This window comes from Zootoca vivipara, chromosome 4 (genome assembly GCF_963506605.1).
Source record: "Zootoca vivipara chromosome 4, rZooViv1.1, whole genome shotgun sequence".
Taxonomy (NCBI): Eukaryota; Metazoa; Chordata; class Lepidosauria; order Squamata; family Lacertidae; genus Zootoca; species Zootoca vivipara.
The window spans coordinates 35078293-35366650 of NC_083279.1; the positions used below are offsets into that span (position 1 = coordinate 35078293).

General features: G+C 42.5%; 4 protein-coding genes across 8 annotated transcripts in view; 3 read left to right on the forward strand and 1 right to left on the reverse strand.

Moving 5' to 3' along the window:
• The first annotated feature begins 39870 nt into the window (after positions 1-39870).
• TBL1X (transducin beta like 1 X-linked) lies at positions 39871-170112 on the forward strand. Of its 4 annotated transcripts, none has more exons than XM_035115968.2 (17): positions 39871-40333; positions 81311-81389; positions 121488-121595; positions 140148-140255; positions 149253-149398; positions 151079-151337; positions 153208-153340; positions 154404-154545; positions 159450-159513; positions 159626-159723; positions 160928-160988; positions 161814-161935; positions 162901-162975; positions 163166-163293; positions 164355-164520; positions 166828-166929; positions 167568-170112. In XM_035115968.2, exons 4-17 carry the CDS (start codon positions 140198-140200, stop codon positions 167592-167594), a joined length of 1581 nt encoding a protein of 526 aa, XP_034971859.1. In that variant the 5' UTR covers positions 39871-40333; positions 81311-81389; positions 121488-121595; positions 140148-140197; the 3' UTR covers positions 167595-170112. The 4 variants fall into 4 exon arrangements, with proteins under 4 accessions (XP_034971859.1, XP_060129468.1, XP_034971860.1 ...); XM_035115969.2 differs by lacking the exon at positions 39871-40333 and adding an exon at positions 56674-72340; XM_060273485.1 differs by lacking the exon at positions 81311-81389.
• A 1512-nt stretch (positions 170113-171624) lies between these two features.
• Positions 171625-192943, reverse strand: GPR143 (G protein-coupled receptor 143). Its single transcript, XM_035115972.2, has 9 exons — positions 192610-192943; positions 187030-187139; positions 184458-184552; positions 183994-184086; positions 183238-183347; positions 182344-182452; positions 181036-181153; positions 178695-178935; positions 171625-171704 (listed from the first exon to the last, which is right to left on the reverse strand). The coding sequence occupies exons 1-9, from the start codon at positions 192857-192859 to the stop codon at positions 171625-171627; spliced, it is 1206 nt and encodes a 401-aa protein (XP_034971863.2). The 5' UTR covers positions 192860-192943.
• LOC118085379 (zinc finger protein RFP-like) lies at positions 174661-176656 on the forward strand. Its single transcript, XM_035115971.2, has one exon. The coding sequence runs from the start codon at positions 174987-174989 to the stop codon at positions 176457-176459; it is 1473 nt and encodes a 490-aa protein (XP_034971862.2). The 5' UTR covers positions 174661-174986; the 3' UTR covers positions 176460-176656.
• Positions 192944-199611: 6668 nt separating the features above from the next.
• Positions 199612-288358, forward strand: part of SHROOM2 (shroom family member 2) — a 110463-nt gene continuing 21716 nt past the window's right edge. The window contains exons 1-5 of one of the 2 annotated variants that reach the window (XM_035114461.2): positions 199612-200192; positions 253392-253543; positions 274083-274214; positions 275846-278504; positions 280563-280663. In XM_035114461.2, coding sequence (XP_034970352.2) covers positions 199959-200192; positions 253392-253543; positions 274083-274214; positions 275846-278504; positions 280563-280663 — 3278 coding nt within the window. In that variant the 5' untranslated portion in view covers positions 199612-199958. The remainder of the gene's footprint in view (positions 200193-253391; positions 253544-274082; positions 274215-275845; positions 278505-280562; positions 280664-288358) is intronic. The other variant, XM_035114460.2, reaches the window with a different exon arrangement.

Here is a 288358-nt window from a genome sequence, read left to right on the forward strand (position 1 = left end):
TCAGGCAAGAGATTTAAAATACCCATTTATGAGAATTTTTAATCTCTTTTGGGGTTGGCTGGTACTGAGGTTGTAAAATAGGGACTGACCCTTCTTCTTAAAGTACCTTATTACAGGAAACACATTTTGAACTGTTAGTTGGTGGGAGGAAAATTAACTACGAACCCCGAACTTGTGATCCCCTCCAAATCTGTGCCAAAGTTTTTACAGTTCTAGCCCCCCCCCACCTCCACAAGCATTTTGCAGCGAAAATCCTGCATTTTGTAGTTAATGGGGCCATTGTTGGCAACGAAGGCTAAAGAACAATGAATTTTATCTTAGATTATCTGCAATTGTAATAATGTTCATTAAAGATTCTAATTTCCTATTACTATTTAGTGTACCTAATAATTTAAGAGTGAATGTAATTTAAGTGTACCTAATAATTTAAGATGGAACTCCCCCACAGAATCCTGAGAACTGGTTTGGGAAAAGTCATGACTGTGAAAGTGCTATGAATGTGCTTTAAATGTATGGTGTAGATGCAAAGGACACATGAATTCATTCATGCAGAGTATAGCAGTTGGCAGCTGTATCCATATTTGTTGCCCAGTCCTAACAATGTTTATTCAGAAGTAAGCCCTTCCTTCCAGTTATATATGCTTAGTAATGAAGACTTTTGATTTTATAAAACTACACTCTGTTTCTCCTTGCAAAACACCCCTGTTGCTTTACAGTTACAGCCTGTTCGGTAGACTTAGTTTGTGCAGTATCCGTAACTTTCTTCTATTTGCGTTTTGTAATTAAAAGAATTATTTTTTTCTCCTATAGCAAAGTTGGCAAAACATAACTGTGAAAAAGATTTGCTAAACATTTGAAACAACACACTGTGTCTGTTTAAGAGCCAGTTGAACATTTCCCAACCAACTTTATTTTAACTAAAAACAGATTTGTTTGTTTGCAATTTTCTGCCTGCTTTTAAAAAATAATATTAATAATAATAATAGGCAATATAAAAATATTTAGTTTTAGTTGGAATATTTGGTTACTGGATGTCTTTGGGAAACATTTTACTTGGTCTTTTGCTTACATTTTTATTAACAATAAAAAAATCATTTCAGTTCTCCAATTATATTTTTATAGCAGTGGAGTTCTTTCTTCAGTGGGCTTTTAAAGTTAAAATTAGCAATTTACCAATACTAATAAGAAAAATAATTGTTTACCAGGCAACCTGCTGACGCAGCAAGGGAATCATTATGCAGAAGCGTAATCCTCTCACTTGGTGGCTCTCATACAAACCCCAGTTCCAGAAATCAGGTAACATTATGTCTACACCAGGACTTATTTGGCATTTGTCAACAATAAACAGTATGATCTTAGCTCTCAGTAATGACGCCAGGCCAATCCAGCATTTTCATTTTTAGAAAACCCACACTAAGCTTGTCCTCTAAAACATGCGTACTAAGGAGGAAGCCCCATTGCAGACATTGAGACTTCCTTGTTAATAAACCTTGTAGTATGTTTGACTGAATACTTCTGAGATGGCAGCAGGAGACAGGTGCTTCCTTTCATGCTCCTGTACTAATCTACAATCGGTATTGCTATTCGGAGTGCCCCAGTTTACACATGCCATGGATGCCCTACGAGTTGTCATCACTAGATTTTGATAACTGGACCCTGGATGTTTCCAAGTGACTGGAAAGATCAGCCTTTGCCTTTGCTATCTGTAGCTCACTCATACCGTGTTTCCCCCTTTTTAAGACACCGTCTTATAACTTTTTTTCCTCAAAAAAACACACAGTGTCTTATTTTCAGGGGATGTCTTTTTTTAAAAAAAATTATTACTGTTTTTATTACAGTACTTGTATAATACAGTATTACAACTTGTGGCGGGCTGGACCATGTGTGTGCGCGCACACACACATACACATACGCCCATGCCTTCCCTCCCCCCCCACGTTCAGATGGAGCAGGCTGGGCTGGGGAGGGGGCACCCCGTCGACACTGGGTCTCAGCTTGCGCTGAGGGGCCGCAGCCACCCTGTCAGGAAGGGCCCCTATCCCGGGGTGTCCATGACCGTGCTGCTAATGTGCCACCGCCAAGCAGCACAGAGGAGTCCTCCTCCTCCTTCTCTTACTGCTCCTTCTCCCTCCTCGCAGGCTCTCTGCTCCGCGGCGCTGCTGGGCTCTCCAAGCATTCTGCACTGCAGCAGCCGCCGGTTCTGGGCTGCGGATAGAGCAGGCAGGGCGAGCACGCGCAACCTGCGGGAATTGATGCGCTCCCGTCTGCAGCGCGTGCAAATGGCCCGGTAGGTCGGGTCTCCACACAAGGCGCCTTCGCCGCCGTAGCTGCAGGCTTCCCGCCGGGGCCGCCTGCAAAGCGCCGCACCAAGGCTCCCCGGGAGAAGGCGTGCAGGGGCTGAAGCCAGAGGCAGCGGGGGGCATATTCCGGCCCCGGTGATGTCAGGCCTCCCCATGGGACCGGGAACGGGACTGGGGGGGGGGAATCTCGCTCAGCTTCGTCACTCTCCCGGACAGCAGCAGCAGCGAGAGGAGTGCACGCTCGTCCCTGGCGTCACGGCCTCAAGCGCAGGCTGGGGAAGAGGAGGCGAAGGAGGCGCGCTCAGTGCGGTGGGGGCTGAGGCATGCTGGAGTGCCCCGAGCCTCTGGGAGCCGGCAGGAGGAGGAGGCTTGCCGGGTCGTCATCCAGCAGCGCGCGCAGAGCACCCCGAGCCTCCGGCAGCCAGCAGCAACAACAACAATCCCAGAGGCTCGGGGCGCTCCACGCACGCTGCTGGGTGACGACCCGGCAAGCCTCCTCCTCCTCCTGCCGGCTCCCAGAGGCTCGGGGCACTCCACCATGCCTCAACCCCCACTGAGCGCGCCTCCTTCGCCTCCTCTTCCCCAGCCTGCGCTCGAGGCCACGGTGCATGCAGCCGCCTGCTGCCCAGCCTTTTTGTTCTCCTAACCCCTCCGTCTTGCCTACCTCGAGCCTCACATTGTTCGCCTCTTCGCCCGCAACTCCCTCCCGAGACGCGGAAAGCTGCTTCGCGCAGCGGCATCCGCCGAAAAGCAGTGTGACTCTCGCGCCCCCTCTCCTTCCCCCCCTCAGGAGTCCAGCGCAAGGTCCGACACTGAGCTCTGCCTGCGGGGGCCCCGGAGGATCCGCGCACACCCTTGCCTCCCCCTCGGTGGCCCTGTTCGGCGGCAGCCCACGCCGCTTGCCAGACATCCCTCTTTGCTGTGACTTCTTTCTCTGCGTCTCCTCCTCTTGCCAGCGTGCTGGGTCCCACTGGCTGGCTGGGGCACTCAGCGGTCTCGCTCCGCGGAGTATGGCTTATTTTCGGGGTATGGCTTATATTTCCTAAACGCTTAAAATCCTGCTATGGCTTATATTATGACTACGTCTAAAAATAGGGGAAACACGGTACATGGAAGTCATTGCCTGATGGTCAATTACATGTGACTGGTTCCCCCTCCCCTTTTTCCTTTGAGCTCTTTTCCTCCTTAGTCACACTTGAAAAAAGTGGAGACCTTTGCCCTGTTAATTTATAGAGGCTTGCTGTGATGCAGTTTAAGAAACCCTGCCCTAGGACATTATCACATCATGAGTGGCTTAGCACATGATACCATAAGCGAGTGTTCTCTTATACTGTGTCCCCCTTCCCCTCAACCAGGCTTGTGCTAATTTCCTGAAAGCAGCAGAAACTATTGTTTGATTGCAACGGGGACATTTCTCCGGAGCCCAAGGTAACCTTCAAAAGGACAAACATTCAAGAGTTCCAATTTTATTGTCAGAACACTGCCGTATAGTGCAATCGGCTGTTTTATTGTATAACACTATGCTGTAAAACCATTCTGTAGAGGAGCTATCGGGCAGGATTTATAAAGGAGATGACGTTCTTTGGTACTTTAATACAAGTGCTGAATCTGTCGGAATCTGTGTAGGGAAAAAGGCACATTTTCCAGTATGGTAGATGTGTGACCGTTGGAGCAAACAACAAAAAGGAACACCTTAAAGACTAACAAACAATATAGAGCCCATTTTCACATTTTCATCCCACTTCCCTCTGCTGGCCGACACTAACAGCATCAAACTGCAAGCTTTTTACTACTGGCTGTAGTTCTACCAAAGTCCCAGGCCCTGCACTCGGGTACCCGAACTGCTCAATTCTAAAGCAAGCAATCCTAGGATTATTCCAATGACATTTCTTCATTGAAAATGAAAAGTAGACATACACTCACAAAGTCTGAGGAGCAATGGTAAACAGATAAAAATGTATCTGTTCCTGTTGTTTTATACTGATATAAAACAACAGGCACAGATACATTTTGTCAAGTGATGGGCATGATTTTGTCATGGGCATAACCAAAACACTTAAAGATCCACCATGCAAGGATTAAATAATGTGCCTAAAGTGGATGTGATATAATTCAGATGTTGTTTTCTGTCCTTAGTTTCCAATGGAATAATTTTTTTAAAAACTTCTGTTTACAGAAGTCAGGGTCTATGGAAGATGTTTGATTACCATATCTATTTTTGCAATGCTCACTTTTAAAAAGACAAGGTCCCTTCCCAATACTATCTGACAGCTTCTGTTGTTTTGTTCTGTTTCTAACCCTGAGGAGGTATTTGAGTGGAATTTTAACTAATGCCTCTTTCAGCCCTATCATGTAAAATAAGCACACCACACATGGGATATGAACTAGAGCTAAAGTCAGGGTATGGCAAGGTGGAATAAACTCAGCTAACGGCCAGACTGCACATTACATTAAATGCATGACCAAATTTAATGTGCGTGGCACCAATAGCAACCACTTCTGTGGCAAACAGGCAGGGAAGGGATTTCATTAGGACTGTGGCAAGGGGGAGGGAGCTAAATTCCTGCCCTCATACATCACATTCCCAGTCCTGGTCATTTCCACTCCCCCTGCTATTTTTTATTATTTTTATTATTTAAAAAACACCTCAACAACCACATTAAATGCAACCAAACATTTAATGGGTGGTATTAATCAAAATATTTGTGATGTGCAAGAATTAGCACTAACACCATGGGATTTTTCCTTGCTCCTCCACAACAGCCCCGCCCCACACTGCCCCCAAATCTGCTCTGCGGGGATGAAGGGAATATCACAAAAGATTTAGAGGGCACATGGGAGGAGGAGAAGGAGTTCTCGGTGCTACGTTGAATACAACTCAAGATGATGATGATGATGATGATTATTATTATTATTATTATTATTATTATTTATACCCCAGCCACTCTGGGCAGCTTACAACATATATAAAAACATAATAAAACTTCAAACATTAAAAACTTCCCAATACAGGGCTGCCTTCAGATTTCTTCTAAAAGTTCTGTACTTCTTTATCTCCTTGATACCTGAAGGAAGGTGGAGACACTCCTTCAGGTATGGCATAACTTTGGTCCAAAATTACTTATTTTCCTTGGAGTTATGGCTTGGTTTTTAGGGCAGTTTTTAGGGAAGTAAAACTTTAGAATTTATTGGGTTCTGTTCTGGCAATGGTTGTAGAGCCTTCTGATGGCCCAGTTACTAGCTAGAGTGAGTAGCATTTACATCTGTGCAAAACAGAGGAACCAATGTAGGTATAATGATACCAGAATGGAGATGTTAAGTGAGTGGCATTAATGTAAGAACACAGGAAATTATACATTCCTTCATACATGTGTGTATTTGTATTTATGTGTGTATAGATATAGACACACAGACATATATTTGTGTGCATGTGTATATATACTGTATGTAGTGTGTGTATATATAACATTGATTCTGTAAGTATTCTTTTTGTGATTATTGTTTTATGTGAACCAAACATTTTAATATAAAAATCTACATGTTATCATTCAAATTAAGGCTATTGCTCTTTCAAGGAATATGCCTAAATGACTAATGGCAATAAAACAGGAATGTTCAGAATTAGTACCAAGGAAGTCACTGACAGAAGAGTGTACAATAAATGGGCATAATTACATAATTTCCTCTTCTTTTAACTTTTCTCCTGGGAACATAATCGAGGACAGATCTAATTTTACAAAATATTTTTTCAATTGAGTCTCAAGACATCTGCTAGTTCTGACTGAAAAGCCAGTCACACTGTTTCAAGCCAAGATTTTATTTCATCATCATTATTCCTGCATAAATATATGTGAAACTTTTCAATTAGGGAGTTGCTCTTCCATGTTGAGAATCTGGATTCACAGTTGTGCAACTATAATGTTACAAGGCATTTCACCGGTCTCTTAGAATGCTTTAACATTTTGCATCCAAATCTTTAAAACGGACTGATACTGGAGAACATTTTGGTATTTAAGGCAATACAGCAACTGGCAGTTCTCCCATTAGAGGAAGGTAAGCAATCCAATCTTATTATTGTTGCTTACTCAGAAATAAACCCTACTAAGGTCCTAAGTACTGTAAGTCTGCTTTGGATTTTAACTTCAGTGGGTTAGTTCAGGCATCCCCAAACTGCGGCCCTCCAGATGTTTTGGCCTACAACTCCCATGATCCCTAGCTAACAGGACCAGTGGTCAGGGATGATGGGAATTGTAGTCCAAAAACATCTGGAGGGCCGAAGTTTGGGGATGCCTGGGTTAGTTCAACAGCGCTTTTCTGTCTATGGAAGGGGCTTGGTTCCAATAGAGGCTTCTGTCAACAGAGGTGGGAAGAGGCCATTTTTGCCAATTCCCCCTTCCCCCTGAAGACTCCTCCATTATCTCCAGTGCTGTTTTGAAGAGTCTTCCAACAGTGCAAAGCAGATTTTGAACAGGGACACAAGTTGCCAAGGGGAAGGGCTCATGGATGAAAATCACCTCACGTTCCCCCATCCTTCCATGGAAAGGAAGTTCCATAGCCCAGTTGCAACCACTGAGAAGGTTGCATCCCAGCTCAAGCCTACCAGTCACCCCTCAGATAACAAGAAGAGTCTCCTGGATCAGGCCAGTGGCCTATCTTCTCCAGCATCCTGTTCTCGCAGTGCCCAACCAGTTGCCTGTGGGAAACCTGCAAGCAGGATTTGACCACAAGCGCACTCTCCCCTCCTGTGGTTTCCAGCAACGAGGATTCAGAGGCATTACTGCTTTCAACTGTGGAGGCAGAGATTTCAGTAGCCCTCTCCTCAATGAATTTGTCTAATCCTCTTCTGAAACCATCTAGGTTGGAGCCCATTGCTGCCTCCTGTGGGAGCGAGCTCCAGGGGCCTTCTGGTGGTTCCCTCACTGCAAGAAGTGAAGCTACAGGAAAGCAGGCAGAGGGCCTTCTCGGTAGTGGCGCCCGCCCTGTGGAACACCCTCCCATCAGATGTCAAGGAAATAAACAACTATCTGACTTTTAGAAGACATCTGAAGTCCGTTTAGGGAAGTTTTAGGGAAGTGCTCTAGATGCCCCAACCTACCTGAAACAACTCTGCTCAATGGCTCTTTGAGGATGTAATGGCGATGACTAAGTACTTCTTCTTCAGCACCTTTACTGATGCTTCCTAGGCAGAGTTTTGCAACTTAAATAGCATTCGGTGACCTTCGGAGCAAATATTCCACCACCTGAACTTACAGCATGCTTCATTGCCTGCATCTACTTGTTAAACCAAGGAACAGTATGGGTTCTGCAACATCAATAGCCATTTGCTGCTCAGCAACCCCAATTAGACCCCCATACAAATGGGGTATTCATCCACTTGGGTCAAAGGCTCTTGCTTCTAGCCAGGTCTGAGCACCTATAGCCTTTATTCTATAATTTAAGCCCCCCCACTCTACATTTTATGGTTCTCATCTTCAAACAACCCATGCTTCATCTTGAATACCATAGTTCAGGAGCCTCTCAGCTGCTAATCTCCTTCAAGCTGTTCGGCAGCTTTATATCACACTATGTTTAACTTCTGCATTCATCTGAAAAAAAACCTATGTTCTTTTTCTAAAAATAGAAACTTCTATAGCACTTGAAATTCAGTGAACACTTTTATCATTAATCTAATATGTCTATTAGGACAGCCTTGGTGCTATGCAAATTGGAAATCTAGGTTCACAGAGGGATTTAATTACCCAGGGCATTCTTCCTCTTTTGAGAACAGGATGGAATTGCCACACAGAGACGGGACTGTAGACCCTTTAGGAAGATTGTTGACCTCTCTGCTGTAGGAAGGGAAAGGAGCAATAAGACTGGCCTAAGTTAACCATTAATTAAAGGTTCTCTTGCTAACAATGAGAAAAGTCTGGCTATCCTGATCTGGAGCCTATTCTCATTTTCTAAGAAACGAGGATGTGATGTGAAAATGTTTCCAAACCAAATATTGCATGTAACAGTCAAGAGTTTATACCAGTTTATAGACTGACACTTTCTGAGTGCCAATTCACATTTCATTTTTGAGGCGATAAAGTTCCCGCACGCTGTGATTTTACCACTTTATTTTCACATTGCTGCACTCTATGAAGAAGGGTAGATGAAAATCGTCGTCTGTTCCTGCCAGACTTTATAGGCTCCAGACCAAAGAAGAGCAGAGGCAAAATGTGGCAAGTTCAAGCATGGCCTGTGTCTCTGTTGGATTTTGCAATGTTTGACTTTGAAAAGGCGGCATCATTCGACAGTTTTTCTCTGCACCACCAGGTCTTACAAGTTCAAAACGTCATCTCCCCTTCCAACCACTTTCCTTTTTTATCACATCTGTTTTCACCCATAATTAATTGCTTTAGAATGTACTCCTAATTCATATTGCAACAGTCTGGGAAATATTAAACTGAGATGACTGAAGTATGACAGAAAAAAGCCATCCTCTTCCTCTATTTCCTTGTTTTCTTCAAGTTGTAATTTTGGAACACATTTAGGCAGCCCTTGGCACTTTAGCTATGACCTCTTCTGCTTGCCAAATATATACTAGAATATCAACCTCTATATACACGTTCTATTATTATTTTTGCTGTATGGGTGACGCTGAAAATGAAACCAGCATGCCATCAAAAAGTCCCCCCCACCCCCATGACCTCTGAATCTAACAGCAACCCAGACACAGAGTTGGAGACTGTGGAAGTGCCAGTTTCAACCCAGGTTCAGGGCTCTGAGCTGGCTGTTGTGGATCAGGAGACCATTGTGCCTAAGGCTGTCAGACAGGAAGAACTGCCCAACCCACCAGGGCCAGTAGAGAAAGAGGCAAGAACCTCTTGGGCACCTTCCCCTGAGGAACCAAATGCCTCCCATTGGCACACTGAATGCCCCAGGCAGGAGGCGATGAAACACGGGAGGAGGACCCATATTGGGGTCAGAGGGTTGGCCCTTTAAGACTTGTTTTCCACAAAAGGGAGGAGGCTAGAAATGGTAGTCCTAAAAGGCCCCCCCCTCAGCCTCTGTTGTAGCCTACTCAGCCTTATCCATGGTCCTGCAACTCCCACCCCCACCTTGTGCTAACAACATGAAATGGTAGGTAGCCGTGTTGGTCTGACGTAGTCGAAACAAAATTTAATAATTCCTTCCAGCAGCACCTTAGAGACCAACTAAGTTTGTCATAGGTAAGAAGTGTGCATGCACACGAAAGCTCATACCTATAACAAACTTAGTTGGTCTCTAAGGTGCTGCTGGAAGGAATTTTTTTTATTTTGTTTCAACATGAAATGGGATTTTCCTGCAGAGTTTTCCTGCGTTGCCTTGCGCTTCCAAATAACCCCGGAGGTTTTACACACACCCAAACTTTTCTCATTGAAAGAGGATCAAAATACATTAGTTAGTCAGTCATGTATTATTTTTCCCACCTTTTTAAACGCAGCCATGGAGGCTACAATCTGTTGTGTGTAACCGCTTCTTAAGCCCTTTTTTTTCTCACGTTGGAATCTCTCTCCCTATCTGCATTTCCCCCCTGTGGAATGGAAACTGAATAGCAGCTTTGGAAGGTAATTTTCAGTGGGACCAAAGTGTTGCGGGGAAGGGTTAAGGCGCTTTCTCATGATCCATGGTCCTGATTCTAAAACTTACAGAGTTAAACAAACATTAAAATCTAGATATGGTGCTTGCCATTGTGTAATTAACGTCATGTCCAGTTTGGCTCTCAGAAAGGCCTCGCTTCTTTTAAACTTGCTGGAACCACACCTTTTCTCGAGACATTTATCTTTGTCACATGTTTCAGCCAGACTCCCTCTGACTCCCTTAAGCAGTCAGGAAAGTTGAGGATCAAGAGCACATGTGATCAACCTCACTTCTCCAAGGATTCTGTCAGCACCATCAGAATGGACATGTTGAAAAGTAATTATTAGGGGTGTGCAGTGACAACAAGATTTGCCTTGTAGCTGTAGCAATTGGAAGCAGCCTGGTCTGTTTCGAATCTGCTCTGTGTCGTTCCAATTCAATTCATTATTCGGGTCTGATTCTGAATCTATAAACCCAAAGCTCTGGTTTGCATCCATTGACTAAAACTGGGAATCTAAAATCAGATATAACTTTTTTTTTCCTTTCCATGGAAAAATGGAAGCAGTAAAGGTGCTTCTCCAGAGTAGATTAAGGCTGCTATATGTTAAAGTTACTAATGCAACTATTTTATTTTCTGCTAGAGTTGGATGCAAACTGCAGGCATGGCCAACTTTTCTGAGGGGATCAAACCTGTCACGTTTCAGAAATATAGGTGCTGTGATTCTCCCACAAGGGAATACTTTACATTTTTGTGTGGAAAACAGAGATCCTGTTCCCTCCCCTAGGTTTTTTTTGTGACAAGACAGCTTTGTTTTTGCATCAGTTTGAAAACTGGAGACATGAGTGGGAAGGTGCCTCTGGTAAGGGAGGCTGGTATGTTAGGGCAAATGGGGCACTGCCCCACCAACCTCAGTGGACCTTCTGCCAGCTCGCACCTGCACACCTTCTTCACTAAATCCAGTCCAGGAGGTGGCAGTGGCTTCCAGCCTGCTCTTCCTCCTAATTCTCAGTGTTGTCCCTTGTATAACATCAGCAGGGAGGAAGATGGGACAAACTAGCTTTAGTTGGTTCTGGCTCCACCTACTGTTCGGATTCCTCCCCCCCCCCCCCCCCCGTCCTACCAGTTGCATTGTGTAGGTCCCTGGATAAGAAACCTTCCAAATTTAAGACTCACAATTTAACCTTCCAAATTTAAGATTCACAAATTAAGTTCCCACACTTAATGATGTTATCTTTTCTGTAAATACTGGGATATCACAGGGTTTTTTGTTCTTTTCACCACTCCCCTATTCCTGGCAGTATCCTCCCCTAAGAAAACAGAGAGCTATGGTTTGTAATTGTTTGTTAGGAAAAATAAGGATCAGACAAGAATTAGGCCACCTCAATAGTGTAACTTTGCCACTCACTCCCCTGTTCTCAGAGCCAAAAGTTGAGGAGGAGAATGGTGACCCATGTGGATAATAGCTCTTGTTTATTCCTACCCCAAAGTCCTGCGATTGAAGTACATTGAGAAATTAATCCACTGTGATGAAAAGCTAGGCCTGTCTGTAGAAACAAAATATTCCACCCCCTCCTTCCCTCTCCCCCTTGTTTCTCAGAAATGTGGGAGGGGGAAGGCTGAGCACTTAATGTTTTGGAAAGACCAAGGTAAAACAGAACAACTTGGAGGTTTTGAAATCCCTGATCTGCCTTGTAAACAGTTGGATCTAACACAGTTATGTTAGATTCTGTCCCGAGTCACCCCCTTCACCTCATTATTCAGGGTACACTGAACCCAATGCAGACCTCTAGTAATTAACCATAAGAGAACAAACATGAGCCACATCCACACCACACATTCAGTGTTATTTTACCACTTTTAACATCCATTATTTCCCCCCAAAGGATTCTGTAGTCTGTGAAGGCTGTTGAGCATGTTTAGGAGACCCCTGTTCCCCTCACTGAGCTACAATTCCCAGAGTGATTTAACAACTCCTCTTTCCTAGGGGACTCTGGGAATTATGGAGTCAGTTTCCTTTTGTGGTACAAATGTAATAAAATTATTTTGAAGAAACATGAGGGAGGCTTACTGGGAAATACTTGCACTAAATATTCTGAGCACGATAAAAACAATGGGTTTTAACATGTCTAGAAATGTTTAATCTGGCTGAATATATTTCCGTCCTGGAAGTTGAAATATAAATTTTATGATGCATTGAGCAGTTATGTTTTAAAGTTAGGCTTCACTTCAGCTGCCTCAGATTCAGCTGCTGACACGACTTCAAGGAATGTGGAGAACAGCTGCATTGCCTCTGATAGTTACAGTGCTGTAAATGACAGAACTTAGCAGGCCCTCACATTTATTAATAGTAAAATGCAAGTGAAATGCCTGCAACAAGCTTTGAGATTAGCCCTGTGTGGGCAGGATAGTTCCTGTTTTGATGAATACAAGGAGAGGTCCACCTCACCCACAGTGACACATAAAGATGCTCCTCCAGTATGATCATATGTAGGGAGCAGGCCAATGTGCATATAGTTAGACATGTGAAGGCTCACACAAGATCTGGAACCCTGATTTGCATGGAAGCTATAATGTCCACATAGGGCTATGGCAGTCTTCACCAACCTGGAGACTTCCAGGTGTTTTAGACCACAGTTCCCATCACATATCCTCCAACGCTATGTGGTCCAAAACCGGGACACCATCTTCCAGGTCTGTACTCTTGGGTGAGAGCATAGACCCAGAAAAAGTGCTTTTTGAAGGCACGACACTAAAAAATGTGCATTTTGGTACACTGCATGAGATCATGGGTCAAGAAGAGCAAGGCCCCCCAAATGGTCTCCATGCTCAGTGGCAGAGCTTCATGCTCCGGCACCAGAGGACGGAGAGCAGGTGGGGCTGGCACGCATTCTGGGGGCATGGTGCGCCGCCCAAAAGTGGCTTGGTGCATATCCTGTGGGCGGGGCACGCCGCCTGCAGGGGCGTGGCGCCCAGCACAGGCAGGGAGCAGCTACGATGGCATCCTACCGGGATCGCTCTGCCGGGGGCGGTGCACTCCCCCCGCACTCCTCTTCCTCCACCAGTGGCCATGCTCTAAACCAGTATGTTCCAGTTTTACCAGGACAACTGATAGGTATACCATCAGACTTGCTCAGTGTGTACTGGCCAGTGCTGGTAGAAGTTGTAGTTCAAAATACCTGGAAGGCTCCAGGTTGACAAAGATTGGGCTTTTGTGTTCCTCAAACAGAATTATCTACCCCAGTAGCTCCCCAGTAGCTAAGTACTGTGAACCCCCTGTTTTTCAAAAGCCAAGCCATGGATTCCCTACTTTAGAATCATACCATATATAATAAGTTTTTTCTTATGCAGATAGTGCCACAGAGCTCCTGAGGCCTGCAGACCACCAATTGGGAAACATTGATCTACCCCATTATGCTAAATGGCAGCTAGAGGGGACTTTCAAAAGCAATTTGTGATAGAGCTTGGAAGCCTGGAAGCCGAGTCTGTTGTTCAATGCACCGATAATCAGAAATACCACCAGCATGTCCAAGGTCCTTTGAGGAAGGGTAATAGCTCAGTGGTAGAGCCCATGTTTTGCATGAAAAAATGTCCCGGGTCCAATCCCTGGATTTCCATCCAAGGAGAACTGATGAAATCCTTGAGAACTGCTGCCAGTCAAAGGGTAGACAATGCTAAGTGAGATGGACCAATGGTCTTACTCAACATAAGACAGCTTTCCAGGTTCCTTGGCAGTGTCTAAAATTATTATTTGAATTCTGGGTGTTGAGTTGCATGAGAGAATAAAGAAGAAGGCCTTTAACCGCACAAGAAAAAGTCTGTGTTGAGAAAGTGACTCACCTGTAGTTAATAAGCCGGGTTTTTTTTTTTACTACAGAAGTTTGTCTGTGCAGAGTCCTTTGCAGTCTCAGCCTTTTGTTTTGTTTGTTTTCCCACCAAGTTGATCATTAGATTATTTGATGATTGATAGTATGCATGTTTTGATTACTACGTGTAGGCCTTGGTTTCGGTGATGTTGAAATAAATATTGATGGTGCTATCTGCATGTACATAAAATAGGCCAAAACATGTCAGAAGTTGAAACAGGCTCTAGAAAAGCTATTGAGGCAGTAATATAAAGATAGTTACGCAGCAGTCAAAATTGAGAGAGAAAGAGAGAGGGAAAGTAGGGCAGCTAAGAACCAGAAAGGGGGGGGGGTGGAATTACAGCAAACATCAATACACTGTATTAGCAGAGTGGTTTTATTTTACAGTCAAACCTCAGTTCCTGAACAGCTCCGTTTTGGAATGTTTTGGCTCCCAAATGCTGAAAATCTGAAAGAAAATGCTCCGGTTTTCGAATGTTTTTCAGAAGCCGAATGTCTGACACAGCTTCCGCTTGCGTGCAACCAATTGGAAGCCACACTTCGGTTGTCGAACGGGCTTCTGGAATGGATTACGTTCAACAACCGAGGTTTGACTGTATTTATTAAACCTGTATATCATTTTATACTTTAAAAAGAGTCTCAAAGCAATTTAGCAAAAGTAAAAAGAAAGGATTTTATTAAATAAGATGCAGAAAAGGGAAACAATGAGAAGATAAAGAAACAATGTTAGCATGTTTTGCAAACATCAGGCAAACGAAAGGTCATAAATTAACTGTGTGTACATACTCACAAAATGCAACAAGGAAATAAAGGAATACAAGAACTTTATTTTAAAGGGGGCAAGCTTTGATTTCTCAACAGGCCTGGATAACTCATATATTTTATTTTATTCTCTCTCCAAGGCTTAGGGCTGATTCTACGTCGTAGGCCAGTATCATTCCCATTTCACAGATAAGAGACAAAAAAAGCATGCCTAAAATCACCAGGGGAAATGATGACTAATCTGGTATTTGAATCCACATACCGGTACTAGTCCATCATAATGAATTATAGCATAGAAGAGGCAGAAAGCAGAAGAGTCAATGTGCCAGAGTGTTTCTCCATTTTGTTTCTTCTGCTGCTGCACACTTCTGCATTACATTTCTACGAATACTTCTATGTTCTGCTTTCAAAAGCATTTTCCCCATAACATATTTTTGAAATGAAAAGCCGGATTGGCTGAAGTTGGTTCAGACACACAATTCTGCTTTCAGAAAATTGCAGTCAACTCCAGGTCCAGGTTAAGTTTTCCGTTTGAAATAGGAACGGTCCCTAAAAATTATAGACAGGTGGCAATTCCTGCCTTCTCCCTGAATGATTTGCTTTCTTCCTAGAATGATGAGTCTAGGTGAATGAATTCATTGACTCTACTGAGGCCAATGGCCAAAAATTCAAACAAAGGGAGGCAGAAGGGAATGGAGTTTTGCCATGTATATTTTCACATACGCAGGACCAAAATTTTGTTTAATGTCCTTTCCAACCCATTAATGCATACCCTGAAAATTCTGCTGTGGTGTTGGGCTATTATTATTTAAATGTCACAAATTGTTGTGATACACAGGGGAAACGAACGCACAAAATTGCTGTAATAATATATCAAACTATGTGACATTTTCACAGAACTGGTTCAATTTTCATTACAGTAAAGGGCAAACACCTGGCACATGTCGGCTACAGAAAGCTGCCATTATCACCTCAGACCCCAGGTGTACTCAGACAGAAAAATACACCTTTGTCTGTTCAATCCTCAAATGTGAATGAACACAGGCTGCTTTCAGGTGCTTCATTCCTGGTACAATCAATACCCAAGAAACAGAGAGCGCGAGGTGAGGGGGGAGAGAGTAAAGGCAGAGTGCAAAAACATGTTCTCAAGAGGAATATATGTGACACAGCAAAATACAGGTTTGCTTTGTTGTTTAATTGAGAGCAAAGCTCAAAGGGGTGGGAAACGAAAAATTAATTGAGATATAAAAGATGAGCACTGTGTATACCAGAGGTTAAAAGAAAGGTGGGGAGCTTACCAGTGTACAAGAGCAAGAGAGACTGTTGGATTATTAGTAAATTATTTTTCACTCCCTGTCTCCCCCCGACCCATGTAATTGCAGTTTGTTGTGTAGCGGAAAGTCTTAGCAGATATTTTAGATGACGACTTCAGAAAGGAAAGCTGAGAACCTCAGCTTTAAATAAGAGTCAGTAAAACTCTGCCTTGGTTTAGAGAATGAATTGTGCAGTACCCTGAGTTCATGGCTGCCATGAGATTTGATGAGGGTACTCCACAATTCATTCTGTAAACCAAGGCACAGTCTCTCTACACCCATCCTGTAATTTGGGGAAATGCTAGCATACCTGCAAAGCATTTTTCCAGAGCCTAGTGAGATAATGCATCCAAAATATTTTTTTAGCACAGAGGAAAAATGTCGTTTAACCGCAAGGTATTATAATATATACATTTGTTGTGCGATGAGATGTTGATATTTATGTTTAACGACTTTTGCCGTTTTTAAATGCAACAAATGCTGGGTCATATTTTAGACTCCTTGGAAGAACTATAAAAAGCCCCAAAGGTCTAGCTTTCCTGTGCTTTATTTGCAAGTTGCAGAGCTCTCTCTATGAACTATGAGATACAATGAATACTCATCAAACGCTTGTACCTTGATTTGGAGACAGTTTTGGAGATGGTATTTCGCCCTCATTGCCAATATGTGCAAATCTATATGATTCAGGGATGTTAAGAAGTCGTCCAATGATATCTTGCCAGATCCATCAAAGAATCCCATAAGCAGTGCTTTTTTTTCTGCAGGTACTCAAGGCTATGCAACACAGCACCTTTTTTTTCCTAGAAGAAAAACATAAGCAGCATATGAAAGCAACCATCTTCCTTCACTGTCTGTCCCCAACATCTTGTATACTAAGATATACTGCCTCTGAATGTAGAGGTTCTTTTTAGTTATCTTCCATATTTTTATGGTATTCTGTCCTGTCCTTTCCATTCACACCAATGGAAATGGAAGGGGGAAAGAACTAGTTAGGTGTTCATCCATGATTCCCAAATTCATTTACTAGGCCTAGCTAGAACAAAGATGAGGATGTCCAGATGTTTCTAGACTACAGCTTCCCTGACCATTGGCCATGCTGATTGGGAATCCAACATCTGGAGAGCCACAGGTTTCCCATGATATGGCTTCATGTTATAGATAGCCTTGTATTCACTTCATCGACCTGTGATTGGATCAGGCAATATAGAAAAGGTTGTCCCAGCTATTTATTTTGTACGGAAAACATTCTAGAAAGCATCAGTATGGCTTCCTTCAAAACACGGGGAAATCCAAAACTGTAATAGCTACCATCGCAGGGGGGGGGGGGGAGTAGCGGAGAAAAGGAGAAGCTGTCACCATAAATTACATTTGGGAAAATAAAGTATTTTAAAAACTGAACAGATTACATCAAAAAAAACCATGGGAGAGTTTATCAGTGGTCAATGCCTGTTTTATCATTTTGGGGGATTTGCCACTCTGGGCTCTTTTGGGAGATACAAATTTAATAAATGAATAAATAAAATAGCATATGTGATGAAGAATTGTCACATTGAAGGCAACACACACATAAAAAATAGCAGCGTCTTTGGTGAAGTAAAGTTGTGAAAAACTCACCCACAGATATTTTGTATGGCTGGATTATATGAGCATTAAAGTGTGTGGCTCCCTACATCACTTTCCTTTGTACAGTAATACAGAGGCCGATGGGGAGAGGACTTGGTAACACCTCCATTCTTTATTGTTCTACTTTCCTAGCATGTGAAGCACTGCTATGAAAGGTGAAAAACCACTAAAAAGTTGAAGAGCTGAGCCATCCTTCCTTCCTGGTTTTTGTTGTTGAGCCAGTGAGTCATTTTGGATAGATGAGTAAGGGAACGTATTATTGATTTCCTTAGGCTGCTGTTGACTTTGTTCAAGTGATGCAGAGGCATCTTTTATTTTATTCTGAGTGTTTCAGGATACTGAGACTTAGATGCAGATGACCTTTGTCTCCCACTCCCCTTCTCCCAGTGGAAATGCTAGTTCAATAAATCCTGTGCTTAAATTAAAGCAGAGAGCAGGGATAAATGGACAGTTCTCTAATGGAGGGATGTTGAAAGTAAAGTCCCCACATAATTGGTACAGTGGAACCTCAGTTTATGAACGTCTCCGTTGACGAATGATTCGGAACTTGAATGCCATAAACCTGGAAGTAAATGCTTCTGTTTTCGAATGCGGCTTCCATTTTGAGCTTTTTGTATTAATTTTTCCGTTTTGAGGTTTCCGTATTGAGTTTTTGGTTTTCGAACATTTCAGAACTCGAATGGTCTTTTGGAGCGGGTTATGTTCGAAAACCAAGGTTCCACTGTATTGGAATCTGACCTCTTTAACTTATTCATAGAGCAAGTTCTCAACCTGTGGGTTATGACTGTGAAGTTTGGACAAATGGGTCGTGGCCTTTATAAGTAAACTCAAAATATTTTTTTGCTGTTACTCCTGAACTGATATGACAACACCACTTACACCTTTGCCATATTATAATGCTGTGTTGATGTTTTTAACTGAATATTGGAAAGGCTCCAGCCTTACATTTTAACACTTGGGAACTGCTCTCTGCCAGCTGGCGGCAGATCTGGGGACAGTTTGCCACAAGACGTTTGTGCAGGAGGCCGTTTTGAGTGACTATTGCATATTGCTTCTGCTGCACAGGCACCGAAGGTGAAATTCCTTGTTGGGGATCATTAGGAAAGCAACTGAAAAGTAATAAGAACCTCATGGCGCAGATCCTGTGCAAAACTTGCATGCATGAAAAACTCCAAGTCAACACTACACTGCTGAGGGAGCGGGTGGCGCTGTGATCTAAACCACTGAGCCTCTTAGGCTTGCTGATTGGAAGGTCCTGATCAGGAGCTCCCGTTGCTGTGTCCCAGCTCCTGCCAACCTAGCAGTTCGAAAGCACACTAGTGCAAGTAGATAAATAGGTGGCGGGAAGGTAAATGGTGTTTCTGTGCACTCTGGTTTCCATCATGGTGTTCCATTGTGCCAGAAGCAGTTTAGTCAGTTTAGTCAACTGGAGTGAGCGCTCCAGTTGGAGAACAGCCTTTACCAAAGGTGTCATGGGCTTTGAAGAAACTCGAACTCAGGACGCAAGGGAGAAACGTGCTAAGAGGAAGGCACACTTGGCAAACCCACACTGTGATCAACTCCTGCCTGGAAACCAATGTCCCCACTGTGGAAGGATGTGTGGATTCAGAATTGGCCTCCACAGTCACTTACGGACCCATTGTTAAAACCATGTCTATGGAAGACAATCTTACTTGGCTACGAGTGATCGCCAAAGAAAGAAAGAAGTCCTGCTGGCCACATGACCCAGAAAGCCGTCTGTGGACAAACACCAGCTCCCTCAGCCTGAAAGCGAGATGAGCACCGCAACCCCATAGCCACCTTTGACTGGATTTAACAGTCCAGGGGTCATTTACCTTTTACACTGCCGTGTGGAAGTACCCAGAGTCATCCCTAGCAGTGTTTCTTTTTATCCTTTTAGCGGAGGTGCTAGAAATTCAACTTGGCACCTTTTGCCTGCAGATCCTGTGTTTTCCCATTGCGCTATCCCTCCCTTATACAATATAAGAAATTAACAAGTGATGGAGATAACACTTAAAAATCATGTAGCATCTATTACAGTACATTAAGGTTGCTACAACAGGCAAAACAAATTCATTTAGTGACCCTCCAAAAACCTCAGCAATCTTCAAGTGGTTCATGGGTGGGGGGTGGGGGTGGATTTGGGAACCAGTGACTTGCCAAGGGCACATTTCTTCCTGGGCAACCTTGAAGGGACCACATAGCGGTAGTGGGTTGAGCCTGATGGAAAAAGTGGGCAAAAGGCATCAGGGACACATTCCAGCCAGGCAAAAACACGTGAGGAGGGTGCAGAGCAGGGCTGGTTATGAGTATGGTGAGTCCTGAGGACCAGATGAAGAAGGCCCCAATGCAACCCTGGTTTACAACACCACATAATAAAGTAAGAGATCTCTGATATTTGGACAAACCCAACAGAAAACCATATTAGGTACTGAAAGCAATAATGTGATCCCCGCCCAAAATGGCTTGCTGGGTTCCAGTAGTAACAATGTACAGTAAGCCTGCAACTTTATAGGGGTTGCATTCCAGGGATCACAGTTAAAGCCAAAATCACATATAGTCAAAACACGTTGGGTGCAATGGCGGGTGGGATTGCCGAAGTCTGAAGAAGAAGAAGAAGAAGAAGAAGAAGAAGAAGAAGAAGAAGAAGAAGAAGAAGAAGAAGAAGAAGAAGAAGAAGAAGAAGAAGAAGAAGAAGAAGAAGAATATATTTATACCCAGCCACTCTGGGCGGCTCCCAATAGAATATTAAAAACACGATACATCAAACATTAAAAACTTCCCTGTACAGGGCTGCCTTCAGATGTCTTCTAAAAGTCAGATAGTTGTTTATTTCCTTGACATCTGATGAGAGGGCATTCCACAGGATGGGCGCCACTACCGAGAAGGCCCTCTCCTTGTTCCCTGTAGCCTCGCTTCTTGCAGTGAGAGAACCGGCAGAAGGCCCTCGGCGCTGAACGATGGGGGTGGAGAATCTCTTTCAGGTATATAGCACCCCTTCACTTACTGCCCACTTTTTAACAGTGTCATCCTCAAAGAAACTGGACAGTTCTATCCTGAGTTGTGTACACTTAAGCACCATTGATTTTAAGAGAAATTATCTGTGCACTGGATTGTCCCCAGTTATGCGTCGGAGACGAAAGGAGAAAGAAAAGTGGTGTATTATTTTTCTTAGGTGACTCAGACATTATCAAAGCAATCTGTCTAACCTTCAAACTTTTATGGCAATTTTTAATTTGTTGGTTTTTCCATCTGTGTTTAATTGGTGTATGTCACCTTGGCAGCCTGTGTTTGGCTGAAATGCAGGGTTTACTTGGAAATGCAGAATGTAAAATGAAATAAAACCAACAAAAGCGAGGCGAATGCAGGGCATCTTCTTTAACATATATAATAATAATGATAATGATAATAATAATTTATTATTTATACCCCGCCCATCTGGCTGGGTTTCCCTAGCCACTCTGGGTGGCTTCCAACAGAAATATTAAAATACACTAATTTCTTAAAGATTAAAAGCTTCCCTAAACAGGGCTGCCTTCAGATGTCCTCTAAAAGTCTGGTAGTTGTTTTTCTTTTTGACATCTGGTGGGAGGGCGTTCCACAGGGCGGGTACCACTACCGAGAAGGCCCTCTGCCTGGTTCCCTGTAACTTGGCTTCTCGCAGCAAGGGAACCGGCAGAAGGCCCTCAGCACTGGACCTCAGTGTCCGGGCAGAATGATGGAGGTGGAGACGCTCCTTCAGGTATACTGGACCGAGGCCACTAACACTCTTGTATTAGTGCTATTAGACTCTCCTTTGAATACTACTATGGCTTTTAGAGGTTGTGAATACTTCAGAGCTTCTATTTTTTCTTTATATGGAAACAAATAAAATCCAAAGGATTACTGAGGGTGTGTGTGTGTGTGTGTACTCTCTCTCTCTCTCTCTCTCTCTCTCTCTCTCTCTCTCTCTTTTCATGTGGTATCTGGTGCCCCTTGATAAGTTGTCTTAATATGTTCACAGAAATATATTTTTAAAAAATGTTTGCATGCTCTGAAGCGTGTTAACTGCAGTATACAGAAAAGGTTTTAACAACTTCACATTTATTCTTCATAGATTTTGCTGTACTTCAGAATAATTCCTCATAATTGTGGTGTGTAGGACCCTTTTTCTCACACACAAAATTCCCACTCATCGTAACGAATGTATCTATAGAAACTAATTACTAATTGAGTTTGCCGTGACTCTTCCCTGTCATACAGCAAGCTGTGTTATAATTACATAAGTGGAAATGTGATGCCTTAAAGGTGATCCATAGCTTCCTAGCTCTGCTAGTATGTGGGCATGAATCATAAAATTATAGAAATTAGAAATTGTTCCTTTTGTTGCCCCCTCAGGCATACTTCCCTAGGAGGGTATTGCACAGACTGCTGTTAAAAAGTGAACCTAAGCAATGTAAGGTGGCTAATTTGAGATGTGTAAAATATCAGGAGTTGGGTATAAAAGAGAAATAAGCAATTTCTCATACCTTTTGAAATCATTCACATTATTAGAGGTGTGGAAGAGTAATGGAATTTCAGTGGTGCAAGAAATGCACTAGGAATTGCACCAAAAGGCCTTTATTTCTTAATACTGTATTGTCTTTGAGAACATAAGAACTCTTCTGAATCTAGCTTAAAGACCTATCTAGTCCAACATCCTACATCACAAGGTGGTCAACCAGTTTTCATTCATTCTTTCCAGCATTTAAACCCTGAGCACCACTAAGGAATGCTTACAACAGTTAAATGCGGTGCTTTTTTTCTGGGGGCATGCAGGGGTACGCATACCCATAAACATTTTGTGAATCTAACGGAAGAAGAAACTAATTTTTTTAATTAAAAAAAATAGTTTCTTCTCTAGCATGGTGAATCGTCCGTTCCGTTGCTACCCCTGATGGCGGCCTCATTTCCTGTCACGGTGTTTCCTGAGTCTCAGACCATACCCGTCAACTCCTGGACTGAAAAATGCGGGATCAGCAGCGGCGCGGCACCGGAAGTCGCTTCTACGCATGTTCAGACATGCGTAGAAGCAACTTTCGGTGCTGGCGCTGCCCAATTTCTGGTGCCCAGACATGGGCAGAGTGGCACTGGAAGTCGCTTCTACACATGCCTGGATGCGTAGAAGCAACTTTCGGTGCCACTCTGCCCGATTTTTGAAATTCTGGGGGAATTACGGGATATTTCACCATTCGGGACAACAGCAGGAAACGGCTTTAAAAACGGGGGTTTCCCGCGAAAAACGGGAGACTTGGCAGGTATGTCTCAGACGGAAGCGAGCGTTTAATGTGTGAAGTAGGAGTTGGAATCTAGCACGGTGATTGGTCAGTTTCATTGTTACCACTTCTGATGGTGGCTTCATTTCCTTTCCCGGTGTAATGCATGGTCTTTGTACTTTTGCCCATTTACTGTATTTCCTTTTCCCGATTTGAACTATAAAATGGTGGTTTTTCTTGAGTCAAAATGAGAGTACCCCTAAACATATTTTTTGGGGGGGGGGAGCACTGGTTAAAGGTCACAATTTCTTAAAACAATGTTTTGAAGCATCCTGTGAAAGAGAGCCATGGCCAGCAAACAAAACCAAGATCATAACAAAAACCTGCCAGTATAGTAAGTAACCAGCTAAGAACAGCTTCTTTACAGTGCAGTAATCTGGATGAGGCCCCTGAGAGAAGCCTCTCTCTTGTCATACCCAACCGTGCTTCTGCAACAGTTGTGCTTTGACAAATAGAAAACAGTTAAGGGATTGGGGATAAACCATGAGGTGGCATGCCCCCCCCCTCTTCCAGACCCTCTCTTCTCCAGTTTTAATCATGATTAAGGCCCAGATTGTTTTGTACCAATTTTAATTATGGTTAATAGCAACGCTAGCAGAGGTATACTGGTTAAATAGCTACGGAAACCCGTTGAAAAGTTCTCAGTCGAGGTTAACATCAAACTCAGGGCCCATGTAGTAGACTGAGACATCCACCTTGGGTTGCAGAATGCCAGAGGGCAGCACCCCCATGTAGTGGCTGCAGTGGCTTTTGACAAAATCTCATGAGATCTTGTGGCAGCTTGTGAGATCTCGCTGGAAGCCGCCGCAGTCAGCGGCAGCCATAGTAAGCAATGCTCCAGTGGGGCAGGGAAGAGGCAGCAGCTTCCCTGATCAAACAGGTTAAGAATAGACAGCTGGCACCAAAGAAAGCCTTAACAATATGTAAACCCCGTGAAGGAAGAATAGGCAATGTGCATGGAAGACAAAAAGTGGGGGTGGGAGAGTGTGTGTAATTCTGTGGTAATAAAGGATTGGTATTTCTTACTGTTACCATTATTTATTAAATTTATATACCACCTTTCATCTAAAGGGAAGTTCAAAGCATAAAAATACAAAATGAAAACACAAAATACTTCTCATCATAACCACAGAAACCTTGATTTAACCTTCATTACAGAGATAAGTTGCAAGGAAGCATATGCTCTTTCTTACACAGCATTTATGGAACAGGTCAAATATTTAATGCCACTTCTCAGATATTCCCATTACCAGCCAACACTGCCAATAGTTTGGGGTGATGGGAATCGTAGTTCGGTAACATCTGGAAGGCAACAGGTTCCCTGTCCCTGCTTCAACTGTCAGAGGAAAGCACCGGGCCGTGGTGCGTGAGCAACCTCTGTGATCACATTTCCAGTGTAACATTTGAACATGAATTACATTCACAATGAAATGCAGGAACTGCCTGTAACCGTATCTGGTGCCCAGGCAGCAGAGATTTGCAATAACTCACCCGTGCATCTGTTTTCAGTGCTTCCTTAATGTCCAAAGCCACTCTTAGCCGTCAGTGAAGTTGTCTGCTATATAATACGGCCGAGACTGACCTCTGGGCAACACTGTAGATGTTGTGCTCATACCTGCAGTTGGGAAACTATCAAATTCTGCACATTGAGGGAAGCATAACAACTGAAAACTGAACCGGGAAACACAGCAAGGACATAAACCTCAAGTGCCATCCATTGCAACATCTTATCTCCTCTCAAATTACTAATTTTGTTTCCCTTTTTAGATAGCCCCTTTTCTTTCTTTTTGTAAGTGTTCTGTTCCCAGCACTAACACTCCAGCTTATCCTTACTGCCCCCATTTGTATTTCAAGGGCAAGCATGTATCTGTGGCCCCAGCTTCCAGCATAAACCCAACTCATACAACTCACACTCACAGCTCACTTTGGCCTATTCATCCTAGGATAGTGTGGCATTCCGCCAGGTGAAGTGGGAAAAGGCCAACCCATTGGTTTCTATGGCAACCTTTTGGGACTTGTAAATCCTGAAGGAGCATCTCCATCCCCATAGTTCAGCCCGGACACTGAGGTCCTGCTCTAAGGGCCTTCTTGAAGTGACACCCGCCTTGTGGAAGCCCTCCCATCAGATGTCAAACAGATAAACAACTACCGTATTTTCCGTTCCATAAGGTGCACTTTTTCCTCCTAAAAAGTAAGAGGAAATGCCTGTGCATCTTATGGAGTGAATGTGTGGTCCCTGGAGCCGAATTGCCCAGGGGCGAAAGGCAGATCATGCTTTTTTTTTTTTTTAGAAAGAGTTAATGGCTACCAAGAGGGAAAGAGAGCATTGAAAGGAACCCGCTCAGCAGCTGATTGCAAGAGATCGGGGACAGAGATAAGGGAGCTAGCTCCCTTCCTGGCCCGGCTAGGCCTCAGTTGTTGTCTGCAGAGGGAGACCTGTGACTGGCTGATTAAATTATCTGTCTGGAAACTGTAGAAATGGGTCCCTTTCCTTTCCTAGAGAAGCTGCAGAACTGTGAGTTGAACGCCATAAAAATAGGATTTTTCCCTTTGCAAGGAAACTCAACAACTTTGAGCTGATCCTAAAAAATGGAGCTTTCCCCCTTTGCAAAAAAGATGCACAACTGTGAGCTGACCCCCCCAGGGGCTTTTCCCATTTGCAAAAAAAGCTGCACAACTTTGAACTGATCCTTAAAAAATGGAGCTTTCCCCCTTTGCAAAAGAAGCTTCCTCAAATATTTAATTGGGGGGGGGGGAAAGGCACCTAGGCCTCTAGGAGTTGGCTGCTATGCCTAGGACAATTCTGGAAAGCAAAAAAAAAAATTCTTGTTTTCCTCCTCTAAAAACCTGGTGCGTCCTATGGAGCGAAAAATACGGTACATGACTTTTAGAAGACATCTGAAGGCAACCCTGTATAGATAAGTTTTTAATGTTTTTTTGTTGTGGCTTTATATTTTGCTGGAAGCCTCATAGAGTGGCTGGGGCAACCCAGTCAGATGTGGGGGGCATATAAATAATAAATGTATCATAATCACCACCATCATCATCAAACACAGTAATTAGCTGGCCAGCCAAGACTGTTATGTTTGGAAGGGACCCACTGGCCTCCCAAACCTATAACATGGTTATCTTTGTTTCTTTGGAAATCCTCAGCAAACCAGGTTGGGCCTTCCTGGATCCCTTGCTTAAAGTGATAAAGGTTCATTCAGAGTCAAGGCACTTGCTGCAAGTTAACATTTATGGTGAGGGAACCCACAACTTTGTCCCTAGGGAAGTATGATGAAAAAATTAGATCAGCTGTTTTCATGATTCATATCGCAACAAAAATAATTTTACAAGGGAACTGTTGGATGCTCAGCAAACGCTACAAGCACCTTTTACACCAGTTGACACAGGCCTGCAAACAATAGTGGGGCACCAATTGTGTTAAGCCACCCTATATGGTAGGCCAAAATAGGAACAGAGGATGATTCAGAGGTGTTATTTAGCAAACGCTGAACAAGTGGCATTAGTTGCCAAATGGCCAAAGAAGCAATGTTTAGTGCCCCAATTAGCAGAGGGGGTATAAACTCCTTACAGGCTTATGATACCTCGAGTTATTTTGAACCTTTAGATGCTTTTGATTGTTAGACTATATTAGCATATCTAAATATTTTTGAATTGATTTTAATAGCAGATTTGATGAAGAAGAAAAAGGAAACAAAAAATGAAGGATGGGGGACAACAACAGCATCAGCTCACATTAAGAATACAATAACCATCAGTACATCCACCTTAAATTAAACATGCAAGTCGATGTAAGTCATCTAAATGTCGAGATAGGCATTCACACAAGATTGACATTTGTGGGAAATATGTTCACTTGTAAAGGTAAAGGTAAAGAGACCCCTGACCATTAGGTCCAGTCACGACCGACTCTGGGTTTGCGGCGCTCATCTCATGTTATTGGCCGAGGGAGCCACTTGTTCACTTGTAAGCAGATCTAAATATTGTCTTCCAGAGTCTTCCAAAAGACATTTCAAGAAGCAATATGGGGGAAGAGGTATCTGGAAATAGCAAAACCTGAGTCACTGTGGTGCAGATAGCAGAATATATTGTAACTGAGAGATTTCTTTGGTGTCTTCTGCCATAGGGGTGCAGACTGTAAAAGTGAAGTGTCCTCATTTCTTTGTAGTGATTTCTTTACGGACCTGGTGAGGTACCACTACCTATGCGCAACTGCAAGTAGTACAACATTTACAGCATCCTGTCATACCAGGAGAACAACACATACCAAAATAAACATTCCGGATGAGAAAGAGCAACAACCAAAGAAATGTTCCCTAGCTGATGATTCTGAGGAGGGTGATATAGGTGGAAACCGCATATTCAAGAAGCCTTGACAAACTGGAAGTTCATGAGACCATGTAAAAGGCACGTATTGCAATGCTTTACAGTGTTGTATTGGGCCCTAGGATGCTGTCTGGCACCCTAGATCAGTGGTTCCCAATTGGTGGTCCACATACCTGACAACTGTCTGGGACATTCTCTTTTTGGCGAGAGCACAGGTCATGGAAGACATGCATCATGGTACATGTTGGAGAGTATGATAGCACCATTCACAAATCAAAAACTACTACAGAGATATCAACATTTTCAAAAGTAGGGAGTTCATGGCTTGGCTTTTGTAAAATAGAGGGTCAATCTGCAGTGCTTAGCTAATTGGGTACTACTGCCCTAGATTCAAAAGTCGGGGTGGAATTTCAGGAAGAATAACTACCCTGAAATCCAACGATTGTTACTACCGGTAACTTTCTGGACTCAACACTGCCCATGATTAACCTTGGGTGGGACATTTGGCCAAAGATCAAACTGTAGTATCAATTACTTGTTTCTTTTTCTGGCCCCAGTTGTATGGTGATGTGACAAATTACTGTCATTCATGCTCTCAGCACCAGTGAGCTGGACCCCACTCTCTAGGTGGAGCCAATGTTGTAGCTACCAGAGGGAACAAAGGCTGGATGGCTGATAAACAAGAGCTTTGGGATGCTATTGTTTCTGGGGGGAATGGATGCCCATTTAAAAATAAGTCATAAAGGCTTAAACTGATTTTGTGGTGAAACAGAATTTAGAGACAAATAACCTTTTGATGGATGCTTTTGTTGTGCTAAGTACAAAGCATTAATAGGCATTCAATAGAAGCATCCTTTTAAGCATCCTTTTTATGTGCAGAATATAACCATTTCCAGATGCAAAATAGCAACATGATGGTTCTTAACCAAATTGTTTGTATTCACAATTTACCAAGACAATGTAGTGTAATTGAAATTTATTGTTTTGCTTAATGATTAATGCATATTAGATGGTGTATATTAATAAATTTATTCAAACTCCATATTGTGTAAAAGGTAAATGATAGAAACTATCATTCTGCATTATTTAGTGTCTCCAAAAGCTATGTAATGTCATGATTCATGTCACCAACATTGTCATTACTAGACATAATGTCTTAGCGGTGCTGTACCACCATGTCAAATTGTTTCAAGAACCATTTACATACCCACAGCATTCTTTACAAGTTGGTCATATGAAACTCCTAAAATCACATGGATAGCCTCTTCCATATCCTCCTATTCTTTTCTTCCTAAATTCTAAGTACGTATAGCTATGTTGGCTGAAAACAAAAAGGCACTAAAGTCTTGGAAAGTTTACTTTGCTCCCTGCTAAATTTTATACTACTTTCTATGCCTTAGAAAATGGTATAAAATTTAGCTGAAAAGTAATGGAGATGGTTCTTCATTTATTTTTCCATTATTATCCTCTATTCATCACAACAACCACAGGCAAGGAAAAAAATGCAAATAAAAGTTCCTAATTTCCCCTCTGGTTAGTGATTTCACTTATCAGTTTCAATTGTTAGCTATTTGCAGAGGCAAAATGTTTAGAAAGGAATCTTAGATCTGTGGTGTGGTTTTATAGGCTGCCAATGGTTGGCTGAAGAGCCATAGGGAATAGTGTTCCCATCACCACCACCACTACCATAGGGTAATTTTCATGTCTTCATGTTGACATCAAATATTTTCAAGGTCATGCCAGTGTTATGCTGGGCTCCTCTGCAATGCTGAATCTAAACTGGCACCCCCATTAAAGAACTGGCAGCTATCCCACACAACCTGTGTTTGTCCTTCACATATTCTCTATTCCTGGATTAAGATCTGAAGCATTGTTAAGTTATAACTTTGGCACTGGTTAAATCTAACAGAGCAATACTATGCATGTTTGTTCAGAATCAAGTCATGTTGGATTCTGTTGAGTTTACCGTATTTCCAGGTAAAAGTGTGAATACAGTTTGTAGAATGGCTACAACTGAAATATATTTTGCCCATTTTATTTGGGAGCAACCCTAACTGAACACATGGGGTCTTATTTTTGATTAACTTGCATAGAATTTAACTGGATTATTTGATTATTTTTTAATGGGAGAAATAAATCCCCAAGATGACAGATTAAAAGCACAATCATATGCCCCTCCACTCCAGCCCAAATATGAGGCTTACTCCCCAAAAGGGTGTTAAAAGGCCAGTCCTGTGAATGTTTAATCAAAAGGAAGTCAATTGGGTTAAATACGAAAGAAAGCTTATGAAATGCATGGAGTTAACTACAGTGGTACCTTCATTCTCAAATGCCTTGATTCTTGAATGCCAAAAACCTGGAAGTAAGTGTTCCGGTTTTCAAACGTTTTTTGGAAGCCGAATGTCTAATGTGGCTGTCAGTTATTGTTTCCGGGGCACTTGCACCAATCAGAAGCTGCACCTTGGTTTTCGAACATTTCAGAAGTCAAAAGGACTTCCAGAATGGATTAAGTTTGGCGCTTTTGTTTTTGCTATTTAATTTGTGTATTTGAGGTTTTTTCGGTTAATTTGTTTTTGTGACTGTGTGGAACCCCGTTCAGCTACTGATTGATTGATTGTGTGACTGTGGAAATGGATAAAAGCCCCCCATCCAAATAATGACTATCATCAGTGCAGGTAAGAAAATAATAATAATTTTAATTTTTATCATCTACAATACTGTCTTTATTTTATAGCACAGTACATTGATTATTGCTTTCATTTTATGGATCAATGGTCTCATTATATAGTAAATTCCTATTAAATTGCTGTTTTAGGGGTGTTTTTTTAAAGTCTGGAATAGATTAATCCATTTTGCATTACTTTCTATGGTAAAGCACGCCTTGGTTTCGGAATGCTTTGGTTTTGGAACAGACTTCTGGAACGGATTAAGTTTGAGAACCAAGGTACCACTGTACTGGTCTTTTGTGCAGCTGCTATTTAAAATAGAATGGGTTTATCGGAATATGTTTTACTTTGGCTACTTCCGGATTTGTGTAATCTGGTATCTGGTACCTATCCTGAGCCATAGAAATGGTGCAGATGATAGAAGTAATGTTGTTAAACACTGCTGCTGCTCATTGGCAAGCAGGGGTATTAAGTTTGGTCAGCTTCAAATCTACCCATCCTTTCTCATGGAAGCTCCCTGCATTATTTTGAGTCTTCAGTTCATGGAGACCTGTAAAGAAGGGCATGTACAGAGGTTGTTTAGCATGTCATCTTGCCAGCAAAGGAAACCCTTTAGTACAAAGTTAAAATGTTACTCAGAGGTTTTTTAAGGATTGGCTGGGATACAAGGCACATCAGTCCCTGGGAGAGAAAAGCTTCTCTCTCCTGCCATTTCCATATACAGAGGTTAATACATAAAGTCATGTGTGATATGTCACAATGTTACATTAGATTATTCTGCAATGCCGAACCTGACCTGACTCCATTTGCAAAGCACCGACAGCTACCAGGCAAACTTATGTGTGTGTTCCTAAAAACTGGAAAAACCTCTGTACTCCAGAAATTGCAGATGAACACTTTCCAAAGGCCTTTGTCTTGTTCTACCGTACATAATTTCTCCAGTGAAAAATTCAACATAAAACTTTTGACCTCCTATGAAAGGATGTTAAAAGTGGCTGCACAGAACAACACTGTTTGTTTTCAGTTTGACGAGCTTCTGCTCTCATTAGGCTGCATGCAAAGCAGCCAACCAACAGCTATGGGAAGTGTATGGGCAGCCATAGATAATTGCTTTGGGGCAGGCCAGTATAACAAACTTCTGATAACGTAGTCACCTGCATTGTGAGAGCTTTCTTTTTCTCCCCTTTGAACAAGTGCAGAACACTTTGTGACTAATTCATAGCTCTGACTTCTTGTCAATGGAATAAATCTATGAAGGAACACAGCATTTGTATGAAGATGACGGATTTATTGATAATATTATTCTGCTTAGGCAAAGGCAACTGCAAAGACACTCAGAAGCACTTTTGCACCACGTTATTCCCATAATGTTTGTAGCTAACAAGGATGGATGGCTTAAAGAAGAAAAAAAGTAAGGGAGCTTTTACCAGATCATTCCAGTTTTGCAGCCCATTTGTTTATTAAAACTATTTCTTCTTCTGCAACATTGTAATATTTTCCACAACACACTGCTTTTCCAAAGTGCTGTCCAAACTTCCTCTGGATTAACTGATACAATTTATTTTTCCCCATCAGAGTGTACTTCTGATATGTTTGGTGCTTGAACAAGAAGGGATTTGTATTGCATTCCTGTAGTCTCCTGTTAACCTGATTTATCATACAATAAAGTACAATGTCACATAGCGGTCCCTATGTTAAGGATTCGAGTTTCCAATAAGGTCCCATCATGCATTGTGATTGTCCTCTTTCTATTATGGTTTATTCACTTTTTATATGCTTCTTCAGTACAATTATGTACTTGTGTGTGCTTGCATTTACACTCCTGCTTGTGGGCAAGTTTGCCCAGCAACACTGCTATAATAGGCTGGAAGCCAAGCAACTACTCCGTTCTGATTGGTGCCTGGTGGCTGCCATATTTTATCTAACACACCTACTGGCCTCTTGGCTCCCAGCCCATTACAGTGCCATTGCTGGGAAGCTCACACTCAGTCATATAGATGAGTCTGGTGGCTAAAGTAGCAATGTAGTTGCTGAGGTCCAAGTGGCTCTGGGGGTCCGAGTGGTGCTAGAAAGGGGTTTGCAAATATCCCAGTGTGTCAGCTGCTGACACCAGGCCTGGCAGAGCCAGTTCATACACAAAACAGTGGCATGGTTGCTGCTTTAAACACAAGTCTCCCATTTTGCAAGTAGTGTGAAGTTGCAATGCTGCAAATGCAACTCCTCACGGTTTGAGGCAGCTCGAAATTCCCTTGACTACCTCAGAAGCCACAAAAAAATGGTTTGCAGCTATGAGCTGTTTCAACATACAGTGGTACCTCAGTTTAAGTACACAATTGGTTCCGGAAGTCTGTACTTAACCTGAAGCGTACTTAACCTGAAGCGAACTTTCCCATTGAAAGTAATGGAAAGTGGATTAATCCGTTCCAGACGGTCCGCGGCATACTTAAACTGAAGCGTACTTAACCTGAAGCGAACTTTCCCATTGAAAATAATGGAAAGTGGATTAATCCGTTCCAGATGGGTCCATGGAGTACTTAAACTGAAAGTACTCAAACCGAAGCGAACATTCCCATTGAAAGTAATGGAAAGTGGATTAATCCGTTCTAGACGGGTCCGTGGAGTACTCAACCTGAAGCGTACTTAACCCGAAGTATGAGTGTAATTGGTTCCGGAAGTCCGTACTTAACCTGAAGCGTACTTAACCTGAAGCGAACTTTCCCATTGAAAGTAATGTAAGTGGATTAATCCATTCCAGACGGGTCCGCAGAGTACTTAAACTGAAAGTACTCAAACCGAAGCGTACTTAAACTGAGGTATGATTGTAGTGGCACTTAACAAATGGACCCAAGGGGCCAATCTCAGTGGCTATTGGCAAACATCGCTTGAGTACAGTTAGGCCTCTGTCTTGAAACACCTTCACATAGGTTGGCTGCATTGTATAATAACCATATGACCCATGCTTCCCAGAGAGTTTTTGCCTCATTTCCTGCCATGTATTTCAAATGGTGTGCAGGGGGAGCATATTCCAATGTTGCAAGACCCACGTGGAGACCTCCCCATATTGAAGTGATTTTTCTTTGGCAGCCTTGATACGAATGGAACATTTAAATGGGCCTGATATTTTCTGGAATAAAAATTATGGACATAAGTGCAGTGTTCTAGCACTTGATAATTTCCAACTGTGATCTTTAGCGACTAACTAGTTGCGATCCTCTAATTTTGGTCAGCTTATGAAAGACCAGTGGGTAACACTAATAAATTTGCATGCATGTGTCACAGTTCCCCTCTTCCTTCGCTCCCACCAAACATGGCAATTGACTATAGAACCGGTGGTGGTGCAGGCAACATTCCCAGATGAGTCCTGTTAGGAAATACTTCCTAAGAGACAAGACGTCAACAAGGGCAAGCAGACTGAGGGGATTGTGAAATCTTTGCCCTTGAAAGAAAGATTAGACAGGAATGCTGTCAGGAATGCTTCATATGTCTTAAGAAAAGACATTGGACTAAATGAGTTTTAGGCTCTCTTGGATTTCTGACTTTGTTAACTTTCTTTTACAACTCTGAGGATTCTTTGAAATAAAATTAAAAAGAAAGGGACCCATTGATTTTGAGTAGGTGTTGGGTGGAACTAAGCCAAGCACGTATCTGTTTATTATTATCATTAATGATGTTGGTGGTTCTTTGTTAATGTAAGGTTTTTTTTAAAAAAAAGTGTTGTGAATGTTAAAAAGCAAAGAAGAGAGTTGAGAAAGGTAGTTTATTAAAATGAAGCTGTGAATGCAAGTCTCCCACACAAATCCATTTATGAGCAATAACAATTACCATGTTAGATTTTCCCCCAAATTTGAGTTGGATGACTTGATTGGAACTATAATTGTCACCCTCCTTCTTAGTTCCTTCACTTTCATAAAAATTGCACCTAGATTTCAGTTCTAAAATGGCTGTTTTAGATGCACCTCTGAGGATGTTTTAACAACTAGATCAAATCTTTAATCACAAGGGGAGCATCTAAAGGAAATGAACCTGAGGAAATGCATGTACCTGTGAGATTTGAACAGGCATAGTGGATAAAAATGTTGGATTTGGACCAGAGAGACTTGAAGTCAAGTCAACCACAACTACACATGCATAGCCTGTAGTTAGTGGCATCCTAGGTTTTTTCTGCCAACAAAGGTCCGTATAGTTAAAGCTATGGTTTTCCCAGTAGTGATGTATGGAAGTGAGAGCTGGACCATAAAGAAGGCTGATCGCCGAAGAATTGATGCTTTTGAATTATGGTGCTGGAGGAGACTCTTGAGAGTCCATGCAAGAAGATTGAACCTATCCATTCTTAAGGAAATCAGCCCTGAGTGCTCACTGGAAGGACAGATCCTGAAGCTGAGGCTCCAATACTTTCGCCACCTCATGAGAAGAGAAGACTCCCTGGAAAAGACCCTGATGTTGGGAAAGATGGAGGGCACAAGGAGAAGGGGACGACAGAGGACGAGATGGTTGGACAGTGTACTCGAAGCTACCAACATGAGTCTGACCAAACTGCGGGAGGCAGTGCAAGACAGGAGTGCCTGGCGTGCTATGGTCCATGGGGTCACGAAGAGTCGGACACGACTAAACGACTAAACAACAACAGGTTTTTCTGCAGCCTCCCTTTCAGTTCTAGGGTACTTTGTGACCATGGACCACAGCCCTCCCTGTCCCCTCTTTTCCCAGTGACTTTCATCAGTCAGTCCTCTAAACCAGCAATATTCACTATGACTTGGATCCTAAGATTAGAATTCAGAAATTTGTGGAAGTAAAGTTTCCATTCCCTCCTTCTACCTGAAACTTCAGAAAAACCAGGGAAAAGGTCGGAAGACCTCCATGCTGAACAATGTGGAATGGTATCTCTGAAGGGAGGCTTATGGAGGAGGAGGGGCAGGGAAACATTCCTTCCAGAAACTTGGATCCTTACATAAGTTGACATGTCATGTTCCAAGCCTCCACACTCCATTCCACATGGTTCAGTAAAGGCCCCTGACCCTCCAGAGAGGCGTTTGGTGGGATGGAGGTGACTCATTGTTATCTTAGGATAAGCATATATACTCCAGAAGGGTGCAGAAAAATCACATTTCCCCCTAACAGTTTCTCTTTGAAGGTTTTCTAGAAACACCTATCTATTCCAATTTCCCAAGATTTAAAAATAGAGTTTTTAAACAGTGCTTTAAAAGGGGGGGGCGGAATTTGGAGGGAGGGAATGATGTACACAAGAAGTATAATTTCCCGCTGCCCTCTTAACATCATAGAATTGTAGAGTTGGAAGGTGTCCTGGGGATCATCTAGTCCAACCCCCTTTGATACAGGAATATGCAGTTGCCCCAAACAGGGATCATGCAACCTTGGCATTATCAGCACCATGTTCTAGCCAACTGAGCAATCCGGGGTGACTTATCCTTGTGCCAAATCTCCATGAACTTTTTTTGGGAGAGGGGGAACGTGGAATTTAAGAGTCGGTTAAATCATGTCTTCTGAGAGTTGTTCGAGGGTACCTTCTGAAATATTAAACTCTCTGGGGGTGAGGAATCATATGCTTAGCTCAGGTCTTTCAATCATGGCCTGTGTGGCCATTAATGAATACTATTGTATTGCCCTTTAAATACATATAAGCTTATGAACGGTGGAAAATCAGTAATAATAACACTCTGCAAGAGTGACTTTGTCTGGTTATGTAGAGCTGATTGCATAAGACAGAATTTATACATATCTAAGAAGGTTGGAATCATGGGGCTTATTTAGCGTAGCACACTTCAAATCACCCCTAGAATGAAAGTGATTCCATCATTTTCTGCTACCTCGGGTTTTTTAATCAAGGGTTTCCTGAAATTTTGTTTTATCTGTCTCTATTACTTAATAAAACAGGGACGTTAAAAATGAGATACTTAAAATGTGATCACAGCACATGTTTCTTTCTTGTTTCTAGACTCTCCTGCCTACGAGAATCTCGCTTTGAAAGAAATCTCTAGTGGTTGGTCGGCTGTTAGTCTGGCAAAAGGGCATTGGTGCAGTATTTACTTTAATGTATATATTAGAAACATAAGGTTGGGAAAGATAATAGGAGATTAGGCTATTCCCATGCGTCTCCTAGACAGCCATCTTTTTGAAGTCCTCCCTAATGTGCCTGCTAATTTAACCATATAGGTACTGAGTCTTTCAAAAATAACAAGCCCTGACAGGTTTGCCTTCAGACATTATTGGCTGCCTCTGTGTTATGTCATGACAATTTGTTATTGGCAGTAAGTTCACAAGCTGCTGTTTCTTTGCATTCCTCTGTGTCCTTTGGTAAATGCAGTTTGCTGTGCTGTTGCCCCCTTCTCTGCTTATAACTTCCTGTAGCCCATAGCGCACGTTTTCCAGTGATAAGTTAATTCACTTAAAAAAATAAAAAACCCTCTGTGAATGCCATGTACGCGGAGCAATGATCATGTTTCTACTTAAGCACACAAAGAGACGCTTTAAGGTTTTGAAGGATCTAATTTTAAATAATGTGGGTGTCACAGATTCCACCGCTGACACCATATGTTATGGATTCGTGTTGCTGCCAACCATATGTCAAAAGCCCTCACAGGTTTTCAGCCTGGGGGCTGCGATCGGGTATTACTGCCATCACTGGAAGCATTCTTTTAAAGCAGTCATTCTAGAAGCCTGGAATAAACACGGGCTTGGTTCATACATTTGCCAGGGCAGCTCACCCCCATGCTGCCTCATATTATCTGAATAACTGCATCACACGGGACAGGGCAATCCCATCAGAGGTTTCTGCTTCAGCACGGTCTTTTTCTGGAAGGCAACCCCACCGATGTCCAAATAACTTAAACTACCTTCATGTGTGGAGAGCAATTGCAGGGAGAACAGGGCTATGGGGCTCTGCCTCTGCTCCTGCTTCTACATTTGCATGAGGGCCTTCTCGGTAGTGGCGCCCACCTTGTGGAACGCCCTCCCATCAGATGTCAACAACTATCTGACTTTTAGAAGACATCTGAAGGCAGCCCTGTTTCGGGAGATTTTTTTAATGTTTGATGTTTTATTGTGCTTTTATTTCTGTTGGGAGCCACCCAGAGTGGCTGGGGAAACCCAGCCAGATGAGCGGGGTACAAATAAATAAATAAATGATGATGATGATGATGATTGCACCCCAAAATTGTTTAATAGATGAAAGCTTGTGCACCTGGGCTTCTCCTTGCAGATGTTCAGACCTTAGTATGCACAGCATGTGTTCTACCACTGATCTATGACAACAGCATTCCTATCCTCCTAGATTGTTGTGTGTTCAAGCTCTAAGAACATGTAATCCTATTCATATGACCCTCCAGTGGGCAGAATCAGCACAAGACCAAGAACTGTGCCCCCTTTTTAAATTTTCCTTGCTTGCTTCTATCAGGGCAGCTAACCTTTTTTTTTCTTTTTTCTTTTTCTTTTTTGGCCTGGGAGCCACATTCACCTTTAGCCAACTTTCCTAGGGCAGCATGCCAGCAGTTGTGTGGTCAAAAATAGGTGACCACATCCCACATTTTTAACAGGCATGTTGCACATCTGCAAACATCCTCCTCTTCAGCTGATATGTACAGATGACTCAGGAAGAGGTAATTTGCCTCTCCACCCATGTTAGTCCTATGTCTACTGTTAAAATGTTGTTGTTGTTGTTGTTGTTGCTACAGGCAATAGAAATATTACTGGGGAGGGGGTAGATCAGATCCCTGGGCTGCCTGTTAGTCACCCCTGATTTATGTGCATGCAAGGCTAGCTGCTATGAAATGGCAATAGTATTTATATACTGTACGTTGTGTTTTCAAAAGTATCAGATTCTACATGCTAAATCAAACAACAGGTTCCAGTACTGTATTTTTTTTGCTGGGGGGGGGGGAGTTGTGTGCTTTAAATGTGTGTTGGATGTACTTTAAATGTATGGTGTGGATCTACCCGGAGTAATACCATGCAGAGTTCCTGCCATGCAGAGAAAGAAACATTTGAGCTAGAGGGACCATTAGCACCTGAGAGGTGATCAGTGAGAGCATTTCCTTTAAAATACACAGAGCTTAAACAAATTGTCATTAGGGAACTGTGTGATGATCCCACCTGCATGTATATTATTTTGTTCATAAAGCTACAGCCAGGGGGCTGTTCCATGTGGGAGTTTTCATCACACCTAAGGCACATGCTAATATTGATATATGGTTAATATTTGCCTGAGCTGCATATCTGTAAGGTTATGCACACTTATTTGGAAGCAAATTCCACTGAAAGCAACGGGACTTGCCTCCAAGTAAATGTGAATGAAACTCACAGCATTTATTTTATCTCATCTTTCCTTCAAGGAGCTTTAGGTGACATACCCGCTTTTGCATGCTTTGCCGTTTTATCCTCACAACAACCCGGCTGAGAAATAGGGAGCAGTCCAAGGTGACCCAATAAAGTTAATGTATGAGCAGGGATTTGAACCTTAGTCCCCCCCAGGCCTAGCCTGACACTCTAACAACTATGTCATACTAGCTCCTTAAAATTAGTGCTCCCTTCTTTATCCCCCCCAACATTAATCTAAACATGCCTGCCATATATTCGTATTCACTTCTGATCCTAGCAGTGTTTTTGAATTTCTTTGCCTTCCCACATAAATCAACAAATCCCACGTTTAAAGGATGAGGGGTTTTTTTCCCCACTGCGCAGCTAATCTAGAGTGTGTGGTAGCAGAAGAATGTGTCACAGTAATGCAGAGAGCTGTAATGATGTCAACTTGTTATTTACTTTCCAAATCTGAATGACTGAGCAAGGCGAAAGGAGAATCAATCAGCCACAATGTGACCCTGCAGGCGGAAAAAACAGAGCACTCTCGCCAGTAAGAGGTTGGGGGATGGGAGGCACATGTAACCAGGGCAATGTTGCATCATTTACTTGCATTGCTTTTTTGTACTGCTCCCTTTTCCACCCCCTTCGTATTGAATGTTATAGTTCAGTATGAAGCTGTAGGAGCCTAGAGAAAAATAAGGAAAGGGGGGGGGGCTAATTTAATACAAAAGAGCATCAACATCTACTTTAAGGGCTGAATGGCAACTCATATACAGTATAATAAAACCTATTCTGCTGAATCACAATTATGGAGACGGTGCAAGTCCATATTTTAATGTGGTATAATGATTGCATAGAAGCAGTGGTTTTAAATCACTCAGTAAGTATATAGGGAATATAATACGTGTTGTTTCTTGTCTTTATTAGGTGAACTCCCAATTATATATTTAATTTGCAAAAGCATTCATTGTGTTCTGATTTCCATTGCTAGGTGACATTTAAAATGAGACAAAATTGGTGCGGGACTTTGTGGCTCAGCAAAGAGGAAATAACTTTATAAAAAAGGGGGAGGAGGAAACTAGAAATAAATATAAAGAGTGGATCCGTCTGGCAGCTTAAAGGGGAGTCTTGTGCATTACTTCTTTGTAGTTATGTAAATGACGGAAAGTACTGTAGATGCTAAATTTAGTTCTGTTCGTCGAGTTAAAAACCTGGTGAACTGTTCCAGTTCCATTAGCATCATGATCCTTTCCACCCCTCCCCCCATGAACAGATCGCAGTGAAAATAATGTTGACGGGCGGGGGGGGGGGAATTGACAGGGATACAGCCACGAAGCAAACGTAGCCTTTCTTTTCTTTCTACCTTTGGTCCATTTTTTGCTGACTCCAGGGGGTTAACATTTCAGTCGAATGCCGGAGCGGGGGAGGGGCGGGTGTTGCTGTGTGTTTTGTTTTCGGGGGAACAAAACAACCTTTTCAATAATCCCCTCCTAGTGACTAAGGGAGTTACTTCGGGACACACAATCATCCCGGGGGCCGGGGTGGGGGGCTGGCATTGGTTGGGTGTTTGGAAGTAAGTATCGGTGTTCTCTCCGAGGGGAGGTTTGCAAATCACCGACTGAGCAGAAATATAGGCACACAACACACACACACACAAAACATCCATGCGTTAAGATCCAAATGCGGATCTCCCCACCCCCCTCCAGGAGCTGTCTCGAAGGGCTTCCCTCCCCCCCCCGCATGTGTTTGTCTGCTTCTCCTCCGTGTGTGCGTGCCTGGGGAGGAAGACTCTCCTAGGACTTACACCCACACCCACCCACCACTCCAAGCGCCCTACAACTGCTTATGAAGTAGCGAGCGGCGGCAGCACCTTCTGACCGCCATTCCGCACCCAGAAAAAAAAAAAACTTTCCATTGCCCTCACCCCACTCCCTCCCCGGGAACTTCCTCTGGGGCCCTCGCTGCCCGGTTGTGTGTGTGTGTATTGTGTGCGCGCGCGTGTGTGTATATGTGAAGTAGCAGCAGCAGGAGAAACAGGGAGAGCCGGGCGCGCGAGGGCTGCCGGAGCTTTGCCGTCGTCGTCGGCCTGCACGCTTTCGGGACCTTGGCAGAGCCGGAGAGGAGTGCCAGTTCTGCCGCCGCCGCCGCCGCCGCCGCCACCATGGAGTGCAAGTGAGGGAGGAAGTCCGCCCGCCTTATGTGTGCTTTTGCAGAAGTTGAGGCTTCCCCGCTGTTGCTGCCCGGAGCGCGAGCGGGGCCTTCGGCGCGCGCCCACCGAGGTGAGTTGGACGGGGGACGGGGGGGGGACCCTTCTCTCTCTCTCTCTCTCGTGTGTGTGTCTCTCTCTATATATCTATATGTGCACCTCGGCGCCTGTTTGCCATGTTTCCGAGCGTGGCTCCCAACTTCCTCGTGCTTCCACCCCCTCCCCCCACCCCTTTGCAGCATTGTTGCTCGTGGGAGGGTGGTGGTGGTTGTTATTATTGTTATTGTTGTGGTGTGTTTGCGCCTCGTATGGAGGTGCCTGGGTTCTCTCCCCCTCTTTTATTTATTTATTGTTTTTTTCCGCGCTGTGTGTGTGTTTCTTGGCACCCCCTCCCCCCACCCCAGGGTGACTTGGTTGGTTGTGTGTGTGTATGTGTTTGTTTTTTTAAAGTCCCCCAACGGTTTGTTGTTTTCGAAACAGAGGCTCGGGGCTCCGTGCTTTGGACTCCGAATGGATCGATTTGTCGAAAAGTATTGGCTGCGGTGGGGGAGGGGAAGGAGAGAGAGAGAGACGCCCGCTTTTGCTGGTCTCTCGCCTTTATCCTGCTGTGGGGGGGAAAGGGGGTGTCTCAGACGATCTGGGGGTGTTGTTGTGGAGAGGGATGGGCAAAAACTTGGGTGCTGCGTGTGCCTTTTAAGTTGGGTGGGTGGGGGGAGTGGGACGCGAGATCGCCCCACTGTAAAATGGTGTAGATAGGAGTTTGCATAAGCCTCGGCGTGGGGGAAGGGAATCCCATTCATCTCCAGGGCTTGAATCAGCAAGCTGTGGAGTTCATTGCTGTGCGGAGTTGGGGGGGGAGGGGCAGGTTTGATCCAGCAAAGGGGATCTGCTCTCTCCTTTGATTTGGGTAGTAAGTAGTGTCCATAACCTGGATGCTTAGATCAGTAAGGGGGAATATTCAGGATGCATTGTGTTATCAACCAATGCCCTGTTTATGTTTGTGGGTGTTTTAAAGGCAACCTGTTGCATCCAAGGAGTGTTCCCTTTTTTAAAAATAATTGCCCCTGTCTAGCTAATGTTACCAGCACCATTTGCTATGCCCTCCTTTTATCTTGTCTACATACGCACAAACTGTGTTTTATTCTTTTATCTAAGCTGCTGACCTAATATTTTGATTTTAATTGGGTGTGAGGGCAAATTGTTGTTGCAGAGTGGTGCTCAGCTAATGACCCCTTGGCCTACTTAATTACATACTGGGTTCTCAAGACACATAAATGCCTGGCACGCCCCTCCCCCACCTTCTCAAAAGTTTTCTTTAAGATGTACAGCTGCAAGACGTTGCATATGTATGTGTGTGTTGTGTGTATATCCATATCTGTATACATATACAATCCTCTCAAAGAGCATAGCATATTCAAACAAGTGCTTTAGATAGAAGCTGCTCCTACAATATATTTGCTTGTACATTGGTTTTACAAATTCACAAGATAAAGATCCTCCTGCCCTAAAAGCCAATAGGAAAATGGCCAGATGAAAGGTTGTTTTGTTGCCAGATGGTTGTGAGAATAAATACTGAGGGCGAAATAGGATTTGTATGTTGCATTTTTGCTTTATAATGTTCTTAAATGCTACCTATGCTGTTCCAGTAAGAAAAAACAGAAAGCCAGTCATGCATGCAGAACTACTTCTGTGTCAGATTTAATGCCACATCTTTCCTACCTTGACCCATTTATTAGTTAACCTTAAACCAAGTGTTTTCCTACAGCAGAGACAGGTTAATGCATTAAACCTTTCTTGCCACATGACTGCTCAAGGTGGATTTACACCCCCTCCTTTGACCCACACCTAAGGAGACTCTCTAAACCATTTCCCCCCCCAAAATGGAATTCTAATCCATCTTTTTGTGATCCTAAACATAGTGTGTCCCAAGACCATGGCCTCGATTATGCAATACATACAGGAAAATCTGAGGTTGTTAATTTGCTGGTTTTTCCAAAACAGCCAGTGTGCAGGAGGTTTGTTTACATGTTTAGTGAATCCCCGTGGTCTTCTAGCCTCAGCTTCTTGCTACGTAGCTATTTTGGGTCACTACTAGAGCTTTGTGTGAATGGCTTGATCAAATGCTACTCATTTACCCAAGCTGCTGCAATGATACTGTTTACAGTCTCGTATCATTTTAACCTTGGGTATGTCTGAATGATTATCTGTGGCTGAAGAGAGCTTGTTTTCATTTGCCACTGCAGAGTATGAAAGCAATACTATGATTCCATAAATATTTTAAATCAAATACGGTAGTACCATATAGCTGTCAGTTTAGCTCATTGCTACCTCCAGTGTATCTCTCAGAAAGCAATCCTTTGCACACTTGCTTGAGAACAAGCTCCATTAAATTCGATGGGACTTATTTCCAAGTACTGTATACATGAATAGAAGTATACTGTGAATCATTTAATAATAATAATAATAATAATAATAATAATAATGTCAAAGATTGTGATCCTCAACTCACTCACACAAACGTTGCTGAACTGTAACTCCCATGATCCTTGACCATTGGTTATCAGACTGGGACTTAGGGGAATTGGAGTTCAGCAATATCTAGAAGACAACAGGATCCCCACCCCTCAACTATAAAAAGTCTTGTTTGCTTGCAAGTAAACAAACATTGTATTGAACTGCACAAAGTTTCAGGGCCTTCCACCGTATGAGAACATATATTGTGCACATGATAATTTGAGTGGAATGGTGAAACAAATTGGATCACTCTTGGAAAGCGAATTTACTTTAATATTGAAAACATATTGGATTTTTCTTAGTGTTAAATTGGTTTTAATAAAAGAACTGTATGGTCCAAGCTAACATCCTTAAGAACACAAGAAGAGCCTGCAGGTTTAGGCCCGGGGCTCATCTAGCTCAGCACCCTTTGAACTTTAAATAAAGGGTGAACTTATTTAAAACAAAAGTTTGCTGTTGCTGCTCTATTCAACTTCAGACCTACTTGTCTTATCTTTGGAGAGTTAAAAAACAACAACAGTGGCAACTGTGGAGAAGTCCCAAGTGCCCAGTTCATAAGAAAAGGATGGGCATATGTACCAGTAGAATGTCATCTCTATGGTGAAAATCCCACAAACATGGCACTGGCAACCATAGTGGCAGCCAATCCAGTTAAATACTGAAGTTGTTAATAAGGGCTGTGTTGGGATTGCAATCCCTTGGTGCCCTCAGAACAAGTTATGTCTGAGACCATAGAGTTCCAAGGCATTCTACACTTGACTGTATAGGCCCTGGATCAGAGAATCATAGAGTTGGAAGGGACCGTGAGGATTGCCTAGTCCAGGCATAGGCAACCTTGGCTCTCCAGATGTTTTGGAACTACAACCCCCCATGATCCCTAGCTAACAGGGCCAGTGGCCCTGTTAGCTAGGGATCATGGGGGGTTGTAGTTCCAAAACATCTGGAGAGCCAAGGTTGCCTATGCCTGGCCTAGTCCATGGGTTGGCAAACTAAGGCCCGGGGGCTGGATCCGGCGCAATCTCCATCTAAATCCGGCTCCCAGACGGTCTGGGAATCAGCGTGTTTTTACATGAGTAGAATGCGTCCTTTTATTTAAAATGCATCTCTGGGTTATTTGTGAGGCATAGGAATTCGTTCATCTTTTTCTCTCCAGAATATAGTCCGGCCCCCCACAAGGTCTGAGGACAGTGGGCTGGCGTCCTGCTGAAAAGGTTTGCTGACCCCTTGGCATTCTCAGCACCATGCTATAACAAACTGAGCTATCCAGGCTGACAAAATCGAAATCCCTCAATGATGTGAGGAAGAGTGGAGGCAAGCTGTGTGCTGGAGGTATAACTTCTGAAGAAGGAAGCCTCAGCTATGCATACCATTTGTTTTTGTTTATGTTTATTTTTTTTAACGTTTATATATATTTCCTGACTGATTCAGAACCCTAGAAAATCAGGTGGCAGGGCTGGTGGAACTGGCACTCTTGCCCTTACATTTCTCTTCTCGTCTGAGGGATCAAGAATGCCTGAATAGGGCTTAGGTTGCTTTGTATAAACTCATTGTAGTTTCTGAGGAAACATTTACATGCTATGCTTGCTTACTGTAATACTGTAAATATATTTGCTTTACATTTTTATAGCATTTGGACCATTACATGTGGATATGTTTGTGGTTTTCCGCTCATTGTATTTGCAGTGCAAGATCACAGAGGGGTTAATCGTGTTCTCAAAGGGTAATGCGGGGGGTTCTGGGGTTCTGCTTTACTTACACCTGAGCTTATACTGTTATTATGGTTGGTATATCTTTGAGAAATGGGCCTGTGTTCCTGAGCTTCTGTTTCCTTCTACAAGTAAACCCCGAAGGCCCAGGACTGCGTAGCTTTGTATGAATTTTTATTTTTAAATCCAGTCGCGATGGTAATTAAGTGCATAATAAATATAACCCGTCTTCTACAATCTGAATCAATTATACAGGATAATGAACTTGGTGTGTTTATTCCCCATCAAGATCTTTCGCTGACTCAAAACTTGTTTATCAATGCCATGGTGGGAGGAATCCGTTATGAACAGGATTTTGTTACCATCTTTTACACCTGTGTAACCTCTAGGATCTCCTGTTTCACTGCACGTTATGTGGCGCTCCCTTGAAAGCGGTTCAGGAACTGCAGTTAATCTAAAATGGCATTGGCCGGCTCTTGACGGAAGGAGAGTTTTTACTTGAGCTTTTGTGTGATAGCAGTTGGCTTCAAGGTCCTTTTCAGAAAGGGGTAAAATAGATCCAGGATAGAACTCTCCTCCCACTAAAATCTGATAAGGAAGCTTTGTTGTGGCCCTGACATTAGCTGTTTTGTATGGTAGGAAATTTTAACAAAATTACGTACCTGTAGTCAGGACAGCAATAATGGCGGCGGGAGTTATTTAAGACAGTAATGATGCTCTGACTATAGGAGAACTGAATAGCTCAGTTGGTGAGAGTCTGGTGCTGATAATGCCAAGGTTGCAGGTTCAATCCCCATATGGGAGAGCTGCATATTCCTGCATTGCAGAGGATTTGACTAAATGATCCTCTACAGTTCTATGATTCTAAGATTAGAAACACAACACAGCCATACTTGCTCTCTAAAGCTGGAACGATATGTTGCTGGGTAACTTCTGTTTGCAAACCACCAGCCACCACTTATTTTTTGCAAAGTGGTATCTGGTGGAGATGATTTGTGGCAGAGACGTGGTGGCAGGAGGAATGTTTTTGCCCACCATCGCTGCCCACTGCTTTTCCCCACTGTAATCTCACCTCCCTGAGGAGTTTTTCTTCCTGCCAGGGTAGTTCTTGTTTGTTGATTTCTTGCCTACCCTTCCCCAGAAGGTCCCAGGACGGGTTACAACAAATAAAAAAAATACTGAAAACGGTGAAAACAAATCACTGTCAAGAGAATAGGGTGGGTCCTAAAGTATATATTTCAACCAGTGGCTTCCAGCCAATGTCTAGAGAGCACTGTCCATTTCAACTCTTTTCTTCACACTTGCATGTACTTCAGATGTAAAAATGTCAGTTATTTTCCACATTACTGTATTTCAATTGCTGTGTTGGCTTCAAGCGATATCTTTCGTTTGACCAATCCACATACCTCTTGAGATTCTGCTACCTTTCTTTTCCAAAACTTGCAGACTCATGTGCCAACCTGAAGTGAACCCCATAAAGCAGGGGTGGGGAACTTGTGGGTCCCCAAATATTGTCGGACTCCCAACTCTCATCAGTCCCAGCCACCATTTGTAGCCCAGAAATATTTGGATGGTCACAGGTTCCTCAACCCTAAGGGTCAACCTACATTTTGTAGCCCATCCTTTCTGGAGTGGCAACTTCTGTCTAGTATTGTTATAAAACATGGAACAAGGCACATTTTTTGCCCACTCATTCCAACTCCCCATCATATTGCCTCACTATTTTTGTGGGAGTGGTGGTAAAAATCCGCATTGGAATTCTGTTGTTGCCAAGACCACTCTCCCTGGGAAAAGAATACATTTTCTGGCATTTTCCCTTGTACTTTTTGGCTGTTCTTAGTTTTCATTACTATTTTAATGTACATTCTGGTTGTGCTCCAGCCTTATTTGAAGTACGGGGGAGCAGAAATCTGCCTCTGACTCTTGTGAGCAGTCTCATATTTTCCATATTTTTTATCATGAGGCAAGATGGAAGTAATTTTGTAAACTATTTTTCAGCTAGTAAATTGAGTGTCTTTCCTTCACTTGCCTATTTTTAGTTAGAAGGAAATAGCTGACCTCCTTACAGTAAGAACCCAATTCCCATGGGTGCAATTTATAGGTTTATATCAAATGGACAACTTGTTTGAACAAGAACAACAACAACAACAACAGTTGTGGTGGAACTACATTTTTTTTCCTTTTAGTAATAATTGCCTGCTCTGCAAAATGTTTTTGTTTTAGTTCTGGAGAGGAATATATGGAAGGGTAAATATTACTATGGGATGTGTATTTATTCTCTCTCTCTCTCTCAGATCTGCTTATTATATAACTGTTAGACGGTATTTGTATACAACAGTGAACACAGTGAAGAATCTTCCTGTATAAATAAAGCTCTTTTGAGGGCCGCTGTAAGTCACCTACTGAATTATGTTACCCTGAAAATGCAAAAAAAAAACCTATATGGCATACTGCAAAGGGAGAATGTTAGACACCTCTGTATTTTAACTAATTCCCCTTAGAATACAGAAATTTTAAGGGGAATGTATAGTATCACAATATATACAGTGGTACCTCGACTTACGAAGACGATCCGTTCCGCGGCCATCTTCGTAAGTCGAGGTTTCCGGATGTCGAAGTGCTGCTACTGCGCATGCACGAAGCGTGATTTCGCGCTTCCGCGCATGCGCCAACTGTACACGCCGCTCTGTGCAGGCGCAGAACGTGCGCACCAACCACGCACAGTGAAAGGACTTCCGGGGGTTGTTGACTTCGGAAGTCGAAACCTTCGGGTGTCGAGGTATGACTGTAGCAGCAAAACCTCATAGTAGTTCCATGCTGTTCACTCAGGAGTAAACCCTACTGGGGTTCAGTTGGGTTTACTTCCAAGCATGCCTGGGATTGTTTCCACTGGTCCTATAACTTTATCTGACTTCTCTAAGAATTATTATTTTTGGAACACTCCTTAATATTTAGTCAAAATAAATGGAATAAAAAGTGTTTCAGTTCACCCCTGGCACATGGCAACATGCATGAACTACCGGTATACAGCACAGAAATTTTGCTGTAGGGAATAGTTTGGGGTAGAGTGTAGTGATCATGTTCATGGAATCATAGAATTGTAGAGTTGGAAGGAACTCTGAGGTTCATCTACCCCAACCCCCTGCAACGCAGGAATCTCAACTAATGGCCACCCAACCTCTGCTTTAAAACATCAAATGAAAGAGGGTCTACAATCTCCCAATCTGTTAAAGTCATCTTGAATCCCAGTGCTGTCTTCTGTGGCATTGGGAAAGGAAAGAAGTGGTGAAAGTCTTGATAAGAAGGTTGCATAAACCAGTTTTATTTCAAATTCATTCCCTATAGCAAACTCCAGGATGGAATTTACCTTTTTTTGCATCACTTGGTTGGTGATGATTTCATCCAGCTGTTCCCCACCACAACCTCAAAATCCCTTTCCTGGTCAGCCACTGCCAGCTCATTCCAAAACGAAGAAGCTGAAATATGTTGCAGACTCTGCCAAGCTCTCTGCTGGAAATCACTTGGTCTTGAAATTGGGGCAGAAATGTTTCCTAGCCATTTAAAACCATTGTGGAGGTTCATTTCCTAATGTCACTGCCCTTAAACCCCAGTAAATAACAACACACTGAGCCATTCTGCACCTTCACTGTCCCTACTGCCTAGAATATAGGGACCATTTTCAAAACAGCAGCAGCAGTAGCAGCAATAATAGATTACCGTAGTTACTCTTTGTTTTATTGTATGCTGATTTGAGTATATTATAGAGAAATGGCTAATAAGCTTAATTCATAAGTACTGGTATTACAACATTTTCACATGTAGTCTTGAATTCTAGGGAAAGTTAACAGAAGTACATGGAAGAAAAGCTTCCTGTGTCTTTCCTGTACAACTACGGTACCTGCACATATCCACCCCATAAACCTCTCTGGAGGTTTAGGAAGATCTCCTTAACAAGGAGTGCCAAAGGACAGCTGAATTACATCCAGTTTTGGGCAGCTTCCTCCCACTGTGTCCCACCTTCCAAGAGATCCTCAAACCCTCTGGAGGCAAAGGCACTCAGTGTTAGAAACTCAGATATATAATCTAATCGCCACAATGGAGTGTCTAGGTGCTTTTCCTGCAATGGGTATTATTATTATTATTATTATTATTATTATTATTATTATTATTATTTCATTTGTATACCACTTTATACTTTAAAGAAAAAAATGTCAAAGCGATTAAAAATCCAATAACACAATCCAGGATAAAACAAATTCAAGCTTCAAGGAAAATGTTTCAGATCCGTCTCGAAAAGGCTTTTTGCTTTCTCCAGTCACCAAGCCGGCATTCATGTGGTTGCAATTTGACCCGTGCCAATCGCAAAACGTACCTGGTGCATTGTTCATTTCTAGCTCTGCAGGCAGCCAAGGGGAAGAAGGGAACTGGAAACACTTCTTCCGCCATTTTAGGCTCTAAGACATTGTCTCCCCATCCCTTTGTGCCCTCCACTATGCTTCTGAAGGCCTACAGTAGATAGGCTGCCTTGTCCCTTTTGAAGTAACTTCAGGTGACCAGCTACACCTGCAGATTTAGTTAGTTTGTCCACCTGTGAACAGTGTTCAAGCCCTGCCATGTACTCTTAACTAGAGTAGACCCAGGCTTTGGGTAGTAAAACAAGTTCTCTGTAGTTCTCTGTTGACACTTGTCATCCTTGGGCAGCTGTGTGCAGTAGCCATTCTGATGTCCCGCTCCAAGACATTTAGGAGAATTAAAAGGTACGCGCACCTCTGCCACCACCAGAAATGCTTACACTCAGAGCCTCACTGAGGTAGGAGAGGGGCTCAGCAGCAGGCTGGTTTCTGAGGGTCCATTTAGGTCTGAAGCTGACCCTTTGAGTAGCAAGAAATATTTTTCAAGGAAGCTAAGCAAACAAGGAGAACAGTGCTGAAAGCATTCCCATTTAGCTATAGCTCCATAGCGTTCATGCTCACTCCTGGAAGCTACAAAACTAAGGCATGCTCCATGTGGTATTATATAGCCCTCTTCCCCAGGTTTTGGCAAGGAACGCTTCTAGGACAATGCAACCACTCATTACCTGGAATGAAAGGCTCTTCCATATTGAAATCTGAGAATGCACCATACACGGTGGCTTGCCTGGCTGTGTCCCAGACTCGACGTTTCCTTGAGGCCCAGGATCCCAAAACATTGTGCTCTGTATGTTGAAGGTAGCCTTTGGTTTTTGGAAAGTTTTGGTGTGCCAGGTCCTTCCATTGGAGCTGCAGACATCTTCTGTTCCAGGAAGTGACCAGGCTAATGTCACCGTGTGTTTTGCTGAGCCAGAAGGTAGAAAAGGGCTGTATGAAAACTTTAGAGAATTCTGCCTTGTATACATAGCTCTGTCCTGATGCATAGCTGAGAGCCCAATAGGAGATGGAGTGTGCTCCTGCTACTTTTGATAAATTAAGACATAATTGTCATCGTAAATGTGCAAACGGCAGCTTAATAACTACCTGACCCGGGCCATTTCTTCTTTGCTTGGTCTCAGTGTTAAGCAACAAATACTTAGGTTTGTGCAGAATTAAATTAATGTATGTAAAATTAACAATTACCCAGTTTACTGTGTGAGACATGGCAGTCCTAATTATGCCAGTGGCCAAAGTAATTGAATCACATTGAGTGATTAGCCAACTGATCTTGATAAACAGACCACTGTACTTTAATCCGCTCATTTAATGGGCATGTTAATTAAAATTTGACATTGATTCCATGGGAAGTGATTTCAAAAGTAAATCTTTAAAAAGTTTTGCAACTACACGTAAGTTCCATTTGCTATCCCCAGGGTATACTACGGTAGCAGTCTAAGCCTGCAAAAGGGTATATCAAATGCTAATTTACGTGGGAGGAAGACCTATTAATGACATATAAAACAGGAAGCAGTATACAGCACAGCACAAAATTTCTGTTATTTTAATTGAAAGGAAAATTAATTTAATTTTGTTTTTGTTTGGGAAGGAAATGAAGCAAATTACAGGGGATTTTTTTTTTACTTATGGACTCCTGTTCCATTTTTGTAATCCAGCCTTATCAGCAGTTCATTAATCCTGCCCCACAGAACATCACTCTGTGGAGTATTACATTGTGTAGTTCGACATAAAAACCCCCAAGTATTTTACAGCTCAGCATTTGGGAAATGAATAATTTTGCACTGTGATGCCACTGATGAAAGAGGGCTATTGTGCTATCTTGATTAGCGCAAGTACAACTCTTACATAAGATTTGTGCTTGGAAAAGCACTGTGATGAGTTTATGCTGATTTTAACACATTCCAGTAGCCTACAGCACATTGATTCACAAAGTCCTGCCAAAAGCAATAAGCTTCATGGTGTACAGTGAAATGTACACAGCGGATTTTGTTTTTGAGGTGAAAACATGGGCCTCGGTTGTTTATTATAAAGATATACTAATTTTATTGCCAGTTTGGCAGCTGCTTTGTACCTTAGTCATTTGTTGGCCTCCTTCCTACTTTCCAGTTGGCTTTGGCTTGATTTTGTTTCAGGGGTGAGATACATGTATGACTGCTATCCGTGCAGTCTTGACTTGCATTAATTCCAGCATTTTAATTGCAAGTATTAATCTACCTACCCGTACCCAAAAAGTCTCCCTAACGTAATTTCAGTGAGTGTTGGCATACTGTGAACAAGAAGTTGGGGGGAAGGGAAGCTGCCCACATTATTGTTATTTGCATTTTCTTTATTTTGACAACCCAAAAGTACAGGCTATCGCATCGTACCATATGCAAAATGAAAAAGAAAGAAGTGGTAACACACCAATATAAACTTCCTAAAGAGTAAGGGGAAATGTCTGTGCGTCTTATGGAGTGAATGCACTGGATGGCAGCAGGATCCCTTGGCTGCCGCTGCAGTTGCAAGCTTGAGGGATGCCTCCGCCGCTGGAGCCATGGCTTCTGTCCGTCGCTCGCTGTAAAGCAAGCAAAGCGAGAGCCGCTTACACGCTCTGCGCGGCTCTTGCTTTTTTCCCATGGCTCCCGTCCATCCCTCCTCCCGGCTCGCTGTAAAGCAAGCAGAGCGAGAGCCTCTTACACACTCACTCCTGGGCTGCTCTTTAGGGTGGGGGGCACACGCCGCTCTGTCGGCAGCCTCCCCTTTCCCCTGAAGCCCCGGGAAGGTTTGGGAGCGGCGGGCAGGTTGTGCGACGTTGCATTGTGCTCCCGGGCTGCTCTCTTTGAGAGAGGTTTTGCCGACGGCCTCCCATTTTCCCTAATGGCTCTGGGAATGTTGACTGGATGATGGCAAGAAGAGACAGCTGCCAGGAGAGGGGAGGAAGAGGATGGAGATGAGGGGGGGCGAGAATCGGGGCGAAGGGAGAGGAGGTAGGTTGCCGCGAGTGGAGAGTCATGGTAAAAGGCAAAGGAGAGGCAGCAGCGAAGGGGAGAAATTGCAGGCGTCACCTGAGGAGTTTGGGCAAAAGGGATGGAGAGGAGGAGGCTGGAAAAGGGGCCTGTGCTGCTTGGGGAGGGGGAGAAAAAAGTGGGGAGAAGGAAAGCCTCCCAAGCCTCTGCGGGAGGAGAGTGATCCCTGCAGAGGCTTAGGATGGAAGCTGCGCCCCGCCAACCATTGTTTTCCTGCTCTAAAACTAGGTGCGTCTTATGGTCAGGTGCGTCTTATGGCGCGGAAAAATACGGTGAATATTGGACATCAAAGTCTGAAACATGAGAAACAAAATCCCACCAGATGATGTAAGGTGTTTTGGATCTTTGTACAAGATTACCTTTAGGTTGTAAACATGTAAGAATTGCACTACAAGTACAAAAAAGGGTGTGTTGCAGGGGAGGTAGATCCATATCTGCATTGGACAGAGACATATGAATATGTCAGACAATTGGTTCATCTAGCTCAGGTGTGGCCAACTCCCAAGAGACTGCGATCTACTCACAGAGTTAAAAACTGGCAGTGATCTACCCCCGTTTTTGGGGGTTCAGGTGAAGGTTGTTGAGCTTTTTTGGGGAAGGAAAGCCCTGGTTTTTGGGTTCAAGGCAAAGTTGTTGAGCTTTTTAGGAAGGAAGAAGGCCCGTTTTTTGGGGGGAGTTCAGGACAAAGTTGTTGAGATTTTTTTGGCAACCCAAAGTTGTTGAGCTTCTTTGGGGGGAGCCAGTGATCTACCGGTAGATCACGATCTACCTGTTGGACATGCCTGATCTAGCCAAATATTATATACACCAGTGGGCAGCAGCTCCTGTGTCTCATCCAAAAGTTTTTCTGTCTACTTGAGATGGCAGGGATTGAATGAAGGACTTATTACACGCTTTATCCCTGAGCCATGGGGCCTGCCATCCAACCTGCGCACTTATTAAAGCAAGGCAATTATGTTATGGGGCTTGCTAATAATTTCATACTACTCCAGAGTTAAAACATCTCTCTCACTGAAGTCAATTTCAATAGCTCCATGTAAAAGAGTGGGAAAGGAACCATATAATCTTAACAAGGTGATTAGTAGGGTGCTAGCTTTCACAACTTGGCAATTATAAAGGCATTTAAATTACTTTCCTATCCACCTTTCTTACCGGAGTACTAAGAGAATTAATTAATGCTTGGGAAGCCTTTTAAGATAAGTGTTGATTAGTGTTGCCTCTTAGTTTAGTAAATGAAAAATGAATGCAAAATAATATATGTAAACAAACACCCATGCCCTTACCCCATGCTTGAGTTTAATTAGCACCATTAATTTTGCCTCTGATTTTAGGCTTTCCGGATGGGGCGTGAGTAACCCTTGTAGAATGCCTCTATGCATTCAGAATAATAAACAAACTTGTAAAAGGCTGTACTATATGTTAGAATGCTCCCTGCATGTAGAATTCCTTGTCTGCAGAAAACTAGTACAAAGCGGATGTTAGAACATAGCTGCCAAGTTCTCCCTTTTTTTAAAGGGAAATTCCCTTATGCTGAATAGGCTTCCTCGCGAGAAAAGGGAAAACTTGGCAGCTATGATGTTAGAATAAAATTCCACATTAGGTCACCTTTCCGAATAAAGAGTGAAACCAGAAGCAGCAGAGGGGGCAAACTATTTGCATGTATTTTATTTGCGCTATTTGTGTGTGTATGTAAACACACAAATACACACACACAGAGCGAGAGAGCTTAGAGTGAATTGGGCTATACAGACATGGGTTTGCAGTTATCTCTGTCCTTTTATAAATCATCATAAAAATTGTGCTTTCAGGTCATATGAATACAGTCATACCTCGTGTTGCATCCGCTGTGGGTTGCTTTTTTTCGTGTTACGAATGCGGCAGACCGAGAAGTGTTTACTTCCGGGTTTCGCCGCGCTCGCGTGGGCAGAAGCGATCTGCGCGCTTTGCTCATGCGCAGAAGAGCTCTATCCCGCTTCCGCGCATGCGCAAAAGCGCCGCTCGGGTTGCAGACTTTTCAGGGTGCGAACGGCACCCCGGAACGGATCGGATCCACAACCCGAGGTAGCACTGTGTGTAATAACAATCATTTTAAAAATTGCCTGGTTCATTTATCACACTAAACCATAGTTAAGCATGATGAGCATGAGCTGCAGCATGTTTCTTCCTCCGTCTCTTCTCCACAGTTGTGGCTTCAAGGAGTTTACGCAAGCCTTTGCTTCTGTTTTTGCTTAGCAGCAGCATGCAATGTCATCCAAACCAACAATCTGTGGTTAATGTTAACGATGGTTTGTTTTAAACACACTTAAACATGCTTAGCAGCTGCTTACACACCAGTTAATGTTTTTTTTATATTACATTTTTATTGACTATGCATATTTTCCTTTAGCACATGTGTTCCACCCATCAGCCAAAGTGCAGTGCATTGTACATACAAATACTGTATACAGGATCCCAAAAGGGAATAACAATGAGAGAGCCATTGAATATGCAAAACCATATTTTAGTAAAAATGGAAACTGACGGGTTTGTAGAGTTCAGAACATTAATTGACTGGTAATTAATAAAGGAAGCCCAGGCTGGACACTTTTGCCTTTCTTCTTAAGGTCTTAATGTCACTTTTTAATTTTACAGTAATGACTTGCTCATGCAAGTTATGTCGTCTTAGTGGTGATTATTATATATAGCTAAAATTTTGGTGGTTTGCCAGCTGTGGTCCTCTCTGGAGAAAATGGATCTGGTTTCAGTTACATATCCTGGTTACCTCCAGACCAAATTTCTGAAATGCTATCTATGTGGAGCCCCCTTTATGAAAGGCAGTTTAGAAACTTGAACTGATACAGAATGCAGCTGCCAGGATGCTTGAGGCCAGGCATTCAAATCACTGTTGCAACAATTCTGTACCAGTTGCAATGGTTAGCTATTTATTTATGGGCTCAATTTAAAGTGCTGTTTTTGGCTTTTCAAATCCTGAATGGTTTGGGACCAGAGCACTAGGGTCACTTTGATCCTTATGAGCCTCCTCTGAGATCAGCATTGAAGGTCTTGCTCTCTGGCCCACTGCTAAGAACCATACCTGGGGCAGGGTCTTTTCAGTGGTGGGCCCACATCTTTGGAATCCCCTCCCCAGAAGGCTTGTATGCCCCTCTCATTGGTGGCCTTTAATTGGATTTTAACATTATTTCCCAGAGCAGCAGGTCTGCTAGATTCTTGCAGCAAAATCAACAAAAAGTCTTTTGGTAGTCCGCGAAATCTTATGTCATAATATATTTTATGGTGTTGCAAGACGGTTGTTCTTTAAAATATTGTTATTTTGCTCAGCTTCTTATTGTTCACTTTATTTGTTTTCATGTTTTAGTTTTTGCTATTTTAATTTTGCTTTTAATGGTTTTGCTTTTAATGTCTTGTTTAATAAACCATATTTATTACTCTTAAATTGGCTTGTGAACGTTTTATCCTCAAAGGCAGGATGTAAATGCATTAAATAAAATAATAAATAGCATTTAAAATACGGTATAAGTAATGGAGCTTCAGTAAGCTAGTATTGTACTTTCCTTAGTAGTTTTATGGATGCTAGTCAAAAATTTTGCTGCAGTTGGACAAGTAAATCATATCTGGGGGAAAATAGGTTCTTTTTTAATATTTCCAGCACAAAGTGCTTTACACGGTTGCTTATTTCATGTAATTTCTTGAGATAATATATCATGTGGTGATTAATTGAAATGGGTTCCTCTCATGTTGGTACATAATAATAATACTAAGATTATTATAACAAACATATTCACAGAAATAAAAATGAATGGCTGTACTAAGATCTTGTTCCCATTTATTCACATAACTTCCGTTTGATCCATTTTGTAGTGGAAATCCCAAAGCTTAATAAATTTTTGATGCAAAGTGTTTTTTTTGGCACAGAAACCAACAGCTATTCAAAAGTTACAAGTTTTGAAACCAAGGTGCTGAGTGATTATCTAATTCTTGTTCAATATTTTTAATGCCCAAGTTTGATTTGAACAAATCTGTATGTCTATGAAAATTATGTTCTCGCCAGAGCTTGAAAAGAGCCATTATTAAAGTGACAATTTTAAATGACTGCTAGTATTGGTGATGCAGATTTGCTCAGAAGCAGGTCCCACCGAGATCGGGGACACTTATTTCCAAGAAAATGCATATGTCGGGTGGGGAACTGGCCCACCTCTTACAGGTCACTTCAGCAGGTTCCTCTTTTGCAGCCACAACTTGAACTCAAGCTGTTTCTATCAAATTAGGAATCTCCCTTTGCAGACATGGCTTGAGTCTGCTATGTGCAAATTTTCCTTCGCATTCCCAGCTTGAATGCAAGGAAAAGACGGATCTACAAAGGAAGAACAAGGAATGTATCTACAGTTGGTGGGAGTTTCTCCACCATTTCTGTATAAAATTACTGGCTTAGAGGCCATCTACATTTCTTTCTTTCTTTTTTACATTTTCCAGTTTAGATAACCCTTTGTCACAGGCAAGGAGAACGTACTCCACATACCTGCCAAGTCCGGGTCGTAAATATCCGGGATCGGCAGCGTGCGCATGACCGGAAGTTGCGTGACGCAACTTCCGGTGGCGCTTCGCCCTTCTATGGGCACCAGAAAATGGCGGCGCCAGCGCCGGAAGTCACTTCCGCGCATGACCGGAAACACGTAAAAGCGACTTTCGGCGCCGGCGTGGCCATTTTCTGATGCCCATAGAAGGGCAAAGCGCCACCGGAAGTCGCGTCACGCAACTTCCGGTCATGCGCGGAAGCGACTTCCGGCGCCGCCATTTTCTGGTGCCCATAGAAGGGCAAGTGGCACCAGAAAAATGGCCGGGTAATTAGGGTTGCTAACAATTGCATTCGCCTCCACTCATAGCTGCCAAGTATCCCGATTTAAGGGACGATACCGGGATTTTTCGCTAAACGGGAGACCGCCGGGAAACGCTAAGAAAAAAGGGGTCTTCCCGGCGGATACGGGATACTTGGCAGCTATGGTACTCCATAGAAGAGAACGTTAGGCTATTCCTGCTGACATTTGTACGCAAGTTTTACAGTCCAAGAATAAGATAAAGCCATGCTAGTTTCATATCTCCATCTCTAAGAACCTGCTTTATGCTGTATCTGTGTTTGGCCATCTTCCTGCTTTAAAATCTTACAGATTAGGTCTTATGTGAACATAACGAGAAATATAAAATAACCCATTCATATGAAAAAGACAGCATGCCTCTAAATTGACCACATTTTCCTGTGCATAACACGCCCCCATGTATAAGATGTCCCCTATTTTGGGGGACTCAAAATTAAGAGAATGGGGGATGATTGCTCCCCATGTATAAGACTACCCCCTTTTTAACATTATTTTTAAAGTAAAACACCCTAGTTTTATACACAAAAAAGTACGGTATTTATTTATTTGACAAAATATGCTGCTTAACTGTAAACAAACCCTCTTAAGTGACTTACAAAGTTCATAAAATGTACGCTAAAATTGTCAGCAACGATCAACATTTAAAAACAAGTTTATAAAAGATCAAAGCGAATAAAACCCACAGTTGAAAGTATACGTTTTAAGCTAAAATCACAGATTAAAATACACTTTGCACGTCTTAAGTAGGCCTGGCTACACAGAAAAGGTTTTAGCAGGGGGCGAGAGGAGTAAAGGAAGGCAGCTGGCTAATGACAATGGGAAGTGGAAACTGCAAATGGAGAGAGAGTGTCACTCAGGTCCTGCCTGCAGGCTTCCCGTTGGCAATCTGGTCGGCCACTGTGAGAACAGAATGCTGCGCTAGATGGGCCATTGACTTAATCCAGCTCTTCTTACATTCTAACCCGGGGGTTAGAACTCAGTGGGGCTTACTTTTGAATAAGCATGCATAGGATCACACTATTAGGTTACTGTGTTGTGAGACTGTCTTAATAGAGAACAGAGCTATATTTTGCTTAGCAAAGCACCAGTTTGAAGTTGTGGGCTGCCTGCCATTTCAGAGTGTTCATAAATTAGGTTTTGTCCTGTTACTCCGTGGGTACCAAGGCACAAAGTACTGTCAACAGATGGTGGTCTCTGCAGCGAGGACTGCTTCTTTTTTTCCCCCTTTTGAAGTTTGACGCTTTTCAATAACCAGTGTGATAGCATGCAGCTATTTTAAGGGGAAGGAGTGGATATATCAATTAATCTGTTAGATGGTGCTAATTTTGTAAAAATATTTTATTACCAAGGCGCTTGTATTTTGACAACTTGGCACGCCATATGGTCTTAATGTTTAAAATTCTAAATTTCTACCTTTTAGGGAAGGCAGTTTCTGTATCAGTTTGTCTGTCATGAGGCTCCATTGCAGTGCAGAGCATGTTCTAGGGCTCCTGCTCCAAATAAAGATAGTACAACATGATAACGGAAGTTGTTGCAGTTTCCCAAGACGCCGATTGTTTAGTTGGCTTCCTCAATGCTCAATATCCCGGGGGGGGGGGGGGGAGAGAGAGAGAGAAAGATGGAAGGAAGTTTGAATGAGATGTGGTGGGAGCACTTCCTAGCTTACCCCATTGCTCCATAATTGCTGCATCATCTTTACCATTGGTTCATGTGGCGCAAGTTATTGGGTGTCAGTGTGAACTGTAAGTTTGTCCTGGAACGCACCCAGTGCTGTCCTTTGACTGTACAGTGGTACCTCTGGTTACGAACTTAATTCGTTCCGGAGGTCCGTTCTTAAGCTGAAACCGTTCTTACCCTGAGGCACGCTTTTGCTAATGGGGCCTCCCGCTGCACACGCCCCTCCGGCGCGCAATGTCCGTTTGCATCCTGGGGCAGAGTTCGCAGCCAGGAGCAGCTACTTCCGGGTTAGCGGAGCTCGTAACCTGAAGTGTTCGTAAACAGAAGCGTTCGTAACCAGAGGTACCACTGTACATTGGTAGTGCTTGGAAAGCTGATCACCTAACGTTCTCATTGAGATACAAGCAGTAGACTTCTAGGAACCACAAGAGTTTCCTAGATTTTTTTTTTGAAAGTCAGTGTCTTAAATGAATATGACTGTGTGCATTCAGCTTAAAATTGTTCTTTCTTCAGTGTGACTACATTTACAGGGTGATGATTTTAACAGCAGTGTGTGAGTGTGATATGTATTTAAAAGAATAAGAGTCAATTAAGAGTCTAATAAAATGCTGTGAAGCAGGGGTGGCCTTCCAGCTGTTGCCGGACTAGAACACCCATCACCTCTGACCATGGCTGATGGGAGGTTCCCCACCTGCTGTGGGCTGAGGATTTTCTCAGGACAAGTGACTGCTGTTGGAAGTGCTCATAAAATTGTTTTCAAAAGTGTGGGGGTGGGAAGTAAAGGCTTCCTGCTGGTTAAGCAAAGATTTTAACAATAATTCCAGTTGGTATGTTGCTCTTGTAACCTACTGATGAACTGTGCCATAAGGAAATATGGTAAAACTCACATCAAATCGACCATCTAAAATCATATTTTAATATGTATTGTCGTATTGTACTTTTACTATTTTTTGTTGGGAGCTGCCCAGAGTGGCTGGGGCAGCCCAGTCAGATAGGAGGCATATAAACAAATTATGATTATGATTCCACCACCCACCTGACACTTGCTGAAAGGTGCGTTTCACAGCTTGCATTGATGTTGTAGTTTTGTTAGATATAGAAATATTTATAAATCTTGCCCTCACACCTAAGCTCGCTGATTTACTTTGGAATTGCTCTAAGTCAGAGGTCAGTGCAGTGCTACTTGCAACAGATACTAAGGTTGAATGTCTGCCTTCAGCCATGTGGTTATATGACATTCTGCTGCCTTCTGTCTTTTGGGGAAAGTACAAAATAGTCTGTGTGAACAAAACTGCATCCCTCCTACTATGGTTTGGCTAGCATGTCCCATGATGACCTCCGCTATTCACAAGCAAAGGTTATCCGTGGTTCATTGCTATTGTTTGATCCAATTAGCTTTTATTGACTGAGAAGGCTTTAATAGGTTTCATTTATGTACCTTGGGTTTATTGCAGTTTAGTCCTCTAAAATCCCCAGGAGGTTTCCAGAATAACAAAGATGTTATTAATGAGATGTTAAAGGAGTGCAAATTTTAGAATCGCATTAACAGATAGGTAAGTGGGTGTTCAGAGCTTATTATACCTCTCAGTTTTCAGTACTGGCAGTAATGAATTTGGTTGTTCCAAGCGAACAGCAGCATATCCATCTCATGCTGTTCTTTGCATTGGGTGATTTTTGTGTGTGTGCTGATTTATGGGTATGAATGTGTTCTAAACTTCCTAGGTGCGTAGATTTGAGCAAGGATGGGAACTTCTACCGGTACCGGTATATTCCTGGAGAATGTAGAAGGGCAGCTCTTTTCTTCTCCAGACCTTCGGATGGAGGATAGAAATGTTTGAGTGTTTTATGCAAAACAAAACTCCTGCACAGATTGTCACACTCTTTAAAGTCAGCTTCACTTAGCTTTGGCTTAACAACAACAACCCCTATCAGATAAAATTAACAGATGACAAGTCAACCAGGAGTTAATATCTCTCACACACTTAAAAAGTAATGACAACTGCACCCTGATAGCTGATAGCATGAGGGAGGAAACAAGCCTTCCGCAGTTACTGATTGGGGCAGAGCACCTGAGTAGAACTTATATAGCCAGTATATACATTATTAAAAATAAATAAGTAAAATAAGAACAGAATGGTTGTTTTAGGGCTTTATTTTTGAAGCTGGGGCTCTCCAGAGTTTTCGTCGTTCCAGGGTCCTATATGCACATTTACTCCTGAGTGGGCATGTATAGAATTAAAGTAAAAGAGCATATGCACTTGAGTATATGCAGAATGCTTTTCTTTTCTGCCTTAGAACTTTTGGATTGAGAGGTTTGCTGAGGGAGTGACCTTAGCAAGTCTGAGCTTTCCACAAAATGGAAGGAAGGGGAAAGGGGCGGAGGGAGTCTCCTAGAATTGTAGATTTGGAAAGGACCCCAAGGACGATGTAGTCCGTTTCGGGGTCCTAATCCGGCCCCTGTGGCAGTTCAATCCTTAAAAAAGCTCAACATCTATGGTTGGCCCTCACAGCCCTTCGCTTCATCAAATCTGGCCCTCTTTGAAAAAAGTTTGGACACCACTGATCTAGTGCAACCCCCTGCAGTGCAGGAATCTTTTGCCCAATGTGGGGCTCATATCCACAGCCCTGAAATGAAAAGTCTCTAGAAAGAAATCTTTACCACTCCCTTCCCTTTCATTTTGCTTTGGGATGCAGGAAGGAAGGAGAAACTAGCCATGTTGCTGGGCTCATCTCTTCCCACATCAGCCCAAGAACTGACCCCGAATGACCCAGGCGCCCTGTCCTTCTATCCTCTTGAAACTACAGAATTGTGTGCGCGTAAGGAGAGAGTGAATTGCAAGAGAGTAAGGAGCTGGTAGATCAGATCATCCCTGCCACCAACAGAGAAAGAAGTGGATTTCTCTTCCATTCTTCTTATGTCAGGGTGAGGAAGCTTTCAGTCCCCGAGGGCCATATTTTCTTCTGGCAGCTGTCTGCCATGGGTGGGTGGGGCTAGAGGCAAAAGTCAGCAAAGCGGCGAGTACTAATTTTACCTTAGTACTAAGTAGACTAGTTTCTACATGCCTCTCACATATCCCTCGGGGCAAGTGAAAGGCATTATCAGAGCTCAAGGACATATTCCAGCCAGGCAGATGCACTTAAAGTGGTGACAAAGCAGGGCTGGTGAGAGATGTGGCTTAGGAGGACGTGCTTCCTAGGGAGAATTCCAGGAGGGATGCATTTAGCATATCTGTCTGAGGTTCCCTACCCCTGCCCTATGTCTTAAGAGCCACACTTGGGCAACAGGCGGGGATGGGGAGACGAACCTGCTTCAGAGATGCCTAACAGATACCTCACTTGCTTTTCAGCCCAGCTTCTATACGCTTGACTTTCTGTGTCTCCATCCCTTCTTGGGATGGAGGGCTGCAACAAAGGCTGCAAACAGCAGCTCAAAACGCAGTGGCGCTCTGTTGGCTTGCTCTTTCTATAGGTGCCAAAGAACCCAGGAAAGATACAGTTCCTTGTGGGGTGTAATGCGCAGGGGGTGGGGCAGGAGAGGCTTCTTCGCCCTGATTGAGATGGTTTCCAGTTCACATCAAGACTGTCGCTTTGGGCAAGGGCTAGTAAAGCTTTCCTTCTTCTTGACATTTTCCAGACGTGAGTTGCTACACAGCTGGTAAGTGGATCAAGTAGTGGTGGTGATGGGGAGTAAGGATTGATTTATATCGGGGGTGTGTGTGTTAAGAGCAGATGAGTCTCCTCCATCCCCTTGCACTATGGATCCAACCCAGCCCATGTGTTACTTTTTATAGAAATGATCCCTGTACCAAAAATAAAAAGATAAGAGGAGATTTTGTTTCTTACCTAGTTTCTCCTTCCCTCCCCTGCCCCCCATGTCCACAGCGGTGACTCTGCCCCTCAGGCTGCCTGCTTAGCATTCAGCTGGTTGCACATTCTCGGCACATTATGGGACAGCTGCCTCACCCTTTAGCACAGCACAGTACAGCACAGCGCATCTTCTTGGCTGTATGGGCCAAGCCAGTCTAAGATAAAAATATGGCACATGCGTCATTATTTTTGGCTTGCCTTAGCACACCTTTTCCATTGTTGCCTCCTCTCAAGGCCTGTTTGGCTTGCTCTTGTATTGCACTGGCATGCAATACTTGCCACCTTTTCCAGAGCCTCCCTGCCTTGCCACCCAGCATCCTGTTCTTACACTGGCCAATCACATGCCTATGCTAGGCCTACAAGCAATGCGTCAGCGCCACAACACTCTTCCTTTTGCTGAACGCCAGCAGAAACTGGTCTCTCAGCATTTCTTGGCTTCAGGACACAAATGGGAGTTTACCAATGAGCAGGCTGCTGATTACGCGACTAAGGAAGGGCTGCCCCATCGCTGGCAGACCTCGGGTGGCTGTCAAGTATGCTGCTGTGCTTCTGCACCTGACCTCTCACACTCCAGTTGGCTAGAGCTGCTGAGGGAATGCCCACTGCCGCCCTAATGTCCTGCTGTTTTCTTTTTGCTCACTGTTCTGTGGAAGCAGCCCAGGATTTCTTATCGTGCAGGCTGTAGGATATATTTAAGACCCTAGCCCTCGCCAGGCATGCTTCTGTGTTGAATCAGCGGGGAGAGACTGAGGACAAGCATGATAGCTTCCCCTTGGCAATGACTGTTCCCATCTCCCTCTAGGAGTCAGAGAGATAGCTTCTGCACAAAGTGGAGCCCTAATTTTCCACCTAGATTAATGCAACATGTGCAGATGAACCTATAAAGTGTTTTTATTATTGTGTTGACACACAATTGTTTCGGTGACATCTCTGTTGTTTTCCACAATACCTACATTTTAAGTAACACAGCATACAATTTAATTATATGTCTATAGCTGAGTTTAAGATTTGATTATGTGTAGTGTCATCCTAGAGAAGAAAGCCCATGTAATAAATCTTGGTGGTTGGCAATTCTTGCATTATTTCTTTTTGCCTTTTACTTTGTTTCTGTGCTCTCCTGTTACTTGTTTGTTTGATTGTTTGTTATAAATCTAAGACAGGAACTACCAGAGACACTCACCAGTCTGCAGCAGATCTTTTCCTTCAGAAATTCTAGTGTGCTCCCCCAAAGCCTTCAGTATTTTTCTCCTACTAACACACACTATGGCAGACCAGAATATCAGTCCCCTCTGTCAATAATGGTTTTATGAACCGCCTCCTTCACCTCCAGGACAATGCAAGAAAGCTTCTGTGGAGTTTTCACCTCCTGATTCCATTCTTCAATAGTGTGAAGTCTTCCTGGCATTTGCAGGAAAACTGACCTAGAGATGGGGCAAGGAACCATTTTACTGCACACTTGGAATTCTTTGCACCTCCATGATTTCCCTAAAGTGAGGTTGTTAAGGACCAATATGCTAGGAATGCTGAGTGCTGTGGTGGAATGAAGAGGCTTTACAATCACATACATTTATGTGGTTGTGTGAAAAGTGGTGGGGCTACTTTTTAAACAATATTGGCATTAACATAATTATTTAGTCATTAATAAATGTATCGGAAATGCAGTCACTGCCTACTGGCTGAGGATTTAATTAGCTGGCCGTCCTGCACAGTAGACCTAGCTAATATGATCTAGTTTAATATAGAGATGTTTGCCTTGCACAATTGTTCAATTCGGCTTTAAAAGGGGATTAGAGAAATTCATTGAAGAAGAGTCTACCAGTGGCTACAAGCCTCAGTAAATGTCAGCTTCCTAAGCTGCTGTGTTTTTTTTTATTTGTTGCTAAATATGGCTTCTTCTTTGTTTGTTTTCAACCATTAAGTATGCATTTGAAATCAATTAAGATCACAGAAACTGGGTTGCGGAAAGTTTCTTTAAAATGCACACAAGGGACTGAGAGATGTGGGCAATTTTATAAATAACTTTTCATTTATACAGAAGACACGTTCAAATCAATATATGACTATGTTTTCTGGTGGAAACATTTAGCCATTGGCTTGGATTCTTCTCCCCCCACCTTCCTGCTTGCTTAGGTCACTTGTAATTCTGGGGGGGGGACGACGACGACGACGACTGTTTTTAGATGGGGGTCTTTTAGCAGCCAGGATCCAATGTCTCACTGCTTATCCCCCCAGGGCTTTATGCCAACCAGGCCCCTCTTTAGTTGAGTCCCCAGTCTGTTGTCTCAGGGCACTCACTAACGCTGGTCCACCAGGCCACATAAACCCCGGGCTTCAGAATTTGCTGCTGCTTTGATCTAATTTGTCAGAGAAGATCTTTCCCAGCTAAATTCCTATTCCCTTCCCATTCCTTTTGGAATTTGGCCTCCGTGCCTGCCTGCCTGCTGCCTTTGAATTACACAGCCTGTTTCTAGCTCTTGGAATTTGACCTTTTGACCATCTTGAGCAATGCTACCTGTCTCTTGCCCTTGAAACCTTTTGCCTTCTTCCTTGGGCCTTTTGCCCATCTTGGGTTATCTCACTTGCTGCCGCCTCTGGAACTTGATTGAGGATTTACTTCTACTCTCTTGGACTGAATCCTCTCCCCCCCCCCTCTGTTCGTGTGGTGCCCCAATAGCATTTACTCCCTTCCCAATGGGTCCCCAGATTTCACTTCGATAGGTAGCCCGCCCCCCGCCCCTGGCACTGTTGTTTAGGCTTCCCAGTCTTAGGAAGAATTCTAACCGTGTTAGAATGTGATCATCATCAGACCTTGGTATGGAGGGGAGGGAGCGGCACACCTGTACCCCTCCTACCCAGTTGAAGCATGGTGGATAAAAATCAATGGTTTTTAAAAATAAAAATAAATCAGATTTTTTAAAATTTAAATTGGATTTTTAAAATAAAATGTTTTTTGAGTAAAAAGCTTTCTAAATATAGTTTTATATTTAAGTCACATTATAGTCCAAAGGCTAGACATTAGGAAATAAGGATTTGTTTTAAGTTTTTCATGTGTGCTAAAACTCAGTCTAAGGTTGTTGTTGTTGTTTTTTTAAAAAAACCCGTTTAACCACATCAATTAACAAACATGGATACATATGCTATAATGTTATTGTTTTAGTTAAATAAATTGTTAAGGAAATGATTTTTCTCTCTCCTTCCAATAAAGTACAGCAGAAAAGTTGTCCAAATATAAACTTATTAAGCCTCACAATAATTTCATAATGATCTGTCAATGTATTTCTAATAGTATAACCAAATCAGTAATTTTTGATATAACTGTAACAACTACTCTGAAAATTATTCAAAAAAAATTGACACCTTCATCTGGTTGTAAATATTAGTATTATACCAGCAAGAACGAGTCTTTCTGCAAAAAAAGAGAGATTTAAATAAAGTCTTACTGACTAGTGATTTAAATCAAGTCTTACTGACTAGCGATTTAAATGGTGATTTAAATCGATTTGATTTAAATCAAATCCCCCCTGAGTTGAAGCCTTCTTTTGGATGCCTGAAGAGGGCTTAAGCTTTTGGATTAATGATTAATTAATCATTTCCCCCATTCACTCCACTGCTGTATATTTAAGTCTTCCTATACGGATCAATATTATTACTTGCGATCCAGACGATATGAAATTGTCTCCCCACGGTGAAGCTTCTTGAATATGTGTTCTGAACTCTGTCTGCCAGTGTTTAGTCACAAGAGACAGGCAAATACTAAGGGGTGGGGGTGGGGAGACCAGGTTTCTCACAATTGCTAGTTAAATTACCATTCAGATGCAGTGAGCAGCAGCTGTTCATTACATAACAGAGGTTCTTGCATAAGATAATTCCCAGACTCTCTCAGGTGAGTGGCAATGCGTGTTGTATGACTAGCAAATGGTGCAATGTACCTTGTCTCAAGGCAGGCATTGTAACTGAGATGGGTAATAGTGCAAATATTACCATACATTGTCTGAAACCTTCAACCTTTTGATTTCCCTTTTTGTCAGGTGTTCTGATTTATGCACCAAAAACTTGGAGGTAAAATTAGGCCCAGATCCTTTGTTGCCATTCTCCTGAAAGTCCTCAGTAAGGCGGTAAAGGTAAAGGTACCCCTGACCATTAGGTCCAGTCGCGGACGACTCTGGGGTTGCGGCGCTCATCTTGCTTTACTGGCCGAGGGAGCCGGCGTACAGCTTCCAGGTCATGTGGCCAGCATGACTAAGCCACTTCTGGCGAACCAGAGCAGCACACAGAAACGCTGTTTACCTTCCCGCCGGAGCGGTACCTATTTATTTACTTGCACTTTGATGTGCTTTCGAACTGTTAGGGGGGCAGGAGCTGGGACCAAACAACAGAAGCTCACCCTATTCCGGGGATTCGAACCACCGACCTTCTGATCGGCAAGCCCTAGGCTCTGTGGTTTAGACCACAGCGCCACCCGCGTCCCCAGTAAGGCTGTAACGAAAAACAATTCCGTTTTTTTATTTTACTACTTTTCATCCACACTGGGAAGCGCAATTGTTTTGTTTTGTTTTGCCAGGGAAAACGATTTTTTAAACCTATCTCATAATAGTGAGTATTTTTCCATAGCTTTTAAGAAGTGGGTTTCAACTATGACTTACAAGGAAGCTTAGATGTAAATTACAGAGTATTATTTAATATTATTTATAAAATATGAATTTGCTGGAGCAAGGCTTTTATAACGAATTTTCAAATGCTATTTCTGAAATAGTATACTATCTCAGTTTCTTGTCTACTAGTAATTGCGATGATAAGCTCTGAAAAAAGAACAGACATTTTCTTATTTTATTTTTTAGTAATGTAGCTATGCTTAAACACTTGTTTTATTGGCAAATGTTTTAAATATTTGGAATATAATGATTATGATGAAACTAATGCGCAATGTTAAATTGCCTAAGGGTATCTAATGTAGAAATACTACATGAATATCTGGCTAACTTTAAAATAACATTATCCTTTCCTTTTATTCAATGTGTTTCTTAAAAAGAAGGCGAGAAAAAGCCATAACTAAGGCTTCATTAATATGAATACTTTTCCTTTCAAAGTTTTGCTATCACTTTTTAGTTGTTGGCATCCATCTGACTTGAGAGGATAGGAGCCAACTCCTAGGAGTTGTAGGGGCTTTGGCCCCAACAATAAAATATTTGAGGGGGCTGCCCCGCCTAAGCAAGGCTTTCCCATTCAAATGGTGTGCGTGCACTGTGTCATGTGATTGATTATGTGGGGCAGGGCTTACCTGGGCCCCCACAATATTTTATTCCGGTTGGCACCCCTGCTCGAGAGACAATGAAGTGCACATCCAGGGGTGAAATAAGACCACTGTGGTAGCAGCACTGAAGTAGACTGCCTGAGGCGCAAGCCTGGGCAATATGTATGGTGAACCCTAGAATTAGATTATTCACCAGATGAGATTTCACATTAAAATATGAAATCTCATTTGGTGAGTCCTATTTGGTTGTTGTGCTGATGCCTAAAGCAACAAGGGTTGCATACATGTGTGATGGAGCAGCAAAACACAGACTTAAACCTTTTTCATGCCCAAAGTCACAAAGATAGGAAGAACTTGGTTGTGCAAACTCTCCTTTAGTCTGAAATCATGGGTAGTGAACACTTGCTCTCAGAGGATAAATACGGCGTTTAAAGACTATATAAGCAAAAAGCCTATAAACCCAGAAGGTTTGTCCAGTGATTGAAACACAGTCAGTTAGCACAGAAGAGCGCATGACCTTTGGTAAGTTCTTTAGTCTCTGTTACAGGGTTTATTTTTGTTTTTATTTCTTAACATTTATGTACCTGTTGATCATAGACAAAACGTCAAAGCCGTGTACAAACCTCAAGACAGTTTATTGGGAAGTATCTGGTCAATATATTGAGAGCTGGTGAAGGAATGATAGGAAAGCTATCAACTTTTGCATTGGTCAGGATACGTTGCCTGAGAGAGGGTATAATGATTGTGTTAACATGTTTAGCGTGACATGGACAGACCCGTCTATAAGGCAAGTGAAGCGCTCTCCTCCCTTCACTTTCTCCTGTGTGGCCAAGACAAAAACTTATGTCGAGCCAACTTCAAACCGCAGATTATGAAGCTGGCTTATTAAACTGACCATTTTTGGTTTTATTCAGGAACCCTGGTTTCTACCTATGGCCCTTATTTTTTTTGGGGGGGGGAGGACCTATAAATGCATCAGAACTACTCCTGGCCATGTGGGAGTAGGAGAGGAGGGTGGGAGTGGAGGCTGGAGGCTGATGTTTTGCATGGGCTTGTGGATGCTATATTATGGTTTAGTGTTGTATGTGAACTAGGCCAGTAGTTCAGACACTCTTCCAGATTCCATTTACCTACCTACCGATTCATTCATTCAGTCAGTCAGTAATTTAAAAAGTACCGGTATACCACCTTTCATTTGAAGATCACAGGGCCATTTACAACATAATAATGCCGGATGTCTGATCATAGTGGTGACTGACCTAGATTTCCAGTATGAATGGATGATGCTCATTTGTGTCCCGGTTGTGCAACAGTTTTCACTTGTGTGATGGAATTTCTCTTTCCTTTACTCTCTCTTGCAGCCCCTTGCATACACCCAAAAATAAGCTCTGGGGTGGGGGTTGGGTCCTTGCCCAACAAAATTTCTAGATAAACAGAAGATGAGATCCATTGGATTCCGAGATATTGAGGGACAAAATGCTTAGAAAGTTGGCAAGTAAACCCATCGTGCAGTGGCAGAGAGTGGACAGAACCAGCTCCAGCAAGGAGGGAAACAAGGGGTGCTTTTTTTAAAAAAGCTATTTTTATTTTCTCTGATGTTAAGATTGTTATCTCATCTGTGGTGACATTTTTGCTGTGAGAAGGAAAATGTGGTCTGTAAAGTTTCCATTAGCCTATATGGTAGATATTGAGTGTTGAAAATACAAGTTTATATCTTGGCTGAGATCAGCAGAGCACAACATTCACTGGGAGTTATTCTTGCCAAAGTCAGAAAACACTATTTAGGACAAACAGAGAAGTTGGCTTCTGTAGTTCCCTTCTGATGCTACCCAGCCTCTGCCCATCACCCACTATTTCCCATAAATCCAAATGTATGTGAATGAAAGCCAAGTTCCTAATAAGGCAAGTGAAAACATAGCTTTAATTTGTAGTTAAGAATACTCCGATCTGTGTATGTGGCCACATGTTCCATTGGCAAGATGTTAGAAGTTCCTCTGAAGCATATAATTACTATATCATTGCTTAATAAAGGATACCTTTTAACAATTAATTCTACTTGGAGCATTAAGCTTTTTAAGATTTCAGAATTTAATAGAACAGTTTGAAGGTGTCAAGAGAATTGAATTGTTTTAGTCATTTAATTCCTTTTCTTTTAAAACTGCACTATAGCACGCCCTGCAATTATTAAACAAAACAAAACACAAGTACCAAAATTCAGATGTATAAATACTGAATGGTGACTGCAAGGATATAAAAGAAACCTGCCGTGACATGCATGAATGAAGAACGATTTCCCTGGCTATTTACACAAATAAGAATTTTTCTGTCTTTTAAGACAGGTCTTTGAAATGTTAAATCCCAGTCATGTTTTTTCTTCTTCTGCTGGCTGGCAGAAGGGGAATAGACACTGAAAGCGGCCAAGAACATCAACTTGTATAGGAGCATTCCTGTTCTTTTTTTAAAAAAAGAAATAAAAAAAACCCAGCCAGATTTGCTTCCTGTATTAAGGGACGGGAGGATGGGAACACAGCTGCTCTCACAGTTCAACATGAAATGACTTTTAGTGTGCAAGTTTGATTGAGCACTTGGCCTGCAAACCTACGCGAGCTTACCCAAGACGAAGCATTGAACTTCATAGTGCAGTACGTACTTCCTAGTAAAAAACATAGGAGTGCACACAAACCAATTCCTCAAAAGAGGTCTACAGTAGAGCTTTTATGTTAGCATTCTCTTGGTCTATATAATTAGACCCCAGTTCTCTTGGGATACTTGTGGATCTGTTATGGGTTTGTTTGTTTTTTTTAAATCAGAGTGCAGGATAATTCTCTCCAGTTGCCAATTCAAGTTGCCTTAGCAACTTTATTTACTGATTTAAAACTTTTTGATAATTTGTGAATGTTTAAAAAGCACTAGTCCCAATAGAGATGCTTGGGGGATCCCAGTTAATGTTTCCTAAGTAAATAGTTTGGCTACATTTGCAATGGCTTTCTACCAGAATTGCAGTGCTTAAGGCAAGTCAGACACACACACACACACACACACACAGAGAGAGAGAGAGAGAGAGAGAGCTCTATCAGCGACTCAGTGTGACTGCATGGAAGCCACAAAAAGGGAAAACAGGGTTGTTTAATTATAGTGGTTGCTTTTACAATTGGTCCACTGTGCAATCACACACCCCACCCCCAATTTTCATACCAGGATATTATGAACCAATAAAATAAAATAAAAATTCTCATGGTGGTCACGATAGGATTGAGTAGATACTGCTGGACCTGCACTTTTGGAAGAATACGCGAGGCAACTCTTGAAAAGTAGAAACCTTTCTAGAAAGGACCACTCAAAGAAACAACAGCTATACTGGTGAACAACCCTGTTCTGTTTAAGTATGCTTATACAAGTCAATCTCACTTTTGAGTTTAGATTGAGCAAATATTTATTTCTCCTCGCTGCCACCACCTGTAGCTGCCTTTTATTCACATGACTTAAAGTGCTGACGTATCCCCCTACCCTCTATCTGGTTTGCTTTATATCTATGGTATGTTTTATATGGTCAGATACTCAAATAATTCACCCAGGACAAACCCCTACTTGTTGCATAGAGGTGCTTATATCAGTGGAGCTTGTAGAGCCTGTGTTGCCAAAGTTTGGCTAAGGAACAAAGAATAGTTGCTGTGATAGCATGCCAAACCATTAAATTGCAAGTGTCAACTTGCCAGCAGATATTCCGGAGGTACTATTGTTTCCACCCTCACAACACAGTAGGGTGTGGTGTTCCAAACTAGGTCAACGAATACCTAGGAATGTGGAACTGACTGTTTAATTAGGGCTATCTTTTCATTCTTTAGTTCTTAAATGTTCTGCGGCTCAGCAGTTGTGTTACATAATGGAAGCAAATTCTAACACTGCATGATTGTACAGTTGGCATGCAGTTAAGTATCTCAGACAGTGAGAGGTACCAAATAAAGCACAGCTGAGACTTTAACAAAACCAACCTTTGCTTCTTCTTTTTTTAAGTATCATAATCAGCCTACATGGAAACATCTTTATCATATATGAATACTCATACGCCCAGAACCAGGATTCTTTTTTTAATTGTGGTCAGGAGCTTCACTTCGCAAAAATCTCAGGATGGCAAGAAGAAGAAGAAGAAGAAGAGTTTGGATTTGATATCCCACTTTATCACTACCCGAAGGAGTCTCAAAGCGGCTAACATTCTCTTTTCCCTTCCTCCCCCACAACAGACACCCTGTGAGGTAGGTGGGGCTGAGAGACTTCAGAGAAGTGTGACTAACCCAAGGTCACCCAGCAGCTGCATGTGGAGGAGCGGAGACGCGAACCCGGCTCCCCAGATTACGAGTCTACCACTCTTAACCACTACACCACACTGGCAAGAAAACGATAGATTTTTTCCCTGGTTATTAGACTTGTTTCATGACCTTCTCTCATCTTCAATGGTGTACTTTCCAGCCCTGTGAACGTCCACATTTCCCAGTACTTAATTCCTGGATTAGGTCATCCTGAACTATTACAACTTTTGCACCATCTTCCCAGCTCTATTTGGTCCACCTACCCAAGAGGCAACGAAGGGATGTTTGGGCCATGGGGCAATCAAATGGCAGGCATGTTCTTGGCAGCAGACATTTCATCTTCATGATACAGTGTGATGTGCTGAAAAGTGGAGTTTGGTGCTTCTGACCTCTACAGACATCTCCATGTCCTTATCCAAGTGCTTCTCTAGCAAACTTAGTTGTTGACAATATAAATGGACCAGAGAACAGGAAAGGTGAGTAGTGGAATAGGACATGTTGATATCTGTGACTCAGGATTCCAGCTGGAGCTGTTCTCCAGACAAATGAGGCTTATCTCCTCACTGCCAACCCTTCTTTCTGATCACCAGCTACATCATTGTTCACCCCTGAATATTCTCAGACTTCTCCCTTCTCTTGAGCAAACCCCTTTTCTGTGAGAGACTGCTGTTGCTAAAACTTCCTGGCGGACCCTGGGCTTTCCACTGGTCTGCTGCCTTAATCTCGAGGCTAGTTGAGGGAGGACTTGACCATAGAGGTTATTGTAGTGATTGTGGGTGGTGAGTGGCTGATGAGATGCCATTGACACTAGGTCTTTCTGGATGGCTTAGGACTCTAGCAGGTTCTTCCAGTTGTACTGGGATTCTCTCTGGAGTCCCACGCCTCATCCTCAGAGGAGGTCTCCCAGGGTCCCTGGACAGATAGTTTCCTAACAATTGATGGATAAGTCTACAATTACAACAGTTAGATATTTGGTTGAAGCTAGTTACTGGGAGCATGTGACTTCCCTTTTGCAACAGCCTTATTTGCTTCTGGCCTAACTGAAAATATGTTTCACTCTGAAGATCCTTAAATTTAAACCCCTTGATGTTTTAATACTGGGATATCTCTGAATATCTGCCAGAGTGTCTTTTTTATGTCCCTTCAACATTTAAGTTTGATTCTTGGGGTACAGGAGGGGACTTTGTCTGTGGTTCTGCGTAGGGTGAGGAACTCCCTACCTGGAGAAGTTTTGCCTTCCCATCTCTGAGATGCCCTTCTCCTGCCATCTTGTGAAGACCTTCTTATTTCAAAAGGCATTTGGCATATTGAACTGTTTTTAAGTTTTTATATTTCCTGGAATGCTAGCTTGAGCATTTTACGGACAGCTGAGATATAAATATTTTATAATCAGTTTTGTGATTTATTTATTTTAAACTTGCTGTCCCCATGTGCTTAATCTTTGGTATATTTTTTGTTGGCTGAAATTTAAATGGAAAAGCGGAGCATGAATGCTTTGTAAATACATACAAATATACATACATACATGCATGAATACTGCATATTATCCATGACCTGATGGGCTTGTATGGTTAAAATGCATTTTTAATATTCAGGACCAATAGGATGAACAATGCTTGTTAAACCAGAAAGTAAAGATAACGAGAAAGAAATCTGGTTCTGAATGGTATAACTGTTTATAGACTTTGAGGGGTGCAAGGTTTTACTGTACAGATTTTTAGAATTGGGTTTAGTCAAGAAACTTGTTTTTATTACAACTCTAATCTGCTCTTTGTTCTTTTAATTTGAATTGAAGAATAATAATTCAATAATCCCAGGATCTAGGGTCTGGATAATTGGGTCTTTCTGAAAAATGCATAATAATGTGTAAGAATAACAGTTGGGTACTACAGAATATTGATGAACATGAAGATGCACAGTTATTTGTATATAATGAAGGATGACACCCCTTCTCTGGTTTAGAATACAATTAGAGTACTGTAGATCAGGCATGTCAAACCTGCGGCCCTCCAGATGTTTTAGCCTACAACTCCCATGATCCCTAGCTAGCAGGACCAGTGGTTGGGGAAGATGGGAATTGTAGTCCAAAACATCTGGAGGGCCGCAGGTTTGACATGCCTGCTGTAGATGAAGAATTAAACAAAATGTAGGGCCCAAGATCAACATTACTTTGCTTGGAGTCTATTTCAAATAGCTTCACTATGAAGCATTAATGGGCTAGTCAGTGAATTGCTGAATTAGATGGTGACTTCAAATACAGGTACCTAGCACTTTTTGTAAATATTACTCCCTCCGTCCAAAATATGTTGCCCTTTTGGCAATCATTGGGCCATTTTCAGGCATATTTCTGATGTAAGTGCGTGCCCCAACATAAATTTGGGCAGCTGACGTGGCATTTAGGCTTCCTTGTGAGCCTCTTTGCTGTTAATGCCAAAGTTGCATGTTTGATCCTTGTATTGGACAGCTGCATATTCCTGAATTGCACAATCCTCAAGTGTCCCTCCCAACTCTACAATACTATGATTCTAATACAGTTGTACCTCGGAAGTCGAATGGAATCTGTTCCGAAAGTCCATTCGACTTCCAAAACGTTCGGAAACCAAAGTGCAGTTTCCGATTGGCTGCAGGAAGCTCCTACAGCCAATCGGAAGCCAAGGAAGCAGTGTCGGACGTTTGGGTTCCAAAGAATGTTTGCAAACTGGAACACTCACTTCCAGGTTTGCTGCGATCAGGAGCCAAAACGTTCGAGTAGCAAGGCGTTCATCAACCAAGGTACGACTGTACTATGATTTGGAATCCCTAAAAAGGTCTTTTTTCCATCAAAAACACGTCCGCTGAAGAAGAGAACATCTGATTCTGGACCTGTATGACTGCTTTCACTTCTCTTCTGAGAAGGAGGGACCCTCTTGCATACCCTTAAAAAGAGGAAGCGCAACTCAAAGGCATAAGTGGAAGCATAAACCACTCTCAGAGTCAAGGGCTTTGAGGCTTTAAGCAGAAGAGGGTCGAGCATTGCCTGTGTGTGCTTAGGCTCAGAAGAGAATTGGGCCGGGGGGGGGGGGCAAAATTCTGGCCCTTGAGATTGGCAGGAAGTATGAAGCCTTCTTCCCATGCCTGATCAAAAGAGCAGAATCCTTTGCATATCTGTCCTTCAGGCATCAGTTTCTCAAGCTCAAGGACATATTGTACGGCAGGGTTGGGAAGCCCTGTAGCCTTCTTCCAACATACATCAGCAGTACTGATCAGGAATTATGGGAGTCATAGTCCAGCAACTTCTGCTCTAGGCAAGTTTTGGGTATGGTCGTATCCATCAATCTGGCCCAGTCCTGACATCCGTATCCTCTCAGCTGTTTGCATCAAACATAAAGCCGTTCTACATATCTGCTTTTCGAAATGTTGTCTTTATAGCACTGATGTTGCTGAGCTGCTGTAAAACTGAGTTAATCATTACTTCCTTTATTATGTATTAGGACATCTAAGGATGGAAAATGTTGCATAATTGCTATGTTGACATAACCATTTATTTGTACATCTTTGAGCAAATAGGTTCTCTGCCCTATTGATGCTCATTGCAACAGGCAGATGATTGTGAAGGAAACCCCAGTAGTTTTTATAGACTAACGTTACGGGTTTTTGGTTTATATGTGCAATTATGTGTCTCTAAAATAAAATGTAGTTTTAATGTAACAACAAAACATTAACAACAAAACATTAAAACAACAAAACATTAAAAGTGGTTGCATCGAAAAGGTGTATCTCTGATGACAAAATGGGAGAATGTATGGGAGACAATTTGGGGGCTGGAGTTTCCTATGGAGGGGAGTTTGCCCACTTAGCTGTTCTGCTGATGGATACTGTCCATCGGTGGACCTACACCAAATGGATTCCAGTTGAAACAGTTACAATACTCTTGCAATGCAATCCTATACTCAATTGCAACCGAGTTCAACTGGACTTACTCCCTGGTAAGTGAGTATAGCATTACAGCCTCATATAAAATATGAAATGCATCACAAATACAGTGGATTTTAAGTATTTGTTAGGATTTTGCTAATACACTTACAAATTTGCAAATTAGATAATTATTGGTGTTTAAGTAGTCCTGTGAATGTAAACATATTCGTGTTATTATTTTCATGTGTGTAATGGCTGTTCACGAGACACAATAAATTGAACCGAACTGAACCGAACCAAAGTACCATAGCAGGTAATGTATGGTTATCAGATGTCCCCGGATTAATCATATACCTGGGGACTTCCAGACCCTCCGCAGAGCCCGAAGCAATCATCCGCTACAGCTCCAGAGCGGGTCTCCTCTAGAGCCGGAGGTGCAACTGGGCTTTGCTGCAACTTTCCCGCCTATCAGCTGATGTGTGAAAAGAAACCTCCCTCTCCATCAGCTCTGCAAACTGCCCTGCTCCTCCTCCTCACTTGCTTGAGCAGGAGAGGCAAGGCTGTTCTTTGGACCTGCAGAGCTGAGGTGCAGGGAAGAAGCCTCCCTGCGTGACATCTTTGCAAGCTACCCTGTCTCTCCTGCTGGCTCAAGAGGAAGAAGGAGCACTTTTTCATGCCTTTAAAGCCCCCTTTCCTGCATTCTGCCTGCTTGTGAGCTGAGCTACCAAGCCGGCAGAAAGCAGGATGCTGCCTCGAGCCTTCCCTTCACTCTCCCAGACAGAGGCTGTTGCTTCAAAGTAAAGGGTGGGGGGGGATTGTCTTGCCTCTTTTGCTCCATTCTGCAGGTTTGTGAGCTACATTGGACTGCCTTCCCTCCCTCCCTTCTCTGTGTCATTGTGTGTCTCCCCATTTTTTCCTCCTTACCCACAAGCACTTCCCAATTCTCCCTTTGTCTTTTCACACATTTGGTTCCCCAGCCCTATACATCATGTGCTGCTGTTTCATTTTTCTTCCCTTGAACCCACCCCCACTAGCAAAAAAATAAAAGGGGAGGGATGTTTTATGTTTATTTTGGGGGTGTTTATCTTGGTTCCCCCTAAACAGCTTTCTTGTTCCCTTCTTATTAAAAAAGGAACCTTAACCAAATTAAGAGGCTACCTCTGTTTGTTTGCTTGCCTCCCTCCCCTTCCCTTTGATAAAAAGAGAGAGATTGGTGGGATGGGGCTTGGGGGGGATACCTTCTGTGTCACAATAGGTGTAAATGGAGCAGGGAAGCCTTATGTTCTTTTAAGTTGTGGCTGCTCTTATTGAGGAACCTCCATTGCAAGGGGTTGGCCTAGATGCCCCTCAGAGGTCCTTCCCAAATCTGTGATTCTGTGACCATCCCACAGTCGTAGTCTTAAACTCTGCTGATGCCTGTGTAGAAGATACCCACAGGTGGGCAGGGAAAGCCGTGCAACAGAGGAGACGACAGAAGAGAAGATATTACTGTACTTCTTAATTTTTTTTAAACACACACACACACACACACAATTTATTTAAAGAGTCCCCAGATTCCTTGAAAAAAATCTGGTAACCTTAAAGTAATGTCACTGGAAAATTGTGTTAAGGAGATTTCAGTCTGCAGTTGGAGCGTGCTGCAACTAAATTCTTTCTTACCCAGCACAGAAACATATCAGCATGAAATGCCTTAGGGTTTTGGCTGGCTCTTCAGATAGTATTTTCAGTTAACGTCTATCTAGATTCTTTCACAGCTCACCCTACTTTGGTGGGGTGAGGAGGGGCATTTTGGTATCCCTGTTCATGTTTTCAGAAGGAAGGATGTGAGGTTAGGAAAGACATGCATTAAGCCAACCTTCGCCAACCTGGTGCCCCGCAGATGTTGGTCACTGCTGGCTAGGGATGATGTGAGTTGTAGTCCAAAACATTTGGAGGCTATCAGGTTGGGGGAGTCTGCATCCTGAAAGGGGTTATAGGCACTCTTCTAGAGGCAAGGTTCCCTGCAGTTCTCTGCAGTAAACATTTGTGAAAGAATTTGCATACCGAAATCTTTTCCACTGGTGATTATTTTACTTGAATAAAGATTGGTTTTAAGTTCTTATGACAAGTTTTCTTCTGAATAGAAATTTTTATGTAACTTGTAAGTCTCTTTAGTTGGGTTTTGTTTATAATGGTGTCATATTGAAAGCCAGTATTGTGTAGTGGTTAGAGTGTTGGATTAGAACTTAGGAGACCAGAGTTTAAACCCTCACTCACCCATGAAGTCCACTACTGATGCCATTGCCTCTCAACCTAACCTAATTCACAGGGCTGTGTTGAGGATGAAACGAGGACAGGGAAAACCGTGCACACCACCTTGAGCTCTTTGGAGGAAATACAGAGTGGCTGGGGAAGCCCGGCCAGATGGGCAGGTTATAAATAATAATATATTATTATTATTATTATTATTATTATTATTATTACATATTGAAAAAACAGTGTTCGAAATTCGCCAGGCACATTTTGTACCTGGCTATCGGCCACTTGCAACCAAATGAAGCTGCCGGGATTGCACCTGGTGTCTCCACCATCTGGAGGTGCATGCCTGGGGATACTTGGGTCTTGACTTTTTTCATACACTAAAACAATGAACAGGGTGGTGAAACAAATACTACTGCAATCGACGCAACATAATATCACCAAGGCAACTATCTGTAAACAAACAATCAATGTCCATAAAAATGGCAAAACTAGTTTCTTTCCAATATAGTTTTTTTCTTAAACAATTGCAAAAGCAGTAATAAAGAGTCCACTTGTGATACACCAGTGGTTCAGTGCTCGGACGCCATTCCGGTAATCAGACGTTTCGTCACCAAAGAGCTTAGTCATCGAGCTTTGTAGTAAATAATGTACAAGAGATGACAGTATGTAAATGACTTGAAGCAGGGGTATATCTGTCTCCATCTGCATGTTCCCATCGGGAGGAGCATAGAAAGAGGATGATGTCCTTCAGTTTGGTAAACTTTACATTCTGCCTTCTCTTAAGCTTAAAGCAATGGTTTTCAGCCAGTGTGCTGTGGCACCCTGGGGTGCCTTGAATGGTGGCCACAGGCAACACTCCTTCACTCCTTTCGTGTCTCTGCCTCCCAAAGGCTTGTGCAGCTGTTTGTTGCAGCAGCTCTGGCTACAGGCGAATGGTGCCACTGGGGCTGGCCAGGGGGTGCTTCCCAGGCCCTTTTGGGGCAATGTGAGGAGGCACCTCTCGGCTCAGACCGGGGTGGCAGCAGTGGCTGCCAGGAGGACTCCCAAGGAGAGGGGAGAGCAGAGGAGGTTGAGGGAACACTTCACAAGGGAGGAAGTTCAAAAAGCAGTGAGGGACTGCCAGCTCTGTAGGCAAGGGGTGACATAACTGGACTCCTGAGGCCCACAGGGGTGCCGCAGAAAGAATGTAGTTGGTCAAGGGAGCCGTGGGCCCAAAAAGGTTGAAAACCTCTGACTTAAAGTATTCTAAACTCAGTACTTCAGATCAATATGAGAGTGAGGCTCAATAGACTCAACCTGCCCCAACTGAGCTTTTCATTTGCTTTTTCTGGGGCTGTTCCCAACCTTTGCAACTGCAGAAGAAGTGAGTTGTAGGTTGCACAGTGCTTGAAGAGAGGGGATGTCAGTAAAATGCCCAGGAAAGTCCCTGTTTCCTGTGCTATGCTATGCTTTCCCTGCCACCAACACACTGATCTGATTTAAATGCCATGGTAAACCATCATTTTAGTAGGAAGCTGGACTGAGTCTCAGGTTCACCCACCCACCCTTTCTTCATCACATTGTGGGGAGGAATTTGGAAGATTTTGTTTACAGCTAAGGTCACTGCTGTTTGTTATATTGTCTGAATCTGACAAACAAAGTTTGAAACAAACCATCATGGATTATGAGGCAGATTTATTTAACCATACCGTAGATAACAAACCACAGTTTAGGGTTCTGATGAGATGCTAGACTGTGATTAATGGAAATTGGATATGAAAGCGTTCAGTGACCTCAGAAAAGGAGAGGGGAGAAGATAGTGTGGCTTGCTATTAATACACTACGATGCACAGCATTATGTTTGAATGGGGCCAGTGAGTCACCTTTGCCCATCTTCAGAGCCCCTGCCATGAAGTATTGATGGAAGCAGTGGGAGCATTGCACACCACGAGTGGGATTGAGAAGCTGGGGCTTGTGATTCAGCTCAACACTAGCTTGTCATAGATGAATTGGCAGGAGCACTCCCCCCCCGCCCCCCGTATGTCATCAGAATGAAAGGAAAGCAGCTGTTCAGAGCAAACGTGTAGAGTAGTTGAAGGATGACATAGCAGGACTACTGAACTGTTGTCCTCTCCAAAATAAAATTGAATCCATGCAGCCACATGGTTCAGCCTCTGCACAGGAATACTTGATTCATACAGCTCTTTTGTGTTTGGAAAGCACTTGCAGGACAGTGGAATGCACCATGCAACATGGATATTATTAATTCCAGCCACTTTTTACCAGGGCACAAACCATCATTTAACTTCTGTACAGTACAGTATCCTATAATCAAGTTTTCAATTGTTGAGCATACAGATTTATGCAACGAGAATTAGCTTCCCACTCTTGCTAAGTTCAGTACTATGTATTTGCAGCTAGAATTGAGAAATGGTATGCAGTGCTGGAAGGCAAAGTAAAATGATTGGCCCAAGCTCTGTATTTGCAGCCAGTGAGTTGGTTTTCACAAAACGTTAAACCACAGTTTAAAATAAGCTATGGTTTAATGCGCACAGGTGCTTGGCTCTTTCGCCATTGGAACCGCTATTGGTCTCATCTGCCCAGTCCACCAGAGCCTGTCTTCACATGCTGCTTCACTGAGGGTTTGAGACCCATCGGCTACCCTGACCTGGTTTAGCTGGCCAGTTGAAGTTGTTTCCTTTGGTGTCTCATGCTGACACAAGCGAGAGCTGAGTGCAGGGTGGGAACCAAAGGTGGACAAACTACCCAAGAAGGAGCATGGTGTGCCCAAATCATATTAAAAGTACTTTATAAGTTATATCTGTGCTCAAGGCTTCTTTCAGTTTCTACACATAAAAAGGGCACTACTGCTTTGCCCAGGTGTAACTCCAAACCATGGTGCCATGAGAGCACACTGTGGCTTTTCATTCTTCCAACTCCCCTCCCTCCCTTCTTGCACAGTGATGAGAAACTAGGGGAGACTAAGATTCCACAAACGGGGACCAGAAGATTCCTACCCTTCTGTGCAAGAGGGACTGTGCGTCAGGACTCATACCTGCTCATTCTCATAAAGGCAAGCCATGGTTTGTCATTACATCTGAACACGGCCAACATGGTCTGTGCAACTTTCTACCTTGGCAGAAATAATGGGGAGCAATGTGAATCTAAGAACAACATCTATGCAAAGAGTAATCTGAGCAGCCTTTTTTGATTGACGGTATCCTTGGATAATATGGTTTTGCTTCTGTTCTTTCCATTTTAAGAGTATTTTGAGTAGTTTTTAATCTTGAGTAGTAGTAATAAATCTGCTTTTGTTTTTATGTTTTGAACAGGGTATCAAAAGAGAGAAAACTGGCCTGAAGTGAAATTGGGGAAAGCTGGGGATTTGACAGCATCCCCCCCTCCCCCAGAGTAAGTGAATTACTGACATTATTTTCCTATTGTATAATTGCAATGGGCATGATCAATTGAAACCAGTGGAGCTTAAAATAGCTTAACTTTTGTTGGAATATGTCCAGTGTGTATTGTACTTGAATATGTAAAGCAATTAGTCTTATTCTTTTGGAATTATAGCGTGAATTCAGGTTTAATGAAATGGAACTTTGTTGCTGTTCTGACCAATACACTAGGCAAATGTCCATCTTGCAAGTTATAGCCTGAATAACTTAACAGTGAGTTGAATTAAATGTAATTGCAAACCATTGTTTGGTGTTATATGGAAGAGGTGTGTGCTCCTAGACTCCCCTCACAAACTGTAAACTATGGTTTTCACAAACCCTCTAAACCAGGATGGCAAACTGCACGGTTTGACATTACATGGGAACGAACACCATTCATGAACATGTCAAATTTACGGCATTTATTGCCACTGATTGGTATACCAACTATATTTATTGTAATCAAGATATATCCAGTGTTATTCTGCTGCACCAGTATTTACTGAACCTGAGAAAACTGCAAAAAAGCTATGATTTCATCTTATTTATGCAGTGAGTGAAGGTTGCATTTTCTATAGTGAAGCTAACTATGTTGCCCCTACTACAGAGATTAATATACAACACAATTCCGCTTTTCTGTGAAATGTACCGGGTATTAGTGTTTATTACCCTGTTGAATTAAAACAACTGGTTGTATTCCTTGAGTAGATGTAGCATTTACTACATTTTTGTAAACAGCTTGGACTTGGAGGATGGTTGGGGTGTTTGTTTTTACAACCAAGCTGCCTGTAAGTTTTAAGAAATAAATACATGAGCAGCTAATCCTGGAAATTTACAGTATCTGCGTTGAGGCCTACTCTCGTGCAACTGTGTATAGACTTACGTTAGTTTTGCTTTGTTTCACTTATTTGATTGAAATATTCATTTGCCACTTAAAATAAACCAATAAAGCCGTAATAGAGAAATTGCAGCAGAGCAATTTTAGTTTTGTTATGTCCAAACCTTGGTTTACCGACTTTGTTTACCAGTTTGCTGTGTTCTGTTTTGCAAGATATTTAGTGGTTGTCCTCACAGATAATAATTGGCACTAAGCAGATTACCTAGCAGAATCATAACTAATGAACAGATGAAAGTTTGCAGCCATGGTTAAATATCTTATTAGATTTACTGTATATCTTGCTGAGTGGGGGCAGGGAGGAATTCTAATCCATGTGCGTGGCCTAAGTGTTTAAATATATAGACACTGCTGCTTTACAAGGTTGTAAATACGATAATTGATCATGACCACTGCTGAAGCATTTAGAAGTAGACGAACAATCTGTTGTTTTACAAGCTCGTTTAGAGGTTGGATGTTTTAAGTGATTCCTGGGGACTAGCAGGTTGCTTTTTATGATGATTCTGTGCCTGTGATAAATGGAATAGGTTTATATTTCTACGGATTTCGCTTGGCTCCAATCAGAAGCTGTCGACATAATGCTAATTCTCCTTCTTGCACACAGTGAGTCTTTGTAGTGGAGAGCAGGTGCGGGTTTTCTCACCAACCAAAGTAAATTAAAAGAGAGACTGTAGTTAATGAGTTGCTAAACTGGTATACCTTGACTGATAGTTTGGGAGGTGGGGGTGTGAAGGGATATGAGGAAGTTGCGGTATAAATAGTGGGCATCCTTTTCAGGTGACCTGAAAACAAGTTTATTACTGATGGGGCTTGGCCTGACATGTGTGCGCATTCGCTGTTCTCATATTTAGAAAGCGTCTCGGCTGATCCATTTGAGGAAAACCAGCTCCTGCAGTAATGGGGGAAACAGAAGCAATTAGTGGTGTACTCTCAAAGGCGGAATCTGAGGCCCTGCTTTAAATGCAGTGTTTAAATCATCTAAATTGGAAAGTGTTGCTACTGCCGACGCCCCCCTCCAGCTCCCCAAAAGAGCTTTTTCCCATAATTGGATGCAAAAGTATTTTGTTGTTGTTTGCTGATAGCTTCTTGGTTTCAGGCACATAATTAGTAATGCGTATGCATTGGAGTCACTAAAGCTGAAACTCCTAATAATCGGAGGGGGAAAGCGTATGAATGTGCAGGTAGGAAACGGAGAGCTGGAGGAGTGAAATAGTGTTCTGTTGAAAGTACCTAAGTAGAGCTGTATGCGTCAATAAAACAAGTGTCCCACTGTGCTGGAATACAAATGGGCTGTCTGTAGCAGGGTACAGCAAAGACATTTGGCAAAGAAGGATAGGAGAGCTTCTGGCGTAATGTAATTGAATTGACCATTTCTCTAAAGATACAGCAAATTGTCTGTTACAGCATTCATCATCATAAGGGAGGCCGGACAACTTGCCAAACATATTATATTTCTAATAAAAATGGGAGGAAATAAAAGCCTACAGCTCTTGCGCTAAACATGCAAATTACTCTTATTATGCTTGTGGCGTTTAATTGATACTATTTTTATTACTAATACTGTTGGACATTGACCTTGCAAGAGCTACATAGTTTTTCATTTTGAGGAAGAGAGGCTGTGTTGACCCATAAGAAAAATGCCAAAATCCTTGATTGGCTGAACTGAGCGTTTAAATATTAGCCAACATTATGGCTTGTGCGAGAGTTTGTAAAATACCTTGAATATTTTTTGCCGGTCACAGTGCTCCTGTGTTATTCTATTTCCTCGGAGAAACTGATATGTTCATGTAACACGAAGCTGTGATGGAGCACAACCCAGAAGTTTCTGAGGTTGGTTATGTGATGTAGAAGACCAATAAACTTGGGCCTAAATGACAGCTGGCTGGCTACATTCACAGTGGGTCTTTCCTCAGTGAAATTAACCTCTGCCCGGTTGCTATTTTTTGCTGTGTGCTTACTGCTCCGGAGTTTCACAAAATTGGTCCCACCGAGAGGGCTTTTTTGCAAGGTTGGTTTAGTGACATTTTAAAGTATATTGAAATAAAAGATGTCAGATACCTTTCTTTAAAAAAAATGGAGGAATTTGCTTAAATCTCTACTAGAACACTGCTCCTTGTTTGAATTTGCTGCGGTTTGACAGATGATGCAACAAGAAGCAGCATATCTGAAATGGTATAATATGAAATGCTCAGCCTCAGTACATGGGGAAAACCCTTTCAAGCCAGCTCTAGAAGACTGAACGTAAATGTAAATTCTAATCTGACGGGCCCCCTGGGCCATGCAGTGATGGCTCAGCAAATGAGAAGCAGTTAGCTTTTTAGATTGCCACATATGGAGAAGACACGCATTTTGATTTCTTGCACCACTGAGCCCCTGATAAGGCTGGAAATTGGAATCAAAATAATTAGATTGGCCAAACAGATCCTCACAAACGAGCCAAGTTAATTAAGGGGAGGGGAAATGCCTTTGTATTCCAAAAAACAACAACATGGTATGCTTCCCCCCTCCCTCCAATTTAGGGTGATGTTTGTGCTGGGATAGTCAGTAAGAGAACAAAGCTACTTTATGGGAGGCAGGCTTTTGATCGCTTTTAAGATACATGGAGAAAAAGCAGTTGGATAATTGATCCATTTTAAAGTAAGTGCTAAAAAATAATAATGGGTGGTGTGATATGTAAGAAACCAGCTTATGTGCTTTTTGCGTGAATGAAGGTGGAAGGCAACCTTTATATAAAAAAAACACATTTCCAAGAAAATAAAAATATTATTGTTGCAGCAATTGTTATTCCCAATATGGAATGCTCCTTCAAAACACAACGTTGTTGAAAAACGTGTACTGTACACATTTCCCATCTAGCCTCTACATTTCCTTTTCTACTACCTGTGTCCAAAGAAAGCTAGAACAATCTAATTCTCAAATATAAATATCTTTGCTTGTTTGCTTGAATGACCTAAAGTAACATTCCTGGTTTATTCTTGTTTTGCTCTGTAGTTTGGATTATGATGGGTGGTCTGTGTTAATTAAGGAGGTGAGTTAGGTATAGAAGATGCTGCCTGGGGGAGGCAATGAACTTGATAACCTTATGGTCTATTCCAGTCTAATGAGCTCTGTGTTTGCAAATCAGGATTATAATTCCAGTTCAAATTATGATTTGAAGTTCTGGTTTGCTGACAAACCATAGTCTACGCAAATGATAGGTTGTTCAGTACAGCTGAAGCAACAGACTATAGTTTGCTCCTAATCAGAAGAAATCAGAGTGTGTAGTGCCTGAAAATCCCAAATGATCTTTATACCAGAAAGCATCTTAATAGCATCATCTTTGATTCTTTGTTGATCAAGAGAATGGATTACTATAATGCGTCTTACTCCCTGAATGGAAAGCTGGTTGGAAGAATTTTCTCCCTGTACTAACTTGCCATGGAACCAGGCACTACCGGTAGTTAAATTGGATTGTTAATTGTATTTTTGGACTGTTAATCATGATTCTCAATGTTCTGGGATAATTGTCTTCTTGTACAACCAATTTGCTGAGTGACTGGGGGTTTATTTGCATCCCTGTGTATACAGGTGGGTTACATGCAAATAAACTCTCAGTTACCCAAAAAATTGGTTGTATAGAACTGACGACCGTGTAGAAATTCTTGCATTGTTCAGCAGCTCAACAGCTTCTGTGCCTGAAAAGGTGATTTCCTAGTGTTGGTGGCACAACTTGGGAATGAGGCCGTTTCCAAGATCTTCGTTCTCTTTAATTAAGCAATTTCGTATGGGAACGATATTCCCAACACTTATTTTACTGTTTACAATCCAAAATAAAATTTAACCAAATTGCATTTTCAAACGCATACTTTACCATACTAAGATGAAGTTGCAGTGACCAGTAGCCTCACATGATCACCTGTCTGAGAAAGTGTAGGCTTGCAATACACTGTGGCTTATGAGAAGGTGAGTTCCTATGATCTAGTTCCTCGGTGAAATACCATTCATACATGACCATCACAAATTGCACCCCTGTAGTGACTAAAAGAGTGAAGGGTTGCCATGATCACACAAAATTGCACATCTATTGTCTAACCATGCGATTCTCTCTACATAACTTCTGATGTATCATAAGCATGCTGATTCATGAGCTCCGACAATTGTGTGAAGGTTGCCGATTGACTGAACTGGGCCCATGCCTTAGAAACTACAGTGGTACCTCGTGTTACAGACGGGATCCATTCCGGAAGCCCATCCGTAACGTGAAATGCCTGCAACTCGAAGCACTGCATCTGCGCAGGTGCACAGTGCGATATGGCACAACATGACGCAACACGAGGTATGACTGTATATGCAATAGAGATTAAAATTCTAAACAATGCACATAATTAAAACACACTACAGTCCTTTTTTGTGTATGTTCTTAGGAACAGCTCTTCAGTCTATCCTTTTAGTTGTTTAGTGAGACGTTATAGCACTTTTGTATAAAAGCTATTATAGTTGGTAATGACTGCGCATCTACAGTCAATACATTTTTCATACTCTTGTATAGAACTTCCCAGCAGTTGATATCTGCCAGTGAAATGTTTTGAATTCCACCTCTGTGGAGATCAGAATGGTCCTCTAAAGGAACAGGGCCTTTCCCATTGTGGCCCCAGTGCTTTGGAATGTCCTCTCCTAAGAGTTCCATGTGGTCTTATTACTGCATCTTTTCAAAGGCTTGTTGGCACCTTTCTTTTCCAATGAACTTTTTAAGTGACTGGCAGAATAGTGCTTCTGTTTCTTGTGCTGACAATTTTTATTTAGTTCGATTCGTCTTGCATATTTTACACTTTTTATGTCTGCATATTGCTTTAGATGTTTATAGGAAGAGTGGTATAGACAACTTTAAAACAAATAAATAGGTTAAATGTTTATTTGTTTGCATGTAGCAGTGCACTTTTCTGTTTTGTTCTTTTTGCTATGCAATTTACCACAACTTGTCGTATCCTTGGGAACCGTTTATCCTGAATTATTTTATGAAATTTATGGCTAGCAGAAAGATGTAAATTTACATAGTTGGAGAGAGAGAGTCTGACTCTCTTGGGCTCTGTTTCAAATTTGCGTTCAGAAATACACTTGACAAGCCCTATTTATAGATCAGTGTGCTGTCATGAATACTCTTTCCTTGTTTGCATATATACAAGGAAATTTGAAACTAATTCATTTGCTAACTCTTTTGTAAAAAGCCAACATTCATTTCCAGCTCTAAAACACAAATGTACTTAATTCTAAATTTGGTTAATGAATATTGAAGATACTGAAGGTTAGTGAGATGATGATGATAATTTTATTTATGGAATTTATATACTACCCTATACCCGAAGGTCTCAGGGTGTTTCACAGAATAAAATAATAATATAAGACCACAAAATACATAATCAAAATAAAAAGAACAATCCAGTTACTTAAATTCCTGTATTCCAGGAGTTGGCACAGTAATAAGAGCCTCCTTTATTTAAAGTGTATTTTTGGTTTGGTTGTTTGAAACTTTTATTTAAAGCGTGTGTATCATCCCATTCTGTTCACATATATATTTCGGGAAGGGAAGGAAACTGAAATTGTTTATAAAGTGATTAACACTAGGATGTTGCTGAAACAATGAGGAATCAGGGTTTTTTTGTGTGTGTGTGCGTGCACCTTCCACCACTTCCCTGCCTGATTTCAGGGATCAAAAGAAACACAAGTGTTGGGAAGAATGAAATTTGTGTTTAAGTTCAAGCTATCTTGGGAAACGGGTGGGTGTAAAGCTGTGCTACATGTTTAAAGGGGAATCTGTCAATATAATGTAGGAAATTTTAACATGGAAATATGCCAGGAAATCTATCCAGATCTGTTCCACCCTTTGTATAACTACCGGGTGGGTCTTGCAGGTCTACAGCTGCCTTTCTCAAGCAAGGGAGTATAGTATTCGTGTTTCACGTCCTACTGCTTGTATGGGTTCCCAATACAAAATGTTACATTTATATACAAAAGCAAATGAATAAGTAATACATTTCCAAGTATGACAGGCGGATGGTATCTATCATGGATAGCATCACATTCTTGCTAGTAACCGAATCAAAGGACAGGTACTTGCCCTCCTTCTGGCTAGCCTCTAGCAAGCCATTTTTATGGGGCTTATTGCAGGCCTGCCAGTCACCACCTAGTTATGGTGCAGTGAATTCTTTGGAAAAAATCAGTTCATACCTTCTGTCTTCCACCCAACCTCCCCCCGCCTGTTGCTCTGACAGCTGCAAGACTATCTAGGGTGCAACAATTCCCCTATACTTGCCTTTCAAGCAAATCAACTTGAAGTGAGCCATGGGTGTATAATGTTAAGGTATAAGATAAAACCACAGAACACTTTACAAGTGCACAGTACTTTAAAAGTGTGGGCTTCTGCTATTTTTGTCAGCGAGGGCACACAGGGTTATTTATATTTTGTTGTTATTAATTACCTGCCTTTCACTCTAAGGTCCCAAGATGGGTTACAGCAATTTAAACTACAGTTTAAAACAGTAGTTTGTCACAGCAACGCTAAAACAGGATAAGAAATCAGAATAACCTGAGTGGCACATGGGATAGCTCTGAAATAGAATATCTTAACAGTGTTAAAGACTTGGAGGTCTTGGTTAGTAAGGTGTTAGAGGCATAAATCACTTGCAAGATTTATTGCTTCCAGATTGGCATAGGTAATTCTGAACGTCATGTTTTGTTATGCTGGAGATCTAGTAGTCTCCGCAGTTAATTTTTTTGTGTGGGTAAAAAACCGTTGCCCAAATAATGTAGGCAGCAGTGATCTGTGTGATCTGAATGATTTGCATTTCTAATTATAGCAATAATTCAAAATCAGGCTTTAAGATCTATATTATGCCCACATTATGGTACCCCCACCCTCATTTGTAGACAGAGATTGGACTCCCATCCAGGGTGTATTGGCTAAGATAGCAGGGACTACAGAGTGTCATTATCCTAAAAGATGCTTATTTGAACAAATACCATGTGTGAAGCACAAATTCTGGCTTACGGCCTGTCTACAAAAATGTTAAATACAGTTTCCAGATGGATATCCAAGTTAGTCTGCTGCAGCAAAACCAATAAATAGTCTTGTGGCACCTTTGAAGGCTAACAAAATTCATTATCACATAAGCTTTTGTGACTAGAGTATATTTCATCTTATAAATTCTATTGTTATCGTATTCATGGTGCCACAAGACGATTGTTTTTAGACACAATTGAACTCAAGAGTGCTGAATCTTCTTTAGAGATTTCCTGTTGGATTTGAAAAGCTTTATTAAGGAAAAAAACATATATTCAAGAGCGTACATATTTGAACATTTACGACACAATGCTTTTTGGAACACCACTATTCAGGGTGGATATTCTGGTGCCTTTATTAACCTGTGTGTATCTGGTCATAAAGTGGAGAGAGTTTGTTACACAGCTTAATATCCTCCCTTTCATAGAAAGTTTTTTTTAAAAAAAGGATTTCTTAGTAAGCTGTTGGACTTTACAGGCCTTCAAAATGTCAGTTTTTGCAGTCCGTTTTGCATAGTTTTTTTTTTTAACTTTTAAGGCAGACAGGTTTGTTTGCAGCACCAGAAACTTAGTTACAAGTTGATATAAGCAATTGCAACTTATTGTAGTGGAGACTGTGCGAAATGTTGGAGAGGGCAGTCACTACAGAATATTCTGAGCTCGATGGCTCTGTGTAAATCAGCTTCTGATGTATGTTGTTACAAATGTTTACTGCTATGTGTTCAATTGTGTTTGATGCATGAATTCCATGTATGATGCAAGTATAGTTCATATACAGGTGTTTGTTTGTTTTATGTCAATGGTGCGTTGTTTTTGCAATGACATTCAATTTTAAACAAATAACCTAAATTATGTTGCTTCCAAGTTATCTGCTTCTGCCTAACTTAGTTCTAAACTATGATTTCTTCTGACTGTTTTCCATCTGTTATTTGGTCCTATAGGATTTCCACCACATTCTCCCCATTATGCCAAGCCACAGTTTTATCTTAACAGCCTGATTATATGGATCTTTTGTCACTTTTATATCATTCACTTTGCCCAATTGAATCAAAACATGTTTATAAAAGAATCTTCCTCCTGTATCAAGTCTTGATACATGACTGCTTCGTACTCTATATGGTCATTCATTTATGGATAATAAGACAGTCAGAGCGTATTAACACAAATTATGGGTAATTGATGGGCAATAAGACAATAGGAGCGTATTAACACTGCACTGTCTGGTTTCGACCTTTAAAGGCTTATTCCACTTAGGAACGCAATACTCCAAGGCTTGCTCTTCCCATAGTGTAAGGGGGAGAGAGTATAAAGAACCTCCCCCTATCATCAAGAGCAGCTCCTCCCCAAGCAGCCATGGAAGCACAGGGTCTGAAGGAGTGAGTCAGGAAGTAGAGAGGGAAAGCCAGGGCTCCGGCAGCAGGGAAGAGCCCCTGCTCCACAGGCGGGAAGAGAGAGAGACGGAAAGGGGGGAGAGGGAAAAGACGGAGTGTAGACCCTTTCCCCCGGCAGCAGAATTAAGGAGGAGGAGAAAAGGGAGGAGATTTGCTGTCCCCAGGCTCTTATGTTGGTCCAAGGGGCGAAAAGGGGCAGTGCCGGATTCTGACACGGAATAGCGCGGACATTAAACCGACAGCTCATCACACTGTAAATAATGTGCACCAATAAAGACTCTGAAAGACAAGTTTGTGGAGAGTCGTTACTCAGGAGTAGCCGTAATAACCTCTGATACTTAGGAACTCATTCAGACTCCCCATTTGTCATCAGAGGTCCTTCTCTTTCTGCCTCCTCTTAGGAGGGTGGGGAGGGTGATAATACAAGAAGGCCCCTTCTCAGTGGCAGCTCCCCATTTGAGGAATGCGCTCCCTAGGGAAGTATGCCTGGTGTCAAAATGGTTTACTAGATTAAGACTAATAATAATAATAATAATACCCGGGTGTGTATTAATTGAGAGGGAAGCAAGTTGTGTGAGTTGGCTTTTTGGTGCTCATCTTTAAGTGTACTGTGTGTAGGATTTGTCATTTTATAAATATTTTTGGATGAGCATATTTCTTTCTAATGATCTTATTGTACTGAGATTGAATGTGAAGCTGAGAGTCACTTTGGGACATTCTTCAGCAGGGGTCAGCAAACGTTTCCAGCAGGGGGCCGGTCCACCGTCCCTCAGACCTTGTGGGGGGCCGGATTATATTTTTATTGGGGGGGGAAATGAACGAATTCCTATACCCCACAAATAACCCAGAGATGCATTTTAAATAAGAGGACACATTCTACTCATGTAAAAACATGCTGATTCCTGGACCATCCGTGGGCTGGATTTAGAAGGCGATTGGGCCGCATCCGGCCCCCGGGCCTTAGTTTGGGGACCCTGTTCTTCAGTGTGTGAAAAACAGCACCAAAACAACAACACAATTGCATGTTTTCATTGTTATACATTTCCACTTCATTGTTACCCATTTCCACATTGCCTTGCTTACAAAACTACATGATGGTTGAAGACAAAAAACATCACCTTGCTTAGGACTCAAGGTTTGACCCATAGTTTCAGGAATGTGGAAGAACATGGATCTCTGGAGGTGCGGGATATGAATCTCTGGGCTTTGGATAGGACATAGACTTAATTCAGGTGTGGGGTTTATTGTGTTAGTTTTCCTGGTTATAATGACACTTCTGTCTGGATTTCTAATGTTCTTTTATACTGTGGTACCCAGTGCTCCCCCCCCAGGGTGTACTCAAGGGCACACAGTATGGGCACCTCTTTTTTGTTGTTGTTAAAAAGTGTGGCACTTACTGTAACAACTTCATGGTGAGTACCAGCACCCATTTTTCTAGGGGGGAAAAGCACTGGTGGTACCTGTTGTGTTATTGAACGGTGGCTTTTTGATCTATTATATTGCCAAGTTGCACTGAAATTCATTCACATCAATGGCCATGATATGACACAACAGCAAATGTGATTGGACCCTTTCCAGGCTTCTGTCCCCCCCATGATATGCACTGCATAGTCCAGAATCAAATTACATGAGCAAAATTCCCCAAACATTATGGGTTTATGTGGTGGACATGCAAAAAAGTAAAAAGATTTTGGAAAATGATATACGGTATAATGAATTGAAATTTTTTTTAAGTGTACCTTTCCCAAAAAACCTGAGGCTTTTTTATTGGGACTAATAGGAGATGAGATTGCAAAAGAAGATCAAAAAGTATTTCTGTATGCTACAACCGCGGCTAGGACTTTATTAGCCCAAAAATGGAAAATACAGGAGTTACCGACTATTGAGGAGTGGCAGACGAAGATGATTGACTATGCAGAGTTAGCAAAGTTGACCTGTGGGATCCGAAACCAGGGAGAGACAAGGTTCCAAAAGGAATGGAGTAAATTTGTGGACTACATGGAGAAAAACTGTAGAAGTTTAAAGACACTTGCAGGACTGAAATAAATCCTATGAATTGGTTTTAATTAGTTGGACTAAAAGAAACTGCGAGATAGGAGCAGAAAAGAAAACCAAATGATGGGAGGTAGGGAAGTCGAGGCTCGGCAGAGCAAAACGAACTAAAATAGGTGAATAGAAGATAAAATGCAAAAAACCGTTTTTTTGTTTGTTGTTATTTGTTGTTTGGTTGTTTGATGTTGTTTATTTGGAAATGCAAAAAAAACATCATTTAAAAAATAAATAAAAGTCATCCAAGTTGCTGGCCATCAATAATAATAATAAAAAGAGCACTAAACCACTGCTAGATTCCACTCGCTATCCAGAAAAGGAAGATCACATAAAGCGTTAAAAATTACAGGTTGTAATGGATTGTTGGGAAGCTGGAATAAAGCACCATCTGAATGCATCATTAAAGGGAGTATGAACTGGTCACTCCTCTAATTTTATTAATTGAAACAAAAGATCCAGTTTTTATTTGCAGGGCCTGTTCCCCCCCCCCCCCAAAAAAATCTTGTCTACTGTAAATATGAAATCACCCACTTTAGCTCAGAAAGTTCTGTGGTTAAAATATCCATATACTAATTGATAAACTGCATCAGATACATCTGACAAAACCATAGGATGCTAAAAGGGGTGATGAAATATTTATTTGTGAAAAGGGAAGCGGCGCTTTTCAAATTAGTGCCAGCAAACAGTTCTTACAACCCAAGAGCCCAATCAAATATGTGGCTGTGATGTGCTGCTGTAATTGGTTTGTACGAATTAGCATAATGGACTTTGATGCAGGGCAGTAACAATACTGCACATCTCTTGCGGAACTTTTGCTATAATGGTGAATTCCTAGCTCTGTGTAGTAGTACTTTAGTACTTTTTGCCTTATTTTAAGAAGTGAAAAATGATTAGGCTTAGCTATCTTGTTTCTCTCTCCCTCTCTCCCTGACCCTCCACATGTACACAGACACACACACACAGACACACAGACACACACACACACACACAGCTAGTTAGGTAAACAACTGAACTGCTGGAAGTGATAGGGACTTCAGTATTCTGAACAAACAAGATGCATGAAATGCTTTGTGGTATTAGGGGTTGTTTTGCTTTTTGCCCCTTTTATTCCTGCCAGCTTGAAGAAGAAAGTTCAGATTTGGGGAGTGAGAGCTACTGAAATTAATTTCATTCTCACCAGTATACGGTATGACAGCTTTTGATGAGAGAATGCGTACCTCTACTTCTTTAAAAGACAACAGGCTAGCACAGCGACATGATTGCTTGCATGTGAGATGGGCAGTGGTAGGTAATGTGACACAATCCCCTTAACCTTGTCTCCTGCTGGGTAGTAAAACTGCAAGAGGGCAAGTTCCTCAACTCCCCAGCCTGTCCTGAGACACTCTACCTTCCCTTTCTTTCTTAGTTGACTCCCCTGTGCCATATTTCTGATTGTGAGCTCTCTGGGGCAGCGACCTGCCGCCTCCATATTTTGCAAAAGCAAAGCACACACGTAGCAGTTAGGCACATCTTGTAGCACCCTTTGAGTTGCCCACATTCTTATTATGACTGATACAAAATCTTTTTTGAAAGCGATTTTTCTGGTAAGTCACGCAGTGTGCAAAAATACACATTACTGTCTCACTGTATCACAAATAACTTTCTTTTTGACATGGAGGAAATAGCCCCATTTTGAAAGATTTAGATAATAATTTACAGCTGTGATGACGGGAAGCCTTAAGGTAACTACCACCCCGTGGCTGAGGCATATGCAAAAAAACACTGAAACTCTGTGTAGGAAAAGCAAACCCTGCACATGTTAAAAACATCATGCTCATTGATGCTGATATTATGACCACCGTTGTTGTTGTTGTTGCTGCTGCTGCTTGGTCGCACATTCGTTCCCTCATCCCCACCTGTACAGTTGGGCTGAGGAAGTAGGGGGAAGGATGAAAATTGATGTGGTTGCTACCTGTTTGTATCTGTTGGGCAATATCACCTTTTCAACATGGCGGTGTATCGCCAGTCAAACATTGGGGCTTGGCGATATACTGCAATGTGGGTTTTTTTTTGGGGGGGGAGATGCATTGGCCTCTGCCCTTGAGACCTCGGGTGAAACTGCCCCAGCTCTCAGCTTGAGAGCTGAGGTGGTTTCACCTGGGCTCGCAGATGTCCCCCCCCAGCTATGACAGCCTTGGTGCTCTTGCCAGTCATGCCCGAGTGGGCGAAGTCTCGGGCCTCCTTTAATTGCTTGCTGCGGGGAGCTGAGCAGTTTCACAGAGCCCCCACCCCGCTGCTGGCTTGCGGGAACCAGCGCTGGGCTGGGAGCTCCTTTAACTGCTTGACCGAGGCAAGCGCAGCTGCACGCTCCTCAGTTGGGCAGTTTAAAGAAGCACCTCGCCGATACACCTTGTTTCTCCCTGTCCATCGTATGAGGGCAGAGTGGGATGGCGGTTTCACTCAGCGATATATCGCTGGTGAAACAGCCGCCGCTCCTGAGTCCCCCTGCTAGCAGCGCCTGCTGGAGGGAGGAAACCCACATCGCGGTCTGCTCCTCATACTGGTCCTGGGCAATACATCAATATATTGCCCAGGCCTACCGCCCTCTGATTGCTGCAGGCTTGGAACACAGCAGTGGGTTATCAAGCACTTCAATCTGGTTTGCTGAGCAGAACAGGGCGAAAAGAAATAGTTGTGCTGGTGGTTTGTACAAGAGAAAATGAGGAACTGAACATGAGAATTTGTTTCCCTGGCCCATTTAGCATTTGAGAATACTTCATGAAAGATCTCTCTCCCCGCTTCTTTCAAGGTTGCTCTGTGACTTTGTTTTCTGAGATTTACTAACAAAAACAGGGATTCTAGCCAAGCTAGTAAAAAAGAATGTCCTGTTTTGAACCAGGAAGTGCCACTAAATATGTCAAAAATATTATTTTGAGATGTCTGTCCTTAAATGGTAACACTGGTGTTTGTGGTTGTTGCTGTTTTTAAAACACAACTGCTTTACAATACCATTGGGGGGCGGGGGAGATTTCTTTTCTACAATGTTTGCTACATTTTTTTAAAAAAAAATATTAATGTCATGCAAAACGTTGTGGCAGATATAGAGAGACAGAGCATGATGAATGGTGTTATAGGAACAGCTATGTCCGGGGTCACAAGGTTTTCTGTAATAGTGCATTTAAAATCACCACTTTTGCATAAAGTAAGTTCTTATGTAAAGCAGGCCAGTTTTTCAGAAGCTTGCCAAACGGGATGTGAGAGGAGGAGCTTTCTTTTGATGGTTGCTGAAAGCCAGAAATAGATACTGTACATTGGTCATTTTAGTTCTTTTCCTTTGTTGCGTTGTTGTTGTTGTTGTTGTTGTTGTTGTTGTTGTTGTTGTTGTTGTTGTTATTTAATGCTTACAAAGGCATGTTATTAAGCGCTGCTGATGGCTTTCTTTTACAGCATGACAAAAATTAAGCTAGTTGTTTCTTTTGCAACAGCTGTTTGGATCAATATTTATCTCTGAATAAGCAATATTTCATTAGATAATAAATTACTTTTTGTTCCTAACCTTTTTAATACTGCAGCTTGATGGTCTGTGTTTCCACTCTGTCAAGGTTAGTGTCCTCTGCCTCATTTCTCAAAGAAGCAAGTTAGGGCTCAGTGCAAAATTTAGGCTGTAAGTTCAGAAAAGGCTTCCATAGGGCCCAGTGAGCCTTTTCGGTGATCAACACACAGCATTTCCTAAAGGCACATTTAAAGCATTCTCTCTCTCTCTCTCTCTCTCTCTCTCTCTCTCTCTCTCTCTCTCTCTCTCTCTCTCTCTCTCTCTCTCTCTCTCTCTCTCTCTCTCTCTCTCTCTGTTCAAAATTAGCTAGGTGCCACAAGAATTTTGCACCTGGCTCTCAACCACTTGCAACCAAGTGAAGATTCTTGGGCTCCAGGATAGCACCTGATATCTCCACCAACTGGAGGTGCATGCCTAGGGACCATTGGATCTTGACTGTTTTCACACAGTAATATGCCATCCTGTAGAATTCTATCAGTTATATTTTATCTGCACAACTGGGATGAATTTCAGGAACCAAAATACTTTTTCTGTGCAGCCTGAGCAGGAGTAGTCACCATTAAGAAAAAGAGGTCGGAATAGACCAATATATATGTGGACTGTTTCTGGATCAAGTGACTTTTGTTCTTTAAGTTCTCAAAGTTCTTAACCTAGCTCAAGGTTGCCATCTGAACTAGTCATATGTCAGTGCACCAATTGAAAAATAAGACTTTAGAGACACCTTGCCCCAAAATGGCTAGCAGACATTCCGTTTTGGCAACTGTAACCTTGGTTTTAAGGAGCCATTTGGTGCCTAGCTTATATATATTGAGTTTCTAACACTGCACATGCACCAAAAAATGTGTGCACGCATTAATTTTCTACCTTTCCTTCAAGGAGCTCAAGGCAGTATTGCATGAGCTCCTTGGGTGAAAGGCATTATACATGGTGCCTTCATCTTTTAATCCTCAAAACAAGGATAGGTTAGATGGGAGATAGGTTAGGCAGTGACTGACCAAAGGTCAGCCTAGGAGCTTAATGGCTGAGTAGGAATTGGAACCTTGGTCCCTTCAATACAAGTCCTGCAATCTAGTCTGCATCCAAACCATATATTTACAGCTCTCTTGCATCACTCTTGTATCACTTTAATAGTCATGGCTTCTCTCAAATAATCCTGGGGACTGTGATTTGTTAAGGTTGCCGAGAGGTGTTAGGAGACCCTTGTTCCCCTCACAGAGCAACAGTTTTCAGAGTGACTTGACTATCAACCTGTCTTCCTGTGGAACTCTGGGAATTGTAGCTGTGTGAGTGGAGCAGGGCATATCCTAAAAACTCCCAGTTTTTGTAACAAAGTAAATTTCCCAGGATTCCTTGGGAGAAGTCTTATGTGTGGCATGATGCTGCTTTAAATGTATAGTTTGGATGTGGCTATTCACTGTTACGTTACACTGGCTCTCAAGTGAAGCTCACTACTTGGGATCCATTCTCGGCGTTCTGGTATCTGCAAACCTTAGGCAGAATGGTAGGGTTGAGACTTTGCAGTTTTATGCAGGTCGAATCCATGCATTAAAAAATAAGGATCAAGTCGTTAAATCAAATAGAGAGGAAATAGAAAGTCAACAGCTGCAGTAACAAAACTATTAGAAACAAAATTAAATATCTGATGAACCATGGTCATTTCAGTTGCTTGTTTCAAGATAAATACAATCTAGAAACTGCTCCAGAGGAAAACACCCAGATTTATTTTGAGCATGCCGTAAAACATAAACATCACATAGCATTTAATCACGTTACCAGAATGTGCCTGGAATTAGATTTCAGGTTGATTTATCACTGTAAACATATGTGACACGATGTTTAGGCACAAGAGTAGTCAGCTGAAATGATAGTAAAATACCTCAGGAAACAGCTATTATACAAACACAGGATAATAAACACAGACTATGTCTTAGGCCTGGGGAATGATTCAGTCCCTGCTGTCAGTGGAGAAAGGGAAATCTTTTGAACCATATGGGGTTGTTTATTTTGTAGATACTTACAGAACAGTGCCTTGATCTCCATTTATAACAAAATATTAACTAGATTACCTGGGCAAATATGTAGAGGGTCATGTGTTGAGGCACAAGTTTGGTCAAGGTGTCCTTTTGATCACTTCCAACCCTGACACTTATCTGATTAAAAGCAGTCAGGGTTGGCGATCACACATGCCGTTTCTTCAATGGACTTCAGAGCTGCATATATAGTTCTTCTCCCTCCAGCACTCATCTTTGCAACAGCCCTGTGAGGTAGTCCGCATCAGACTATGAAAAGGTACAATGAAAAGGCAGAAATCAGGTAATAATTTTGCTTACTAGTAGTAAAATTCTGTCATGGATAGGTTAGGGCATGTGTGGAAGGCTAACAGTATAGGGCTCCAGTTGGTGAGGGCCAGTTCATGGCAGTGTCAGAGTAGGCTTTTATTCCCAAGCACCATGCATCACTTTTCCATGGGATCACTTGTTGGTACTCTTGGAGTGGAGATAAAGTTCTGTCCTAGTAACGCCATTTGTTGAAAATTCAACTGCCAAGAGTTAAGCTTGTCAACATAGACCATGGGCAAACTGAGGTCCGCAGGCTGGATCAGGCCCAATTGCCCTCTGGATCAGGCCCGCGGATGGTCCTGGAATTGTCTCTTGGATCGGCGCAATCGTTCGGGCTGCACCATATTTTTTTGCAATTTTTCCTGGGCGCCATTTCCCCCCTCCCTTCCTCACACACACCGTGGCGGTGGCGCCTCCTCCCTCCCTCCTCCTGGCTTCTCCCTGCCCTGCAGAGGAAGGGAGCTGGGCTTTGATTGGTGCCAGCCAATCCGAAGCCCCACAGCCCAGACTCGCCACCTGCTTGCCGGCCTCTCTGTCCATGGGCGCGCTGTGAGCATCGTGACACGTGCATTGTGGGGCTTTGGCTGGAGTTTGGCGCCCCTGCTGGCCCCACGCCTGGCGCCCGGGAAAGCTGGTCCGGAAAGGAGAGGTGCTGCCACCGCCGCTGGCTCCCAACTGCAGGCAGAGGTAGGAGGAGGTGGGAAAGCAGAGGTGGGAAAGGAGGTAGGAGGAGGTGGGAGGAGGGGAGGGGCTGAGGGAGAGAGAGAGAGTGAAGCCCCCTCCGCTGCATGTGCGCACGCGGTCTGGCCCTCCACAAGGTCTGAGGGGTGATGAACTGGCCTCATCCTAAAAAAGTTAGCGGACCCCTGCTATAGACCCTCCCCATCGCCAGGATTGCTAACATCTGTTTTTCACATGGTCGCCCTGTGGAGTAATGAGGAATCAATCTCAGCGAACTTCTATTTTCAGAATGAAACCAGTTTCTCAAGAAGTGATTTTCAAGAATACGCAATATAGATTTAGATTATTTGTAGACTACGTAGAGGAAGAAAATATGTCCCCCAGTCTTCATTGACTCTGGAATAAAATGTCATGTGAACGCAACCATAAATTTATTCTGTCCTTTTTTTAAATTTTTTTGGAGATTATTCATTTATTTTCCCCCTACTTCTAATCTGCCCTTTACCATGTGATCTCAGGGCAGAGATACATCACATCCAGCATAATAAAATATAACAACAACGTTATAAAATGCCACATTAATAAATGTACAACATCAACAGCACAGTAGGCAGGAAATAAAAAGACACATTGAGTGGCTCAATCATAACCAGAATGCTGATAAAATAAAGCTTTATTTATTATGAACCGAGTGGAAACTTGGAAGTGACTGGTTGAAACATAATTTACTGTATGATGCAATATGGCCGAGCTGCCACCACATCATAAAACATCTGAATTTACATACCTACCTAGAACCTCTGCTTCTGAAAAGGAGTATGTTTCACCACATATTCTCAAAGGATGTCGTTTTCAAGACTTGGGGTGGATTTCAGTGCCGTGCTATTACGAACAGTCAGTCTACACAAGCATTGCAGCTAGTGTGCTGTTCTGGGGATTGTCTCTCCCCCCCCCCACTACGAGCCAATTTTAAAGCACCTTGTAGTTTTCCTCTGAAGAGCATTGTCCTCTCTCTCTCTCTCTCTCTCTCTCTCTCCCTCTCTCCCTCTCTCTCTCTCTCTCTCTCTCTCTCTCTCTCTCTCTCTCTCACACACACACACACACACACACACACACACACTCATCATGATCCCCCTGCATGGAGCATCCTTGTTAAAATTTCATCAAGGGTCACAACATCTCCTTGGTGGGTTAAAAAAATTCCATGACTCCGGCAAGTATTTTCAGGGAAATGCTAAACATAAAACATCTGTGAAAGGAATGTTCTTTATTTGAGAGGATTCCTGCAAGTGCAGTAGGTTAAACCTTGGCCTTGGAATTTCCTCCCCTGCTGATAGTGGTTACATATGGTAAACACAAAATAGGTTGGGTGTAAAGTCAGCAGGGGTCAGCCCCTGTATGGAAAACGGGAGGGAGGGATGGCATCCGTTTCCAACGCTGCATTTGAGAACATGGAAACATAATCACATATACTTGGCCCTACTGGAAATAAAACCATAAACACATAGATTTGTAAAATGTTGTGCATGTAGGCGTCTCGGATTTTTATCTTTGTCAGATATCGTTCAGTTTTTCTAGGTTTTTTTGTTTTTGTTTTGTTTCTTTAGGCAGGAGGGGTGGGATGAATACTTAGCAACATGGATATCAAATTGTTTGTGCCTCAAGTGGGAACGCACAACTGTCTGTGACCAGCAAACAGTATTAGTGGTGGAACTGAGCAAGATTGCTTGAGATGGAGAGGCAGCTTGACAGAGAAGCCTGTGGGGCAGCTGTTAACCCTGCAAGAACTCAGGAGTGGCTTGTAACTTCACGGTTGGCCTCCTCCTCCTGGCCATCTACTGGCTGGCTCATTGTTCACAACTGAACCTTCTATGAGATCTCACTCCTCCTGAGTAGACCCTTCCTTCCAAGGAGCCCCCTGGTGGCAAAGCTTTTCGGTAGCAAATAAGCACTCCTATCCTGACTCTTAGGCATCCCACTGAGTGTACTGCTGCCTTTGTTATTGAGTGTCCAATGCCCAGATGAAATGTCCACGAGGCTAGGTGCCTTGAGATGCCTTAGGTCTGCAATGGGTTCTTCTACATCCCCAGCTATGCCGGGGTCCTCTATGGGGTCCCACTGCTCTTTCTTGAAGGAAGTCTCCTGTGGGTTCTGGTTGGGCAGGGTCCTGTCAACAACAGTAATCTCAAAGCTGTACTGAATGCATAGCAAGCTCTTGGGCAGAATAAAGGTGGCAACTGTTGGCTCAAAACAACTCTATCGGTTCCTACAACTTGTGCAGGATAGTTTTGTCTGGTGCAGCCGAAATGAAAAACTATGGCTCATGATACTTAGGTCATCGGCTCCCTCCATTAGCACAATCACAAGGCAGAGATTGAACATTTCCCCTTCAGATTTCAATTAACCACAGTTTAGTGTTGCTCCAAACCCAAAACTGTGATTATGATTTGTTGAAATAAGCCAGTGTGCTTCGTAAGTTGTGAGCTGAAGCTTGCTTGTTTCAGTAAACCATAGTTAAAATTGTTCCCAATGTGATGCCAGGTTCTCTAAAATGCCTTGTAACTATGATTCTTCTGGAAACAGATTGATGTGCCTTGTTTTGATAGTGATAACAAAAAAAAAGTATCCATTCTTTTTTCTGATTAAATGCCGGGGATATTTTTTGTCTGACAGTAGACGGGGAACATCGGTACAGTATAAGTTTCAGGGGTCCATTTAAAAAAATCCTAATGATGTGTGGATTATGGACCAATTTGCAGTATCAGCCCTAGCTATCCTTCAGGTTTGTTACAGCTGATACATAGCAAGTGGTTGTCTAGTGACAAGTCTAGATCAGTTTCCAACCTATGATGATGTGATTTCTTCCACATGTTTAATATCCAGCTGTGAATTGATCTTAGTGAGAAACAAGCCAGAAAGCTGCTTCATTGTGATGGTCAGCTACAATGGACACTTATGTGTGTATTTGGGACTGATCTAGAGTTGGGTGACTCCCATGGCTGTCAAGCTCTCCCTTTTTTAAGGGAAATTCCCTTATGCTGAATAGGCTTCCTCGCGAGAAACAGGAAAACTTGACAGCTATGGTGACTCCAGTTGATAAAGTTGAAAAAGATGTTGACTTTTAATAGTGTGGAGGATGGTGGTTCTGTAATAAATTCTATTGCAAACTACAATGTATAATGGCGTGTGAGCACAAAGGGACATGGAATAAGTACGGTAACTTTATATAGCATTAGATCATCAGTTGACGTATCAGGAAATGACATCAATTTATGGTATCAGCTAGTTGGCATGAATCACTTGATCATCAAATAGTTTAACCTTGGGTTTAACAACTTATACGTGATCAGGAATTTCAGGCAGGCAAGCAGTTGGGCTAGCATGGAAATAAAGTGAACAGAAGGAAGCAGATTTCTCTGCTTGGTGCAAGGGAGCTATTCCACCAGCTTTTTATCAGGCTGGCATTTTTGTGGCCTTTTTTTTTACAAGGCCACAAGTCTTCCCACTTAGAAATATTGTATATTCCTATTTTCCTAAACTGGTCAGTGAGGGCTTCACTCTCGACCCTATTTGAATCAAAGTTGTTTTCCTTTAGTTTGAAAATAGCAAATCATTCAACATTTGAAATTGGGTGGGCATCCAGCTATGTCTGATTACGTCATTGACTTTGTCTCCTACTGTGAGTTACAGTCCTTGTTGAAATTTATAAGTGGGTCATATTCATACTTACAGCTGTGTCACATCAACAAATATGTTGTGCCAACACACTTTCAGCACCCATGTTGCGTGGCTGGACTTCTTTCATAATTGCAACTCTTGTTCATAAACTTTCCACTGTTTTGTGCTGGAGCAACGTAATTCATATGAGGGTTGCCCCATCACTGGCTTTATTTATTCTCTTCACACAGCATCCTGTTGTGGAACAGCATCCCTGTTGAGATGTGACAGGCACCCCCTATTTGTACTTTCTGGAGACAATTGAATACATTTTTCTTTTCACAATCTTTCAGAGCTGGATGAAAAGCAGGGAGAGAAGCAGTCAGGTTTATTTTTAGGTGTTTGCCTTGTGGGTTAACCTGTATTTAGTTATTTTTTGGGATTGTTTCTAAACCTATTTTTGCTGTTTGCATTGCATTGTTGCAAATCACCTTCACATTTACATGAAAGTAAAACACATGAATTCAAATAATATAGAGATGTGTGTGTGTGTATATTGGCTATGCTGGTTTTTTAATCTTAAAAGTGGCAAAATTTAAATTCTCTAGTTCAACAACATATCACCCGCCTCCAATTTCCAGTTAGACTTTGAATAGATTGACATTTGCTATTCAACCCCAAGCAAATTTATCTGTATCAGAATCTGAACTTGAAACTTGTTAAGAACACAAGAATCTGAATAAGCACAAATGTCCTCTTTTTTATGTCAAACTGGCAACCTAGCAAGCATCAGTGCATCTCCAGCACAAGCAGCTCATTATCCAAGACTTGGACATGTGGGATTGCAAGCTATAAATCTACTAAAGGAGGAAGTAGGATGTCTGCGGCTAATTTGGAAAATGTAAAAGGTCAATTGACGTTCTGAGATTCAAAAAGAAATCCAGCATGCTCATACTAAAGTGAGGACTTCTTAATGTTGTCTTTGGAGTGTAAAAGAAAGGTTTGCACTAGCCTACTTTGCCTAGAAAGCTTGAGGGTTGACTGATCTGAGTACTTTGATGCTGAGGTATCTCAGGTGCTGGAAGATGTCAAGGAACCAAATTAGAGTGGTCATGTGACCAAGGTTACAGAATTTGCTGGTGCCATCTCATTCAAAGGACTGTGACAGGCATGTCCAAAGTCCGTTTCGGGGTCTAATCAGGCCCGCCGGTCGATTTAACACCACCACCACCACCACTCCCGTGGCAGTAAATGTCCTGGGGTAAAATCCTAAAATAAAGCTCAGCAACTTCAATTCTAAAAAAAGCAAAGAGCTCAACAAAAACTTTGGGGTAAATTTATTTTAAAAAAGCTCAAAGCCCTCACTTGACTTTCACTTCATCAAATCTGGCCCTTTTTGAAAAAAGTTTGGGCACCCCTGGCTATGAGGTTAAAGTCCAGGTTAAAGAAGGCAGAACTGTTGTGGGGGTTGAAACTGCCTATCAGCAGTTATCACTTGGGCAGCAGAGTGAGTAGGCAAACAGGCTCACTTGGTCACAGTCTTCCCCACTATGGTGAGAGGCATTGTATTTCTTTTTAACTTTATAGTAATTATTTTGAATGGTGCATCGAAACACATAAATTAGCATGCACACATTTTATACAGCTCCATGCTCTCTTTGGGGGCGTTTGCTTTTCCTTTTCCTCCCCCTTTTGTTTTTGTTTTGTGATGCATCTGTGGCCACGCTAAACTACATGTTGGGAGGCAAATAATGGAATGGGGAAATTCTTCTTTAACTGGAGACTGCAAAGCAGCAGAATAGCAAAGCCAGAACTGACTCAAATTTGTGGGCATTCATTAGGACAGTTTTGGCAAGATGTGCTACGGTACTTTTCCACGTGGAGGGGCCTTTTAAATGGGTTTTTTGGTTAATGAACATCTTAAGTGCTGTCTCCTGAAGAGCTACAAAAGGAAGTCGACTTTATTCACATGAAGAAATGCAAGGAAAGAGGAACACATGTCTGAGAATCCTTGAGCAGGGAAATCAACCAACCAGTTTTTGCTGTAATTTTGGGGGGCAGTGAGGCAGGGGAGGCAAACAACAAACTAGCAAATAGCAAATCAGTCCACAACTGAGTCAACAATACTTCCAAATAGTTTGCCAAATAAGGGCATGGACTTTCAGTAGATTCTCCAGCCTGCTTACCAGAAGGCCATTGTGACTTTGTGGGTCAAAGATTGGGACCTGACAGGAACAGGGCAGAGCTGCTGTGCTCAGGCAATAATTCATAGAGAATTATCTTTTAATCTAGAAGGCACCATTACATATACGTTCATGAGCTCACTGCCACTAAACAATGCATTCAGATGTGATGTCAGGTCAAAACGGATCAGTCTAACACAGGGATGTTGTTGGACTCCCAACTGGCTATGATACTCTGGCTTACGATTTCATGGAAGGTGGTTCCCCCCCCCCCTTTCTTACGTATGAGCCATATAAATATCTGAAAACATACCTAAAAAACAAATACTACAGATGGACAGATATGTATCCCGAATCTGTATTTGAATTGCATAGTGCAGTTCTAGAGATGAGTCCATATGTTGCAGTTTGCTGCTGATTTGGGGAGCCAGGAATTTTTGTGGTGCTGCGTCAATTCTTTCTGAGCAGATCAATATATTATGGGACTGGTCCTGGAAGGGGAGAGGGGCATGTTTTCTGGCTCACAAGAGTAGTTCGCTTTTGGATGGTATCCTTAAGCAGAACTTTTTTGTGCTGGACCATGCATTTATGTTACACTGCACCCTGTATTCATAATGCCAGAAGAACAGCAGCAAGTCTAAAGTCATTTTTACAAGGATAATTATCCAAAGCCACAGAGCATTTCAGAATTATTGGAGGAGAATGATGAATATCTGCTTGTCTTGGCCTTAGGCTTTCATATGTTGCAAAGGAATGGTAGTGATAGCCTGTGCATTTTTCAGATTTTCTTTAAAAATAAATGTATAAAAATAAATCAAGGCAGGCAGTTTGGAAATACTTAAAGATTACAAGGGAGAAGGAGCTCACAGGTGTGTTTTGTTGACACTTGCCGTCTGCTATGGTTAATAACTGGTTTTATACTGTAAACCTAGAAAATAAAAATACTGTAGCTAAATACTGAATGCTGAAAAAATTGAATGTGCCAGGCATTCTGTGCCTATGTGTTTGGTCATGTTGTTCAGTTGCCTGATTATCATCTTCCAAAGCAACTACTCTATTCTGAACTTAAAAGTGGAAAGCATAATGCTGGTGGTCAACAAAAGAGGCTTAAAGACTCTCTCAAGGCAAATCTAAAAAAAAAAAGTAGTGTAAACACCGACAACTGGGAAACACTAGCCTGCTAGTGCTCCAATTGGAGAACAGCCTTTACCATAGGTGCCATGGGCTTTGAAGACACTCAAACTCAGGATGAAAGGGAGAATTGTGCTAAGAGAAAAGCACATTTGGCAAACTCACTGTGATCAGCTCCTGCCCGGAAACCCATGTCCTCACTGTGGAAGGACATGCGGATCTAGAATTTGCCTCCACGGTCACTTACGGACTCACTGCTGAAACTGTGTTCATGGAAGACAATCTTGCTCGGCTACGAGTGATCGCCAAAGAAGAAGAGTTGCAATGCTAGAATAGTATCATTGCAGTTTTAGGTTATATAATGTTGCACTGGTATAGCCACATCCTAGCAGATAGGTACTGATTAGCATGACTTTTGAAAGAACCCAAAGCCCAATTGATGATATATACAGTACAGTGGTACCTCGGGTCACGAACGCGATCCGTTCCGGGTCGCAGTTCGTAACCCGAAAAGCCGTTTTGCGCATGCGCAAAGCGCTATTTTTGCGCTTTGCGCACGCGCGCGGGGCGAAAATACTTCCGGGTTTGCGAAGTTCGTAACCCGGGTTGTTCGTAACCCGAGGTGTTCGCAACCCGAGGTACGACTGTATTTGCAAATGATCCACCAGAGTTCAGATACTGTCCATTATGCAATTAGCTACATATCCTTATGTCTAGTTGGTGGCACTAATAGACTGTATCTGCTTTGCTCAATGAGGCTACTTTTATTGGCTGAATCTCTTACAAAGGGCTTTTAAGATGGCAGGAAAGGCTGCTGTTCTGGGCATTACACAATTTTCATCTAGATTAGTTTTGTGTTAACATTTTATTGGTTGCACTAAATAAAAGAAGTATATTTTCAGATGACTTCTTGTGCAATACTGTGGCAGAGGACCTTATTCCAATTATTTTTTCCTCCGGCATGACTCAAATGCTGTCACAATTGCCCCAGCAGCTATGTCAGTAGACGGGTGTTGCTTCATAAAACAGTGCCTCTTCTTTTTGAAGCAAATTATCTCGTGTGCAAAATCAAATGGAAGAATCTTTCCAGGGTCGTACTACGTCTGTCTGCAAATGGGCATAAAAATATGAATATACAAAAATGAATCTGGCTGGCATTCTGAAGTGACTTCCACAACTCTGCCTCATGAGTTTGCTGAAGCTGTGGTTTAGAGATAAATAGCAGATTGACTCACAGCTTGATTTCTGATAGTGGGCATAGCCAAATCTCCAGTTGTAGATTCCCCACATGGGTTATTGATCTACCTCTGCCCTCACAACCATTCACAACAAAGTTCAGGGGTTAATTTGAAATTACAGTGGACTTCACAGGCAGATGACAAAATGTGGACAGGCATAAAACAAACCTGACGTCTGAAACCACTTGAATTATAATTCTCAGAGCTCCTATGATTCCCATGATAATGTCAGTCAAGGCTGGAGAACCTGTGACTCTCCAGATTTATTGTATTTTATTTATAAGACCCACCAACTCATAAGAAAATATAATGGCAGGGCACAATAAAAGCATTAAAACGTAGTGAAGTCATAAAATACAGAACAAATGACCAACAAGTGAATCTAATTAATTCTCCGGCAATGCTTGGTGAAACAGAAGTGTTTTCAGCAGGTGATGAAACACACACACCTTTTTAGCTATAGAAATATGGCAAGGCATATTATTCAACTTTAAGGGGCTTGCCTGTTCTATCCCCCAAAATGGTACAATGCCTGTGTCCTCACTTGCTGTTTTGTGTGGTATTGTTTATCTGCTGAATCTCCCCGTAGAAATTAAACAATTTTTGTTATTTGAGAAAAGAGAGTGAGATACTAATTTTCGATTAGACAATGTAAACTTCAGTTACATTTCCCCGTACTACTTTTGAAAATACCATGTGAATTTTGTTGATTCTTAAAAGTCCCCCAGTTGTCTGTAGCGATGTAATGCAAAAGAGTTCTGAATATCTTCGCTCACAAATCAGGAACAAGGGGAAGAATTATGAAAACATAGCAATGTTAGTCTTTAGCCAACCCCTCTCCCCCCAAAAAACCATTGTGCTCCGCATAAATAAAATACAAACAGTACTTCCAAATGTTTTTGATGCTCATTTTGAAAGCATTAATGATGCTCACTTTTATCCAACGGAGGTGGCATATTTTATAAATGGAATATCATTCATTTGTTGGCAAAAGTCTACAGTATTGGCAAATAGGGGGATTGCGAACATTTGGACAGATATGGGAGTTGCCAACATGGTGTTGTTGGAGTTATTATTTTGATTTATTAAATCAAATCATTTGCCAGTTGTTTGAAAACAGTGTGCAATGCTAAGATCCAGATCATAAGCTGAACTGAGATGATGTGGGATATATAAACGATAGTGGGACCTGCAACAAAATGTTGCAGTGTGGATTTCTTGTGTTCAGGGTTCCTTCCTGTTGCACCGCACTAGCTGTTTAGCTGTATGTGGTGCCTATTGTCCCGATACTACCCTTCTGTGAAAAACCAATTACAGTATGGTTATGTTTAAATTCTGTGAATAAAATAATGCTAAAAGGAATCCATTTGCTTAATCCACTGAGAAATCTGAACCCCTTGTGAATCAAACCTGGTATGTCACCTACTATGTGATGATATGAAAATCTCATTTCTCCAGTTCTTTACAAAATTCAGCGTTTTTTTCAAAATTTAGCATAGAAACTCAGCAGTTGTTAAAACCATTTTTAAAACATTTATTGCACTGCAGTATTGGTTGGAAAAATAAAATGGGGCGGCAGGGAGAACTAAATCAGAATTTGGTTAGCAGCTTACTATTTACATTTCCCTTTCTTTGCATTCTGAACTTGAGGATCAACTCACCTCTTAGCAGGTGAAATTTTTAGAATGCGTTTGCTTCAGCACATTTTTTGAAGTCAACATGGTCTTTCCCTGCTCATGACGAAGATGGTGCAGTGGAGCCGCTTAGTAGATCCTACATGCTCTCCCCATGTGTCGTGGCACCTGCTCCCATAGTGTTTGGTCCCATTTGCATTGGTAGCATTTGCAGAGAAGGAATCACATGGGTCAGGCAGACGACAGGATTCCTTCCCATGGCATTGCTGAGCTAGCAACACCATTTGCAGATATTGCCAGCTCAGCTAGGAGCAGAGCACTGCAAAAGTAATGTACGAGTCAGGCCTTATAACTGGCACACTTTTGGGATGCTTGTTGTCCATAGTGGCTTACCACATGATAAAAGCAGCTGCAACTTCTTTGCCAAACGTCATGTTATTAATATGGCTTGTTACAGGTTGATAGATGCCCATGCGGATGTTGCCATTCCTAGGTTCTGTTTTACAATTAGTTTGCCGGGGCGAAAAGTTTGCTAATTTATTCTGTATTGAATTCGCTCGCTGGTGGAGGTTTTAATAAACCACAGCCATACTTTTGAGCTTCTGCCGTTTTTATAAGCTAAGACAGAAAGGTCAATATATATATAATGGGGCTTTGGACTGCGGTCACTTAGTCTGTGGACAGAAATCGACAAATCCACTTTTCAGAAGAGAGTGCTCCCAGCCTTCTGGAAAACAGGACACTCAGCACCACACAAATCCATGACCTGGAGGCCAAATTTCCATTGTAGTTTTTGGGCAAGTAAGAAACAGCAGAGTCCTTTCTGAACATTGGGCGAGACTCCTCCAGTTTCTGACCCTTTCCATACCTTGCAGAAATAACACATGATCTACCCTTACACAGGATATGGGGGAAGGGAACTGTGTACCCCTGCCTGTGAAGAAAATGACTTTCTCTAAGCACACACACATTGTGGATAAGTGTTCCCACCCTCACCCCCAGAACCAGCCCCCGTGAATACATTTATCTAACCTACCATGCCCTATTGCACTTTCTTGTTTAGGATAAAGTTCTCTTTCCCCACGTTTTTCTATTCCTACCCTCAAATACGAAGGCACCCAGCCAGCATGTGACATGAGTTATATGAAAATTCTTTCTAACCTGTTGGAAAAAGGAATCGAGCCATATCCATGGAACCCATCTGTGTCGTTATTTTTAACTATGCTATATTGAACGTGAATTGAACTCAAGGTTAAACCACAAAGGAAATACTCTTTCGGTCTCCGTTTCTATTAATACAGCGTGGTACACCTATGTAGGCCTTATTTTGCTGCCACTCTGGTTTATATTCCATAGGAAACATACCGCCAGTGGTTCAGGTTCAGTTCTGGTTGTTGTCTTAAATCTGTTTGAAACCAGTTTTCTGGCCCATCTCGTCTTTGAATTAACTCGGGGCCTGTTCACGTAAGGCAATTTCCCCATCAGGCCACCCGTCCCAACAGTTCCTAGGTATGGCATCAGAAAAGGAAAAGTGCTGCTTGAACTGAAGCACATGGATATATTGGTAGCTATTTCCATTATCGAGTGAATTCACATGTTGATAGATCACTCCATAATGCTCTCCACATGATCGTGTGCAATACAATGGAATAAGCGGCTAAGAGAAAAACCCTGTATGGACTGGCCATAACATCATAATGGTTTATGTGTGGCTGAAATTAGAATCTCCTGGAGGCCGGGACAGCCAGAGGTTCTCCTTTAATTCAGGTGATATTTTTCGTTGGTGTACAATTGGAAAAGCTTCCTTAACAGCACTGAAACTGAGTAATAGCACTTCCTTTCATTGGGCTTGTGGCTAGAACAAAGTTAGCCATAAGTAATAAAGCTTTTAGTGTAAAATGCATTCTATCCCCCCCCCCATAACTCACCACTATCAAGGCCAAATATACACTGTTGTCTGATAATAGGTGTTACATAACTCCACCTCCCCGCCTGCCACTTGATTCCTTTGTAGAGTTTGCCACAGACCTAGCAGACATGTCCATGGTGAACAATACATCATTATGTTAATAGTTACATGCTGCCAAGGGCAAGATGGCTTTCTAACCTGCATGTAATGGTTCCAGCAAAAGAAGTGAACTAACTATGCCTAGTGGTCCATTTTTTTCTGCACATAAAAAGTCCTGCATCCACATGATCTTATTGACCATGGTCTTATTGACCATGGTATTAAACACCCAGGATTTATTTTCTGCACTATACACATAGAATGGATTCGTCTGGTTGGTTATTTGTTTTGTGTAAATCATTAGTTACGGTTACCATATTTCAAAAAGTGAAAATCCTGAAGCAAAAGTTGTTGAGCATTTTTTGGCAAAGTTGTTGTTGAGATTTCATTTTGGGCAAAGTTGTTGAGCTGAAATTAGTTTTGGCCTGCCACACACACGGATTTCCCCAGACTTTTAAACTGATTTTTGACAATTCCGCCCAGACACTATTATGTCCGATATATTTTCCGGATGTATGGCAGCCATACATTAGTATATATTAAGCAAGCAATTGTTTTCTGGTTTGAATATCCAAAATAGTTCTGTTCCTGACAAGCCATGCTATCAATGAAAAAAGATAGGGGTGTGAGTGTGTATTCCCTTTCCTTTCTGTTTACCTGCTCTCAATGATGCAATTGTTTTTAAAAATAATAATAATAATGGCAAGCAGGCATTTTGACTACAGCAGTATTAATGGAATAGGGCCCCTATTACCAATGATTCAGTCATCTGTCAGCCTGATAAATGGATTAGTGTAAGAGGTATTCCGGCGGGGAAATGTAGCCCATAGGGCTCCCAGCTAATTATATTTAAGTTGTTTAGTACTGCTGGGAAGCAGCATCCAGGCAATTGCTGAAAGCTTTGATGCAACGTGCCCCATTAGAGTTTGTGTTCAGAAACTCATTATCCTTTCAGGCTTGTGCTGGATGGATTCTAGGAAGCTGACATGAAATGGAGAGCAGCAATAAATAGCCAAGAAGGCATTTTAATTCAGCTTCTGATCCATTTTCCTGATTCAGCAACTACTGGCGTGTGTGATTTGTATGCCATGCCTGCATACAAGGGACAACTATGCTTTGCAGATCTTTTTACGCTATCATGCATCCAGATAATAATGTGATTTGATCTTTCCAAATCAGAATTTAGATCAGGAGAGTGCTATTCATTCCTAGGATCCCAGGTGGCACCAAGAGCACAAAGTGCCTTTCTTAAGATCTGATCGCTTGATTGCAATTGTCTCCTAAGTGCCTGACCTCGCAGCCATTATGTGAGCCTTATGACTTCAGAGTTTCACTAACTGGTGTGCTCCTTGTAGGGATGCCCTTTAAAAACCACTCAGAAGTTAACAGCTGTTTCTAGATGCAGCTGTCAGTGGTAGCCGCAGAGAGCATGTTACACTAGATATCAGATGTCAGTGTTTGCTTTCGGATGCAATTCACTTTATTTACCCCTATCCTCATTGTGTGGGCATTGCATCCTGCTGCCTCTCTCACTCTCAGAAAGCCATCCCAGTTTAATCTTATGGGTATGTTTCCTCGCCCCCCCTCCCCCAATGGCTTGCTTAATCTTGCCTATCCTGGTATGGATACAAGTTATTTTTAATTCGTTCTTGAAACATGATTGACTGATAGGTGTTTTTAAAAAGATGCTGTATATTGGGCATATGCCAAGCACTCATGACAGTAAGAGGTTCGATAACAGAGGAACATACCACGTAGTAGGTGTTCCAACTACATTTGACTTATTTCCACACATTATGGTTGTGAACTTGCTGTTGCCTCAGTTGTCCAGCCAACCTAGTGATTTATCCTTCCCAAGAACAGGCCATGAGCAGATAGTCAGAGGAAGGGTCATCTATGAGAAATTGTTTTTCTTGCATTCCATAGGGACATAAGAAGCTGTCTTACACCAGATCTGTATTACAGTATCTATATAACTGGCAGTTTTTCTCCAGGGCTTAAGACAAGGGACATCTCTAGCCTTAGCTGGGCATGCCAGGGATCAAACCAGGGTCCATTGCATGCAAAACAAATGTTCTACCATTTGCAGCCCTTGTTTGTTTGTTTGTTATCTGTGCCCTTCCCTCTTTGCTTTTACTGTCTATATCAAGCACAGGCAAACTCAACCCTCCAGATGTTTTGGGACTACAACTCCCATCATCCCTGACCACTGGTCCTGTTAGCTAGGGATGATGGGAGTTGTAGTCCCAAAACATCTGGAGGGCCGAGTTTGCCTATGCCTGGTCTACATTACTAATTCTTTACTTCCTTTATGAGAAAGTCAGCTTTCTATGTACCATTTATTATGGCCTCCCTGCTTTCCTAGCTTTGCTATTGTGGCTACTTCTGCTCATGGGGGTACCATATTATGGGGATTCACTAAAGCTAAGCTATGTGCTGTTCCCATAAGAACTTCCGCAATGCCCCTGATGCTGTAGAGCTCATAATCTCTCTCTCTCTCTCTCTCTCTCTCTCTCTCTCTCTCTCTCTCTCTCTCTCTCGACATACTATAACCCCCTCCTCTCAAACGTCCTGCGTTGGTAATGTATCTGAAACTGGAGCAAAACCTTTCCATTATTTGTACTGATTTGGTTTCAGATTGCTTGATTGACATATAGGATGACACAGTGGGAGCTGCCTTATACCAAGTCAGATCATTGGTCCATCTAGCTGAGCACTGACTGACAGAGGCTGTCCAGGGCTTCAGGCAAGAGACATTCCCAGCCCTGGTGATGCTGGAGATAGAACTTGGGGCCTTCTGCTGTGCAACTGAGCTACAGCCTTTTCCCTTATTGCATTTCTACTGTGCGTGTTTAATAGAATATTGTTTTTATTTATTCATTGTGGGGTATGAAAGTTTCTTTACTAGTAATAATACATTTTTTATTTGTAAACCCACCCACCCCCATCTGACCTGGTTGCCCCAGCCACTCTGGGTAGCTTCCAACAAATATAAAAACATAATAAAACTTCTATATACAGGGCTGCCTTCAGACGCGGGTGGCACTGTGGGTTAAACCACAGAGCCTAGGGCTTGCCGATCAGAAGGTTGGCGGTTCGAATCCCTGCAACAGGGTGAGCTCCCGTTGCTCAGTCCCAGCTCCTGCCAACCTAGCAGTTCTAAGGCACGTCAAAGTGCAAGTAGATGAATAGGTACCGATACAGCGGGAAGGTAAACAGCGTTTCTGTGTGCTGCTCTGGTTCGCCAGAAGCGGCTTTGTCATGCTGGCCACATGACCCAGAAGCTGTACACCGGCTCCCTCGGCCAATAACGCGAGATGAGCGCCGCAACCCCAGAGTTGGTCACGACTGGACCTAATGGTCAGGGGTCCCTTTACCTATGCCTTCAGATGTCTTCTAAAAGTTATGTAGTTTATCTGATGGGAGAGTGTTGCTGTGGCAAACTGCTTTATGTCCTTGAGAGAGAGAGAAAATATTAGCTATAAAAATGAATGAATAAATAAATTTTTAAAAATGTGATCCTCTTTCTCTCTATATACTGCTGCTGAGCCTACGAAAAATACCTGTGGGTTGCTTGGTACACACCATCTCTTAGTTTTATAGACTTTTTCTTTCTTACTTACAGTGTAGTCCTCTGCAGAAATAGGTGCACTTAAGTTCATGGAAATCAGTCGGTCACCAGACTTCTGCCAGCTTGGTTAGCAGATGGGATCGAGTTTCTATAATTACTGTGGATATTGTCTGCATCCAATGAGGAAGAAAAGAAGACTAGAATAAGAAAGGGCAGAGAATGGCGCATTTATGTAATATTCATGAGCACATTAATTTCCCCCTTCAATATTGCATGTGCACTGTCTGTGTGAATTCTCTACATATTTTCCCAACTGTGAGCTGAGTATCAAGAAACAAACTAGGCTGCATTTGTTGCTGTAAATATATACTGTACATTATTTTATCCTGATCTGTATGGCTCTCTAAAAAGCAAGTGTGAGCAAATCTTGGGCAATCTCTCAATAAAACAGGTGCTTCCTCTGCTCCAGGTCTGGTGTCAGCACTCTGCGTGCTTGGGGTCCATGTGCCCCAGTGGTGATGCCTACGTTGGTGTGCCCACTTGGCATTTTCCTCCAAACATTGCTATCTACTGGTATATATACTGCTGGCTTGGGCCTATGGCAGCAAGCCACTGGCTTCAAAACTAGGCTTTTTATTGTCGGAGCCTGTACTACCTGGTGCCCAGATGACAGTGGGTTTGCTGATAATAGCAAATTGTCCAGGGCAAGTGTGAAGTGTGGTATGTTGAGGCAAGAAAAATCCACAGTATACACTCATGGGGTCTGAACTGGCAGTGACTGACTAGGTATGAGGGTTGTAGTATGTCTACTTGAAGATGATGTTGATCCATTGTGTCGCTGCTGTGGGGAAAAAAAGCAAATTCTGTTCTAGGAATCATTACAAGGGGAGTGCCAATAGCATAATGTTATTCTACAAATCTTGGTGAGTACTGTGTACAATTCTGGTATCCACACCTCAAAATGTCTGTTGTAGAACGGTCTGTAAAGGGCCATCAAAATTATTGAGGGGCTGGAGCTTCTCTGTGAGGAAAGGTTTGGGCACTTTTATTTATTTTTTAGTTTAGAAAAATGGTGAGCAAGGCAGGACTTGATAGATAAGTATAGGAATCTGCATGGTGGCAGGCGAAGAAGATAGAGAGAAACTTCTCCTTCTCTATAACTTGGGGCTTTCAAGCGATGTTTAATGTTGGAAGCTTCAAGGCAGGCAAAAGAACAAAATTCACACAATGCGTAGTTCAACTGTGGAATGTGCTGCCATAATATGTATTGATGCCCACCAACTAAGATGACTGTAAAAGAGGGTTAGATAGATTAATGGAGGATAAAAAAGTTAAGGTAAAAGACCCCTGGACAGTTAAGTCCAGTCAAAGGTGACTATGGGGTTGCAGCGCTCATCTCACTTTCAGGCCAAGGGAGCCGGCGTTTGTCCACAGACAGCTTTCTAGATCGTGTGGTCAGCATGACTAAACACCTTCTGGCACAACGGAACACCGTGACGGAGACCTGAGTGCACGGAAATGCCATTTATCTTCCGGCTGCAGTGGTACCTATTTATCTACTTGCACTGGCATGCTTTCAAAATGCTAGGTTAGCAGGAGCTGGAACAGAGCAATGGGAGCTCACCTTGTTGTGGGGATTCGTACCTCCGACCTTCTGATTGGCAAACCCAAGAGGCTCGTAGTTTAGACCACAGTCCCTTTAATGGAGGATGCTAACCATGATGACTGTTCCATGGAGTCCATGGAGTTTTGTCCATGGTTCAAAATTGGGAAAGGAGTACGACAAGGTTGTATATTGTCTCCCTGCTTATTTAATTTATATGCAGAATTCATCATGCGAAAGGCTGGACTAGATGAATCCCTAGCTGGAATTAAGATTGCCGGAAGAAATATCAACAACCTCAGATATGCAGATGACACAACCTTGATGGCAGAAAGTGAGGAGGAATTAAAGAACCTTTTAATGAGGGTGAAAGAGGAGAGCGCAAAATATGGTCTGAAGCTCAACATCAAAAAAACCAAGATCATGGCCACTGGTCCCATCACCTCCTGGCAAATAGAAGGGGAAGAAATGGAGGCAGTGAGAGATTTTACTTTCCTGGGCTCCTTGATCACTGCAGATGGTGACAGCAGTCACGAAATTAAAAGATGCTTGCTTCTTGGGAGAAAAGCAATGACAAACCTAGACAACATCTTAAAAAGCAGAGACATCACTGTGCCAACAAAGGTCCATATAGTTAAAGCTATGGTTTTCCCAGTAGTGATGTATGGAAGTGAGAGCTGGACTATAAAGAAGGCTGATCGCCAAAGGATTGATGCTTTTGAATTCTGGTGCTGGAGGAGACTCTTGAGAGTCCCATGGACTGCAAGAAGATCAAACCATTCTTAAGGAAATCAGCCACGAGTGCTCACTGGAAGGACAGATCCTGAAGCTGAGGCTCCAATACTATGGCTATCTCATGAGAAGAGAAGACTCCCTGGAAAAGACCCTGATGTTGGGAAAGATGGAGGGCACTAGGAGAAGGGGACGACGGAGGACGAGATGGTTGGACAGTGTTCTCGAACCAAACTGTGGGAGGCAGTGGAAAACAGGAGTGCCTGGCGTGCTCTGGTCCATGGGGTCACAAAGAGTCGGACACGACTAAACAACAACAAACCATGATGACTACATTTCGTCTACATATAGTTGGAGACAGTAAGCTTCTGAATACCAGCTGCTGGAAAGCACAGGAGGAGAGTGTGCTGATGTGCTCAGGTCTTTCCTGTAGGCCAGGCATCCCCAAACTTCGGCCCTCCAGATGTTTTGGACTACAATTCCCATCATCCCCGACCACTGGTCCTGTTAGCTAGGGATCATGGGAGTTGTAGGCCAAAACATCTGGAGGGCCGCAGTTTGGGGATGCCTGCTGTAGGCTTCCCACAGGGATCTGTTGCAAACAGCAACATTATCAGAAACAGAAAAAGAAAGAGGTGATGTTGGGAAAAGACTGAAAAGCAGGAATGTCAACAGAAGCTTTGTGTAATTACTTCGAGAAAATGGTCTTTCACCCACACAGCAGAAAAAGAAGCAGAGGTGAGGGTAAGAGAAGGAGAATTATAAAAGAACAGTATAGTTGTAGCATCTCCATCAAGGTGGCAATGATAAACAGATAACGGGGGCCATAAGAAGAACACAAGGGGAAGGGGGCTTGTTGCTGCTCCGTAAGTAATTCCTATTGAAGTAAGATTCAAAAACGAAATCACTTCAATGATAAAACAATAACTGAAAAGCTAAAAAAGGCATAAGTATAAAGAGCATAAGTATAAAGGCTGTGCCAAAGGCCGAGTCATCCTCTAAGAAGCACAGATAAAACACCCTATGATTCAGCTACAAGGATATAATTGAAATTAACAAAGGATTCTCATTTGAATTAAAACAGGAGGGTTGGGGAAAACAGATTGCAAGTGGCCTAGAACAGAACTGGTAGAAATAAGGCATGCAAAAAGAATAAAAAGGTCAATAGCTGCCCCTTCCCCCAAAAAAGAAAAGAGGCAGTATCATTATTATTTTTTTAATAAAAGAGCACTGACTTAAAGGGAAGGAACTGGAAGAAAGTGTGTGCAGTACAGAAGGGAGAATCGATGGGCCAATAGATATTTTTTAATAAAAAAAATGGGAACAAGAGCAAGGGAACAGGTGATTTCATATCTGGTAAAGTAACTGGAGAAAAAGAAGGCGCGTCAGATGGTAGGGTAGCACACATTTGTTTCTGGCCTCCGGCTGTTGTTGGAGTTATCTAGACAGGATGGGATAGGCTGCTGCTGGAGCAAAGGTGTCAAGTTGCCAATACATTTCTCTATGAGGTAATATTTAGCCTGTCAGATTTAGCGGGAAAATGCAGTGTGAATGGAAACTGGTACAGATACTGTGCAGATTTTATCCTGGTTGGTAATGAGTTTGTAGATGGTTATTGGAAGCAGCCATCGCAATGCCATGTGTTCTTGGATGGAAAAATCACAATGCAGCTGTGTAGTGCTTTGCTCACAGATCTCTTTGTGTGCCTGTCTTCTGGCCTCAAAACATCTTTCTTTCTTCTTCTTTTGGAAAACATCGTGGCCTCAATTTTTTTCAGCTTCACGGCATGTTTATAGATGAAAACGCTGCCGTTTGCTACGGACTGTGATATTCATGGAAGAATTGGAGGTTATCCTTTGGGGAACATTTGTGAATATTAAAGCTGTTCATCATTTCGAAAGAATACAAAACATTTGTTTTATGAATTTTGCAAATTGGCACACCTCTCCCTGTTTTTAGGAACTGAAATCTGCATCCCCATACAGGTTGGAGTGTGTGTGTGTGTGTGTGTGTGTGTGTGTGTGTGTGTGTGTGTGTGTGTTTCTCTCCCACTAAACTGAAAAGGTCCCAGTTAGCATTAAATCACCTGTGCTGGTGGTTAATGTTCTGAGGGCCCTTCCCTTCCAGGGATGGGCAGCCTGTAGAAGATTATCTCTACCCACCCATCTGATTGCTACCTTATTCCCTAATAACCACTTCTGTGTGCCATGAATCAGCTCCTAGGTTTGTATGATCATAAGACATCTTCATGATTTGTTGTATTATCTAGTACATTTGAAGTGTTTCCAGAACAGCAATTATGGTTTTTTTTCATTTGGCAATGGAAGGAAATATAAAAGGTTAACGATGTTCTACTTATGTGAAGGAGTTGTTGCTTTGTTGTTGCCTCCAAGAATGCTCACACTTATGGAACCAAAATGGACAAAAAGGGAGGTCTCAGCAGATGCTGAGAAACACTGAGGTTTGCAGAAGTGGGGAAAGTCTTCAAGGGGGAGGGGGCAGAATAAACCAAAAACACTCCAATGAGTTCCGCACGTGCTCAACTGCATAGCTGCCAAGTTATCCCTTTTTTAAAGGGATTTTCCATTATGCTGAATAGGCTTCCTCGCGAGAAAAGGGAAAACTTGGCAGCTATGCAACTGTTCACAGAACACTGACTTGTTAAAAGAGGAGAATGGAAAGTCAAGGGGAAGTGGGAAAGGAATCTTTAAAAAGGAAGGTGTAGATATAAAAGGGGTAGAAAGAAATAGCCAATTGCTACAGGTAATTTCCTGGTTCTCTGGCTTTTTGTTTCCTTTTCAACTTCCTCAGCCTCACACATGCCTACCAGGGATACTCTACCACATTTTACTGTAATAATGCACATGCATAGTGTAATGTGGAGTGGAACTTAATTCAAAATGATTATTTATTTTTAAAGCAATTTAAATAAAATAATAAGCTGTTGAAATATTACAATGATAGAAGATAACAAGAATTTATGGTAATTTCCCATTAGATGCAAGCTTTTTTCAGACAATTAAATGTACAACCATACAATACCTGTTAGATATCACAGCTGCATCCAACAGTTATATATATTTGTATTTTGTTGTTGTTTTTAATAACTTTTTAAAAAGATAACATGCTGTAAAAATAAAAAAGTAATAGAGACTGACTTATTCATAGTATTTACTCTGAGATGTGAACTTATTTTTTATGCCTCGGTGCACACTTGGAAGTGAGCCCCATTAAATTCAGTGGGACTCAACTTTCCTGCAGGCAGGCATAGGATTGTACTGCAAGGCTTCTGCACATGTGACTTTAAGGCACTTTCAGCAAACCATTCCATTAAAATAAAATCATTTAAGATTAGTGTGGAAAAACGGCTGGAGAGTTATGGCTACATTCGAAGCCCACCTTTCTGTCTTCATGGAACTCAAGGCAATATACATGGGGTTTGGTGTGGTACCCCATCCAGACACTGATTAGACCCCAGACCTGCTTAGCTTCAGCATACATAGCTGCCAAGTTTTCACTTTTCTTACGAGGAAGCCTATTCAGCATAAGGGAATTTCCCTTTAAAAAAAGGGATAACTTGGCAGCTATGTTCAGCAAATGGCTGCATTATTTGTTCTCAGACTACACCTGGTCTTAATATATTATCTGATAATATATAATATATTATTATATAATATCAGATCACCGATCTATCAATTCCAGAACTTTCCACTCCCAGCAGGACTTGGGTACAGATTATTCCTAAATTTGCTACATTCGTTTCTCTCAATTGGAAAGCCTGTGGATTTAATGTAGGGACTTTTTGGATAGAAAGCATATCCTGTAATATTGAGCTGTGTCATTTTCCTCTTAGATATGAGCTATGGAGCGCCTGCACCCTGGGCATAGCTGCCAAGTTTTCCCTTTTCTCACGAGGAAGCCTATTCAGCATAAGGGAAAATCCCTTAAAAAAAGGGATAACTTGGCAGCTATGACCCTGGGCTACATCAGAGGTACCCACACTGTAGTTTCTGTCCACTCTAGTATTGTCTTAGTTTCCTGGAGAAGTAACGCTGGTGTAGGGAGGTATCCCAGCCAGGACTCCGAAGGAGTATGCCATACTTCTCAGCTTTCCCCAGGTGATGCAGAGCTCAGCTATTCTCCAACAGCTTCTACACATAAGAAAGGGACCAGAGTGATCGGGCGTGTCTCACAACTTCTCTGTGTTCAAGTGTTTACATAACAGTAGCCATGATGCCTCTTTTTAGCAGAACATATGAATGTACTAGGTTATCCCTTAGGGCGGCAATCACATGATGTTGGTAATGGGTAATAAACTGGAGCAGGGGACATGCATGCTCTTATCTTTCTGTACAAACTTGATCTCATTAACCATGGCATCCTCTCATTCTAGATTTCTCCATTGTCGAATGTAGAGATCTCCATGGTAGCTCAAACCCCCAACCTCTTCTCAGCAGCCTGCAAGAAGCAGTTTTCAACAGCTCAGAGGTCTCAGGACCAGGTAATTCAAACAATTAAAGAACTGGATATCTATCTGAAATAAAGTAATTTCTACATCTATTCCATAATAAAGGAAACATAGCATTTTGATTCCTTATCTAAGTGTTTTACAAATGCTAGATTATAACAATTGCCATTTCTGAGATTATTAGAAAAACAGAAACCACCTTAATTGTTTTTAAGTGGCAAGACTAGTGGAGGTGAATAGTTATATTACTGGGATAATCACAAATATTCCACCAATAAATGTTCTTCTCTTGCATCTGCAGCATGGTTGGTGTTAAATAATTGTCACAGTAACCTTCTTACTACTCACATGCTTCTCGCTCCTCCTCTTGCAGCTGAGCGGAGTTAAGAAGCTTTCGTTTCTGTTTTTGCTTAACCATTGCTTCTTGTTTTCATATGAAGCAACAAACTATGGTAAAAATAAACCAGCTTCAAACCTCTCATAAGGAGTACTCCAGAAAATAAATAAGAAACATGTTTTTCATGGTGCCTAGGAAATATCACAGTTCAAGTGAAGTTATGGTTCCTGGATCCCCTATGCACCAACCAGATGTTGATGTTTGTTGCTTTCCTATGTCAAATCTGCCTTTAGACCATAACATTAAGTGGGATTTTCCTGCGTTAACAAGCTAATTCAACTGAAGCCTAAATTAGCTTACGCTTTCTTTTTCTTCAGTTAAATGCCTTGTTAAAAAACAGATTGATTTGTATAATTTGATAAATACCATGTTCTGGTACAATAAATGGGGTGGGGTGGGGAAGGATAATATTCTAAATTGCTTTGATCAGAAGATGCCTAGAGAAATTTATAATATATGACATATGGAAGATTGCTGTTTACAGTGTTACAGAGAGATAATGGAGAGATAATTTGCATTTGTGTTCTCTTTCTCAGTTCAAAGTGGATTATTAAACATTAATAAAATAACCCTTCTCAAAGCTATCCAGGTTCATACAACTTCCCCCTCTTTTGCTAGTTTACTGTATGCTACTTCCACAGCACTGATCCAGGACTGAGTCACATGGAAAATGATTCTCTTGAATAACAAGTTAGCACAACATTTATAATAATGAACACGCATGGCCCTCAAGTCAGAGTACCTGAACTCTGCAGCACTGCTGAATCAGTGAGCTCAGAATCACTTCAGTAGGTGGAGAGTCAAAGTTGCAGAATCCCAAACAGGTGCCATTTTGGAATCTGTACCCTTTAAATGACACTATAGACTTGTACACAGGACTTCATTTTCTAAGTCATCCTGTAGCAGGGAATGCTTATTTATTGATTGTATTTTTAACCCTGGTGATATGCTCTTTGGAAGAAAATTATGTATATTTTCCGAATTTTTATCCTTTGGATGTTTACTCACCTTAAGAAAACTCCATTTTCTTAAAAACAAAAAGCCACCTCAATTCAAGTTCACTTCTAAAAGTTGTTGGACGAGTAATATTTATTTATTTTAATTGTGCATGCTTCCTTTTGACCTTTAAAAAAAGATTAAACAACCATTCTAAAACAATAAATATAATAAGATGATGATGATGATACAGAAAAACATCAGCAGCAGACAAAAAGCAATAAAATGGGTAACATAATAAAAACAATAAACTGACATAATAAAAGTCATAGATTAGCAACAGAAGCAGTAAGATATTCAAAATGGAAAAGAAAAGCAGACAGTGAACCAATAATTAGAAGACTTTAACTTGGTGCCTGTATATTGATAACTTGGAGTGTCTCTCTTACATGTCTGAAGAAGGCATTCCATAAATGGAGTTTGATCACCGAAAGGTCTTATCTCCAGTGGCACTTTGCTTAACCACTGAAGGTGACTGACTACACATGAAGAGCGGCCTCATTTGGAGATCAAATACCGGTATCACACTAACCCCCTCTGTAATGAGAAAAACAAGTCACCATGCCAGTTTATTTGTGAAAAACGCTTCCATCTTCCATGAACCAGTGAGATCCAATGCAATGTCATCACAAGAAGTTTGAGAGTTGATGTTGTGCAATTGGGAGCAGCTGCACTGGAGGATTGTGCAATGCCTTTCACATGCATTGGGATTCACCTGCTGCACTGTTCTAAAAATGAGGGCCTCCACTTATTAAAGAAGGCAAATTTGGCTTCAATCACTCATTCTTTGGTTACTTCCAGACTTTATTATTGCAATGAAGTCTGAGTAGGGCTACCATTTGAACACAGCCTAAAAGCTTGTCACTCCAAAATATGGCGGCCAGATGTTTGTCTATAGCTGTTGCAAGTCAGAGCTTATTAAAGGTAAAGGGACCCCTGACCATTAGGTCCAGTCGTGACCGACTCTGGGGTTGCGACACTCATCTCGCGTCATTGGCCGAGGGAGCCGACGTACAGCTTCCAGGTCATGTGGCCAGCATGACAAAGCCGCTTCTGGCGAACCAGAGCAGCACACAGAAACGCCGTTTACCTTCCCGCTTGGAGCGGTACCTATTTATCTACTTGCACTTTAACGTGCTTTCGAACTGCTAGGTTGGCAGGAGCTGGGACCAAGCAACGGGAGCTCACCCCATCGCAGGGATTCGAACCACTGACCTTCTGATCAACAAGGCCTAGGCTCTGTGGTTTAACCCACAGTGCCACCTGCGTCCCTTTGAACACAGCCTAAAAGCTCCAGTCGGTCCAAAATATGGTGGCCAGATGTTTATCTATAGTTGTTGCAGGTCAGAGCTTATTACTTGGGTCTTATTTCAGCTCTGCTGGCTTTGATGTGTTGGTTCTAGCCTATAAAGCCTTAAATAGCTTAGGGCCGGGTCATCTTAGGGACTGCTTGCTCCCATATAAGCCTGCCCAGGAATTGAGATGTTGGTCATCTTGCTGTTGGTGCCATTGTGGAATATCTGGCAAGTAAGCATAAGAGATTTGCGTCTCTTCAGTGGTAGTGTCGCAACTGTGAAATACTCGCCCAATTCAAACCGCCAGGTTCCATTATTGTGACTCTTTTGCCAGAAATTGCCTTATTTTTTAAAAAATGAATCTGCGTGAGAGATTGAGACAAAAAGTCCAACACTTAATGGTGTCTGTTTAGGCAATAGGAATCTGGGTCCATGTTATCTCCTGCACCACTCACCAAGCCTCTACTGAGTCTTTTTATGGGTAGAGCAAGAGTTGTGCACTGCAGAAGGGAGTGGAGAATACCTTTTGCATGGGCATGCATTGCATAAAAATCTGGATGCAGGAAACCCTGGTTTGTTTGTTTCCCACTCCTCTTCCTCTGCCCACCTGCAATTCTCCTGTATATTTTGCACTCCGTAATGAGAGGCTCAGTTCAGAGATCAATCCATCTGATTACCTAGTTCTTGATCCCTTTGCCCAGAGCATGTCTGCCACCCGCCGTGCTAATTAACAGGTGACACAGTTCGGTTTAAAGGCAAAGAGGACAGCTGCATCTTTATGCCCTCCCCTTACTCTGCAGCTGTCATAAAAGACGCACAAGATTCCTCAAGGCTGCATGGCAGATTGAGGATATCAAGGGCAGTTGATATTAACTGTGCCTGTACATATGGGTTAAATGTTTCTAGTCGTCCCAAATGCTGTATGACATATGGGTTAGCAGAATATTTTTTAAAGCTGTGCTTACATAGTAACATTATTGATAAATTATATTATTGTATGCTGTGCTTTCTTGGCACAAGATGAGATGGTGAAGACTGGAGCAGGCTTTGCAATTTGGTGCGACTCATAATGATATTCCATTTATTGCTAACAATGAAAAGATAATAAGAGTTAAGCGCTTGCTTTCTGCTTGACATTTGCTTTGCGTTTTGGTTACAGCTGCCCTGCGTTTCCTTATTTTGAAGGAGACATGATGCTTTAATTTTTAACTGGATCCATTAACAAATGCATTGAAGTCTAATATGAACCTGACAGGCTCTCAGTTCTGAGGAAAAAAGATCGCATGATTGTGGTATTCCCTTGAGCAGGGTGTATGTGTGTTCTTTAGTGGGTTTACGTTGGCTGTTTCAGAAGCTGCTGCGATGATAGAACCTGTAGGAGAGAAGGAAAACAAATGATAATGTAGTGAAAGGAAGGATGGAGGATTGGTGCCCAAAGTGGGAGGCTTTTGGAAGTTGTGAAAAGAAGTAAAATGGTTATATCAGACACCATTATGTACACCTGAAATGGAATAATTGCAGATCCAGCCGACATCCCACTACACTTTGAGCTCAATATATGATTGATATGTTTTCCAAGGAGAGTTATCGAGGTGTGGTGCACTCTAAAAGACAAGGACTTAAAATTGGTGCATGTGTGTGATTTGTTCATTTTTTAAAAAAAGTTTGAAGAGCAGTTTATTAAGCCTTTCCATATCAAACAAAAATAAGCCAAGAAACAATAAAACTTGGGGCATAAACACCTACACATTTGCTTACATCAACAAATAAAGAACAGAAAAACTCCCACAAATATTCAACCCATGAATCTCTGCAAGTATACAACCCACAAATATACAATACAAAGTAGAGCAATCAGGGAATTGTCATAGAAGTAATCAGCTAGTCAAGCATAAAGAGAAAGGGGGAAATTCAGCCAGCCTGTAATATCACACCATAAAGCTGCATGGGTTGATGAAGGAAGCCAATCAAACCTATTGACTGACTTAATAGAACAAAATAATTTCTCATAAAACATATTTTGTTCTCCTTGGGTGACAAGTATGTTGACAAGTACATATTCCCATAAAGGCCATTTTCTTCTTAATTTGATATGCACAGGGACCTGTTTCTCCCTTGACTTCTACCTGAATCCATGGCAGTTCTCCCTTTCAAGTACTCTATTGGGCTGTTTTTCATTGCCACCCCACCCCCACCCCAAGTTTCAAAACTCAAAAGTAAGGGGGAGATGGCCTAGGGAACATTTGCAGAGAAGTATGGGTGCAGAGAAGTAGGGACGCGGGTGGCACTTTGGGTTAAACCACAAAGCCTAGGGCTTGCCGATCAGAAGGTCGGCGGTTCAAATCCCTGTGACGGGGTGAGCTCCCGTTGTTTGGTCCCAGCTCCTGCCAACCTAGCAGGTCGAAAGCACGTAAAAGTGCAAGTAGATAAATAGGTACCGTTCCTGCGGGAAGGTAAATGGCATTTCCGTGTGCTGCTCTGGTTCGCCAGAAGCGGCTTTGTCAAGCTGGCCACATGACCTGGAAGCTGTATGCTGGCTCCCTCGGCCAATAACGTGAGATGAGTGCCGCAACCCCAGAGTCGGTCACGACTGGACCTAATGGTCAGGGGTCCCTTTACCTTAACCTTTATGGGTGTTAAGCGGAACACGGGTGGCGCTGTGGTCTAAAGCACTGAGCCTTGGGCTTGCCGATCAAAAGTTCGGCGGTTCAAATCCCCGCGACGGGGTGAGCTCCCGTTGCTCGGTCCCAGCTCCTGCTAACCTAGGAGTTCGAAAGCACGTAAAAGTGCAAGTAGATAAATAGGTAAATAGCGGAAAGGTAAATGGGGTTTCCATGCACTGCTCTGGTGTCAGTGTTCCATTGTGCCAGAAGCGGCTTAGTCATGCTGGCCACATGACCTGGAAACACTGTTTGTGGAGCGGACAAACGCCGGCTCCCTTCGCCTGTAAAGCGAGGTGAGCTCCGCAACCCCAGAGTCGTTCGCGACTGGACTTAACTGTCAGGGGTCCCTTTACCCTTTACCTTTATGGGTGTTAAGCATGCTGCTCAGTTGCCATAAGTTTGCGCTCCACATTCTTGTTGCTTCAGTATATAGAGGTTTCTTAACACACCTTTCACACCTTTTTATGCATAATAATAATAATAATAATAATAATAATAATAATAATAATAATACCACCCCAGCCACTCTGGGAAGCTTTCAGCATATATAAAAACATAATGAAACAGCAGACATTAAAAACAAATTGTGAACTCAAGGGCGGAATTCATAATACTTAAAAGGGCTTATATCTGCAAGTCTGCTTGCGGTAATAACACATTAAGATTTCATGGAGTGAAACTGGGCTTTCCTTGCTCTACCCTTGACCTGCCGAATGCTATGGTGGCCCTAATCCAGGAAGCCTTTATTTTTTAGTTTTAAATTTGTCAGCTTTAGTTGCTTTATAAACCAGATAATTAAAGTATGTGGGCTCAATTCATAAGTGTATGTGAATAGGTTATTGCATGAATGTAGCCACTGTAATTTCCACATATCCGTCCACTATAGGAACACTGTCTAAAGCCAGCTTCACAAATAATTGTGTTCTTAATGCCGCTAATCTTCCTTGTTTATTTTAACTTGGATCGTTTTAAGTCCTAAAGCTATTTTCATACTTCCTTTTCCCTTTGCTCTTGATTACTTAGGATAATGTGTAAATAATTTTTTTAAAAAAACTTTTAACGCTCAGGGTTTAATTTTTTTAAAGAAAAGAAAAAAGGCTCACTGAAGTTCTTGTGTCTTAGAAAAGTAGGTCACGAAGTAGAATACAACACAATCACACTAATTAAGAGGGCTGTTGTTGTTTTTTCTCAGCAAAGTGCCATGAAGAAAAGATCAATACAGCAAAAAACCCTTTTCACTGTGGAGCCAAGGGAATTGGAAAAGATCCACTTGTGCTTTCAGACCTTAAATGCTGGAGGCTGATGTCATTAAGAAAACCAGCTGAGGACTGAAAAGTAAACCAAGCAAACTAATAGGTTTTAAGTGTAGGAGGGGGAAAGGAGGGTGGGGTTGTATACCAGTAATATCTATGGCAGCGTTTCTCAAATTGCTGGCAGCTAAGGCACCCTATTTTTCTTAAGTAAATTGTACGGTGCAATCCTACGCACACTCAGCACTGCTTAAGTCGGTAGGACTTACTTCTGAGTAAACATGCATGTTGTTGTTGTTGTTTAGTCGTTTAGTTGTGTCTGACTCTTCGTGACCCCATAGACCAGAGCACACCAGGCATTCTTGTCTTCCACTGCCTCCCGCAGTTTGGTCAAACTCATGTTGGTAGCTTCGAGAACACTGTCCAACCATCTTGTCCTCTGTCATCCCCTTCTCCTTGTGCCCTCAATCTTTCCCAGCATCAGAGTCTTTTCCAGGGAGTCTTCTCTTCTCATGAGGTGGCCAAAGTATTGGAGCCTCAGCTTCACGATCTGTCCTTCCAGTGAGCACTCAGGGCTGATTTCCTTCAGAATGGATAGGTTTGATCTTCTTGCAATCCATGGGACTCTCAAGAGTCTCCTCCAGCACCATAATTCAAAAGCATCAATTCTTTGGCGATCAGCCTTCTTTATGGTCCAGCTCTCACTTCCATACATCACTACTGGGAAAACCATAGCTTTAACTATATGGACCTTTGTCGGCAAGGTGATGTCTCTGCTTTTTAAGATGCTGTCTAGGTTTGTCATTGCTTTCCCCCCAAGAAGCAGGTGTCTTTTAATTTCTTGACTGCTGTCACCATCTGCAGTGATCATGGAACCCAAGAAAGTAAAATCTCTCACTACCTCCATTTCTTCCCTTTCTATTTACCAGGAGGTGACGGGACCAGTGGCCATGATCTTGGTTTTTTTGATGTTGAGCTTCAGACCATATTTTTGCACTCTCCTCTTTCACCCTCATTAAAAGGTTCTTTAATTCCTCCTCACTTTCTGTCATCAAGGTTGTGTCATCAGCATATCTGAGGTTGTTGATATTTCTTCCGGCAATCTTAATTCCGGCTTGGGATTCATCCAGTCCAGCCTTTCGCATGATGAATTCTGCATATAAGTTAAATAAGCAGGGAGACAATATACAACCTTGTTGTACTCCTTTCCCAATTTTGAACCAATCAGTTATTCCATATTCAGTTCTAACTGTAGCTTCTTGTCCCACATAGAGATTTCTCAGGAGACTGATGAGGTAATCAAGCACTCCCATTTCTTTAAGAACTTGCCATAGTTTGCTGTGGTCGACACAGTCAAATGCTTTTGCGTAGTCAATGAAGCAGAAGTAGATGTTTTTTCCGGAACTCTCTAGCTTTCTCCATAAGCCAGCGCATGTTTGCAATTTGGTCTCTGGTTCCTCTGCCCCTTTGAAATCCAGCTTGCACTTCTGGGAGTTCTCGGTCCACATACTGCTTAAGCCTGCCTTGTAGAATTTTAAGCATAACTTTGCTAGTGTGTGAAATGAGCGCAATTGTGCGGTAGTTGGAGCATTCTTTGGCCCTGCCCTACTTTGGGATTGGGATGTAGACTGATCTTCTCCAATCCTCTGGCCACTGCTGACATGCATAGGATTGCCCTTAAGGCACCCTCACCTTCTGTGAGCAACTGAAAGTTCACTTGAAGAATGTGTAGATAGATGAACTATTTAACCTTTGATGAACTGCCCAGTTTGAAGGATATCTCTCTCTCTTTTACTTTCCCAGTGTTTCTCCTGCCCCCTCCACCCTCTGCTTTCCCACCTTTCCCACCTGTGTATTGTATTGTATTGTATTGTATTGTATTGTATTGTATTGTATTGTATTGTATTGTATTGTATTGTATTGTATTGTATTTATGGGTCGCCAATTCATATCTCCCTTCTACAACTCCACTGGCTGCTCAAAGGCTGTCTACTTGGGCAGACGTTGGGCTTAAAATGGCGGAATATAAATCAGTCATACTATACTTTGAGCAAACTCATGTCACTTATCTGTGAAACGCCTGTGGGTTGTAAAGGGTACTAGGGCAGGGCTAGTCAAAGTGGTGGTCCACAGATGGGGGTTCATCTGTGAGACATCAGCTGCTAATCCCTGGTGACTCCACCACAGCCACCTGGTGACTCCACCAGGTTTGGCGGGATGCTTCAGAGGCCACCTGCAGCTCTGCCACATCAGGTAGTTCGAGAAGCACTGTTCTAAAGCACAGAGGCAATCTGTGCATTTGTTGCCTTGCACAAGCTGTGGTCCCCGTAAGGGACAGCTACATATTCCTGCATTGCAGGAGGTTGGACTAGAATGACCCTCATGGTCCCTTCCAACTCTATGATTCTATGACAAGGGGAAGACTATGGCCAGGTGACCTTTGCACCTGCTCTGACTGCTGCCCAGGTGCTTGCTATTATTAGGCAACTTCGAGGCTCCTGCTCTCTCTCCTTGTGGTTCTTTATCTTTAAACAAGGATGTGGACCAGAGTGTTCTTCCAACAAACAAAAGGCTTCTTTGGGGTAAGGGGTTTGAAGGGGGAAAGTAGGCTTAATTGTAGATCATGCTCCAGGATATTTTATGAAAAATAATTTACCTGTACCCGATTGCCCAGACCTTGCTGGATTTTCTGGAGCGAGGGCCTTCTCTGGAACAGATAGTGTGCTTGTGCAGTATAGTTGAAAAGCAGAGATGTCTGCTTCCGCATATGCTCTCTCAAGACCCACCAGTCCCATAATTTTTTGTGCCTAGGCAGAAAGGGGGGATGACGACGACGAATGCCTTATTAAGCTGGAACATTGATTCCAGGGACAGTATAGCAGCCCTTTCTGTTGGTAGAGATTACACACACACACACACACACACACACACACACACACACACACACACTTAAGCCACCTAGCTACTGTATTTTATCTTTCAACTATGAAGAATGCAAGAGAAATTGACTGGTTTGAGAATTCATGGTTTTGCAATGAACACCCCCCCCCCAAAAAAGCCAATAAAACGAAGCTTTAAAATGAATTGGTCTATTTATAAGAGCTTTGCAGCTGTGTTGGTCTGTCAGAATAAAGCAAATTCCAAACATTGACAGGCAGATCAACCAAAAAGTTACAAAATTGTCAGCAAGTTTTAGCTGGTGAACCAAGGCAGTGTCTGTTGAATTTCAGTGTCTGTACTCTTTGAGTATGAGTTGGATACCAATTGCTCTGAAGCATGGTGTTGTTGCTTATTGTTATTTATTCAAAAAGGGACTTACACCCCAGCTAGGTGTAATTTTGAAATCGCAGAAAAATCTATTTTGGAATTAAAATTAATTTAAAAACGCTTCCTGCATGATTCAAGAGGCTGTTTATATGGGACTGGATCACTGTAAGCATGTAAGAAGGGGCTTGCAAGTTTGTCCTGCCCTTAAAAAAACTATTCCTGATCCTGCATGCAAACAACAACAACGTTGTGCTCTTCTTGAGAATGCTACCCAGCTATGCCATTTGCCAGGATACTCCATTCCACTACCACCATCCTGGTTTTCTGTACTTCCCCTGCAAAACAGTATCCCATGCTCACTAACAATGCTCAGTCCTCATTGGGTTGTTTTGGGGGTCCTCCTGCCTCACAATCAGATAATTCCCCCCCCAGGTTATTTGCATTTCCAGAAACCTTAGGGTTCTCTCCCAGCCTCCATACCTGCTCATACCTCCCAATTGTTCTAGGAAAGTGAATTTGCTGTTAGTAGATCATGTATATCAGTGCTCCCCAACCTTTTTATCACCGCGGACCAGTCAACGTTTGATAATTTTACTGTGGCCCGCTGAGGGGGGGGCGTTTATTGTTTATATCTTATTTAGATTGTTTTGATTTAATAATTTTAATTTAATTGTATTTAATGAACCTTAGGCGGCCCGGTACCAATTGATCCACGGACCGCTACCGGTCCGTGGCCCAGGGGTTGAAGACTACTGATGTATATCGTGTATAGTGCAGGAACTTTTTTCTTCGCTTGGTGGGTAAAACATTTTTTTGTATGTTTCAATAGAAATTGGAAAGTGTGTGAGGGGCATATGTGAGGGGTTGCAAAGAGAAGACTGGTAGTTTATTTGCATCTTTTCTTCAATAAATGGACTTCTGTTCCTTACATGTATAAGACATCAATGTGATTCTTTGTCCTGTGGTGCTTAATCTTGGAATGGCATAGAACACACTTCTCAGCAGTGTTGCCGCTGCACAGTTACCTCAAAAGAAAGAATTGTGGTTTTCTTTTTATTCCGCTTAAAAGATTCGGACAGGTAATTTGAGTACACGGGTCCTCCTATTGCAGGCATCCCCAAACTTCGGCCCTCCAGATGTTTTGGACTACAATTCCCATCTTCCCCGACCACTGGTCCTGTTAGCTAGGGATCATGGGAGTTGTAGGCCAAAACAACTGGAGGGCCGCAGTTTGGGGGTGCCTGTCCTATTGTCTTTAATTTTTGAAATTTTAATTAACTGGAAGAATTCAAAATACCAACACATGGCTGTAAGCTCTACATTGGATTGCAGTAAACACTAGCTTGAAGTGCCTGTGATTCTTTAAGTAACTTCAGGATGTAAAATAATTAAGTTCTGTGTTCCAGGACTATATGGTAATGCTATTCTGTTTTGCATTTATTTACAGTACTGCATTCCATAGGCGCAGGAAACCTAACAATATTTTCAAAATGAAACTATTGGTAAAATAATCCAATGCTAAAAAACAACCTGCCACCAAACATCTGGCCTATATAAAAATAAAGATGTCCTACATCACCTCCAGAAAGCGATCAGGAAAATATGTAACATCTGGTGATTCTATAAATAGGGCACAGCTTGAAAATGCAGGGCTTAAAAGGATTTTAGGGGAGATAGAATTCTGGGTGGTGGTTGTTGTTTTTAAAGAAGATTTTTACAAAACTTGCTTTAGGAGCCCAGTATACTGTATGGTTGATAATGGAGTGTGTGCATTGGATCCAGACCTTGTCGTGCTTAGGATAGACCGATTGAACCAATGTATGCAATGTTTTTTTCTAATCAGAGTTGACCTGTTGAAAATAAAATACATTACTAACTTAGGCACATTAATTTGGGTGGGCCACTACTCTTGAGTAGAACTGAGTTGGCTATAACTCTGTGGGACTTTAAATGTTTAAATTAAGTTTCATTTATTTCAGTGGGTCTACTCTAAGTATTATGAAGTCCAGATCCATCCCAGTGTGCTTGAGAAAGAGGTGAACAAATATAAGAATGAAAACGATGGTCTTGCTGTGCAGTTACAGGAAGGTAGCCGTGTTGGTCTGACGTAGTTGAAACAAAATAAAAAAAATTCCTTCCAGTAGCACCTTAGAGCACCTTCTTCAGATATCTGAAGAAGTGTGCATGCACACGAAAGCTCATACCAATGACAAACTTAGTTGGTCTCTAAGGTGCTACTAGAAGGATTTTTTTTATTTTGTTTCGACTACGTCAGACCAACACTGCTACCTACCTGTAAATAGTACCAAGATATTGGTATGTTTGGCCTTCATATTTATGTCTAGTGATGTGCTTAAGAAGCAAAGTACTGGCTCAGTGATGCTTACCGTCTTCAGTAGCCAAAATTATTCAAAGTAGAATTCAGACAAATAAAGATGATCAATGTTTTTGGAGAAGCAAAATCAGAATGCATTTCAACAAACTCCCTAACTTGTGCACTCTTAATATTTCTCATAATTTTGTCAGAAGAGTCTTTACGAATTTGTTGTTGTTGAGCAGCTCTTCCTCTAGAGTCCTGAGGCTGTAATTTTTATTTTTATTTTGAATAATTTTTATTAAGTTTACATTTTTTACCATAGTCACAATCCATTCTTACCATCACCTGAAACTTTGCTCATCCTGAGCCTTGGCTTCCCCTCCTCCCACTCCCTGGCTTTCATAAATATTCACTTTCATCTTAGCATTTCTATATCAACTTATTTACCTTCTTTCTATACTTATAAAATTTACCTTGACAATTGCAAACCAGTTCCAAAAATTAACATTACAAAATATTTTAACTCAAACCTGCAAACGTTTTCAAATGTTTACAATGTTCTCTCATATATTGTATAAATTTACTCCAGTCCTTTTCAAACAGCTCGTCACGCTGGTTTCGGATCTTCCTCATCAGCTTTGCCAGTTCTACATATTCAATCAGAGTCCTGAGGCCGTAATTTTGCAGAACGGATATTTCAGCATTGTCCACTAAACTAAGTTTGCTCTAGCAATTCAAAGACAGATTAAGCATTTGTAATTTAAAATGGGTTTGTTTTATTGTTTGGGCATCCAGGAAGCCGAGCATTTCGGTTTTCAAACACCGAAAACCCGGAAGTAAATGCTTCCGTTTTCAAACCCGCCTTGGAAGTCGAACGGCTTCCGCTGAGTCCACCCACCCACCCAATTTTTTCCATTGGAATTGCAGGCCGCCCTTTGTGCCTCGATTTTCAAACATTTCGGAAGCTGAACGTTTTTCCGGAATGGATTGCGTTTGAAAACCAAGGTACCACTGTACTTTCTAGTTTGATCAAATCACAGTTTGCAGCTACATCTGAACTGACAAATTGTGATTTGAGTGAGTCCTCCAAACCAGTTAGTTGCAAGCTCAGAGCTTGTTCCCAGTAATCCTAGCCAAGGTTTGTGTTCTTCCTTTGTAAATTTAAATCATACCAGCAGGCTGTGCTATAACAGCGGAAGCAAAGGTACACTATACAAAACTAAACTCAGACACTCTTTTGCTTAAAGTATGAGGCATGTTGAAGGAAAAGGGCTGTTTAAATGCAAAGCATTAGATGCGAGATTACTGTGCGCACAGATGCTTGAAGTGTCCATTATGGAAAAGAAAAGATGGTCTCAGAATGCACAGGGAAATCTGTTCACATGATCTGTGTGAACATGTGATTTCCTGGAAAGGAGCTTGCAGGTGTTTTGCTCGTCCCTTTTGTTGCCATACTGCACTGAGTGTTGTCTGAACCAGAACTGGTGATTAAGCTCTCTCTTCCTTAGCCACATACTGTAGCTAAGAACTAAACTACGAGCCTGACTTTGGATGACCTGTTCAGCCACTGCACAACTTGGTTTTGTACAACAGCAAAACAACCAAGAAGGAGTTAATCAACTGCCATCTCCTCCCTGGGACATTCATACTTAGGCACAGCTTACCATCACATGACGACATGTGAGCCAGGGCACCCTCTGTTTCCTCCATCCTTCTTGTTGTCTGTATTCGGTTGGTCCTGTGGCACCTGCAGAAGTGTAGATGGAAGGAACAAACAAAAAAGCCTTGTTTTTTTTAGAATTGCATAGTAACAGTGTGTATGAAGATTCAGAGTGGTTTATTTATGCCAAGCAAATTCTTGTTTACTGTCTTCAGGACAAAATGTATTAATGCATTCAGAGATGTAGGTGTTTGGAATGCTAATACAGACGGAGAAAAAAGGATGTAGGTTATTTATGATTCGTGTACTTAAGCGGTTTTATAGACACAATGATTTTCCTTTGGCTTCTAATCTAATTAATAAAGGGATTCTAATCAAGATAAAAAAGAACCATCGATCATGTAAATTAATATTGTTACTAATAGCTATATTTGGATTGTTACTAAGAGCTATATTCTTGGTGCCGACGTCAATATATTTTTCAGTGACGGGCAAAGACTGACCTCTCCCAGGCATTTTTCTTCTGCCTTATGTCTGTTTTGGTTATGATATAGGTATTTGGGGGGTGGGGGTGGAGGTGGTAATACATTCTTAGAAATGCACCCACTAATTGTCAGTGCAGTTGTATGGCTGTTTTAATCTTGCATATTTTATATTGTTTTAATTTCGTATTGTAAATAGCCTTGAGTCTATTTTTAGAGGTAGGTGCCTAAGAACGTAAACAAACAAACAAACAAATAACATTTGCCCTTTAAAATATATCTTCGTTATAGAATTCACATCACTTTAGCCAGTTCTGATGTAACATGTCGGCATCCATAGAATGGCTCCTTGACTGGCAAACTGTGTGTAAATGGTTTATTGAAACAGGTATTTGACACAAGCGCATGGAACTGCAGCTACTTAGAAACATGCCTTCCACAATCTGGTGCGCTCCAAATGTTTTGGACTACAACTCCCATCAGCCTCTACTTGCATGGCCATTTGTCAGGGATGACGGGGTCTGTAGTCCTAAGCATCTGGCAGACAACAGGTGGGGAACAGCTTCTTCAAAGGTTGACCGTGACATTGTATACATGCCTGCAAACCACTCCGTTTGAAACTCAGAACTGTAAAATATACCAGCTGGAAAGTTACATTTTGTGTGTTCCTGTGTTGCCATCGACATGGGATTGTTCTGTAAGTGTGTTACATGCAGTCTCACACATTTATGGCTGAACCCTTGGCCTTCATAATACTGAGAGACCTTTTTCCAGGTGGCCTGGGAGGGCGGGGCTCTGGCTGACTGACTCCAGCTACAAAAGCTGAGGCTGCTTAACAGAGTCTTGGGCCGGTGTATTGTTTAGCGGTTTTTTTGGGGTGTGTGTGTGTGTGTTCCTGTTATTGATACTTTTGATATTTTATTTATTGTTTATGGCTAATTTTGGTGTGTTTGTAATTACTTTTTTTTCATGTTGTAAGCCTTGAGCGTGGATTTAACTATGGAAAGGTGACATACAAATAAAATGATGTGTGTATTATGTACTGTATTATGTACTGAGAGAAGTGTTTTTTTGAGCTATGCTCTGTCAAGGTGTCATTCAATGATCTCCTGTTCACAAAAACTTTTCAATAAATATGTTTGAACTCACTCTGTCATAAATTAGAACCAAGCAGGCGGAGATTAAACAAACATGGCAGAAATTACTCAGAAAATCTGTTGCAGACTGCACACTAGAATCCATAGCCCTTAATACGTAATACAAATACGTAAGAATACGTAAGAATGCTAATTTCAAATGGGTTTTTCAGTGTAAGTTTTCCAGGGTTGGTAATATAGAAGGATCCACTGGGCTAAACCCATTTTATGGATCTCTCATTCCAATATGATTTGCCCATCTGCATGCGTTCGTTGTGTGACCATTATCTGAATATACATTATTACATTGGAACCACTCTTGAATCTTGTAGCCCGGTCCCTGAATGTTGCAGTGGGCTGAAATATGGTAACTCGTTGATATTTTTGGCAGTTTAATTATTGTTTTAAACAGAAATGTTCCAGACCGCTGCATAAAAATACTTAAATAAATATGAGTTTGTTTGTTTAATCAATGGAAGCATCCAGCTGCTACAAGGCATTTGTATGCATGATGCGTCTTAAGAGTTTCAGGTTTTGCTAAATATGACCTTGGGGCAATTCAACAACAAGAAAAAGCATCAACTCCCTGATTCCAAAGCTATATACAGTCGTGATAGTTCTATAGTGACACAAATGCCTGTAGAAAGGATGAACGAGTGAGATGTTCCATGTCCACCACATGCCATTTCTGTGTGGCGCAACAGTGTTTTGTGATCCTGGCATTGACTCATGCGCCACAGTGGCTATTTCTGGTTGACTGCTTAGTTGCAACCTGCTTAGCTGACGACTCACTGATCTTGCAGTGGTATGACAGCCAGTATTTCATGTTCAAAACAGTTCTTTTCTCTAGCTGCAGGACTGGGCTTTAAGATAAAACAATGATCCCATTTTGCACCATCGTTTTATCATGTGTGTCTTTCTTATACTGCTGAATATTCCTGATAGGTGCTTTTAAGACTCCCTCCCCCTCCCAAAAAAAAGAGTATTAAATGCTTTTGAAAGCTGAGCCTTAATTAGGAAATCATCTGAAGGAAGAGGAACAGAGGACAAGAAACCAAGCCTTTTCCTCAAGAGCTAATAATAATAATAATAATAATAATAATAATAATAATAATACGGAGGTTGGTTTTGTATGAAGAAAAAATCACTGCAGGAAATAAAATTAACACTTAGAAGAAGGGTCTTAATTTGCCATAATCGTTAAGCTATAGGGTTAGTGTCGGTGAGGGCAATCAATCTGAATTGTTGACGAAATATGGGAGGACAGTAAAATAAAAGCACCGCACAGCTCCGAAGAGCGGCTCACATAAATAATGCAGGGACATCTGCTAGAGTCATGCATGACCTTCACTTCTGGGGACACCTGTAGATGAGCATAGCTGACTTAAAGCAGCAGATGCTACTCTAAGCAACAGGGATTGCTGAGCACAGTTTCAAGGAGCAAAGGCTCTCTTAGCTGCGAAGGGAAAGAGAGGCCAGCTACGATGCTAATAACCTGCCCTTTCTTATTTTTTGTTTAATGCAATTTAATGCTTTCCAGTGGGCAGAGGGGGCATTGTAAATATTGACGCTGCCAGATTTAAATAATAATAATAATTGCTGTAGTGAGAAGTATTGTAGCTTGAAAGGCAAACAAACGTGGCCTCTTGATGCATTGTCTAAGCATATTTATGTGTTTAAAAGCTAATACGGCCTTTTATTTTTAATGCACAATGTTTTCTTTGAAAAAGAGGCACATTTGGTCATAAACGCTTGTTTCCATAGGTGTTCTTATATTTAAGTTACTCAGTTTGTACTTTTATGACATATTCACTGCCAAATAATTCCTTAAGTGTTGTCTTAAGTGCTACTTCACCTGGTGAAGCAGTGCCAGATAAGGGTTTTTTGCTTTGGGTTCTTTCATTTCCCCCCACACTTTGGGGGCAACCGTGTAGTTTCTGCAGTGAAGGAAGGTGTCAGTAACTCTTATTTAATGCTTTGACGTTGGGTTAGAACAATGAAGGTCTGTGTGACCCAAATTACTGCACTGTGCTGCCAAATGGGCAAAAGGACATTCTGCCTCAGTGGTTTGTTCTAAATAGACCTCCCTGTTTGTTCTCCAGTGTTTGCATTTGATTTTAATGATGCATTATGACACAAATCTAATTTATAGGAATGGATTGGGGGGGAGGCATCCTACTTGACCTGTTTAAACATAGAGTATGGTTGAGCTAGAATTGTAGGTGCCGGGGGGGGGGGGGGGGCGTCAAGCGGATCTGTATTGCTGGAGAGCTGGAAAAACCTAGACAGGGTTTTGCTGCAGCAGCTTTTCCACTGCCATGTGCTTTTGCATCTCTGAGCCTGGTGGCTTTAGGTCCTTTGCAATCGCTGAGAGCAGCACTGTGCTAAAATTATATACGAAGTTGTTATTATTACATTCTGTGCAAGCACCTCGACACCATGCATAATGAAAATAGCAAAAAACAAAAAAGTTATAAAGAGCAAGTGTGTGCGCGTGTGTATAGTGTATTGTGTGTGTGTTTAAAAAAATGCAAAATAGACACTTATGGCAAAAACCCATTCATTCTGTTGGAGAAGCCTGTCAGATCAAAACTGTCTTCAGTTGCTTCTGAAAAGTGCTGATAGTGGGTGTCTGCTGCATCTCAACACGAATGCAGAACAGGGGCAGGCACACACTGAATGACTGTGGAACTTGCAGTTGAGATTCTCGCATATTGTCACAGTGACCTATTGGGTATACAAGGCAGTCTTTAAAGTAACCTGGTTCTGAGCTGCAGAGGGCCTTATATTTTCGTGGCACTGAGAGTAGTTTTCCTCCACGATAAACCTAGCTACTGTGTTCTGTACCAGACTCAGCTCAATATATTGCAGTAATCTGACGACGAGGTTGTCAATGAATGGGGAAAGCTCTTTCAAGACTTCTGTTAACTGATGTCCCAACTCCGTAAATGATGATGATGATGATGATTTTCCTATGGTCAATTCATTTTGAACTATGGCTGTAATAAAGATGTAAATTAATGTATACCTTAGTATGTGGCCATCGAAATGAATGTTTAAATAAAAACAACTAGGTGATTGTAATCCAAAGCTGTGTTTTATCATTCTTCCTCTTTAAACAGAGCGTGGATCACACTTCTTGCAGACCTCATCATATTGAGGTGGGGCTAAGATGAGCATAACCAGTGATGAAGTGAATTTCTTGGTGTATCGCTATCTTCAGGAGTCAGGTAACTTTTTTTTCCCCTTAAGAGCAACGTGCTGTATGTCCTTGAGAATGTTCTAGCAAAGAGTTTTGACTGTAATGTTGCCAGATTACATAGCAAGATTTAGAGGTATGAACAATAAATTATATTTTACAGTTTACAAATAGTAGCATTTATCCCCACCGTTACAGTTCATTTCTGTTAACTAAAATGCATATATCTTGCACTTTGCATTTCACTAAATAAGTGTTCGAGCCTGCCCTTAGTATTCATTATAAATATTTATTTACCACTTTTCAGGTGTAGGAAAATACCAAACTGGTTTCCATATCTGCAAATCAGAAAGAAAAACAGTTGAGGTCACCATGTGCGCTGCAACTCTCCCCTCCCCAGCTGCAAGACCCCCGCCCCACAAATCACCCCCTTCACCACAATTCAGCTTGAAAGAAAAATGGTAGTAAAATTAAGGATTTTCTCTGCTGAATTTTGTATTGAGTGTATAGCCTTTAGAAAGCTGTGGTTGATTTAATTTTTCATTTGCCGATTAAAAAAAGGCAAGTAAGTGCGTGGAAACAGCATTTATTTTACTTAATTGAAGTCTGTGTGTAGTTGTAAAATCTTTGAGAGATCTGATTACAAACAGCCATCACAAAATAGCTTCTACAGGATTTTCGTGGTTTTGTCATGCATAGAAATCTGAATTTAGAACCAAGGGCCAGTATCCAACTAACACATTCCGTAAGTGCAAAAATTCATACTTGCAGAATCTCTCTCTCTCTCTCTCTCTCTCTCTCTCTCTCTCTCTCTCTCTCTCTCTCTCTCTCTCTCTCACACACACACACACACACACACCATGGCATCCCCAAATCTGCTCTGGAAGATTGGGGAAACTCCTTGAGCAGATGTGGGGGGGAGGATAGAAGAGGGGAGACCGCTCCATTGTGTAAACACACATTATGCACTCAGGCAACTGTAAAAGAGGAGAAACACCTTAATATTTTTCAGTTTTTAATTTGAATTGAATTAGGTTGAACTTATCTGCTGCATCTAATGATCCATATATATATATATATATATAGAGAGAGAGAGAGAGAGAGAGAGAGAGAGAGAGAGAGAGAGAGAGAGAGAGAGAGAAAGTGACTCCTGTCCTAGATTCTGAATAATTGGTGAACAACGTATATAAGAACTATCTGGTGTTGTTGAGCCACATTATTCTAGAAGTTAGTTATTTTGGAAGCTACTGATACATGGCTTTTAGAGTGGTGTAATATTTGAATGGAGCACTTTGCAGTTAGATTGAATTTAAAGAAAATGAGGGTTTACGGTCTTGGCTGCTAAAAAAAGCTGCAGTGACCAATTGTGGATAATTTCAATGTTGGAAATCCTTGCAAACTCATTACCATGTGGCAACAATGATGGCCTATTCAGCGTTGCTGGTTACAGGTGGTTATTTTGACTGACTGCAGAGCACAGTTAAGGACTAAATCTGCAGAGTATAATTTCCCTTGTTATAAAATGAAGCTGGATGCTGTCTCAATTACCTCCTACAACCTTTCTCTTCCTCCCCCCCTCCACACACAAAGGGAAAAAGAGCAGAAAAGAATGCTCATCTGTGTAGGTAAAAGAGGGTTTTGTTTTGTATCCTGGACAAATTGAAAAGATCTCAGATTTTATGGATCTGCAAGTTTAGGTACTGTACAGTGAATGGCAGAATCTGGAGTGCTCTTTCATTCTAATGCCACAGTATGCAAATAGGAAAGAGGATTTGTTTCATTTTATCCTCCTCCTCCTCCTCCTCCTCAAAACCTGTAATGAAGAAGAACTGTTAAATGGTGCTTATCTTTGCTAGCTTATTCAAGTTTTTAGAAGTACTTTCCTAGTAAAAGATGTTTCCTCTCCTCCTTCGACAGACTAAAATTTCAGTAGTTTTATATTCTTGGCAGATATTGAAAAGAACTGGCATTCAACCCAACAAAAGGTTATTATTTATACACACACTTATTATTCACACACACACACACTATGAATTTTAGCAAACAGTCATGTGTGCTCTAATTTTGGCCACTCTGTAGTTCAAAAAAGAATATCCTTTCTCCTCAGTTCCCAAGATAACCTGTAATTTGCTGGGTCTTCGGAAATAATTCTTAATATTGTAGTCAAACAGAGGATTATAGATATAGAAAGACAGAAGGATTTAAGTAAAGTACCTCACTTTCTAATTGAGGAGGAAAGGAGATACTTGGCCCGCCCAGCCAGATATTTATTCCACCTGGAAATACCCTCTCATAGAAGAGCATTCACTTTGGCCCGTAACCGCATAATGCCTTCAGCAGTTCTCCAGGGGAAGTACAAACGGATCCCTTTATGTGAGAGATGCTGCCTGTGCGGATCAGGAGAAGTGGAATCTATCGGCCATATACTTCTGCGATGCTGCTTCTACGAGGAGGTGCGAGGCGAGCTTATCCACACTATACTGGCAGAGCTACCTGGACGCTCGGATAATTTCTATATAGAGTGGCTTCTTTCCGACGCTAACCCTAATGTGTCAGCGAAGGTTGCCAAATTCTGTGCTAGAGCCATAAAAATTCGGTCCAATCTAATTAGCAGTGTCCAAATATCCTCAGGCATCTTCAGGACTAGCTAAAGAGGATCCAGTGATATTAACTGCTGTAGTCTACCTCCCTAAGTAGTAATACTCCTTTTGATTAGTTTAATTAGCATATTTATGTGTGCTGGTCAAGAACCGTAACAATAAATCAAATCAATAAAAAATGTAGTCATTCTCATCTTAATGTCTTAGACTGAAATCCTATATCTGACAGTAGCGATGCAGGAAGAGCTCATAGAACTCTGCTTGCAAGGTAGACTCACCTGATCCAATCCAGTGAGATCAGATCATGGGTCCACTGTATAATCCACAGTTTGGTGGATTCCTTTATGAGGGCTTCAGTCCTCCCTCTGTGTCCTGTCCCCGTTTATTCCCCCCTCCTTAAAAAAGACTTCTTGCTACCACACTGAATAGAGTAGTGGAGTGAGTCCCTCTGGAAGGAACAAGTCTCGATGATGGCCCATCACCCTCAGATGCAGTTTAATGGCAAAAACATGCCAGATAGCTAGACAGATAGACATACAGACACACACACAGACACACCATTCCGGGCCTAGACAATGTTTTGTAACTAGGAGAATAGTCTGGAGAAGCAAGACTTATTACAGTGCTGCAAACATTTAAAAAGTATCTTTGACTTTAGTATACTTCATCTTCATTGTGCACGGCTATAAAAAAAGCTTTAGAAAGATGTTTTTTTTGTTAGGCATCTACTAACAGGTCTGCCACTGCCATTTAAGGGTTAGGGAAACTTATTTCCAAGGATCTCATTACACTCTCCCCCCTTCCTCTTTCCTCCGCTTCCCCCCCCCCCATTGTCTCAGAAGGCACTCCCAAGGCCCAGATGTTATACAGTGCGAGATATTTTCCAGTAGACATATCTGGCAGTTTGGCAAAGCAGCACAGGCAGTTTGAACTACTCAGGGCTGGAGATGCGGTTGGGGTGCTGACGAAATTGCTTTCCTCTTTTTTAAAAAAAGACAAAACCTATTTGTAACTGCAACGATGCATTTCAGTCTTTATCCAAGTCTCATTTCTGAAAATTATTATGATGGCTTCCATAGATCTCTGCTGCCTTTATAGGAATGTCTACACATCTTAGAAGTCTTGATAGCTTCCTAATATTCATTCCTGCTTTTTTTTTAAAAAAAAAGTATCCATTATTTTACATTATTTTTCTAATTATACATTTTATATCCTGCATTTATTTATTTATTTATAATTTGAAAACAAGCAAACTAATAATGCATCCGAAACCACGGTGCTGTCAGGATCATGTTCATATTGGTGTGTTCCTTCCCACCAGATGTTCTTGTAATGAGTGGGGGAAATCCAGCCTTTGTGAGCAAAGGAAGACATTATGGGCTAGATTCACAAACCTACCAAGAATATCCATGGCATTAGTTTACCTGATTATAACACCAGCGCTTCTGTAATGTTCTAATATTCCTTTCACACTGAAGTGCTATGGAACTGTGGCTTTCTGACCGATCTACCAGAATGTCACACTAAATTTCATTCACACCACACCAGTGAGTTTGGTGTGACACAACAAACATCCTTGGACAAACCTCACTTCTACATATGCATCCTTCTGTTCCCCTGTGATTCCCCATTAAAATACCAAGAAAAAAACTGTATGCCAGTGTACCACCCCAAATTTTGTCACTTTATTCCCATGATTTTCCAGGATAAGGGAGCTGCAAGCAGATCTCCCCCCCCCCCCGGAATAAAATAACATGGAAACGAGCACTATATATGTGTAATAGAGTTGGCTAACCGTTTACGTGAGGGATCGGTTCTGGGGGGTCAGTGCACAAAGGCAGAATCATGCAAAGTCAGGACCCTCCTCCAACCCCTCCCCCAAAGGAGGGTCTCCCCCAGAGCCCTGGCATCTCTTTCCCAGAGGCTGGTGAGGAAAACCTACTGGGTGTGCTGTTGGAGGGGAAAGAAATAAACAGAGAGTGGAAAATTGCAGGTTGCGATCGCGAATGTAAAGGGAGCATAAATTGTGGGTGCACTGTATTCTATTTTCTGGAAGTGGCTTTTTGTGTGAAAACTCAAATATACTGCAGAAACTTACAGTTGGTGGGGATACTGAATAAACTGCCGTGTGAATGCAGCCTAAACGTTGCATCACATGGTTTTGCTACATTCCTCCCCCCATGTTGTACTACTACCTTGTTTAGATTGAATTGTTTCCCTTTTTGCTTGGTATTTGATAAGGCAGCATGCTATTTCTGTTCATGTCCATCGTGTGGAAGTTGCTTTTTGGCGTCACGATCTAAAAGTGGTCCCATTTGTTTTCTTACGAATGGAAAGAATAGATTCCTCTGACTTTCATCTCCGAAGCCATCAGAAGAGGGAGTAGAATAGCTGTCCCCCATATATCTGGAGATTTCTCATAATTACAAGTGTGGGTTTGTGACACCTGGACACCATTTCTCATATGGGCGAAATGTTTCTCTCTCTCTCCGCATCCTGAATTGAATGATTGTGGTGGGTGACATTAGGCCAACTCATTTATTTTTATTTTTATTCTCTCTTCCTCCAATGTCTCCGTGGGAGGAAACACTCTCCTTTTTCATGTAATCTGTGCTGGGCTCCACCGATCATTGTTTTCTTAGGGGCTGTTTCTCATAATATGCCTGCCACCTTCTGGGTGATGGATGCTTCGTAAAGTGAGCCATTTCATATGTGCCGGATTGCCTTTTGGATTGGTTTTCCAAGAGTTGTCTCTCCACTACTGTCAGACATTGCTGGTGGCGACAGTACACCCCATGGAGACCTACTTATTCAGTAAGCCAGTATCCTCTAACAGCTCACTGTATGAAGTAACTACCATACAGAGGCCACTTCAAGCAGTTCCTGCAGTGGTTGTATTTGATTAGCCCTGAGTTGCGTACGGATTTATCTTTTTGTTTTTACCTGAGAAGTGATACCGTGACAAATATGTTTGAGAAGCCCTGATGTAAAAATAGTATTTTATATGAGACGTCAAAGCAGGTTATCATTCCGTTTCCTCCTTCCTTGGCTTTACTTTTTCGGATGCTGGACTGCAAAATACAAGCACGACCCATCAATCCATTGTGAGGGAATCACACCTGTAGAACTCAATGCATATCACTTCAAAACTTTCAGAAGCAGGCCAGTCACCCATTCCAGGAACACATGATTAATTCTACATCCACACACACTGCTTCAGGATTCATCCCTCACTCTCCTAATGCTTGTTTGTCTTAGAAGCCGGAGCTTCTAATAATTGTGCTCCAGTAATTTCAGCAACAAAAGTAACTTGCAGAAAGTTAGCCCAGCTTCAAAATAGTTTGCAAGAGGCAGCCCTTGATGTTGCCTTTTAAAAACAAAATTGCTTAGGCACTTTATAGTTAAGCTTTCAGTATTGTCTCTTATGAAGCCATCTCTGTAGCACATACTGATGAGTTTTCTGTGTTTCCAGTCCTGAAGTGTTCCTTAGCTTTGAAGTTTTTAATTTGGTATATTTTTGCCGCTGTTTTCTGTAATCACAGCAGCTCTCTAAACATCACTGCTGTGACTGTAAAAATCACAACAAAGCATACCTAGCTCTTTATCCACTCAGGTTGTGCTCATGGTTACACAAATATTAATTGCTGTAGAAATTGCTGTGAAGTTGCCTCCTGTTGGCAGCAAATGGTGTGTAGAAGAATTCATTGAGGTGTAATGTTGGTTAGTTGGTATTCATAATCAAGGTCAGTCCTTCATCATGGTTCATCACCTTTTGCATGTTTCCTTCTTTCTACAGTTGCATCTGCAGCAGTAGCTGTCATTAGTTAGCAAGTGTTTGCAAATAAGCCTTGTGTCCTCGAGGGCTCCCCCTCGCCCCCAGCACAACTCCTATCAGCCAAAACATCTAGATGGCAGGAGGCCATCAAAGACTGAACTTCACCATGGTTATTCTGTTCCTTTCTGTCTTTTCCATTCTGAACATTTTTAATTTCTAAATTCAGAGTTCCAGAGTAGAGTTGTACATGTAAAACTGCATTGGGTGCAATAGAATCCTCCCCCCAAAGCATCCTATATACTAACAGTGAGCTCATTGTCTGAGTGTAGTTCCTTATGTAAGCCAAAACCACCCACATACTATAAGAGAGAACTTGGCAGACTTGGGAGAATTGCAAAGTTTGAAAAACTGTAAAAATACCTTTAGGTAACAGTAAGTTGGGGAGGTGGGAAGCCCAAACAGCCTAATGATGACTGAGGAACCTGAAGAGGCGGCATAGAAAACCAAGGGAGGGAGAAAATGGTACGGAATATTCTGGAAGAGAGCATGGCTGGTTGGCTGGAACCCTGAACACTTCACACAGCAATCAATTTTGCTTCTGAGGGTTCCGCCTGGTCTTCCTTCAGATGAAGAGCAAGGTTTTGTGCCACAGCTTGAAGTCTCAGCATTGTCCAGTCTGACAGTGAATAGTCCACCAGCTGAAGACTGAAGAGCATGCAGTTTGTCACCATTGTGGGTGGTTAATCGCCTTCTCAGCAACCAAATATGCAGAGCAGATGTCAACAGCAATTGAATGGCGGTGAAAATATCTGTACCCACTTACAAGGCCTCTATGAATGCTTGCGTGCCAAAACTCCCAGTTGCTACCAGATTATTCATCAGGTCAGCTTTGACCAGCATTTGTGATATAGCTCATGCCTCTTAAGAATATAGTTTGTTTTCAACTCCCTTCCGGAATCCGGTTCGCCTCTCCTTTGATTATATGTATGTACAGCTGTAGATGAGCTGGTTTCAGCTCTGTGAGAAAGATGTCCTTTATGGAACAGGAGGGCTGAAAATCAGGGACCTCTGATGAGCTATTTCTCACTGTCCACTTCCTCCATTACTTTATATTGTATCCATATTTCCTCCAGCATCTTGATGGCGTCTAGATTAGCAGCACAGCTCTGCCTTCTCATTAGACCAGACATACAGAAATATTGTGCTACTTCATGACTGCACATGAACCACACTTCCCTCATGTGAATAGCTTTTTAAACCTAAATTGCTAGTGCGGGGACTGATCAGAGCTGGGAACCTGGTGGGGAGCAGTTTGGGGGGGGGACTCTTTGCCTCCCCACCATGGTCATTATCAGGGCTCCCACATCTTCTATAGCAGGCATGTCCAACAGGTAGATCGTGATCTACCGGTAGATCACTGGACGTCTGTGGTAGATCACTGGTAGATCACTGGCTCCCCTCAAAGCTCAACAACTTTGACCTGAACCCCACCTGAACCCCCCCCAATGGGGTAGATCACTGCCTCTTTTTAACTCTGTGAGTAGATCGCAGTCTCTTGGGAGTTGACCACCCTGTTCTATAGGTATTTGTGGGGTGGGGAAACAGCTGTTAGAGCAAAAGAGAGACCCCCCCACCCCCAATGCAAATGGCAGGCACAGGGGCTCTGACTCAGATTGGGGCAACAGTTGGGGGGGGGGGTTAAAAGGAAACCACCCCATGTCAAAGCCCTAATCCGATTTGAGGTCCCTACACCTGCAATTTGCTTTAAAAATAAATAAATCACGCCATTGTTAATTGCACGAATGGTGTTGCAGCTAATGGATCAGCAGCAGTACGTCTGCACTGGGCCAACGTGGTACAGTTCCAGTTTGTTGTTGCCTGCAAATAAACATGCAGTTAGAGCATGAGTAGGCAAACTAGGGGCCGGATCCGGCCCAATCGCCTTCTAAATCCGGCCCGCGGACGGTCCGGGAATCGGTGTGTTTTTACATGAGTAGAATGTGTCCTTTTATTTAAAATGCATCTCTGGGATATTTGTGGGGCATAGGAATTCGTTCTTTTCTTTTTTCGAAATATAGTCCAGCCCCCCACAAGGTCTGAGGGACACTGGGCCGGCCTCCTGCTGAAAACGTTTGCTGACCCCTGAGTTAGAGAGTCTACCTCTTGGGGATGACTGGTTGGTTCTCATTTCCTGTTAGAACAGTTACACTGTGCGTGTTGGATTGAGCTGGTAAAGAGAACTGTGGGCAGAAGGTTGAAAAGGTGCCTTTGTCTTGTTCTGCATGAGAGAATGTTTCCCTTGTTGTGAGCATTGCATTGTAGGTAAATACAACCTGTGCACCGTAAAAAGAGTTTAAGCATCCAAATGGTGTGTGTTTTTGTTTCTTTTTTTTTTTAAAAAAAGAACATCTTTCAGCTTCGCTCAAATTATTTCTCTGCGAAGTCTGCATTCTCCGCAAAGCATGTTTGCAAATGAACGCTAGGAAGGAGGAGGCCGTTGTAGTTCTTTGTAACCACCCGACGTAATCTGGTAAATGGATCCTCCTAAATGGTTAGGCTGGCAAAGGTTTTGGGCAGCGCTGTTTTTAGGGGGTGTGTGTCACATTAAGGAGTGTTTAGGTTTTTCTATCATGGCTTCCCTTCCTGTTTTCAGGTTTCTCCCATTCAGCCTTCACATTTGGAATAGAGAGTCATATTAGCCAATCCAACATCAATGGGACACTAGTGCCACCTGCTGCCCTCATCTCCATACTTCAGAAAGGCCTGCAGTATGTGGAAGCAGAGATCAGCATCAATGAGGTGAGTAGCTGTGTTGTCTTATGTGGAGACACACACCACTTGAGGGTGCATAGGGGTACGTTAGATATTGAAGAACCTAGCTCTTGCCTGTCCATGTTGACTCTTGCCCAGTTTTGTGCTGAAGGGATAACCATGTGGCAATTGTGCAAGGAATCAATAAAGAAAAGCCAGCAATTAAGTATATTTACAGTGCCAGAGGGTTGGGAAAGATTTCGGCCTTACTGAGCAATTGGATACAATTGCCTTATGTGTCTCTAAGAATAGGAGAGAGCAAGAGCTAAAGATACAAGGGAGGATCCTGGTGTCTTCCTGAACAGCTAGCCCTCCGTAGACCTCCCAGTGGCCGTGCCACCAACCAAGAAAGAAGGCATTCATTGGCATCATTTGCTAATAGGGAGAAACAACGATAGCTTTGTGCATCTGGATTTTCTTTGTAAAGATGTTTACATTAAATCATTGAGAAGGGCTCTTCCTTTGAATTCTCTTGCTGTTTTAAATTATGTTATCTTAAAAAAGAAGAAGCATGTGTGTAAAGCAGAGAGGCATGGAAAGATGCTGTCTTCCCATCAGATTTCTTCCCTATACTCTGTAGTTCCAAAATTTTCAAATTAGACTTCATCCTGAACAAACATGTCAAGAGGAACTGACAAATGAATTTTGTTATTATAGATGTAGTTCTCACTAGCCATGATGACTGTGTGTGAGGCAGTGTGCCTCTGAATACCAGTTGTTGGGAATCACTAGTAGGGAGAGTCCTGTTGCACTCAGCTTCTACTTATGGGCTTCTCATAGGCACCTAGTTGGCCTCTCTTGTGAAAGAGAAGGCTAGACTGGATGGGCCTTTGGTTTTTGCATTCTTGTTAATTATCGCAGAAGTGAAGATGAAATGGGGTGGATTTGAGCCTGGATAGTTCAGTTGGTTAGAGCATGGGACTGATAACTCTTAATGCTGCGGCTAAGATCCTCTTAAGGGACAGCTGTGTATTTTTGCATTGCAGGGGGTTGGACTAGAATGATCCTCAGAGTTCCTTCCAACTCTATGATTCTTTGATCCCAGAATGCCTCTTCAGAGCCAATGCTCTTCTAGGAACCTAGAAAGCTGCCTTATTCTGAGTCAGACCATTGGTCTGTGTAGTTCAGTGTTGTCTACAGTGACCAATAGCAGCTCCTGAGCATCTCTCCCAGCTCTGCCTGGGGACGCCATATTATTATTATTATTATTATTATTATTATTATTATTATTATTTATTTTTATTAATCTTCAAAACTACTGCCTCAAGGCTACTTACACATAAAAACAATTAAAGTCATTTATAAACACGAAAACAACAGATACATTCAAGGCAAAACTAAAACCCTAACAAATGGATACTTGTGGTACAGACCCATTTATACAGCTGGGAAAGCCTGTCGGAACAAAAATTACTGCAACTGTTTCTGGAAAGCACAGCTAGTGGGCGCCAGTTGTATCTCAACAAGAATACTCAATCCAGCGTTGTTCCGTCACTGTGCGCTCAGCAGTCCAGAGTGTAGTGATTAGAAACTCGCCAAGAGGCTTCTCTTACAGAAGATTGTTACAGATGGCTCCGTAATCATATTCTGCTTGGCATTCTCTTGGGTGTCGCCTGTCCTCTCAGCCTCCTAATTCGTTTTCTTTTCATTTCCCTCCCCCTCCCTCAGGATGGCACAGTGTTTGATGGCAGGCCTATAGAGTCGCTATCGTTGATAGACGCAGTAATGCCTGACGTGGTACAGACTCGGCAGCAGGCTTTGCGGGAGAAATTAGCTCAACAGCAAGCTAGCACGGCACCAGCCACAGCGCCGGCCACCACGGCCACCACAGCTTCTACAGCAACAACAGCTGCTGTCCCGCAGCAGAACACACCAAAGAATGGAGAAGCCACTGTGAATGGAGAGGAGAATGGGGCACATGCAATAAGTACGCTTCCTGTGGGTGTGGCTCGCGAGTGCCGGATTTTGTGCAACTGCAGCACAACCATTGGTTTGGGTCTGGGCTCCGAAATCATCTCCTCAAGAAGTGCAGTGGTTATTTTTTATGTAGAGCTTCCCTTGGGATTGGTCTGGAAGCTGAAGCTGGTTCAGAATGCTGCTGCCAGGTTTTTGAGGGGAACACCTATTGCATCTTTACTAAGGGAACCGCACTGGATGCTGATGGGCTGCTGCACCATGTGCAAGGTCTGGTTGTTAACATATAAAAGTCCTGAACAACTTGGGACCAGGTTCCTGTAGTGGCTGTAGAAAATATTTGTCCAATACCTTCTGGATTTTTGAAGCCCTGGGAAGGGGACTCCGTAGGCTTTCAAGACAGAGCTTATATCACCTAGCACAGCTCCTTACCTTTTTGCCTCTGACTAGAAGAATAAATTATGCAAATGTGTGTACTTGTATTTAAGTTGCATGATTTTATGGAAAACACAAAACTGATACATTCTTGGCATGGAATTCGGGTTACCTTGGGGAAGAATGTTGATTTATTTAAAAGCACACAGCTCTGAACACGAAGACTCCTTTGAGTTCACGATGCTCAAAAATTGTATGAAGACACGGAGAATAGTTATTCTGCAGCCATTCTGTTGCAGGTTTTCACGATCATGATACATCGCAGCATATTAGCTGCTTTCTTTCTATTGAGACCAAGATCCCCAAGGCTTGCCACCACTAACTGCATATCTGAGTCTATAAGGATATGCCCCGTTTCCACAACATAGAAAAGGCACCAGCACTCTAAAATTAAGTTAGGAAACTTCAACTCCTGCATTTAGTCAGGGACCTCATTCACATGTCCTGGTAAATCACATGAACGTTTTCTCCTCCCTGCTAGCGGGTGGGAGAAACATGTCTGAAATGGGGACCGTGCTTCGCTTTGCTCCAAACAAACCATGTTTTGCAGCACTGGCTTTTTCTTGACCTGCTTGACGTTTGTGGTTTGTGTGAGTTAAATTAACTATGACGCCCAGTTTGGATATAACACTACATCAGGGATCATGTTTTGTGTGGGTGGGGATGAGCAAAGTGGCCTAGATTCAGTGTGAACTGGTCTACTATAGGAAACATGAAGAGAATCAGACTTTTAATCTCAACATCACTGTACTAAAAATATGCATAGTAGTGCACAGCTAGGCAATATAAGGCAGCCACAGGCTTGTCTGTGTTCAAATCCTTGATCAGTGTTAAGTTCAGTAGATGGGCTTGGGGAAGTAGTGAAACTGAATTTCCCCTAAGTCTCAGCTGTTTCTCCTTACTGTTTCTGAGTCAGCTATTTCCCTATCTTCCCCAATTCCCCATTTGGATGTTACATTCCCAGGATTAAAGATTAATTTATTTGGGAATTATCCATGTGTAAATAGTATTTGGCAGTATAACTATGTGTTACTTTTCCCTATAGGATCTCTTGTCATTAATTGCACAGTTTGCAATGTACAGAAGGGAGCAGAAACTAATCACTGTGTGCGGTTTTCGTTGTTGTTATAATTAATGTCATCTTATCAGCAGTTCACCCAGATCATAGTGTGAAATATGACTTGTATAAAAAGCCTGTTCTTAAATGCAGAGAGTTGCATTTCCTTCTGATCTTGGTAAGGAAAGTGTATGTTTATGCAGCCAGCATAAAGCAATCAAATAAGTTTTATGTTATTGGAATTAAATGGTTTTGTCCAGTCTTCTCTGTAAATAATTACAGCTAAGGGCAACATACTGCAAATTTGAAAAAGCAAAACAGAACAAAACTGAAAGGAATAATTAACAGTACGTAATCACTGCCTTACCTCTGTGTGTATTTTGTCGTGCAGATAATCATTCAAAGCCAATGGAAATTGATGGGGATGTTGAAATTCCTTCTAACAAAGCAACAGTCCTCCGGGGACATGAATCAGAGGTGTTCATCTGTGCCTGGAATCCTGTCAGTGATCTGCTAGCATCGGGGTAAGTTAAAGGGTTAGAACAGCTCTCACTGTGTTTAAGTTACGTTCATCTCTACTCAGTGCTGATTTGGAGCATCAGTAATGCGGATCTCATGTGCCCTCTCTGTATGTCATTGTTATGACATACATAGTCTTAACACATTGTGGCTAATGTGTTCTCTCAAATCAACTATAGGAACTTAGGAGGCTGCCCTGTATTGGGTCAGACTGCTTCCTCCATCTTGCGCCATACTGTCTACTGTGATTGTCAGGGGCTCTCTAGGGTTCTCAGGCAGAAAGCCTTTTCCTCTGGCAGAGAGACAGTGTGGTGTAGTGGTGTTAAGAGTGGTAGACTCATAATCTGGGGAACCCGGTTCGCGTCCCCGCTTCTCCACATGCAGCTGCTGGGTGACCTTGGGCTAGTCACACTTCTCTGAAGTCTCTCAGCCCCACTCAGTTCACAGAGTGTTTTGTTGTGGGGGAGGAAGGGAAAGGAGAATGTTAGCCGCTTTGAGACTCCTTAGGGTAGTGATAAAGCGGGATATCAAATCCAAACTACTCTTCTTCTTCTTCTTCTTCTTCTTCTTCTTCTTCTTCTTCTTCTTCTTCTTCTTCTTCTTCTTCTTCTTCTTCTTCTTCTTCTTCTTCTTCTTCTTTGCCTGCTACCTGAGCCCCCTTTTAAAACATAGCTACTAGCTATGGCCCCAGCATCTAATAAAATCCAACATCTAGTGAAATAACTTCCAAGAGAGTGGATTGCTCTTCGTAGTACATTTTTGTTAGCCTTGTTCTGTCAAGTTTCCAAATACAATTACTACTGCAGTTTTGTTTTACGGTGTTATGGTTAGAAATTGGAAGTTGTGAGGTGGTGGAGTTGTTATTACTCAATCGTTTTCAGTTTCTATATTATTTCATCATGTTGCTGTTGAACGTGCCTTGCGATTTTTTTTTGTTGTTGTTAAAGAAAAGCAGTCTATTCCTTTGTTGGGTTTTTAAAAAACAACAACGACATTTCCTGTTTGTGTTAACAAATATACGTTTATATCCTGTTCCATGTGCACGACAAACACATTTCCTCTTGATAGATCTGGTGACTCTACGGCCAGAATATGGAATCTAAATGAGAACAATAATGGTAGTTCCACTCAACTCGTCTTGAGGCACTGCATAAGAGAAGGAGGACATGATGTTCCCAGCAATAAGGATGTAACATCGTTGGACTGGAATGTAAGTTGACTGCTAAAACTCTTGAAGGTGTCTGTGAAATGTAGATTGCTATATATTTAATTTTGGTGCTTCCATTCCAACCTGGTGTTATTTTACACTAGCAAAATATCTGTCACCATGATGGATGGAGTGTGCATAGGGGGATTATATACGATAAGGGGGATCCCCGCACACCAGCTGATCTCTCTCAGGAGGGCTAAGCTACTCAATGACAGCGATAAGGAGAACCCTTGGAATTGCAGCATTTTTGCCAGAAACACTTTATTTTTCCATGTCATTATGTGTGGCAGTCATCCACATACCTAAAAGAAAATAAAAGGTGGGATGAAATGTTTAAAGCATATATGAGCAGGTAGGTATAATGATTGTTTTGGAAAGGGCAAGCATTCCTTCCATCACCTCTGAATACTAACTCAAGTGTAAAAGTCTCCCAGTGCTTCTGTCATTTATTCTGTCTTGTAGCCTAGTAGCTCTAGTTCCCCTTTGCAAACAAGTATACAAAACATTTAACAGCTCGTAAAAAGGATAATTTGGGACGCAAGCAAGGCAGTTATGAGATGATTTCTGATTCAACAAAATGCAATAAAGAAAAAAGAACAAAATGTAAAAAAAGAGAGTATTCTAAGTCAGATAAAAGAAAAAGAGAAGAAACTAAGATGCAATCCCACGAATAAACAGGTACAAAAGGAAATCAAAGCTCTACAGATACAGTTCTCTCAATTGATCAACCAGGAGATAGAATGGAAGATTAAATGGATGAAGCAAAGATCGTTTGAATCTGCAAATAAATGTGGTAAACTGCTTGCTTGGCAATTGAGAAAGAGAACTAAAGAGAGTGTTGAAAAACACATTTATTAAGAAACCAGAATCCTTTCTATTGGGTATAGTTGGAAAAGAGATTCCCAAGAAAAATCTAAAAAAAATTATGTATGCTTGTTACTTGATATACTTTGATCTAGCAAATCTTCAATCGAAGAAATAGGATTTGCCAACCACGCCCTCCCCATTTCCAGGACTTACCCCTTAAGATTCAAAAATATTTTCTTGTCCTTTTGTCAGAGGCCTGCATCTGCCTATTACTAGCCAACCCAAGGCTGCTGCTGCCCATCCTTCACCTTGCCTCCAACCATGCCTCCGGCTGTGTTATAGTGGTGAGTGGTTGGGACCCTAGTCTGCTTTGGCCCCATGTTAGATTACCCTAAATGTAACATTGTAGTTGAGTTTGTTCAGATATTGCATTCTGGGTAATTTAACTTGGCAAGTGGCCACTGCAGATTAGGTCTGAGCAACAGCTTGGCTCCCATTCAAAAGTACCTCTACTGGCCATCACTGAAACATTTCCAGGGGGTCGGGTGGGGTGAGGCGAATGACTGGCAGCTGTACTGTGGTGGGAACCAGCGGGGAACCTGGTTGATGTCAAGTGAGGCTCTATCAATGGCACCATGCTCAGGTCCCTTGCTAAATAATGACTTTTGCTTCACTGTTCCCAAACTGAAGCCTAACAAATTTATTATTAAAATACACAAGAGAATAGACTTCATCATGTGGTTGGTATACAGCTGAAAAAAAATGTACAGTATCCATTTAAGAAGCCTCAATTTACCTGTGTTTTGCATGGGAAGCAGTTAACAGTTGGTTAAATACTTCTGCAACATTAACTCAGTGAACCAGAAGCACACTTATTTGGTTAGGCAGTTGGAGCCCTTTTTGTTTATTTATGTGCAGAGTGTTATGTCCTTTATGAGGCAAAGATAAATAGTGTAATGAAGTTTTAATTTGCAAAAACAATGCAAGAGTTGTGCAGTGCCTCATTTGGAGTAAAAGATTTATGCTGCCTCTAAGACAAACTCAGCCAAAACAAATAGGTTTGTAAGATTAAAGGTTTCCTTGGTTTGCAGTGTTTACTGCCGTCTGCAAATGAATCAGGTCTCCCACTTGCAAAATCACGTATGCCTCTTCCCAGCGCAGTGAAAATCTAGTTTGTATCCTGTTGTTATCTGTCCTCTTTGCTGTATGTCATGCATAAAAATGCAGATAGCTCCGCACTTCCCATCCTCTATTCCGCACTGTGGAATAAATTTTCTGCAAAACATTCTATAGCTCCCGGGGGTTGTGGCAGACAAGGATGTTTTCTAATCTTAAACTCCAGAGCTCCAGAAGAAGGAGCAGAAGTGTGAATGACATGAATGCAAACAATAGGACTGGGAAACGAGCCGTATGGCTGTAGTTGCACTATTAAAAATATGAGGAAATCGTTATACATAGCAGCCTATCCCAATTGTTATTCTCCACCAATAAATAGACAAAGCTTCCCCTCCCCCCAATGGATTGTAAAAAAAAATGTGCTATTAGTGACTGATCAAAAGTGTAGAAATAAAAAATAGTATTAATAAATGTAGTGTATTATATCTATGATACCTGCAGCAACTACATAAGGTGGACCAATGTGATTATCCCCATATTACCGGCGGGGGTAGTAGCTGAAGCTAGGAGTTAGTGGCTTGGCCAAGGGCCACTGAACAGGAAGCCTTGAGAAGCAGGTCCATGAGTCATTTGTGGTTCTGCTTTTCAAGTTTACGGTGCAACTTAAGGATGGAGAGGTTCCCCATATGCCCTCTGGCATATGAGTTCCAGGTCCATTAAGGGTATTTCTCCTTCCTTTGCGTATTCTGCCAGTAGTGTGATCCACTCTTGCACTCATTCATTCATTCATTTATGCTTGCTTGCTTCCACCTACATTCCAAGTTACGTTAAACATTCCAAATCATAGTTGAGCTTCTTTGTTGAACGAGAACTTTCTGGTGCACCGTCTTAAACACCGAGGCACCAGCTTATTCTCTTACGTGTGGCACGCAGGAGAGAAAGCACGCAGCATGTTCATGTGAGTTGCTTTCTTTACTTACACTGTTAACCCTCATTTCTTCCAAAGAGCCTGAGGCGGCAAACACAGTTCCTTCCCTCCCCATTTTATCCTCACATCCAATGTGTGAGGTAGGCTAGGCTGAGATGTAAGTGACTAGAACCAAAGTCAGCTTGTGAGCTTTAACGGCTAAATGGGAATTTGATCATAGGTGAAGTATAAAATGTTTGAAACAATGGCCAAGCTTGCACTGAACAAATGTGTGGGTTCTCGGAGCGAGTATCACAGTCCCTTTGCTCCTCTCCTTGCTGCCACTGTGCTACCCAGGCATAAACCATGGTTTGGCTTAGCATTATATCCAAACCTGAGGTCATGGTTTGTCTCACTTTGGATAAACCACCATCTATAACCAAGGATTGTTCTTAGTTTGCTGCTTCCACTTTGTCTGCAGCCTACAAGTCCCGCCCCACCCCCCTTCGGAACTATATATATCTCTACTTTTCTACAACATAGGAGCTTCAGATGAGTTCACATATGAATGTTCACACTTGACGAATGCAACTTCAGGTGATGGCTTGCATGTGTGAAATAGCTATCACAGAACAAATGCCACAGGCAGGGGTTATATATCACTTGACATGATATCAAACATATTTTAAAATAAGCATCGTAACACATATTTGCATGTGAACTTGGGGAAACGGGTTTTTCTTCCCAGCCATTTCCGCTTGAAATACTTTAGCCTTCAAGAATCTAATGCTCCCAGATACTCTGCACTTCCGATGAGGTCTCAGTTAGGCAATTATCACCTCCTCAAGTTGCCAGTCATGAAGTTAAAAACAGTTACATTTTGGCAGGTGACAAAACAAGCCTCCCCAAAACATCTGTTATTGGGTGGCCTATAGATTGTATGCATTCATGTATGAATGAATGAATGAATGCATAAAGTAAGTAAGTGTTAGTTTCTTATGTGTAAAGCACTGAACTGTAAAGTACTCTAGGAAGTGCTTATTATTACGTAGTCAAGAAGCTATGAAGACTCTTAATGAAATAATCTTTCAGTTGTTGCTCAAAGGATAAAGTAAATGAAATTAATGGTTGTAATGATCAAAATTAATTGGGACTTTTGTATCAGTAAATATGCACACACAGCTTTATTGCGGTCCCTAGACCCAAAATACACAGTGCAGCAGAACAGTCTTGCTAGCCAACAGAAGGGCTTTAGCCCATATTTCTAATTCTTACTGCCTCCGAGAGGAATTAAGTAAATATATGTTTAAAAAGTTCATTTGAAGCTGTTCTGTTCTGTTCTGCTCTGCTCTGTTCTTTTCTCAGTGGCCTTCTTTAGGGAAAAGGGAGGAATATAGATTTGTTGGCATGTTTGGCAGGGTAAGGGAATGAAATCTCTCAGCTCAGCTAAATCACCTCCTAAAAATAATTATGTCACAATTTAGTTTCTTGGTGGTTTAATTATTCTGACAGTGCAATGCTGCTTTAGTTGCCTTGTTTCCATCTAGGTGCCAAGAGTGCCAGGCTTTAATTTTGGGTACAACCCAGTAAATCAGGGGTCAGCAAACTTTTTCAGCAGGGGACCGGTCCACTGTCCCTCAGACCTTGTGGGGGGGGGGGCGGACTATATTTTGGAAAAAATATGAACGAATTCTTATGCCCCACAAATAACCCAGAGATGCATTTTAAATAAAAGTACACATTCTTATCATGTAAAAATGCCAGGCAGGCTCCACAAATAACCCAGAGATGCATTTTAAATAAAAGGACACATCCTATTCATGTAAAAACATGCTGATTCCTGGACCGTCCGTGGGCCTGATTTAGAAGGCGATTGGGCCACATCCGGCCCCGGGCCTTAGTTTGGGGGCCCTGCAGTAAATGATGCTTGTTCTAGCTCAGTGGAGCATCTATTTTTGCTTGCTTTTGAAAACTCGAGGTTTGAAGGACGAGTTAGTGGGTTGTAGCTGACTCAGGATATTGTGTGCCTCCTGCAAAAAACACCATTTGATTCTCTTTGTTAACATCCCTACAGGCTGATGGGACGCTGTTGGCTACAGGATCATATGATGGCTTTGCAAGAATATGGACAGAAGATGGTAAGATGTATAATGGTATCTGTTTCCAAATAGTTATATGTTTTGTGTTGCTGAATTATTTCAACTCCCAAGCTATTTGAAGGAGCCAACTATTGTCTTTCATACTTTGCAGGAAATCTTGCAAGCACCTTAGGTCAACATAAAGGACCCATCTTTGCTCTGAAGTGGAACAAAAAGGGAAATTACATTTTAAGTGCTGGAGTTGATAAAGTAAGTGTTGAGGTGCATAGCTTGCAAGTATAGAATAGCTCTTGGGAATTCTGCAAAATTTTATTTTTGCTCATCTGGGAGGGGGGGAGGTGTTTTGGAAAGCCTAGATTTCATCAAATTGAGTGATTGCTTTCTTAAGGGATAGTAAATCTGTTACATGTGCAGCCTGCCTTGAAACAGGCTGCTTGTTTGCTTGTATGGCATAGTTAGTTCTCCTCTTCAACGTTAGAGGTTTTTCATGCATGTGTGTATGTGCATTTGTACACATCTGTTTTCCCGGGTGCCTTAAAATATGTCACAGGAAAATATCAGGTATACTGATAGTGGATTCATTCTCAAAGTGTGGATTCTGGTGTAGTTCAAATTGCATTATCTACACATTGAGAGGAAGGTATCAGCAGACTTGAGGCAACCTCAAACACATAGGAATGGATCCAAATAATTAGTTTCCTTCAGGACTGCTTGAAGTAGAGACACCATTACTCACTCCATTACAGAAATGGATGGTTGGAAACAGGGTGTTACTTGTCGCAAACTGTAAGATCTAAACTTGATTTTTCAAGAGGGGCCTAATCACAGCTTCCCTTGGCACAATATGTTTAGAAGTCACTTGGGGCTTCTGAAAATCTTGTTCTTATATAAACCTTGAGATTTTCCAAGCTTGCTTATCTTTTCGATTATGTAGAGGAAAACCAAGGACCTGATCTAAATCATATGATCAGTTCTGCTGCAGTGTCTGTAGCACCAGTCTCGATTGTGATGCAAACATTACCATCTCTCCATTACTGCCTATCAATTTCAGGTTGTGGAGGCATCATAAAATTCACCTAAACACATGCTGGATGTTATAAGGACCACCTGTCAACACAACACTGCAGTTTACAGGAGGCCTAATACAGCATCATTTGTGGTGTGGATCTGAGAGATTTGCTCAAGTGAAGAAATTGATATTTGGTCTCCTTACAGAAACATAATTTTTTTTGACTCAGATCGATTTTAATCTCCCCCTGTGTAATAAGGACAGATCATCATTATCTATGTTAGATTTTCTTATCTGTGTTGCATTAGAACAAATGCCTTTTTGTGAGTTTTTTGACTAACTGAAATTTTCGGCAGTCATCAACAGTGTGTTTCATAGTGAAACCTGCTTTTCTTCGGAACTGAATGTGTGTCTTTTTCTCCCTATCTGCCCCCACCAACATAGACAACAATAATTTGGGATGCTCATACAGGAGAAGCTAAACAGCAGTTTCCTTTCCACTCAGGTGAGACTAATTAGCCCTCCATGTATTTCTTTAAACATTTTAATTTTAGCAAAAGGCAAAGCAGCTTAAGCTTTCACAATTAAAACATAAATCACAATAAAGCAGTTGGTCATTAAGTAATTCAGACAAGGTCTGCTATACTTTCATACAGTAGCAATCATCTTTCAAAAGACCCTGCTCCATAGCCTGGCTGATTGTTCGTGCCTGATAGATGGAATCCAGGACAGGACATCATCTTGGAATTATGCTTTGGTGGGAACCAAAGACAACTTCGAGAGAGCACTTTCGGATTCCTGCCTTTTGTCGCTGAAAAATTTCACTGAAGCTTTCATGACCACTCCATCGTAGCCTTCAAGATCCCGCCATATTTTATTGTATCAGTGTCCTGCCGCATCTTTAGTTTTTGTAGGCACACCAGTTGCGTTTTTGTGAATCAGCTTGTCCCCACGATGTGCTCTGTGCATCAGGACAAATATGTGTAAAAATTATTGTTATTGTTATTTGAAAGCCCTTGTGTGTATTCTTTTGGAATTTTAGCAGGTTCTCTTTTCAACTTTTTCCTGGGTGAATCCAACCTTAGGAAGCTTTATCAATAGATTATTGAGAGAGATGGAATGGGAATCTTGGGACTCTTGGTGCATGCTTATTACTGCAGCCCAACACATGCGGAGTATCATGCGGGTGTTCCTGGGGTGCTGCTCATGACACTGTGGGGGTACTAGAATCAAAGTACCAGTCATTATATGGAAGTGAGAAAGGAGCCTTGTCTATTTGCTTCTTTGCAAGGTGTCTTCATGCTCCCCCTCTCTCGTTCCCCCTTTGCAGCCCCTGCTCTGGATGTAGACTGGCAGAACAACACTACTTTTGCATCCTGCAGCACGGACATGTGCATACATGTATGCAGACTAGGCTGTGATCGCCCAGTCAAAACTTTTCAAGGCCATACGGTGAGTTTAAATGGCCCTTTTAACCTATTGCAGTTACTGCAGTGACCATTGGAACATTTCAAGGGTGATATATATGAATCATCCTCCACTTCTTCTTTTTATTAAGCGTGTTTTATTGTTCTTAAGAACAAATGCAAATGAAATATTGGAAGAAAACAAGACTTTGATGATGACAAATGCAGGATGATAAAGTCCTTCTGACAAACTCATCTGTACATTTACTTGGGAGTAAGCTCCATAAAGGTTAATGGGACTGACTTTTCAGTAAACCTGCATAGGATTGTGTTGTAATGAATTCTTAATGGTGAGCAGTTTTCCCTTCTCAAGTGGCAGAAGGAAAATCATACACACACACACACACACACACACACAAATATATATATATATATATATATATATATATATATATATATAGAGAGAGAGAGAGAGAGAGAGAGAGAGAGAGAGAGAGAGAGAGAGAGAGAGAGAGAGAGAGAATGAATGATTTTAGGTTACTACTTGAGGGAGGAGTTGTTCAGTAGTAAAGCAGATGTTTTGCATGAGCCAGTTCCCATCTTCGATCCCTGGCATCTCCAAGTAGAGACGATAAAGACTTTTTTTCCTGGAGTCCTGGAAAGCCATTGTCAGTCAGCACAGATAATACTGAGATAAATGGACCAATTGTCTGACTTGTCTTGGTATCAGGCATTTCCCCCTAGGAGGACTTGATCTCTCTCGTGCAAATAAAACTGAAAGAAGGCAGCAAACTATACTTCAATGCTATAAAATAGTCTCTATAAATCTATTTAGCTAATGAGATATCATTTCTGTTGCTTCACAAATGAAAGAACCAAACCAATAATTTTAACATGCAATCGTTTATTTGTTGCTGTTATAAATTAAACCAAGATGGCCCTCTTCTGGATAAAAAGGTACAGTGCAGTTTGATACAGAATTGTCACAATTTAATTATTTTTAAATTTCAGAATGAGGTCAATGCTATCAAATGGGATCCTTCTGGGATGCTTCTAGCGTCGTGCTCAGATGATATGACATTAAAGGTAATTCTGGCTGAAGCCTTTGGAACATATTTTAAAGAACTGTTGCTGGAAATACTGTATGAAATGTTAGGCTTTATTTACATTTTTCAGTTCTGTTTCTTAAATGCATGCGTATTTCTTGGTGAGCTCTCCTATAACTGGAGAAAATATTTCAATGTGCAGTTTTTATTTCCCCTCTGATTTTGTATAGATTTGGAGTATGAAGCAAGATGTGTGTGTACATGACCTTCAGGCACATAACAAAGAGATTTATACTATCAAATGGAGTCCGACGGGACCAGGGACCAACAACCCAAACTCTAATATTATGTTGGCAAGGTAAAAATGAAACAGTGTTACGCATGCTCAAATAAAGTTTTTTTGTTGTTTTGTTAACTATGTATATAGGGATTCTTTCATTTGTATCCCATCCATCCTACAAGGTGTTTAGGGATGCTGGTGGGGCTGTGGTCTAAACCTTGGGCTTGCTGATCAGAGGATCGGCGGCTCGAATCCCCGCAACGGGGTGAGTTCCTGTTGTTCTGTCCCAGCTCCTGCCAACCTAGCAGTTCAAAAGCACACCAGTGCAAGCAGATAAATAGGTACTGCTGCAGCGGGAAGGTAAACGGCATTTCTGTGCGCTCTGGCTTCCATCATGGTGTCTTGTTGCAGTTTAGTCTTGCTGGCCACATGACCCAGAAAGCTGTCTATGGACAAACGCCGGCTCCCTCTGCTTGAAAGCGAGATGAGCGCTGTACCCCATAGTCACCTTTGATTGGACTTAGCCATTCAGGGCTCCTTTACTCTTTTTTTTTTTACCTTTTACAAGGTGTTTGGGAGGTCCATACATGGGTCATCCTCTTTTTATCCTCATAAGCTACCTTATGAGGTAGGTTAATTATGGGTCACCCGGTCAAGTCCATAGCTAAATTGAGATTGGAACACCAAGTTTACTCCCTCCCTCAACCCCCCCCCCAAATACTGACAATCAGCAGGTAAACTGAGGAGTTGAGATCAAATTAAATGTTTCTCTAGGTGCCTAAAAAAATCTTACACTGGCCGTACTCATGTAGAATGATATATGGGTACTTGCAGTGGTGTGCGGTGGAATTTTTCATAGGTGAACTGTTCGGGCCAGAGAGTTAGCTTGTGCAGGCGATTGGAGGTGGGGTTGTGGGGTTGACATCGTATGTGTGAGCATCGCGCCTCCTTCCTAAGCCAGGCAGAAGCTTCCCGGGCTTTGTGAAGGAGGCGCCAGGGGACACTTAAGGGGACTAACCTATTCCCCCTAATTCACCGACCGCACGCCACTTGTGCAAAGAAGAAAACTTTCTGAAGTTGGATAGAGCCTTGGCAACACTCGGTACGTGAAACCTTCTGCTGTCGCTTGTCTCCCATAGTGCTTCATTCGACTCTACTGTTCGGTTGTGGGACGTCGAAAGAGGAGTCTGCACTCACATGTTAACCAAACATCAAGAGCCTGTCTACAGCGTAGCTTTTAGCCCTGACGGAAAATACTTGGCCAGTGGTTCCTTTGACAAGTGTGTCCATATATGGAACACTCAGGTATGGAAATTTCACACCCAAGTGACGAGAAACGGCTTGGGTATAATGTTAACTGAAATGAAGCTTGTCTGTAATATTGTTTGCCAGGGTTAGGCAGCTTCAGGTCTGGAAGCCAAATGGAGCTGCACAGTTATCTTTATTGGGGCTCTGGGAGCTTCCTCCCAGGCCACCCTCCTGTTTTGCTTGGCTGGAATGCGGCCTTGAACTCTGAGCATGGTTCTCGGGTGCCTGGATGGAGGATAGAGAGGAGTGTGTGCAGAAGCTAGCCTGCTCAAAGCAAAAATTCACAGTTGTGGCTCTGCTTTTTCCTCCAGCCCCACCTGCTGCTGGCACATCTTCCCCTCCCAGAAGGGCAGTTTCCCAGAAGGGAATGCAGTCCCCTACCCTTGCTATATGCACCAAAGGCAACAAAGAGCTTTAAACATATATTTTTTATGGCACAAGTTGTGGCAGGTGTGGGGAAAGAGAATTGCAAAGCCGGACCAGAAATTCTGTGGCAGTGTAGGAGAGTTTTGTGCTCTTCTTCTTAACTACGCATGAAACGTGCATGCAGTCTAATCCAAAGATTAAAATTTCTAATTAGAGTGGGTGTGAGCTACTGCAAATTAGGGGGGGGGGAGTGAATTGGCAAAACGAGAGTCAGTGTTGCAGCAGGAGCACCCAGAGAGAGAGACGCATTGCTTTCCGTAGCGGACGAGACACTTGCAATCGCTATTGAGCAAAGTTACTCGCCCAAGTACAACCCTGTTACATCAGATGTTATAAAACTTAATTAAAAGGCAGTTCTTCATGTTTTTACTGGCCAGATGTTTCAGATGATAGAGCTGTAGGAAGACAGTCCACGATGAAGCTTTATTTGACAATAAAGAATTCTCATAGTACTAGTGATCCTTTGGCATCAACGTGTTGTTGTCAAGGAAGGAGATGTATGTGGTATTCTGTGCAAGGAAGGGAGCTCCAGTCTGGATGAAAATAGATTCCTCCTACCATACAGCTATGAGGGTGTTTTTTCCGGGGGGGGGGTCGTTCTTTTGTGCTAATACAAGCTGTTCCCTGCCCCCCCCCAAAAAAAACCCATGGAGGTGGGATTTTTGTCCTGATCGTGGCTGAAGAAGGAAGGAATGGGCCTTCTGTCTTCACATACCGGTACTTCTGTCCCTATGGCAACTGGGCTTTCTTTAACCTGAAATTAAAGAGGGAAAGAGAGAGATGTAGCTCTATGTTACATACTGAGCATAGTGCAGCCTTTGCCAACCTGGTGTTCAGCTGATGTTTGGAACTACAACTCCCATGTGCTAGCTGGGGATGATGGGAGTTGTAGTCCAGAACATCTGGAGGGCACCAAGTTGGCAAAGGCTGGCATAATGTATATAGTTTGGCCGTAAGAGTAGTTCAGTGTAGTGCAACCACTTTTATCTAGATTCAGCTTTGTCCAACTTTCCATTAAAAGTTGAGAAACAGCTGCCTCTGCATATGTGTAGAACCCTATGTCTGCCCCTGAAGAAGGCCAGGAAGCAGATTTATTATGGGTTAGGAAATTATTATGGGTTAGATCTAGGAAAATCTGCCATTGCTCTTCCACCTTGAACGAGTGGGGAGGGCATCGTAGAAGCATGTGGGCACACTACTTATTCCCAGCTTCATAAACCATAGTTGCATCTGAACCAGGGCATTATATTCTCTATATATTTGTAATATAATGCCCTGGTTCAGATGTAGCTGGTTTATGAAGCTGGGAATGAGCTGTGCCTGCATGCTTCTTATGCTGCCCCCCCCCAAACATCCTGGATTTGACCTTTTCATTCTCAACAGAGCAGCACAAGGAGCACACACTCTCAGGGTCAGTCTTCTGAGTTCACATGCCAGCAGTGGGTGGAGCCTGTGGCAGAAGTAGGCGGGGCAATGGATTTGCCTCTTACCTTTCCTTCAAACCATGCAAAAGCCTGAGGTTTACAGGTATGCACACACTCCATTCCGGAAAGCAGGATGCATTGTTGCAGACCAAGGAAACATTCCAGCAAGGCAAAAACCTCTCAAGGAGGACCTGGAGAAGAGCCAGTGGTGTGGAAAGTGTGTGTGTGTGTGTGTGTGTGTGTGTGTGTGTGTGTGTGTAGCCTGAGAGGAGAGTCTCAAGGGCCAGATAGGGCTGCATTTGGTCCTGAAGTTTTGAGCCCTTGATCCAGGCATAATTTGCATGTATTTCTTAGAAACATTGCGGAAACACACATACGCAAAATGCAGAGCAAGAAATATTTGCTGCCTGAATAATATTGGTGGTGGTGGTGATTTATTTATTATTATTTTTAGAATGGAACTCTAGTACATAGCTACAGAGGCACTGGGGGAATATTTGAAGTCTGCTGGAATGCTAAAGGAGACAAAGTGGGGGCTAGTGCATCAGACGGATCGGTGAGTCTTTTCGGACTTCATTTTCATTGATTGTTCCTATCCCATAAATGAGCATAGTTCCCATGTTGTTAAAACTGTCCTTCCCCTCCCCCCCCCATGATAGGATTAGAGATCTGTGAGTTAGTGAGCAGTATCCAGAGGTATTTAAGTGCATCCCTGTGTACTCTGAGCAAGGAACACCATTTAGTCTCCAGCTGATTTCATCCTTTTGAAACATCCTGCAGAGCTTTTTGTAGCTGGGAGACCTAACCATGAAGTACCCTTTTCTTAGCTTAAGCTCTCAATGGTGTTGTCAGATGGCAGAAGCAGTGATATGTAAGAATGCTGCTAGTCTGTTGTATTGCTTTCTCGAAGGAGCAAATGGACTCCCAAGATTATTGCATTATTTCACATGCTGAGGATTTTCCTCATGTGTGTGTGTTTTGGGGGCATATGTTTGCTTCTCCAGCATGCAGAGAGGACCTGTAACAGGGTGATTGTGCGAACTGAACCTTTCTGATTGTGATACCTTACCCTTGTTCAGTATTCGCCCAGATCATTGTAAATACAATTACTACTGTGCAATTATGAGTGAGCAATATTAAGATATACGAACAATGTTTTTGATTGTTTTCCACCTCTCCCTCTCTGCCTTCTAGGTTTGTGTTCTAGACCTGCGAAAGTAAATGTTTTAGAAGAAAATTCGCAAATGGACCAGCATTGAATGTGTGGGTAGAAGCACTCTTCAAAACTATTTTAACATCTCTAGAACTGCAAGAACAGGGGGAAACAAACAGAAACTGGGCGGGGGGGACCCCAGAGTGTACAACAAAGGCAACTCTCCCAGGCAGCAGAAGCCTGCAAAATGTTTTGTCCATAACCTTCACCGTGGAGTTAAGACACAATCACGTAGGGGGAGGGGTTGGGGATGGTTTCCACCTGGAACCTTCAGCCTTTGGAAGCAAGAGGCCACCACCAGCTAAGACCCCGTAGTGTCTCTGAGAACTCGCTCTGATGGCTGCAGAAAAGAAGAGGAAAAGCTGTGCCAAAAATGATAATAATAATAATAATTAAAAAAAAGAAAACCTATAAAGCAAAATGCTTTTATAAACCAAAATGGGGAGAGAGAAAAAAAAGAATCCTCCTCCATGTGGTCCTGTATTTTTCCCCGCTTCCAGTCTGGACACTACCGTTGCTCTCCCAAAGGACATTCAAAGACCAGTTTGTACTGATGACACACAACTTTGTAATCACAACACTTTCTATTTTCTAGACTACTTTTATTTGTTCAATGGGTTTCCCCCTCCCCCCCCTTTCAGCTGGAATATGATAGCCTTTGAGGATCACAGGCATAGTAGGTTTGAACTGAATTTCTTTTCTTTCTTTATTGTGCCCATGTTTTTGTTCGTCTGTTTTGTTTTGCTTTTTTCCGTTGATGCCCGCAGAAAATGCAGCCAGGTGGGCAAAATGAAAAGTTTTAACAGACTTTTTCTCTCCCCTTCTTTCCGCTCCTCCTCCCCCCACCTGCCCCTTCCACTCTTGTCTCTTCTCTCCCAGATTCTTCTTTCTCTTAATACTTCCACGCTTCAGATCTTAGGGTCTCAAGGGCACTTTCAACAAATTGTGTAATAAGTGCTTTATGTAAGAATGCAATGCCGGGAACGCTTTTTACAGGAGAAAGATGACTTTTTAGGAAAAGAAAGAACCCAGTGTATTTTTGGAAAAAAAGAGAAGTATTTTTTATGTTAAAACACAATTTTAGAAGCTTAAAATCTCTACCAGATGTAGACTGGATTGTGTTACTCATTCAGAACAAAAAAGAAACCCAATTTGAATGGAATCTGATACAGATTTAAAGATGCAGTATCCCTTTTATTTCCTCCTCATGAAAGGTGATTTGCTAAAACAAAGAAACAAAAAAGAAACCAGGCATTGCTTCTCTTGTAAAATATAATCTTCTTCAAGAGAAAAAAAAATCTTGCATGTTTTTAATTTAATTGACAAGTCTTAGTGATGTCAATTATGTCACATTGTTTCAGAAGGTTAGAGTTTTAAAAATAGATACTTCTTTTCTGACTCATATACAGTATCCAGATAACTCTCAACATTTTTTTAAAAATCCTACATTTCTTGCAGAAAATATTTCCACGTTGAATAATGCCCAATTCTGCCATTTTATTCAAAATGAGTAATTGTTTTTGTTTTTAATCTGAGTGATAAGTCTAGTGTTTCACAGATGTAGAGAGAACTTTGTTATTTGCTGACTATTTCTGTTTACAGATACTGCTAGGTTAGGGAGATGTGCAGTGGGTTTACTTTTTTAAACTGCTGCTCAGCTGCCCAAGGTATTCAATAGCTGCAAACCAACCCCCGTTTAACTGGCAGAACATCCCATTTAACCCAGTGGGACTTGTATCCAAGTAATGTAGACATGCATAGGATTGCACTGTAAGAGGTAATAAGATCAGACTGGTTTAAGCCAACAAATAGCTTTTGGAATTTTGAAAGAGCTAATCCTCTCTCTGCAAACATTTCTGACATATTACAGAAATTGCCTCTGGAGACACTTAGCACCCTGAATTGACCAGCAAGTTCCCAGGGAGAGGGGGATACTGCATCTTTAACTTGGTAAACACTGGGTTCCTTATATGGGGCATCAAAAAGCCCAGTATTTCTAGGGTTCAATACATATTAGTCCCCCAAGACATATATGAGATTGCATTTTTATTTTTTATTTTAAAAACTAACTTTAGAGCCAAGTGAAGTGCACTTTGTCAAATGTAAGGGTTGTTTTATTTTGTGGGGGTGTGTGCGTTCTACTTTGTCCTTGTTTCATTCTCTTGTTTTCTTTTTTCTTTTTTGCCTTCTAAAAAATGCGGTTCTTTGTCAATTGCAGAATTGTTACTTCAGCCACTCACTGATTAAGTCTGAATTCTGGCTTCTGAAGTTTTATTGTCTGTGTCAGACTTGAAGCCGGGCTTGGTTCTCATTTCAGCATTTCCCGGGTTCTGTTGAATCAACATCTCCCCTCACCCCGTTTTGTCTGTACACCCACTCCCTTCTTATAAACACACACACACATACACAAACCCGCACTCTCTTTCAGCAAATCACCTTGTGTGTTGTAGTTTGTTTGTTTCAAGGAGAGAATCAACAGATCATATTCCGTGTCTTGAATAAATTGCTATATTTTGATATTAGAAATCTCTGTGTGAGTTGTTTCTCATTCTTCCTGTGCCATTAACATTTGCCTATTTCCTTAGGTGCACTGTGGCTTCTTCCCTTCCTTCCTTCAACTTTCCAGGGCCACTCGCCATGCTTTCGGACGCTGTTGGGGGTTGTAGTTGAGGAACATTTGGTGGACCACAGATAGCCCACAGCTGCTCTTTCAGGCTCCAAAAAGGTTGACAGGACCTGCTTAGCTTGTTATTTTTAAAGGGACAAAGCAAATAATATTTACCAGCCAAGATTTCATAATTCTGAAGGTGAATGATTCACATGCAGAAATTTACCATTTGGCGAGTTAATAATGCAAAAGGTGAACTTTTCAGTGATGAGCTGTGCTTGAGATGATGGGTTATATATCTAGCCCTACTTGGGAGTAGACATATTGAATTTAATGGCCATGACTAACTTGGGTCCATTTATTTCAGAAGGTCTACTCTGAGCATCACTTAGTTGGATAGTACCCTATGCCACAATACGAGAAAGCTGTCGCTATGGTGTTTGAGCAGCAATGGTGGTTGTAAACCTGCAGCTCATTGCTTGATTTTGCTGTCATTATAAGCAAGGTATAATCCCCAAATAAAATAAAAATAAATATTTTCCTCTAACTAAAAAAATTAACTGAAAAAATTAATTGTGTAAACACAACAGGAGTGTGTAGACAGGGCTGCCCTTTGACCCCCTCACCTTTGAACTGTGCCACCTGGGTGGCACTACTACATTGTCAAAGTCTGCCCAGTGCAATTGTCAGGAAACAGCAAAAACCTTTTCCCACATCAAGGTGATTGACCCATCGGAAGAGGAATCAACAGTTTATAGCAGGCACCCCCAACCTTTGGCCCTCCAGATGTTTTGGACTACAATTCCCACCTTCCCCGACCACTGGTCCTGTTAGCTAGGGATCATGGGAGTTGTAGGCCAAAACATCTGGAGGGCTGATGCCTGGGTAATAGTGCGTCACAAGGATGGAAAGGAATAGCAAGGAACACATTTTCAATCTCTGAAAGGTCTACTAAATAGTGTTGTTTGGTCTGTAGGGTCTGTGTGGGTGTCTTGTTAGAATTAACCAAGGTAAGCAAAGGAAAATTAATAACAATAAGAAAGCTTTGTGATACTTTTTCAGTATTCATGTTTTGTGTGTGTGTGTGTCATTACATTTAGGACCTTTTACACATCCCAGCAACGTTTAGAGGCAAAAATAAAGCACGGTGGTGATTTTGTGGATAGTAATGTTTTAACACTTGCTACTGAATCTGAACATGGTTCAGGCTCATGTTCAGAATTTGTTATGTGCTTTTGCAGACTGAGGACTAGAAAGCCGTCAAAAGTCAGTCAACGGGAGCGTGATCAGGCTTGTTGGGGAGATGCTGGCAGAAGAGTGGTGGTAAATCTGAATTTCAAAGGAGGAAGACTTGCTTGTTACTCCATGCTAGACTTTTTTTGGGGGGGGGTCAGGGTGTCCTCCAGCTCCTCTCCACAAACCGTTTCTAGTTATTCAACATCAGCATCATTACCATCTAATTCATGGGCTCCACTTGAGATATGGATTTCAATTGTGCTAGCATCAGAACCTAGCGAGACAAAAAGAGAGAGATCTCTCATTACATTCAGAGAGGGAGAGGGATGGCTGAAGGAACTGGTCTGCCTCTTGCTGACTAAAAAAAATGAAGGAAACTTACAGCATGAAACTTGCATTTAACCCTACAGAGCAGGAATTTCACTGTACAAGTGTGTCAAACCACAAAGTATTTTGACTGGAAGTCTATGTAGGCACAGTGACTCTTGCTTTAGTGTGGACTGCTATGTATTGTATTATAGAAACTGTATTTTGAAGATGATTGTGTTGTTCCATGAGGCATTAAGGAGATGTTGGGTAGTTTATCAGGTGTAAGAGTCAGGAAGTCTAGAGAAAGAATTGTTGGTGGCTTGAGTAAAGATGCTAAAACTAGGAAAGACCTCATGACCGGGAATAAAGCTTGTGACATTTCCACAGAAAATACAGAATTTAGTTGAGCTCTTATGCCTGAAAGGCTTCCATTCATATATTTTTTTTTCTTTTAATGCCAAAGCAACTGCTGCATAGAAGTGTTTGATGTTTTCCCTGGTCACACATGCTGAGAGTTGATGGCTGAATGTATTTGCTGCTCATTGGCATCAACAGTTCTGAATCTATAGCCCCTATGAAATGTTTAGTAGAAGATCTTTTTCTATAAGACTGAATGTGACAGCAAGCTAGGGTAAAAGTAAGCAAGAGTTTTGCACAATTTTTAAAAATGTATGGGGTGTGTGACATTCTAACTAAAGGCCTTTAAAAACATCTCCCCGATATCTACTTGAAGTCCAATCAAAACAGATGCGAACAAGCCGTAGACTAGCAACAAACTGCCCTTTTAAAGAAAATTCCCCCAAATTCATGTGAGCCTGTTGTGAGGCTTGTCGCCCATGCCCCATAGGAGTGTGTGTCTGTTTTCTCTCTCTTCACTTCTAGCACAGTATTTGGTTTATTACTCTTCTAACCCATGCTTCAGCACGTCTCAATCCAGGCACTAATGGACCAAGTGGGATCTGCTTTCTTTTAACAAAGCCCTTTCTTCTGAACCAGAGAAAGACCAAATATGTTGTTGCTCGTTATTAATAGCAGATGCTGACATATCAAATCTTTGTTCTTGCGACTAGAGAGTGGCCTGTACTGAATTATAGTACTCTAGCTATCTCTTTTAAGTATCAAAGAAATTTGAATTGAAATTTGTATCTGAACTGTGTGTGCCTTAGGAACACGGGCAGCTGCATGCTTGGTAGGGACGTGGGAGAGTCCGAACTCCCTAGAGATGTTAGACTGGCTCCCCCCTTGCCCTTTCGTTGGCAGGTGAAGACCACCTTAGTCCAACAAGCTTTTGGGAACTGCTTTGAATGAAAGGGCTAGTGCCATGGAGTTCTTACTGTAATTATCTGTGTTTTGAATAGTGTATGTGTACACACACACACACACACACACACACAAACACAATTCTATTGATATGTAGTTGTTGTTTTTAATGATTCCCTCATTTTTAGCTGTTCTTATTTTATCCATAAGCTGCCTTGAGTCCCTGTCAGGGGGGAAAGGTGGGGGTCTAATTAAGTTCAGCCAGAACTCAGTTCTGGCACCTCTCGGGTGGGTGCCATTGCCATTATAAGAGAAGATTAATGTTGGAAGCCGCCTAGAGTAGCCATATGGGCGGGTACAAATAATAAATTGTTGTTGTTGTTAGTTGCAGCACCTCTTTTTCTAGAAAAATAGTACTGATAATATAATTTTATTGAGTCATTGCTCCCATCCAGCTCAGTAAACTTATAACAGATCTCCCAACGTTTCAGACAGGAGTCATTTCTAGTCCTGTCTGAGGTAATGAGGGCCTTCTGCTTGCTTTTTCCACAGCCTACTGTTTGCTTACCTGCCATGTTTTTATTAGAATAGTATAATTATTCCCTAGTTTGCCATGACCAGAAAAAAATCTGAATGCCAAGAATCCTGGGGCTTGAATTTTATTTTATTTTTAAGCATTCACAATTTGATGCTGGAACGTAGTTAGTGTCCATGGACTATGTGTGTTCAGGCATTCAAGCCCTCTTCCAAGAAGGAATAGGTTTGTGTAACAAAAATTGCTTGTGGCTGACAAATACCATGGAGGCTCTTGCCTCATCAAAACTGTGTTGCCTTCTGTCCACTGAATTTCAGGCTCCACTTCCCAGTCTCTCTTGCAGAAGCTTTCTTCTATGTAGATCTGGGTAGTAGCCATGTGCAAGATGTATCCGAGGATCCAGTTAAACATGAGTTGAACCCAAGCGAAAACATCTGCTGTGGATTCCTGTAAAGTAGTGACGTGGCTTTGCTTTAAAACACACCCTAGTAGTTAGTGCCCATGACTGGCATCCCCAAAACTGCTTCTTTAAACCTACTTCTGAGTAGACATGCATAGGCCTGTATTGGAACAGACATTGTTTAAGTGTTCTCCCACTGTGATAGCACAACAAGAATTTCCAAACCATTTCTGTTGCCAGGGTTTATTGCAAGCCACATTAATATAGCTCACGGATAACATAACCCAGGTTAGAAGGTACATTAAGGAGCACCTGTTGGGATTGGGCCAATGGCCCATCTAGTCCAGCATCTAATGGCCACCTAGATGCTTCTGCGAAACCCACCAGCAGCACTCAAGCACAAGAGCACTCTCCCCTTCTGCAGTTTGCAACAACTGGCATTCAGAGCATACTGCATCTGGCATAGCCCGTCAGAAAAAAGATTAGAAAAACAATTAGGCATCATAAGCCTTGTCTCCATCCCCAATCCTGTGCTCTTGCCAACTAGCTGACATCACAAAGACCAGCCACCTTTGGCATGTTTCACAGTGGGGTTCATTGGGTTTGTTTGCTTAGTTAAATGTTAAGGGATTGCATTGCTCAGTTGGATGCTGGCTCTCTCATGTGCCTGGCAGTTTCTGTTCAAGAATTCTTCAGAAATCTTGACCCACAAGGCCAGGCCTGTAAACAGAAAGGCACGATTATGTTCTAACGTTTACGTGATGGAGTGAGGGAATGGAACAACACGTTTAAAAAACAAGTGGGTGGTTGTTCTTTTCCTTCATTAAAAAGGATGGTGAAGGTATCGGCTGTCTCCCCTTAAGATGAGTATTTAAAAGAACTTGCTGCTACTTGAGAAAACATTCAGCAAATGCAAAGACTTAGGGACATATTTCTTTTTTTAAAAGATTACGTGGTCACTGAGTTTCTGAGTCCTTTCCAGGAAGGGAAGCTCCCTGTGGCTGAAAACTGAGAAAACGAAATTTAACTCGGGTCTTCAGCGCGAAGGAGCCATGGCTGCTGCTGGGGGTCACATCCAGCGTCTCCGTGATGAAGCTACATGCTCCATCTGCCTGGATTACTTCAAGGATCCAGTGACCAGCCCAGAGTGTGGGCACAGCTTCTGCCGATCCTGCCTGATCCAGTGCTGGGGGGAATCGGAGGCAGAGGGTTCCTGCCCTCAGTGCAGAGAAAGAGTCCAGAGAAGAAGCCTAATCTCCAATCGGCAACTGGCAAACTTTGTAGAAATAGCCCAGAATCTCAGTCTTCAAGAGAGAGAGGAAGAAGGAGGAAAAGGAGGAGTCTGCGAGGAGCACCAGGAGCCCCTGAAACTCTTTTGCAAGGAGGATGAAGCCCCCATCTGTGTGATTTGTGACAAATCAAAGGAACATGAAAATCACAAGGTGATTTCTCTGGAGGAGGCTTTCGAGGAATACAAGGGAGAGATCTGTCGCCGCCTGGAGATTCTGAAGAAAGAGAGAGAGGAAATTCTGGCCTACCAAGCAGATCTGGACACGGAAAGCAACAACCTCCTTAAATTAACAGAAATGGAGAGGCTGAAGACAGTGGAGAAGTTCAGACAACTGCACCAGTTCCTGGAAGAACAAGAACAACATCTGCTGAATCATATGGAAGAGGTGGAGAAGGAGATTGCAAGGAAAAGGGATGAGCAGCTGGCCAGACTCTCCAGGAAACTCTCCTCTCTTGGGAGGATTATCCAGGAGATGGAGAAGTGTCAGCAGCCAGCGATTGAACTCTTGCAGGATATGAGAAGCACCTTGCAGAGGTATGAGAAAAGAGAGAGTCCAGAGAAGCCACTGCCTTTCCCTCCAGAACTGAGGAACGGGATCTTGGAATCCTGTGATCTAAATCAGCTGGTGGAGGATGCAATGAAACAATGGAAAGATGCTTTGTTATTCAGGAAACACATTCAGAAAGATGTTCAGTCATTCAGAAATCCCCAGAGAGCAAATGTAACTCTGGATCCAGACACTGCCCACCCCAGGCTCATTCTGTCCAAGGATCGGAAAGGCCTGAGATTGGGATACAAAAAGCAAGACCTGCCCGATAATCCTGAGAGATTCAGCCACGAGATTTGTGTGTTGGGACGTGAGGGATTTGCAGCAGGCAGACATTTCTGGAAAGTCCATGTGGGAAGTGGGGAAAGATGGGCTGTGGGGGTTGCCAGGAAGTCTGTGGAGAGAAAGGGCCGCTTCCCCTTTAGGCCTGAGACAGGGATCTGGGCTGTGGGGAAGAAAGGAGACGAGTACTTGGCCTTCACCTCCCCTCCTTCCTCTCCTCTGTCCCTGAGTGAGGCGCCCAGGAGGATCCGGGTGACTCTGGACTATGGAGGGGGACGTGTGTCTTTTTATGATGCTGATTCAGGAGCCGGACTCTACACGTTCTCAGGAGCCTCGTTCTCTGGAGAGACCCTCCTCCCTTTCTTTTGTCTGTGGGGAAGTGAAAACCACCTCAGTATCTCCTGAGGAGACTAAATCTGCCTCTCAGGCCCAGTTGGCAGTTTCTCTTCAGGCAAGAGTGACTGACATAAAAAACATTGACCCGCCAAGAGAACCTTGGGCAGTTTTTCAAGAGAACCTTTGAAAGGATTCATTTTCCTTCCTTTTCCCATAATTCCTTTTGTCTCTTTAAGAAGAAGTAAGCTGCAGTCATACTATTAACAGTCCCAATAAATAATTTTTTCCTCAAAAAAAAGAAAGGATGATGAAATGGCATTTCAAGTGTTTGGATGTTTTATTTTCTAAATGTTAACCACCTTCCAGAACCAATGCTACTTAGCAGCAAAAGGCTGCTAAGGAGAGACTAGATAGTTGTACAGCTAAAACTCTCACACTGTATCTACAGAATGACCAGCTCTCACCTTGCCCTACCTGATGTCCTCTTGATGTTTTGGACTGTACCTCCCACCATCCCGAACCACTGGCTGGGGCCCATGGGAGTCATAGCTCAAAGCATGTGGAAGGCACCACACTGGGAAAGACTGGTCTATACCCCTGTATGCAAAAAACCTCGAAGCAGGATGCCTTTTGTAGCCCTGCTAATTGGGTACCTTGAAACAAGAGACTGGAAGGGATTCTAGCTGGGTTTGAACTCTGAGATCTACCACAGGCAAGGTGTCCTGTGCCACACAAACAGGGTTCAGGTAGCGCAGCAGCTGTGTTTGACTTCCACCGTGTGTAACGACACAACTTAGGATGTGTGTTTATAGCCATTTATGCATCTACCATCCCCTTCCTTTTAAGGTAGAAAGGCTGAGACAAGCACTTGGGAGGATAGCGATACAATAGCAAGGTCTCAAGGAGCCCAACCTCAGGGGGAAGTTTGAACCAGCCCCTGGGCAAATAAGGCCTGCAAGTCTTGCCTTAAAGCAACACTGATCCCCACTGCAGCCATCTCAGAGTGTTTTGGGTTTCTTTAGTTCTGCTTAAGCAGAGTTGACAGCGGAACAGCCAAAGGAAAGATAGGATTCAAATTGCGCAGAATAGGTAGATGAAAGTTGACTGGAAGATCCTCAGTACAAATCTAGCTAGAAGAGTAAATTGCATGTGTTTATCCAGAGTCAGTCACGAGTGGATCTAATGGTCAGGAGTCCCTTTACCTTTACTTTATGATGTAATATTTTGAATCCGAATATCAGGCGTTCCATTTCATGCTGCTGTAGCTCTCTTCCCTGAGAAGGTGCTATGCTTTGTGCAAGCCAACCATGTCAACAGACATCTTCACAATGGTGCAAAAGCACATCGATGAGTACAGTAATATAAAAACGCTTTCCCTTGCTGGGAAAAGAATAAATGCCAAAGTTGGCTCAAGAAAGCAAGCTCTTCTACATGCTACAAGGCAAAGGCCAAAGTGAGGCTCAAAATACAATGCTGGAGGTATTTCTAATAAAACACAGCAACGTTGCAGTCTCAGCTAACCAGGAAAGCCACTAGGCTTACAAGGATCCGTAATATATTTATTAAACAAAATCATGTACCGTAAGATATACAAGTTATAGGAGACAAGAAAACAAAGTATGCCAAAAGAAACTACAATGCTAATAAGTTCTGAACATCGCAGGAACCTTCTGACAGCGGTATTCTTATATCTGTTTGTCAAAAAGTTGGCTTCTCTCATTTTTTTACTCCCACATTGCTTTTCTCTCTATAAAGGGTGTCTTGATGAGTGGAAAGATAGTACAGTGGTACCCCTACTTACGAATTTAATGCGTTCCGAACGCACATTTGTAAGTCGAAAAAAATTGTAAGTTTAATCCATAGGAATGCATTGGGAGAAAAAATTCGTAAGTAGAAGCAACCCTATCTAAAAATTCGTAAGTAGAAAAAATCCTATCTAAACCGCATCCAAGATGGTGGACGAAGCTCCATTCATAAGTAGAAACATTCGTAAGTAGAGTTATTCGTAAGTAGAGGTACCACTGTACAAGAAAAAAGTGAGGTACTGGTGAGCAAGGGGAAGGATAAACTCTCATTCACAATCGCACATTCTCCAGATCACACATTCATGTACACCTCTTAATTCCACTTTGTGTTGTCTGGCAGCTGAATAGGTGAATCAACAGTGTTGAAATATGATCTATGCAACATTCATGTCTTCCAGCAAGAGGAGTGCAAGGGTGAAGCAGCCTTGAGGTGGTACAAGTTACCAGCCCTGGTAGACAGGAGAGTTCCTAGGTAGCCTCTCATCACTGCCAAGGTTACCTTCAGACAGCATGCTTAAGGTTTCATCCGCCTGATGGTTTGGCTCTGCTGTCGTTTTCTTTGAGTCGGGGAAATTCACAGAGTTTCCACTTGGCAAGCTGTAAGCATTTTCAGCAGCTGTTGACGTGGACATTGATTCCCATGGTATTTCGCTTTTTCTCCAGCGCAGGTCCAACTTCCAGCCCGTCCATCCGTAGAAAGCCAGTGTAAAAAGGAAGCCTTGCATTGGATTCAGTACTCCCTAAAGGACCAAAAAAGCACAGCGAGAATCAACATGGCCATGGGTAATGAAGACCCATGGTCCTTTTAAAGGAATTCATTCAGTTTTAATTATTTGCACATCAAATTTCAGTATAAGAACCTCCCAAGGCAACATACAGTGGTACCTTGGTTCTCAAACACCTTGGTACTCAAACAACTGCAAACCCAAACACTGCAAACCCAGAAGTAAGTGTTCCGGGTTTGTGAACATTTTTAAGAAGCCGAACATGCTCCGTTTTGAGTGTTACGCTGAGTGTCTGTCTGTTTTTGCTATTCATTTTGCATTTTAGTTTTTGCAGCTTTTTTGTTCTGTTTTTGTGCCTGTGGAACCCAGTTCAGCTACTGATTGATTGTGTGACTGCAGTACATTGATCATTGCTTTCATTTTATGGATCAATAGTTTTGTTAGATAGTAAAATTCATGTTAAATTGCTGTTTTAGGGGTTGTTTTTAAAAGTCTGGAATGGATTATAATCCATTTTGCATTACTTTCTATGGGAAAGCATGCCTTGGTTTTGGAACGCTTTGGTTTTGGAACTTCTGGAATGGATTAAGTTTGAGAACGAAGGTACCACTGTATAGGAGAATTTTTTTTATTTAAAAAATCCATTTGAAAAGCCATACACGACAAAGAACAAAATGCAGCAGTAAAGATATGCAAGAACATTCCCTAAATCCATCTAACCCATCTGAAAAGCCATTGTAGCATAATGTCTGTCAAAATCACCCCACTTCTAAAGATAAGCAGAGAGGAGTTTGGCAAAACTCCTGGAAAAGTTAATTCCAGGCTACACTTGTCCCCTTCACTTGCTACGGAAGCTCCTGCAGCCAATTGGAAGCCACGCCGGATGTTAGGGTTCCAAAGAGTGTTTGAAAACCGGAACAATCACTTCCGGTTTTTGGGAGCCAAAATGTTCGACTCCCAAGGCGTTTGAAAACCAAAATACAACTGTATTAAGAATTGCTTGGGTTGCCCCCTTCAGCCAGTCATCTAGCATTCTATACATTTGTTGGTGTGAGGAAGTATTAGTTACTGGTTAGCAGGAAGGCATAACTTTTAAAAAAGCAACTCCGGCTGTGAAGCTATGTATACACACTTGCTTGGGAGTAAAGCCCACTGAACTCAGTAGGGCTGATTTCAAACGTAAGAATAATTTTTATGGGACAGCACTGTAGCTCAGTGCTAGAGTATCTGCTTTCCATGCAGAAAGTCCCAGGTTCAATCTTGTATCTCCAGCATTCCCCTCTGCCTGAAACCCTGGAGTCCGCATATGTTTGCTTATTTATTATTATTACTACTAGTACACATGTGGGCAAAGAGACACACAACACTCCCTAGGACAAAAATAGGACTGCACGCTAGAGTGGTCATGAGATTTCCAGCAAAGTCAGACTGCTGTGTTGCGGGGGAGAGAGAGGAAGAGAGAGGTAGAAAGAAGTTAAACACAAGATACTGGGCAAAAAATTTTTAAAAAGGGGGAGAAGGCAGACGGCAGACAAAGAGTGTAATTTCACAGCCGTACAAGGAAATGAATGACATAAAGGGCTCTAAAGAGGAAAGAAATTAATGGAAGCACTGCTATGTTGAGAGGGAAGAGAGAGGCAGTAGGAGGAGGAACAAGAAGCCAATGATGGAAAAATAACACAAGGCAAGAGAAGGACAAGGATTGCTCCAGGTGAGGAGAGAGAAATGCTGAAACTTTAGGAGAAAGTGACGGGGCTGATTAGAAACCAACTCTGCCATGACTCAGTAACCTGCTATTGATAATTATCAACAAGCCTGTATGGATAAAAAAAAAAGTGCACAAGCAATTCAAAACATTCTCCTGACAGTTAATTACTACCTGTATTGTAGACACCTGCAGGCAAAAGAGAAGAAAAATAAAGCAGTTGGCACTTCTGCAGAATTTGGAAGTTCTGCAGTGAACTTCCAAATTCATCACTTCCTGCACTGTCCTCAGCAGGATAATTCTGTCCCTGCCCCACCCTGCAGGTCTCTGGGGACTCCTTTCCTGTTGGATGGCAACCTTGTCAATGACACTCGCTTAGGAAGCCCTAAAAAACATTGCTAAGCCCTTACCATTATGATCCACGTGATCAGTGCAGCGTTCCGGACGTGTTTCAAGGGGCTTCCATTGATATCTGGCTGCATTTCCAGGTAGAACAGGAGGCCCTCGTTGATGATATTTGATGACCAGCTGATAACAGGCACCAAGAGAAGAAGGCAGAGATATAGATCACTTGATGCATGTCCTCATTTGCAGAAAGAACTTGGAGAGTTCCCTTTGAATGCTAATTTTCAAAGCCGGTATTACAAAAGAAGAGGAATGCATGTACAAAATCTCCCTGCCTTGGAATCCCTTTGTGCAGCCTGAGGCAGAGAAACCAACCTAAAATGAAATTTTAACATGCCACTCGCCCCTAAGCTTGTCAGTTGGGGAATTTAATTTTGGCCATGTGTTTAATTTTGGCCATGTACGAGAGCCAGTGTGGTGTAGTGGTTAAGAGCGGTAGACTCGTAATCTGGGGAACCGGGTTCGTGTCTCCGCTCCTCCACATGCAGCTGCTGGGTGACCTTGGGCTAGTCACACTTCTCTGAAGTCTCTCAGCCCCACCCACCTCACAGGGTGTCTGTTGTGGGGGAGGAGGAGAAAGGAGACTGTTAGCTGCTTTGAGACTCCTTCGGGTAGTGATAAAGTGGGATATCAAATCCAAACTCCTCCTATTCATACCATAGTTATACTGGGCTGTGGTGTATGAGGTGTGGGGGGGGGAGCAGGGGAGAGAACCCTCATTGCTGTAGACACCATAAAGAGAAAAATTATAAGTAGCAGTTAGCAGCAGCAACATATAAAGGGCAGAGATGGAAAACCTTCATCTTGAGGGTCACATTCTCTTCTCGGCAACCTTCGGTGAGGGGCACACATTCCAACAAATGGGCACAGCCAGAGGCAAGAGTGGGCACAGCAATGAACAGAATTGTAACTTTGTACATTAGATTGTTTCTACATCCTACACACAACCTCTCTGCTCCCACCAGGCAGGAAAAGAGGCATTTTCAGAGTTCAATGAGACATGTCATCCAGGCAAAAGCACTCAGGATGTGAAGCAGAGGGAGGAGGGTAGCTTGGGAAGAATTCAAAGGGTCAGGCAGAGAGGTCTGGAGCGATACATTTGCCCCCCCCCCCCCCGAGCCTGAGGTTCCCAATCCCTGTATAAAGGGAGGGAGCAGATGCACACACACACACAAACCCCTACCTGAGTCAAGATTTCAGATAAATGGAACAATGTGGAGCTGGTGCAATATCAGCCTATGCATTTGCCCACACAATATTGTTAAAAGAAACTACCGTATTCCATTAAGCGGGAGGGTGGAAATGTGTCTTACCAAATAACAACCACCAGCATGATTTTGAAAAAGCGAACTTTGATCTCTGTCCCCAGGCGCCTTTCATTCTCTGTATAGATCCCTTGTCTTCCCTTCAGTAAGGATGCAACTGGAAAGGAGAAATAAAATGCAATGGACACGCCCTGCCATTTTTAAGGTCAGCCGTGAAGATCAATGGCACATCCCACTAGGTTGTTTCCCTTGTATAAGCCCCATTAAAATGCTACTGGTTTCAAAAGGTCTTACACAGGAGAGTTGGGCCCAAACTTTAATGTCACTAATGCAATCTGTTGCTAAGATTAGCACTATGCAAGAGCAACAGTAATAGCCAGGCAGAAGTATATGGTAGGTCTGTTTTTTTAAAAAAACCTGTGGCCACCAGATGTTGTTGGAACCAAAGCCCACCAGCAGAAGCCAGCATGGCCAATGGTCAGGAATGATGAAAGTTGCAGTCCAACAACATCTGGAGAGTAACAGGTTCCCTCTAAGGAAGATAAAATAATGGGCAGAATTTAACTATTGAGTCCTGTGAGCCGAAGCCCTGGGCATGGACTTCTACTTCTTCTCCTCTTCTGCATAGCCCCTGAAGTTGGCTCATTTTGGGGGGTTGGGAGAACTTCTGGAAAAGCACATAGAGAAAGGGAAGTTACTCCTTCTGGCATTCCAAAATGCTTGCCCTGGCAGAATGATCATCTTAGCACGATGCTGAATCCCTTCCAAAGTTTTGGGGTACTGAGCTGTAATCTATTCAGGAAGCCACCTTATTATTCTCTCCTCCTGATTACAGTACCTACGTCCCTTCAATAAAAAAGGAACCATGATCTGTTATGACATGTTCCTTATACTTGTTTTTCGTTCCCACACGCAAATTCCAATTGCCATTTGGAATCTTACCAGCGGTGACTGTCCTGCTGAAAAGGACTGGGTTCGCCACCAGAACAAGCACCAATGGAACGTAGGTCGTGACGTAATGGGGAATCGCATGCTCCAGACCATTTTCGCAACTGAAGGGGTGGGGAGAAAAAAGGGCAGAGAAGAGATTTTATTTCTCATTCCCTTCCTCCAAGCTTAGAGCGGTCCTCACTCAGGATTCCGAGTGGGCTTCCTGCCTAGCCAGAAACACAGGGTAATAATTGTGATGTGAGCATCCACATGTATATCTATGTCTGTCCCATGTTCAGACAGTATGATAGCTTTTACTACTTCCACTTTCACATTACAGCACAAAAAGCCCACACTGTTTTTACCTGGACCCTCAAGGTTTTAATTTAGCCCGCTCCGATATTAAAGCAAAGGTTTTATTCAATTATTCTTCACATGCACTGCAAAAGCAGTGAAGGCAGAGTCCCTAAGAAATCTCCCATCTGACCAGAACCAGGCCTGTTTGGCTTCAGAAAGGTGTGTGTGTCACATGCCTTCAAGCTGCGACTTGGTCCATGATACCAAGCACATTTCCCCAGATGCATGGAGACTTCACACCAACAGAGAGCCAAGATGGCAGAGCTGGCTTTTAGCTGGTGGGCTGCTTTATAAGCCAAGGACTAAGCAACTGCCTGAACCTGACAAACCTACACAATCTGCCATGTCCAAGTGAATTCATTAAACCATTGTGTGAATCGTAGAAGTATAGCTAAACAACTTAAAGGTTACCTAGAAACTGAAGGGTAGTATAGCATCGCAATTCCCTCCACGCACAGCAAGATCGCCAGGCCCCACGTCATCATGTGATACAACACAATTGTACTAGAAATACATAGAAAGCCAAAGGTTTGGACGTCAGAAATTGTTTCAGCATTACACACATCATGTGTTCCTCCCTTTTAACGGCGAAGCCAAAGGTTTGGGAAGCAAGTTAGTTATGAGGTTTGGTAAGGAGTTTGACTCAAATCTTGCAGCTCAGCTGTTGGAATGCTATGTGCGTGTATTAACCTGAAACAACTGACATAAGTAGTCATGACTCACAAGGTAAACCCAGGATAGTGTTAGACAAGCTTTTGTCCAAAAAAATTTAACAGTGGCAGATCAGACCTGCATGCATATTGAGAAATGTACAAAAACATAATGCTGAAAATATTGCCCTGTTTTTAAAGTGTGGTTTTATTTAACTTTATTACCTCATCCCTGCCGATCTTCTAACAACCAAGTAGGAATCTACAGCATAGCAAAACAGCCACCAAAAACCAGCACTGTACAAGAGTTGGATCCACATCTGTGGGGGGAAAGGGAAAAAAGGAGGGTCTTATATGTCATAGTTGCAGAGAGTAACAGACAAATATTGGGACACTTAAACTTGAAACGTTACATCCAAATATGTGTACATCAAAGTCACTGAGTGCCAGTATTAGCCCTAGGCTTGGTTCTTGTGCGTACGATTTGATCAGTTGGCTCCCGCAAATGTTACACATGTAAAATGTAATTTGACTTCAGACTCTCCCTCCCCTAGGAAAGGACATCTGATAACATAAAAGGCTTGTCGATGATTCAAGTAAAGCAAGGCTTTCTGAGGTCGGTTCTCACCATTCCCGCTATACTGCCCGCTCGTGATAAACCTGCCACAGTCACATGGAGAAATCGCAGCGGAAACCAATGTGTGTGGGATAGAAATGAAATCAGCACATAAATGCATGCATAAATGCAGTAGCTGGAGAAACTATAGCCACAACTTCAGAAATGGCTGCTGTCTATCTGCACAGCCAAATTCAGAGCACTGCGCTCTCACTCTATGACAGCAAAAGTGTTGGTCACCCAGAGAAAGGTATTGATCCCATGGGTGGGAAGTACCCCTTCCCGGATCTTCCAGGACTACAACTCCCATCACCCCAGACCATTAGCCATGCTGGCCGGGGTTGATGGGTATTGGAGTCCAACAATATCCAGAGGGCTACAGGCTCCCCATCTTTGCCTTAGCTTAAAGACAAGAGTGGCCCAGATATAAAAATGCATCAACTGGAACAGGCAGGCATCAACTTCCATACTTGGTCCTCATCCAGCTAGGAATATGCATGAGGAACCTGCCTATCTAAAGTATGGCATTTTGTATGGAGTAAAATATTATTACATGAATCACTTTGATAAGAAGTGGCTATTTCTTGCTGCACCAAGAAGGGGAGAAAAAAGCTGTGAGAAAGGGATTATCCGCATTGTAAACTCTGCTGCATATATTCCTCGTAAAAGGCCAACAGAAACATGGAATGTGCAGGTTTCAATCAAGCTAATTCCATGGCATTTATCTGTAGATAATTCACATTTTTTCCCACAACTAGACCTTAGATAAGTGATCTTTCATGTCTGTGTTTACAAGTTCTAACATTCTTCCTTGCAAGAGCTGGAATTCTGCTGCATTCTTTCCCCTTTAAATTGGTCCAGGAACCTTTTTTATTCCACCTTTACTTTCTCTTCAGCTTCTGGAGTTCTGGGTGTTTGGGCTCCATTGAGCTTTCAGTTATTTGTCTCCTCTCTTAATTAGTCATTATACCCAGCGGCAATTGCCAAGTTTACCTGCAGAAAAGCCAGTTAAAAATCATGCTTCTTGCAACTCAGAAAAGTCAAAGGTTTTCTCCTGTTCAGCCCTGATTCCAAAAGATCCATTTCAGCTTTTTATATATATAAAAAAACTGCTGGTTACTCAAAGCAAAGACTGCTAACTAGTTGAAGAAACTATGCAACACAATCCTATGCATTTTTATTTAGAAGATTCACTGTGCTCAAGGTGGCTTTCTCCTGGGTATATGTGCACAGGACTGCAATTGATGGATTGGGGAAAATCTCAAAATTTATTATGAGAAGGAAGACTATCTTTTATCAGTTCCTTGCTTTTTATGCCCTATGCTGAGGGCACATCAGAACTAAACAGGCAATGTGGGTTGGGCAGAAGATGTACGGGGGTATTTAAAAAAAATCCCTCCCATTGAAGAGGGAAATTTATTGCACCAGGTCCATCTGGAGCTAATGTAAAGTTGAGCCTTCGATGGCAGCACAAGTCAAACAGCATTAAGTGTGCTCCTTCCCGGCTGCACCACCTACCTTCTTCTCACAATTCCACACCATTTTAGTCATTCCACTAGCGTATCTTCACTGGCAGCTCGGCCATCCTTTCTAGGTGGTTTCCCACAGTGGGTGCGTCACGGTGGCAGTACAGTACCTCAACTTCCAACCACAAAGCACAAATCCACCCCAGCTCACGCATTTGATTCCCCCCCCCCCTCAGGTGGCTCAACCATTTTGAAAAGGTATGAAGAAATGCTCAAGAACTTCAGGCGAGAGGATTTTATGGTATCACTTTGGAGAGGCTTTCCATTTTGTAAATTCGCTGCAACTGATCCCAGTTTGCCAACAGACTAAAAAGTTCTTCCGGCAGTTGGGAGTTGCCTTCCGTGGAACCAGTTCAGAGTGGCTTCTTTTCTTATTAAAAACACTTCATCTAGGCTCTTGAGGCCTTGCTAGCACTCTTCCTTAACACAGTTAATGGCACAGATCCACAGTCTGTTGGATTAGATAAGAGATCCCTGAGTGGGAATTCCCACTCGGCCATGATGCCCACTGGCCGATTTTGAGCCAGTCGCTTGCATTCGGCCTAACTCACCTTGCAGGATTTTGCAATAAGCCTAGCACATGCTGCCCTGACTTCCACAAATGAAAGCCAGAATGCAAATGTGATAAACCTATTTGCGTGGATCTGTTACCTACCGCACTTCCTACACAGAAGGCAGCAGGCCAAACATCCGTCCCATTCACCACAGATATGTTTGCTACAAAGTCTGGGAACCCCAACCAGACAGTTGATCTGAAGATTATACCTAAGAAGGAGGAAAAATCCATGTTAATGTGCTGTGACTCTAGCAAGTTCTATGTTCACCTTGTTTATGCAAATGTTTTCCCAAACCCGAGCATCATGTTGACCACTGAGCCCAGGACACCGGACTAGATAAGGTGTTGGCTTGATCCAGCCGGCCTCTTCTTAATAATAATAATAATAAATTTTACTTATACCCCGCCCTCCACAGCCAAGGCCGGTCTCAGGGCAGCTAACACTAGATATAAAACAACTTAAGAACAAGTTTAAATACATTAAAATTAATTAAAATTAAAATGCAGTCTCATATGGAAGGAAAAGGGAAATGGGAAAATGGGGGGGGTCAGGTTGGCTCCAGGCCAAAGGCCAGACGTAACAACTTGGTCTTACTGGCCCTGCGGAAAGAAATCAGGTCCCGCAGGGCCCTGGTCTCATGAGACAGAGCGTTCCACCAGGTCGGAGCCAGTGTTGAAAAGGCTGGTTGACTTCCTTCAGCCCGGGACCTCTAGGGTGTTACTATTTATGGACCTTAAGGTCCTCCGTGGGGCATACCGGGAGAGGCGGTCCCGTAAGTACAAGGGTACTAGGCCGTAAGGGAGTACTGGGAGAAGCTGGGATATAGTAACAGCTTTGCATGGTGGTATCACAAAGAGTCGGACACGACTAAACGACTAAACAACAACAATAAATATACCAGTTCACAGGGTAAGTGAAGGGATTGTTGCAACAGGCGCTGTCATGCTATGTGATCCTGCATGTTCCATCCTTAGAAAGGAGTCAAAGGTAGGGGCACGAAGTTCCCAGAGTTATTGAATCACATGCTCGCCTTCCCAGTCTTCAAATTGCCGTCATGTGAGTGACCAGTGATCAGACTTACGGATTTCATTCATGAATTGAGACAATTCAGGGATTAAAAGCTCAGCTGTTTCAACCAAATCCTACTACGGTATGCCTGAGGTGCTGAAATTGCTGTGGTCTAGCTTTTTTGCCTTTGTGCTTTCTTATCTATAGTTCCGCCTTGCTGCCTGCTCTCGAATTACAGTCATACCTCGGTTTAAGTACGCTTCGGTTTGAGTACTTTCAGTTTAAGTACTCCGCAGACCTGTCTGGAACGGATTAATCTACTTTCCATTACTTTCAATGGGAAAGTTCGCTTCAAGTTAAGTACGGACTTCCGGAACCAATTACACTCATACCTCGGGTTAAGTACGCTTCAGATTGAGTACTCCGTGGACCCGTCTTGAATGGATTAATCCACTTTCTATTACTTTCAACGGGAAAGTTGGCTTCAGGTTAAGTACGCTTCAGGTTAAGTACAGAATTCCAGAACCAATTGTGTACTTAAACCGAGGTACCACTGTATTATCATGCTACTTATGCGTTAAATAAGATGGGGGCAGAAAGGAGGAGAGTGTCATTTTCAAGCAGAACGTACGTTGCAGCCATACGGTCACGACTGGACCTAATGGTCAGGGGTCCCTTTACCCTTTACCTTTTATACACAGTATACAGGATGCACAGTATTTACAAATACAAGTCCAAACATTACAGGTGGTGGTGATGGAGGAGGAAAATGGGGCACAGCCTGTGAGAACTGGGCATTTTGCTAGTACATATACAAAACAATCCTAAGCACATTTGCTCAGAAGTAGGTCTCATCAACAGTATTTGCTCCTTGACAGGATTGTAGCCTTAGCAGTTACAACCAGTCATCAAACAGGATTCAGCTCCAAAGACAGCTCCAAATGAATTATCATTTTGAGATTTTTAATTTGTAGGGCATGGAAAAGGCAATAAAGGTATATAGACGGTGTATAACTATGCAAGTTTCTTTTCTTTCTTTTTTTTAAAAAAATTAAACCACTCTCATCATTTATTAAGTTAAAAAGCACCAATTGAAAGCACTGATCAGACATTTCATGTCAAGGCCTAAGCTCTTCCTCCATCACAAACTCAAATCTGGTTGCGATTTTTTGAAAAAAGGATATTGACTTTTAAAAAAGGGATTCGGTATTTAAGGAATTCCAAGACGCAGAATAGAGACATGTTCCGGGCGGGCTAAAGACCTCTACGGATCCCACTCTGACATTTGGCAGATAGCCCTTCTTGCTATCCTAAGAGGGGGAATGAGGGACAGGGCTGGCAGCCCCAGGGATTGTAGAGAGGGTGTACAGGGGGATGGAATAGGGGTGTCAAGGGGCCACGGTGATCCAGCCGAGGATGAGGAGGGAACCACCATAATTGGTCGGGTCCCATCACGGCATGGTAATACAGGGCGCTGGAGAACACCCCCATGCCCAGGGACAGGATGCTGCTGGCCATCATGGGATAGCGGCAGTGGGGCACAGCCAGGAGGGCCAGGCTGTGGAGGAAGTGATATTTGTTGGCCGTCTCGTAGAGCTCTTTTAAGTAGTCATCTCGGTCACTCCGACAGAAACCATGAGCCCTGTAGGCCCCCAACCGCCGCAGCCTTGCTCAGCGCTCCAAGCCGTTGGAAAAACACCCCGGCGCCCGCAACCATTCTTATCCCCGACGTGAAAATGTATCAACCCCGTATGCAAGTTTCGTGCTGTCGATCTATAAGAGAGCAACTGGGTTCACACGAAGTGCAAAACTGAATTTGAAAACTATGGAACCTGAAATCAGAATGGGAAACTACTATTTGAAATGGATTTTCAATTCTGATTTGGCGGGTAAGTGCAAGCCACAGCTTGCCAATTTCGATGTAATGGCAAAGCAAGCCACAATTTGATGTTATTGTCTGAACTAAACCATTAACCTCTTTCTATTCTGTCAGTTCAGTTCATTACTTTTGGACAAATCGGGTACGTTATTGCCATTGCCCAGAAGGCTCAGTACAAGAAGCAGAGGTCTATTGGGGTTCGCCACTGAATGCAATCTCAACATACCCTCTCACAACTTCCTGTCCTATACAGTTTCATTGTTTTTCATTCATGCTTAGCTGCTTTGGAAGCTTTGGGGGGGGGGGCTGAAAATTGTGTGTATTTCATAGAATCACAGAATTGTAGACTTGGAAGGAACTCCAAGGGTCATCTAGTCCAACCTCTGCAATGCAGGAATCTCAGCTAAATCATCCATGACAGGTGGTCATCCAACCTCTTCTTAAAAAACCTCCAAGGAAGGAGAGTCCACCACCTTCCGAGGGAGTCTGTTCCACTGTCCAACAGCTTTTACTGTCAGAAAGTTCCTGATGTTTAGTTGGAATCTCCTTTCTTGTCGCTTGAATTCACTGGTTTGAGTCCTAGTTTGCTGCATTTATGACATTTAAAGCTATCTTAGTGTACAGTGGAACCTCGGTTTATGAACACCTCGGTTTATGAATTTTCGGTTTATGAACACCGCGGACCCATCTGGAACGGATTAATTCACTTTCCATTACTTTTAATGGGAAAGTTCGCTTCAGTTTATGAACGCTTCAGTTTATGAACAGACTTCCGGAACCAATTACACCCATGTTTCAGTTTATGAACGCTTCAGTTTAAGTACTTCACGGACCCGTCTGGAACGGATTAATCCACTTTCCATTACTTTCAATGGAAAAGTTCGCTTCAGTTTATGAACGGTTACTCCGCAGACCGTCTGGAACGGATTAACCCACGTTCCATTACTTTCAATGGGAAAGTTCGCTTCAGTTTATGAACGCTTCAGTTTATGAACAGACTTCCGGAACCAATTGTGTTCATAAACCGAGGTACCACTGTACATCTAAAAATATGTAAAGTATATTTTCAAATACATGCACTATTTCTTCCATTAAGACATTGCTTTGCAATTAATAAATGACTGTTAACACCCCACTATTTTTTCCCTATAAGTTAACGTCAGTTGCATTAATTTAATTAATTAATTAATTAATTAATTAATTGCATCCCTGGTGTTATGTATTCTTGTATAATATCAGAACAAACACTATTTTTTTTACTTGGAGGTGGAGGGAGGGACAACCAAGAGTAGGACTTTAAAATTCCATTCATACAAACAGACTTAGTTGCCACTAAACTACAAATTAGTGTCAGTCATGTAGCTCAGTGGTGGAGAGGCGGTTTTAGTTTTTTATCCTGGCATGAGATGGTAGAGGGGATTTAACCTCTTGCTAACTTGCGCAGGCTGGGTCTGTATCATGCCCCTCGGCCCCCACTGCTTCACCTGCAATTTACACTGGCAAAAAAGTCCCTTGCCTTTCAATGGTCCATTTGGAAAAATAAAAGTAGACAGGATATAAGAATCCTACAACCATGTACATTCTTGGACACTTGTGCAAGTGGCCAGAAGACTAACCACATGAGGCAGAGGTCAATTTGGGTTTGCCACTGAATGCAGTCTCAACAGGAAGCTACCGGTATAATTGGAAGGGACCACGCAGGAAATCTAGTCCAACCCCCTGCAATGCAGGAAACTTTTGCCCAACATGGGGCCGCTCAAACCCACAACCCTTAGATTTAAGAGCCTCATGCTCTACCAACTGAACTACAGTAAGAGCTGTTCAACAGTGGAATTTGCTGCCAAGGAGTGTGGTGGAGTCTCCTTTTTTTGGAGGTCTTTAAGCAAAGGCTTGACAGCCATATGTCAGGAATGCTTTGATGGCGTTTCCTGCTTGGCAGGGGGTTGGACTGGATGGCCCTTGTGGTCTCTTCCAACTCTATGATTCTACAGGTGAAACTCGGAAAATTAGAATATCGTCAAATACTGCATTTATTTCAGCAACACAACTTAAAAGGTGAAACCAATATATGAGATAGATGCATGACATGCAAAGCAAGATATGTCAAGCCTTTATTTGTTGTAATTGTAATCATTTGTCGTTAGGAGGGTCAATTATAAATGGAATGTAATTAATGAAATGTAATAGCGATGTTTATTTTGTATTATTGTAACTATTTGTTTTATTACTGTGGAATTTCCAAAAGAAAGCATTTGTAAAAATTAAAATTAAAATAAAAAATAAAAAGTTGCATTACTGAAACAAATGCACTTTTCGACGATATTCTAATTTTCCGAGTTTCACCTGTATCACATATGTTTAATAAAGGGGATGGGACCAGAATTTTTAAAACTTGCAACTGGGTTTTTTTTGTTTTAAAAGCCCATATTCTTTTTTTTATAGGGGTAAATAAAGGAGTGGAGAAGAGGGAGGACAACAACAGGGTGGTTGATCAGAGAAAGTTAGTTCAGTCTGTTTGGCATAAGACTCTTGATTCCTACATTGCCGGGGGTGGGACTAGAAGATGACCCTCGACCCAACTTCGCAATTCTATGAAGTAGGATTTGAAGGGAACGGGGACGGAGACGGAATCTGAACCATCCCTCCAAGTCTGTAACCAAATTGATGCCCCAAGCGACAGTTTGCCAATGCAAAAGTCGTCCGTCGCCCTTTCTGCCCCTACCACGCGGCTAAGAGGTCTCCTTGGAAAGCAAGCAGGGGGCGACCCTGGCCAGCATCGTGGCCTCCTTACCTAAAGCGCCCAGCATGTCGCAGGCGGAGATGAGGAGCAGGATGGTGGAGGACGAGGACGCCGCCGCCTTGGGCACCTTCCTGGCGCCTTGGCCCCTCTTGGGCAGCAGCTGCAGGGCGCTGAGCGCCAGGCCGGCCGAGGCGCTGCCCAAGCAAACCCCGCAGAAGACCTGCGGCTGGAAAGCGAGCAGCAGCTGCGAGGCCGCGTCCCGGTTGGGGCAGCAGAAGGTCTCCAGCCTCGGAGAGGCCATGAGGGGCGAGCGAGGGAGGAAGAGCAGGCCCGACGGCAGCCAAGCACCCAAAGCAGCAGCTTCCTCTCGCTGTTTCAGGAGGCTATTTGCTTCATGTTTCTCCCGCCGAGCTGAATGCAGAGAGTCACGGGGTGGCTGGGTCAGGCGGCGCCGGCGCTGCTGCAGCTGCGAGGACTAAATCCCCTGCAGCGGCCAGGCCGAGATCTGAGCAGCCGCGCCAGCGGGCCTTAATCCGAAGCGGGGCTCTTTTGCTCCGAGGCGTCGGATAGGCCTTCCCTCAGACTGAAGGGGAGAGGGGGAAAGGAGGAGGGAAACTCGAAAGTGGCAGGAGGACGGCGGGCGAGGCGAAAGATGCGGGGCTCCATTGGGAGCCGCATGGTGCACGTGGTGCTTGGATGGCTACAAACAAGGCGGGGATTCTCCTCGCGCAGCAGCAGCGGGTCGAAGTTGCTGCTCCTTCAGAATCTGCGAATTCGGAGCGATCAGCTTCCGTCCGTGGAGGCTCTGGGCAGAAGGAATCGCGCCCGAAACAAGGTGGATTATTAATCACTCTGGGATAACTGCACCCACGCAGAACCCAAAGGACTGACTGCAAACACGCAGTCCCACATAATTGTTTAGCTAAGGGGGTTAAAGAGGGAATCGCTTTTTCACCATCAAGCGTGCTTCTTTGTATTGCATTGGTACCCTTGCACGGGCTTGAGCCCCCCAGCAGTAGCGAATAACTGGGACCCATGTTTGTGGATTAAAAATCTCTTTAAGGGAGGAGAGTCTGCCACCCTTCCAGTAGAACAGACTGCCTTGCTCCTTCCTTAGAATTTTAAAAGCAGAAGCTGGCTAGCCACCTACCAGGGATGCTGGGACAGCGGGTTTCCTTAATCAGCAGGGGTTAGGTTAGAGTATCTTTGGAGTCTTCTGCACAACTAGGTTTCTGTTATGTTGTTTGTTCCTATGCCAATGCCCTAGCAAGATTGTGGCTGGCATGGGAAGAAACCAGCAACATCCTCTTACCCCGACCCACTCTGATTCCTGCTTATAGCCACGGCCACAGAGTGAAAAATCCAACTATGTAAAGTTTCAAGTATGTTTCATTGGATAAACCTCGAGTGTGACAGAGGTTGTCCATGCTTACCTTGGAGTAAGTCCCACTTAACTCAATTGGCCTTACTTACGAGCAGGCATGAAGAGGGTTCATTGCAAGTGGTTGAAACCTGGGTAACTGATCTGCATTAACAGTGCAATCCTATGCATATATACCCAGAGGTAAGCCATGCTGTATTCAATGGAACTTACCTAAGGGAAGAGTGTAGGGATGTCATGGGCAATCTGTGGTACTCCAGATACAGTAACTCCTGTCAGCCCTGGTTGGCATAGTCAACAACATAGCAAAGCAATAGCAAAGCAAGGGCAATCTCCCAAGTCCGTCTGTTTTGCTCAGAGTCCAACATCTGGAAGACCACAGGTTCCCCATTCCTGTTATAAACAATAGCATATCACTAGCTTACTGCCATCATCCATATTTTTTGAGAGTAATTGCCCCACACAATCACTAGTATTTGTTGCATGAGCAGAGTCGAGAATTCATTATAAGGTTTTAGATTGATCCCAGGTATGACAAAGGATCGTCAAATGCCCTTGGAGAACGTAGGCTGCAATCCTAAAATAGCTTATTTCTTTGCCTATATTGAACATAACACACCCTTGACCTTTGTTGATTTTCATAGATAAATACTTTATCTCCCTTGACCACAGCATTTCAAATCAAGCTGATCTAAAGCTTAAACAAACCTATAACCATTCCCCTCAAAATTCATGTGTTTGGAGTGACTAAAACATTTATGGACTGATTCTTAGAATGGTACTTCATTTTTGTTTCTTTCTGGAATACATCTTGCAGTTGGTTGCAGACCAAATAAAGTATTTTGGAACTGCACAGAAGACAGAAATTCCCCCATATGAATGGTTATAAAATATAACAGCAATACAGATTTGTTATAAATCTCGTTTGGAGTGATTCTCTCCCGGGAACTGCCAGACAAGTGTGGAACACATTTTGCTGTTGTGGCAGGAATGTCCATACAAGTGCAGGAGAGATAAATAAATGTGGCATGTTGGCCCAGATCCTCTGCTGTCTTAAGCCAGTATTTTTCTACTGACCTCAATATTCTTTTTGTCTCTGTGAGATTTTGCAATCTGGAGATATGTAGGAATCAGGTGTAATGGGGGAAAGAAACGGGGCAAAGAACTGCAGAAAGAGACAGAATGATTATATTAAAACAAATGGTGTTGTTACTGTTCTGTTCCTGTCTCTCATGAGGTTGACAGTTGCTTAGTAAAGGTAAAGGGACCCCTGACCATTAGGTCCAGTCGTGACCAACTCTGGGGTTGCGGCACTCATCTCGCGTTATTGGCTGAGGGAGCCGGCGTACAGCTTCCGGGTCATGTGGCCAGCATGACAAAGCCGCTTCTGGCGAACCAGAGCAGCGCACAGAAACGCCGTTTACCTTTCCGCTTGGAGCGGTGCCTATTTATCTACTTGCACTTTGACGTGCTTTTGAACTGCTAGGTTGGAGCTGGGACCGAGCAACGGGAGCTTACCACATCACAGGGATTCGAACCGCCAACCTTCTGATCAGCAAGCCCCACCTGCCACAATAAACGTCTTGGGCAGTGGTAGGGAATCTCAGCCCCCAAACCTTAATGTGGCAATTCAGACCTCTCTGCCTGGCCCTCAGACCTCTCCCAAGCCATACATGCTCCCCAGACAACCCCCCTCCACCAGCCTTGCTCCACACTTTCCTTGAATTATTCTGTCTGTGTGTAACATGTCCTTGAACTGTGATAAAGCCTCTTGCTTTCATTAGGAGGATGGAGATAATGTGAGGTGTGTATGTGTAGAAACCTCCGACTATTGTTATTTCTTTCATGGGGGGGGGGGGAATATGGCAGGAAATGGTTCTCCCCACCCACCCTGGTCTAAGGCGCATGCCCTTGTGAGTGAATGGGAAACGGCATTCAAGCATAGTGTTTTGAGAGCACATGGTTAACGGTCTGTGAAACATACGTTGGAAATTAATGATGGAAATTAATCTTGCATATTACGCTGGAAATTAACCTTACGTATTACTAAGAGCATTGTCACTGCATGTTGCCATTTGAAGCTTCCAGAAATGTACTGTTTCAGAGATCACTTGATTTGAAAGCAAGTAAGTTTGTTTTCTCAGTAGACTTGCATTATTTAGCAAAGGATTTCCCTCCTTATACCCAAACGAGAAGCTGTTTTCAAATTCATGGCTGAGCCAGTGTAGGGCAGTACGGTTTCTGATGCAATGTCTAGCTGTAAATATTGTGATGAAATTTAAGGATCCTGAGCGCTCTCCTTGCAGTAATAAAATACTATTGTTAAAGGGAACCGGTTAGCTGCAGGCTGTATGTGTGTGTTTACTAGCAACAACTTTGATGCTACATAACCCAGAAGCCTTCTAAACATACCAGGGATAATTAATATAATGTAAATACTTATTTATCCAATCTCTTACTGGTTTACTATTCAACTCAGTGACTTCCAAACTTCAGAATTTCCTTCGGAATAAGCAAATTGGTAATATCTCTGTTTGGGGGATTCTACACACAGTTATGTCCTCTAGTTTTGCAAAATGCTGGAATATGGCTACAGTAGAATCTCTTTGGTCATGCCAGTGTTTCTATTTTTTTTTTTTAAAAAAATATTTTTATTAATTTTCCAATTAAAACCAATTATATCACATTCAATATTTCAAATTATACACATATATATATCAATCAGACCGAATGTTATGCCAAATCATCTAAAGAATTTTTTATTTGGGTTCCCATGCTTCAAGAAATTGGGAATTCCTCGCAACTGTCCACTGCCGTCTTTTTTCTAAAGTTCAAATCGTCCTTCAAGTTCATAATAATCCAGATCTTCCCCTTACAGTCACATAGATGTTTTCCACTTTCACGATTGTTTCCCAGCTGCTGATATAAATATCAAACAAAGTCTCACAGATGTTCTTTCTCCTGTGTGAGTTAATCAGTCCAGCCTCCCCATAAATCTTCTTAATGGAGCTCCTGTTGCGTTGAAGCAATTCGAAGTAGCGCCATCTTAAAAAGCTCAAATCACTTTCGCTTTTCTCTCATAGCCATGAAGATTTACGATCATTATAGAATTTACAGCTTTTCCAGGCAGGAGACTCAAACATCAAACCATAGACTCTTGGTAAATTAATGGATCTCCTTGCCCTATAGCTGAACTTAGCTTCAGGTCGCTGCTCCAATTTAAAGTGCGTCACAGCTCATAAATCCTCCGAACGCATTCAGAACTCCTTCCGTCCGACTAGGGGGGGGCTTTTCTCATCGGCAACTCCACATCTTTAAAAAAATATGCTCAGTAACAACAGTTATAAGGTTCAACTCACACAGTCTTTTGCTTCTCTTTCACTCCAAACAAGCCAGGACATCGCGTCCGGGAAGGTACGAGGCAACAATATGAAGAAAAAAAATAAAATAAAAACTCACTCCCCTTATCGCTCCGTCCCCATCAATCCTTCTTCCAGATGCAGTACAATCTTTGACTCCTCTCACTCGGCAGCATAAATTTCTCAGCAGTAAACAGCGCTTCTTTCCCTCCTTCTGAAGTATGTCCATAGATTTAAGCCTAATTATCTTCTTTAACCATGGAAATCCCCGCCATGCAGATTAGCGTCCGGGAGTCCTGGCCCTTGTAAGTGCTCAGCCCAAGCTCCCCCCACTCCAAAAACAGTCGGAGTGGGTCTGGGGGCATCGCGGGCCAGCGGCCCCTCTCCGTAACCCCCGGAGAGGGTAGGGGGTTGCCATTTACTCCCCTAGCAACCGCCAAATTCCTTACAAAGGTCAGAGAGATGGAAAACAGGTCCGCCATTCCTGCAGGCGGAAACCGGAACCCGGTCATGCCAGTGTTTCAAAGTTCAAAACCTATTCGGTTTAGTCTGAAGTTAGCTAACATTGGTGCATCGGAAAAGTAATGTGTACTCAAGTACCAGTTGCCTATTTGAAACCGATGGGCATGTGATGGTTATGAATGTGGAAGATTTCAAATGTAGACTTTGCAATCATATAACAGAAGGAAGCCATACTTTACGTCCTATGTAAACATGCACAGAAGTACATTGTTAGTCTGATTTATTTTAAGTTTACAAACGGGCGCCAGTGTATTCGCTAGACACTAGGTGTGGCTGAAGACTGCCACCTATGTACTAGGAAATCCCCAGCTAAAATTCATTTCTTCTGCCATGAACTTAGCAGAGGGTAAGCCCTGCAAACTTCCTCCAGTCAGCCTGCACTAGATATACAGATTATTTAGAATGTATGAGAAACATTTTCCAATACTGAATGTGTTATAAATGCATCATTCCTGAGAAAAGCTGTATGCTAAACAAATGTGAAGGCATGGTTCAGACACATGGGATGGAGACAAAAGTTTATAAAGTTGGGCAATACCTTTATTAGAACCAGGGCTTCCCCCCCCCCCAACTCACAGGAGCTCAGTTCCGGCATCTCTCAGGTGGGCGACATTGCAATTCCAAGAACGAGGGAGGTGTCCTGGCACCTGTTTTTTTTAGGAAAAATAGCACCTTCCGTTAATACTATATGTTCTCCCTGTTCTCAAGTGCGAGATGTTCTATCTATCAGGTGCGTGTGGGAAAGGTGAAAGAAGAAAGGCGTGCAGGTGACGTGCAAGCCTGGCCTCCTGCTCATTAGGCGCAGTGGCAGCGCGCGGGAAGCCGCCTGGCTCCCTCAGCCGCTCCTCTCGCCAGCCGCCACTAGAGGGTCCCGGAGGATAAACCTGCTGCTGCTGCCCGAGGAGAAGCTTGGGCTGCCGCCCCGCAGGTTGCTCGAGGGGAGGCCGGCTCAAGCGAGGCGCTCAAGCGCCGCCTCCCCACGACTCGTCTTTGTGCCGCCGCCACCGCCGCCGCCCAACCCCTCCAGCCTGCCCCCCCCGCGAGGAGCGCCGAAACCTTTCGAAGGGGCTTCCCTGGGACGGGGACGACGCCATCCCCATAGCAGCTGCAGCCCCCGCGAGGCCTCGGCCTCTCTCCCCACCCACACAAAGAGCTTCTTCGCTGCGCCTAAGCGGCGAGCGCCTAGGCTGCCCTTCGACGATCAGAAGCCATTGCAAAATAATAAAGGTTTATTATTGTTATTTATTTTAAAAGGAGGAAGCGGAAATAGCTGGTAGGAGCGGCCGCTGCTGGGTGTTTTTTTTTGGGGGGGGATCTGTTTCCCCTTTGGATCCTCGAAGGGCAGAGGCAATTGCATTTAGCAATGCCGAAACCAACAGGTCTCTTCCTCGGGGCCGGAACCCCATTGAATCCGGGAGGCGCGCTTTCCCGCTGTCTTTTTAACACGGCTGTGACTTATTCCCCACGTGAAAACGCAGTGACCCCCTCTTTTTAAATCGTTGCGTGCATTCTTCCTCTGTATGTTGGCATTGCAACCCTCCCATTTCGCTGATGGGGGAAAACTCCTCTTTCTCTCTCCACCCGCCGCTTTGTTTGGAGATTCATTCCCACTTCCCCACGAGCATGTTCCAACCCAGCCCCTTTTCGATCTTCCCACCCACCGATTTCCTAAAGAAAACCCTCGGTCGAAAGTTGCGCTAGTTCTGGGAGACTTTCTAAATTCTCTCCTGGCTTTTAAAAAGAGAGAAAGAGAAATCATTTGGCTACAAGCCGCCGCCGCCGCCGCAGCGACTACTATTTGGGCTGGAATATTTTACAACACACCCCACAAGCGTGAGCCTCCTCCCACCCGGCTTGGCTCTGCCCAGCCGCACCGGCTGAGTTGAGCAAGCCTGTTTGCAGCCGCGCCGTTTCCCTGCGCGCTTTCCCCGCCTCCCCTTTGCCCGGGCTCCTCTTCGACCCAACGGGATCCGGAGGGAAGCGGAGGAGGAGCCAAGGCTGTGCAAGGGGGTTTTGCAACTCCCTCCCCTCACCATATGGGAGCGGGCTGGAAACTGTTGTTAGGTATGTGGTTCCTAGGTCAGCGGCACGCTGGATCCAGCTAGGAGGAAGGAGTTGGGGGGCAGTTTCGGGCGACCATGGAGAACGTGGAGTTCCGAGGCGGTCAGGAGAGGTTCCCGGACAAAGATCCGAGGCTGAACCCCGCGTTTTTGGACAGCCAAGGGCACCCTCACCAACCTCTGCTGCTGATAGGGGAGCAGAGGGGAGGCGACGCGTACAAGCTGGTGGAAGTGCAACTGAGCGGCGGGGCTCCCTGGGGATTCACGTTGAAAGGAGGAAGAGAACATGGAGAGCCTCTCATCATCACCAAGGTAAGGTTACGCGCGCGTGTATTTCCCTGCGTAGGTGATCCAAGGGGTGCCGCACAGTGTGATGGGGTGGGTGAGGGGATTCCCAGCCTCTTTTGTTTATGTCAGGATGTGGCCGGTTGAGTATTGTAATCCTACCGATTTCCAGAGTTTTCTGCCCCCCTGGCCGAGCAGTTTGCTTTGCACATACAAATGGCAATAGTTTTTCTTTCCTTTTCTGGAAGCACTTTTTACTACGGTAAGTGGTCGCTTCGATTCACCTCAACAGGGGACTCTTGCGATGTTGTTGAATTCTTCTTCACTTTGGTCTTAGTGACATTGGAGTGCGTACTCCAGCCGCCACTCATTGAGGGTTGCTTTCAAATATGCTTGAAAATGCCCGGTTGGCTTTGTTCTCTTGGCTGTAATTGCTATAATGTGGTTTTGCCGTTTGTTTTTGGTCACATTTTCAGTTTTAGCATACTCACTGGTAGTCCCATTGATTTCATGGTCAATTCCATTATGGATGGAAGCTTCAGGCAGCAATCCTAGGAACACTTTCCTGAGAGTAAACCCTATTCAACACAGTGGGGCTTACCTCTGAGTAAGTGCACTGTAGAGTTCACATACAACCTTTTAATCCAGAATAGCATTCCAGGTTAATTAATGTGTTATCACACAATCACCAAATCGGAATTCATAGTATACTCAGCCATTGCACTAACTGGAGAAAAGTACACTTCTTGTTATGAGTACAAAAAGATGATTCAAGGACAGTAAGTGATCTTATTTGCCTATTTTAATTTCCTGAATGGTCACACAATACCACTCAATTAAGAATGGCTAGTTGTTCCTCATAGAAGTGGTACAGTTTCCTCCTTTTTATCCTCATATAACTGCATGTCTCTTCACTATCATTTCTCCTGTGCTGAATGAACAACCTTTAACTACAGATTGGATTGCTCTAAACTGCCCAGGTCAAGATAATTTCTTAACTTTCCAGTTGTTGTGGCTTATTCCCTAATGGCCTAGGGTGGAGGGAGAACTATCAAAGCTTTTTGCAGCTCTTTCTTGCTTATGTCATTGTTGCAGCTGAATACTGGATTGGATTCTTTAGCTGTGTTTGGTCAGAAAGATCCTCCTCCATTTCCCAAAAGCCATTCACAAGGCCATATGTGATAAAAGGTCAGACCCACTTGCATGTTACCTGCGCAGCTGAAAAGCAAACATCAGACTTTCTTAGGCAGGTTATTTCACTTTATTTTTCCTCTCCTTCCAGAAGGGCATGTCTTTCAGTATTGCCACTCAGTGTTAAAACATGTGTTGTTCAAATGATCATGGTTTTCAGTTGTTTGCCAAACTTTTATCCAAACTCAAACCCCTGATCTGCTCTGTGCAAAATTAGTTTTGTTTCTGGATCAGTGTACTTTCTTATAATTTAAAAAAACAATTGCTTGTCCATCATATTTCTTAAGACCTTGAGAACCAAGGGGGCAGCTGCTTGCTGCTAGATAATGTTTTATGTATTCACTGGTGGAAGCTGGGCCCCAGTTCATACTAAACAGTTCCTTGGACATAGAAAGCTAGCAGGCTGTGGGAAAGCTAGGCTAAATCCCTTCTTCCTGGCATTCATGTCCAGTTCAGAGATATTTTGTTAGTGGTGATGTATGAAGAAACTTTCAGTTATGTGAGCCTCTAGCTGCTCTGAAGGAGTACAGGTTTGTGTCTTGTGACGCAATCTAATCTCCATGGCCACTGTCCCATAATATCAGTGTGGCTCACATCATTTACCTACCTATGTCAGTGTCTGATAATCTTATTATAGGTGGCTGAATACGGACAATACAAGGAATTACCAAAGTGTGCATTTAATATCCTGCAAAGTGCTGAGAACATTTGCACCACACCCTTGCTTTTCCAGAATCTTGATTAGGTGTGGAAACGTGATAAAAATTATTCTCATCCCTTGGCAGGATTGGATTACCAAGGATACATAGACAGTCACATAGACAGACATTTGGGAAATGGCTGCCTTTTGTTCACTTTGTGTCCTGATCACTGTGAGGACCAGCTGAGAAGATCACTGCTCCCTGCCTTCAACACTTGAAAATGTTCTAGGGACCCCTAGATTGTATTAAACGTATACCAGCAGACAGGGGAACCCAAATCAAGGTGTTGTGAGATGCTTGTATTTTCGTTTTCCGAGGCTTTCGCTACTGCTGTTATTCATACTATAACAATATATCTGTATTGGATAGAAGTAACTCAATGCTTTAGGAGATTAAAAATAGCCAAAGGTTTTAGAGTTTATTGATAAGTTTGAAGTTGATATATTGTTAAGTTTTAAGCAAGGACGAAAGCAGAGACTTGAGGCTTGGAATATAATTAATACATGTCTTCAGCATTGGGATAACACATTGGAAGGACTTTTTAAGACAGGGGTGTCAAACTCAAATTCATCAGGGGCCGCATCAGCAGTTTGGTCACCCTCAAAGGGCTGGTTGTATGTGTAGGACTATGTGTCCACTCTTTATTATCATAAATTATTGTCACTGCATTCAATTATTACTGTTTTTTGTAATAATGTAAGTAATAACTAGCTCTGAAAGCAGAAACATAGTCAGAATAATGGCAAGTAGATATTCAAATGTACAATTATTGTACAATTTATTGAAAAATGATTTTTGGTAACTGCACTGGGTGGTGGAGGCTCGCTAGGGTTTCATGCAGGACCTTTGCAGAGCTACTAGTACCTGGAGATGCTGGGGTCCTTCTGCATGCAGGACAGATGTTCTGCCAGTGAGCCACCACCCTTCACCAAAGGGACTAGCTGAGGTTGACTCACTGAAGCTGCTCTCCTGGTTCCAGGGTTTAAGGGCCAGAAGTATAAAGCAGCATCCTATGTTTCTGAGGAGAGAGAGAGGGAGAGGGAGGGGAGGGGAGGAAGGAAGGAAGGAAGGAAGAAAGAAAAGAGGGAGTGGAAGGAAGGAAGGAAGGAAAGAGGGGAGAGAAAGAAGAGTAGGAAATAAGGAAGAGAATAAAGAAGGAAAGAAAAAGAAAGAGGGAGAGAAGACGGAAAGGGAGAAAGAAGGAAGGAAGTAGAGGGAAAGAAAGAATAAGAATGAGGGAGAGGAAGAAAGTTGGGAAGGAAGGAAGGAAGGAAGGAAGGAAGGAAGGAAGAGGGAGCAGGAGGGAGAGAGGAAGGAAAGAGGTGAGAGAAAGAAGAGTAGGAAAGAAGGAATAAAGAAGGAAAGAAAAAGAAAGAGGGAGAGAAGACAGAGATAAAGAAGGAAGGAGAGGGAAAGAAAGAATAAGAACGAGAGAGAGGAAGAAAGAAAGGGAAGGGGGGGGTCGCCGCCTTGATTCAGCGCCAGAAAAGAGGGTGAAGGGACCCAGGGGCAAAAAGCATTTCCCCGGCCCCAGCTGTTTGTCGGTGCTTTGTTGGTGCGGCGCTTCAGCAGCAAGGTCCCACTGCTGGGTCCCGCTGGCTGGGGCGCTCGGCGGGCCACATGACGAGGTCTGGCGGGCCGGATTTGGCCCCCGGGCCTTGTGTTTGACACCCGTGTTTTAAGAGATGAGTGATTTTAGTCATTGTTATTTATATTGATGATGAAGATGAAGTAATAGAGTTAAAACTTGTAGTTTAATCAAGAAATAAAAATACTGCTAGTGTTGAGTATCTGTTGTTGTTCGTGTATGTACTGAGAATCTTACTATTGTATGGTTAGAGATGCTCAGATTTTATTAAATGCCTGTGGGGCCCAGGAGAACATTGTTTGTTCTCCTAAGAATATAGAATTGGAGCCAACTAAGTTACCTGCACTTCCTATTGTTTTGAATGGAGACTTAATCATGCCAAACTGTTCAGTTGAGTCAAAGTGTAATCTAGGCTGAAATTCTGCACCCAGTTACCTGTGGGTAAGCCTCACTGAGGATTTTGCACACACTCAATTCCCAATTTTTATATCCTAAGTATGGGCTTAGCGTGGTCAGTATGTGTAACGCTGTGTGTTTCAAGGCAGTTCTTTATCTTTTTTAAAAGTCCATGCAACTACCCCAGCAAAATTATCCCTCACCTGCAGCAGCAGTGGTTTTTCAAAGATTCACCTGCACAATAATTTCTGGGACCATCGGGATCTAATGGTCAAAGTAGACAGGGATGGACTGGTTTGAAATATTGATAAATGCAACCTGCTGTATAGTGCAGGGAAAGGAGGTTTTTGAGCTTACAGCATGGATGCCACAATCCTGATTCTGCCCCTCCACTCCAGATATTTTCTGTAAGATGCCTGCTAGACTGGCAAATTCCCTGTGTCTTATTCTCCTGGCTGACGCCCCAGTCTTCCATACACCAGAAAGCTAACGGGTACTTGCCAGACCCTTTTGAGGGACTTAAACACATTCATTTACAAATTTATGTATATTGTGTGTTCCCTGAGAATATAGAAATGTCCAATTTTTGGTGGCTGGCCCCATTTTGCTTCCAAACTGATAGGCAGGTTTGCTATGAGAGGGAGTGGTGATAAGGTGGAGAGAGGTGTAAGGTTTGTTTGCATTCTGTACTTAATTACACCACACACTTTTATGAACTTTTTCTTAGTGCATGGGAAGATAGCAAAGGACAAGATGTAAACAATCTATGAGAAGTTTGAAGTGCTAAAAACATTCGACAAGCCCCTCTGTAGCTATTTTAAATATAAGATGGAATAAAACCATGTGTTTGGGTACTGAAATGCTGGGTGTATAAAATGTTATAGCGGTTTGTTGGAAGGTCAAGCCAAATTCACATTGTTAAACCAAATAATAATAGGGTAGCACAGCCCTTAACTGAGTGACTTGGCTGGTTCATTTCTGACGTTTATGTAGACATCGAGGACCTTTTCAAACACCCCGTTTTCGAGTGCAAAAGATGTGCACCTGTTAAGTATTTGCTGTATGTAATCAGCACATCACTTGAATTTGCACTTCTGGCACTGGCATAGCACATTTCCACAGTACAGTACTGAGTGTGCTATATTTTGTTATTGAGGAGAATAATATTTTCTTCTCAGATATTGTACATAGTACTATTGCGACTGCAGTGTAGAATGTGATTGTCAAGTGTACCGCATACTCTTTTTTTTTTTAAAGGAGTAAACTCACTAATGATATTGTATGATATAAGATGGGGAAATTCAGTTCAAAAGGGCTGTTGTATTAGAATCATAGAATTGTAGGGTTGGAAGGGACTGCAAGGGTCTTATAGTCTAACCACCTGCAATGCAGGAATCTTTTTGTCCAGTGTGCGGCTTTAACCTACCTACAGAGCTATCCCGTTTCAGTGGCTATAAAGCCGGGATGGGGAACCTGGGACCATCTAGGTGTTGTTGGACTACAGCTCTCATCATCCCTGACTGTTGACCATGTTGGCTAGGGCTGATGAGCATTGGAGCCCAGCATTATCTGGAGAGTCACAGGTTCTGCATCCCTGGTATGAAGCAAAAGTATTACGTGGTTCAATTCCTGATTTTGCAACTGCATTATACTGTACTGCCTTTTTTTTTAAAAAAAAAAACATTCATAGTCCCAAAGTCTGTAAGTCCATCCCTTCCGTCCTTATTTATTTATAACAATTTATATACCACTTACTTTGCACCTGTCCTCACTTTTGTCTGTGATTCTCTTTGCCCTTCTCCTCAGTGCCTTGCTGGGAATGAGAGGGAAGATGAAAGAATAACCGAGAGGAAAGGGCGCTTTCTCTTTCTCCCCACACCAGCACCATCACTTTTCCTCTCACTTCTTGGTTGGCAAGTAGTATGCTTGTTTGTGCTCTCCAGGGGGCTAGAGCCAGCCCAGTACCCACTGGTTGACAGCTCCTGGTTAAGGTAATAATTTAGCTTTGTCATTCCGCCAAAAAATCCTGACTCAGGAAACAGAAGCAAGCCATTTAAGTTCTTTGAATGCTGAACCATGCGTATGTGCTATATTTTACTTGGTCAATGAACTTTTCCCCTTTTCTTTCTGCAAACACGGTGCTCAGAATTTATGAGTACTACAAGGGCAAGCTTCTTAAAAACATAGAATTCTCACTCATATACAAAACTTAATTTTCCATGTGTTTTTTCCTAAACGGGCAGCAGATGAGTCTAAACATTTGTTCAAAGATGCTCCGGCAACAAGTCTTTCTGTGAACTGTGCCAACTCTTGTGACTTCAATGGGTATGGCACTTAAAAAACAAAGCAAAACTAAGCCTCATAGCCAAGTGGCGATGATATTGGGGGGACGGGGGACTAGCAGCTGAAGAGGGAGGGGATAAACCTCTTCTCCTCCCTGTGTAATAAGACTTTGATCAGAATCTAGGCTCAGCACAGCTGTAATTTAAAAATAAAAATGTGCAGGTGTGTAGTTTCAGCCTTTGACTGAAATATGGCTTAAAAGGAGACTGGTGAAATTCTTAGAGGATGTCTGTCAGTGGCTTCTAGCCTTAATGCCTATATGTTACTTCTGGGATTGGGCTCAATACCAGTTGCAGACAACCAACACAGTTGGCTTTGTGCCTTGCTTGTTGGCAGGGCCGTCTTAAGTGTATCGGGCACTGTGGCTCGATGATTCCTCCGCCGCTCCTCACGTTCCGCCGGGCAGGGCCAGGCGCACGGAGCCGCCCGTGCCTCCGCCTCGCCCGCTTCGCTCCCCTCCTGGGCGGGCTCCCTGGCGCACCGCGCCAGTCAGCCCAATGGGAAGGACGGCCCTGCTTGTTGGCTTCTTAGAAGCACCTAGTTTGCCACTGTGAGAAACAGGATGCTGGGCTTGATAGACCTTAAGTCTTATCCGGCTGGGCAATTCTTACATTGGCAGATCTCAACGGAACTATTGCCACCTTACATTGTTTTCTTGTTTCTTTCCCTTTTTCTTCAGGGCCCTGTATATTAGATTTCATACATCTAGTAAATAGCATATATAAAGTTTAAACGATTTTAGTTGTTAGCAGCAGTAAGGATTTACTTGATAAAAAAATACTGGGGGTTTGCAGAAAATGATGGCGCTGGAACTGGCTTTGTTACATGCACTCAAGTTATCTCTTGGAAGACCCTTTGTTCAAGCAACTCTTCTGCACTTTGCCACTACAAGAAAGTGACACAGATAGCCTGTTGCTGGTTCTTCAGGTGTATGATACAGTTGGCAGCCAACAGTTCCTGGCAGCTGTCCCAGTCTGTCTGCATTTGCTCATCTCCATTCTAGCCAAAGCCATGATGGAGGCAATATTGCTCCTCTGAGCATGAGCCAGCTCTGACATCTGTCACAGGACAGGAGTAGCCACCTAAGACCTTGGCAAGGAAGCAGCAAGGATGGCATCAGCTGTGAAGCAGACATTTTTACGTAGCTGGTCTTTGAAGTGCCCCACACCCATTTAATCAGAATTGCTGACTAATGCTCAAAAAATGTCTCTTTGAATTGTGGCAGGAGTTGACTATTGTTCTTTCTGAGGTCTAATTGGTTCCTGCAGATCAGAGCATCAAAATGAAATAGTGTTACCTTTTGTTCTTTTTTCACTTCTAGGTGTAAAGGGTGCTTGTCCACAGTATTCCAACAATCTCTTTCCTGAAGGCAAACTATTCTTGTCTACTCTGGCAGTTTTAATCTATGCCTGAGATTAAAAAAGAAACCTGACTGAGATTGTATTGCACCTGAATTCATGTTCTTTAGCAATATGTTACAACTATTACACCGTATCTAAATAAGTGTGCATGCACACGAAAGGTCATACCAATGACAAACTTAGTTGGTCTCTAAGGTGCTACTGGAAGGAATTTTTTTATTTTGTTTCGACTTTTCTGATGGTTTACAGAAGGTCAATATTTAATTAGCAGAAGCTGTTCAGTGGTGAAGTTCAGATGCTGATATATTAATGGGTGATCAATTAAAGAAAAAGGATGGCGAAAAACACCCTGTTATTTGAGTTCTTTCTTTAACTTTTCCAGAAAAGACCCATTCCAGTTTTTCACTAAAAATGACAGCAAACCTAATTGCAATAATTCAGTCACTCAGTAGCTCCTGAGTGGAGTTCAGGTCAGCTGACTAGCAAACTACATGTAAACATGTTGAAATTGCAGGTAATATTAACTTGATCAAGATAAGCATCCTGATAACATAATGCAAGACATTCACGGTACATATTTGGAACATTCTGATGTATTCCTGTGCAGGTTCTCTTCCGCAGAACCCCATTGTGAAACTGCCTGCAGCAGTAAATTGCAGATGAGTCATGTTGAGTGAGTCTGGCAAATACTTGGGTGGGGAACTTCTAAGTGAAACTTAATTTCCTTGCAGAAAGTGGGTTTGCTTATTCAATTAGGGGATCCCTTGTGAATCAGTGCATATGTAGATGCTGTAATAGACTTGTTGTGGCGATGAAAGATGTAATGCTGTTGTCTTCCTGGCAGAATCTAAAACAGTGATATATTTTGGTATTCCTAGGCACTGGTGTTGGGTTTCTAAAAACCTGGACACTTAGGCAACTGGGTATTCTCTACGTCTGCTCATAGGTCACTGTTTTTGACATTGCTCTCAACAGACCCAAATCTGGTGGTGGTTGGTGCAGGGCAGGCAGTGTTCCTGGGTTCCTTAATAACATGTACAAGGGTCTGTCACAAACCTTTGGGATATAATGGGCTAGCCCAGTGTTTCCCAGGGTCTTCACCTGTTTTTGGACTACAATTCCTACCATGGGAGTTGTAGTCCAAAAACAGCTGGAGACCCAAGTCTGGGAAACACTGGGCTAGACCACTGCTGTAAATCATGAACTGTGGGGATGCATGATGTCATACTTTTTCAACCGTGTCATACTATATGCCATAGTTTTTCAAATTTAGTATTCTAATGGGGAGAATGGATTCACAAGGTCTCGATATTTATGGGCATCGCCACCAAGAAAATTGCTGGGTGGAAAGTTTGGCCCTTACAGCCCATTATAATTTTACAACCATGAGCTATACGTTTCAGACTCCTATTGGGAATATTTCCATAATGTAACATCACCTTTCTATCAAACGGACAGTTGTGAGAGGTGGAGGTTTAGTGTAAAAACAACAACCGGACTTGTATATGATTAGCATGAAGGAAGCCGCACTGTTTGAGCATAGGCTACAGGACATTGGATAAATAAACAGCTGTTGTAGGGATTATTCATTACTGTACTGTTAATGGAAACTCAGGTGCAGAAGTGTGTGATGTTATCTCCATTGGGATCGCCTTCCATGAATACTAATGTGTTGTGTCTGTGTGTAAGCCAGGCGTAAGCAACCTTTTTTCTGCCATAGTTTTCTGCTAAGTGTTTGGCAGGACCAGAGACAAAAATGTCTTGGTTTAGCTAATCTGGAATACAAACTACCCTTCAGTTTTCACTATGGTTACTTACTTAAAGCCATAAAGCCAGGGAAAAGGTGGTGTGTTTTTTTGTTTTTTTAAATCAATTTTATTACATTAAATACTGCCCCTTCCAATTGTACATACAAAGAGGAGGAAATAAGGAGAGAAGAAACTCTGATGGGATGGAAGAATGAGGCAGTTTCAGGAGGTCCATGGGGCTGTGTCAAATGAGGCTAGGGGCTACAGGGAGCTCACCTGTGGGCTCAGCACATTTCAAATAAAAGCAGTTAATGCAAGCAATGCTCTGTGCATGCTTCGAGTCTTCTAGGTGGAACCTCTTTGCTAAGCAAAGACACTTGAACATTCAACTTTGTGCTAGAACCCAATGTTTCTATTGCTTTAAAGTCTCAAATATAGAAACAGAAATGTGTCTCTTCCAGCACAAAACAAAAGCTTTTCCAGTAGTTAGTACAGTATACATTTGTTTCTTATTTGCATAACTGCTTTGATCTGTTTTTATCAGCAGTGAGCTTGTTGCACAAAAGTTGATATGGTCCAGGGGTGTGTGTGTTTGGAATATTTTTTTTGCCCTTTCTCCTTTTGCATAATAATTTAAGGTATGTGAGTATTGTCCAGGTTACAACTTGGAAGCCCTACCTGCACTGAAGTACACAGCAGGTGTCTCGTAACAGTAGGCTGATGAAAATGCAAATATAACAGGCAGGAAACGTTTAACGCTACACTCTGTATTTCTTTGTATTGTGCTAATAGCCTGATGGTGGCTAGGGAATAAATCTTGTTAGAATTTGCTGGTGTTTATTGTATCAAATTTCTATCCTATCGTTCCTCCCAAATTATAAGGTGTCATAGCATTTGCCAACATCATGAACCTTACTTCCAAGGTAAAGGTTTCCTCCTCCTTAGTGTACTGTATGAGTGTGTCCTGGCCAACATATAATTTTGTTGTGTGTGTAATGTCCGGACATTACCAAAGAGATGTTCTGTTGTTTTGGGGTGGGGTTGAAAAATATTTGTCACTCTCAAAAAGTACTACCTCTTGATATATAACTTCCAGTTACCGTATTATTGTGTTCCTTCACCCCAGCAGATGGACATAAAAGGTTACTTGGTCTGACTTACAATATATATATTTTTAAAATACTACAGCACTTGAAGCACCTTAATGCGTGGAAATGGGTTATGATCCAGTGCTATTCATACACAGGCTGTTCTCAATAGGAATTATAATACCTAGCTGTGTCTCAATAGGAATTATAATACCCAGCTACTTTAAACAAATTCAAATCTCCAGGGCCTGATGAGCTCACCCAAGGATACTAAAGGAGCTTGCAGATGTACCATAATCTCAGAGTCTCTGTCTATAATCTTTTGAGAATTCTTGGAGAACAGGTAAGGTCCCTGCAGACTGCAGGTGGGCAAATGTTGTCCTCATCTTCAAAAAAAAGGGGGGGAACACCCAGGTAACTACTGACCAGTGAGCTTGACAGTGATATAAGGAAAAAGGTCCTACAACAGATACCGTAATTAAACAGTTGGTCTGTAAGCACTAAGAAAAGGATGCTGCGATTACTATGACCCAGCATGTGTTTCTCAGGACCAAGTAATGCCAGACAAATCTCATTTCTTTTATTTTAAGAGTTACAAGCTTGGTTCAGAACTCTAACTTGGTTCAGAACTCTAATTATGAGCCCCTGAAAAGTGTTGATGTATTGCATAATATGTGTCTGTGTTTAGAAATTAATCTAAATGTGAAATACATATTAAGTTATTGTGTGACATAAATGGACAGCCATGACATTTGTCCTTATTCTCTAAGGAATAAGTGATACTGCTTTCAAGATCATTGTCCTTAATTTAAATTATGATGATAAAAGACCACTGTTGGGTAATTTCCCCAGTAGAGTTCAAATGCTAGACATAGTATTTGGAGCTTTGTCAGCCCCATAATTGTGTGGATGAGGGAAAATAGATATCAGCAAGATTGGGTCTGTTCCTGGATAAATAATTCATTTCTGAGTGAAGAAAGAGAAAATCTGAGAGGCAAACCAAGAGGTTTAGAACCAGGTAGATAAGTTCAGTAGGTACCGTAAATAGGAAGCAAGTGTTTTAACACAGACCCTTGAGAGGCAGGGCAGGTATTTGTAAAATGGGCAGGACATATCAGGAGATACTGGAGTTCAGCTGTTTTATGAAATTAATCCCCTCAGCAGCCTACCATGTTGGTAACTTTCTTTTGCTTCTGCAAATTACACACACACACACACACACACACACAATCACATACACATACTTATATATATTTGTTGGCTTTGAAAAAGGTATCCACTATAAAGGGCCTGCTATGGCTTCAGATTCCATTAACTTCTATCTATCTATCTATCTATCTATCTATCTATCTATCTATCTACAGTGGTACCTCGGTTCACAACCACAATTTGTTCTGGAAGTCTGTACTTAAACTGAAGTGTACTTAACCTGAAGCGAACTTTCCCATTGAAAGTAATGGAAAGTGGATTAATCCGTTCCAGATGGGTCCGTGGCGTTCGTAAACAGAAGCGTTCGCAAACAGAGGTGGTTGTAAACCGAGGTCTGACTGTATCTATCCAAATTTTGCTTTCCCACTTGTGAAGTGTGGTGTTGAAAAACAAGGCCTTGCTTATTCCAAAGCAGACTTGGACCCAGGGCCAAATGAAAGAGGGCTGTTTTCCAAAGCACCAAATTGGGGTCTGAATGATGTCTTGTGATTAGTGTGCATCCCTAGTGTGCATTCCCAAGGCTAGCTCCTGCATTGTTTTCTGTGCCAGCCCTTGAAGACAAAGTGGCCTAGGGTTAGTAGTGGAGAAAGTTGCCTGAGAGGCTCTTAAATTTTCTTCTCTGGAGACTTTCAAGAACAGGTCGAACATGCTCTGCCAACAGAGATATCTAGTCTCATTATATGAAGTCATATTTAGAGAACATGAATCATGATTCATATCAGGGCTTGATCCTTAAATCTTTCTCCAGTCTCTGATGTGGTGGTTGTGTTGTGGAATTGTGTTGTAAGACTTAAATAATATGTTGAGGAAAATATTATCTGAATGGGAAATTAAAGCAATTAAATGGTTTATTCAGATATTGCTGCTCGTTTTTATTTTCTGTTTCTCTTGCCCGCCCCCATGTTACATAAGCTATGGGTTCATTGGGATTACAGTATATCTTCCACAGTTTGATGGCTTTGTTAGTATAATCACTATTAAGATATTTTAATTAACGTTTGTGGTGGTGATAGGAGGTTTCTAAATTGTTTCACATTTAAATATGGTCTTTTTTAGTCTCTGGTGGTTTTATTTAATTGTATTTAATTCTCTCTTTTTTCTATTTTGTGTTATAAATGACCTTGAGGCCATGTGTTAGTCAACATGTAAAGTAGTAAATGATAATAATTGTAGATTCTTCCAGATTCAGAGGACACTCATATTGTTATAATATTTTAAACCAACAAGTGCTTTTGTGTGCCCTATCTTTTCTTCTTTATGATAATTTGTCCATCCTGTCTAACATTTTATGAGACATAAAATCCACACGTGACATTTTCGGCTTAGAATGCTGGAAAATCATGGCCGTAAAAATACTACGCCAGGTGTCACGGTGGCCGGAGTGGACTACTTCAGAGTAACGACGCCACGCAGCTCTGCATTTTATTCTTTTATTGGTGCTGCGTATTTACAGTGCTCAAGTCATTGCTATTTACACGGAGTGATGTGGTCAGTCGGTTTCAGAACCTCCTAATGGCTTTTGGCGCGTCTTTCTCCAACACAAAAGCTTTGGCAGACCCATCCTCTTGCCCCTCCTCTTCCTGCGTAATTCTGGAGTTGGGGGGATGGGTCTCCCCCCCTTGCTTGCCCCTTCCTGTCCCACCTGGGACCCTGGCTCCTCTACCTTGCCTGAGCCTCGGACACGACTTCCTGCTTCCCCACTGGAATCGGAACTCTCCCTGCTTTCCCCTTTGCTCGGGGACGGGCTTGAACTCAGGAGGGGAGGGACTTCGCGATATCCCCTGTCCCTCACATCCACCCCCCTCCCAAGCTCTCCTTCACCCCTCCCCAGGCCCCCCCATGTGTCGGTGACGACTGGAAGCCTAAGAACTCAGTGCTCTCCGAGCCCGTTGGTGTGAATACCTCCCCCCAGTCCTGCGAGCCCCCCCCTTCCGCCTGGGAGGACGGGAATCCCAAAAAGTCCGTGGCGTCAGAGCTGGTGGGGGTAAAAACGTTCTGCCAATCTGCTCCTTCCTCTGACTGGGTGGATCTCGGTGACACCCATACCTCATCCTCTGGTTCCTCAAACTCCGCTTCCCAGCGCCATGGTGAGCTGCTCTCCCGTGCCTCCTCCTCCTCCCCCTCCCTTTCCATGTGCCAGGGCTTGGGTCTGTGGGGAAAGAGGGCGTGAAATTCTTCCACCAAGAATTCCTCCTGTATCTGAGTGGCTGGGACCCATTCATTCTGGGACGGTGGAGCATCCTCCCATGCCATGAGGTACTCCAGTCCCCCCACCCCCCACCTTGAATCCAGGATGGCCGTGGCCTCATTGAGTTGCTCCCTGCCTTCCCTCTCCCCCCCTCCCTCGGGGGTTTGTTCGCTGTCTCGGAGCCTGCTGCTTTCCCTGTACGGCGACAGCAGCGATCTATGAAACACTGGATGCACCCTCATGTCCTCTGGCAGTGCCAGCCTGTATGCCACCGGGTTGACCTGTTGCGTGACCGTGAAGGGGCCCAGCCTTTTGGGTGCCAGCTTTTTGCACCTCCCTCTGGTGGGAAGGCCCTCCGAGGACAACCACACCTTGTCCCCCACCCTGATGACCTCCCCTAGTCGCCTGTGGCGATCTGCCCCCTTTTTGTACGCTTCCTTGGCCCTCTCCAAGTGTTCTCTGAGCTGCTGGTGCACCGTCTCCAGTTCCTCTGCCCAATCCTCAGCCTGTGGGCCCTCCTCCTCCTCCTCCCCCTCCCTCTCTGGGAAAGATCTGAGGTCGCGCCCGTAATTGGCCTTAAAGGGCGACACCCCTGTGGAGACGTGCACCGCATTGTTGTAGGCAAATTCTGCTAGTGGCAGGCGATCCACCCAGTCCGTTTGCCTCTGGCTGACGTAGCATCTCAGGTACTGCTGCAGAATGGCGTTGACCCTCTCCGCTTGTCCGTTGGTCTGCGGGTGTCTAGCCGTCGACAAGCTGACCTCCACCTGCAGGAGGTTCATGAGCCGCCGCCAGAACCTGGAAACAAATTGGCGGCCACGATCCGAAATAACCCTTAAAGGTAATCCATGCAGTCTGAAAACGTGATCAACAAACAGTTTGGCTGTCTCTTCTGCAGAGACTGCCCTGGCACACGGTATAAAGTGGCACATTTTGGACATGAGGTCCACCACCACCAACACTGCGGTCTTACCCCGGGAAGAAGGCAGATCTGTGATGAAGTCCATGGACACCACTTCCCACGGCCTGTGTGGCGTGGCTAAGGGCTCCAGCAACCCTGGTGGCGCTGCTCTGACCACCTTTGCCCGCTGGCAGGTGTCACAGCCCCGTACATAGTCTCGAACATCTTCCCTCACCCCTGGCCACCAGAAGTGTCTCATGACTAGGTGAGTGGTCTTGTCCCTTCCAAAATGCCCCGCCGTCGGGTTGTCGTGCATCTGTTTGAGGACCGTACGTCTGAGCTGGGTGGTGGGCAGGTACAGTGCACCCTTGTAGAAAAGCAGCCCTCTGCGTTCTGCAAATTCTTTTGCCTGCTCCCTCCCCCCTCTCAGTTCTCTGAAGATGCGGTTGGCAAATTCATCCGCTGCCGTCAGTGCTGTGAGTTCTGCCTCACTCACCACTGCTGCTCCGCAGGACCATGCCGACGGGGGGAAAATGTGCCTTGGGGCTGGTGGCTCCTCCTCCTCCATGTACTCTGGCTTGCGGGAGAGGGCATCCGCCCTGACGTTCTGCTCTCCCGGGATGTAGTGTATGGAGAAGTTGAAGTTCGAGAAGAACTCTGCCCACCGTATCTGCCGCTGGTTGAGCACCCTGGCAGTTCTCCAGAACTCCAGGTTCTTGTGGTCTGTGCACACCTGGATGGGGTGCTTGGCGCCCACCAGGAAGTGTCTCCAGTGCTGGAACGCCGCGTGGATCGCCAGAAGTTCCCGATCAAAAACTGTGTAGTTCCGCTCTGGCTGGGTCAACTTCCTGGAGAAGAAGGCACAGGGTCTCCACTCTCTGTTGGCGTCCAGTTGCAACAAAATGGCGCCCACCGCTTTATCAGAGGCATCTGTCTCAATGCGTAGGGGCGCGTCCTGAACCACGTGGAACAGGTTCTGGTCTGAGGCGAACACCCTCTTGAGGCTTTCGAACGCTGCTTGCGCCTCTGGTGTCCACCGGAACTTCTGCTTGCCTCTCAGGCAGTCAGTGATGGGAGCCGTAACTCGAGAGAAGTTCTTGATGAACTTCCTGTAGAAGTTGGCGAAGCCTAGTAGGCGTTGGGCATCTTTGCGCGTCCTGGGGCTGTGCCAGTCCAGGATGGCCTGCACCTTGTCCTTGTCCATCGCTAGCCCCTTGTCTGACAGCTTGTAGCCCAGGAAGTCCACCTCCTTGGTGTGAAACTTGCACTTCTCCAGCTTCACATACAGGTGGTTCTCCTTCAGGCGCTGTAACACCTCCCTGACGTCCTTCACGTGCTGCACTGGGTCGTTGGAATAAATAAGGATGTCATCCAGAAAGACCAAGCATTTCCTGAAGAGGAGGGACCCCAGGACGTGGTGCATGAAGGCCTGGAAGCATGCTGAGCCCCCTTGCAACCCGAAGGGCATCACCAGATATTCAAAAGAGCCCAGAGGCGTGAACATCGTGGTTTTCCACTCATCGCCCTCCCGGATTCTGATCAAGTTGTACGCCCCCCTCAGGTCTAGCTTGGTGAAAATCTTGCCCCTGCGTGCCGCTGTCAGGAGATCATCCACTCTGGGCATGGGGAAAGCCACTGGCTCTGTCACTGAATTCAGCCGTCTAAAATCCACCACCAGGCGGCGCTGTTGCGTGTCTTTCTTGTCCACCCAGAAGACCGGGCTGCCCCCTGCTGCCTTGCTTTCTCTGATGAACCCCCGCTTGAGGTTCTTGTCGATGAAAGCGCGCAGATCCTCCAGTTCCTGGTCTGACATGGCGTACAGCTTGGCTGGGGGTATAGTTGCCCCTGGCACCAGGTTGATCTGGCAGTCAAAAGGCCTGTGTGGGGGCAGATGGTCGGACTCCGCTTCGCTGAAGACCTCCTGCAGGTCCCAGTACGGTTTGGGTATCGCTTCACCCCCTTTGACGTGCATGGTGGCCACCGTGGCTATCGGAGGCCCCTCCCCTGGTTGGTGCTGCATGCAATGTTCTAGGCAAAAGTCCGATCCAAATGTGATGCATCTCTGGTGCCAACTTATGGAGGGGTCGTGGCGCGCCAGCCAGCTCATGCCCAAAACGATGGGGGGGTCTGAGATGGTGGTGACGTTGAATGCCAGTGTCTCTGAGTGCCTTCCAACCGTCATTCTCATGGGGGGGGTTTGATGAGTGATGGCCCCTCCCAGCAGCTCTCTGCCGTCAATGGTTGCCACGTGCAGAGGAAAATCCAGCTGCAGAAGCTGGATCTGGTGCTCTTCTGCAAAGTTTCTCGAGAAGAAGTTCGCTGACGCCCCACTGTCAATTAGGGCGAGGACTGTAAGGGGATAGCCATTTGGAAGCGTGAGCGTCACTTCTAGAACCACTCCTGCTCTGGGAGGGGTGGGCTGGCTCTGCTCCTCTCTGTGCGGGTGGGTGGGCTGGGGCTGTTGTCTGCTGACTGTGCCTGGCTGCTGCCCCTTGTCTCCTGCAGCCAGGCTTTCCCGTTTCCCTGCTGTGGTGCTGCGTCAGTGGGGGAGGGCACAACCGTTCCCGCCTTTCCTTGCCACTCCCTGCGATGTGGGCAGTCTCTGACGAGATGCTGGGGGGAGTTGCAGAGAAAGCAATTCCCGCCCCTTCCCTCCTTGCGTCTTGGCGCCGCTGGGGTTTGAAAAGCCCGCGCGCGCGCGCTATCCATCTGCATGGGTTCCTGGTCCTGACTGGCCCCAGGCGTGGCTTGAAAGGGTTGTTGGGGGAGTGGCTTCTCCTGCGACCGTGGGAACCAAGCCCGCTTTGCGCGCGTTGCTTGCTTGTCGCTCCACCGGGATTCCTGTCTCACCCCCACCGCCAGAGCCGCTTTGCTCAGCTGATCCATATTACTGGGCTTTGGACCTCTCGAGAGCTCATCCTTCACCTCCTCATGCAACCCCAAGTAGAACGCCGCTTGCATTGGGGGGGACCCCAGTTCCCACCCCAATCTGTGCACCAGCATGGTGAATTTCGCCCAATACGCGCGAACTGTCATATTTCCTTGGCGTAAATTATGAAGTTCCTCCTTGGTCTGGTCCATATGACTATCGGACGAATACATCGTTTTCAAACCTTCTAGAAATAGTTTGACATTCTTCATGCAAGGATTCCTTGTTGCAATTAACGGTCTTAGCCACTCCCTGGCTGCCCCGGTAAGGTGCTCCACAATAAACGCTACTCTGTGCTCATCATCAGGGAACTCATCGTGGTGCAGCTCCAGAGCATACACAATCTCAGTCTCAAAGCCCTGAAATTCCTTCGGGTCTCCATTGAACTTGCTAACTAGGGTCCCAGCTCTCCTTCCTGGCAGCACTTGGACTTGGGGTGCCCCTCCCGCCTTGTTTTTCTCTGCATCCAGCTTGTTTTGGAGGTCTACCGCCACCGCCCTTAATTGCTGCTCTTTTTCCTGAAGCTCTCTCACCTGTTCCGCAAGTTGTAGCCGGTCGTCCTGGACCTTCTTAGTCTCCTCTTTAGCTGCCTTCAATTCTCCCTGCGCCTGCAGCGACAGCTGCTGCAGTTCTAGCTGGGCTTGCTCAGCGATCTGCCGCCACTTCTCCGCCTCTGACACGCTCATCCCGGCAACTCCAAAGTAGCCCAAAAATGATTAGGAGGTTGCTGTCACGGTGGCCGGAGTGGACTACTTCAGAGTAACGACGCCACGCAGCTCTGCATTTTATTCTTTTATTGGTGCTGCGTATTTACAGTGCTCAAGTCATTGCTATTTACACGGAGTGATGTGGTCAGTCGGTTTCAGAACCTCCTAATGGCTTTTGGCGCGTCTTTCTCCAACACAAAAGCTTTGGCAGACCCATCCTCTTGCCCCTCCTCTTCCTGCGTAATTCTGGAGTTGGGGGGATGGGTCTCCCCCCCCTTGCTTGCCCCTTCCTGTCCCACCTGGGACCCTGGCTCCTCTACCTTGCCTGAGCCTCGGACACGACTTCCTGCTTCCCCACTGGAATCGGAACTCTCCCTGCTTTCCCCTTTGCTCGGGGACGGGCTTGAACTCAGGAGGGGAGGGACTTCGCGATATCCCCTGTCCCTCACACCAGGCATCCCCAAACTCTGGCCCTCCAGATGTTTTGGACTACAACTCCCATCATCCCTGACCACTGGTCCTGTTAGCTAGGGATCATGGGAGTTGTAGGCCAAAACATCTGAAGGGCCGCAGTTTGGGGGTGCCTGTACTACGCTATATCAAATTGATCTCAGGGCAGTGTCCAAGAATACATTTAAAATCATTTCATTAATTTCAAGTAGATGAAACAATAAATAAAGCATTTTTAAAGCATAGGGCAACTGATTCCCTTACTGTCGCAGACAAATCACAAATGCTTCAGAATTTAGCCAGTTCTTATCTTGACAGCAGTATTAAGCTAAGGTCGGCCTCAGATCGACCTCAAAAGGGAGGAGGGTTCTCCACAGTTGGGGCGCCACTTTGGAAAATGCCCTCTTAGAAAAGACGAATAGCATCTCTACAAAAGACGGAAATGATTTGTATAAAGTTCAAATGTGCTATAATTCATAGATATGGATGCAAATTTAGAAACCACAACTATAATTTAATTAAAAATGTAAGGAAAAAAATCCTGCCATAATAGACAAAACCTGTTTGCTGTCCAGCTGCTGTCAGTTGGGCATCTTTAAGGCCCCTGTTGCCTCCTTTTTTTCTTTAAACTGGACTTGGGCCAGAATCATGGTTCTTGAACCAGAGGACTGTTTTTTGTAACGCATGACACATGGACACCCTGCTTGCAGATATCAACTTCCAGCTAAATGTAGAAAACTTTCCTAAAACCATACCTCCAAGCCCTTTCACATATTCATAATTAGCATGATACGGGGATCTGCTCTGGGCAGATAGTAACAAATACAGTAGGACCTCCACTTATGAATTTAATTTTAATTTAATTTTAATTTAATCCGTTCCAAATGCACACTCGTAGGTCGAAAACTTCGTAAGTCGAGTTTCCCATAGGAATGCATTGGAAACGGAAAAACTCGTAAGTCGAGGAAACCGCATCTAAAAATTCCTAAGTCGAGGAAATCGCATGTAAAAATTCCTAAGTCGAGGAAATCGCATCTAGCTGCAAACGGGTTTTCCGTTTGGATGTCGAAAAAATCATAAGCGCGCAACCACTTTTTCCACTCATAAGTAAAAAACGTCGGATGTTGAGTACTTCGTAAGTCGAGGTCCCACTGTATTTAGGGCATGAACTGATCTGTACCATGCAGTTGTAGGAGAAAACTACACCTGGACGAAGGAAGGATGATCTCATTTATTCTTTATAATAAATTACTGTACATGATGCTTTGTGCTCAGTTTTCAAGAACTTGACATAGTTTTGAGGCAACCGATGAAAGCACAGGTACCAATTTGCTGAGAAGGCAGCAAGCCCAAGCAGAATGGTGCTCTTCCCTGTTAGATCTATGACTATGGTCTGCATTCTGAGCATGTGTAAATAAATGTGCTGTTCCACCTCTCCAAAACCAGGCAGCCTTTACTCCAAAATTCCAAACAAAATGTTGTGTTGGTGTCTTCCGATAAATTATGGAAAGACGCAATTTAAAAATAGCTAAAAGGAGTGGATATAATTAGCGAACACTCCTGTCACATCAAAACCCGAAACTCTTTATTTCCTGTGTTGCTTAATCTGCACTTTGGGTGGGGTGTAAATAGGTGTGTGTGCTTCAGTTCCTCAAACATGCTGAGTTATTAAAAGGATCATCTATAAAAATAAAACTGTGGCAGAGCTTGTCAAGGAAAAAAATCTGTGACTATCTTGTTCTGTGTATGGGCTTGTTGGCAGATAGACCTATATGATAGGTTGACTGAGAAATTCAGATTAGTAGGCTTCTCTTGTTTTGGGGTATTTCAGTGGTGCAGCATGCAGAAGGTCCCAGGTTTAAGCCCTGATATCTCGATGTAGGACAGGGAATGTCCCCTGTCTGAAACCCCTGCGAGCTAGTGCCAGTCTGTGTTGGCAGAACTAGATGGACCAAAGCAAATGCACATGTTCTCATACAGTGTCCTCCACTCACAGCAAACATGCTTTTTTCTGTTTGATGCAAGCTCTACAGAGTTGGGAGGTTCTTACTTTTTATCTTGGGCAGAGAGGCGGGCCTGGAAGGTGCTTCTCAGAAAGAATATGTTTTGTTACAGCCTTGGAACCTTATGTGGAATCTTTGACACCCTATATCTTAACTACAGTCCACAATTACAACTGTATATATTAAGAGACGAAAGGTAGTCTTTCATAGGTTAGTTCCACATAGGCCTGGTTCTCACAAATAGCAGTTATAGTTGTATTCTGCTGTGTCTTTGCACTATGTTTATAAGTTAGCTTCCCATCGCATTATTGAGCAATTATAAAACCTCTTCCCACAGGCATTAGGCACTATTACACATGCTCAGTCATCCTGATAAGGCAGCAACTATTATTTATTTATTTTTGAGGTAAGGGGAGAGGCTCTTACTATGAAATACCAGTATGATGTCATGCATTAACCTTCAGACAGACATGTTGCAAACATCTGAAACCTGGAAGATTCTTTCCACTATCTTAGGCTGCAGTCTTACACACTGAACTCAGTGTGGCGTAATCCAGAGTAGATATGTTTAGTATCATACTTTTAAAATCCCTGCCTTCGCTGTATTTGTATGGAAGTAAATGTGCTAGTTGCTTTACTTCGCTTAAGTAAACAACCATAGAACCAAACAAAAACAGACCCACATACCGGTAGATACTTTAAAACCGGTGGCAGGGGCAGGGAATTCATTAAAAACATCCCACTCACAAGTTCATTTATAAATGTAAGATCTCAATATTTTGCACCAGTACAGTTCCAGTGACAAAGTGTACTATTTTTAGCCCTGGCACAACTTACTTATTATTGCGTGTGGAGGTCCCCAAACCACCCCTAAATAAATCACAACGTACACAGAATTAAGTTTAATGGTTTTTGGCATGAATTTGGCCACAACTTTATTAAAATCCAAAACAATGTGTGAGTGGTTGCGTAGGCATTGGTTCCCAACTGTCACCTAAGGACAGAACTGATAATAAGATAAACTTGCCTTGTCAACACGGGGAAATCCCCACAGGGAGAGACGGGGACCGGGTGTACAGAACTCTCCCCTCTCCCTTCAGGCTCCCAGAGGCTTCAATATGCCGTCCTGGCCCCTACCTCGGGGTTACGGACACAGCATAGAGCCACTGTATACCTGACCAGGATTTCCCCACCACAATAAGATAAACTTGCCTTGTCAACACGGGGAAATCCCCACAGGGAGAGACGGGGACCGGGTGTACAGAACTCTCCCCTCTCCCTTCAGGCTCCCAGAGGCTTCAATATGCCGTCCTGGCCCCTACCTAGGGGTTACGGACACAGCATAGAGCCACTGTATACCTGACCAGGATTTCCCCACCACTCAGGCATAAACTTGGGGCCAACTAATCTTTAAGACCCTTAATACAAACATCATAACCAATGCCTAACCGCCACCAGAGCCGAAGGCTCGACCGCCAAAACCACTCACAGACCCAACCAAGACTGCAAACAGCCTCTGATTGATTCCAACCATAAAACATTACCCATTGTGGAAAGATGAACCCCATCGAGACGATAAACCTGGGCAGCGTCAAAAGAAATATGGGGATGAGCAATGATCAGCCCTCCCAATTCCCTGATTAAGTTAACTACCGCCCAATCCACCCGTCTCCTAGCCCGTCTGGTGGCAGCGAGGGATCGACTCCCCCGCCACTCTCTTCTCTGGAATAGACGGGACCAAATTAATCGTGTAGCAGGCAGCAGGGTACTCAATTCATGGATGTCATCACAAATTGAAAACCGCAATGTGCGACAGTCCATGGTAGGCAAATCATTTTCACCAAACTGCACCACAATTGCCGAGGGGAGTCCATCAGCGTGCAACTGCTTGTGCATCAATGGGAGAAATTCGCCCCACAACATCCCTTTCCTGGCCAGCCAAGACACATGCATGTGCAACGGGCGTCCGAGACTGGAACCAAGGCCCAACTCCTGAGCTCTGGAAATAAATTACTGGAGGAGCTATGACCCCCCCCACGCAAAGTTCCTGGGCTGTCGTATTCACTTCTTTAGTGGCAGCTGGGCAGCGGGTACCTTGCCGCACATTTGGTCGCCCAAATTAAAATTAAATTTTCTTTATCCCGGGGGCACTGCCAACAGCTCATCCAAGTCCGCTTGCTGCAGGACGCAAACTTACTCCGGGCGAAGACGGCAAAACATTCCCACCCAGAGCATCACTAGCGCTACGGGAGGACCGTTACAGGCCACTCAACCACCCAGCTGCCCATCACCGCTGCAGGAGGACCCTCGCAGGTCACACTCGACTGCACCAAAGGAATGAAATCCTCCTAAAGCATTCCCAATCTGGACATCCAAGATACACTTGCAAAGGCAAGCGGCCGAGACGGCACCCCAGTCCAGACTTGTCAGCAGGCTTGCCAGCCCCAGTGCATGAAGCTGCGGCAGACAATCCAGTTCACAGCGATGGTCCTATGAAAACACAAGGAAAATAACAGACAGGCATTAGCTCAGGCATTACTACGACACTTCCCAACTTAAACCTTTATCCGTGTCACCCTTCCAATGAACCGTATGCACAATCCTGTCCCCTGACAGGTCCCCAGTGCCCAACCTTTGTAGCAGCCCTGCTTGGAAGGAATGAGGCACGTTCAGCGAAGGGCAAGCATAAAGCAGAATAACTGCCACCCTAGGTGAGCAATAATGCCTGGCTAACGGGAAACCTTTTAATCTTCGCACTGGGAGCAGGCCAGTCCCCCCAAGAGGATGAAGAGCGCGATATTTCAGGTATCCCTAACTGGGCAAGGGCCCGCTCCACCTGCGACCAGAAGCCTGATGATGGTACCCCTGCCCGCTAGGTCTGTCTTAGAGCTCCTGACTCTTAACGACAAGCTCCAAGGCTGTGAAGGAAAGTCCTGAAGCAATAAGCCTCCAGACTCTCAACCCCGTGCAGGCTCCGACACACTTACCCCAACCCTTAATGCTCCAAAATGCAATGGCATGAGAAGGAGGGGGGGTCCGCCTAGATACTTAACCCACAGACAATCTTAGCTATAGCTGTGGGATACTATAAAGAGGACAAAATGACTGGCTTCCCATCTGACGTCTAGTGAGGTTGGAACCTATCCCAACCCTCCAAAGCCCTGCGCATGACAAACCATATGCAAGGGTCACTGAATAAAAGCCGCACGATAACAGACATAGCAGGGCTGAATATGGGTAGTCTCCTGATCACCGCCATTCTGCAGCAAGTAAGCCATGACTTGCAGGACCTGCTCAGAAGGAGAGGACAAGTACCTCCGAATGTCCGTGGACTGCCAGCTAAATGCCATAAGAGCAGTTCAGGCCTTCATTAAGACCTTAAGCTGAAGGGAAAATGGAAGCTATACCTTGTAATTAGTAATTATTATCAAAGTGACACAGGTAGGTTGGAAATACAGCAATAACTGAGGGACCTGAGCCCAGGATCCAAGGCGCTTCCTAAGCAGGCTGAAAGGAATACCAGCCATATCATTAGAGGATCCTGGAATAAAGCGAGCAGCAGCACAAGAAGTATATGAAAGGCAGTGATATTCGCTGTAGCGTGAGGGCTGTTAAGCCAAAATGCTCACCACTACCAGGTATCGCACCAAAAGCGGACCGCCAATCACTGGGCTCCCTGGGTCCAAATGTGCACTGCTACTACAATGGGGGGGTTAAGGAAAGTTATGACAAACGATTATGTCACCACCCCAAGGGCGAAGCCATACCTGCATCCCCCCTAAAATAGGACCAAAAGTCAATAACTTAGCATCATAGTGAACCTGAAGCACTGAGCCGGTTCAAGGCATAATGCCATGGTGAACTACCATAGCATTAACATAGGAATTGCAACCTGGGCATGGGTTCCACCTCGACGTTTCCTGTAAAACAGAAGTGGCAACCAGGGGCAACCACACTCATTGCAAGATACAGACCACCCAGCCAGAGCAGATCTGACAAGCATCACTCGCTACAGAGGAAGTATTACAAAATAACTTCCTCCAGGGCAGACAGCTCCTCCAAAGGCAAATGGAATATTCAAGCATTGATGACCCATTGGTTTCCTAATTAAAAGGAAGGTCATCGGGCCCTCTGTCTAACCGCCGCCCACAGAACCCCCGACTCCTCAGTGGGGAAGAAGAGGCGACCAGGGAGGCTGTGCCGATGCAGGTGACACCTGATCTAGCCCAGAAAGCAAACAAACGCTATAATGGGTCACCCCAGTGAACCAGGCCAAACTTGAGAGGCCCTATGAAGGAAAGTCCCAAAAGGACTAGAATACTGCACAAGCGATTGCGCAGCCCATTGGCATCACCTTACAATAGAAAAGCTATGTCCCACTGAGAGTGCCGTGTTGCCTTGAATGTGCTCAACCACCTGATCCAAGGATGTATATTTGAGGACTTCCACTGGAATGGAGTCGGTTGGGGGGGGGGGCTGTGCGATGCAATCAATAATGGATCAGGCAAAAGGCAGAAGGGATATACTAGGTATAATCCCAAAGGGGACAAATAAAATCAAAGATGAATAAAATCAGTGGGGTGCCACGAAGGGCAAGGGATATTAACACATGTTTATCAACCTCGGATCAGCCTGGGGAGGAGGTGATTTGGGTTGCTGCAGGGGGGGGGGACACTCTATCAAAAGCATGGTGGGGGCCCTGCTGATAGGGCAAGCAGTGTATGACTGATACCCAAGGGCACCTCCCACACAGCTGCGTATGTATATATATATATATATATATATATATATATATATATATATATATATATATATACACATATACATATACATATATATATATACACACACACACACAGGGCCATGGCTAACAAGAACCGCTATTGCAGACCCAAATTCTGCTGCTAAACCGGCTTCCAGCACGTCTGCCTCACTCATAATGCTCAGGGGAAGCCATTCAAGAGGTGGAGCCCCATCGGAAGTCCACCCAACCTTGTCCCCAAGACCCCTGCAGGGCGCGTTTTGGGGAAAGTAAGCGTAACCCTGTAATATTTGAAAGCCATTAAGCCAAGACTTTAAAGATTTCCCCACCTGCGATGGGCCTGAAGGGAGGGGATGGCCCCCCCAGACCCCTGTAGAGGTCCAAGGTACCAACTGAATCGCATCATAGCCCATGAGGGATATACATGCCAAGGTAGTGGAATCGCCATCCCCACCCCTCATTATACTCATCTTGGATCACCGACACCGCTGCCGCTTCCTTCCTGAAGATGGCACCCGGTGTACCAGCAAGCATCCTCTTCTGGGATGCAACCTCTGGAGATGTCAGTGGTTTCCACCTGGATACATTCTAGCCGGGACTTGGAGACTGTCAACTGCCAAAGACTCAGATACAGGATCCTGTCTGGAGGTGCCTGGGCAAGAGCATGTTGGTAATTTTAGAAGTCGGCGTAAGAATTGGCTTTGAAGCGACTCTAAAGGTGAGAGATTTGCAAAGGCCGCCCATAAAGGTGCAGCATAGGCCATTGTGGCCAACACTTTGATGCTATACACTTTCAAGGTCGCAGGGATGAATAAGGACTGGGCGAGAGATTGCATTTGCTGCCCGAAAATGTTCTGGCCGGCACTGGCAGAGTGTCTTCCGCCAAAGACCCAGATCCTTGATCCTGTCTCAACATGCCAGGGCAAGATGACACTGATGCCACTTCCCTCCAGAAGATGGTGCCCGGCGGACCAGCAAGTCATCCTCTGCATGAGATGTAACCTCTAGAGACCTGGGAGAGACTGGCACAGACTGACGATGAAGTGGAATCATCGTCCACGCTCCTCTTTGCCTCCTTCTGGATCACTGCCTCCGATGACGCTTCCTTCCTTCCTTTGGGAGAGGCAACCTCTGGAAGCATCTGAAAAGGCCCCGCCATAATCTGCAAAGAACTAAAAACATGTGAGGAACCAGCGACACCAACCCTTCAATGCACCACTAGGAGACGCTACCTTCCTCCCTCAGGGCCTAGCTGGGTTCTGGAAAATTAAAATTAAATTGTGAATCAGAAAAAAGGGGGCCAAAAGGAGGAAAATCCTCTCCCTCTTTACTAGAGATGGAAGGCCCCTGAGCTTCTAATCCTTGTTGGAAGCCGCCCAAAGTGGCTGGGGAAACCCAACCGGATGGGCGGGATACAAATAAATGATAATAATAATAACCATAACAATTATTATCATTATTATTACCACCACCACTACTACCATTATCATCAGGGCAAAACATACTTTAAGAAAATAAACTGGTTCAGAAATAGCATAGTTAAAGAGCATACACAGAGTGCTCATAGTCATTGAAGGCACAGAGAGTCACTGGCTCCACTCTGTCTGCCACAGATATGCATTAGCAACAACAGCACATTCAGGCAGTTACACACACACACTGAGCCTGCAAGCAAACAGATACATTTTAGAGAGAGCACAGTAGCAGGCTTAGGCTTGAATGATCTGTATGGGCCGTGTAGGCCTCACTGCTTCTGCACTTAAGAATCTTTGTCTCATGACAAGCCTCACACCCAATGGCGATGGCTGCGAAAAGAAGCAGCCCAAAATGGTACTCAAGCCCCAAGGCAAAATTAAAATTCAGCCAACAAATGCTGCACACACCCAAAATAAAGCCAACCTTAGGAATACTATAAACAAAAGAGATTCCAGCCAGGCTTGGAACAGCCCTGACTAGCCTACAATTATAAAACGGGCAAAATGGGGGGGGGGCACCTTTTTGCAAGAAAGCCCCTATCAGGAAAGGCAAGCCAAGGAGGGTAACGCATGGGTAGTGCTCAGAGGTACAGGGAGAATCTTCCCAAAGGCCAGGTAAGAGGCCAAACAGCCTCCTGGGGTGACAAAGACCCCACCAGGGGAGGGGTGGGAAATCAAGCAGAAAAAAGGGGGGGAAGGGGAGTTAAATTAATTAAGGGACTGGAGAGGATTAGAACAAAGGGGAAAATAAAGAAATGTAACCAGACAATGAGAAGATTGCTCCGCTGTCCTCCAGAAGTGCTTCGAGTGAGCAAGAGAAGAGGAACCAAAAGGAATTAAAGCAGAGAGAAATAAAAGGGGAATAAGGGAATCAGAAAGAAGAAGGCAAAATACAACCCGAATATCTCTGGAGCTGAAATGGTCATAGTTGTGATCAGAAACGCAGCCAAAGAGAAGGGTCCAGAAAAAACCAACGTTAAGCTTAAATACACCCCAAGGTTTGATTCACAAAATGATACATACCAATTTGCCCAACAACAGCCCTTAACCAATCAAACGGTGGCCACTCATGCCCCCTCCTTTGCCATAGGCGTGGTTTTCAGCCCCCACCGCAAATCGTGCTCTCTGTAATGGAGAACCCGTCTTATATTTATACCCTGCCTTTCCTCTAAAGATCACAATTTGAAGTACTGTATATTCCCACGTATGGGACCCAGGTGGCGCTGTGGTTAAACCACTGAGCCTAGGGCTTGCTGATCAGATGGTTGGTGGTTCGAATCCCTGTGACGGGGTGAGCTCCCGTTGCTTGGTCCCAGCTCCTGCCAACCTAGCAGTTCGAAAGCACATCAAAATGCAAGTAGATAAATAGGAACCGCTACAGCGGGAAGGTAAACGGCGTTTCCATGTGCTGCTCTGGTTTGCCAGAAGCGGCTTTGTCATGCTGGCCACATGACCTGGAAGCTATACGCCGGCTCCCTCGGCCAATAATGCGAGATGAGCGCGCAACCCCAGAGTCAGTCACGACTGGACCTAATGGTCAGGGGTCCCTTTACCTTTTATATTCCCACGTATAAGACTACTTTTTAACCCAGGAAAATCTTCTCAAAAGTCGGGGGTTGTCTTATACGCCAGGTCGTATTTCTTATATGGCGAGTATATCCCAAACTCTATATTTTAACTGGAAAAGTTGGGGGTCGTCTTATATGCCGGAATATACGGTACATAGTTCTCCCCTCCTCATTTTGTCCTCACAACAACCCTTTGAAGAGACAGTGCTGCCCCAGGTCAGCAAATGAGCTTCCTGGCTGAATGGGCACTTGAAACCTGGGTTCCCAAGTCCTACTCTAACCATTACACCACACTGCCTTTCTATATATAACTAGATACGTGGCAAAGCTTGTGGTTGCCACTCACACCTGCAATTTATGGCCCTTGTCTCTTCATGATCCAAAGTCAAAACAGTTGGCTTCGGTACATAATGGTCGCGGCAATAGAGTTCCCGAAACATTAACTATACTACGGTATCAAGTTTGGGCTTCTTGTTTTTTAACAAACACGAAAATTGCTTAAAAAGGGCAGGCCAGTCTGGATCCTATCCAAGGTAAATTTATTAATCTGAAGAACCAAGTAAATAGTTCTGTGAATCCTGAGGTCTTTCAAATTTTGTTTTTTTCTTCATCTCCAGTTCTTTTCAGTAAACTGCTTTTGAAGTCAAGGAAGATTTCAAAAGAAAAGATATAGTAGCAAATGAGCTAATCAAAGAAAGAAAAAAGTTCTAAACATTCCATTCCCTACATGCTAGCCATTACTAAATCTGGTTGTTACTGTTCTTATGAATATCTGCCTATATTTGTAAAAAAACAAAACAAAAACCCAGCAAGTTAAAACTCTTTCACGCAGAATGGCGGTTGGAACAAAAAGGTCTTACATTGCTCCTGAAACAAACTTGGGGCATTGATAACTTCAAGTGAAGGCTATTAGTAATGAATAGAACAGCCAAAGTGAGTCTCTTAACAGCAGCAATAATAATAAATAATCCAGCCACAGAAGAAGGAAGCCTGACACTTTTAGCCATGTAAGGCATTAAAAAAAAACCCCATCATGGTAAGCAAACTATGCCAAGATAAAATTTACAGCTAGAAGAGATGTGGTCCCATTCTGGTTACTTGGGGATAGTTCAAACGAGGCAGAAATCCAGACCTTCACATAATACCATTGCACATGTGTGTAAAACAGAGCTACTCGGATAGCAATGAAATACACCTGTGTTGGATGATATACATGGAAATTACACAATATGTTCTACTGATATTTGAAACAGTTATCTTTTGTTCTTGTTTAAGTATAAAATGGCTTATTGGAATTGTTTCACACTCTTTTTGCTTTATGAAACATCTAACCTCATACATCTATTTTTAAATTCTGAAGAAAACCTTTGGACTGCATTTTGCATTTTGGGAGGGTTTTTTTAAATGTTCTTTTTTTAAAAAAGTTGTCCTATCTTTTTAGAACTCAGAGAAGACTTGAGCCAAGAACCCTTCGTAAACTGAACCACATATCTCCATTTTTAAAACTTCTTTTTAAATCTGAGAATCCTCAACGTCTCAAGTACTTATTTGCACAGTTGAGTTTTCTGCAGCTATATCTGCTTTGAGATCTTCGGACAAACATGAAAGTCTGTGTGGTTTCTTTATTGCATGCACTGCCCTTTGAAACTGATAAAGTCTTAAAATGGAAGCTTCTTCCTCTGAAGGGGGAGATGGAATTATTATCTGTAAGTTAATGTAGACCTTAAAATAATTTTGGGTGTGCCAGGGTAGATAAGCTGAAAGGTTTAACCTTAGTCTAGAGTCCTTCCTCAGATGACATGAAGTACCTAAACAAGGTAGCAAAAAATGAAAATGATTTTTCGTTGCCTTCCAAGATTACGTATTTCCTCAACTTTTTATTATGAAGTAAAAGCCATGATGAGGAAGAAGTATATCAGTACACAAAAAATTAAGAGCAGAATTGATAAGTAGAACAGAATTGTACACACTGATCAGATATGTATAAACCCTCTGTGCCAGTCATAACCCAAATGGCATTAAGTTTGGTAGGGATGTCTTAGATCATCCACTAAATGCGTAAGTACTATAATTTACAGCTTATATCTTGTTCTTACAGATGAGGTGGTAAAGCTGAGCCTGGGCTGTATCACTTCAAACTCCAGGTCCGGCAAATTACATAACTGAATAGTTCTCCTTACTAAAACGAAACAAAACCCCATGCATTTAGAAAACTGGCTTAGCCTTTTCCCCAACATGCTAGATTTTTATGTGTAAAGATGCTTTTTCATGCAGATTGTTCTGCCATGTCAGCCCCATACTTTCATTTTGCCAGGAAGAAGCCATTATATGTGGCAGCCCCTAAGTTGTGGAATTCCCTCCCCACTATCTAACAGCAGTTAACACACCATGCTTGTGGCTAGTTCCGTAGATTTTATTTCTAAATGGCTTTCATTGACCCTTGAGAAGTTTTCTTTCGTTGTGTGTTTTATTTTCACTGCAAAGCAGTTTACATCAGCGTTTCTCAACCGCTGTTCCGCGGCACACTAGTGTGCCGCGAGACACTGGCTGGTGTGCCGCGACGTGCCGCGACGAGAAGGGTGATTTGCATTGTCACGTGCCTGGCGGCTGCCAATATACAACACTGACCCGCCGGAAAGCAATATTTCTCCTCCTCTTTCCCAAAGCTCAGTGCAAACAAGCCTGGCGGCCGCCAATACACAACACTGGCCCGTCGGAAAGCAATATTTGGCAAGTGTTTCTTACAGTCATAATTATAATATAGGGCGGCACAGAGTAAAATTTTTAAACTTTTTTAATGGTGGTGTGCCTCGTGATTTTTTTCACGGAACAAGTGTGCCGTGGCCCAAAAAAGGTTGAGAAACACTGGTTTACATATCGCTGTAGCTAAGCAGTAGGAATTTTCCTTGGACTGTTTATTGTAAATATATGAGATGATGTCAGCATCTTAAAAAGCTGCAACAAAACACACAGTAGATTTCTTCCATTATGTTGTGGGTAATGTGGAAGAGTACCACTTTGCACCAGGGGCTTGCTTGCATCAAATTTAGTAGTTCATTAATGTTAAGGATAGTTAAAGCATTGTTGTGTCCATTAATGTATTTGACTAATAAAATATTTTTTGTAATTGTAATGATTTCTTCCTTGGCATCACGCTTGTTTGACACCTGGTAGAGGTGTAAAGACTTGGTAAAAAACATTTTGAGGTCCGTCTGGGAAAATGGTAAACATAGGAGAGTTGGATAGCATGGAAGATGTCATATGTAAGAGTTTAACAAACCAGGAAATCTTCTGGTAAGATGAGCATACAAGGGGAGCACGGGTGTGCATGGCTGGTTCCAAGCAAAATATAATTGGGAGGACAGGAAAACACGATACCAGAATGTGGCCACATTCTCATTAGAGAAAACAGTTTGAATATTGTTTTCTGGAGATTAGCCATACATGTGTATTGTGTACCGTATATGCATATCTGCATACTGTATATATTTTTGCTAGGATGGAGTGAGGTATAAACTTTACCAAATGAATAAGGATGAATAATTATGCCTATCTCTTGCTTTGTAGGATAACACCAAATCCTTCCCTCAGCAGAATAGTTGAATATAATTCAGTATCCAGATTTATTGCCGCAACTTAAATTATATAAAATTATGTAGGAGATACAGCTATATACACAATATAATCTAGGCATAATTGCTGGGTATAGCTCACCAACACAGGAAAAACCATCCTGCTATCATATGTGGTGACTTCGAAAAACAATTAGTTCCTCAACCCTTGATGGGGCAATTTTTCAGGAAGCGTGTGGAGTGAGGGGGCAGGTGAAGATAGTCCCTCTGTCCTCGTCCTCCATCTTGAGCAGTATGCCTCCGAGCACAACTGTGGAACCAGCTCATTTTAAGCAGAGCTTAATGTAAGCACATCTTTAAGTAGAGCTTCAAGTGATTGTTAATGGGGAAAACTGAGTTTTGCATTGAAGTTACTAAAAAAATCTCTTGCAGTGAAATAAGTGTAAACTACACAAAGGAAGCCATGTCTCTAGCTCTATGCTTATGTTCATTTAACAGGGCAAATGAGATTGCAGTAAACTAAATTACTTTAAGGAGATTTACCTTAACCTGAACAAGAAAAGTGACTATTGGAATAAGGGCTCCTTTACACAGGAATCCCTGCTGTTCCACAAGAGATCTGTTTGCAAACTCATCACAACAACCCACAAAGGAGTTTAAAACTTTTTTTTAACCACAAGCATTACAGTAGACCTGCATGACAACATTTGTGTGGTAAACAATCATTATTCTACACTGTATTAAGTATAGCAACATATTATTTGATGTACTGGTCTTGAATTATTTGGAACTATATTAAAGCCACAAATTAAATAATGCATTATTTAAAAGGTAATTTTAGCTTCTCCACACCCTTCCCACCCTGCCCTACACTTTGGACAGGTTGCAGTAATAGAATTAAGCATTGCATAAATATTTATTAGTGGAGATGGCGGACAATGAGCGATCAGCCAGCACACTTCCACACTAGCTGTTAATAATGTGGAAAAGTTACATGACAGAAAATTGGGGGCCCATATAAGCTTCATTCATGTGGTCTGTGGAATCGTCGTTGAAGATGGGAAACTGCTCACCCATTGCATTAAATATTCCTATTTGTTTTTAATTGTGTTTTTAATACTTCTTTCCCACCCCTCTCTTAGATATTGTATTTTATTGTATTACAGTTTGAATTCTATGGAAGCTCAAATTGTAGCATACTAAAAACACAATACAAATGAAATAAAAGAAGCAATAAAAGATTCAGTTGAGAATTGTACACTGTCTAGCAGTGCATTTAACTCAGCAGGTGTAGCTCAGTCAGTAAAGCATGAGACTCTTAATCTCAGGGTCGTGGTTCAAACCCCCCATGTTTGGCAAAAGACTCCTGCATTGCAGGGGGTGGGACTAGATGACCCCTTGGTGTACCTTCCAACTCTACAGTTCTATGGTTTTAGTTGCTAAAACAGGCAGGGGGGAAATGGTGAAGTAGTACACCAAGATAACCAAGCAATGGTCAAGAAGTTTGGGAATCACTGTAACATGTTTTTTAAAATACAGTACTGTATGTTCTGATATCTTTGGAACTGCAGTTGTGAAGATATATGTAAAAGGGAAATGTTTTAAATTAGCGTCCATAGCAATAATGCATGTCGGTTCTTCATTGATTATCCAGTAGAACTAACTACTGTACTCAATATATGTAAGGGAAGAATTTAGCAAGAAACCAAGTTCTGAGGCTCAAGGGTGGTTTTTCACGGGGAAGAAAAAATAATTTTCACAAACTGCCTTTTCCACCTTCGGCTTCTAAAATCTGTTTGCATTCTTTAGATATTTGGGGTTGTGTTTGAAGACTGACCTGTACTGGCAATGATGCGCATATATATATATTCCTGATCACCTTCATAATGGACAGATACTATAAAAAGAACATTTTCTGTGAATTTGAATTACTAATGCTCTGAGAGCACGGAAGAGGAATGCAAACTGGCCCTGTTGCCATGGTGGTGTTACGGGGGAAGAGTTTGTCTTTTCTCCTGGCTATTCTGTGGCACGTGTGCTGTTTTTAATACTGCAGCGCTCTGCTGTGATTGGACAGTATCCTTTCCACCCCGACCCCCATTCATGCACCAGAGTAGCAGAAGGTCAAGAATCCGGTTGTTAAAGGAAACTGTTTTGTTTTGCAGGACTGCATTAAGATTAATGGAGCTTAAGGTAACCGGGGTAATGTTGCTGAGGTTGTTAAATGTGTGTGTGTGTGTGTGTGTGTGTGTGTGCGCACACACACACACCCCTTACAGCAAATGAACTCTTGTTTTTAGGCACAGAAATCCATCGTTGGTGCATCTATACACACACACACACACACACACACACACACACACACACACACACCAAACACCAAACGATGGTTACAAAAGATGCCAGTCCCCTTTCAAATCCTATACTCGTACAGCTCAAAATGAGAACCTAAATAAAGTTTAGAATCGTACCTTGTAAAACATTTAAACACTCAATTATGATTGTCGTTTGCTCTTATGATTGAGAGCTCCCTTTTTTGGTGTGGTGGGGAGTTTGTATGAAAGCACAGAAGCTGGCAACTAACATGATGTAATTGAAAGCACTGGGCTTAATGCTAGACAGTTCAGAATGTGATGGGGAGAAATGTTCTCGGCTTGGACAGAGAAAAGAAGACAATATCTAAAGCCAAAACATTTTCTTACTGCCCAGACAATGACTCCCCAGATGATTCTGCCTTTGATATGTGAGTTACATGTTTTAGAAACTCAGTAAATCTGGTTGGTATATAAATGTTGCTCCCTGCACTGAGATGCATGATAGATGGGCTGCTGCTGCATTATTTCTCAAATGGCTCTAGCTCCACCAAGCCATGGAACACTTTGGCCCATGCTCAACCATGTTGAACAATGGATTTTATGTCAAGCTGTATTCTGAGAACTGAGTATAGTTCCATGTTTCACACTTTAGTGTCCTGCTGACAGTTCTGCCTGTATTTTAGCGTGACACAATTTTGTTGCAGGTTGTAGATAGGGCTAACAGGCTATGATCTGGTTGGCTTCAATTTTCCTAACTCACCCCCAGAGCTCAAGTGTTTTTGAGGGCAGGGGTGGAAAGGTGGCTCAGCTTGTTCCACCTGTGTGCCTCCCACATATATACCACAACCCCATGCCATACAGTCTCATGAGTTTCCATTTTTAATTCTGGAATTTTCTGCTGTGGCCTACCCCAGCCCTCTTCCCTATTATTTTTAATATGAACCAGCCCGAAAAAGGTCCTACAAAGGCTGCTGGCTGCTTTGTAGCTTCTTGAATTGTCCTAATAAATATATTGTGTCCCATCAATGTGTTGATTTTTAAAAATTATTCTACAGACCAATGTGGCTGGAAATATCTCATAAATGGATAAATTCACTTTAAAAGTTTATTATTCTGGTTTATTTAATTTGCAAAATAATGTGTTTTTTTTCTTCCCTGAATCAATTTCTTATAAAAGTTCATCTTTGATAGGCAAAATAGGTAGTTGATTTAACTGTTCTTGGTGTGTGTGTGTGTGTGCGCGCGCTTGTGTAAGAGAGAGAGAAGTAGCACTTAATCACATAGGCTTTTAAATAGGCATTGTTCTGTTCACCTTTTTTGGAAGATGCTGTTGCAAGAAACAAATATTTTCTTCTTGTTTTCAAGCCTTTTTCTCTTTACTCGACGTGTTTGGACAAACTTGAACAGTGAGCGACAGAAGTCGATCATGGAGATCACATTTGCACAGAGTCTACGTGTGGCAAAAATGTAACATTTAAGCAGAAACCACATGGCTTCTAAGCCTAAATTTCATTTTTTAAAACATGTTTCAAGCTTTCACCTTTCTCACATAGGTGTGGAAAGCATGGAGACAGAACAGCCTTGTCTGCAAATATGGTCACTCGCAACACTGAGCCCTATGCGTTTTTCCAAACCAGCCAACTGTCCATTGGTATTTGTTTTCAAAACCATAGAGCCTCTGTTCTTTAGAAAATCACGTTGTTTAGGCTTTTAAAAGCTGGACAGAAGCCACTCCTGGCAATGATGCTGAGATAATTTAACAAACTGTAAATAAATTACTCTTGTTTGTTTAGAAAGATTCCAGAGTAAAAAAAGAAATAAAAAAATTCCTTCAGTAGCACCTTAAAGACCAACTAAGTTTTTATTTTGGTATGAGCTTTCGTGTGCATCTGATGAAGTGTGCATGCACACGAAAGCTCATACCAAAATAAAAACTTAGTTGGTCTTTAAGATGCTACTGAAGGATTTTTTTAATTTTGTTTCGACTCAGACCAACACGGCTACCTACCTGTAACTAAAAAAAGAAAGAAAGAGAAAAATGGACTCTCCTCAAACAAGGTATATTTTCAGCATTTTGTTTCTTCTCCCACAATGCGGGATGAATTCTGTCTTAAGGAAGCTGCTATTTCCCCCTCTACAAAAGACAATGATAGACAATGTGGTGGTGTTGGGAGCAAGGGAGTTTGGAGGCAAAGACCAACATTCAAGGTCTCCATTTCCCCCCTCCCCTGAAGCTATGGCTACTGCTCCAAAGTTAAATCAGACCTTTGAGTTCATACAGGAATGTTCGCCTTGCATTCCACACGCTGAGCCATTTTTATCGTGGGGGCTCAGGAATGTGTTTCCTTTGACTTTTTTAGTGTCTTGGTGGTGGGAAAAGGGGTATAATTCTGGGATTTTTATAAGCAACAGTGCCAGGAATTGTTGCATGATCTTGAAACAGAACATCTTGTGACACAGTTCAGTCTGTCAGGCAAGCATCCTCTGCCATATGGCTTTGTTTAATTAAAATGTACATAGCTGTTGTTGTTTCTGTTTGTTTTAGTCATCTAGTTTGAAGTTTCATTGTCTTGTCAAAAAGTAGACTTCCATTATTGGCTTCCTCAATTTTTTGTGACCTATTAATTCAAGAAGTAGTTACCTAACAAGCATTTTGTGGAAACAAATGTTGAAGTCAAGCTTATCTGAAAGAATGACAAGGAATGCTTTTTTGTTGTGTTGTACAATTATCTCCAGCTATCCTGGGGGGATTTATGTTCAGGATGACTCGTGTTATGTATCTCTTTGTAACAAGAATGTTTCTCAAACTTTTCAAATGTGGCGATAGTGAGGAGGCTTAAATTTACAGTGGTACTTCGGGTTACGTGTTTTCAGGTTGCGGACCGCGGGAAACACGGAAGTACCGGAAAGGGTTAATTCTGGATTTCGCCACATGTGCAGAAGCGCAAAATCACGCTTTGTGCATGCGCAGAAGCGCAAAATCGGGTCACGCATGCAGGTTATGAACGCTGCGGGTTGTGGACGTGCCTCCGTCATGGATAACGTCTGCAACCCGAGGTTCCACTGTAGTCTTATTTTAAAATCCTGCCCCTCAAACCAGCAGGTAAATTTGTGGAGATTCTTGTGTGCAGTGACATGCATCTTGCCAGAGAGACATTAAAGATTTATTTTATGAGACATGTTATACCCTTCCACTTTCCTACCTGGTAACAGGATCCACCTGGCTGAAATACATGGAAGAATATAGCTCAGTAGTAACAGAGCATTTCTTAAGCACAATCATCAATATGCCCAGTTAAAACAGGCCTTGGAACCTCTCTCTGCTGCAAATCAGAGCTGGCTCCATTGAAGCAGTGGGTGTCTGCACTGACTGAATTAAGGTAGCTCCATATATTCATATAAAACTTACTTACCAGCATGTTATGGGATTTTGCGACATTACTCTCTAGCTATAAAAGTTACATTGTTTATGCAATGCTTGTGTTGGTAAATTTGGAAATAAATAAATAAATGTTAGTTTAATTTAACACTTTGATATTGTTACTGTCCGTTTGCTTGTGGGCCAACAAGAAGCTGTGTGAACTGATAAGGGCCTGATGCTATTTGCTCAACAAATCAAGTCATTTCTATCCTGCTTCTCTTTCACACATTATATACACCAGGAGATTCAGCTTTGTCACATTGAAGATTGTGGCCAGTTCCAACTCTCCAAAAACATGTGTATCATATAGGTGCACTCATAAAAGGCCTGTTTGTTGTATTTACACTTTTAGACTGTGTTCAGCCAATCAGTATTGTGGTAGGAAGAATTACTTCTGTCCAGCTAGATGATGTAATCGGGAAGGGACGGCTTTGTGTTTTGTTAGTTGTACTAAGGCATGAGAACAAGTTAGACCTGTTTCAGCTTTCTTAGTGCTACTAATATAATGTGGGAAGAGGTCCTTAGGATAGTAGGTAAATAAATACTTCTAGAAATAAATAAATTTATAGGTCATACTAAGTTCCCTATGATTTTCTAGCCAGGCTTTTGGTGCCACTAAGTCTACTTCAGAAAGTATGTACAGACACATTACCATACCTTCTGTTGTGCATAAAATTTTGGTTTAAATATAGCTATCCCTTAAATATAAAAGGATAGACATTCTCATTTGGGAGAAGCTCATGGCCAGGAGGAATATGAACATTGGTTGCACATCGAACAATAATTTGCCTTCCTACCACATACACGTAGGACACGAGTGACGCTGTGGTCTAAAGTTAACCACAGAGCCGAGGGCTTGCCAATCAGAAGGTCGGCGGTTCAAATCCCCACAACGGGGTGAGCTCCCGTTCCTCGATCCAAACTGCCCACCTAGCAGTTCAAAACCTCGTCAAAGTGCAAGTACAGTGGAACCTCGGTTTATGAACATCTCGGTTTACGAATTTTCGGTTTACGAACGCCGCGGACCCATATGGCATGGATTAATTCACTTTCCATTACTTTCAATGGGAAAGTTCGCTTCAGTTTATAAACGGTTCAGTTTATGAACAGACTTCCGGAACCAATTACACCCATGTTCGGGTTAAGTACGCTTCAGGTTGAGTACTCCGCGGACCCATTTGGAATGGATTAATCCACTTTCCATTACTTTCAATGGGAAAGTTCGCTTCAGTTTATGAACGCTTCAGTTTATGAACAGACTTCTGGAACCAATTGTGTTCATAAACGGAGGTACCACTGTAGATAAATAGGTACCATTCTGGCGGGAAGGTAAACAGCGTTTCCGTGCGGTGCTCTGGTTCGCCAAAAGCGGCTTAGTCATGCTGGCCACATGACCTGGAAGCTGTCTGCGGACAAACGCCGGCTCCCTTGGCCTATAGAGTGAGATGAGTGTGCAACCGCAGAGTCGTCTGCGACTGGACCTAATGGTCAGGGGTACCTTTACCTTTACCTTTTACCTCATACACACCTAATGCATAAACCACCAGCAACTTGAAAATTCATCTGCAGGACCCACTAGGTTATAATTTACTACTTAAGAATCCCTAGTGTCTCAGGACAGAGTATGAGACACAGGACTGAAAAGAGGGATTTCATGGGAAATCCATTTCAAAAATCACAAATGCCCTTTTTCTCAATGGTATTGAAGCACTACAGATCCTTCAATGGGGGTTGCGTGTTGACCGACTTACATTTTTATGTACATTGGAAGAAAAGTTTCCTAGGTGGAGCGGAAGTGGTGTGATGATTAGAATGGGCAGTGTTTGCTTTGTTGTGATTGATAGCTCAATACTATCTGCTGCTATACTTTAGAAGTTACTAAAAATGTTGGGGGGCCTTTTTGGTTTAAAGGAGAATTCCCACTTATGCTGAGGTTCCATCCTGGCCGCTGTGCTTGTTAGCAGGATGCATGGAAGTCCATTCTTACTTGTTCTGCCTCGCCCCATTCCGCCCCCTTTCAGAGCTGAAAATGGTGCGCCTATCAACAGTCGCACACATGCTTTGCTTACAAAGGCACGGTTACCTATTATTATTTATTTGCAGTACAGGAGATATTCACCGAATTCTAGTGCTGTTATTTATTTGGATAGTTGTGAGGGATGATACGCTCTTGGTTTTCACAGAACTGCTTTCAAAGTTAGGAAAAGAGGCTCACTTTGCTAATTTATTCACATAAGTGGCTGATTCCTTGAAATGAACAATGGTGCTAAGCAAATAAATTTACTACTTAGAATTTAGTTTGAACATTGGCTCAGACATGCATTTCTGATAAATGATTCTGTCCAGGAGAGAAATCTGAGAATATTGGCAACACTGCATGTTTTTCTAAGTGGGAAGGACATCCCTAAGGTACAGATGCAGCTGGCTTGAGAAAAAAGGAAAAGAACCAGAGGAAGTTGGTTGTGCCTTTTAAAATGGATATTGATGTTTCAGCAAATACATTCCTGTTTCATGCAGTACTTTGGGTACTGCATGGTTTTGAGTGGGAAGAAGCATAATTCTAAAAGAGAGAGAGAGAGAGGGGGGGGGGAGAAGGAGGTTATTTAGTATCTACTCAGAGTAAATAAGAGTCCTAGTAAATGACTGTCTAATCCAGCACCCTGTATCAATCACATGACAAGTGCAGAAATGTAAAGATAATAGCCCTTGCCCACTGTTGTTTCCCAGTGACTAGTATTTAGGGGCATACTTGTTAGTAGCATATCATTTGTGAATTTGACTGATTTCCTTTTAAAGCCCTCTGGGTTGGTATTGTCGCCTCCTCTTGTTGCAGTGAGTTCCATAGTTGAAGCATGAGCTTCCTTTTGTCTGTCTTGCCTCTCACACAATTAAGCAACATTGGATGACCCTGGGTTCTTCGGTTATGAGAGAAGGAGAAACACTGCCCACACCATGTAGAAACCTTTGTCCTGTCCCGTCTTGCCATTTTTGGGTAAGCTAAAAAGCAAACCTTCCCTCATAGAGAAATTGCACCCTCATCTTTTTGATTGCACTTTCCTGAGCATTTTCCAGCTCTGTGGCATTCTTCTTCTTCTTCTTCTTCTTCTTCTTCTTCTTCTTCTTCTTCTTCTTCTTCTTCTTCTTCTTCTTCTTCTTCTGTAAATGTCTTTCACCTTAATCCATCTGTTGTTTCATTATACAAAATGGGCAACAGCAGAAAACATTAAATTGGGACCGACGAGGGACTCAAGACTCCACTGGAGTTAATTGTTAAAATGCAAAGTTTAACTTTACTGCTTTGTGTTTGTGTGCATACACACATATACACATGGAGGAATGTATTCTGAAGGTAGGTGACTGTGACTTTGCCTTCCCTAACTCCTTTAGTCAGTCTGTAATATCTGTAATCTAATTCTCTGCACTCCTTTGGTGCTTTTGATCTGAAACGAAGGCCATGAATTATGTTTAAAATACCCCTCATGGAGCATGAAATCCAGTAACTTATTGCTCAGGGTTGGCATGTTTTCAAATAACTCTGCTTGGGGCCAGTAATACACAATAACCTTGAGTTTAAGGTGAACTCCTAAATAAATTACAGCATAGCCAGTCAAGGAAATAAAAAACAGTCCCCATTTCTCCACAACCTAGCATATTTTGTAACTATTAACACCTGTAAATGCTTATGTATTTTTCAGAGATCTGTAAAATACCCCCATTTTGTGACCTGTGTGTGTGCGTGTTTAAAGCATAGCTTGAAAATAGTAGGTTTTGTTGTTTTCTTTAAATAGTCTCCCTGGTTTGTGTTTGGCACTGAAGACTGTGGGAGGCAAGACTCATGACAGTTCAAGCAGATTTCATCCAGGCTGTTTCTTGCATTCTGCATGTTTATCATGGTAGGTTCATTTTTAGATGAGTTTTAATAATGCACCTTTCATGTGCCTCTGTGAGAAGTTGATCTTTTAGTGCGGCAGCGCCTATGCTTTGAAAGGCCTCGCCTAACAGCATCAGGCAGGAACCCTCTGTGTTTAAATGCCTGTAACCTTGCTTACAGGGTTGTTGTGAAGCTAAAAATCTCTGTTAGCTCCTTAGAGCAGAGCTTTCCATACTGTGTGTCGCGACACGTTATTGTATCAGCTGCAATGTGTAGGTATGTTTCGTGAACCCTCCCCACACTCCTCCCGGAGCTGGAAAGGTATTAGTGTAACCTCCAGTTTGCTAGTAAAACTGAATTGCTGTGTCGCGAAATGATGCATGTCTAAAAAGTGTGTTACGAACATGAAAAGTTTGGAAAGCTCTGCCTCAGAGGAATGGTGGGTTTAAAATAATGTGTGGAGGATAGGTCTTTATCTTCTTTTTAAGGCATGATAGAAATGCAGTCATATTCTTTAGTCATATTCTGAGCCAGCGACTTAGTTGGGTGCCATTCTACGATTTATTTGCATCTTTTGATTAGAAGACTTTTAGAAAGCACTTAAGTGCATTCTGTATGGTGCCTTGGCCTGGTTTGCACAACACAGTAAGCCGAACAATGGCTTATCAGGACCATGCAAATGTTGTGGGCTCACAGAGAAGCGCTTGCAGCCACTTTGGGCGTCTCTGGTGAGCTAAGTCAGGGTTTGGCTTAACATGTAACCCAAGCTCAGGACTCAAGGTCAAGCTTAGTCCTCACTAACCACAAGCTGTAGCCCAAAACAAGCCTTGAGTCCTGCTTTGAATAACACACTAAGCCAAACTTTGGTTTAGCCCAGTGTGAAGCTAGGACAAAAAGAACCACAAAATCCTGTCCAGGACCCTGCATGTTTATGTGGCCACAGTAGGCCATAGTTTGCAGCAGGCCAACTTTTGGAAACTTGAGTTCAGCCATTTGTTAACCAGCGTTGTTAAACATAACAAGAAAACTTCATGGGACTGACAGTCCGCATCACAGTTTGAGATCCCACCAATGTAATAATAATAATAATTGTTAGGGACTTTCCCAGTTGTACTCCTCAGTCTTGCTAGTCCAGACTTTACTCAGCCACCTTCAATTGAGCTGTTGTTCTATGTGAAAGGTCATTTCTGTCAAGTGAGCTAGTTTAATGTGGCCACTCCTAGATTCTGACAAGTTGTTTTTATAAGGAGATGCCTTAAATGTAATTAACATTCAGCTGTTCTTAATGAAAAAAAATCTACTCTTGTTTTTACTTTTTGAGAAAATTGCTTGTTTTCAAGCCAATGCAGAAGAATGACTGCTTTAGGCATATATATATTTAGAGAGAGAGAGAGAGAGAGAGAGGGAGAGAGAGAGAGAGAGAGAGAGGATTTTTATATTTATTCCTGGTGGTATACCCCATTGAAGCAAATGGGGCTTACTTCTGAGTAGTCCACATAAGACTGCACTGTTTGTGCATTTAACACTGTGTTTTTTAAAGTGGCCTGTGCCAAACCAAATATTTGCATTACATTAGCCTTTAGGATAAAATCCTCTACTGTAGCACTTTTGTGTTAGCTTGTTAGTCCCTTTTCTTTTGTAGAAATCTGAGTAATAATATTTTCCTGCTCCAAGCACGTCTTTAGATTAATGCGATGCATATTTCCCTTCCATGTTTAGACTACTACAGGAATAATGTTCTAAAGTATCACCAAACAGACAAGGTTCGTATTTGTAAAGCACGTAAACTGTTTATGTGTTGGCTGCTAGGGCTTTTCCTACGAGCATTGCTAGTTGTACTGCATTTGGTGAGAAAAAAAATCCTTTTAAACTCAATGTTTCATCTGCCATATAGATAGAAAAAAGATCCATGTATATGTGCAGAGCTCTGTGCCAGTGGATGCTGTGGGAAAAACAGCCTTCATAACATAAGGCTTACAGAAACAGAAGGCTCGTCTTTAACATATGAACATCCAGTTTAAACAAAACCGCAAACCATGGTTTGCTATTAAAGGTACTGTATAAGCCTATGCAGACCTTGGGCTTGTATGTTCCCTCTAACCCAGGCATCCCCAAACTTCGGCCCTCCAGATGTTTTGGACTACAATTCCCATCATCCATGACCACTGGTCCTCTTAGTAGGGATCATGGGAGTTGTAGGCCAAAACATCTGGAGGGCCGCAGTTTGGGGATGCCTGCTCTAACCCATCTCCTGTTCATGGACACCAAAAGCTTCCTATTTTGCTTTTGAACTAACCGCAGTTTCCCTTTGTTCACGGTACTGTGGCTTGCTTTAAACATGCATATTTAATAAATTTGTATATCAGGTTGTGGATGAGAGGTCCGGAAGGTGGCAGCACAAGAACAGGCCTTTTCTGCAGTGGCTCCCTGCCCCCCCCCCAGGACGTTCTGCTGGCGCCTTCATTATACACCTTTGGGGACCAGGCAACACCACTCCTCTTCAACCAGGCCTTTGGCTGATTGACAGCCAATGCCCTTTAAAAATGTGTTGTGGAAGTGGGGATTATTGGGTTCTCTTTGCTTTTGTTTTTATTATGTATTCTATGTTTTTTCTGTTATGATTTTATGTTGTGAACTACCCTGAGATCTACAGATATAGGGCGGTATACAAATTTAATAAGTGAACAAACAAACAAATAAAAATGCTCCTATTACAAAAGGAAGCTTTTTCTGGTGTCAGTAACAAGCGTTTAACAGGTACACCCGGGGAGTTCCATCCACAGCATGTTAAATGCTAGTCCAGTGTTCATCCACATCAACTTTCTGAATATAATATAGTGTAAGATATGAAAAGTTACTTTGTCAATGAAATATGTTGCATAGCCAGAACTGGAGAGCCAAGGGCCCATCCATATCTCAAATATGTACTAGCAGGAGCACATTGATGAAATGTTAGTTTTTTCAGCAAACATGGTGGAGTGGTTGTCTTCTGTTCTTCCAAGTGAAGATGCCTTGGGTTGGTTAGATCACCCAGTGCCTTATAAATTCGCAAGGAAACCAAATTAATGTGCTCTTAACCTTGTATATAATTGAGGAGTTTCATCCATTAGTTTCTAATCTAGTTAATTGTCATGAAGAAGAAAAAGAAAGTGTCCTGTTTCTGGATGGAGTAGAATAAAGGGCTTCAGTGTAACACTACACCACTATAGAGGATTCATGTTACCAATTAATAACTCAGCAATAGAAAGAAGCTTTGGCTTCTTTCATAGAAACGGGTGCAACTGAATGTCTGGGTCATATGTTTCTGAGAAATTTTGGGGAAAAAATTGCTCTCTAATGCCTGTTCCCCCAGAGGAGTTTTTAATCTGAACTTTTGTTTACAACCATGTTTATATTTAAAGGTACCTTTCTTCCCCCATGGCTATTCAGCATCCTTTCCTCCTGAAATAATTTATTATACCTTTAGTTCATGCTTTGCATGATATCAGAAGGGCTGTGCATGAAGAACTCCTGATCACCCTTTCAAAATCAGTCCTCTGCATTGCCAAGAAACAAACTTAAGAGAATGGTTGCCCATTCTTGAAAGAAAACATCAGCAGCACTGTATATGTTCAGTTGGCCAATATCTATGTAAATTCTAAGAGTGTTTAGTTAGTTCTACTGCATTGCTGTAACAACTATAACAATAAATGGAGCCGCTACATATAAAATTCTGCAACCTTTTTCTTTGGGTAGAGATCAAGTGTTGGGCAGCCACTGTTAGCTTGTGGTTGCACGTACACACATACAACAAACGAGTAGGGATGAAATGGTTTCTCCCTTTGGAAATAAATAAATAATGTTGGAAGGACCCTGAGGCAATGCAGGAATATGCTGCTGTCCCTTACAGGGCTCGAACCTGCAACCTTGGCATTACCAACACCATGCTCTTACTGTTAAAGTCTAGCCAGCTGAGCTATACCTATCTCTGGCTTTTCATACTGCTTTAAAACTTGTTTTAGCTGCTTTTATGGCATGTGCTTTTATGGCTTTTTATGACGCGGGTGGTGCTGTGGGTTAAACCACAGGGCCTAGGGCTTGCCGATCAGAAGGTCAGTGGTTCGAATCCCCACAACGGGGTGAGCTCCCGTTGCTCGGTCCCAGCTCCTGCCAACCTTGCAGTTCGAAAGCATGTCAAAGTGCAAGTAGAAAAATAGGTACCGCTACTCTGGTTAGCTAGAAGTGGCTTAGTCATGCTGGCCACATGACCCAGAAGCTGTACACTGGCTCCCTCGGCCAATAAAGCGAGATGAGCACCGCAACCCCAGAGTTGTCTGCAACTGGACCTAATGGTCAGGGGGCCCTTTACCTTTATGCCATGTGCATCATTTTTGAGATGAATGTAAAAAGTTATTCATAAATTATAGTAATGTAATGTAAAAAGTTATTCTTAAATTATAGTAATCTGAAATGTCCAAAAGTCAGTGTCGGGAGGCATGGTAGAGTCTCTAGAATGTTTTCATACTACGAACAACATATTATAACTTAGGGCGTGAATTGCAAACAGCTGCTTCTGTCTGCCAGACAAGCTCCAGCAAGCCCCGAGCACTGTGAAACACCATGTAGTGCAAAGAGCTGTCTCCCCTCACTCCCGGACTGGAACAGAAGCGGAGAGCTACAGCTCTTAAGATGTGAGGAATTGTGGTTTCCCCCATCAGTTAAGGATCGTTGCTTGACTGGGGCCTCTACAGGCAGTGTGGAACTGGGCAGAGAAATTTTGGATTGTGGCCCTGGCTTCTCATTAAAAAAAATGAATGGGACACAACTGAGGTGGGGGTTTATTGGGGGGGGTAGATTTATACACACACCCCATTTAATTCCAGCACTTTTTCAAAATGGTCAGCTGAACAAAATCTTTCTCAGTTGTCAAAAATTACCACCATGGTAGAATCCAAATGTTTTCCTTTTTCTGACAAAAGGCCAGGCACCTTTTTGAATCCAGAGTCTGAAGTCTTATAACATGTGAAAAATTCAGAAGCAAACTTACTAATATAAGCTTTTCGATTCAGCATTTGAATCTTTGGTGGGAAGGGGGCAAATATTTGATCAAGCATGCTTTCCACGTTCCTTTATATGAAAAGTTATAATCGTTTTCACAGTGTCAGTTGCAGTGTCTAAAACGTAGTGACTAGCTTAAAACAAAACAAAACAAAAAAGATAGTTAGCCATCATATATTTCTTGTTTCATATCTGAACTTCAGGAATAAATGACTAAGCATTGCATAGTCCTGAAATCTTGATGCCTGTGAGGTCTGTGTAGTTTCATATAGCCTCCGGTACGAATTCGTACTCTGCCGCTAATTAAAACTGCATTATTTCCCTAACGTTTGATCCCTGAAGCGCATGCCATTCTTACACTTAACCTTTTATTTGAGAATGTGAAAAAGGAAAAACATCTTTCCTCTCCGAAAAAGCCCTTATCCTTCTTGGTAGTGGCGCCCGCCCTGTGTAACGCCCTCCCAACCGATGTCAAGGAAATAATCTGACTTTTAGAAGACATCTGAAGGCAGCCCTGTTTAGGGAAGTTTTTAATGTTTGGTGTTTTATTGTGTTTTTAATATTTTTGTTGGAAGGCGCCCAGAGTGACTGGGGAAACCCAGCCAGATGGGCGGAATATAAACAATAAATTATTATTATTATTATTTATTTATTTCTGCTTTTCTCTGTTTTGAGTCTGCCTCCCGGTAGCACGGGGTAGTTGCGTTCTTGATTCATGCAAAGATGCAACAGGCAGCCTTCTCTTATGGTTTGACGCTTTGGTCTCTCAGAACCCAATTAATTATTTAACTTTAATTTTATTTCTCATTACACATAGTGTGGGAATACAGAACCGAAGGATTAATATTTGATCATAGCTTGATAATGTAGTGAAAGCATTCTGTCTTCCTGGGTAAGCCTAGATTACAGAGGCAACAGGTTTTATCTACCTTTAAAACCTTGCCTTGAATTATTCACACTGTTCACTCTTTGTTAGAGGTGTTCCTGTAACAAATCTTACAGGCGGGCTGCTCCAAGTGATCCTAAGCAGATTATGTAAAAAAAATTAAAAATTTTTTTAAAAGATTATTCTTGAAGGACCTCCCCCCAGTTTTATCTACTGCTGCATTTATTTCTTTTAAAAACTTGTCTGCTTTTCATCCAAAGAAGGCTGCTCCTGGCAAAGCAGCAAAAATAAAAATAGATGCAGTTGTGTCTATCAGATGTGAAAAAAGGTAGTGATTTCATGGCAATTATACTTTCCAAGTGTTATAGATGCAGCAGTATGCACTATTTGTGGTGGCTTGATGGGGCAGGGGGGATGAAGTAGGAAGTAGGAACATAGCTCTCCCAAACAGTGTCTAATAAGATAATAGCGTTTAAATCCCGTTAAAAACTGGTCAGGGAATCATTGCAAAATATTAGTACCTCTCTAATCCTTTCAAGTGTAATGATATACTTCCTTCCTTGCCTAATGTACAAAATACTGATCCACTGCCATCTCCTATTCACTGCAATGCAAGAGGCCACCATTCTTTGTCTCACTCTTTTTTAACTTGAATTTTTGTAAACTGCTATGAAATCATTTGAGAAAAACTCATCATATAAAGGTTCCAAGTAAATACATGAAGTTTGTCAGTAGTGGTTCCATATATCATGGCCCCGGACTACGATCCCTCTTGCCCTTTGACGGAAAGCCCTGACTACTCCTAGGATGAAGAAGGTGGCATTCCTGAATCCCCATCTTAAGGCAGACAGAAAAATGATTGCCCCACTGAAGATTTTCATATAGGAGCCCAAGGCCTCCATCCCCTTCTTGTAAGGAAATAACTCTGCCCTCAACTGAATACTCTTTAAATCCTTTCCAGAACCACCTGCAGCCCAGGAGGACCCTCCAGCATCACACCACATGCAAGGGCTGCAGAAGGCCTCCTATCCCTGCAGAAATTACCACAGACCACATGAGCCAGACTCTACACACACACATCTCCACCTTCAGAGTTTAACACCATTAGTTTACTCCAGACAAATGCTGGAGGAAACTAATTTTCCTGCTTTCAGTGAGTTTGGCCCAGTCTTGAATGCACCCCACATGACCTGTCATTGGTTCTGAACATTTGCTGCCTCACCTGCACGTTGTCACACCTGGCCAAAGCACTCCTGCTGGCTTCAGCTGGGAAGGAAGAGAACGTAAACTTTTGCAATGTTTTTGCTCCATGCTTCCTAAACTTAAGTGACCCTTGACCATGCTTATGTGGCAATCTTCCATCTTTTTTCTTCAGATCTACTTAGGTCCGGCTTCAATGAATAAGTGAGTGCTTCCAGATTTCTTTCTTTCTTTCTTTCTTTCTTTCTTTCTTTCTTTCTTTCTTTCTTTCTTTCTTTCTTTCTTTCTCATATTCCCTCTTACTTCTTTTATTCTCTTTGAATGTTTCAGTACTTCCTATACCACACAGAGCAAGCCTCCAGAGTTTTCGTCTCAGAAATTTCATGACAAACATGAAATGTCAATGACTTGTCCTTGAGCGAGTCCTTGCCAAATTCACTCATCCGTAGTAAATCAGAAGTGTTTGGTTCATTGATTCTTTGGCGGTCACCATTCAAAATGGGATATTTGTTATCCCTACTCTTTTCATTCCCCCCCAAAAAAGTTATACCATACTAATTTCAATAGAACTTAGTTTGAAGAAAGTGAATCAAGGACTTTTGGTACCAACATCTTTTACATTTCTTTTTTTTTTCATTTGTCACATCTTCCCTCAAGATGGTGCTTTAAATGTGAGGAAATCACATTTTCTAAGTACTCACAAAATATTATTTGGACCCATTTCAGTCTGGCTTTTGATTCTATTTCAGTACTGAGAGAGCTCTGGTTAGTGACCTATCTTGAGAGAGGAACAGGAGGCATGTGACGACCCTGTTGATCTCAGTCTTTCAGAGGCTTTGGTACCATCAGCCATGGTAACCACCTGGAGCAGGTTGAGAGTTGCAGACACCATGATGTGGTGTTTTCAGTCAAACCTGCAGGGCTATTAGTAGACAGCAGCATTGGGGGACTCCTCCCTGGTCCCATGAGAGTTGTGCTGTGGATCTATGCAGATTTTATTCTGTGAGCTTAGCATTTATATGAAGCTGTTGTGAGCAGTCATCGGGATTTTGTGCCACCACCATGGAGATGACATTCATCTATACCAGCCTGGAGGTGGTAATGGGGTGGGTCGAGGGATAGTAAAATGATGCTGAATCACAACTAGACAGAGACAGAATCACTCCCCCCCCTTGAAAGACCGGGGGCGGTACTTTGTCTCTTGAGCCCTTGGTGGTGTCAGTTGCAAGGGGTTCCTATTTCCAGGCTGTAGCTGATTGAGAGCGACAGCTGTTCCTGTACTGAGATAGCCTTGCCATTGTACTACATCCTCTAGCAAACTTCACACCTGGATTAGTTCTGGTTACAGGTAGGTAGCCGTGTTTTGGCCTACAACTCCCATGATCCCTAGCTAACAGGACCAGTGGACGGGGAAGATGGGAATTGTAGTCCAAAACATCTGGAGGGCCGAAGTTTGGGGGTGCCTGCTGTAGACCATTTTGTACCATTAAGCTGGCATTAATTTATCCTCCTTAACAGATGGTCACTGTTGATATTTTTCAAAGAGTTGTATTCCGCTTGTCCTAATGCGTCTCAGTAAATCCATGACTGAGCAGGCATGTAACCCTGGGCCCTTCCACACCTAAGAGCAACTTTTTTGTCCCCAGGACTTCTGTTGCCTTTTATCAAACAAAAGAATCTGCTGGGAAGAAACAATAATATATGAACTTCCATTTTGTTCGGCTGCTCTGTGTGTGGTCCACACAGAAGTACTGAGAAAGCATAATTAGCCTGCATATTGGCACTGCTGATCTTGAAATTTAACCCTGTTGTACTTTCAACTGAGCACTGAGGACAACCTATTAAAAGTTAATATTTAGTTCTAATGCAGTTTCTTTCAGAACAAAGATTTGAGGGGGGGGGCTGTAGCATTATAGAAAGTTGCTGATTAAATTTTACTTTAAAGGTTTACTGTTGTATAGATTTTCTTCTTCAGTAGGGATAGACATATGTGTGGAATTTAAAGCCAAAAAAGGGACATTGATAGTTATGTGTGTTGACTGCTTTCTTCCTCCAACATCCTTCCTGAACAGTTCAGTTTGGGACATGATAATTCAACACAGGATGTTGTTGGGAAGGCTTTGGGCAGCAATCCTATGGAGATATACAGAAGGCATTGCATATGCTTAGCTTGTAGAAGACTACAGGAAATAGGTTGACAATTTTTGGTGGAGGAAAAAAAACACACATTTCTTAACCTTTCTATTGTGGACAGGATGATTTATTTATTTATTTTATTTAAATACTGAATGGTTTAAACATTAGCTAGCCAAGCTCAGTTACTAGAGCATGAAACTCTTGATGTGGAGGTCATGGGTTCAAATGAAATGTTCCCTCATTGCAGGGGGTTTGACTAAATGACCCTCATGGCCCCTTCCAACTCCACACAAGTCAAAACAATTATGTAAGGGAGGTGAAAATTCTGAATGTACAGCTAAATCAAAGGAGCAGGAACTGATTTCTGTATGATAGGCTTTTGTCTGACAGAAATGTCATTACAAAGCTTCACGTTTTCAAGCAAACCTGCTGAAACTCCACGTTCTGTTGTAAATCAAAATGGGCTCCAGTTCTTTCTTTCTTGTTTTCCCTCTTTGCCATCACGTGTTCTCTCTGTGTGTATTTGGTAAATATGAAGAAATAGAAAAATATTTTCCCTTTCCTGACACATTTATATCCCCCCCCCCGCAGTTGTGCAATAGTTTTCATGAAGGTGTTTGGCAACAGAAAAATCTTCTCTTTCCTTTTGGGCAAAGTGTACATTATAAACAGTAATCTGATATGGCAAAGGATATTCATGCCTGGAGTAGAAAATAATCAGAAGCAATAGAAAAATGTAATGAGTTAAAACAGGGCAAGAAATAGTAGGTAATGGGTGAATATGTCCATTGCATTCCTCCTTTGCAATGAAGATTCCCTCAGAGATTTGATAACTTAAATGATTTCATTGTTAATTCAAGGAGACTGCATTTCCTCCCACAAAGTATGCTTGCATTTGGACTTTCCAACACCCAGCCTAATCTTTTGTAAATCTTTTAAAATCAACATTTCTTTAAAAGCCACCAGCCTATTTTTATTTAAAATTCATTTTAGCCCTTAAAAAATTGTTGCACCACTTCTCTTTATTTGGTAGCAGAGGGAGGGAATGCTTTTGAGCCCAGGGAATGCTTATTTGTACCCTTGTGTTGTGCTTTGTACTTGAGCAGATGCCTGTAGGGTATGTGATATGTGGAATGTGTTGTGTCCCCACCCCCTGCTGAAAGAAAAATGCTTGGAGGGGGGTAACTGAACCCTCTGCAATCAGTGTGCTGCCAACCTTAAAGGAAAAAAAACAAAACAAATAGCCTCTCCTGGGAAAACAATGGAGATTCTTTGCAGGCCTGATTCTTGTTAGAGAAACTCTTGTCTTAAAGACTGGGAGGTTTGATTCTTGACATAGAGAAATCCTGTCTCTGCTGGTTAATTGTTTTGCCCTCCCAGCTGCGTTTGCGCTTTGCCATGGGGTTTAGGCGAACAACTGATTTGTGTGTTATTTTGTGCGTGTTATGTTTGTGGGTTGAATGCCGAGCTTCTGATCCTCTTTAAGGCTTTGGAAGGACAAAACAATATGAAACTTCTGCTTCTCATTTCCCCCCCCCCCTTTCCACCTCTGGAGGACGTTTGCAGTTCCCATTTCCTCCAGCATTTTTCAGATGTGTTTTTCATTATTTGCATAGTACACCTGGTCACACCCTTGTACTTAAGGAATTCATTATAAAGAAGTAATATAGAACAGAAAATTTCAGTTTTGCAGTTTTGCACAAATTTCATTTGTTCCAAGTGGACTGAATTCCAAGTTCTCCTTTGGCCTTTAAAACCTGAAAAGTTTGTAAGCGAGTTACCTTGAGGACTCCCTTTCTCCCATAAGAGCCTGCCTTGTTGCTGTCCAAGAAGCAGTGCCTGCATGAGAAGAGGGTCTTCACAGTGGTGGCAGTGGAACTGCAAGTCCCTTCCAAAAGAGGCTCGTTTGATTTCCTCATTATTAGAAGTTAGGCAGAAATTCAAAAAGTTGCTGCTTTGAGGTCAAATTGAATTTGTTGTTTCGTTCAATGCTTTGGCTGCCCCTTGTCACTCCTTTGCTTCTATATACAAGTTTTACTGTTTTATTCTGCTTTTAATTTCTTGGTTTGTAATGCTGTTAGCCCTGTTATCAGTCCCTATGTGGTAGAGAGGTGAAATACAAACAATTTTAGAGTAAGCAACTTCTCTCTTTTAACTTCAAACTTATTTTTATTTTTCAGATTGAAGAGGGCAGCAAAGCGGCAGCTGCCGACAAGCTGCTGGCTGGGGATGAAATTGTCAGCATCAATGATGTGGACCTCTCTGGGTTCAGGCAAGAAGCCATCTGCCTGGTGAAAGGTTCGCACAAGTCGCTAAAGCTTGTAGTGAAAAGGTAAGGTTTGTGATTCACAAAGACAGAGACTAAAGTTCGTTCTTGGTAGAGTCAACTTGCTGGCCGAGAACTAGACAAAAGTCTTTCCTTTTCACTTTTCAGAATCTCATCTGAGTTAATTGGGTTTGGTTTTTTTTCAAAAAATAACTTCACATGGTATATTATTGTGTGTTGTTGAATGGTTAATTCCCATTCAGTTTTAACTAGGACCAATGGTCTGGACTGGAGAAACCAAATGTTTTTCAGGTTTCTGTTCGCACTTCTTAGCCCAAGTAATCCCACAATGCATAGGATTCAGATTTGGGCATACCTCTGCAAACATCCTCCAGTTTAAAAGAAGTGATGTACAAGTAACCAAGCTTCACAAATCCTTTTCAGGATTCTCAGAACTGGCTTGTTGTAGGGTGACATGGCAAGCCGTCAGCAAAGGCTAGCTTATTCTCAGTGTTCCCACAGGCTCACATAGTCCCATGAAGAGATTCTGAGTAGCATGGAAAAAGAACATGCCAATTACTAAAGAAGGCTGTGGAGTCTTCAGAGCCCATCTCAGCAACAAACCTCAACCTTACAGCCTCTGGCTCATGTTCTGTATTAGGTCCTATTTCACCATGTGCCTGCTCTTAAGCCTTCAGTCGATCCTTACCTTTGTCACACCAGGCTTCACACTTTGTTCACTGCTGGTCATGCTGACTGGGGCTGATAAAATTCAACAACATCTTGAGCACACTGTGTAAGCTGCCTCTGCTTAAGATACAATCTATGGGGCTAAATTAAGAGGCTATTGAATAATTGCAAGGTGCTCTCCACTAGTGGTGCTGGATCTCAGTGAAAATACAGTAGAGTTGTACCTTGGATCCCGAATGCCTTGTGAGTCTAATGTTTTGGAGTTAGAAGTGAAATAGAAAATGGGAGAAAACACTTTTAAAACCATGAAGAATAAGGAGGAAATGAAGGGGAAGAACTCTGGTGGGGTGGGGAAATGGAGAATCCTCATGAAGTTGCCCACCTATGCACTAAAATATAATTTAGCATTATATGGATGAGCATCCACAAGCTTGATGCAAAGCACTGGCCTTGTTCACATCCCTTTCCTTCTCCAAGACTTCTGCCAAGTTTAATTTTGCTTTCAAATAATCTTAGTGTTAAGATCATGATTGAATACAAACAATGATGCTGAACAAGCCAACTTCAAACCATGAGCTATGAAATTGGCTTGTTTTAACTGTGCGTGCGCAGATGCCATTTTCAGCACCACTCGGCAAGTCCCCATGCCACACACTGCTGGTTTGGCGCGGCGCGGGGACTTGCCGACCGGCAGCTCGGTGACCGGGCAGCTTGTGGGCCGGATAAACAATGCCTGTTTCTGGATGTATATAAGTAATGCTTCATTGATGTACTATGCTTATTTATCCTCAGTCACTTATCTGTAACAAAAAATAAGGGCAGAAATGAAAGTGATCACTGAGATTCCTAGAGACAACGACCTGCTTATTTCTCATGTTTGCTCTGGGATAAAATATTACAACAGTCTTTAAAAATGCTTTAAAAATAGTTTTGGTGTGGATTAGCGCACAAAATAAAGAAAGCAGATGGCGCTATAACCCAGATAATATGAATAGTTTCAGGGAGTTCTACCAAAAGTTATATTGCCCAGGAACCAATAAATTATATCAAAACCCCATCTGGAATATATTATAATTCATATCTACTTGATCTTACATTGGCTTCTACTTTGGGCAGGGAGGAAAGAACATTTAATACACAATCTATGTTCTAAGCAATGGAGCGATCTTCATGATCTGTTTATTTGGAGCCCTTGACATTTTCAGACATTCCACAACATAACTCATTGCTTAGCAAGCTATCAGCTTTAAGGTAGCTTCCCTTTAGGAGACATTTCTCTCCTTTAGATATGCAGATGTTCATAACTTACAAAAGTTAGTCATGTTTGGATATTTTACTTACATCTGCTTCTAGGCACTGGGTTAATGCTTCTTGCTGGCAAAATATTCTAGGCCTATTCTCCATTTACTGTGGCAGTGAAGATGTCAAAATCCATGTGGGGAATATTAGAAAAGGGTTTAAAATAAAACTACCAGTATAATAATGTAGAATACTCTTGTGCTCAGGTCCTGCTTGTGTGTTTCCCACAGGCATCTGATTGGCCTTTGGCCTGATCCTGCAGGCTCTTCTTCTGTATGTATGAACCATGATAGTTCAAACACATAATCTCTTGCTGCTGCTATCATGGACATGTGTGAACACATTCTTACTGATGTACATCACAAGGGATGTTTAGGCATAGTGAAGTGATAACAGTTCCCATACTCCTCGGTCTAAAATCTTTGCAGCCTAAATGTACTTTTCTCTGCTCAGTTTGTTGTTGAAACAACAATTGTTAGTCACATGCAGTATACAGTATAATAATTTATCACTAAGGTCACAGTGTTCTATCTCTGTCCAGCTGTACCTCACTGAAAATGGTCTGCCCCATTAACTTGTGATGGAATGCTAGTCTTTTCCTAGTATTTTGCTGTTCTTTGACCATGTCTCCGGGTGTCAAGCCACAGCTGGATGCTTTCTACCCCTTTGCAACACTCTCCATTTAGTTAACCGTCGTCCACAACTTGCAGTAACCCGAGAAATTAACTCGAACCTTCTGGAAAAGGAGTTAGAATTCAGTTTGTAAGGAGTTACACATGTGTTTGGCGACTTGCAAGAGCCGAAGCAGCTTTTTGTTTGTTAAATGAAAGTTTTGTTTATCATATTCTCCCTCTGTCCATTTCTCCTCCCTTCTCCCTGTTCTTTTCTACTCTTTCTGTCAATAGCCTGGTTCACACTTCATAAGCCATAGTCTGAAACAAACCTATGCTGTAGTGTAAACAAGCTGTGTGCTATTGCATGTTGCTCAAATCATGCCTCTCCCACTCCATCCTTTCCTAAGCTGGAAAGGAAGAAACCCTGGAACCAGCATTTGTGGTTTGTTGCTCTCCTAACAAACTGACATGCTCCTTCTTCATGATAAGCCATTTCAGACTGTGGCTTACTGTGACCTGTGAACAGGACAAACATGTAGACAATTAAGAATCAGGTTTAAAAAAAATAACACCCAAGCAGAAAAAGCACTTGAGGAACTGCATTTTTCAATTCTTCCCCTTATGAAAAAATACTTGTGGGCAAAGCTAGACTAAAGTTCCCGGTGCCTTGATTTCTGGTTTTCCCTGTCTCTGTCGCTGGGCCATTGACTCATACGCTCTCTTACCTACATTTGGAAGATGAGGAAGGGTGCGGAAGGGATTGCACCATAGGTTGTTAAAATAAATAAATAAATAAATGAGTGTTGTCTGTAAAGCACTATTTCAGCAAACCCCGTTCAGAATTTCCTTCCTTCCTGTTAAGTATTTTTTTCAGGGATAAGCATCTTGCTTCTGCACTGGTCATCAAATAGTATTTTCGTCACTTTCCTTTGAATCAAGCTCAGCAAAGCTTATTTGGGGAGATGCTAGAACTCTCCTGTGTTGATTTTATTTCTAGAATGGATGTGCTTCCTTCTATGATGGGGAAAGGCATACGGAGAAACAAGTAGATGGCTCTGCTGTGCTAGTGCTCTTAACAAAGAAACTTTTTAGAAGGAAAAACTACTCCTGTTCTTTTGTTAACCAAAGAAAGCTTGCCATCAAAGCCTAAAACCCTACGTACTATTAAAAATACCAAAGAATTATACTACCTTATATTTAGCTGTTTAGACCCATTGAAGCATGAATTCGGTGTTGTGCATGCCACCTGTGGCAATTCAGTTATTTGGTCATGATGGCATCTGAGGGATCTGCAGTCGTAGATCATGCGCTCTCACTTCCAGTCCTAGATGTGAGGTCATCTCCTCGCCATCAACCATGGTTTGTGCCAGTAGAAATGTAGCACTGCACCATGGTTAAAGCAAACTATGGAAATCCACGGTCATGCGACGTGCTCTCAGTTCCCTTAACCATGGTTAAGATGTCAGAAACGTTCAGGGGCAGGCATAAATCCCATTCTGAATTGAGGGGTAGAAAGATTTTCACAGGCCAAATAAGTCTGAAGGGTGCAACACATTCCTTAAATATTTGGGCCACTTTCCCCCCTTCATGGTGCTGGTTCTGGCTTTGTGAACACCCAGTATAAGGACAAGTCACCCACGTATGCTGAGGATTACAGGTGGGCAGAGTGCTGTTGCAACCATGGTTCTGCCATGGTTGGCCAAAGTGAGAGTGAGATGCTAGATGGACCTTGAAGAAGAAAGGGAAGCAAAACCAGCTACGGTATCCCAAGCGCCATCTACTGGCACAATTTCCCCCAGACATACAAAGCTTTGGCTGGACTTAGAACCCGCGGAGGTAATTAAAGAAAAAAACCCAGCACACATTAAATCATATTATGTAGCTTAAAGTATGGAGTTAGTATGCTTTTTATCCAACAGAATAAATTGACCAGGATTATTTAAAATAAATAAATAATGCATGACACCACAAATAGAAAGATGGGAGAAAAATTAAAAAGGAACTTCAAAGTTGAAACTCTATCCTCACTTAATTTGTAAGCCCCATTGAATTCAGTGGGGCATACCTTTAAGTCAGCATGTAGGGGATTGCAATGTAAGGTTCATAACAAGTAAAGTGCATAACAAATTTTAATAATGCCAGAATCCACAGTTGGGCAATGCCTTTATTAGGACCAAGCGGAATGTTACAAGATATTGGGAAGCTTTTGAATTCTTCAAAACTCAGTATCAGGAAAGATGTTAAACTAAGGAAGGTTGCCACTATTTTTGTGACATTTCGGTTGGTACTAATGAAACTGCTGCCCAATGTGGACACCAGGCGAAAATGTTTCTCTTCAACCAGGTGTTTGGCTGATTAACATATGATGGCCTTTAAAATGTGGGGAGAGGAGGGTTATTAGTTTGTTTGCTTTTGTTTCTGCTTTGTTATGTATTTCGTGCTTTCATTTTATATTTTTTTATGTTGTGAACTGCCCTGTGATCTTCAGATGAAGGACAATATACAAATTAATAATAATAAATAAATTTAATATTTTTTTATTTATACCCCGGGCTTTCCTGGTTCAGAAACCCAGGCTCAGGACGGCTAACAACAAATTTAAAATACTTAATTGTAATACAACATAAAAGCAGCATAAAATACAGTATAAAACAAACAAATTAAATAAAATTAAACAAACAAACAAATTAAGCCATAATCTGGTTTAACATGTTGCGTTAAATGGGTTTATCTGTTACAGGCGTTAATGCTAGTGAATGCATTGCAATTTGTGGTAATTAGTTGCATTGATGAGTTCACCTTGGTTGGGTAGCAACATTATAGGAAATCTTTTCCTGTGTTCTACCATATTGCTGATAACTATTGTGGTGCTTTGTTGTGTGTGAACTGCTTAATATGTATTTGTTCTGAATCTCTAGTGTTGCAAGTCATTGAAATACGTGCACACAGGCATTCACAGAGTGGGATCTCTGATGTCTAGAACACAAGGTCTCCTGTTTGCAGGCTGCAATTCCCAGATGTTGTGTTCTTTAAAGCCTATTGATGTGTTTTCATTTAGGCACTTTGGGGAGACATGCTGACTTTGAGTTAAACATGATTCCATGATTCTACGTGCCTACGTGTTTTAAATGAAAGTGTCATGTGGTGCTGAACTTCCTTTCTCTTTTTCATTTGGATGCTAATGGAATGGTAGTACATTTGGAAAAAAAATACAAACACAAATAGTGTAAACAGTGGAGGCCAGTGCTTCATTTATTGGTTGGGCCCATCTGTGTATTTGAATAATACATGGGAGACAACAGTATTGATTTCTGCTTTTATGTTCGCTGGAACCATGCATGTTAATTTGATGTCTTGATAAAATTGTAGGAAATACTGTTAATCTAAAAAGCATGGAAGCCTTGTCTTTTCTTTCGGAGACTTTCAGCTTACTTGGAGTGTGTACACTGTACTCTATGTTTTGTGCTTGTTGTAGTAGTAAAAGAAGATCAAAGATAAGCCAGCATCGTCTGGGTAATTGTAAACTGCATTAATCAACCAAGTGGCTAATTTGATGCGTATGTTTGGGTGGGGATCCTCATTCAGTGCTGGTTAAATTACATGAATGGCCTTCAGAGTCGTTGCAGCTCTGAGCTATTGTTTCTGTAGGTCACACTATTTTGTATTGCACAGAAATGCATATCAGTTCTTTTATGTTACAGTACTTAAATTCACCAGATTCAACTCTCTTGTAAAGCCCTAATACTTGCACTTGCCACTGTTCAGTGATACACATTTACAAATAACTGTTTTGGTACAACATTGTGGCCATTTCAGGGATTGATACTTATAGTATATAGAAATGCTTACTGTCAAAAAAAAAAACCAAGATTGCTGTTATGTTTTTATCTTCAGTAATCTGGAAAGTAAATAGTAAATTTTTGCTAATGTTAGCAAAAGAGGTTTGGGCAGTTTAAAAGATAGCAATTATCATTTACAGACCCTCCAAGTGTCCCTAATTTCCAGTCTCACATTTGAAGATGTCCCGGTTTCTGATTTCATCCCGGAATGCCCCGCTTTGCCATAGGACATCCCTATTTTCATTGGAGAAATGTTGGAGGCTATGGAGTTACGTTTGTTAAAAATAGTACTAACTTCACTACAAGCTTCACAACCATAAGTAAAACTATTACTAATTTCATTGTCTGGTAAGCAACTTGTTTAAATTTTATTGTGAAAGTTTGCTTCTTCAGTGTTCATGATAAGGGACTGCAGATGCAGTGAAACCGAGACATGCAGAAGGCTTACAACCTTAAATGATAGAATTATCGCCTGTCAAATTATGCAAGACACCATACACTACAGTGGTACCTCTACTTACGAATTTAATGCGTTCCGAACGCACATTTGTAAGTCGAAAAAAATTGTAAGTTGAATCCCATAGGAATGCATTGGGAGAAAAAAATTCGTAAGTCGAAGCGACCCTATCTAAAAATTTGTAAGTAGAAAAAATCCTATCTAAACCGCATCCAAGATGGCGGACGGAGCTCCATTCGGAAGTAGAAACATTCGTAAGTAGAGTTATTCATAAGTAGAGGTACCACTGTACATTGAAAAGCTTTTAAAAAGGAAGTGGGTATGGGTCCCCCAATGTGGATGAGGACCATGGCAGAGGGCTTTTAAAACTTTAACCCAGGCACCCCCAAACTGCGGCCCTCCAGATGTTTTGGCCTACAACTCCCATGATCCCTAGCTAACAGGACCAGTGGTCACGGATGATAGGAATTGTAGTCCAAAACATCTGGAGGGCCGAAGTTTGGGGATGCCTGCTTTAACCCCTCTGCAGCCTATATTAAAGCCCCTGCAACTGCTATTTGCATTGGGAGAAAAGTTCTCATTTTAGACCAGTGTAGTTATTTCACCTATACTATTTGTACGGTGCAAGAAATAGTGGTAAGAAGCGGTGATGGCAAACACGCACACATGAATTGAAAGCCCAAGTGACACGTGATTTGAGCTGCTCATTTTATTATAACTAGGAAGTGCATCATAGTGGAAAGCACATTTCTTTGATTACCCATATAATTAACTGTGGCTTAGTCATGTTTGTTAAGAGGAAGTTAGTGGGAAGGTCAAGGTTAGCAAATGTGAGATCATACTAATTCCAGCCTTTCCATGATTGTTTTTATTTTATACAGGTTTTCAGGGTGTGCAGAAGTACCAGATATATGCTAAGTCAGAAGAATGTAGCTGAACTGGCCCAGGGCTGATGCTCTGCAGCCTCTTTGTTACGGGAGATGGTGCCTCGTGGGAGGGGAAACCCTGATAGGCAGCCTACAAATACAGATAAATAATAAATCTTCTCTGGCAGCCCCTTGCTTCTTGTGTAAGGAGCATGTCATAACTGCGGTCAGGGTGACACAGGATTTCAGGAGCTATAAGAAAGGGCATGGTTGTTGTATTTTCCTCCTCCTACACACAATATTCAAATAGAACACAGTGTGTAATTTATATAATAATTCATTGGTTATTTTCTTTAGGAATTGTACACTTTGGAGGATCATTGTCAAGACATCTCGAGTATATTCAGCTCATATGTTGCCAGCATACAAGTCAAGCTCACCGTGTTTATAGAGGTCTTTAAGGAAAGGGATGGGAAGACAGTGGGCCTGATATTTTGGTGAAAGTTCCTGCCTAGAAATTGAAAGTGCTCTCTGCTGTTTTCTGTCGATTTCAGGTTGTTGGTGACATGGTTATAGGATTTGGTGACAGCCAGTGTGTTGCAGTGTCTAGACTCGCATCAAGGTCAAGATCTCGCTTAGCCATGAAGCCCACTGGTTGATTTTGGACCTCAGTCTAACCCAGAAAGCTGTCTGTGGACAAATACCGGCTCCCTCGGCCTGAAAGCAAAATGAGGGCCACACCCCATAGTCACCTTTGGCTGGATTTAACCGTCCAGGGGTCCTTTACCTTTATCCCTCACATTTATGTGGCCTAAGCCTCTGTGCTTTGGTACTTACTATATGTGAGGTGATTTGAATTTCAGGCAGTACAGTACTGAGCTGATGAGGCATGGGAGGCCTCGAGAGAAAATACACACCCACTATTTTTTTTGGCTTAAAAATGGAAATAGCATCTTTTTATTTTATTTTAAGGAATTTGGTAGAGGGTTGCTTTTGTAAGGCATTCAAAGCCAACAGTCACAAACAAAACAGGTGGTTTGGAAGGCTTTTGAACTGAGTAGTGGTGGGGGAGGCGGGCGGTGTTAAGTAGAAACAATGGATTTTCCAATCCTGGGACTTTGTGCTGGAGAAGAATGTGGAGAATTTCAGCCAGTTCTTGTAAAGGAGCTTTTTTCCTGGAAGTTAGTGGCACTACTTGTGCAAAGTGTTTTAAAGAAGGTGTTGCAAGAGCTGAAATACCGTAGATAAAATATGTGGTAATAAAAGATCTGGACTCCCCGCTGTTCCACTTGCTCATAATTTATAGTGAGGAAATTTTGTGACTGGAAGGGAACGAGAGTATTCTCCTCCTGTTTTGAGACTCTTGTTTTCACATTTTTAAGATTCATATTTGTCTTGATTTGTTTTTTTTTTAATGGTATGCCAAAAATCTAGAGAGTTTGCTGTCTCCACATGTCTTTCTTTCACATTTTCCCATGTTTTATAGTTCAGGGTTAAAAATTTTCCTCCCTACTTGGTATTCCTCACTTTAAAAATGGCAAAATGATGTGTTCCAGACTTAAAGTAAAAAGCCTTCTTAACGTCACTTCTTAAAATGCTTTTCAACTTATTACATATGTTATTTTCTGAAGTCTTGCAAAAACCCTACCTCAGAAAGCTCAGGCCTTTGTGTCACATGCCCTCTAGTGGAAATTGTGTTCCCTGACACAGCTGATTTTAAATACAGCTGACAAAATAAATTACATGCTGTACTAGATAAAAGAAATAAAATTGGGTTCAACTCTGTATTCACTGTGGCCTAAAAGCTGTATAGGGTTTCATGGCGGCCTTAAAAAAAAAAGATAGAGAGAAACTATGAACAATGGTTGGCTGAACAGTGACTCAGACCTTTATTCAGTTCTGTTGTTGCTGCACTATATAGCGCCTAAGTAATGTATCAGGAAAAAATACATAAACCAATTGGCAATAATAAGTAGAGAGGGGGTAATTCTCCCCATGTGCATCAGTAGATGGGAGCTAATTCCTGTGCTCCTTGCATATTATTATTATTATTATTATTATTATTATTATTATTATTAATAATAATATATTATTTATACCCCACTCATCTGGCTGGGCTTCCCCTGCCACTCTGGGCGGCTTCCAACAAACATTAAAATATATGCAAATTACATACAGGCCCCGAGTTCTCAGCAGAACTGCTCATTTGTACAAATAATTATAATGTTGTTATTTACACTCCGCCTATATGGCCGGGTTGCCCCAGCCGCTCTGGGCAGTTTCCAACACATATAAAAACATTATAAAGCATCAAACATTAAAAATTCCCCTGATACAGGGCTGCCTTCAGATGTCTTCTAAAAGTTGTGTAGTTCTTTATCACCTTGACATCTGATGGGAGGGCGTTCCACAGGGAAGGGCGCCACTGCTGAGAAAGCCCTCTGCCTGGTTCCCTGTAACTTGGCTTCTCGCAGTGAGAGAACCGGCCCTCGGAGCTGGACTTCTATATCCGGGCTAAATGATGGGTCGAGGCGAAAAGGGGCTTGATCCAAAGACTGTTGAAAAAGTATTTCTTTAGAACAATGCACACAACCCATCTCCATGCAAACAGGGCAATCCTACTTCTGCATAAGATGGCTTAGCTTAGACAGTGTGAAAAGACCTTCCAACTCCTCATATAGATGCCTATTCTTGCCATTTATCCTGGCTGCTCTCCATAGGTAGGTTCCATGCAGTACCAGGAGTTATATAGGAGGTATATAGAGCAATAGTGAATTTTTTCCCTACTGCCCACTTCTTTCTGGTGGACATTTGCAGCTGCAGGATGAAATATATCCTGGGCATTAGATGTGATGATACATATCCCTTTTTTGGTGTGCCAATAGATGGCACATTTATGTGAAAATATGAAAAATGTCAGTACAGAAAAGAACATATTGTTTAACCTTACCTCAGTTTGATGAGTTTTCCACATAGGACATGATTCTTCCTCCCCAAGGACTGGAGTCAATCGAACTCTGACTCAGTCTGTTGTACCATCCCAGTTTAGCTGAGTGTAGGCACTGAACTGAGTTGGCACATTCCCTGTTAAAGGAGTATGCTCTATAACAGTGATGGGCAACCTTTTAGCTTGGTGTGTCAAAATTCGCCAAAAAACCGAGCATAACTCGGGTGGTGTGTCACTTCGAGGAAAAAAACCATAATTTTGCGATATTTATAGTTTAAATAACAAAAATGTATAATTGTAATATATAACTGTATTTAATAAGCCAAAAACTAATTATTTAACCAAACCAAACTAAAAACCCCTTATTTATCACAAAGTGCCCAGAGTTGTTGAGCTTTTTTGGGGGAGCTGCTGACCAAAGTTTTGGAGGGTTTTTTGGGGGGGGTGCAAAAGTTGCTTTGCTTTTGGGGGGTGCCCCAAAGCTGCTGCACTTTTTTTGGGGGGGGGAGAACAGAAATAAATGACGAATAATACCTTCGCTGGAACTAACACGCAGCACCGACATAGTCTGCCAAAGCGCCAAAAACCCCAGCACAGAACGAGTTAAAAAACGAACGCTGTTACACCCAATCATCGTCTGCCAAAGCGCCAGAAAAAACAGCACAGAAAGGGTTAAAAAACCAATCTCTGGCTACCAGCAGCAGCAACAACAACAAAAAAGGATTCAGGTTTTAACAGCAGAGTTTTAACAGCAAAGACAAGCTGTAGCAGGAGAACAAATGGGGGGGAAACAACAACAACAGCAGCAGCTTGAATGGGCCGATGGGGCGCGTGTCAGCAGTGAGGGCTCTGCGTGTCACGTCTGACACGTGTGTCATAGGTTCGCCATCACTGCTCTATAAAAATGAATGTAAAACTGCTGGTAGGCCTAATAGAGGAAGAAATATACATTCACATGCAAAAGGGTATAAGAGTCTGCGAACAAAGAGGCTTGGTTTTGTTTTTTTAAGCGTTTGAGTTGTCTAACCTTTAACGGGCCTTCTAGAGCACATCAGAATTGTTTGTGATCACCCAGAGATGTCACGTTGCAATTATGAACCAAACAACTAAGCTTCCAGCTGTTGCTCAACAATCACTCCAAGGAATCCAGATTTCCCATCTGGCATTGTAAATTATTTTGTCCTTGTGAGTGGTCCCAGAGTAAAGGGAAGAAATATATAGTATTTCTAATATTATTTACTCTGGTTTTTCAGAACACATGTGCTCAGTTGAGCTGATGCTTCAGAGGTATCCTTTCCCAGCTTGTGATGAAGAACGGTTTTATGGAAAAACCCAGTTTCCCAGGCCTGAATCGAGTAGCCAGGGATTGCTCAGCAGAAATGTGTGCATGACTAATCAGAATGCTGCCCCTTATTTTAATACTGTAATAAGGCTTCTTTGTGACTCTAATTATATCCGCTAAGCTCAATTGCAGGCGGCACACAGATTAAGCAAGAAGGGGACAGGCTCAGTTTAGAAGCCTCTGGGGATTTGCTTCTCTTAAATAACAGGTCAGCCTCTTTCTGCTGACATGCAAAATGAGGATTTTTGTACTCCGGTATCCATTATTGTTGAAGAAGTAAGTTTGTAAAAAAAAACTTTTTTAAAAAAAAGCTCTTCTTATTTCTGAGTGTATTTTTGCATAATCAAGCACCAGGTCTATAAACACCTCCCCCCCCCGTTAGGTCTTTTGGACTATTCCGTTGACAAGGTACTCCCAAAGTCAGCTACGCTGATTAGCACAGATGTTCATGGAAGCTCTGGTTAAATCTTTAATCAAAGGATTCAATATTTGAAAATGCACTGAGGAAAGTACTTTATAATATGGCATATATTTTTATCTAGGAAATCTTAGATGGGCTGTCTCAGGTTCTGATAGAGGGTATGTACCTGTGCTTGTGATACAGTCACGTGGGAAAGACTGAGAGTTAAGGAAGTAAGTATAAATGCTTTCCATGGAACTGTTGTCAATTATTGCCCATGCAGGTGAGGTTGTTTTGTTGTTGTTGTTGCTGTTGTTGTTGTTGCTGCTGCTGCTGCTGCTGCTGTTGTTGCTGTTGCTGTATATCTAGATGTTCAAAAAGAGGATAAGTATTTTCATTTTATTATTTAGCTATCTCTTCATTTTTTGGTATTAGTTTAATGGAAATGTCAGGATTGATACCAGATTCCAGGTTAAGGGGAGGAAACATCAGTCTGATCTCTTGATATAAAATCACTCGGGAAGGAGGTTTTTTTTGTTTTTTATAGCAAACCATTCATTGGTGTGTTTTTTCTTGCCGCTTAAAAAATGATTTTATCTTCCTGACAAATGAGCTGATGCAACTCTTTGTAGCAAGGGGAATGAGTGTGTTTGACTTGTTTGAAGCCTATTGAGTTCAGAAGAAACTCCCCGCGGTTAGTTTTCTAGGATCCCTGCTATTCTCTTAACCCAGCGTGCTAGTTGTAATGTTTCAGGTGCTTCCTGTATAAAATAGAACAATGATTACGTTATGAAATCAGAATACCAATGTCCCTTAAGCAGGTCAGTCTCCCTGCTATCTTGAGACAAGATCACTTGGGGAAAGAGGCTGTTTTTATGGTGAACCAGTCATTGCTGTTCTGAGTCTCATCCACAGAGACTCGGGGGATTAAAGCAAAACAATAAGCTGGGGAACTGGCAGGAGGCTGTTGCTAATTGCTATACTGCCAGTGATTTAAAGCAGGAATTAAAGATTTGTTCTTTAAACAGTTTCCCTTTTAAATGTGCATACCTAAAACAGAGGGAAACCGCTTTAAAACGTGCAAACCCTTGTTTAAGGAGCCATTTGATGCCTAGCGTATAGATCATGAGTTTCTAAGACAGATGGGGACTACCTGCATCAGCATACAGCTTCTGCACAGCATGGTTATTATGTGCAAATGTTATTAACATGTGATAGAATTCCACATGCATTTTTTTAAAAGAAGAATGATTATTATTACATTTATATCCCACCTTTCCTCCAAGGAGCTCCAGGTGGTGTATATAGTTCCCTCCATTTTATCCTCACAACAATCCTGTGAGGTACATTAGACTGTGACTAGCTCAAGGTCACCCAGTTACGGTAGCTTCATGGTCTAGTAGGGATGAGAAAACTGGTCTCCCAGGTCCTAGTCTGCTACTTTGTTCAGGTGTTCAGTTGAGGTGTGTGAAGTTCACCATAAGGTTTTGTGTTGATAGTGCACCCTTTTAATTTAACCACATTGCTTACTAAATTAATGATTACAGGGAGATGCTATAGCTTCATGCTATAGTTCTGTTCAAGTGTTGTCAATGCAGTGCCCTCCAGATCTTAATGGACTACAACTCCCATGAGCACCAGCCCATCTGGTCAGTCATCAGGAATGATGGGAGTTGTGATCCATCAACACCTGGAGGACACCACATTAGCTAGTCCTGTTTAGCTTGGAGGGGGGGAGAGGTACATAGAAAAATTATTCTATCCTTAAAGAGATACAAGCTTCATAGGCGGTTGGGACAACCAGTTTCCTCAGAGTACTAACTCGGTCATGTTGCTTCAGCTTCCCTTTTTAGGTAGAAGCTGAAGTTTAGTGAAAAGTATATAGCTTCATATTCCAAGAAAATCTTCAAGAAACACATTCAAATAATTAAACTAACAGTGTTTGGCTTAAATCAAAGGAAGATAAACCTTGCTGTAAGAGCAATGAAACATCTTTCTTGGTGGCTCTCAGTAGAAGGGTAAACTTGATCCCGTAAACACAGCCATGAATCTCCTTTTTGTATCATAAGAAGGCAAACATGAGGCATCAGTAGGCTGCCCATCTGTCAAGGTGTTTTATTGCCATCTATAGCAGTAAGGCTACAGGTCCATTGCTGCTAAAATGCACACACACTTAAGAGACCAATAGCCGCTTGGCAGGGTTTTCCCCTTGAACTCAATTAAGCAGAGATGGAAAGAAGCTCTGAGCACACCCATGTATCTGTGATGCTGTTCCACAGTTAATTATCCCAGTACCTGAGAAACAGGGTACTATTGCCACTATAAATTCATGTGACATGGTACTTTTTCTAGCACTGGAGAAGGGGATGATGGGGAGCAGATATATTGGTTAGGGTACACATATCCTGAGTGGATGTCTTGGTCTCCAGGACTAGATATCAATTAAGGACCTCAATTTGACTGAAGGGGCATGGAGTTCATATTTGTTTTCAAATTAGCAGAGAACTTGACTCCCATGGTGAAAATATAATTGATCCAATAGTGTGTGGTTGCATTAAAAGGAGCAGCAAATTTGGAGTAATTAAATTGGTGGCCGAATTGATTGAAGACAGTAGGTATAGCTGAATCAGAAAGGAATTTCCTTTCAGAATTTGTTTGGTTTGGTGGTTAAGAGCAAGAACTTTGAGGCAGAAGTGTCAAACATGGTCCATCTCAGCACAGTTTTGAGTTTCCTAGGTGACTTTGGGCAAGCTGCCATTTCCCAAAACGGGCCTTACCATCTATAACGAGGCAGCAATGATACTGACTTTTTCCCATGGGGTTATGTTCAAAGGATTATGGAGAGAATGCTCATGAAGTACCTGGAACAGTTAAGGAAATTACAGCAGTGTTGTTGTATGATGAAGCAAATAGTTCTTCACTGTATGCCAGCTGAAAGGAACAGGCAGCACGAAATGTTTCTTGAAGGGATAATAATGATGAATGTCATCTCTTACCAGCCTAGACTGTGTTACAATAACTTGATAAAATTGCATAAGTGTTGGTGATTGGGAAAATTCCCAAATCAAGAATCCCAAGAATGACCAAAACACCTTTTAGTCATGCATGGCTCAGTAATGGGTGCTGATGTGTCAATTTTTATCCCGTGGGAAATTGTTCCACTTTTTACCTGAGACTTCAGAAGTCGGAAAAATGCAGACCTGTGCTGCGTAGAACTGGAATCATTTGGTAACACATTTCATTCATGCATTATATATGGCTGTAATACCACTGCATTTTCAATTGATTGTTTTGAATGCTCAATTGCATGTTTTCTTGGCAACAGGTAAGCTCGTAAGACGCACTGTAGATTAATACTTTTGTTGGTATATGCTTGACGGTGATGTGTCCAAACTTGGGACAGTTATTGTGAAGAACATTGAAGATAAAAAGCAACAGATTTTGTCAGCGTGGAATTACCACACAGGAGGAGTAGCATCATAATGTAATTCTGTCTGAATTAGTGAGGAGTTAGATCAGCAGAGAGACATTTCAGTCCAGAAAGACCTAGAAACTGATTTGTTCTTATCTCCTCATTTTTCTAGCTGGCATTTCTTTCTTTTCAAAGTGGTGCTGATTTTGCAGAGGAAGTGGCCAGTAGAGGGAGGAATTTTGCTCTAAATGTGAGCAGTAAGCAATTGCTGTCATCTTATAAAAAGAGGGTGGGAATGCTTTTCTTGAAGAAAAGAACGATGAATTGAAAATTCTCCTTCCATGTCAGCACGTATTTTCTTTTCTAAATTTATCATCCCATCAGTAAGTTCGTATCTAGTTTGTGTCACAGCACGAAACTGCTGTGTGAGATGAAAATAAATCTGAGCAGCAATGTTACCAAGTCTCTTGGAATTGGTAAATATCCTAGCAAAAATGTTAAGTGGCAGCTGTCATATACCAGGATTAGTCACAATTCTAAGTCCCATTGAAGGCAGTGGCACATATTTTAGATTTTAGCTAGGTCCCATTGCTAAGTGTGAGCTTAAAAAAACAAAGCAATCATCACCACCTTTTGAATACAGTACAAACCACAAATGTACAGTGGGTGATTTCCAACTAATTCACACCGTACCAGAGTAAACCCAATGAAATCAATAGATTTAAGTAATACTTTGAATATGACTTAGGTCAGTATCATCCAATACTATATGAGCACAAACATAACATACAAGCATACAGCTATGTATTTCAGGGGGAAGGAGCATAAACTTATTGTTCAAAACATTGGGCACTTTCTAAAAAGCAAAATATCTGTAGAATGACATTGTCACATAAGTATATAGTGCTCTCTCTCTGTGTGTGTTTACCACCTACCATGTAAAATATCCAGGTACATAAAATATCCAGGTGAATATTTTAAAAGAGGCCCCGTGGATCATGTGTACTATGTGTACTCTGTATCCACAGGGCCTCTTTTAAAGGTGTGTGTGTGTGTGTGTGTGTGTGTGTATGTATATGTATGTATGTATATATATATATATATATATATATATATATATATTCCTTTAAAAGAGGCCCCGTGGCATATATATAACCCTCACCAACTTATGTTTTAAGACATACCTTCAAAAATTCTCTTTGTGATCTTGTCTATTTTATTTATTGTTTATTTTTCAAGACTGTTTATTGTTTACTTTTCAAATTGGAAAAATGTTTATTTTTCAAAACTGAAACATGTTTTAGGATGCCAGTGGGTGGGTGGAAATTCATCCCACAAAGCAACTGGTTACATTTGTTGTCCAATTCTATTTTGTTAGTATGTCATTAAATTTGCAAGTCGTGGGTTGGTGGGATTGTGTATGTGTGTGTCTGTGTGTTTGTTGAGGGGACAAGAATATATAATACCTGTATATAATTCCTGTTTATTTTGTTTCACTCCATTTATTTGCATAATACACTTCAGGACATTATGCAAAGAATGCTTATAACTATGCAAATGCATGTATAGATGCCACAGTCAAGGCACTCCCTTTAAGTGTAGTCAGGAACTGAGCTTCTAGCTTTCTGTGTCAGAGAACTCTGCTATGTTTCAGCTCTTATAACACTGGGTGGGGGGCAGAAATAAATTTCACTGAAAGTGTTAATAAAGATAACCTCATGCAGTAAAAAATTGAAGACTTGCTATGAAGTGTGATCTCCTCGGTGTAAAAAAAATGCCAAAATATTTTCTTTCATTGTCTTGTCCCCTCAAATCTTAACTTTAGCTTTCCTTCTCTGGGACGACTTCATAGGTGTATCATATCTCTTTAGGCTTAGGAACACAAAGGAAGGCTGTTATTACTATTGCCATTAGTAACAGAGTTGCTTTCTGGGCTCAGATGTTCTCATTCTGTCACTTATAGTTAATACAGCAGAATTGTAGGAAATACAGTACTAACCACTCTAGTTGCCTGCAAAGTATTTCACTCTAGCAGTATAATTTTTGTTAATATCTTGCTCTTTCTCTTTTCAGACTTCTTTCTGTTTGCACCAAGGGATTTGGGATTAATTTCTGTGTTGGATAGCCTGATTGAAGGGGTCTTTTCAATTTAAAAGCAACAACACTGCAATTTGGCTCTTCTCAGTAACTAACATGTTGGCATGATACAATAATCTAAACCAGGCACCCCAAAACTGCGGCCCTCCAGATGTTTTGGCCTACAATTCCCATGATCCCTAGCTAACAGGACCAGTGGTTGGGGAAGATGGGAATTGTAGTCCAAAACATCTGGAGGACCGAAGTTTGGGGATGCCTGATCTAAACCAATCCTCTCCCATATAGCAGCCTATAACAGTGTACTAACAAAGCCGAAAGCATTCACATAGTATTTCAGAAACATGCAGTGTGGGTTGTTGTTTTTTTAATTTAAAAAAATCCAAAATTCATCCACAGAAAGAAGCAAAACCCCAAATCTCTCTTCTCTGTTTTGCTTTGTTTCTATCCCCATGGTTTTTGAGTGGGTTTAGGCAAATTCCTCTTTTTAGTGGGCTTTATGCTACTCTAGTTTTCCTCTGCAGACTGGCATGACCATGTTCTCTGTCTTTCCTTGCTGACAATCATGGAATGAGAGCAAGGACTGTCAGTCAGCTTCCTTTTTTTCTAATGTGGGGTGAGACTCACTATGGAAAAGTCTGAGAACCTCTGGTCTACTGTGTTCCTCCTCTGCTTCCCTGACGGCTCAGGAAGATGAATTTGGTGGTGGATATTGTAACACAGAAAATGCCATCTGAAAGAGATGTTCATGTGGCCAGGAGCTATCTTACGAAGATCTTGAGAAGCTCCATGAGGTATGGTGTTGGTTTCACAAAGACAGCATTCCCTATCCCTTCCCCTAATAGAAAAACCCTTCTCAGTAATCCAGGAATCCATTCTGAAATCCTCCCTTCCCACTTCCATTTCTCCATGATAAGCATCTGGCCATGTAGTCGGTCTGTAGTCTCATGTTTCATTCACATTACTGTATGTACAAACCATTCTGGTTCCATGCATATATATCAAGCAAACAACAAACAAATAAACAGTTTGTGGTTAAACTGCCATCCTACCAATTATCACTTATCAGAAAGTAAGTTCCATTGAATTTCAAAGGGGCTTCTAAATAGACATGCATGGGATTCCACTGTGAGGCTACTGTTTTTAAACTAGACAGTTGCATGATTCATCAGCTAACTGTGCAGACAGCCACAACAATTATCATTGAATTTGTGGGATTAGATTTGCATGTGCAGAACTCAATGATAGCATTAAGTTGGCAGCATTGTGTGGGAAGTTTGATTTATGAAGGACTTGGACATGTGTTTTCTTTTAGAAATGGCATTGCTCTTACAGAATAGCATGTCCACACAGGCTATTCAACCTCATGCAACTACCGTACTACAGTGCCAAGCTGTGTGAAATCCTGTAGCAATTAGCCTTCAAGCCATTTAGCTAAAATGGACAACTATTGCTTGAGCATACTGGATTCTGATGCTGGCTTCTTTATGGACATGGGTTGAGAGACAACCACCATGTGAAAACGGGCCCCTTGGTCCTTTGTGACAGATTTCACAACAGAACTGTCAAGTGACCAGAGCAGGTAGCTGGTCTTGAACCTCCCTCCCTGCCTCTCCTCCTCCTACATGCCCAACATAGCTTTGCAACCAAGTGCCTAAAACTGGTGGAACACTGTTGGCTCCCATGTTTTTAGGAGGCCATTAGGCAAGATGCCATTGAGGAACTCCCTGCCGCTGTCACCACTCGCCATTTGCTTGGCTTCTCCCTGTGAGCTCACTCTCTACTTCGGCTCACAAGGAGAGAACAGGGGCTCCTTCTCTATAGACTATTGTCACTTTTTGCATGCTTGGAAAGGGGTGTAGTAAGCAGGCAACAGCAGTAAGCAGGAGCAAGGTAAGATGGTTGGCTTCAGGCGCCTCCTGGTGTATCGACCTCCTAAGGTGCTTGTCAGTGATGCTGAGTCCTGAATTGGATGCTGCACTGCTTCAAGCAGGCAGGTGCAGGACAGTTTGATAACTTTCTCCATTTACTGGAGGAGAAGATGGCAATAGGGAATGGCAAAGTTGACAGGGAGGCCTAAGGCTCGCTTCTCGAACCAACGTTTGTGATAGCCCAGGAAGCTTTTGTGCCAGTTGACTGGGAAAACTGGGCTTGCAGCACTACTGAGAAATGTGGGGAACACCCTCTGGGTTTTTTTGTTTTTACATTACATTTTCTCTCTTAATGAGCAGGTATTTGAATCTGGATCAAAGCTCCTCGCCATTGATCCACTGAACCACACCTACTCTGGTTTTAAAAATGAGAGTTGCTCAAATGCAAATTTCCTCATTTCTGTACTTCCATGCAATTATACAAGACTTAATTGTTATAGACGGTATGTGTCTATATTATAAGGGATTTCATAGTTAACCAGTAGGTGCTTTTCTCTGCCTCGCAGAGGTGAAACATTCCAGGCTTTGACTCACTGTCTGTATTTCAAGTGCTTTTAAAAAAAGCACCTGGATTCTTTTCAAAGGTGATTTCCTAGAGCAGCAGACACTGCTCTGTAACCTGAGCCTACTTACTGCATTTGTTAATTAGGTCTGAGGTTGATTGCTTTAAAAATATATGCAGTAAATGCCTATGTTTTTCCTTTCTCATTCCAGAAAGAATGACCTAGCCTGCAGGCCCCACTCCTGGCATGCGACCAAATTCACGGAGAGTCAGCCTGAGACAGCCACGTCACGGCTCTCCTCAACCAATCCCTGTGCTTCCTGGCACTCTCGGTATCATGCAAGGTGAGTTCCTGTTTAAAATTAACATGCATCCAGCTCCAACGGTAAGAAAATAATTGCTTGCCTCGGTTTGTTGCTTATCTTAAAATGGACAGCAACGCACAGTGTTTTTTTTAGTTGGTCTTTGTGCACGAAGTGAGTTGTGTAATGAGGGAACTTAGATATAACAAGGGCCTGATCGCCCTTAGACTGCAGGGTATTTTCCATTATGCAGCTATGTAAATAGAGTGAACTACAGGTTCTTCCGGCAGGTTTTTTTTCCTTTTCTTTTCTCTAGGCCTTTCTTCAGGCGTCAGTTTTCAGGTGTGGAAAAGCCCCTTAAAAGTACTAAAATGCAATGGAAGGAGTAAGAAACCAAATCTCCTATTCCAAAGCAAGCATTTAGGAGCAAAACGCACTCTCTCTGAGCATGCCTAAAGAATTGTCATGCAATTGCTTTCTCTAGTTACATCTCTGCTTGCTATGTAGCAATTCATAAGAATTGGGTAGGGCACATCGTCGCCTGTTCAGTTGCTGAAAGTTTCTCAGTAATGAGTTGTGTGAGAACTATTTTGGGGAGGGAAAACATCTTAGTTCAGGTGGTAAAATGTCTCTCTGTAATCCAGGTATACCACGATCTGGTTACAAACTCTCACAAAGCGTTCCTTTAGCCACAGACCTTGCATTCCATTTGCTTCTTTGTTTTGGTGGCATGTAAAATATGTCAGAATATTTAGACTTTTAATTTACAAAAAAAAGAAATAAAATTGGAGAAAGTATACTGTACTTGCCATTCCTGGTCCTAAAGTGGTACTTGATTCAGTTTTATTGGAGTACTAAGTAATGTACAGTACTCTTAAATGTTTCATGCTATGTTTATTTTTAAAAAGAAGAGCATTAAGTGGCCTTTAGACATTTGCTACCATTTGCTGCTTGTGTTAATAATACAAATTCAAACTTTTAAAATAAAGCTGCTTTCTTAGTTATTTTGAACACTTAACCCGTCCCTATTGTTCTATAGACCTTGTTGTCCAGTATGCTGGATGGCTTCAGAAACAGTTTCCTCTGTGCCTAATCACATATTTTATTTTATTTTTTAAAATGCTTTTGTTATATACTCTTCAAATGCTCTCATTGGCATGTATTACACAGTAGAATGAAAACCTGTCATGGACTTTATAGTCACAGATGGGTCCTGGCTGCATGGGAACTTCTACTTGTTTTGACTTCCCTTAGGGACAACCTAGGAGTAGGGAGATGAATGTGGAGAGATCACATAACATAATATTTCCCAACTCTAACATTCTTTGATTCTATACATCAAGCACATAAGCAGCAGCGTCAAAATACTCACGATGGAATAAATTCCACAATTCAATCCTTGTGAAAAACAAGAGTCTGCTTGTCTCATATACAGCTATAAGACAGAATACATATTTAACAGCAGATATATTATTAAAAATAGGGGTGGGGGAAAGGGCAGCAGCATATGTAAAGTACAGAAATGGTGTACTTTGATTTTATAATATTTTGCATTTTGATTTTATAATATTTGCATTTTTGTAATATTATCTAGTATGGCTGTTTCTACCAACAGAAAGTATGGGTTTTGTTGTCGCTATATTGACGAGAGCCCTTTTCATATTTTGCTACAGCTCCTCTTCCCATGATCTGTCAAGCTCATGGGACCAGTCAAATCTCCATCGCACCTCAGACCAGTTCAGTTCTGCTGGAAGCATGGACAGCTGGGATCACACACCCCAGGTGTATCAATATGGACAGATGTCTTCTGCAAAGTCCAACAGTAGTATTGACCACTTGGGGAATCCCAGCAAAAGGGATTCTGCCTACGGCTCTTTCTCTACTAGCTCTAGCACACCTGACCACACATTGTCCAGTGCAGATGCTGCCTCAGTTGAGAATGCTGGGTACAAGGTGAGTCACTGGGAAACCCCAAAATCAGGAAATAGCAAGGCTGCCTCATTTCTAAGTGATCATGGAGGATTAGATGAGAAAACTACCTGCTTTGCACCTCCAGCGCCACAGTATGAAAACAACAGGAGCCCCCGGCTGGAAGATCATTCTGATTCAAAGTATTCTGGGTCCGTGAGATCAAATTTTGGGCCTGTGTGGTATGTCCCAGAGAAGAAAAAGTCACCCTCCCCTCCACCACCACCACCACCTCTTCGTAGTGATAGCTTTGCTGCCACCAAAAGCCACGAGAGAGCCCACGCTGCTGCTTATTCAGAGGGTATTCAGAGCACCCAGCACTTTGAAGTCCAGCACAGGCTGCAAGCCAAGAGTGACTGGAGTGCCGAAACTGTAGAGCAACAAAAGAGAGATGCCAGAGCAGTCGACAGGGCCTCCGAGGGTAGCCAGAGCAGCAAACCAAGCTACAGATCTGATCTCAGTCTGGATTGTGGTTTGCCTTCTGCCGGGGACAGGGTCAACAACAACATCATAGGAAATTCCAGCAGGCTGCAATCATCTCTGTCCAGCACAGACGTTCGATTTACACAGCCCACTTATGGCCACCATCACCAGCGCCAGTACAGTGATGAAAGCACTTTCTATCGCAACACAAAAGTCTCTGCATCACCGAAAGAGCAGCGGCAACTCTCCACTTATGCTGGCATCCAAGAAAGGCCCACTGACAAACGTAGCTGCCATCAAAACCACACCAGGATTTTTGATAGTACTGCTTCTGCTGCCACTTCTTCTGACATGAGTGCTGAGCAGAAAATGGACAACGCAGGGCTAAGCCGCTATTACTGTGTGACAGTGAAACAGCCTGTTCAGGGAAACTCGAGACCACTACTCAAAGATGAATGCCGGAATACTGGCATAGGGAACCACGCTTCCTCTGGACCACAGGAGAGTCCTGCTATGACTACAATGATCCAAAGTCCCAAATACTGTCTACCTCAGCAGCCTGTTGAGCCTTCTCTAGATGTATGTGAAAAGAGCAGTCATTACATAGTGAATAAAGGAGAGGATGTTAGAACCGTTGTAACGGAAGAATCTAGAAAGGTAAGTTTCCCTGAAAAGCCAGTGCAAGCCAAGAACTTTGAGGAGAACCATGATAGTTACTGTGAGCGGGAATATGGGCGGGAATGTGTCTTAGTGCCCACCAGTAAAGCTCCCCCAAAAGATTTCAAGTGGAGTCAAGAAGAGAGCTACAAAATTTCTCCTCAGAAGACCCCAATGTTGCACTCTTTAGCTCAGGAAGGGAAAAGCCAGGCTGATCCTGCTGCCGAAGCCGAGACTACTAAGCAGCCTGCATTCGATGCTAACCTGGGCAAAAATGCACGAAGGAGTGATCGTTTTGCTACCACACTGAGAAATGAGATCCAGATGAAAAGAGCAAAGTTGCAGAAAAGCAAAAGCACAGCTGTCTTAGCAGGGTCAAGTGAGACTGAAGAGTATGCTGAGAACTGGAAACCCGATTCAGCAGAAAAGATAAACTCCTCATCAGAAAGTTCTTTTACCAACGTATACAAAGACAATCTGAAAGAGGCCCAGGCCAGGGTCTTGAAGGCCACCTCTTTCCAGCGAAGGGACCTGGAGCCCAGTTCTGCGGATTATCTTCCAGACCGGAAGACAAATAATTATAACTCTTCTCCACTGCCTCTTGTCTCTGAAGATGAGGCAGGCTTCCTTGGGGCTAGGCAGTCTTCTAAACAGACTTCACCTGGTAATAACGTTCACCACGTTCCTCGCATTGGAGCTAGGAAGAGGTTCACACTGGAACAAAAATTGAAATCTTATTCTGAGCCCGAGAAGATAAATGAAGTGGGGGTGTCGGATGATGACTACCGGCCACGCCGCCGTCCAACTACTTCTGAGGAAGCTTTGGGTTCTTTTGCAGATAGGTGGAAGTTCTTTGAAGAAACAAGCAAGCCTGCCTACCAGAAATCTTCACAAAGACATGCACCGTATGGCCGGCCAGAAGTACAGACTCCTAATGATCCTCATACCAATTCTTACGAAGGTGAGATTGAGGGATCACGGTATGAAAGGAGGATGAGGTCGGCTTCTTTTGGAGTTGAGAATATGATTGGTGCATGCAGTAGACCCAAAGAAAGTGTCCATTACAGTGGCCGCAAAGCAAAATCTGGACAATCTCCTAGGTTGGAAACCTTCGCAGAATACCAGGCATCTTGGAAGGAGCAGAGGATACCTATAGAAACTCGGAACTCAGGAAGATACCATTCAGCTGACAACATCCTTGATGCTGGCCATGAGCAGCTTGAGACATCTCCATATACACATGAACGGTCCAGGTCATCCCCTTCCACAGATTTCTACAAACAGGTAAAGGGCACTTTTATTCCTACCCTTAAATGTTTTGCCTTGGAGAGAACAAAATGTTTAAGACCAAGAGATTAACAGGACCAACTGACAGTAATCTAGGAGATTCATGATTGCTTTTCATTTTCATTTAATTTTAGAGCCTGCTGTACGCTTACAAACATACCGAACGGTCTACAAATATCAGCTTGGCTTACCAGCCAAACAGGAATTGTATTGATAGGCGTTATCTACTTTTTCACAGAATTCCTCACCAAAGGTTTCTGAATATCAGTCTTGGAATAAGAGGACAGGTCATCTTGCTAGTCTATAATTGGTCAAATAACAGGAACCAAAGGGTAGGGGTAAACGGACAGTACTTCCAATAGGGGAAAGTAAGCAGCAGGATCCTTCAAGGACCTGTATTTTGACTGGTACTATTTAATTCATTAATAAATTATTTGGAGTCAAGGGCGAGCATTGTGGTAGCCAGGATGGCTCCAAATTATTCAGGAACGGTAAAGTGCCAGGCAAATTCAATAGGCCCAAAAGAATTTCTCTAAGCTTTGCTTTTGGGCAACAAAATGGCACATGAAGCTCAATGTTAAGTATGTAACCTTAGGCAACTTTTTCTCCTCCAGTAATACAAAAAAATGGGGTTGCACAATTAAAATTATTAAACAGCTGATTCTGAACAAGCAAGGCAGCATCAACAATACTAGGCTGTAGGGGCCAGTGGTCTGACTAACTATATACCAGCTTTTATGTTCCTTTGGTGGCAGATGACACCATATGTAACCCTAGAACACGGGCAGGTGAACGAGCAGCTGATGTTGGATAGCTGATATTTTTAGGACCAGTATTAGTGTTGCCAGGACGGATATTGTAAGGGAGTATACCTTTAAGGGCACCTCCCATGTCTACGTTAGTTGGTTAGGCCCAAGCAGGAAGCAGGGCTGGAAGCAAAGTGAGAAAGTAGCTAAGGGACAGAAAGCCTGTTGTACATATTCCTTTAATAAAGCTATTTCCTGTTCGGCTCCTCAGACCTGCTCATCAGTTCAGCAGAGAACTTTCCAGATATAGAGACAGCTTGACATCTGGGTTGGTTTCAGGGTCTACTCTACTCCTTGTTTGTGAGTGTTAATATATGGTCTGCTGTTGCTGATTAGTAGCTGGTTTAGATTGGCTGAGAATGCTGTCTGTGGACAAGGACATACCACTCCAGGCCTTTGAGAGGGAAGTATCTGGAATGAACTGTAGGTCATCAGTGAGGATGGTGGGAATGTGTTTATCTGGGAACTAGGTGACAGGTAGTGGTGTCACTTTTTATTCTGGATCTGTCTTGGAGCAGATGTAGTTGTAGCATAGAATGTAGCTGTGGACAGTAGACCTTTGGTGTGTTCTGTGTGGAAGCTGTAAGAGCACATATATGTGTAGCTGGCAATGGCTTTCTGGTACAAGGTGTCGTGTACATCCATCTTTTGCAAGTTTTGTTATTTAGCATTTTTAAGACAATTAAGTTCTAAAAGCTCCATGTCTTAACTACTTTTAAAAGAGATCACACACACACACACACACCCTCTTTCCTGTTTAGGGAAGCTTTTAATGTTTAATAGATTATTGTATTTTAATATTGTGTTGGAAGCCGCCCAGAGTGGCTGGGGAAACCCAGTCAGATGGGCGGGGTATAAATAATATATTATTATTATTATTATTATTATTATTATTATTATTATTATTATTATTATTCCTGTGTGCATGTGCCAAAACACCCATGTGTGCACGCACACAGTTCTTGAGAGTCCTAAAATGCTTGCAAGTAACAAGTTTTTGCCAAAGTGAAAAAAAGTTGTTCCTTTCTAGACCAGTCAGATGAATTAGTAACTTGAGTACAAGGATTGTAAAGCCAACTGAGAGCTTGCATGGAATATACTATTGTGCTTTAAGCCAAATCAGCATAAGAGTGGATATATTATGGACTCTAAACAAACCCACAAATGAAGGGGTGTGTAATAATATATTTTTCTGCAGACTGAAACTTGATGATTTGGTGCTTTACTGTGTTATGAAACCTTTTTTCAGGAAGCATCAGCTGAAGCAAGGAGACAAGCAGAAAATAAAAGGAAAGATGAACATCTTACGTGCTCTACAGCAAGATCTGGTGAAAGGAGCTGCAATTTAAGGTAAGCAGTTTTCTGTGTTTCTGTGTGCAGGGCTTATTGGCATAGACTGCAGAATATGGTTAGCTTAATTTTATCCAGCAGGAGTTGAAACTATTAAAAGAACTTGCTTTTAATAGTTTTTTTGTTTTTGCTTTGTGATATGCCTTTATTTCTCAAGGAAAAAGAAAATCGCTACCATTAAATATGCAACTTCTGTTAAGCGTATAGTAATACTACAGAGGTAATTCTCAGATATTTCTTGCATATACCGTATGTTAGAGCTGTTTACATCCACATAAGACTTCAGGCTGCATTCCTAATCCCATTTACCTGGCAATAAATCCTATTGAATTCAACAGGACTAATTTCTGGATAGACGTGGTTAGGATTGTCTTTGAGCTTCTCACATATTCATGAGGGAGTGTTAACTCTGTTATCATATGTTTTGTTTCCATCATGGAATCCTTGGTAGTATGTTGGTGGCCCTCAGGAGGTTTCCAGGCACTGACCAGACTCAGACCTACTTAGATTCAGCAAGGTGATAGCCTCGTGCCTGCAGACCATGCATTGGAGGAGAGAGAGAAACCTGTAGAATGTACTTTATAGCCAATGTAGGTTTGGCACTAAACTGTATTTCTAGGGAATGCATTAAGTGCTTTCAGCAAAAATGCTTTTAAGAATGGAACAATGGATAGTTCATTCATAAGAGGAGGTGCCTGATTGTTTTTGTTTCCTTTACTGGGTCAGGTTATTCATTTTGGCTTAAAACATTGGCATGGGCAGCCTTATGTCACTTGATCCCTTTGCATACAAGGAGCTTTGACTATGTCCTGTTGATGGACAGGACAAAAATTGCTTGGTAGGCTTGGAGATTGTGTGTGCATGTGCATTTTAGCTAATTGTTGCTATTTGAGAAGACTAAAAGTAAGTTATTCCGGGGAGTTGAGTTTGAGAAGTATTGTCACAGCCCTTGAAAAGTGGCCCCATTTTTGTCATTTTTAGCACACATAAATGCACAAAAGTGTTTTGCTGCTCTTCGCTATGGAATTATGGGCACCACAGCATGTTGGAGCAAAATAGGAAGCATAGGCAGATTTTGTATTGGAAGTGTGCCTCAGAGCATGGCTGCATACTTGGATATACTGGAAGAATGAAAAACTGAAAGAAACCAAAATTGATGTACCGTACTTACCCTTCCCTAGCTCAGGGTCTGTTTGACCTAGTTGTATCCGCTGCATGAAAGAAACAGCAGCAAACTGCGGAAACTGTGACCAGACATATAAGAACGTGGGATATAATGGAAGTCAAGGTATTTTTCAGGGACCTTTTATATATGCATACATGTGCACTGAAAGCATATTTTTAAAATCCTGAAATGGTTTGCACATTTAACATTCTGATGTGGTTTGTTATAACTTTTATTTTTTAATAAACCCATTCCTTTGGCTGTACAGTCCTCTGTTTTAAATTCTGAACTTTAAATTGTTACAGCCCATCCCGGCAGCTGCTGCTGAAGGATGAGTAATAAATTTAATAATAATAGCCATTGATAAAATACATATGGGACATTGGTGTTCTTAGTTGTTTAGTGTAGGACTCATTTTACTGCTTTCCCACCCATTTCAGTAAGCCTAAAAGGGAGACACCAAATCTTCTAAAATCAAGTTTTCTTTCAACATTTGTCATGTAACTGTTTAGTGACCACCTAGTTGAAAAAATATGTAGTTTGTTCACAGTATTTTTTTAGAAGTGGGGCTTACATATACAAGACTGAAGTCTACCTACCGGTTCTTTAATATACTGTAATAAAATTTCAGAAAGAAACAACGCTAATTTCTTTCTGTATTTGGCCCACGTTTTTTAGTTCATCTTTAGAAAAGTGGTATTGACATGCTAGATTGGAACTTGTCCATTGCAATCTGGGAGTGTGCATGGGAAACAAAAAGCTCTCGATCTCTTAAATATTAACAGACTTCGAAGGAACATGGACATTTTATGTTTACATTTACCTTTTTATCAGTAAGCTACAAATCGTTAATTTATATGACATAAGACTCCTGGAACCAATGGTGTTATTTGTTTGGTTATATTTACACTGTGATTAATGCAAAGCACGGAAATCTCTCTGGCTTCTGAGAAAAAAATCTAGTTTGTTGTGCAGCCCTGCCCTGCTGCCACAGGCAGGTTGCAGCAGCGAGGTGGCAAGTTTGTGCATATATGTATGTGGTGGTAAAAGTTCTTGGAGAGAAAGATTATCAGTTGGGTTCAGGCTAGTCAAAGAAGTCACTCAAAGGGTGTACATTTTAAACATGTTTCTGGTTCATGCTATCATAACCCTCCCCATACAAAGTAGCAGAGGTGACTTGAGTTGTGGTCATGCCTGTGGCCAAGGTCATATGACCCAGTTTGCAAGAGCAAGAACTAGGATTGGTTTATTTTCAAGTTTTTAAGTTAAATAACAATAAAACTTAATGCGACTTCATTAATAATAAGATTTCCTTTATCTTATATGGGTTAAAAGTTGTTTGCAAGTCTGTATTCTTAAACTTCAAAATTGGACTACCAAACTGAGAGATGGAATATTTTAGTCCTGAATTTAAATAATAATAATAATAATATAATAATAATAATAATAATAATAATATTCTCCCACCGACCTCTTTTTTCATGTTGCCAAGTAAATAATGCAGGGTAACTTATCTTACCCAATGTGTGAATAATTAGAAGAAATTTATCAAGCTGTACAATAAATTTTAAGAAGGGCACACAAGGTGGCCACTTCTTAACCTGCTTTTTTGCTTTTACCATTTCTGACTGTCCTCATGACTTAAGAATGCTGGTTAGGCAGCTTTGCCAAGATGCTTTATAAGTAAACATATACAGTGGTACCTCTACTTATGAATTTAATGCGTTCCGAACGCACATTTGTAAGTAGAAAAAATTTGTAAGTCGAATCCCATAGGAATCCATTGGGAGAAAAAATTCGTAAGTCGAAGCAACCCTATCTAAAAATTCGTAAGTAGAATAAATCCTATCTAAACCGCATCCAAGATGGCGGACGGAGCTCCATTCGTAAGTAGAAACATTGATAAGTAGAGTTATTCGTAAGTAGAGGTACCACTGTAAGTAAATAATTTTCTTTCATAAAATTATACTGCGTGGTGTATGTACATACAATTTGTGACTAAGGTTGCAACCTACAAACCTAGGATTCAATGAGGTGATTTCCTAGACCATGTTGGGATGCTTTCCAGAGGAGAGCGTTTGTTGCCCTCCTGTTCTCTTCTCAGCATCCCATTGGCAACTGGTTGGCTACTGTAGGGCAAAGCATGCTGGACCGCATAGGCCTTTGGTGTGATCCACCAGGGCTCTTCTTACGAGGAACAAGCTTGTGCATCGTTTCTGACCCTGTTCACACACCATGCTTTCATCAGACATATATCTGGTGGCACTGAACTGCTTGCACGTCCCTTTCTTTCTGGTGAATGGCTAAGAATGGTTTGTAGCCCCGAACGTTATTGCAAACCATCTTTTTTGTTTTGTTTTTAAAGATACACAGAATGTTTATTTGTGCCACAAATATGAGCAAACCCTTTAGTTCCTGTAAACCTACTGGAGGTCTTAAATCTTGACAGCAGTGCACAGATATCCCCCTCACCCTGAGATGTGAAGGTAACATGATAGAGCCATTGTTTCTAGCATTACACATGTTCATTTTTTGTGTGTGTGCCTCTTTGGTCAAACTGGTTGTTTCTGTGTGCAAGAAAGATTCCATTGTGGGGTTTTTTTACCAAACCCTAAAAGTGTGAAGGTGTAATTTGCAGGGCAGTGTGTGAGATTTTGAAGGCAATTATAAAAGATACCTTCCTTGTATCTGTCACAATTAGGCAATAATTATGCAAGCACAATAATATGTTTTCTGCAGGTTCCACGCCTATTGTTTATGACACTAGAATATTTAATAAAAACAATGAAACTCACAACCAGTGCATTTGCAAAATTCTTTTTTGAGGGGTTAAAAAAGAACACAAAGCTTTGAAGTCTACAACCTTTTCTGCCGAAGGTCAATAATTTCTGGTGATGTAACGTATAAAACAAGCTGAGCCTTCTGTCACTGAGGTTAAAGTTGACAGTGATTGTATGAACTTGTCAGTCACATGAGAAGGCAAAAACAAGCCAGCTGTTGTGAGGCATGGCTTTGAAAACCATCTGTATGTCAGCGAGTGAAACAGAGGCTGGGGCAGATTCCATTCACTGTGCCTTGCTGGGATGTATTTGCAAGGATACAGCCTTCCTGAATCCATCTGAATAGCAGCAAAATGTTTATAGATTCTGGTAAGCTAACAAATCTTAGTTCTCCAGTAGCACTTAGGTCTATAAAGTACTGCGTTGACTCTTAATTAGTAAGTTCAAAGCTTTTTATTGTTGCTGTCGCTGCAGCGCTCAGTATTCCTTTTGTTCTTCTAGAATGCAATCCTGACCACAGAGTTATGTGTGGGTAAATCCCACTAAAATCAATGGAACTTCTCTTCATATAATCGTAGGCAGGATTGCAGCCCTTGCCTTTACGTGCAAGATGTGTTTGCCCATCCCTGCCTGCAGAAAGTACTATAAAAGATTACAGTGGGTGAGGCACTGCCTGATATAGTACTTTTGTTTTTAATGTATCTTTTAGTTCTCGATTATTATTATTATATTATTATTATTTAAAGGAACACTGTGACAGAGGAACTCTTTCATTGCAGCAAGAGGCATTGGGCTGCGTGTGCAGTTTGTGGCTGCTTTTGTTTTCACAGTTAGCATAATGCAGTCTGGAATTAGAAGGCAGCGCTTTTCAAAAATGGTTTGTTTTCTGGTGTGAGCCTCGTCCATCCCTCATTTATGTGGCTTCAAGCCTGTTTTTAGCTGCTGCTGCTGCTGCTGCTGCTGCTGCTGCTGCTGCTGCTGCTGCTGCTGCTGCTGCTGCTGCGTGATGTGAGATCTCCATACTTACAGCTTTTTGAGCAGAATTGTCACTGCGTGATGCAGGTTCAGATGGAGATTGCTATTTATTTTTACTGAAGCATCTGGAGAGATGAGGCTTAGTATACGGAAATATTGGCTGGGGTTTCTGAAAGCAATTGGTGAGTAAAAACAAAAAACCAAAACCCTAGTTGGAATGAAAAACTGATATTGAAAGGTGTGCCTGCTTTGTTAACTGATGAAAATAGGTCAGGGGGGTGGGGGAGAACTGGATGGATTTATCTTTGCTTCCTGTTCTTTAGCCCTGTGCCGAATCAGCTATTAGTAAAACACATAATTTATTTTTTCTCTTATACTGTATTATTTACTAGTGTTTAGCTGTTGGTGTAGTGTTGGTATTTTTTTTTTAACGTTTAATACCAGTATGCCTTGCTTTGGGACTTCAAATGAGGGGGTTAATCTCTCCCTTGCACGCACACACAAAACAATCTTTTTTTAAAGGACTAAGTGCAAGGAATGCAAATGATTTTTGTATCAACCCTTTTGCAGCAATGCGAAGTATTCTTTTCTTTTGTTCCAATAGTGATTGCCATTTATAGAATGTGATTTGACTCCGTTTAAGTGGATTGCCTTTTTGCAGCTGGTTTAGAATCTGCTGCAAGAGCCTGGCAATGTATCGGCGTGGCTTAGTTCGCTGAAATAAAATCCTTTGGAAACCATTTCCAGAAGGGTAGCTGTGTTGGTTTGCTGCCGCAAAAAGAACAAAGAGTCTTGTTTCACCTTAAAGATAAACACATTTATTACAACATAAGCTTTCATGGATGATTGTCTACTTCCTTAGATATATGAAGTGCTATCCTGTTATAGGTATATATGTGGTTGTGAACAGTGAGGTCAGAGGAAAATGAATAATTAGGAATCTAAGAGTGGCAGGTCTGCAAAATAGTTGTTGATAACACAGGTATCCTGGCATTGGTAAGCCAAGTAACACACATAATATGCTTTAAAAAACACACACAACTCAGCCCACAAGCCCATAGCATTGACCCTTTTGATGTATTGTGATTTGGTAGTTTCATGTTGCCTTCTCACTTTGAAGTTCATTTGCTCCAGGATGGACACTCTAAGGCTACTTTCACAGTGTCCTGGGAGAGAGCAATGTTTTTGAATATTGGTTTTGAACTTTGCCCTTTAAAATAAGAGGTTTAAACACATTTATTATTTTGTGTAGCAACTGGCCTATTTGCCCTAAGTAGAATGCAGAAGGGTATTGCTGGTAGATGGTGGTATATGTCGCATTGGAACATGAGCAGATGAAGAAGCTGAGAAATTTCTATCCCCCCCCCCCCCGGTACCATTTTACCAGTTTATGATGCAGTACGGCAAGTTCAATCTTTAAATCAGGAATTGGGAAGCCGAATGACCCTCCAGATGCTGTTAACCTCCAGTTCCCACCTGCCCGACCTATTGGCCCTGCTGGCTCAGCTGGTGGGAGTTGGAGCCTTGCTCTTAAATAAGTGACTTGTTCAAATCTGTATGAGATTGAATTTGAGTGTCATTTATAGTGGTAGGTAGCAGTTATACCATTTCCAATGACCTAAATTATATATGCATCTTGGACTTATAGTGATACTGCATCTAAAAGGCATTTTTCAGGGCTGTGGAAATATATTTCAAAATATCAGAATATATTTTACAGGGGTTAATAGCATGTAATCTCTGTAATATGTTTGCACTTGCATTTTTCCTCTCTCTCTTCCCTCTCCCTTATATCTCTCAGGAAGTCCTTGGATATGTCTTCACGTGTTCCAGTACTTTTAATTTGCTTGTTCTTTGAGCAGATCCTTCTTTATATTTAGCTATACACACACACACACACACACACACACACACACACACACACACACACACAATATATATAGAATTGGTTACATAGCTATAGCATTGTTTGCAACACACAACTTAGATCATAGAATTGTAGATTTGGAAGGGATCCATCCATAGGGTTCAGCCCCCTGCAATGCACTTCTGGGCACAGTTCCTAGCCTAGGAAAGGGGCGGGAGACTGTTACCCCTGCAGAAGTAAATGTGCCATTTTGTAAGGCTTGCCTGCTCAAATAACAAACCAAAATAAAGAGGAAAATATCTCTGTAAACCACAAGGCAAAACACAAAAGTCAAGGTGATCAAACAGTAAATAATAATGCTGTATTTAATGTTCATAATAAACATTTCAAATGCAGTCATTGGCATTATAACCATCAGGTTTTGTCAACACATAAGTTGGAAAATATAGTGTTATCATTTATAGTTTGTTCACCTTGGATTTTTGTGCTTTACATTACTGCTCAAATGGTAATAACGAAGACTGGTGTTCAACTGCATTTATCTCAGAGCAGACCCATTGAAATAATGTAAAATGACTATTTTTAGATCCATTAATTTACTCTGAGTGAAATTTACTTGAATGCCACCCAAAGGTGTCATCAGCGAATTTCAGAAATGCATTTCTCTGCCTTTTTGTTGTATATGCATCATTTTCTGTTTCAGACTGTTATAGATTTATAATAGGCCCACGTTTGGTTTGCTCTGCTGTGGCGTTCACACAGATCCCCCGGTCGTTCCACAGACTATTGACCCTGTGCCACCACGTCTGTTCTCGTCCACTGCCACCAACCAGGTTTCCCCAGTAATATATTCAGACTCAGTCAGGTTGTAACATATTAACAAAGGTTCCAGTTTATTGTGAACGCAA

What these genes read in the sequence shown, in the direction of transcription:
- TBL1X (XM_035115968.2), top strand. Translation starts at nt 140,198, where the DNA reads ATGAGCATAACCAGTGATGAAGTGAATTTCTTGGTGTATCGCTATCTT. An exon ending in AAGAATATGGACAGAAGATG is followed by an intron (nt 159,514 to 159,625) that starts GTAAGATGTATA and finishes CATACTTTGCAG; the next exon opens with GAAATCTTGCAAGCACCTTA. An exon ending in CTAGTGCATCAGACGGATCG is followed by an intron (nt 166,930 to 167,567) that starts GTGAGTCTTTTC and finishes TCTGCCTTCTAG; the next exon opens with GTTTGTGTTCTAGACCTGCG.
- LOC118085379 (XM_035115971.2), top strand. Translation starts at nt 174,987, where the DNA reads ATGGCTGCTGCTGGGGGTCACATCCAGCGTCTCCGTGATGAAGCTACA.
- GPR143 (XM_035115972.2), bottom strand. Translation starts at nt 192,859, where the DNA reads ATGGCCTCTCCGAGGCTGGAGACCTTCTGCTGCCCCAACCGGGACGCG. An exon ending in TACTACCCTTCAGTTTCTAG is followed by an intron (nt 183,348 to 183,993) that starts GTAACCTTTAAG and finishes CCACCCCTTCAG; the next exon opens with TTGCGAAAATGGTCTGGAGC. An exon ending in ATGCTGGTGGTTGTTATTTG is followed by an intron (nt 181,154 to 182,343) that starts GTAAGACACATT and finishes GCCTGTTATCAG; the next exon opens with CTGGTCATCAAATATCATCA.